This window comes from Mustelus asterias, unplaced genomic scaffold (assembly GCF_964213995.1).
Source record: "Mustelus asterias unplaced genomic scaffold, sMusAst1.hap1.1 HAP1_SCAFFOLD_553, whole genome shotgun sequence".
In the NCBI taxonomy this organism is placed as follows: Eukaryota; Metazoa; Chordata; class Chondrichthyes; order Carcharhiniformes; family Triakidae; genus Mustelus; species Mustelus asterias.
Genome location: NW_027590503.1, coordinates 1 through 288,358, shown reverse-complemented (window position 1 = coordinate 288,358; position 288,358 = coordinate 1). Strand labels below are relative to the sequence as shown.

At 46.1% G+C, this 288,358-nt stretch overlaps 8 protein-coding genes, 2 non-coding genes and 1 pseudogene across 13 annotated transcripts; 5 read left to right on the top strand and 6 right to left on the bottom strand.

Moving 5' to 3' along the window:
• Positions 1 to 13,737: 13,737 nt before the first annotated feature.
• Positions 13,738 to 13,810, bottom strand: trnar-acg (transfer RNA arginine (anticodon ACG)). The gene has a single exon. It is a non-coding gene; the product is annotated as a tRNA-Arg (tRNA).
• Positions 13,811 to 21,239: 7,429 nt separating this feature from the next.
• On the top strand, positions 21,240 to 29,201 carry LOC144487024 (ER membrane protein complex subunit 4-like). 2 transcript variants are annotated; one of them, XM_078205068.1, is made up of 5 exons: positions 21,240 to 21,443; positions 22,095 to 22,206; positions 22,413 to 22,566; positions 26,251 to 26,411; positions 27,207 to 29,201. In XM_078205068.1, exons 1-5 carry the CDS (start codon positions 21,364 to 21,366, stop codon positions 27,240 to 27,242), a joined length of 543 nt encoding a protein of 180 aa, XP_078061194.1. In that variant the 5' UTR covers positions 21,240 to 21,363; the 3' UTR covers positions 27,243 to 29,201. The 2 variants fall into 2 exon arrangements, with proteins under 2 accessions (XP_078061194.1, XP_078061195.1); XM_078205069.1 differs by having other exon boundaries at positions 21,296 to 21,348; positions 27,207 to 27,369.
• A 3,113-nt stretch (positions 29,202 to 32,314) lies between these two features.
• Positions 32,315 to 37,671, bottom strand: LOC144487016 (uncharacterized). The gene is made up of 2 exons (XM_078205058.1): positions 37,097 to 37,671; positions 32,315 to 33,765 (listed from the first exon to the last, which is right to left on the bottom strand). Exon 2 carries the CDS (start codon positions 33,613 to 33,615, stop codon positions 32,704 to 32,706), a length of 912 nt encoding a protein of 303 aa, XP_078061184.1. The 5' UTR covers positions 33,616 to 33,765; positions 37,097 to 37,671; the 3' UTR covers positions 32,315 to 32,703.
• Positions 37,672 to 42,087: 4,416 nt separating this feature from the next.
• LOC144487017 (uncharacterized) lies at positions 42,088 to 53,478 on the bottom strand. Of its 3 annotated transcripts, XR_013496363.1 has the most exons (4): positions 53,189 to 53,478; positions 52,844 to 52,936; positions 50,256 to 51,290; positions 42,088 to 42,932 (listed from the first exon to the last, which is right to left on the bottom strand). XR_013496363.1 is itself a non-coding variant. In XM_078205060.1 (3 exons), the coding sequence occupies exon 3, from the start codon at positions 51,210 to 51,212 to the stop codon at positions 50,502 to 50,504; it is 711 nt and encodes a 236-aa protein (XP_078061186.1). In that variant the 5' UTR covers positions 51,213 to 51,290; positions 52,830 to 52,936; positions 53,189 to 53,325; the 3' UTR covers positions 49,127 to 50,501. The 3 variants fall into 3 exon arrangements, 2 of the variants coding, with proteins under 2 accessions (XP_078061186.1, XP_078061185.1); XM_078205060.1 differs by lacking the exon at positions 42,088 to 42,932 and having other exon boundaries at positions 49,127 to 51,290; positions 52,830 to 52,936; positions 53,189 to 53,325; XM_078205059.1 differs by lacking the exon at positions 42,088 to 42,932 and having other exon boundaries at positions 49,127 to 51,290; positions 53,189 to 53,325.
• Positions 53,479 to 86,057: 32,579 nt separating this feature from the next.
• On the top strand, positions 86,058 to 110,927 carry LOC144487018 (uncharacterized). The gene is given in 5 exon segments (XM_078205062.1): positions 86,058 to 86,087; positions 86,868 to 88,236; positions 102,261 to 103,034; positions 110,261 to 110,551; positions 110,636 to 110,927. Coding segments are annotated over 4 exon segments (2,625 nt in total). The 5' UTR covers positions 86,058 to 86,087; positions 86,868 to 86,968.
• A 29,040-nt stretch (positions 110,928 to 139,967) lies between these two features.
• LOC144487023 (uncharacterized) lies at positions 139,968 to 210,032 on the bottom strand. Its single transcript, XM_078205067.1, is given in 10 exon segments — positions 139,968 to 140,038; positions 144,677 to 145,160; positions 150,611 to 150,671; positions 152,427 to 152,530; positions 154,588 to 154,646; positions 154,649 to 155,189; positions 155,307 to 155,322; positions 168,153 to 168,472; positions 187,594 to 188,394; positions 209,173 to 210,032. Coding segments are annotated over 10 exon segments (2,796 nt in total). The 5' UTR covers positions 209,512 to 210,032.
• trnak-cuu (transfer RNA lysine (anticodon CUU)) lies at positions 183,710 to 183,782 on the bottom strand. The gene has a single exon. It is a non-coding gene; the product is annotated as a tRNA-Lys (tRNA).
• On the top strand, positions 193,695 to 205,215 carry LOC144487020 (uncharacterized). Its single transcript, XM_078205063.1, has 5 exons — positions 193,695 to 193,814; positions 195,972 to 196,178; positions 197,975 to 198,039; positions 204,096 to 205,055; positions 205,167 to 205,215. Exons 1-5 carry the CDS (start codon positions 193,695 to 193,697, stop codon positions 205,213 to 205,215), a joined length of 1,401 nt encoding a protein of 466 aa, XP_078061189.1.
• Positions 210,033 to 212,152: 2,120 nt separating the features above from the next.
• LOC144487022 (uncharacterized) lies at positions 212,153 to 246,559 on the top strand. Its single transcript, XM_078205066.1, has 5 exons — positions 212,153 to 213,401; positions 217,312 to 217,423; positions 243,178 to 243,247; positions 244,500 to 244,591; positions 245,210 to 246,559. The coding sequence occupies exons 1-5, from the start codon at positions 212,517 to 212,519 to the stop codon at positions 246,325 to 246,327; spliced, it is 2,277 nt and encodes a 758-aa protein (XP_078061192.1). The 5' UTR covers positions 212,153 to 212,516; the 3' UTR covers positions 246,328 to 246,559.
• Positions 246,560 to 256,532: 9,973 nt separating this feature from the next.
• LOC144487021 (uncharacterized) lies at positions 256,533 to 274,472 on the bottom strand. Its single transcript, XM_078205064.1, has 5 exons — positions 273,991 to 274,472; positions 267,343 to 267,447; positions 265,712 to 266,287; positions 265,332 to 265,644; positions 256,533 to 257,234 (listed from the first exon to the last, which is right to left on the bottom strand). The coding sequence occupies exons 1-5, from the start codon at positions 274,470 to 274,472 to the stop codon at positions 256,533 to 256,535; spliced, it is 2,178 nt and encodes a 725-aa protein (XP_078061190.1).
• A 6,727-nt stretch (positions 274,473 to 281,199) lies between these two features.
• LOC144487019 (ER membrane protein complex subunit 4-like) lies at positions 281,200 to 286,641 on the top strand (annotated as a pseudogene).
• The last annotated feature ends 1,717 nt before the right edge of the window (positions 286,642 to 288,358 follow it).

Here is a 288,358-nt window from a genome sequence, read left to right as displayed (position 1 = left end):
GTGGGTGTACTTACACCTCAGGCATTGTAGCAGTTCAAGAAGGCAGTGTTGGGGTTGACCACGGCCGAGGCAGCTACATACAGCCACATATTCTGTTATAATTGAAGGACTGCAGATTGAATGTGAGGCATTATGGGACTGGACTATCTTGACCACATTCCTGTGACTGCTCAGTTTCTGCAATCACGGACCATTAAAGCTGCTCAGCAGGGCCCCAACAAAGGACCTGGTGAGAATATTTACTCAGAATGAGTTAGAATTAAACTTATTCCAGGACCGGCTGGTGTTCAGCGGCTGAGATACTTGAATCTGTAAAAAGGGGGTCTGACCAATCAACAAACTATGATAGGTAGTTAGTTCAATGCGTTCTCAGGCATTATTTAAATTATTTTATCATATATTTGTGACCTGATAGTCGGTGAAGTGACGGTATACTCCAAGTAGCACTGGACGAAAAAGCAGACATCTGAGAGTAGATTCTAATGGTTATAATCCTACCCAAGCATGGCCAGTGAAAAATCAGAGCTCGAGTGGGGACCGGACAGGTCTCTTACCTGCCATTTGGAAACTAAAAGTGAGAATCTTATCAATACAATGATAAGAGAATAGAGCCAATGTTTTGAGTCTGGATTACACTTCAGAAGAGCTCTGATGAAAGGACATCCAGACTGGAAACATTGGCTCTATTCTCTCTCCACAGATGCTGTCAGACCTGCTGAGATTTTCCAGCATTTTCTGTTTTTGTTTCAGATTCCAGCGTCCGCAGAATTTTACTTTTATGATAAAATGATTAGTTCTGATTGGAATCCCCACGACCTTCCTGCAAAACAGAGGGAGTGGTGGTAAAAGGAGAAAAAGGATAAGGATGATAAAGTCTGGGTCCTGATTCTCGGTGCCCATGTAGAATTAACAAAATGAGTGAACCAGTTTATAAAGAACAGAAGTTACCCCTCCCTAACAAAAACTGATCACATTAAAATTATTCGGTTGAGGAAGAAAACAAAAAGAATAATAGATGAAGTTTAAAATTAAGATTGTTTTCTTGTTAGAGAAGATTTTTTAAATTATGTAAAGTGACGTAACTGTGTGCCAAGTGTTGTCTCCTCAGTCTGCATGTCGAGTCAGGGATTGAACAGGCTCATTGTATCTTTCTTCATTGATTCTCAATGTGCTGTAATCTTCTACAGTGTCCGACAGTAAGATCGATAGATTCGCTGTCACCACCTAAAAATACTTTCAACCTTCGCCCAAGTCTACCATCTCTGAAAGTCGACAGAAGCTGCTTTGAAGCTGGTCAGGAGAACCACCGGCATTACCATTCCATCCATCCAGCCATCCATCCATCCATCCGTCCATCCGTCTGTCTGTCTATCTATCTGTCTGTCCGTCTGTCTATCTATCTACCCATCTATCTGTCTGTCTGTGTCTCTGTTTGTCTCTCTACCTGTCTATCTATCTTTCTATCGGACAACGTTATGGCACAGTGCTAGACATTGCTGCCTCACAGTGCCGGGGATTTGATTCCCGGTTTGGGTCACTGTCTGAGTGGAGTGTGCACGTTCTCGTCATGTCTCCGTGGGTTTCCTACGCTTGCTCCAGTTTCCTTCCACAGTGAAAGATGTGCTAGTTAGGTGCATTGGCCTTGCTAAATTCTCCCTCAGTGTAGCCGAACAGGCGCCGGAATGTGGCGACCAGGGAATTTCACAGAAACTTCATTGCAGTGTTAATGTAAGCCTACTTATGAAACTAAGAAATTAAAAAAGTCAATCAATCTATTGCTTTTATTAAAGTCGAACATACAATTTGATCTCCCAATTGCTTGCTGTGCCTGTACATTAGCAACTACGTTCCCATCTCTCACAATTCAAAATATCCTGTTCATGCATTTAACCTGTCTCTCCTCATTTCCACACTCTTAGCGTCCTCCTCAGGCTAATCAAAGACACCAGCTAATTTTATGGCGTCTGCAATCTGATGTCATTGAATTTTGCGTCCACCAGCTGTCAGTGGAACCAGACATTATCTTCTATTACAGGAGATCTTTTCGTTAAAAATACACTGCAGCATGTAATTATTTTAATGGAGATCCTCTCCCTGTTTTTACTGCACTTGCCAATGTCTCTATTTGCTTTACACTAGACCATGTTTCTCTTGATATTGCGCTGAACTCTCTCTTGTCACAGTAAGAGCTTCAGCTTCTGCTCATATCACAGCAGGGCCGGCTTCATTTATTACTGTCATTGATTATAGTTCTTTGTAAATCTCATTCTCTATCTGTTCGTTGCAAACTACAAAATATCACTTCCCATTTCATTTTTACTTGATCAAGTCTGTTCTTTGTGTTACACTCGATCTGGAATCAGTAATTGCTGAACTTGATTGCATATCAGTTTTTTTTATTGACCTGGACTGTGTCTCAAGCCGTGCTTGCCTCAGCGTCGATCTAATTCATTTCTACTCTAAAATATGTCTCCAAGTAAAGTCCGATATTCCCTCTTTCATTTTTTTCCACGACAACGTTTTTGCTTGCGTGAGGGAAGAGTCGGCGTCAGATATTGCTGCAGTTGGGCATATCTCTGTTGACATTACTGTCAGCCCGATCTTAGATATTAATGCATTGATTTGTGCTTCAGCATAATGGCAGAAGGGCCTGATTCGCTTATTCAAGCACTCAGCGACATCGAGGTTGATATGATAGTGGACGCTGCTCCTGTTTATATTGTTCTCGAACGTGACTTTTCATGTATTACTCTTGTCCATATATTGTTTATTAGTGGTCCACATCGAGCAACTGTTTATCATACTTGTGACCCTGTCCAGGTACAGTTACACCAGGCTCATAATACACCAACTGTTTACATTACACCAGGTACTGTTCGGTATAGGAAATTACAGTATTCAACTTTTTATATTTACACTCACCCTGTTTCACTCATTGCTGTAGCCGGGTTGCCTCTGTTTGAATTATCATACCTTATATATGACTGCATTCGAATATGCTTCAGTTTATGAAAGGCTAGGCCTTGCCTCTGCTTCTGCGACAGTAGAGCATGTTTTCATTTGTATTATACCAGGCCTTACCTCGAGATTTATTGCTTGGGATGATCTGGCTTTGTTATCATTGCACCATGTCTCTCTATCTGTTATACTGCACCATGACCATGCTGTTTTTTTGTGTCCTGTTTCAAAGCACGTTCTTGCTCATGTTGTGATAGAATCTGACTCACTTACTGCAGACAAGACAATCCCTTTGTTTATGTTCAAACCGAAAGTGTTTTTCATCATATTAGGCGAACCCCTGACTCAGTTATTATGGTGATAGACCAGTTCCAGTTTTATGTCGCACTGGTCTATCTATTAGCTATTGCCGCACTGATAAATATATCTTTTTCTATTCGAAAATGTCCTGTCAGTGTTTAAACTTCGTCTTTGGCTGTGTCAATTACACCAAAGCTAAACTATGTCTTCGTTTACATTCCACTAATCTCTGTGTCAGTTTTTGCTGCAGTGTACAACATCCATGCTTATATCATAATGCAATGTCTCAATAAGAATACGGCTCTGCTTAAAATATATTATCCCTTGTTACAGTTCATATTACACACGGCCTGTCTTAGTTATTGCCGCAAGGCACCGTGCATTTCGTTGAAATGCAGCAGGGTCATGTAGCTATTTATAAAGCACTGGGTTGTGTGTCACGAGTCCTGTACTAGACCGTGACGTAAACACGCACTTAAAGCGTTCTTTGCTGTTCAACTGGACTGACGGTAACTGTGTTTGTTTTTTGCTCACTCTCACGTGAACATATCTGCTGTTTGTAGCTGAGCAACTTTCAGGGCATCAATTGGTTGATCGTGTCCCAAGGAATAAAAACAACTTCAATTTCTGCACGTGGTGAAGAAAACATTCACGTGAGCTGCTGTAATACCTTGACAGCAGTTTAGAGATGATGCCTGTTGAGCTCTTCCTGATGTCCATTCTTATTTATATTCTGGAACATGTGAACATTCTGTCATTCTGCCCCTTGTAATATGTAAATATCGGGACGTTTTTCTTTATCCGATGTGTCATATTTAGATTTTGATTGGTGTTCCTTATGTTGGAGGGAATGCAAGTAATCAATAAGGTCACCTGATGTTTAATATATTATCTCACTGGTCAAATCTAAGAGAGTTCGGTCACATAGGGGCAACATGAATTGAAGGCTACTGCGGGAGCTAATCTGGAATTGAACTGTAATCATAACTCCAGTTCTGTTGAACCGGGTCGCTATGGGTACTTGCTGTAACCGAAACAGCCACTCTATTTTATATTGTATCGGATAACTTCAGACGCTGTGATGCCGAGTTTTTCAAAAGAAAATTCGATGCTCGTCGGTTCAGTCAATATCAGATTTTCCCTTTGCAATTTCTGCAGTGGAGACGAAAGACAGCGCCCTCTATATCTGCGGATTGAGGATCACAATGCTTCACAACCACACGAGCCCACACAAGAAACCTGACAAAACACGACATAACAGGAGAGTTATTTGATGGCATCGACCACCGTGCGACACTTGTAGAGTAAAATTGCTCATTCAGGATACCCATTCTTATTATCTGTCACAATTGTGCCAAGGTGTCGCAGAGTGAGCAGATAAACTGAATTGATTTCCTTGGAAAGAAGGCTGTTAAGAGGAATTGTCATGGAAGTGACCAGATTTATGAGAGTTTATCTCTGGATGTAGATATTAGGAAATTATTTCCACTGTCATCAGGAATGCCGATGAGGGCTTACGAATTATAGGTGATTGATCAAAAGTTTCTGGAGGGGGGCTTGGATTTGCCATAATTTTCAAATCGAGTTGTGATCATCTTGAAAACACTGCCCAGAAGCGTGGTAGAGGAAGATTAAATAAAATGTGATTCAATATATGTTTGAAAATGAAAAAGTGCAGCTCCATAGGCAATGGAGATGTAGCTGACTTTATTGTACAGCGCTGCAAACTGGAAGCACAGACACACTTTCCCAAAGGCCCTACTTCCTGCCTATGTTATCCAGCGATTCCATAAGCCGCACTCAATTCTAACTCCGGCACAAGCGCCGTTCCTCTTGTTGTCTCTCGCTCAAAATCCTGAAAATATCTCCAGAACAGCACCGTCACCATTTACACGATGGTGGGTCAAGATAGCGATGGACGAGTAATGCTAATCTGGCCATAATCGCCCATAATTAGGGAATATGCATCACAAAACAAATAAACTAAAACTTAAACAAAACGGCTGACATTTTTTGAGAATCACCACATGATTGTTTCCTCTATAATATTCATTCTTCCTTTTATTATTTGTGTCTGTACCATCTCCCTTTGCTCCTCAATTTCAGTCCTGTTTCCTCTCTCAGTTTCTCTCGTTGAATTTAATTTTCGTTCTTCTTTTGCACCTTCAGCAACGTGCAATGAAGCTGCCCGAATATTTGCCTTTTGGAACAAGTGGTGTGAAGAGGGAAGGGGTGGGGTAATTGCCAAACCCAAGCCCGGCACAGAGCAATGGCGCCGTCAGATGGTGCAGGAGGAAGCAGAGAAGCTGTGTCTGAACACTCAGCACTCGTGTTAAAATGCTGCGACCCAATTATCGCTTTCGTTACTTGTTATTAGAAAAGAATTGCACAAGAAAATTCCTCACCTTTCGTTGTAGCTCTTAACTTAAAAGATTGCAAAAATAAATATATATGCAAATAAAAAGATGCTTCTGGGCAATGTGTGCCATTTCCTCTACTTCAGTTACAGTTTCACTTGTGTCCGTCTTTTGAGCACACAATACTGTTAGACATGTTTCAGATGGTGATTAACTATGTTAGTCTGCACCTATAAACCCATTAAATTGTGTTGCAGGCTGAACGAGATGCTAACCTGTGAACGGTGCCAAAATAGGAGCGTCAGCATTTGTGATTTTGGGGGAAGCATTTGAGGCCGATGTCAGAGCAAAGATAACATGGCTGTAACACTGAGATTACGGATAATGTTCAGCAACAAACTGAAATCAGACAGACTTCCCTCACCCTACATGAGAATGTTTCTACCTGGCATCGAAGCGGAGACATTTCGCGTGTTGAGCGAAATTGATAACCACGACACTACAGAAACAAAGGACAGCACAGCGTCGTCAAATGGCCTGATTACAATATTCAGCTCCACTGTCATGCTGCAGGTTCTGATGTTTAGATTGAGAGCCCATGTCACTTAATCCAAGAAGACATCCATTACTTTCTACCTGATGTCGCAACTTACCTTGTCCTTCAAAATTATAAAACGTTCGCCCGGCAAATGGCTAAGGAAGCAATGATTTCTGCTCAATCATTAATGCATCATTCTCATCTTCCTTCGAATAATTTCAACCAATTGTACTCAGTATTTTTTCGTTATTAAATAGGGTATTTTGTTTGGGTCTTTTAAGAGACTTCTGGATGAGTATATGGGACTTAATGGGATGGAGGGTTATAGGTCGGCCTAAAAGGTAGGGATATGTTCGGCACAACTTGTGGGGCCGAAGGGCCTGTTTTGTGCTGTAGTTTTCTATGTTTCGATCTTTGTTTCTAATATTTAATATCAATACATTATTTAACACATATGTCTTCATTATGAATTGAATAGCTCTGAAATTGAACATCATTGAATTGCAAACATAACTGACCAACAGATGGAATCGAGTCACCGGGTAATACAGATCCCATAGTGTTTCTTTGAGATTCACCACAGTCAGTTTTTAAACAAAGTTATCTATATTTAAATGGAAGAGATAGAAGAATTATCTGTTAGTTATACTTGAGGCTTGTTATTATGAGTGTGAAACATTCAGGTGCATAAATTCCGGCCATCTGTAGGAAAGTCCCGTAAATCCATAAGACCATAAGACCATAAGACATAGGAGCGGAAGTAAGGCCATTCGGCCCATCGAGTCCACTCCACCATTCAATCATGGTTGATTTCAACTCCATTTACCCGCTCTCTCCCCATAGCCCTTAATTCCTCGAGAAATCAAGAATTTATCAATTTCTGTCTTGAAGACGCTCAACGTCTCGGCCTCCACAGCCCTCTGTGGCAATGAATTCCACAGACCCACCACTCTCTGGCTGAAGAAATTTCTCCTCATCTCTGTTCTAAAGTGACTCCCTTTTATTCTAAGGCTGTGCCCCCGCGTCCTAGTCTCCCCTGTTAATGGAAACAACTTCCCTACGTCCATCCTATCTAAGCCGTTCATTATCTTGTAAGTTTCTATCAGATCTCCCCTCAACCTCCTAAACTCCAATGAATATAATCCCACGATCCTCAGACGTTCATCGTATGTCAGGCCTACCATTCCTGGGATCATCCGTGTGAATCTCCGCTGGACCCACTCCAGTGCCAGTATGTCCTTCCTGAGGTGTGGGGCCCAAAATTGCTCACAGTACTCCAAATGGGGCCTAACCAGTGCTTTATAAAGCCTCAGAAGTACATCCCTGCTTTTGTATTCCAAGCCTCTTGAGATAAATGACAACATTACATTTGCTTTCTTAATTACGGACTCAACCTGCAAGTTTACCTTTAGAGAATCCTGGACTAGGACTCCCAAGTCCCTTTGCACTTTAGCATTATGAATTTTGTCACCGTTTAGAAAATAGTCCATGCCTCTATTCTTTTTTCCAAAGTGTACAACCTCGCACTTGCCCACGTTGAATTTCATCAGCCACTTCTTGGACCACTCTCCTAAACTGTCTAAATCTTTCTGCAGCCTCGCCACCTCCTCAATACTACCTGCCCCTCCACCTATCTTTGTATCATCGGCAAACTTGGCCAGAATGCTCCCAGTCCCGTCATCTAGATCGTTAATATATAAAGAGAACAGCTGTGGCCCCAACACTGAACCCTGCGGGACACCACTTGTCACCAGTGAGTCTCGATTTCCTCATCTGTCTGAGTGGTTATTCCTAATTCTTTGTTATTTATTTATTTTGATTTAAAAAAGATTCTTCTGGGAAATGTGTGCTATTTCCTGTAGTTCATTTACAATATCACTTGTGTCTGTCTTTTTGAGCACACACTACTATTAGACATGTTTCAGATGGTAATTAACTATGTTCGTCTGCGCCTATAAACCCATTAAATTCTACTGGAGACTGAACGAAATGCTAACATGTGCAGAGTGTCAAAACGAAACCTTTCTTTCCTCTCAATGCGTCAAAAAAATCAGCATTTCTTATTTTACAGAAAGCATTTGAGGCCGAGGTCAGAGCAAAGATAACGTGGCTTTAACATCGAGATTCGGATAATGTTCAGCAACCAACTGAAATCATTCAGATTTCACTCACCCTTCATGAGAAAAGCTAATGAATGTTTCTGCCCGTTTTCAGATCGGGGACCTTTCACGTGTTAGGCGAACGTGATAACCACTATGCTACAGGGACAAGAGACAGCACCGACTCGCTAATTGGCTTGACTACAATATTTCACTCCACTGTGTTGCTGCCGGTTCAGACGGTAAGATTGAAGGACCAATACAAGAACAAATCCGTTACTTTCAACCTGATATCTCAATTTATCTTGAACTTCAAAACTTAAAAAGCGTTCGTCTGTCAAATGTCAAAGGGAGCAATGATTTCTGCTCAATCATCTCATCTTCGTAGAATACGTTCAACCAGTTATATCCTGCATTTGTAGTTATTCAACATTTAATTTCAATACTTTTATTTAACACAGATGCCCTCATTCTGAATTGAACCTCTCTGAAATATACAACATTCAATTGCAAACATGACTAACAAACAAAATAAATCGAGTCACTGGATAATACTCATCCCATGGTGCTTATTTGAGAATGACCACACTCATCTTTCAAACAAAATCCAATTCATTTCAAGGGAAGAGATTTAAGAATGATCTATTCGTTCTACTTGATGCCTCTTTATTCCGCGTGTGAAACATTCTGGCGCCTAAATCTCGTTCATCTCTAGGAGGTCCCCACTGATTCCCGATCTCCTCATCTGTCTGAGTGGTTTTTCCCATTCCTTTATCATGAAGAACAATTTTAAAAAGATGCTGCTGGGAAATGTGCGCCATTTCCTCTAGTTCAGTTACAGTTTCACTTGTGTCTGTCTTTATGAGCACACAATACTAATAGACATGTTTCAGATGGTAATTAACTATGTTAGTCTGCATCTCTGAAGCCATTAAATTCTGTTGTGGATTGAACGAGTTGCGAATATGTGTATAAGCAGTACATACATTTATTTCCTGCTTTTGCATCCTAAAATACAGCAATTCTGATTTTCCGAAAAACATTTCAGTTGACGTAACATGGAGATTCACATAATATAGAGCAATGAACTTCAATTCTGCAGATTTAGCTCACGCTCAACGAGATAAATCCAACAGTACTTCTGGCCGGTTTCGAACCGTTGACTTTTCGCGTGTGAGGCAAACGTGATAACCACAGCACCACAGAAACAGAAGACTGCACACTCCAGCAAACCGGCCTATCTGCAATGTTCAACTGCACTGTGTTTCGACTGAAAGCCCATGTCAGTCAATTCAAGAAGAAAACCGTCACTTTCAATTTACTAACTTATCTTGAACTTCAAATTTTTAAAGCGTTCATTGTAAAGCGTACATCCTAGTAGATAATTTCTGCACTCTTTCTAATTTAGTACAGTGACCAGAACTGTACACAGTATTTCAACTGTCCCCAGTGGTGCTGTGTGACACCCAAGTGGTGAGATAACGGACAGTAAACAAACTAACAGTAAAGTCACTATCCTACAGCGAGAACTTCCAGATTTAGCGATTGACTTGGGGAGGAATATCGAAAAATGGGGTAAAAGAACATGGGAGCAGCAGTCGGCCATTCGGTCCTTCGATTTGGTGTCGCCATTCAGTTAGATCGGGGCTGATCAGCCTGAACGCCACTTTCCAGCGCTATCTGCATAACCCTTGATGTGATGATGCTCCATGAAGCTACTGAATTTTTTGAACATGCTCAATAATTGACATTCTACAAAAAACTGCTTATTTTCTTATTGTGACACGGAAGTTAAGGAAGGCTAAATAATTATATCATTGCTTTTCCTCAATATGTCCATTAGCCTTATTATCAGGACAGTTTCAACAGAGATTCCAGTGATTTCCTTTTTCTGTGTGTCTGACATGGGTGCCACTGGTTGGCCAGCATTTATTCCCCATCACGAGTTGAGAGCCAACCACATTGCTGTGCCTCTGGAGTCACACGTAGGCCGGACCAGGTAAGGACGGCAGGTTTCCTTCCCTTAAGTACATTATTGAACAAGATTGTTTTTTCCGACAATGGTTTCATGGTCATCAGTAGATTCTTAATTATATATATTGTTTTCATTGAATCGGGTCCGCACAACATTAGCTGAGTTTCTGAATAACCTCGCGCGAATACCATAAAGCCATCGACTCTCCTGTTGTCAATATCAGCAATACTGAAAATGTATACAGGGACCACAGAGTGAATCATGCTGCGTATAAAGAATTTTACCATTCGCTGCTCCATTCACCCTGTCACTCTGCGGCAGTTTTATTTATACGAGGCTCCCTCTGGTTTCTGTCACTGTTTCTCAGTCCCCAGCAATACACCGCGCTATCAGACAGCCACAGCTCACGGGTGGTGAGCTTCCCCTTGCTTTTGGACCTGTCGATGGATACAGAAAATCGGAGCCCCACGTCCTCGGCACTGGAAATACCTCCATAATTGGGAGTGTGGATCAAGAAGGTGGGAGCTTTCTCCCTGTCCTGGCGGTAAAATTGAATATAATATGCACCAGTTGCTGAGCAGTTGAACTTAATGGGCACCGAGTCTCCTTTAAACTTCATCGCTATCACCGGCTCCTGTGAGATCGAGTCTGCAGCAATGACACCTGCAGAAATTTAGAAACATCAAGCGTTAAGATGTCATTATCATTTGATTGTAAATAATAGCATTAGGGAACGGATCACATTGTAATTAGCAACAAAGTGAAATTAAATTAATGTCGAAGTTGCTTGCAAGAGGAAGATTGTGTAAATTGTTGGCTGACCAAGTAAGAGAGCTGAAACAGTGAGAACTTAATACAAAACGAGACCCTACATCTTTGCAGCAAGTTTATTGCGGAATTAAACAGAATGGGTGAATCTGTAATTGTTTCTGTGAAGATATTCATATATATCCGGTCTCTCCAGCGATTGGTTCATTCCTGAAAGAATCAACTGGTGACGTCTAATCAGCTCCACGGTTATATAAACGATCTGGAAGAAGCTGTAACTGGGGTGATCAGTAAGTTTGCGGACGACACGAAAACGGCTGGACTTGCAGATAGTGAGGAACATTGTCAGAGGCTACAGAAGGATGTAGATAGGCTGGAAATTTGGGCAAAGAAATGGCAGATGGAGTTCAATCGAGATAAATGCGAATTGATGCATTTTGGTAGAACTAACGTAGGGGGGGAGCTATACGATAAATGGCAGAACCAGAAAGGGTGTAGATACGAAGAGGGACTTGGGTGTGCAAGTCCACAGATCCTTGAAGGTGACGTCACAGGTGGAGAAGGTAGTGAATAAGGCATATGGCATGCTTGCCTTAATAGGACGAGGCATAGAGTATAAAAGTTGGGGTCTGATGTTGCAGTTGTATAGAACGTTGGTTCGGCCGCATTTGGAATACTGCACCCAGTTCAGGTCGCCACACTACCATTAGGACGTTGAGGCTTTAGAGAGAGTGCAGAGGAGGTTTACCAGGATGTTGCCTGGTATGGAAGGGCTTAGTTATGAGGAGAGATTGGGTAAACTGGGGTTGTTCTCACTGGAAAGACGGAGGATGAGGGGTGACCTAATAGAGGTGTATAAAATTATGAAAGGCATAGATAGAGTGAACGGTGGGAAGCTTTTTCCAAGGTCGGTGGTGACGTTCACGAGGGGTCATAGGTTCAAGGTGAAGGGGGGGGAGGTTTAACACGGATATCAGAAGGACGTATTTGACACAGAGGATGGTGGGGACCTGGAATGCGCTGCCGGGCAAGGTGGTGGAGGTGGACACACTGGGAACGTTTAAGACTTATCTCGATAGCCACATGAACGGAGTGGGAATGAAGGGATACAAAAGAATGGTCTAGTTTGGACCAGGGAGCGGCGCGGGCTTGGAGGGCCGAAGGGCCTGTTCCTGTGCTGTATTGTTCTTTGTTCTTTGTTGTTCTTTGTCTCCTGTTCTCCAATTCATCCGTCACCTGATGAAGGCGCAGCGCTCCAGAAGCTCGTGTTACTAAATTTAACCTGGTGTTGTGAGACTACTTATTGTGTCTACCCCAGTCCAACGCAGGCAACTCCACATCATGGCCAATTCATCCAATCAGCTCACAGACTCTTTGCTCTCCAACTCATTACGTCAAAGCAGCTTCAGCGAATCAGTCAAGTTGTTTTTTTAGAGAGACGAGAATTCACTGCAATGGTCACCCCTTAACCTACACAGCGTGGGAGCTGGTGGCAGTGAGGGGAAATAGTTAATGTTGTTGTCCTCTTTTTTTTTAGGTCAAACCAAACCAAGTAAGTTAATGTTGTTGTAACAATGTCGGAAGTTCCAATTCGATAGTTTCAATATTTTGCACATCTCTTTTCATATTATATCAAATTGAAAACATACACAACTGAGAGCCAATGTTTCAAATAACCTTTTCTGATTTCGGGATGCCTCGTATTTAACATCAGCGGGGTTCTTATCAAACATCACAGCAGCGGGTGGGGGCGGTGGCGGGGGAAGGGGTTTGGTTCCACAGGTTGATCTTCCCGATTCAATATCATCGAGGAGATTCTGAACAGGCGTTGGAGTGTGGTGACTCGGGGAATTTCACAGTAACTTAATTTCAGTATGAATGTAAGCCTACTTGTGACGAGTAAATAAACTTTATACTTGCCTCAGAATGTTCCTGGAAACATCTCCTTTCTCAGGAAATCCATCTCCGGCCTCAGAATTTATTTTACCTAAATTAACTGCATCTAACACTATCGTAGGCAGTGAGTTTCTGGTTCTCAGCGCTCGCTGTGGAAAAATGTTCCCTCCAAATCTTCTCTGCGCCCACCTTGCCAAAAATCTTAAAATTTGCCTCTTCCCCCTCAAAACTTGTCCTAATTTAGTCCACCTCGATTAAATCACTCCTCAATCTTCTTCACTCAAATGGAGAATAATCTCAGGGTCATAAACCACAACCTTCTCGCTAATTTGAACTTTTCTAACCTAAACTTACTTCAAAGAAATTCCTCAATGGAATTTAAGTAGAATTTCTCAACTTTTGAAAAAACATTTCGATGGAACTTGAGTATTTTGTGAACTTCTTTCTACGAAACATATTTAAATCAAATTCCTCCGCAGAGTTTTACAAATTTTCATCAACTTATTAGAAACTATTTTCACCATTCAGAAAAATGTAAGATTTCCACGTTGTTCATCTAGAAATTCCCAACTTTTTAAAAGATAGCTTAAAATACTTTTTCCAAATAATTTCACGAAAATTCGTAATTTAAAGAAAATAATTTAAACATACTCAATGAAAGTTTATCAGTGGAATCTTACTTAAAATGGCCAACTTTCTTTTGAAAATTAATGACCTAAGATAAATTTCTTCATCGAAGGTGACTGGATTGAGTAAACATTTGTCTGAATTGGTTTAAAGTTACTGAAAATACATTTTTTCATCGAAACTGAAATGGAGTTTACGAACTATTTTAAAAGTTTACACCGAGCCAGCCAGGAGTCGAACCTGGAATCTTCTGATCCGTAGTCAGACGCGTTATCCATTGCGCCACTGGCCCACATACGGGGAATTTGCAACATTTGCTACATATTGGCCAGACGGTTCAAAGCCGGGCAGAAACCAATACGTTTAAGTGAGGAAAGGTTGCTTAATTAATATTTTATTTACTGCCATCCCTAATGGCCCTTGAATTCAGTCAATCTGCTGTGTTGGAATTCAGCCTGCTTCTCTGCGTTTAATTTCCAGCGACAGTAACACGACTCAACCCCTAACTACTCCCTCTGTGAACCCACTGCCGAACATTACCCGAGTAGAATATCTTACAATCAAAGACATTGGCTCTTACTTATGCCTAAAAATACATTCAGGGAAAAAGAGAAGTGCTGAAAATTCACAACAAAATGAACAGGAAAGAAGATGCGCTTATTGTGACTCAGGAGACATTTTATCAGTTCGAGGTGGCGACAAGAGCAGGTCAGAGGCTGGGAAACCTGCGGCGAATAACTCACCTCCTGACTCCCAAAAAACAGACCACGATCTACAAGGCACAAATCAGGAGTGAGATAGAATACTTTCCACTTGTCTGGAGGATGCAGGGATTCACCAAACGCACATTAGACAGCACCTTCAAAACCCAAGACCACTACCACTGGCAGGTTTGCCCCCACTCCCCCGATCCACTGCATACCCCCCCCCCCCCCCCCCCCCCGCCCCCGCACCTCAAGTCACTCAGCATTCTGATTTGGAAATATATCACCGTTCCTTCACTGTCATTGGGATAAATCCCTGGAATTCTCTCCCTAACAGCACTGTGGGTGTACCTACACAAATACACTGCAACGTTTCAAGAAGACAGGTCATCACCACATTCTCAAGGGTAATTACTGATGGGCAGTCCATGCTGATCTAACCAAGCGACACCCACATGAACAAAAAGAAACATCCAGCCAGTTCCCCGAACCCGCAGTCATGGGGTCAGCTGAAGAGGTGAATGGGGATAAAATGAATGTCCAGTTGCATAGCCAACCCTGTTGAATGTATCTTGATTGTCTATCGAGTGTGTTGTGCTGATAGATTCCCCGCAGTTTGTGCTCAGGTTCTCAAACTAAACCCCATGAGAACCAATCCCTTCATCTGCACCGCAAAGAAATAAACAAAATCTGCAATTTACAGAATCTCATAGAATTTTGTGGGAGAGGACGCCACAATGGTTAGATCTGCTGCCTCAGCATGCCAAGTACGTTGTTTCGATTCCTGGCTTAGTCACTATCTGTGATGATGAAGATTTGCAGCTTTTACAAGCTGCAGCAATAGCACGAATGCAACCCCATTGCCGTAATGGGTAAGATACTGGCTTTATAAACCACGGGTTGTGGACTCGAGTCCCATCTGGAGTGCAGATATCAAACGGTTAGGTGTCCAACGCTGGCAAATGCATTTCTTATAGACCCTGGCTGTTTCTGGGAAGATGCATTTTGGGTTAGCACTGCTGCCTCACAGCGCCAGGGTCCCAGGTTCAATTCTTGACCTCGGGTCACAGTATGTGTGGAGTTTGCACTTTCTCCCTGTAGTTTCCTCCCGGTGCTCCGGTTTCCTCCCATAGTGATCTATCTAGATAGATAGTTATATAGTATGCTGCCTTCTGTTAGGCTTTATATATGTGCTTGTATATAATGCAGTATACTGCAGATTCTGTAAATCTGAAATAAAAACAGAAAATGCTGGGTTATTTCAGTAGTTCTGGCAGTATCTGCGGAGCGAGAAACAGAGTTAACGTTTCCAGTCCAGATGTCAGATGGCCAACCCGGACACGATGGGCCGAAGGGCCCCTTTCCGTTCTGTAAAACTTTGTGCCTCTATGATCCTTTTTCGGAGTTGGCCAGCGGAAAGCAATCCCGCCGTTTGCACCCGAAACAAATCACAATACCTGACTTGGTCAAAAGGAGGCAATTAAAGGGCTCGTTTAGGATTTGAACCCGGGATCTCTCGCATGTCTCATCGACTAAAATACCCGAAGCAATAATCATGCTCTTCGACCAACCAACCTACCCAAAAGCAAGCGTAAGCAAAATATAGCTCATTTCTCTTTCGCCAAAGCAGTTTAGCCATCTCTGGTGAAAGCCGACATTGTTGAAATAATCCACCACATCAGCATTTGTGGATTTAAAGCTCCAGCAAAATATCCGCCCAATATTGCTAACTCGACTGGGCGCTTTTGTCTATGAAGTACACATAGTACCCGTCAGGCTACACAAAGAATGCCGAGTGCCAAGCTGAACGAACGAGAATATTTGCAGTATACCAACAGTAATAGCAACTTTGAAAACTCATAATATATCTCGTGAAACAATATAAGTTTGCTATCAATGCTAAAATATTTCTGTTCCGACATTTGCTCTTTTAATTACATTTTCTCAATAATGTTACTGGCCACGACTGGAGACTGCAAATAGCCCCGAGCCTGAACGCAACATGGTATCGTCCTGCCCTCTGGTGGCAGAGATATGGAACTACAAAATGCAGCTTTTTCCCACCTATGAATCTTCAAGACTCATGTTTGTGTTCGACAATTTCCGACGATAAATTCTTCCGCGTTTTTATTTATTCCCTTTTTCAAATCTGAGACTGCACCTCGGGTGTAGAATCATTTTTCATGAATCTACCTCTTCTGGAAAAGGCAAACTTTTCCAGATGTGGCTCATGGAGACTCTGTCACTCAGCCGCGGTCCGCAGCAGTTAAAACAGAAGAACAGGTGACTTTAAAATTGAGTTATAATACCACATTTTACTCTCTGAAAAGGGCAACATTCTGAACAGGTCAATAAAGTTACTTTTCGTACCTTCCTTGTTATAAACCAAAGAAACCAAATTAGTCTATTAATCCCTGACACTATTCTGATTTATAACCAATTTGTCCAAAGGATGGGCGATCTCCCGATTTTGTCGTCCCAGGATTTGAACAGCGAACTCCAGCCATGATTTTCACAGATTTAGCATCATTTTCCCAAATAAATATCAACAGTCACAAAGACCGTGTCTGAAGAGCCGTAATTTAGATTTTTCGGCAGCATGTGTGTCTTGTTCTGTATTGTAGTGAGGAATCCAGTCAACAGCCTAATTCCAGCGCGCAGAACCCGCCACCAGAGGGCGCCACATTCTCGCCTGGGCGCCAGAAACTCACGTGATATTATCACTGACACCTGCATGGATGGTAGGCTTGTGAGGTCACAATAGACACAGCCCCCCCCCCCCCTCCCCCCAACACCCACAAACACAGACACATAAACTCACACTGAGCCACGCACACTGACACTCTCACAAACACACTCACTGCAATGAGCTGAACAGAGCCCGGGTTCCCTCTCTCCTTCTCAATCTCTGACTCACTCCGTTCCCATTCAGTGAGATAGATTCACTCAGACATGTTTCTGATCTTCCTGGCGGCGCTCTTGCACGGTAAGCACTGGGTAACGTACATCAAGCCAGATAAACACATTAGATGGTAATATAATTAACCATCACAATTATCGATGTGAGGGGTGAATGGGGGTGGGGGAGGTGGGGTGGGGGAGGTGGGGTGGGGGAGGTGGGGGTGGGGGGGGGAGGGGCGGGTGCTGCAGAAACAATCGCAGATACAAACATTAACTCTTGATATTTCATTCCTCTACCTTCACAGGCGGACTGTGCGCAGATCCAGTAGCACAGTCATCGCTGCCAATAACCGCATCAGAAGGGGATTCAGTGCAGTTGGGTTGTGAATATACAGACAAGAATATGTACAGCATGCAATGGTATCAGCAGAAACCGACACAACCAGCGACATGGATTATTACCAAAGCATTAACAGTGAAGGAAGATGAAGTTTCGGGTCGATATCTGGCGGCTTCTGACGCGTCTAAACAGAACGGTTACCTCAATATAAGCACCCTCAGTGTGGAGTACGGGGCGGTCTATTACTGTGCAGTGAGGCACAGCGTTAGATTAAAGGTAAAACCCCGTACAAAAACCTCAGCGAGTATTTACAGCTCCATTAAGTTTCCTCCTGCGCGAATGGTTTGACCCGGCTTCAAGAAGACAGTCATTTCTAATTAGGGTAGAGCCGACGGGATGATTGGATATCACCTGAAGACTCTGTCAGCAATAAGCCAATAAGCAGATGGTGTTGTGGTGAACCATCGTTGGTTCCCACTAGGTAGTACTGAGCCAGGGTCTGGCCAGTACGACGAGTCTGTATATATGTTGCTGTTGGGATTAGGGATGGGTTGTTCTATTTGTTACTGTTGGGGTTAGGGTTGGGCTGTTACACCTGTATTATAGTTATTATGGTACATCCCAGTCGGGCTCCACCTCCTGGGAGAGGTATAAAGGTCACTGCTCTGCTTGGGACCCCTCAGTCTGGGATCGTGTACTATATATGGTAGCTTCGTTGTAATAGTAAATAAAAGCCTTTATTTCCTTGAGCATATCAAGCCTCGTGAGTGATAACGCGCATCAATTTTATTTACTATTAATTAAACTCTCGTCGTTAAACAAAAAGGAAAATGATACAGAGAGTATGGAACAAGTAGAACAACCCATCCCTAACCCCAACAGCAACATATATACAGACTCGTAGTACTGTCCAGACCCTGGCTCAGTACTACCTAGTGGGAACCAACGATGGTTCACCACAGGTGTTATCTAATATTCTCTTAATTCTCGATCCAGTGATCTCAGCTCTTCCTCCCATTGATTCTGTAGGATGTGACATCCACTGCTCTCAGCTTTATCTCGTTCGATATTCTGCAACTTTCGGAGACACAAGTCCCGGGAATCCAGGAGCAGCAGCAGCGATGCGGTGCTCCCTTCTCGCTGTTTTCTGGGTGACATTCATTGTCGGTAAGAAGTTTGAAACTTGAAAAAGAGTAAAAGGGAGTTTAATTTATGGAGGAATAAGTTTGAAAAGCAGGACTTTCGTGTTAAACAAGTATTAGACCTGCCTTAGAGCACAAATGAATCTTTGTTTGTGGCTTTGGTCTTTTGGAGGACAGATTCTAAAAGCGCACAGCAAAGGCGATTTAAAGAGATGGTACCAGGATTGGAAGATGAGAGCTATCAGAAAGCATTATAAAAATTATGATTGCTCTCTCTCTGGACGAGAAGACAATCAGGTAATCTGACTGATTTCTGGACAATGATGATCAAATCAATTTAAATAATAATAAATCAAATCAAAGAGATTTAGTGTGCTGGACGGGTAGAGGATGATTCCATTTGGGGAGTATTACATATCTGTGTCCCATAAATCTAAGTGAAACAAAAAGATCAACTGGGAATTACAGAGAAATTTTTTTTGAAAGAGTTCTGTAGAAGTGACTCACACTGACACAATGAACTGTTGAGGAGAGGATTAACGATGCATTGGAGGGCAAACTAGAGAAACCGCTGAGGTAGAAAGGGATAGAGGTATTTGAGATGAGGCAGGAGGGAGGATTCTCCGAGGGATTGTGAAAGGGGACAGAGATCAGTTGGAGTGAATGTGTTAGAATTTAATACCTTCTTTTATGTTGCACTGATTTTTCACCCTCGCTTCAAGTGAACTTTTAATCAATGACTTTTGTTTGTTAACCTTGTGTTCTCGATCTGAACGATGGAGATTCTGTTACTCAGCTGGAATCCTCACTCACACAGACAGAGGGAGAAGATGTCACTTTAATCTGCACCTATACCGACGATGCTTATTATTTATTCTGGTATTGTCAATACCCAGGCAGACATCCCTCCAAACTATCCACAACACCATCAACTTTCGTGTCGTCGGCAAACTTACCAACCCATCCCTCCACTTCCTCATCCAGTCATTTATGAAAATGACAAACATCAAGGGTCCCAGAACAGATCCCTGGGGCACTCCACTGGTGACCGACCTCCATTCAGAAAAAGTCCCATCTACAACCACTCTCTGCCTTCTGCAGGCAAGCCAGATCTGAATCCACAAGGCAACAGCCCCTTGGATCCCATGCCCTCTCACTTTCTCGAGAAGTCTTGCATGGGGGACCTTATCGAATGCCTTGCTGAAGTCCATGTAAACCACATCTACCGCTTTTCCTTCGTCAATGTGTTCAGTCACATTTTCAAAGAACTCCACCAGGCTCGTAGGACACGATTTGCCTTTGACAAAGCCGTGCTGACTACTTTTGAGCATACTAAACTTCTCAAAATGTTCAGAAATCCTGTCACTCAGGATTTTCTCCATCAACTTACCAACCACTGAGGTTAGACTCACCGGTCGGTAATTTCCTGGGCTATCCCTATTCCCTTTCTTCAATATAGGAACCACATCCGCAATCTTCCAATCCTCCAGAACCTCTCCCGTCTCCATTGATGATGCAAAGATCATCGCCAGAGGCTCTGCAATCTCTTCCCTCGCCTCCCATAGTAACCCGGGGTACATCCCACCCGGTCCCAGCAACTTATCTATCTTGATGCTATTCAAAATTTCCAACACACCCTCTTTCTTAATGTCCTCATACTCAATCTTTTCAGTCCACCTCAATCCTGTAGTACAACCACCCAGGTCTTTTTCCACCGTGAATACCGAGGTAAAATATTCATTAAGCACCTCTGCTATTTCTTCCAGTTCTGTACAGACTTTCTCACCTTCACATTTTATAGGTTCTATTCCTTCACATCTCATCCTTTTACTCTTCACGTATTTATAGAACGCCTCAGGCATCTCCTTAATCTTACCTGCCAAGGCCTTCTCGTGACCCCTTCTTGCTCTCCTAATTTCTTTCTTAAGTCCCTTCCTACAAGCCGTATACTCATCTAGATCCCTATCATCGCCTCGCTCTCTTTTATGAACTCTCTGAATATTCACTTTCGAATGAGGAGATGCATAATAAGTAAATGTATTGATGTTAAATGTTGAATAATGAAACAAATACCTAGTAAAATAGATTGAGAATGATGCATTTACCACAGTGGTTCATTTTCAGTTTTTGTTTCAGATTCCAGCATCCACAGTTTTTTGCTTTTATTTATTCGCTCTGACCTGGGCCTCAAAATTCATTCAGGGCGATCTGAAATACTGGATTTTCATGAGAAGAAAAAGAGGAGCATGTTCTCCAGGAGCACCTGGAGAACGTGCAGACTCCGCACAGACAGCCACCCAAGCCGAGAAACAAACCTGAGTCCCTGGTGCTATAATGGTTGTCCACAGGGAGAATGTGGACAGCCATTAGCAGTCTTTTCCCCTGGTTTCTGTGGCTATGGCTCATCTTTCATTCCCTCACCCTGCAGTATAAATATCTCCCAATTCTTTTTGCTTTGATAAAGGGTCATCTGGACTCAATATTGCAAATATCGCTGACATTAAGTGATGTCCATCTTTGTGCGGGGCAAACGTGCTCCATTTGGACAGAAGGTGAAGGGCCGGAACAGATGTGCCCCTAAAAAAGATGACGACGATGTGGGGGCGGGGCTTTGGGCGGTGCACGCAGAACGCAGAGGCGGTTGGGCTTGCACATGCGCATTGCAGCGGGAGTGTTTTGTTGACGGAAGCGCGCGGCTTCTTCTCTTGATCTGAATCAGATTTGAAAGGGGGGACGGTTAACGGTCGGCGGCGTTGTCATGGCTGCAGGGGCGGGGCTTGTCAACCGGGCGCGCTGGCACAAGTGGACCCTCGAGCTTAACCTGAGTGGCAGCAGCAGGTGCGGAGGCCGCGCGGGGTGCCGGGGGCTCGAGTAGGAGGCAAGCCGGGTCAGCCCGTCTCTCCCGAGGGGAGGCCACCGCACACTGACCCGGGGATGTGGCACCAACCCAAAACTTCCCAACCCCGGGTTTTTCACGCCTCTTTTACCCCTCACCGAGCTCCTCATCACAAAGCAGCCCCTCAAATCCTCCAGAAACCACTCAGACCCCACTTGGCATCTTTTCCCCAGGTCATGACCCTGAGATGCCCTTTTGGTTTCAGCCCCTCCACCTGATCAGGTGCCAACTGCGGTGGTGGTTGGAGGAACGATTGCTGGTTTCCAGGGCCCGGTGCTGAACTGGATCTCTCTCAATGTCCCGCAGTGTTTGTTTTCAAGATACAATTTGGTACATCTGGTGATTTGTCACTTTGTCCCGAAATGGAGGGCAACTGGATTGGCACCCTGATTATCAATTGGCACTAATCCACTTCTGCCACCCTCCATTCCCGTGGCAGTTCAGTGGACACAACGGCAGTGTGTGTCCGAGGTTTGCCCAAGCTTTAGTTCATGTTGGCACTATTGTCACCATGTTGGGTCCTCAACAGAGAGACTCCCTCTTTAAAGAAGGTCTTGAAAGGGTGACCAATTTATGTTTTCTGTTTCTCACAGGAGCCGTGATCAACAGTGTGGCCAGAGAGACTCCATGTACCCAGTCGCATATTCGGACAAACAGCTACCGGACATCTGCGTCCAAGAAACAGACCGGATCCTGGTTGAGAAAGTAAGTTGGATTTGAATGTGTCTTTAGTGTGTGGCTGACAACGCCCCTGGTTTGTCCACGGTGGTGAAGTACCTTGGTGAACCACAGCAGCCTGTGTGATAAAGGGTTAATCATCATGCTTACTTCAAGGCCTGGATATAAGATCAGCATATGGCCTCCCCTAACCGGCCCCCTTTACTGATACCCTGCTCACTTTCTGTTTTCAGCGCTGCTGGGACATCGCCTTGGGCCCATTGAAACAGCTGCCCATGAATCTGTTCATCATGTACATGGCTGGCAACACCATCTCCATCCTCCCTATCATGATGGTGTGCATGATGGCCTGGAGACCCATACAGGCCTTGATGTCCATGTCTGCAAGTGAGTATTGTATCGAATCTGCAGCTCAGAAACAGCTCTGAACCGGCATCACTTGACTGTAGCTTAGAATAGAGTTCTGGGAGTTGGGTAATTAAGGGAGTTAGAGAAGAAAGGGAAAGGGGTGCTGTTTTGCTTTCTAACTTTCTCAGCCGTCAGGAAGTGATCTTACTCTTCTACAGGAGAAGAAGCTAGATTTTTGGTGAGGATCTGCTAAGTGACTACGGTTTATTCTATTATTAAGGATTAAAATAGTACAGCAACTGGTGGTAAGGTTAATAAAATACTTAAAAACTAAAATACTTGAAAACAAAAATAAAATATGTAATTAGGTAAAATAATTAAACAGTTTATTCGCACACATTAAAGATGTGTCACAGCTGCAGCATGTGGGAGCTCCTGGCTGTCAGTTTGATCCAGGGCAACCATGTCTGCAGTCAGTGAAGTTCGAGCAGCTCTGGTTCAGAGTTTATGAGCTGGAGGCTGAACTACAGACACTGCAATGCATCAGGGAGGGGGAAAGTTACCTGGATTCTTTGTATCAGGGAGCAGTCACACCTCTTGGCCCAGGGTCTGCTGATTTGGTCAGTGGTCAGGAACAGGAAAGTGAGGCATACTTGTCCAGCCAGTTTGAGGTATTTTCAGCTTGTTTGGATGAATGGGAGCTGCAGGATGGATGAGCCAATTACCCATGGCACTGTGGTACAGGAAGCCATTCTAGTGAGGGGAGCAAAAAGGATTGCAGTGATAATGGGGGACAGTATAGTCAGAGGGATTGGCACATTCTCTGCAGTAAAGAATGTGAATCCAGGCGGCTGTGGTGCCTGTCTGGGGCCAGTGTTCAGGACATCTGATCAGGGCTGGAGAAGAAATTTCAGTGGGGAGGGGAAGGTTCCAGTTGTCCTCATCAATGTAGGTATAAACAACAGAGATAAAGAAGGAGGTTTTCAGTGTCGATATGAGGACCTAAGCACTAAATTAAGAAGCAGAACCTCAATGGTTATAATCTCTGAATTATTACCTGAGCCACAAGCTAATAGGTATAGGACAGATCAGATCGGAGGGATGAATGCGTGACTGAAAGGCTGCGTTAAAGTTTATTTATTAGTATCACAAGTAGGCTTACGTTAACACTGCAATGAAGTTACTGTGAGAATCCCCGAGTCGCCACACTCCAGTACATGTTCGGGTACAATGAGGGAGAATTTAGCGTGGCCAGTGCACCTAACTAGCACGTCTTTCAGACTGGGAGAAAACCGGAGCACCCGGAGAAAACCCACACAGATACAGGGTGAACGTGCAAACTCTGCACAGATAGTGACCCAAGGGGTGGCACAGTGGTTAGCACTGCTGCCTCACAGCGGCAGGGACCCAGGTTCGATTCCAGACTCGAGTGACCGTGTGTGTGGAGTATTCATGTTCTCTGTCTATCTCCGGGTCCTCCGGTTTCCTTCCACAGTTCAAAGATGTGCGGGTTAAATTGATTGGCTATGGTTCGTTGTCCCATAGTGTCAGGGGGACTAACAGAGTAAATACATTGTGTTACAGGGATAGGGCCTGGGTGGGATTATGGTCGGTGCAGAAGCGATGGGCTGAATGGACTCCTTCAGAATTGTAGGGATTCTAAGCCAGTATAGAACCGAGTCCCTGGTGTTGTGCGGCAGCAGTACTAACCACTGTGCCGCCCTAACTGGTGTGGGAGGTGGGTTCTGGTTCATGGGACACTGACATCAGTACTGGGTAAAGTGGGATCTGTACCATTGGGACAGTCTACATCTGAACTGTGCTGGGGCCGGTGTTCTTGCGAACCCCATGATGAGGAAAATAGAGACGGTTTCAAACTAAATAGTGGAAAAGGAATCAAATTTGAGGCAAGGAATGAAATTTATATGAATGACTGGATGAAGGGATGTTTGGCAAATTTGCCGATGACACACAGATAGATGGGAAAGTAGGTTGTGAAGAGGACATACAGAGAGTACAGAAAGATAGAAAGGTTAAGTGAGTGGGGAAATATCTGGCAAATGGAGTAGAATGTGGGCAAATGTGAGATTGTCCATTTCGGCAGGAAGAATGAAAAATAAGCATTTTGTCTAAATTTTGAGAGATTGCAGAGCTCAGAGATTCAGAGGGATAGAGTCATAGAGGTTTACAGCATGAAAACAGGCCCTTCGGCCCAACTTGTCCATGCCGCCCTTTCTTTTTTAAAACCCCGAACCTAATCCCAATTGCCCGCATTTGGCCCATATCCCTCTAAACCCATCGTACCCATGTAACTATCTAAATGCTTTTTAAAAGACAAAATTGTACCTGCCTCTGCTACTACCTCTGGCAGCTTGTTCCAGACACTCACCACCCTCTGTGTGAAAAAACTGCCCCTCTGGACACTTTTGTATCTCTCCCCTCTCACCTTAAACCTATGCCCTCTAGTTTTAGACTCCCCTACCTTTGGGAAAAGATATTGACTATCTAGTTGATTGTGCCCCCTCATTTTATAGACCTCTAGAAGATCATACCTCAGCCTCCTACGCTCCAGAGAAAAACGTCCCAGTCTATCCAGCCTCTCCTTATAACTCAATCCATCAAGTCCCGGTAGCATCCTGGTAAATCTTTTCTGCACTCTTTCTAGTTTAATAATATCCTTTCTATAATAGGAACTGCACACAGTATTGCAAGTGCGGCCTTACCAATGTCTTGTAAAACTTCAACAAGACATTCCAACTCCTGTATTCAATATTCTGACCAATGAAACCAAGCATGCTGAATGCCTTCTTCACCACTCTGTCCACCTGTGACTCCACTTTCAAGGAGCTATGAACATGTGCCCCTAGATCTCTTTGTTCTGTAACTCTCCCCAACGCCCTACCATTAACTGAGTAAGTCCTGCCTTGGTTCAATCTACCAAAATGCATCACCTCGCATTTGTCTAAATTAAACTTCATCTGCTATTCGTCAGCCCACTGGCCCAATTGATCAAGATCTGGGTGTCTGAGTGCATAAATCACAAAAGGCTAATATGCAGGTACAGCAAGTAATTAGGAAAACTAATAGAATGTTATCATTCATTGTGATGGAAATTAAATACAGAACTAGGGAGGTTATGCTTCAGTTGTACAGGTCACTAGTGAGACCACATCTGGAGTACTGTGTGCAGTATTGGTCAGCTTATTTAATCATAGAAATCATAGAAACCCTACAGTGCAGAAGGAGGCCATTCGGCCTATCGAGTCTGCACCAACCATAATCCCACCCAGGCCCTACCCCCACATATTTACCCGCTAATCCCTCTAACCTACACATCTCAGGACTCTAAGGGGCAATTTTCTTTTTAACCTGGCCAATCAACCTAACCCGCACATCTTTGGACTGTGGGAGGAAACCGGAGCACCCGGAGGAAACCCACGCAGACACGAGGAGAATGTGCAAACTCCACACAGACAGTGACCCAAGCCAGGAATTGAACCCAGGTCCCTGGAGCTGTGAAGCAGCAGTGCTAACCACTGTGCTACCGTGCCGCCCCTTGTGTTAAGGAAGTGTTCAAGTATGCTGGATATCAAGTATGTTCAAGTATGCTGGAGACAGTTCAGAGACGGTTTACCAGACTAATACCTAAAATGGATGGGCTGTGTTATGAGGGAAGGCTCTCACATGTTCCTGAACTTCCTGCTTTTCCATTCTCGCTCTCAGTCTTTAGGGTCCTGGGGAATTCGAATCAGCACTGGCTGCAGCGTCTCATCTACTTCATCGGCAACCTGCTGGGGTTGGCCCTGGCCATCTACAAGTGCCAGGCAATGGGGCTGCTGCCCACACATGCCTCTGACTGGCTGGCATTCATCCAGCCACCCCAGGTGAGATCCGCACTCTGTATGTGAGGGGGAGCCAGGAAAATAGGAAGAGGAAACCATTCAGGGCTGTGGAGCCTGAGAGGTTGAGTAGATTGGGCCCAATTCTTTTTATTCATTCGTGGGACATGGGCATCACTGGCTGGTCAGCATTTATTGTCCATCCCTGGTTGCTCTTGAAGGGCAGTTGAGAGTCAACCACAGGAAATCTGCCGCCCTTACCTGGTCTGGCCTGCATGTGACTCCAGAGCCACAGCAACGTGGTTGACTCTCAACAGCCCTTGGGCAACTAGGGATGGACAATAAATGCTGGCCAGTCAGAGACGCCCATATCCCACGAATGAACAAAAACAAATGAGGGATGGGGGAAGAGTGCAGGGAAAGTGGGGATGTCTTTGGGAATTGAGAGATAGGAGGAAGAGTGTGGGGAAAGTGGTGATATCTTTGGGAATTGAGGGATGGGGGAAGACTGGGTAAAGTGGAGATATCTTTGGGAATTGAAGAATGAGGAGGAGTGCGGGGAAAGTGGAGATATCTTTAGGAATTGAGGGATGGGGAGGAGTGCAGGGAAAGCGGGGATATCTTTGGGAATTGAGGGATGGGAAGGAGTGCGAGGAAAGTGGGATATCTTTAGGAATTATGGGATGAGGGAAGACTCCGGGGAAAGTGGAGATATCTTTGGGAATTGAGGGATCGGGAAGACTGCAGGGAAAGTGGAGATGAGGTTGATGATGAATTGTGGAGCAGGCTCGACAGAAGCTATTCCCACTCCGATTCTTACCACCTTCTCCTTTCACACAGAGAGTGGAGAACACGGGCGGGGGCCTGGTCCTGTGATGGTCCCACTCTCCTCCTATCGCTCACTGAGACACGGCCCGAGGACGATCGACACCGGACATAACCTGCTGCCGTCTGGCTAACCTGAGACCAGGCTTTCTGTAGGTAACATGCCCTCCCATCACTGCCCCCCCACGCACACACAAACATTGGCCCGTGTACCTGTGACCGATGTGGAATGGCCGGAGATATTGACAGCAGGGACTGTGTATTTTTTCACTGGGGATTCAGTTGTTTATCATGTTGACCCCCTTTGCTGAGCCTCGGATGAGGGGCCTGTTCGGGTTGACGATGGGACTGGAGGTTCCTGGATCAGTCATTCCCAGCTTATCCTGGTGCCTCTCATTCTCTCTCTCACCCAGGTCAGAAGGTCACAGATTTGTGTAACCTGTTCCTGAGATTCGAGCTGCTGTAACAGGTTCTCCCAGGGGTCCCTCAAATTAAGTTCCCTGGCTGTGTGTTGCATTGTGCCTTGTGGGATCTTGCTGTGCAGTCACCATCTCTTCCCACAGAACGGCAGGAGGGAACATCGAAAGGAGGGAATGATTTAGCTCCTGTGCTTGTTCTGGGCTGTTCCAGAGCGCTCTGAATCAACACAGCAGCTTCCTGTTTCCCAAACACAGTCACTGCTGTTCACCTGGGAAACCCGGCAGGCACTGCACACAGCAGATCCCACAAACTGTCAGATAACCACCAAATGTTAGGCTGTTTGAAGGATAAAGATCGACCCTCGGAAACCAGCGGGAGCTCTCCTTCGCTCCATCCAGTAATTGTCGTGGGATTTTACTATCCACCTGACACAGCAGTGAGTGAGGAGGGGGGGAGCTTGGTTTCACTTCCTCCGCACTGACAGCTGGAGGCAGGTGATTGACAGTGTAGTGTGTGCAGCTGTCTGTGTGCCCACCTGGGCAGCATGGTGGCACAGTGGTTAGCACTGCTGCCTCACAGCGCCAGGGCCCTGGGTTCGATTCCAGCCTTGGATAAATCATAGAATCCCGACAGTGCAGAAAGAGACCAATCGGCCCACCGAGCCTGCACCAACAACATCCCCACCCAGGCCCTATCCCCATAACCCCACGTATTTACACTGATCATATCCCCAACACTAAGGGGCAATTTAGCACGGCCAATCCACCTCAATCACACGTCTTTGGAGTGTGGGTGGAAACCGGAGCAACTGGAGGAAACTCTCAGAGACACGGGGAGAATGCACCAATTTCACACAACCTGAGGCTTGATTTGAACTCAGGTCCCTGGTGCTGTGAGGCAGCAGTGCTCCCCATTGTGCCGCCCCTGTGTCTGTGTGGAGTTTGCATGTTCTCCCCGTGTCTGCATGGGTTTCCTCCGGAGGCTCTGGTTTCCTCCCAAACTTCAATATGTGCTGGTTAGGTGGATTGACCATGCTAAATTGCTGCTTTATGTCACAAAATATGTAGATCAGAGTGATTAGTGGGGTAAATATATGGGGTTACGGGAATAGGGCCCGGGTAAGATGCTCTGTCAGAGAGTCAGTGCAGACTCAAAGGGCTGAATGGTCTCTTCTGCCCTGTAGGAATTCTACGACTTTGTCTGTGAGCAGGCACGCTTGTGTCTATGAGTGAGTGTGTGTCTATGTGGGTGTACACGCATTTCAGTTCATGTGTGTGTGTGTGTACCTGTGTGCGAGCACATACACGTTTGGTGTGTGCGTGCGTGTGTTCACTTTATTTAATGATTGTGTTTGAGTCGTTCCTCTTTGTGTGTGTTTGTGGGGGGAGGGGGGTGCGGGGAGGTGGTCACTAATCCGTCCCCTCCCCATTCTGAGACCACACCCGAAGCAGGAGTGAACGGAAGAGGCCGGAGGCGAATCGATAACCTCGAGGTGAGTGAGGAAACAGTCAGTGTGAGTTTGATGCTGCTGTGAAGAATGTGCAATGTCTTTTCACTGATTCTGTAACTGTGGAAATAAAGAGTTTCAGCAAAATGGGATAAAAGCAAATTACTGCAGATACTGGAATCTGAAACCAAAAGAGAAAAGGGTTTGACAAAGGGTCATCAACGTCAGCTCTTTTCTCTCCTGACAGATGCTGCCAGACCTGCTGAGATTTTCCAGCGTTTTCTCGATTGGTTTCAGCAAAACGGGGCCTCCATGAAATGACAGGAGACAAAACCGAGACTCAGATTTCACTGACTCCACCAGCTTAAAGCTCTCTTGTTCCACTTTAAACTCTGCAACACTCTCACCTTTTCTCTCCCACAATATTCAGGCTTCAGTAACCTGAGCTGGTGGTTAAATAACCGTTCCCTATTTGCTGACTCATTTCACCATCACTCCTGTTCTTCCAGCGCAATCCTGATCCCCACTTCCACTGCTGAAGAACACTAACAGACATCCCTCCCTCCGTGTTCGAGTCTTCAATGTTCACCTTTTCAGTTGGGTAGGGTTTCAATTGAGAATCATAACACATCCCATTTCCATCTCCTCGTGGTGTCTGGGCCAGATCAGGTGAATTTTCCACTAAAAGGTCTGTTTAATCCTTCTCCCCAAACTCCAGCATCTACAAGGCACAACTCTTGTGTCTAATTGAATAAGCTCCAATTTTCTGAATTAGTGCAGCTCCAACAACTCAGGAAGCTCAACACCATCCAAGACAAAGCAGCTTGATTGGCAATCCTTCTACAAACATCTACTCCCTCCAACATTGACTCACATGGCAGCTGGAGGTGTACCACCTACAAGATGCACTGCAAGCACTCACCAAGGCTTCTTTGACAGCATCTTGCAAACCCGCAACCTCGAGCACCTTGGAGAAGGGCAGCAAATGCATGGGAACATCATCACCTGCACGTTCCCCTCCAAGTCACTCACCATCTATACTCAGAGATTGATCACAATGTGAAATTCACTGCCACAGGAACTAGCTGGACAACTCATCATTTAAAAAGAAAATGTGATGAGTACGTGAGGGAAAGGAGAGTAGAAAGATGAGCTGAAAGGCTGAAATGAGGGAGATGGAATGGGAGGTGTCTTGTATGAAATATAAACACCAGCACAGACTAGTTAAACCGAACAATGTCTTTCTGGTCTGGATATTCATAGAATCCCTATAGTGTCGAAGGAGGCCATTCGGCCCATTGAGTCTGCACCCACCACAATCCCACCCAGGCCCTTTCCCCATAACCTCGTGCATTTACCCTAGCTAGCCCCCCTGACACTCAGGGCAATTTAGCATGGCCAATCCACCTAACCCACACACCTTTGGACTGTGGAAGGAAACCGGAGCAAACCCATGCAGACACGGGGAGAATGTGCAAACTCCACACAGACAGTGACCCAAGCCGGGATTCGAACCTGGGACCCTGGCACTGTGAGTCAGCAGCGCTAACCACTGTGTCACCATGTCGCCCAAGAATGAGAGAATTCTCTGTGATTCAATGTAATCTCTGACCGGTTCTTGATCAGTAAGTTCCACCATTTGCACTGCACCGGTCAGAGTATAACCTGATGCTGAGTAATCACACTGAGATTCTGTCATGTGTAAAATTACAAATTACAACATTGTCATTGAAATTGGTGCACAGAAATTTTCATCAATCAGATCCACTCTCAAAAATGTTCTCCCAAACAACGCACTCTCTCAGATCTTTTCAGCAAGGATCCACTTCCAGGATTTCAATCTCTCCTTTCACTATTCTTCTGCCTCAGATTATCACATGCACTCAAGCTTCCACACAATCTCTCAGGTACCCAGCCATATCAACAGAACACCACTGTTTCACAGGTGGTACCAAAGTCCCAACCTTCGGATTACTTCAGAGTCTGGCTTTTTGCCAGCCAACTTCACCATGTGTGTTGCCTTTAACTGGAAGCCTCTCTCTCCCCCTTTCTTTAATTTCAGGGAACAGTATCTTGTTCAGATTCCCTTTGACTTCAGCTTTCCTCAGACTTTTTTCATTCCCTGGTTTCTAGAACTATCTGTTCTTCAACTTCTGGGACTTTCTTTCTTGCCCTTACTCCATTGTTCTGCCTAATGGTTCTGGCAGTTTCCTCTTCAGCTAACTCAAAAATTATTTCTGACCCAAAATGGCCACTGGTTGCCAAGTCTTTCCTTACCTAGTCTTTCCTTATGTGTGTTTTCACATTGTAAACTCTCTGAACACAATACAGGCACAGTTTGAAATGAAACCAAAACCCCATACATGCAAACACCTTTATTTAACATTAATCTATGAAAGTTTTAACCCTTCTGTACACAGAAACACCGAATTAAACTCACTTAAATGTATATCTTATTTCTAATATCCAACAATAAAAATATAGGTTACTAAATCGACTGCTTGACAGAGAGAAACTAAAGAAAGATGAGTTTAGGGTTGGGCAAATTGTTAGACACAGTTTGACCCAATGGAAGCGAGGGAAACAGCAGAGGCAGCTGATCAGACTGTCTCAATCTTAGTGACAAAGGAGCTCCATGAGCTCCTCAGACTTGCTGTTGTCGGTGAGGATGGAGGAGAGAGGGAGAACCCTTCAAAAGGAACTAAAACAGAAAATGCCGGGACGGTAGGTTTTGTCTGCAAAGCGCACAATAAACAATACTTTTCACTGTATCCCAATCCATGCAACAATAATAAATCAAACAAAAAATCAGATCAAAATAAGATACTGCAGATACTGGAAATCGAATCTCAAAACTGAGTGGATCTCTTCCCAAACTCAGAGCAGGTGAATAGCCTCTCCCCAGTGTGAACTCGCTGGTGTACAGGGAGTTGGAATGATTCCCTGAACCCTGTCTCACAGTAAAAGCAGCTGAATGGTCTCTCATCAATGTGAACACGTTGATGAGACATCAGTTCTCTACAGCTTTTATAGCAGTTCTCACAGTCTGGGCATTTAAAAGGTCTCTCCCCAGAGTGAAGCGGGGGTGGTTGGAGGGTAGATTATGGAGTGAATCCCTTCCAAAAGTGTCCTGGACCAGAACCCATAAATTATGTTAGGAAGCCAGATTAGATCCAAACAAATCTTTCTATTTTGGCATAAATGTGAGGATCGGATGCTTCACTCCAGGAGTAATTCCACTGACAAATTAGGAATCTTTCATGGTAAAACAAACTTTATTTAACAACAGCTTAAATATAATTCCAAAAAATGAAGCAGCTTAACTATTAACAGTTGAACAATATTTAAAAGTGAAAGGAAACAACTTTAATTTCTAATTTAGCACAATTTCAGTTCCAAATATGCAACATTCCTCAGAGATGTAGATCCCACTTCAATTACAGTTAGAAACCATAAATATACTTGCTATAATGAGTATAGACTGTCCTGAAGTTTCAGAGAGAAGACAAATCTTAGAGCAGCTTGTAGAAACCCTCCATCTTCAAACAGCCCCCGGTGCTTCCAGCTCTGACAGGTAACTGAAACTCTCCTCACAGTCTGCACATTTTCATGGTTTCTCCCTAATTTTAAATCCAATTACAATAGTTAGTTGTGAATTCGCTGGTGCGTCAGAAGATTCAACGAGGTAACGTATCCCTTCCCACACTGCAAGCAGGTGAATGGCCTCTCCCCAGTGTGAACCCGCTGATGTATTGCTAGTTTAGACGACTGATTGAATCCCTTCTCACACACAGAGCAGGTGAATGGTCTCTCCTCTGTGTGGATTCGCTGGTGTATTGCTAGGTTGGATGAGTGATTGAATCCTTTCCCGCACACAGAGCAGATGAATGGTTTCTCCCCAGTGTGAACTCGCTGGTGTGTCAGCAGAGTTGATGACCGACTGAATCCTTTCCCACACACAGAGCAGGTGAATGGCCTCTCCCCAGTGTGAATTCGCTGGTGTGTGAACAAGGTGGCTGACTGAGCAAATCCCTTTCCACACTGGGAACAGGTGAATGGCCTCTCCCCAGTGTGAACTCGCTGGTGTTTCAACAAAGTAGATGAGTCAGCAAATCCTTTCCCACACTGGGAGCAAGTGAATGGCCTCTCCTGAGTGTGAGTTCGCTGGTGTATCAGCAGAGTGGATGAGTGAGAAAATCCCTTCCCACATTCAGAGCAGGTGAACGGTTTCTCCCCGGTATGAACTCGCTGGTGTGTTGCTAGATTGGATGACTGATTGAATCCCTTCCCACATTGGGAGCAGGTAAACGGCCTCTCCTCAGCATGAGTCCTCTGGTGTATATGTAAGCTGGATAACTGAGTGAATCCCTTCCCACACTGAGAGCAGATGAATGGCCTCTCCCCAGTGTGACTGCGTCGATGAGTTTCCAGCAGGGATGGGTAATTGAATTCCTTCCCACAATCCTCACACTTCCATGCCATCTCCCTGTTGTGACTGCAATTATGTTCCCAAAGGCCAGATGATTGGTTGAAGTCTTGTCCACAAACAGAACACATGTGCAGTTTCTCTCCACTGTGAACGGTGCTTTTTTCTTCCAATTTCAAAATACAATGATATTCAGGTTACAATAAATTGGCCGACTCATCAGGTTCTGATATCATGTTTTGTTTCAGTTTCTCAACTGCAAATCTTCTTCTTGTAAAACCCTGTGAAATTGATTTAAAACAGAAAAAAGTGAGTGAGAAAGAACCCACCACAAAAACACAAAGGTGGGTTGTGTAATTGAGCTGAATGAATCTGCTAATTTGTGGGGCTGCCGTGAGGAAAGGGTAACCAAGAAAGCTGCTGGATTGTCATACAAACCCAACTGGTTCACTGATATCCTTCAGGGAATGAAACCTGCCACACAGCCTGGGTCTACATAAGACTCTTTCGGCACTTTGGAAGGAGATAGAGAGAAGTAGGAGTGGCCGTGGTGAAGGCAAGGGATTTTATACATCTACAACTTGACAAGAACTTTGACAGAATCTCACAAACCCTCAACTCCACCAACGAGAAGGACCGAGATAGCAGATGGGTATAAACACCATCACCTCAGAGTTCCCCCAACTCACACACCATCCTGACTTATCTGACTTCCAGTACTAAACAAACAGAAATTTCTTTCATATAAATACTGGGAAGACTGAACCCACTGTCTTCAGTCCCCTCTCCAAACTCCACTCGCTTGCCAACAACTCTATCCCTCTTCCTGGCAACATGTCAAAGAACATGTTGTTTGTCATCTATATCAATGATCTGGATGATAATGTGGTAAATTGGATCAGCAAGTTTGCTGATGATACAAAGATTGGAGGTGTCGTGGACAGTGAGGAAGGTTTTCAAAGCTTGCAGAGGGATTTGGACCAACTAGAAAAATGGGCTGAAAAATGGCAAATGGAATTTAACGCAGACAAGTGTGAGATATTGCACTTTGGAAGGACAAACCAAAGTAGAACGTACAGGGTAAATGGTAGGACTCTGAAGAGTGCAGTTGAACAGAGGGATCTGGGAATACAGGTACAGAATTTCCTAAAAGTGACATCACAGGTGGATAGGGTCGTAAAGAGTGCCTTTGGTACATTGGCCTTTATAAATCGGAGTATCGAGTATAAAAGTTGGAGTGTTATGGTAAGGTTATATAAGGCATTGGTGAGGCCAAATTTGGAGTATTGTGTACAGTTTTGGTCATCGAGTTACAGGAAGGATATAAATAAGGTTGAAAGAGTGCAGAGAAGTTTCACAAGGATGTTGCCGGGACTTGAGAAGCTGAGTTTCAGAGAGAGATTGAATAGGTTGGGACTTTATTCCCTGGAGCGTAGAAGATTGAGGGGAGATTTGATAGAGGTGTATAAGATTTTGATGGGTATAGATAGAGTGAATGCAAGCAAGCTTTTTCCACTGAGGCGAGGGGAGAAAAAGACCAGAGGGCATGGGTTAAGGATGAAAGGAGAAAAGTTTAAAGGGAATATTAGGGGGGGCTTCTTCATGCAGAGAGTGGTGGGAGTGTGGAATGAGCTGCCGGATAAAGTGGTAAATGTGGGGTCACTTTTAACATTTAAGAAAAACTTGGACGGGTTCATGGGTGAGAGGGGTGTGGAGGGATATGGTCCAAGTGCAGGTCAGTGGGACGAGGCAAAAAATGGTTCGGCACAGACTAGAAGGGCCAAAAGGCTTGTTTCTGAGCTGTAATTTTCTATGGTTCTAACAAAGAACAATACAGCACAGGAACAGGCCCTTCGGCCCTCCAAGCCTGTGCCGCTCCCTGGTCCAAACTAGACCATTCTTTTGTATCCCTCCATTCCCACTCCGTTCATATGACTATCTAGATAAGTCTTAAACGTTCCCAGTGTGTCTGCCTCCACCACCTTGCCTGGCCAGATATCCTTCTGATATCTGTGTTGAACCTCCCCCCCTTCACCTTGAACCTATGACCCCTCGTGAACGTCACCACCGACCTGGGGAAAAGCTTCTCACCGTTCACCCTATCTATGCCTTTCATAATTTTATACACCTCTATTAAGTCTCCCCTCATCCTCCGTCTTTCCAGGGAGAACAACCCCAGTTTACCCAATCTCTCCACATAACTAAGCCCCTCCATACAAGGCAACATCCTGGTAAACCTCCTCTGTACTCTCTCCAAAGCCTCCACGTCCTTCTGATAGTGTGGCGACCAGAACTGGATGCAGTATTCCAAATGTGGTCGAAGCAACATTCTATACATCTGCAACATCAGACCCCAACTTTTATACTCTATGCCCCGTCCTATAAAGGCAAGCATGCCATATGCCTTCTTCACCACCTTCTCCACCTGTGACGTCACCTTCAAGGATCTGTGGACTTGCACACCCAGGTCCCTCTGCGTATCTACACCCTTTATGGTTCTGCCATTTATCGTATAGCTTCTCCCTACATTATTTCTACCAAAATGCATCACTTCGCATTCATCAGGATTGAACTCCATCTGCCATTTCTTTGCCCAAATTTCCAGCCTATCTATATCCTTCTGTAGCTTCTGACAATGCTCCTCTAAGGAGCGGCATGGTAGCACAGTGGTTAGCACTGCTGCTTCACAGCTCTAGGGTCCTGGGTTCGATTCCCGGCTCGGGTCACTGTCTGTGTGGAGTTTGCACATTCTCCTCGTGTCTGCGTGGGTTTCCTCCGGGTGCTCCGGTTTCCTCCCACAGTCCAACGGTGTGCGGGTTAGGTTGATTGGCCAGGTTAAAAATTGCCCCTTAGAGTCCTGAGATGCGTAGGTTAGCGGGTAAATATGTGGGGGTAGGGCCTGGGTAGGATTGTGGTCGGTGCAGACTTGATGGGCCGAATGGCCTCCTTCTGCACTGTAGGGTTTCTATGATTCCTCACTATCTGTAAGTCCTGCCAATTTTGTGTCGTCCGCAAACTTACTGATCACCCCAGTTGCACCTTCTTCCAGATCGTTTATATAAATCACAAACATGTCTGACCTGAAACAGGCTGTTCACAACCCTGGTGAAATATTTCACCCCAAGATGAGCTTCCAGCCACACATCCACATCATCATCACTATTTCCACCTCAGTAACATCACCCGACTCCACCCCAGTCTCAGCTCATCTGGAATTCTCATCCATTCCATTGTGATGTGAAACTCATGGGAATGGGAGTACAGAGAGGGAATGGGACTGACTGAATTGCTCCACAGAGGGTTGGCATGGATTTGAGTTGCCAAATGGATTCCTTCTATGTTGGAATGTCTCCATCAGTGGAAATAGGCAATGTTGACACAGTGCCTTTTATATGTCAAGACAAGAAATAGGGAATCATAAATAACACAGCACGTACCATATAACTACATTAAACATATCTCTGTCCCAGTGAATTTACTGTTCATTTAAACAGTCTTCTCCGCCTTTCATTGTGAGCATTAGGTAAGAGGTTATCTTGTTAGATAAATAAATGTGACAACCTGAGGGAGCCAAAAGATGTCAATATCTGAGAGAGAGAAAGAAAAAGATACCTGGGTCTCGTCCTGCTCCTAATTCCGATGTTCGTCTGTAATAGTTCCAGTCTGCAGCCTCCCTGAATTCACTTCCTCTCCCTTCAGTTGCTGCGAGTCCCCAATTTCCCCCAGAATGAGAAAAGAAATGGAAAGGGGGAAACATTGATTTCCTCCCTGATGTTGTCCAGAGGAGGAAGTTTCACTCTGAAAATCATCAACAAACTTCCGCATTGTGATGTCAATGGAGGCCTGCCTATATCAGCCAATAGGAATCAGTCTGCACCGCAGTGACATCCTCGGGTTCCAGTGCGCAGGCCCGGGCGAGCGGACACGGGAGCCCCGCCCCCACCCATTGTTCCCCTCCCTCTGCACCTCCTCGAGCCAAGGTTTCCGGGCAACCGGCTGGCGGCTCCGGCCAGAGCGAGAAGCCGCTCGGTGATCTCCCCCTCCCCCCTCTCTCTACGGCGGCTGCTGCTCCAAAAAGAGATCGAGAGCGACCGCTGGCGGCAGCCGCACTGCGCCTGCTCCGGACAGCTCGGCTGAGCAGCGCTCTGTGCGCCTGCTCCGGCCAGCTCGGCTCAGCAGCGCTCTCTGCGCCTGCGTGCTGGGCTGCCAGCTTCCCATCATTTTCTTCCAAGTCCCGCAGTTTGATTTGAAACAGAACAGCTTCTGTTTGTAGCTTCACCACAGACTCCAACTTCACACACAGACTCAAACTTCACCACAGACTCAAACTTCACACACAGACTCAAACTTCACCACAGACTCAAACTTCACACACAGACTCAAACTTCACCACAGACTCAAACTTCACCACAGACCCAAACTTCACACACAGACTCAAACTTCACACACAGACTCAAACTTCACACACAGACTCAAACTTCACCACAGACTCAAACTTCACACACAGACTCAAACTTCACACACAGACTCAAACTTCACCACAGACTCAAACTTCACACACAGACTCAAACTTCACCACAGACTCAAACTTCACACACAGATTCAAACTTCACACACAGACTCAAACTTCACACACAGACTCAAACTTCACCACAGACTCAAACTTCACACACAGACTCAAACTTCACCACAGACTCAAACTTCACACACAGACTCAAACTTCATCCTCTGGACAACAGCTGTGAGTAAAACACTTTCTTTCTCCCCCTGGGAATTACAGAGAGTTGTGGGACTCTGTAACTGGAATTAGAGCCAAATATACTGAGGGGGAAATGTTTGTGATTTTGTGAAACCTGTTTTTATTGTCTGAGCTTTTTAAAGTGTAATTTATCTTGTGCATTCAAATAGTGTTTCTCTCTTTGCATGATTTAGTGATGCTGGTTTTAGATTGATTTGTAAAGTATTTTTTAAAATGTGAAACCTTGTCCTTCAGTATTCCATTGGAACTTTCTGGAAATTTGTTTACTTTTTAGATTAGTCACAACAGAGATATAGCTTGTGTTCATATGTTTGGTATATTTATGTTTCGGTAATAAGATTCATTGTTTTATTCTTGTAATTATAGCATGTAGTTATGTTATATAGTTCCAGTCAAAGAGACATTACAATTCAAAAAGATTGCTTTTAAAATCTGGAGTAAATATAGTTTTCTCAAATCTCCTTCCCATCACCTATCTAATTAAGAAATGCAGCATTGTATACCACATGTTTTTAGTCCAGTTATATTCAGAATTATCTGTTCTGAATTTCTATCCAGCTCTGACGGTGATGACTTTTGTCAACTCCTTTTACAGGATAATGGAGGGAAGGATTTACTGATTGAAATCTCAAAGGAAACATCAAGTGAAGAATTAACAGAATTGTTCGATTATTGGTACCAGAATATTATCGGCATTTGAGTCCAGGAGAAATGTTTCTCTCTTTTATCTACTTGAAAAGATTTTAAACATTGGTGTAACACACACCCACACCAACCGCAACTGATCAGCAAACCTGGAGAGATACAAGGACACTGGCACCATGGAGAAACTGTGGAAATGTGGACATTGTGGGAAGGGATTCAGATTCCCCTCGGAGCTGGAAGTTCATCAGCGCAGTCACACTGGGGAGAGACCATTCACCTGCACTAAGTGTGCAAAGGGATTTACTAATTCATCCGACTTAATGACACACCAGCGGGTTCACACAGGGGAGAGGCCGTTCATCTGTTCACAGTGTGGAAAGGGATTCTCTCGCTCCTCCAACCTCCGGATACACCAGCGAATTCACAGTGGGGAGAGGCCATTTACCTGCTCCAAGTGTGTGATGAGTTTCAGTCGGTTATCTCAGTTGCAGACACACCAGCGAGTTCACACTGGGGAGAGGCCATTCACCTGCTCTGAATGTGGAAAGGGATTCTCTCTCTCCTACAACCTACAGATACACCAGCGAGTTCACACCAGGGAGAGACCGTTCACCTGCTCGGAGTGTGGGAAAGCATTCACTACTTCATCTGACCTGCTGAGACATGAACGAGTTCACACAGGGGAGAGGCCATTCAGCTGTCCAGAGTGTGAGAAGAGATTTAATCGATTATCTCACTTGCAGACACACCAGCGAGTTCACAGTAGGGAGAGGCTGTTCAGCTGAGTGAGAAAGCAATCATTGATTCATCCAACCTTATGACACACCAGTGTCTTCATGTTGGGGAGAGGCCGTTCACTGGGTCTGTGCAGGATGGCATTCACTCAGTTATCCAATCTGTTCAGATACCAGCGTGTTCACAAGTGATGACAGGGACTGGATTCTGCTGTTATTGCTGCTGTTATTCACATCCAGAACTGAACCATGTTCACTCTGACAGTTTTATTTTTATTCAGTGTGGGACATGGGTGTCGCTGGTCAGCATTTATTGCCCATCCCTAGTTTCTCTCGAGAGGACAGTTGAGTGTCAGTCACATTGCTGTGGCTCTGGAATCACATGTTGGCCAGACCAGGTAAGGATGACAAATTTCCTTCCCTCAAGAACGCTGACCATCGACAATGGTTTCATGGTCATCAGGAGATTCTTAATTCCAGATATTTTTTCGTCAAATTCCACCATCTGCCATGGTGGGATTCGAACCCATGTTCCCAGAACATTAGCTGAGTTTCTGGATTAATAGTCTAGCAATAATACCACTAGGCCATCGCCTCCCCAAAGTGGGACGGTCGGAGGGTTTCTTTCTGCTGGACTGACCAATCTCATGACTTTGCTTCCAGTGGGCTGATGCGCTTTGAGCTGCTCCGCCATTCAATATGATCATGGCTGTTATTAATATGTACAGAAAATTGTAATATTCTAAATAGGATATTTAGATGGTGATACATTTTCATTTCTTCCTGAGGAAGAGGTTTGTGTCTGTCTAATCATTCCTGTTTTACAAATTAACTTTGAGCTTGAGAATTAGTTTTTTTTAAATGAAAAATCTGGGTTGAGAATCTGGTAAAAACACCCTAAGAGACTTTGCAATCACAAGGTGTGGCCCATGTTGGTTTAAGGAGTCAAAGCTGGAAAGATAAGAACTGTAAAAGGACAGCTGGACTCTTCCTCTTTGAGTCACAGAGAGACATTTCTAATTAAATACACAGAGGGAATTCCCTCAGTTTTGACATGTTCATTCAAGAAGATTGCAAGTAATTTGATTTAGAAAAAACAGCCACGGGGTATTTGATTATTGTAGATGCTGAAAATCACATTTTCTACTGTGAAAATCAGCTGGAAGTAGCACAATTAACACAAGATTTGGGACATTTAAACTCTTATTGAGCAGAGTACAGCAGCTAATGCTGTAAAAAGGGGGCTGGGCTCAGCCTCTTTTAGCAGGAGACCTGGAGACATTGGCTGGAATTTTACCGGCACACCCGCCCGCCCGAGGCTCATAAGATCGCGCTTGAGGGCAATGGAGAATGCCGTTCTGCTAGCCTCGGCGTGCGTGCCGGTAAAATGAGGGCCATTGGGTCTGACACTTATCGTCCTGCCTTTGTTACAGAGGTGAACTCATCAGGCAGACCTCATGTTTGGTTTTGAAATTACAAGTTAATTAATTTAAATATCTATTGGACATCCCAATTGGTCTCTGTTACCATGGGGATAAGTGATTCTGGATGGAGCTTGGTTGGAATTCTGGGTGTCTCTCACAGAAACCAGGCAGTCTGCAGTTAGCTTGGAAACTGTCAGCTGTGGGACCAGGAGCTGTGAACCAGCTATGGGAGCAGGAGCCAAGAGGGTCATTAGGAATCAGGGGTGTTCCCAATGTTTAAATCCCTCAGGAAGAAGGCAATGAAGCCCATGCTTGAACTGAGGAGGCCACAGTTTTGAGGTCTTAAAGGAAAGTTATTCAGTCGAAAGCTAATGGAAGGACCCCATAAAATCTTGGAGAATAGCTGGAAAAGTGAGGAGAATTAAAGTGACTCTTGGAGAGCTTTGACATTCCTTTGGGATGGTTCCAGGAACAGAAGTGAATGAACCTTCAAGAAGAAATTAGATATAGCTCTTGGGGCTAAAAGGGTCAAGAGATATGGGAGGCAGGGAGGGATCAGGATATTGAATTCGATGATCAGCCATGGTCACAATAAATGGTGGAGCAGGTTCAAAGGGCCAAATGACCTATTCCTGCCTCTAGTTTCTATATTGTTAAATAGAAGGGAACTCTTGTGTGTGCGTGTGTGTGCGCGTGTCGGGAGGAGGGGGGATAAAAAGTACAAACAAAAGCTGAAAAATACTGCAAAAACTCAGTAGATCTGACAGCATCTGTGGTGAGTGAAAATAGAGTTCATGTTTTGAGTCCACGTGACTCTTCAGAGCTAAAGAGGGGTCGAAAAGTAGAACTGAGTTTACAGCATAAATCTTCACAAAATATAATTGATCATGCTGGTTTTTAATATTTTTTTGTTTTATATAAAGTAAAGTTTGTTTTTGTTTAAAATCCTGGAATCTTCTGTTGTAATTTTTCCAGTTAATCGCTGGGTGTTTAAATTTCTCTTGAAATGTTAATGTTTCCAACCCGAATTATAACAACTCACACAGCAATATTTCAAAACAAATCGTAGAAGAAAAATATGATGGTCTTTATTTTGTACAAAGTATTACATTATAAGACACCGCTCTTCTAGGATCCACAATTTCTTAGCTCGAGCAATTATTTTAATGAATTCGATAATAAATGAATAAAAATTGTGCTAAATGTCGTCCCTTCGAAAGCAGGTTTATCGCCCAGCACAGAGGGTAATTTGTGATTTCTCCCAGACCAATTGACAGGAAATATACCCTCCAACCATCTGAAGTGAATTCTTTCCCTGAACCGTCCAGGCCAGTGCAGTTATCAACTTGCAGTTTGGCTGATCAGCTAAGATTTTCTGCAGCATTTCATCAATCACTGCGTGATTCCATTCACAGAGTCCATCACTGAAAGGACTTTCAGCTGCCGTGTTCCTGACCAGAATGTTCATGTTTTCACACACGTCTCAAAACTCATCATTAACAAATTCCCCTCCATTATCAGCCAGAAACGTAGCTGGTGCCCCAGGTCCAGTCCCTGTCCACTTCTCAATGACTTGTTCTAGAATCATCCTTTTGTCCTTACCATGTATGATTGGAGAAAGACTAAATTGGGTTGCCATATCGATAAAGTGTAGAATGAAAATATTTCTGTCTTTGTCTCATACCTTTAGATGCACAGCAACTTCTTCATGAGCCAAGGGAAGGATGTAATGGCATTGTCCGATACTTTGTACTAATCTGTTCTGAGTCTCGTATACTCTTCATCAACTAGCCCTGCATCTTGTAGCAGGATTTTAAATCTTTGTGAGATAGGACGAGCAAATTGTTTTTTTGTTTTCACCTGATGCCATGAATCCTTCTCAAACCCTATGATTAGAAATATCAGGTTTTGTTAAGAGGATACGATAATGTCCTGATTGAGTAAACTGCAGATCACTGACTTTCCAAATAAAACAATCATACCTTGTTCCATGTCCAGTTGCATTTGTGCCTTTTTCATGGAAAGTTCACTCAACATTAAACTGAGCAGGTTCACTGTCAGACACACCAGACTACACCAGGCCTGGAGTGCTGACTCCAGCTACTTTACATGGAATCAACACTCTCTTTAGTGGCTTCAATCTGTTGATATCACCAACTGGAAACCTTTCATACTCCTTAACCTTGTGTAGCTCTTCACCAAGAGGTGAATCTGAGTAACATCTTCAATCTGATCCACACACTGTCGAGGTGCAGCCACTGTGGAATGGGCTTATGAGGCAAGGTTAGACTGGAGTTTTGAAGAGTAAGAGGCAACTTGATTGAAACATATAAGATCCAGAGGGGCTTTGACAGGGGGATGGATGTGGAGGGCATGTTTCCTCCAGTAGGAGAATCTAGAATAAGGGGTTACTGTTTAAAATAAATGATCATTCATTTACGGCAGAGATGAGGAAAGTATTTTTTTCAGAGGGTTGTGAGTTTCTGGAACTCTTCCTCAAAAGTTGCTGTAAGAATCACCTTTGAATATCTTGAAGGCAGAGCTGGATATATTCTTGATTAACAAGGGGGTGAAAGGTTATGGGGTAAGTAACAGAACAGGTGACTGAGTCTGTGACTAACACACTCAACACTGGACCAAACTCCTTATGACATTCCAATTCCTTCAGAGTGATAACCATCATCATTGTGTTCAGCCTCAGAATTCTCTGTGTTGTGTCTCACTGTGAAAGTTTATCACACGATGATGTTTTCATTCAGACCTGAAACACCTGTTAATAGTTCCCCAGTCATTGCTGGGGTTCAATCACCTATTAGTGCTGTTCCAATCCTGTCTTTTGTTGCGATATCCAGACGCACTAAAGACGCTTTCACCCTCACACGAAACTTGTCAAAATCCAACTATGCTTCATAGGCAACCAATAGATCATCTATCTTGTAAATCTCAAAATGAACCCTAATAAAAGATTCAAAACCTTCAGCGCCCAACTGATGGGTTTTCAGCTCTCAAAGTACTTGGCTTCTGATTTTCCTTTTGTTAGGAAGTGACAATGCCAAGGCCAGATCTTGTTTCCTCCTTGGTAAAGATATAACCCATGTCCACATCTCCACTTCATTCTCCCACTGGTCATGTGATTCAGACTCCGAGAACATTGGCAGTTAATCAGACCCTGACAATTCCATGTTATAATGCTGATAGGGAATCTTACAGTGGAGGAGGCTAGGGAGGAAATTGCAGGTCTCCTAGCAGAGATATTTGAATCATCGACAGCCACAGGTGAGGTGCCTGAAGATTGGAGGATGGCAAATGTTTAAAAAGGGTTGCAAGGAAAAGCCTGGGAAGAATAGGCCAGTAAGCCTCACATCTGTAGTGGGTAAGTTGTTCGAAGGTATTCTGAGAGACAGGATCTACAGGCATTTAAAGGGCAAGGACTGATTAGGGACAGTCAGCATAGCTTTGTGAGTGGAAAATCATCTCTCACAAATTTGATTGAGTTTTTTGAAAGAGTAACCAAGAAGGTAGATGAGGATAGTGCAGTTGATATTGTCCACATGGACTTTAGCAAGGCCTTTGACAAGGTACCGCATGGTAGGTTGTTGCACGAGGTTAAATCTCACGGGATCCAGGGTGAGTTAGCCAAATGGATTCAAAATTGGCTTGATGACAGAAGGTGGTTGTAGAGGGTTGTTTTTCAAACTGGAGGCCTGTGACCAGTGGTCTGCCTCAGGGATCGGTGCTGTGTTCACTGTTATTTGTCATTTATATTAATGATTTGGATGAGAATTTAGTAGGCATGGTAGTAGTAAGTTTGCAGATTACACCAAGATTGGTGACATAGTGGACAGTAAAGAAGGTTATCTCGGATTGCAACGGGATCTTGATCAATTGGGCCAGTGGGCTGACAATTGGCAGATGGAGTTTAATTTATCTAAATGCGAGGTGATGCATTTTGGTCAATCGAACCAGGGCAAGACTTACTCAGTTAATGGTAGGACATTGGGGAGAGTTATAGAACAAAGAGATCTGGGGGTTCAGGTTCATAGCTCCTTAAAAGTGGAGTCACAGGTGGTGAAGAAGGCATTCGGCATGCTTGGTTCCATTGGTCAGGACATTGAAGACAGGAGTTGAGACATCTCATTGAAGTTGTACAATAAGGCGACACTTGGAATACTGTGTACAGTTCTGGTCATCCCATCATAGAAAGAATATTAAACTAGAAAGAGTGCAGAAAACATTTACTAGGATGCTACCAGGACTTGATGGTTTGAGTTATAAGGAGAGGCTGGATAGACTGGGATGTTTTTCTCTGGAGTGTAGGCGGTTTAAGGGTGACCTATTGAGGTCTAAAAAATAATGAGGCGTAGATCAGTTAGATAATCAATATCTTTTCCCAAAGGTAGGGGAGAATAAACTAGAGAGTATGGGTTTAAGGTGAGAGGGGAGAGATACAAAAGGGTCCAGAGGGGCAGTTTTTTCAGAGGGTGGTGAGTGTCTGGAACAAGCTGCCAGAGGTAGTAGTAGAGGTGGGTACAATTCTGTCTTTAAAAAGCGTTGACAGTTACATGGATAAGATGGATATAGAGGGATATGGGCCAAACAAGGGCAATTGGGACCAGCTTAGGGGTTAAAAAAAAAGAGCGGCATGGACAAGTTGGGCCAAAGGACCTGTTTTCATGCTGTAAACCTCTGACCCTAAGGAAGAAACAGGAGTCAATCTTTACTTGGAATAGATTTATTTACAGAGTGAAGCATTACAGGTACATACTTCCTCAATGTGACAGTGTCTCTCTTTATTTGCACTCAATCATCCAATCAATGCCCTCCATCTTTATATATTTAATCTCAAATAATTTAGTTAACACCCAGAGTCAGAGCAGATAATAGGTCTAAGCTCAGTGATTGCCATAATGTCTCAACAGGGGTTAGAACATAAGAACATAAGAACATATGAAATAGGAGCAGGAGTAGGCCATCTAGCCCCTCGAGCCTGCCCCGCCATTCAATAAGATCATGGCTGATCTGACGTGGATCAGTACCACTTACCCGCCTGATCCCCATAACCCTTAATTCCCTTACCGATCAGGAATCCATCCATCCGCGCTTTAAACATATTCAGCGAGGTAGCCTCCACCACCTCAGTGGGCAGAGAATTCCAGAGATTCACCACCCTCTGGGAGAAGAAGTTCCTCCTCAACTCTGTCTTAAACCGACCCCCCTTTATTTTGAGGCTGTGTCCTCTAGTTTTAACTTCCTTACTAAGTGGAAAGAATCTCTCCGCCTCCACCCTATCCAGCCCCCGCATTATCTTATAAGTCTCCATAAGATCCCCCCTCATCCTTCTAAACTCCAACGAGTACAAACCCAATCTCCTCAGCCTCTCCTCATAATGAATTATTCTTTTATTTCCACACTTAGTGCAAATAAATGGCCTCTCCAATATGAACTCTCTGGTGTCTCCACAGACTGGATGGCTCAGAGAATCCTTTCCCAAACTCAGAGCAGGTGGGCGGTCTCTCCCCGGTGTGAACTCGCTGTTTCTGCAGAGCAGATAACAGTGAATCCCTTCCCACAGTCAGCACTACTGAACAGCCTCTACCCCAGTGTGACTGCATTGATGAGTTTTCAATGCAGATGGGTAATTGAATCCCTTCCCACAGTCCTCCCATTTCCATGGTTTCTCCATGGTGCCAGGTGTCCCTGTGTCTCTCCAGGTTGAAGCCTCGTCCACACACAGAACATGTCTATGGTTTCTGCCCACTCTGCACGTTGTGATGTTTTTTCAGGCTGTATAACTGGTCTACAAAGAGTCAAATAGACTTGAGAAACCCAATGGATTCCTCCTGTGGGGTAATGACTCTGGAAAGATACAGCATAGCTACATGTAATATAATTTAAGTTTATTTATTAATGCGACAAGTAGGCATACATTTACACAGCAATGAAGTTACTGTGAAAATCCCCGAGTTGCCACACTTCGACGCCTGTTCGGGTACTCAGAGGGAGAATTTAGCATAGCCAATGTACCCAACCAGCATGTCTTTCCAACTGTGGGAGGAAACCAGAGCACCCGGAGGAACCCCACGCAGACTCCGCACAGGCAGTGACCCAACCCAGAAATTGAACCTAGGTCCCTGGCGCTATGAGGCAACAGTGCTAACCACTGTGCCACCATGCCGTCCCATAATATATTAAACTCGTAAAAATAGAAATGTGCTGAATTTAAAAACCATAAGAAATGGTCCGCCAGGAAACTGAATCACTCAGTCTCCACATTTGCAGTTTCTCCCTAATGTGATTGTGAACAGAGCTGTTTCCTTCAATGTACAAAATTATCTGCTGTTCAGGTTGTGATAAATTAATCTGATGTTTTGTGCAAGTTTCCTGATCCCAAAATCCTACTCTTCTCAGACCAACTTGAACATCCCTTGAAGAGTATATAGGAGTAGAGTTAAGAGAGAAATCAGGAGGGCAAAAAGGGGACACGAGATTGTTTTCACAGATAAGGCAAAGGAGAATCCAAAGAGCTTCTACAAATACATAAAGGGCAAAAGAGTAACAAGGGAGAGAGTAGGGCCTCTTAAGGATCAACAAGGTAATCTATGTGCGGATCCACAAGAGATGGGTGAGATGCTAAATGAATATTTCTCATCAGTATTTACTGTTGAGAAAAGCATGGATGTTAGGGAACTTGGGGAAATAAATAGTGATGTCTTGAGGAGTGTACATATTTCAGAGGTGGTGGTGCTGGAAGTCTTAAACCGCATCAAGATAGATACATCCCCAGGACCTGATGGAGTGTATCCCAGGACATTGTGGGAGGCTAGGGAGGAAATTGCGGGTCCCCTAGCCGAGATATTTGAATCATCGATAGTCACGGGTGAGGTGCCTGAAGATTGGAGAGGGGCAAATGTTGTGCCTTTGTTTAAAAAGGGCTGCAGGGAAAAGTCTGGGAACTACAGGCCAGTGAGCCTCACATCTGTGGTGAGTAAATTGTTGGAAGGTATTTTGAGAGACAGGATCTACAGGCATTTAGAGATGCAAGGACTGATGGGGGAGTCAGCATGGCTTTGTGAATGGAAAATCATGTCTCTCAAATTTGATTGAGTTTTTTAAGGGATAACCAAGAAGGTAGATGAGGATAACTAAGAAGGTAGACTTACTTAGTTAATGATAGGGTGTTGGGAAAGTTATAGAACAAAGAGATCGGGGGGTACATGTTCATAGCTCCTTGAAAGTGGAGTCACAGGTGGACAGAGTGGTGAAGAAGGCATTCGGCATGCTTGATTTCATCGGTCAGAACATTGAATACAGGAGTTGAAATGTCTTGTTGAAGTTGTACAAGACATTTGGAATACTGTGTGCAATTCTGGTCACCCTATTATAGAAAGGATATTAAAAACTAGAAAGAGTGCAGAAAAGATTTACTAGGATGCTACCGGGACTTGATGGATTGAGTTATAAGGGGAGGCTGGATAGACTGGGAGTTTTTCCTCTGGAGTGTAGGAGGTTGAGGGGTGATCTGATAGAGGTCTATAAAATAATGAGGGGCACAGATCAGCGAGATCGTCAATATCTTTTCCCAAAGGTAGGGTCGTCTAAAACTAGAGGGCATAGGTTTAAGGTGAGAGGGGAGAGATACAAAAGTGTCCAGAGGGGCACTTTTTTCACACAGAGGGTGGTGAGTGTCTGGAACAAGCTGCCAGAGGTAGTAGTAGAGGCGGGTACAATTTTGTTTTTTAAAAAGCATTTAGATAGTTACATGGGCACGATGGGTATAGAGGGATATGGGCCAAATGTGGGCAATTGGGATTAGAACATAGAACATAGAAAATCTACAGCACAAACAGGCCCTTCGGCCCACAAGTTGCACCGGTCGTGTCCCTACCTACCGAGGCTTATAAATAGACTTACCAATAACCCTCAATCCTATTAAGTTCCATGTACTCATCCAGAAGTCTCTTAAAGGACCCTATCGAGTTTGCCTCCACCACCACTGATGGCAGCCGATTCCACTCACCCACCACCCTCTGAGTGAAAAACTTACCCCTGACATCTCCTCTGTACCTACTCCCCAGCACCTTAAACCTGTGTCCTCTCGTAGCAACCATTTCAGCCCTGGGAAAAAGCCTCAGAGAATCCACCCAACCTATACCTCTCAACATCTTGTAAACCTCTATTAGGTCACCTCTCATCCTTCGTCTCTCCAAGGAGAAAAGACCGAGCTCCCTCAACCGATCCTCATAAGGCATGCCACCCAATCCAGGCAACATCCTTGTAAATCTCCTCTGCACCCTTTCTATGGCTTCCACATCCTTTCTGTAATGAGGCGACCAGAACTGAGCACAGTACTCCAGGTGGGGTCTGACAAGGGTCTTATATAGCTGCATCATTATCCCCCGACTCCTAAACTCAATCCCTCAATTGATGAAGGCCAGCACACCATACGCCTTCTTAACCACCTCCTCCACCTGTGAGGCCGATTTAAGAGTCCTGTGGACCCGGACCCCAAGGTCCTTCTGATCCTCTACACTGCTAAGAGTCTTACCCCTGATATTATACTCCTTCATCCTGAGGAGTACTTATTGTGAAGGGGCACATCCACCAAGGTGCTCTCTATCACCCGAGCTTTTCCCTTCCTGGACGTTACCCACTTGTCTGCCTTCCGTGGCCCTGGTGTGACCACCTGCTGATAGCTCCTGTCTATCGCCTCCTCATTTTCCCTAACCTGACGAAGATCCTCGAGCTGCAGTTCCAGTTCTCTAACACGGTCCCTTAGGAACCGCAGCTTGACACACCCCTCACAGATATGGACGTCCGGGAGGCCAGGAGCCTCCGGGACCTCCCACATCGTACATTGGGAACAACAGACTGGCCTCACACGCATAGTTTCCCTTCTTATTTCAAGGGACACAGAGAAACGTACTTAAGAATTAAACTTACACTGCCTCGCCCTTTCCGCCTAAGCCCTTAGAGCCAAAGCCCTTTCAGCTCTCACTCTACTCCCTGCTCACTCCGCTGCCCACTAACGCCGCTGCCCGCTGTATAGTGTGGCCTGCTTTTTAAACCTCCCGCGCCACAAAACAAAATTCAAACACCCTTCCCACAACACCCCGCGTGCGGTCTACTTCCGGTCTAGAGTTTAAAAGTTTAGAATAAATAAATAAATACACCAAGCCCGCGAAAAAGTGATTTAAAAGTCGATCTCTTACCCCAGCACTCCTGCAATAAATCGCTCCTCCTTGCCTCTCTCAGGATGAACAATTAGCTTATGGGTTTCCAAAAAAAAAAGGACGGCATGGACAAGTTGGGCCGAAGGGCCTGTTTCCATGCTGTAAACCTCTATGACTCTATAACTACATTAACACCTAAACAGAGCTGGAGTTATTTTACAATTCAGCAGAAACAGACCCAAAGGAACATGGTTCAGTCTGAATATGATCAACAGGAAAATACAATCACAATAGTTCCTTGTGAATTTGCTGGTGTCTCAGAAGAGTGGATGAGGTAACGTATCCCTTCCCACACTGGGAGCAAGTGAACGGCCTCTCCTCTTCGTGAATTCGCTGGTGTATTGCTAGGTTCGATGAGTCAATGAATCTCTTCCCACACATAGAGCAAGTAAATGGCCTCTCTCCAGTGTGAATTCGCTGGTGTACTGTTAATTTGGATGACTGATTAAATCCCTTCCCACACTGGGAGCAAATGAATGGCCTCTCCTCTTCATGAATTCGCCGGTGTATTGCTAGGTTGGACGAGTCAGCGAATCTCTTCTCACACCGGGAGCAGGTGAATGGCTTTTCGCCAGTGTGAACTCGCTGGTGTGTCAGTAGACTGGATGACCGACTGAATCCTTTCCCACACACAGAGCAGGTGAATGGCCTCGCCCCAGTGTGAATTTGCTGGTGTCTCAGCAGAGTGGATGAGTGAGCAAATCCCTTCCCACATTGGGAACAGATGAATGGCCTCTCCCCAGTGTGACTGCGTCGATGTGTTTCCAGCAGGGATGGGTAATTGAATTCCTTTCCACAGTCCCCACATTTCCATGCCATCTCCCTGTTGTGACTGCAATTATGTTCCCAAAGGCCAGATGATTGGTTGAAGCCTTCTCCACACACAGAACACGTGTACAGTTTCTCTCCACTGTGAACGGTGCTTTTTTCTTCCATGTTCAAAATCTGATGATTTTAAGATTTCAATAAATTGGGCGACTCCATCAGATTCTGATATCATTCTCTTCTGAAACTCTGTGAAATTGATTTAAAACAGAAAAAGGGAGTGAGAGAACACCCAGAAAAACACAAAGGCAGGTTGTGAAATTGAGCTGAATGAATCTGGTCATTTGTGGGTCCTGCACGAGGAATAAGTGACTATAAAAACTGCTGGATTGTCATAAAAACACAATTGCCTCAATGTCCTTCAGGGAAGAAAACCTGCACCTAGTCTGGCTCTACACAAGACACTGGGCACTGTGGGAGGAGACAGAGAGAAATAGGAGAGGCCAGGGATGGAGAAGAGGAATTTTATGCATCTACATCTCGACAAGAATTTTGACAGAATATCCCAAGTCCTCAACCTCCACCATCAAGAAGGACCAAGGTAGCAGGTAGATGTGAACACCATCAGCTCCAAGTTCCCCTCCAACTCACACACCATCCTGACTTATCTGACTTCCAGGAATAAAAGAACAGAAATTTCTTCCATATTAAACACTGGGAAGACTGAACCCATTGTGTTCAGTCCCCACTACAAACTCCATCCCTCACCAGCAACTCTCTCCCTCTTCCTGGCAACTGTGAGAGGCTGAACCAGGCTGTTCACAACCATGGTGAAATATTTCACTATAAGATGAGCTTTCAGCCACATATCCACATCATCATCAAAACCATCCTATTTCCACCTCAGTGACATTACCCGACTCGACCCCAGTCTCAGCTCATCTGGAACTCTCATCAATTCCATTGTGACGTGGAAACTCTTATCCATGCCTTTGTTAATTTGGATTTAACTGTCCTAATACAAGTGCAGCATGGTGGCACAGTGGTTAGCACTGCTGCCTCACAGCACCAGGGATCCAGATTCGATTCCCGGCTTGGGTCATTGTCTGTGTGAAGTCTGCATGCTCTCCCGTGTCTGCGCTGCTTTCCTCCCAGTGCTCCCACAGTCTGAAAGATGTGCTGGTTATGTGCATTGGCCATGCTAAATTCTCCCTCAGTGTACCCCAACAGGCGACGAGGGGATTTTCAAGTAACTTAATTGCAGTGTTAATGCAACCCGACTTGTGACACTAATGAGTAAATTTAAAACGCAAGAACAATCCCTGCCGGCCTGCTGCATTCAGCCTCCCTGTCATCTTGAGATGTCAATAACGCCACTGCCTGTGTGCTTAGTCACACCAAGAGGTATTCACCCTTCACCCCCGTGCTTGCTAACCCACAAAACCCTCCAGAATATGTATTTATCTAATTCCGGCCTTCATGAATATTTCTAATATTAATCACTTACTGTTGGTGACTGTTCTTTCAGTTGCCTGGGCCCTAAGCTCTGGAATTTCCTCCTTAAACCATTCCTTCTAACTCACTTTCCTCCTTTAAGATGCTCCTTAAAATCTAGCTCTTTAATCAATCTTTATATCGTCTGCCCTAACATCTCCTTATGTGGCTCAGTGTCAAATGTTGTTTTGTAACATTTCCATGAAATGTATTGGAACGATGCATTGTATCAAAAGTGTGATCTAAACACAAATTAGTGTCATTGACTTGGAGATATAACACTGGGTAAATAACCTGTAACTCCATACCCGATAGCATTGTGGGAGCACTTTCACCACACAGACTGCAGCGGTTCAAGAAGGTCAAACATCATCTTCCCCACAGGCAACACATTCATTTATCTATGGAGAAAGACACAACTTTAAAATTTCACAGTATTTTGAATGAATAACAGGAAATAAAATGCTGTAGATTTGACTATCAATATAAGCTAAGAAGCAGAAGAGAAATGGACTAATGTGCAGAAAAAAACAATCCCTGACTACGAAAGAAACAGTGGGAAGATCAGTGAGTGCAGAATAGAAATTCCCCCCATTCTCTCCTCCTGCTCCAGGGTCAGTAAAGTGAGTTAAAGATGATTCTCATTAACAAACCCATTGCTGCATTTCCTTCCTGAAGCCACATTTGTCCACTGGGGCCTGGCCCCGGGAGAAAGCGCTGCAGCTGCCGTTGTGTTGGGTGTTGAGGCGGTGCCGCTAGTTCCTTATTGGGGGTGTTGAAGCCTCCACTGGGGGTGTGGAGCCTCCCCTCCCACCCCACCCACTGCCCCGAACGCTGCCTCCGCTTATCCGCCTCCTTCCCGCCTGAAGATCAGACAAACAAGCGCCTGTCCCTGGACATGAGCCGCACTGCGCATGCCCAACGTCACAATGTCCCATGAACTGATTGATGGCAATTCCGGACCAATGGAAAAAGGGGGTGGGGCTGGAGGACCAACCGGGAGCAGCTGGTCCTCCAACCAATCGGAGTGAACGAAGGGGCGGGACCGAGCTGTCACTGAGACATGCGCATTGCGGGCAATGGCGACAGAGAGAGGCTTTCTTGGCTCCACAATTGGTAAGAGGGTATTAAAGGTTCGCAGCGAGCAATGGATCTAGCGGGTGGGTGAAGAGGTTTTGCAAACGTGTTGTACAAACGCAAACCCCGAACAAGAACGTTTCAACTCCCTCTTTTTGTACCGAGCGGGGCTGCAGCTCCTCATGTTTGGCCCAGGTTAACGATCGCCATCTTTATTGAGGGCAATGTGCAGCAGACCGCATGCGCGGCTGCCATCTTTGTAGGGGGCAATATTGTCAATGAGTGGGAGGAGCTTGCTCCCCATTGTTCAGAACGGACACAACTTGTCCATCAAACATCAGCAACCCTCTGAGTCCCAACGGAAAGAAAGGGAAACAAATCCTGCTCTCCAGATCCCACTCCCTCATGGGACCTCCTGCTCCATGTATCTATAGATCTGCGGCTCAGTTCAGTCACATGAAGACCCATGGCAGAAACTCAGCACCCTGAGGAGACGCCCTCCTCGAATCGAGGGACTGCTGATGATGACAAGATGCAATGTGCAATAGGGAATTGGTGTGGACATCCTGGACCAGGGAGCAGGAGAAGAGAGTGTTGTGAATTTCTATCCTGGACTGCCAGTGATGAATTTTGTAATCTTCTTTGCAGGGTATTAGAAGTGAATTTGCAGACAGAAAACTTCCAAACATCACATCAGAATCTTGCAGAATAACTCAATTCACCAGGACCTAGATAGGATCTCCGTTTTAGAGTCAGCATTGAGTTCCAGGTCATTACCACTCACTGTTTAAAATTTCATTCTCATATCTGCTCTATAGATCTTGCTCAAAACCTTAAATCTGTGTCCTGTCATTCTGATAGGAACAGCTTTTCCTCACTTACCTTGTCTACACCTATTATAATCTTGTACTCAAATCTACCCTCAATCTCCTTCACTCCAAGGAGAAGAACCCCACTTTCTCCAGCATAAAATTGTAACTATAATCCCTGATCCCTGAACCATTCTGGTAAATCTCTTCTGCACCCTCCTAAGGAGCCTCACATCCTCCATAATGTGTGGTGATCACTGGTTTGCGCAGACCCAGATGTTCTGTGTTCCTGTCTGTGACTCATCACACACCCACAATTGTGCGGTGACATCACCCCCGCTTCCTGGGGATTTCCTCACCTGGGAGATTTTTCTCTGACTCCAGTGTTTCTGATATCTTTTCAGCTGCAGTCTCCAGGAGGAGATTTTAAAACAGAAAACAGTGAAAGTGTTTCACAATTGAGTATTTTTGACCATTGCTCTACACTTTAGAGTTTTTGGTGCTGTGAGAGGTGCTGGTATCTGAGAGAGGTTCCATGTCTCTGGGGCTGGTCTGACTCCTTTACTGTGGATGTGAATCCATATCCATCCATGGCTCTGTTTCACCTCTGCCCTCCCTGATCACCTAGAATCCATAGAATCCTTACAGTGCAAAAGGAGAGTGCACCGACCACAATCCCACCCAGGCCCTATTCCTCGCATATTTTCCCTGTTAATCCCCCTGACACTAGGGTCAATTGAGCATGACCAATCAACCTAACCCGTACATCTTTGGACTGTGGGAGGAAACTGGAGCACCTGGAGGAAACCGACGCAGACACGGGGAGAATGTGCAAACTCCACACAGACAGTGACCAGAGGCCGGAATTGAACCCGGGTCTCTGACAGTAGTGCTAACCACTGTGCCACCATGCTGCCCACCTCTCTGCCATTGTCTGACTTCCTCTGTGTGTTGGGTGTATTTTAGCTGTGTTTAGTATTTTACTGTTAATCTGCCTACTGTGTCTGAATGAGGTTCCCATAGCTGCCCATTCTCTGACCATGTACTGCTGGCTTAACAGCTTTATCATAGAATAGAATCATAGAATCCCTACAGTGCAGAAGGAGGCCATTTGGCCCATCGAGTCTGCACCTACCACAATCCAACCCAGGCCCTATTCCCGTAACCCCACATATTTACCCTGCTAATCACTCTGACACTAAGGGTCAATTTAGCATGGCCAATCAACCTAACCCGCACATCTTTGGACTGTGGGAGGAAACCGGAGCACCCGGAGGAAACCCACGCAGACACGAGGAGAATGTGCAAACTCCGCACAGACAGTGACCCAAGCCGGGAATTGAACCCAGGTCCCTGGCGCTGTGAGGCAGCAGTGCTAACCATTGTGGCACCGTGCCACCCATTGTGCCACCGTGCCAATCTTTATCTTTCCACAGAATCTTTCACAGTCAGGAGTTGTTTTTCCCGTGCTATTGTCCACTTCTCTTCCATTTCTGAGTGTATTTGGACCATCAAGCTCTTCACCATTTTTATTCAATTTAATTATTTCCACACATACTGAAACGTTAACTGTGTTTCTCTCTCCACAGGTACTGCCTGGCCTGCTGAGTATTTCTGACATTTTCTCTTTTTATTTTAGATTTCCAGCAGCTGTAGTATTTTGCTATTATTTTATTGCGGATGTTGCTGACGAACCAGGTCCAGAAACACAGGCGCACCAATTCAGAGCCAGTTTGTAACAAAGTGGGTGTTGGTTGTAGAAGTTAGTCCCTGGTCTCCAGTGGAGGTCTTTTTTCATTGACGTCATTGTGCCTGCGCAAGATTTCAATGAAGGAAATTACTGTTCATCCAGTACTGAATGTCAGACAAGTCAGGGCAGTGTGTGAGTTGGAGGGGAACTTGGAGGTGATGGTGTTCACATCTGTCTGTTATCCTTGACCCTTTAAGTTGTTGCTGCTGAGAACTGAACATCCACACTCTCTGGAGTAGAACATTCTAAAGATTCACAGCTCTTGAGTGAAGAAATTCCTCGGCATCTCAGTCCCATTTGGTCAGCCACTTTTTCTGAATGTGCCCCCATCCTCATTCTATATTCCCCAGCCAGGGGCAACCTTTACTGACCATCTACCCTGTCAGGCTCCTGAAGAATTTTAAATTTCAACCAGATCATCTCTCATTCCGTTAACCTCCATTCATTATCAGAATGAATATTTGGGATCAGAGCGTTGCTCCTTCATCAGGTACGTTCAGACCATACACAGTGTGTCCATCGACATCAAATCCAGGGGCAGAGCTCAGACCACACACAGTGTGTCCATCGACATCAAATCCAGGGGCAGAGCTCAGACCACACACAGTGTGTCCATCGACATCAAATCCAGGGGCAGAGCTCAGACCACACAGTGTGTCCATCGACATCAAATCCAGGTACAGAGCTCAGACCACACAGTGTGTCCATCGACATCAAATCCAGGGACAGAGCTCAGACCACACAGTGTCTCCATAGACATCAAATCCAGGTACAGAGCTCAGACCACACAGTGTCTCCATAGACATCAAATCCAGGTACAGAGCTCAGACCACACAGTGTGTCCACAGACATCAAATCCAGGTACAGAGCTCAGACCACACACAGTGTGTCCATCGACATCAAATCCAGGGGCAGAGCTCAAACCACACAGTGTGTCCATCGACATCAAATCCAGGGAAATAGATCAGACCACACACAGTGTCTCCATAGACATCAAATCCAGGTACAGAGCTCAGACCACACAGTGTAACAATGGACATCAAAGCCAGGGGCAGAGCTTCGACCACACACTGGGTTTGGTTTTGCCATTTTGATTCTAAGTACTGAATCTGGGAGTGATTCAGATCCTTGTAAACCTGTTCCCTGGTGCCCCCATGCACACTCTGCCTGAAGAGAAAGCAGCGATTCCGAATCACGGTGTAGGAGTCTGTGGGTGGGGCTCATCGTGCCCAAAATCCTGCAGCTCTGATCGGCGTTTCCAACTGCGCATGCGCAGAAAAATGATAGAATGCTGCTCCCCTACCACATCGCGCCCGGGCTGGAGAATACCTCCCCCTGGCCCCCACAGACATTGCCCTTCCTCCACAGCATTACTGACCCCCTTATCTCCCCACCGCCTCCCCCCCCCCACCGCCACTCAGACCGATCACAACCCCCTCCCCTCCTTCCCCCTCCCCCCCAACAATCTCTGGCAGAGAGTCAGCGGACGCCCCCTTCCCCCTCACTGATGTCAGGCAGAGAGATCCACCCTCCCCCCTGCAGGTATCAGGCAGGGTAATTCCCCCTCACTCCCACCCCCGGATCCTCCCGCACAAAGCTGCCATCTCCTCGACTCCGATGGCTGTGTGACACCTCCCTCTCTCACCCCTGTCCCCAATCACTGAGGCTCTGATCCACCCCCTGCCCTCCTCCCTATCAACACACCTGCAAGTGCTCACTTGCCTTCCCCTCAATGCTAACAAACTGCATGGAACTTGCTGGAATGTTCTGCCAAACTGCTGCAGCTGATCTGCCCTAACGAGGGGCAGCTCCATTAAAAACCCAAGAATGGACAGGCAGGCAGGCAGTGCAGGAAGAAGATGAGCACACGACCGCTCCCCGATTTTCTGAGGGCGACTTGGGGAGACTGCTGGTGCAGCAGAGGCAAGGTGGGACACCCTCTTCACCCCAGGAGGATGCAGACCAAGGGGGGCTGATGGAAATGCAGCCCGGGATGAAGTCGCCGCCTTGGTCAGTTCCAGGGCACTGGCCCCCCCGAACTGGGAAGCAGTGCTGCAAAAAAGACAATGACCCCATCCGTGCTGCAAGGGTGAAGGGTGAACCCCATTCTGCATCTTCCCCATATGTCCCCAGATCCTCCCATCCCCAGCACCCTGCATGATTCCAGCTCCTGGCCCCCAAGCACCTCCTTCCTATCCCCCCAATGAGCCCCACTGTATTTGCCCTCTCAGGGCCACCACCTGATACTCTGCAGGAGTCACGCCACCATTTATTTCATGACTCCTTCTGTCTCCACAGAAGGAGACTGAGCACGACACACGTGAGAGAGCGAAGACAGGGGGTGGTGAGCCAGACCTCCGGGTCCTCACCCCCTTTGAGGAGTGGGCGCTGGAGCTCTCCAGAGAAGGGGAGATGTGGGCTGCCAGTGACAGCATGGTTCGGCTGCCATCAAGACATGAGCACCTGTCATTCCTTCAGTCACTTCGGGGCAACTTCTCAGGGGCACAAGGTTCGGATGCAAGGGGCAAGGTTCAAAGGAGATGTACGAGGCATGTTTATTTGCACAGAGGGTAGTGTGTGCCTGGAACTCGCTGCTGGGGGAGATTGTGGATGCAGATACGATAGTGACCTTTAAAGGGCATCTCAACAGCTATGTGAATGGGATGGGAATAGAGGCATATGGTCCCAGGAAGGGTAGGGGGTTACAAATCAGATGGGCACTTGGTCGCTACAGGCTTGGAGGGCCGAAGGGCCTGTTCCTGTGATGTAATTTTCTTGGTTCTTTGTTCTATGTTCAATGGAGACATGTGACTCCTGTGTTTGGCATCCCGGATTCCTCTCCCTCCCTTGCATTGAGCCTTGTGTCCTGTGCTGCAGAGACAGAACTGGATGCCCTGGGGGATTCTGGACTACAGGCCCCGGTTACAGCTCCCGCCCTTCCTGGTCCAGGCAGCTCGGATCAGTTCTCGGAGGGTGTGGGTGAAGGGACTCTGAGGGTGACACTGTTTTGGCGTCAGCTGTCACCTCACAACTCACCATCCCAGATACTGACACGTCGGTGGGTGCAGTTAGTGGTGAGGCTTCTGGGTCACTCTCTGGTGCGCATGACACATCTGATAATGTACATTGGGTGGAGGAGGGAACTTCCGAGGCCTCTGGCAAGTGGGGGCCTGCCCGCGGCAAGGACTCAGCTGGCCCCAGGCTACATGCTGGTTCTCTGAGATCACTTCTCCCTCAGCTGCTGGAGATGCAGCAACAGAGCCAGGGGATGCAGGAGAGGCTGACGGCCACACTGGACTAACTGCGAGGCTGTTGGGAGGAGTCCCAAAGCTTTCAGGTGGACCAGCTATTGCCTGTCTTGTGTGATTCCCAGGCCAACACTGCAGTGAAAAACCTGGGGCAGGGGATCCTCACCATGAGTGGCAGGCTCCAAGCGATTCTGAGTCCCAGCAGGCCACAGCTGAGGGACTGAACAGGCTTCTCGAGATTCTGCAGCCAATGGCTGAGAGACCCGAGAGCTTGCAGGAGACCCAGCGGGACAGCACTGAGACACAGCGGGCTATAGCAGCAATCCTTGAGAACGTGGCCCAGTCTCAGAGGGCCACGGCTGAGAGCTTGCAGAGTGTGGCCCAGTCTCAGAGGGCACTTGCTGCGACCATTGAGAGATGGCCGCCGACTCGAGTGGCCATCGCAGAGGGGTCGATCACCATGGGTAGGACGCAGGTGGTCCTCCAGGACTGGCAGTGCCAGGTGACACCGTAGCTTCTGGAGCTCACTGCAGAAGCACCACTGTCCCATGGAGTGACCCGGGGCCAACAGGAACTCCAAGGGAGGAGGAAGGGCTCGAGCCCATGGCGGGGCCTTACAGCCAGGAGACTGTGGCAACACCGTCTGACTCCCCCCTTCCTGACACCGGGGAACTCAGGGACAGCGGGATGAAGAGGATGTCACGGAAACATCCCAGACACCTAGAAGTAGGCCAGGGCCTCCAACGTCCAGGGCCCCCTGAGGAAGTCCGCCATGGCAGCTGGCCCCCTCCACCTCTGATGTACAGTCTGGGGAGTCGCTGAGACATCGTGGTCGGCCACGTACGGTTAGGAAGTTGTAGTTGGACTGAGATTGCACGGGCGAAGGGCTGCACTAGTTAAAAAGAAATGTCAGCACCTTAACGTTTTCTGTTCACAAGTTTTTTATGTTACAACAGCTTATCTAAACACCTTTATTGTAAATAAAAGTTTTTTTGCCACCCAACTGTGACTAATTGTCTCGATTATGATTTCTGTCCCATTGATGATCACCCGACGGATCCTCATGCTGATGTCAGTTGGGGAGGCCCCTCAATGCCATGTCCCTGAGAAAAGGAAGACATTGGTTTCACAGACCCCACGGGCGATTCCTCCCATAGCCCACCCCACTCCCCCCAGGGCCCTGTATGGGGGTTTCAGATCCCTTACCCACTACACAGACGTGGGCCCAGGTGCCAGTGTGCATGTGGAGCTCAGGTAGGAGTCAGACTAGTTTGCACCAGAGCATCATCATAATGGTGTTTAGCGAGTCGTCATCACCCTCCTGCCTGCCAAAAACCCCACTAACACAGAGTACCCAGACCCACCACTCTGGTGTGACAATGTGCAGGATATATAGAAGGTATTTTTGGCAGGGGAGGTGGGGGAGGGGGTGAGAATGGAACCCACAATCACCATCCCCTAGCGACTGAACCACCTGGTTATCAGGGCCTCCCTTGCTGCCCTCACATGCTTCATCTGAGCTGTCAGCCCTCCACCACCTGGCTGGTGTTCCAAGGTGTGCTCTTCTTCCTCCTCCTCCGGCTGCTCATCCTTCATGTCCTCTTTCTCCTCCAAGAGTTCACCTCGCTGCAGAGCCAGATTGTGCAGGGCACAGCACACCACCACTATGCGGGAGGAGATCAGGGGGCTGTACTGGAGGGCCCCTCCGGATTGGTCCAGGCACCGGAATCGCGTCTTGAGGAGCCCAATGCACCTTTCCACTATCGCGCGGGTGGCTCCATGGGCCTCATTATAGTGGATCTCTGCCTCAGACACAGGCCTCTGCACAGGCGTCATCAGCCATGTCTGAAGCGGGTAACCCATATCACCCAGGAGCCACCCCCGCAGCCTGGGCTCTTCCTCGAATGCCTCTGGGATGTCTGAGCTCCTGACGATGAAGCTGTCATGAACGCTGCCTGGATGTCTGGCGCAGACGTGCATGATGGTCATGTTATGGTCACACACTAGCTGAACCTTCAGGGAGTGGAACCCCTTCCGATTAACAAATCTTTGTGGATTCTGTAGCGGGGCCTTGAGGGCGACGTGCGTGCAATCGATTACCCCCTGCACGTTCGGCATCCCCGCAATGGCAGCGAACCCTGCAGCCCGGGCTTCCTGATGGGCCTGGTCCAGGTTAAATTTGATGTACTGCCCAGCCCAGGCATACAGGGCTTCAGTGACCTGCCTCACACAGGTGTGCACGGACGATTGGGAGATGCCACAGACATCTCCGCTAGGGGTCTGGAAAGAACCAGTCGCATAGAAGTTCAGAGTGGCCGTCAATTTGACAGCCACTGAGAGTGGGTGCCCCCCACTGCCTCGAGGTGCCAGGTCCTGCAACAGGTTGCACAGGTGTCGCACGGTCTCCTTTCGGAGCCGGAGACGGCGGCGGCACGTGGAGTCTGACATCTGCTCGAAAGACACTCGTGCACGGAACCGCCGGGGTCTCCGCTCCTTCCTTCTCCTACACCCCCCCTCTGGGTGAATGGCGGACACCTCCTCATTCTGGTGGTCGTCTCCCTTTGGTCCTGCAAGTGGTAAGGCCCGGGCCTCCTGTGCCCACAATTCATCCTCCTGCTCCTCTTCTTCAGCTCCAGCAGCAACCAAAAGAACAGCAAGATCGATTGGTTGCATTGCAAAATCCATCTCGTCACTCTGAAGGGGGTGGGGGGGGGGGAGGTTGGGAGAAGAGGAACAAATATGGAAGTTATGCAACGCTGCTTGCCCCTAACACATCCACAATCACAGCCCCCCCGCCCCCCAATTCCCCCAGCCACATGCTCTCCACAATCACAGTTCCCCCACCTCCAAATTCACCCAGCCACATGCTCCCCACAATCACTGCCCCCCTGCCCCCCCAATTCCCCCAGCCACATGCTCCCCACAAACACAGCTCCTTGCAAAGTTGAGAGGCTGCAGCAGTGCAATTTGCAAGGGCTTTGTGCACATCCTTCAGCTGGAAGTGAGCTGACTGCACTAGGACCCAGCAGCACTGCAAGACCTGAGGTCAGTGCTGAGACCTGGGTCTGTGCTGTAAGACAAATATCGAAGACCCTGCAGAGCAACAGCCCCCACACCCCCCACACACTCGCAAAGCCGCCACCGACCCGGGACAGAAAATGGCCACAATACAGGACACCCATGAGAAGCAGAGAGCTGTTGGATGCCATGTACTTACCTCCTCACTAACCCTCACTGAGGGAGCGCCCGAATCGGACTTACATTGAGCATGTCTGGTTTGTGCTGATTCGGGATTGGTGAACGCGGTGGTAAAGGGGCAAGTTCTGGTAAAGTTGGGCAGGCAGCCCATTAATTCCATTTAAATGCATGCAAATGCATTGAAATCGCCATTGCATCAGTTTCGGGCATTGGTAAAGGGGAAGTTGGCATGGACGCGGATCGTGGTATTCGCCTCACACCCAACTTTGCCACGTTTTGCGCCTGAAAACGGGCGCAATGCAATGGTAAAATCACGCCCTCAGTCTTTTTCCCAGGGTTGGGGAATCGAGAGAGAGGGCATAGGTTTAAGTTAAGAGATGAAAGAATTAATGGGAACCTGAGGAGCAACTTTTTTTTTACACAGAGGGTGGTACGTATGTGGAATGATCTGCCAGAGGAAGCGGTTGAGGCAGCGACATTGACAACATTTAAAAGGCATTTGGACACATACATGGATTGAAAAGGTTTAGAGAGATATGGGCCAAATGCAGGTAAATGGGATTAGCTTGAATGGGCATTTTGGTCAGCGTGGACCAGTTTGCGCCAATGGGCCTGTCTCCGTGCTGTAGATTCTGTGATTGGATAACCGACTGAATCCCTTCCCACACACTCCCCAGTGTGAACTCGCTGGTGAATCACACCAGTCCCAGAGCCATGAAACCTCTCACAGATAACAGAGCACAGCACTAAAAACTCTGAACGGCGGCACGGTGGCACAGTGGTTAGCACTGCTGCCTCACAGCACCAGGGACCCGGGTTCAATTCCAATCTCGGGTCACTGTCTGTGTGGAGTTTGCACATTCTCCCCATGTCTGCATGGGTTTCCTCCGGGTGCTCCGGTTTCCTCCCACAGTCTGAAAGACGTACTGGTTCGGTGCATTGATGCGAACAGGCGCCGGACTGTGGTGACGAGGGGAATTTCACAGTAACTTCATTGCAGTGTTAATGTAAGCCTTCCTTGTGACTAACAAATAAACTTTAAACTTCACTGAATTGTAGAAGAATGTTCAATAATACTCACCTCTGGAACAATTGCACTGTTTTTCAATTTTAAAACCCCCTACTGGAGCCTGCAGCTGGAAAGATATCAGAAGTACTGGAATCAGAGAATAATTGCAGTCATCAAATCTTCTAACTCCCTGTAAAAGGAGATTACAAGAGTCATTTGTCAACTGTGGTTAGAAATTATGAGAGAAGCATTTTTCTTTGTTTGAGATTGCTGTGTAAATCCTCCCCTTGCAACCCCCTGTAAAAAGAGTTATCAAAATCCATCAGTCAGTCCAGGGTAGAAATTTGTAACTTTCTCTCCTCCTGTTTCCTGTCATAGGATTATTTAAGATTACTTACAGTCTGAGGATTTGGGGTAGGCCATTTAGGATGGAGGTGAGGAGACATTTCGTCACCCAAAGAGTGGTGAGTCTGTGGAATTCATGACCACAGGAAGTAGTTGATGCCAAAACAGTGAATGTATTCAAGAGGCAGCTGATATAGCACTTGGGGCGAATGGGATCAAAGGTTATGAGGAAAAAGCAGGATTAGGCTGTTGAGTTGGATGATCAGCCATGATCGTGATGAATGGCGGATGAGGCCTCCTCCTGCTCCTATCTTCTATGTTTCTATGTATGATCAATATGTTTAACTGGGAGCAGATCAGACAAGTTTCACTTGGCTGATTCCAAGCACAAATGTGTTTGTTTTATGAAGAAAGTTTGGGTCGGGTGCATCTGTACTCATTAAATTTTAGATAAATGAGAGATGAACTTACTGAAGCGTGTAAGATTGTGTGTGGGTGCTTGACAAGGTAAGTCCCAAAAGAACGTTTCTCCTCAACGGGGAATCTAGAACTGCAGATTAATTTAAAAATAAGGTTCGAAGACAGAGATGAGGACCAATAGAGTGATAGAGGTTTACAGCATGGAAACAGGCCCTTCGGCCCAACTTGTCCATACCGCCCTTTTTTTTTAAACCTCTAAACTAATTCCAATTGCCCTCATTTTGCCCATATCCCTCGATATCCATCTTATCCATGTAACTATCTCAATGCTTTTCAAAAGACAAAATTGTATCCACCTCTACTACTACCTCTGGCAGCTTGTTCCAGACACTCACCACCCTCTGTGTGAAATAATTGCTCCTCTGGACATTTTTATATCTCTCCCCTCTCACCTTAAACCTATGCCCTCTAGTTTTCGACTCCCCTACTTTTGGGAAAAGATATTGACTATCTAGCTGATCTGTGCCTCCCATTATTTTTAGACCTCTATCAGATCAGTCCAAAGATGTGCGGGTTAGGTTGATTGGCCATGCTAAAATTGCCTCTTAGTGTACTGAGATGCGTAGGTTAGAGGGATTAGCGGGTAAATATGTAGGGATATGGGGGTAGGGCCTGGGTGGGATTGTGGTCAGTGCAGACTCGATGGGCCCAATGACCTCTTTCTACACTGTAGGGTTTCTATGACTCTATGATAGATCACCCCTCAGCCTCCTACGCTCCAGAGAAAAAAATCCCACTCAATCCAGCCTCTCCACATAATCCAAACCATCAAGTTCCAGGAGCATCCTAGTAAATCTTTTCTGCACTCTTTTTAGTTTAATAATCTCCTTTCTATAATAGGGTCACCAGAACTGAACACAGTATTCCAAGTGTGGCCTTACCAATGTCTTGTACAACTTCAACAAGATGTCCCAACTCCTGTATTCAATGTTCTGACCAATGAAACCAAGCATGCCGAATGTCTTCTTCACCACTCTGTCCATCTGTGACTCCACTTTCAAGGAACTATGAACATGTACCCTTAGATCTCTTTGTTCTGTAACTCCCTCCAACACCCTACCATTAACTGAGTAAGTCCTGCCCTGGTTCAATCTACCAAAATGCATCACCTCAAGTTTGTCCAAATTAAACTCCATCTGCCATTGGTCAGCCCACTGGCCCAATTGATGAAGATCCCTGTGGAACAACAGCCTGTGGAATTCTCTCCCCCAGTGAGCAGTCAAGGCTGCTTCATTCAGTATATTCAAGAATGCGTTCTCCACCATTTCAACTGCAAGGCAGTCATGGGTTAGGGAAGTCGGCACTGGAGGAAAAGACAATGATCAGATGAGACATGAGTTTAATGAATGGTAGAGCTGTCTCGGTGGGTCGAACCGCCTCCTCCTGCTCCTAATTCTGATTATCTTTTTCTTCTGTTATTCGGATGGCCACACATTCGCCCTGCAGCACCTTCCCCCCTCTGAAGGGAGCATCCATTAACCCGTCAGTCATCTCCTGGTCACCGGGACCCCGGAGCTCCACCCACTGCAGATGCTGGAATCTGAAACAAAATCAGAAAATGTTGGAAAATTTCAGCAGGTCGTTCAGCATCTGTGGGGGGAGAATAGAGCCAACGTTTCCAGTCTGGGTGACCCTTCGTCAGAGCTAAGGGCAAAGAAAATCAGAAAAGATTTATACGATGGGGTGGGGGAGGGGAGCTGTAAAAGGACAAAGAGAATGTATAAGAGGATAAAGATGGCTGAGAGAGGTGCTAAAAGTGTCCATTAAGGGATCAGAATGTGTGAATAACGGTACAGATGGTCCTGCCCTGAAGGGGGATTGGGGGGAGGGAGGGGGGGGGTGGCAAGAAGGAGAGCAGGAATGGAGAAGTGGAAAATGGAAGAGAGAAAGAAGGATGATAAAAATGGATAAATGAGATGAAAAGAAGAAACAAAATAAAATAAATGGAAATGGGGTGTATGTGGAGGGGAGTGTTAATGCTCTGAAGTTAATGTTCAGTCCAGAACATAGAACATAGAACATAGAACATTACAGCGCAGAACAGGCCCTTCGGCCCACGATGTTGCACCGACCAGTTAAAAAAAAAACTGTGACCCTCCAACCTAAACCAATTTCTTTTCGTCCATGAACCTATCTACGGATCTCTTAAACGCCCCCAAACTAGGCGCATTTACAACTGATGCTGGCAGGGCATTCCAATCCCTCACCACCCTCTGGGTAAAGAACCTACCCCTGACATCGGTTCTATAACTACCCCCCCTCAATTTAAAGCCATGCCCCCTCGTGCTGGATTTCTCCATCAGAGGAAAAAGGCTATCACTATCCACCCTATCTAAACCTCTAATCATCTTATATGTTTCAATAAGATCCCCTGTTAGCCGCCGCCTTTCCAGCGAAAACAATCCCAAATCCCTCAGCCTCTCCTCATAGGATCTCCCCTCCATACCAGGCAACATCCTGGTAAACCTCCTCTGCACCCTCTCCAAAGCCTCCACATCCTTCCTGTAATGTGGGGACCAGAACTGCACACAGTACTCCAAGTGCGGCCGCACCAGAGTTGTGTACAGTTGCAACATAACGCTACGACTGTAAAGTGCCCAATTGGAAGATGAGGTGCTGTTCCACCACTTTGCGTTGGCGTTCACTGAAACATTGCAAAAGGCTAAGGATGGACATGTGGACAAGAGAGCAGGGTGGTGTTGAAGTGGCAAATGACAGGAAGGTCTGGGTCCTGCTTGTGAACAGACCAAAGGTATTCAGCAAAGTGGTCACCCAGCCTACTTTGGTCTCTCCGATGTAGAGTAGACCGCATTGACAGCAGCGAATGCAATAGACCAGACTGAAGGAGGTACATGTGAAGCGCTGCTTCACCTGAAAGGGGTGTTTAGAACCTGGGATGGTGAGCAGGGAGGAGGTAAAGGGGCAGGACCTAGGCTTCCTGTCATTTGCCACTTCAAAACACCACCCTGCCTTCCTGTCCACATGTCCATCCTTGGCCTTTTGCAATGTTCAAGTGAAGAGAGTCGTACAATGTTGGTCTGAGGAATCAGATGATCTCCTACGGGGCTGCTTAGAGTCAGTGGACTGGTCAGTGTTTAAAAACTCTGCGACCAGCCTGAGCGAGTACGCCACTACGGTAACCGACTTCATTAGTAAGTGTGTAGAAGACTGTGTGCCAAAGAAGCAAATCTGTGTGTTCCCCAACCGGAAAACATGGATGAACAGGGATATCCACTGCTTGCTGAAGTCCAGGTCTGAGGCGTTCAAGTCAGGCAACACTGACCTATACAAGAAAGCCAGATGCGATCTAAGGAGATCCATCAAAGATGCCAAAAGACAATATTGGACCAAGCTAGAGTTGCAGGCTAGCCACACCGACCCCCGTCGACTATGGCAAGGTCTGCAAGCCGTAACAGGCTACAAGATAAAGGCATGTAAAACCGCTGGTTCCAAGCTCAGTGCATTCTACGCCCATTTTGAGCAAGAGGTCAGCGAGAGCATGCCCTCCACCCTGGATGAACCTGGATCTGGGGTCACTTTTCCAGATGTCAGAGCAGCTTTCTTGAAGGTCAACCACGGAAAGCAACTGGCCCGGATGGGGTACCTGGACATGCACTCAGATCCTGCGTGGACCAGCTGGCAGAGGTATTCGCAGATATCTTCAACCTCTCTTTACAACAATCTGAGGTCCCTATCTGCTTCAAGAAGACGGCCATCATCCCGATAACTAAGAAAAATCAAGCAGCGTACCTTAATGACTATTGTCCGGTGGCTCTGACATCGATCATTATGAGGTGCTTCGAAAGGTTAGTCATGGCACAAATCAATTCCAGCCTCCCAGACTACCTGGATCCACTACAGTTTGCCTACTGCCGCAACAGGTCCACAGCAGACGCCATTTCCCAGGCCCTGCACTCAACCCTGGAACACCGAGATTACAAGGACACTATGTCAGACTCCTATTTATTGACTATAGCTCAGCCTTCAACACTATTATTCCCACGAAACTCATCTCCAAACTCCGTGGCCTGGGTCTCAACATCTCCCTCTGTGACTGGATCCTGAACTTCCTAACTCACAGACCACAATCAGTAAGGATAGGCAACAACACCTCCTCCACGATCATCCTCAACACCGGTGCCCCACAAGGCTGTGTTCTCAACACCCTACTATACTCCTTTTACACCAATGACTGTGCGACCAAATTCCCCTCCAATTCGATTTTCAAGTTTGCCAATGACACCAGCATAGTGGGTCAGATCTCAAACAATGACAAGGCAGAGTACAGGAATGAGATAGAGAATCTGGTGAACTGGATGAGGGCATGGAAGGATGGATTGGTAAATTTGCGGATGACACTAAAGTTGGTGGAGTTGTAGACAGTGCGGAGGGAAGTGGCAGGTTACAGAGGGACATAGATAAGCTGCAGAGCTGGGCTGAGAGGTGGCAAATGGAGTTTAATGCGGAAAAATGTGAGGTGATTCACTTTGGAAGGAGTAACAGGAATACTGAGTACTGGGCTAATGGTAAGATACTTGGTAGTGTGGATGAACAGAAGGATCTGGGTGTCCATATGCATAGATCCCTGAAAGTTGGCACCCAGGTTGATAGGGTTGTTAAGAAGGCGTATGGTGTGTTAGCTTTTATTGGTAGAGGGATTGAGTTTCGGAGCCAGGAGGTCATGCTGCAAATGTACAAAACTCTGGTGTGGCCACATTTGGAGTATTGCGTACAGTTCTGGTCGCCGTATTATAGGAAAGATGTGGAAGTGTTGGAAAGGGTGCAGAGGAGATTTACCAGGATGTTGCCTGGTATGGTGGGAAAATCGTATGAGGAAAGGCTGAGGGGCTTGAGGTTGTTTGCGTTAGAGAGAAGGTTAAGAGGTGACTTAATAGAGGCATACAAGATGATCAGATGATTAGATAGGGTGGATAGTGAGAACCTTTTTCCTCGGATGGTGTTGGCTAGCACGAGGGGACATAGCTTTAAATTGAGGGGTGAGAGATATAGGACTGATGTTAGAGGTAAGTTCTTTACTCAGAGAGTAGTAAGGCCGTGGAATGCCCTGCCTGCAGCAGTGGTGGACTCGTCAACGTTGAGAGCGTTCAACTGGTTATTGGATAAACATATGGATGATATTGGAATCGTGTAGATTAGAGGGGCTTTAGATTGGTACCACTGGTCGGCGCAACATCGAGGGCCGAACGGCCTGTACTGCGCTGTAATGTTCTATGTTCTATGGTGCGGCAGCAATAATCTCTCCCTCAATGTCAACAAAATGAAGGAGATTGTCATCGACCTCAGGAAGCGTAAAGAAGAACATGCCCATGTCTACATCAATGAGGACAAAGTAGAAAGGGTCGAGAGCTTCAGGTTTTTAGATGTCCAGATCACCAACAACCTGTCCTGGTCCCCCCATGCCGACACTAGTTAAGAAAGCTCACCAATGCCTCTACTTTCTCAGAAGACTAAGGAAATTTGGCATTTCAGCTATGACTCTCACCAACTTTTACAGATGCACCATAGAAAGCATTATTTCTGGTTGTATCACAGCTTGGTATGGCTCTTGCACTGCCCAAGACCGCAAGGATCTACAAAAGGTCGTAAATGTAGCCCAATCCGTCACGCGAACCAGCCTCCCATCCATTGACTCTGTCTGCACTTTGCGCTGCCTCAGCAAAGCAGCCAGCATAATTAAGGACCCCACACACCCCGGACATTCTCTCTTCTACTTTCTTCCTTCGGGAAAAAGATACAAAAGTCTGAGGTCATGTACCAACTGACTCAAGAACAGCTTTTTCCCTGCTGCTGTCAGACTTTTGTATGGACTTACCTTGCATTAAGTTGACCTTTCTCGACACCCTAGCTATGAATGTAACACTACATTCTGCACTGTCTCATTTCCTTCTCTATGAACGGTATGTTTTGTCTGGATAGCGCGAAAGAAACAATACTTTTCACCGTATGATAATACATGTGACAATAATAAATCAAATCAAAAACCCCAAAGCAAACTGTAAGGACAGCACCTTATTTTCCAATTGGGCACCTTACAATCTTCCGGACTGAACAGTGAGTCAACAACTTCAGAGCATGAACTCTCCCCTCCACCATCACCCCATTTCCATTAGTTTTATTTAATTTTGTTTCTTCTTTTAATCTTATTCATCCATTTACATCATCCTCCTTTCTCTCCTCCATTTTTCCACTTCTCCATTCCCGCTCTCCTTCTTGACCCTCTCCCCTCCAGGCCAACTGCCTTAACCATCTAAACCTCTGCTCTGCCATTCAAAACATTCTGATCTCTTAATGGACATTTTCTGCAACTTCTCTGCCGTCTTTATCCTCATTTCCATTCCCTTTGTCCCATTCCACTCCCCCTTCTCTTAGTATGAATCTTTTCTGATTCTCTTTGTCCTTAGCTCTGATGAAGGCTCATCCAGACTGGAAACATTGGCTCGATTCTCTCCCCACAGAAGCTGCCAGACCTGCTGAGATTTTCCAGCATTGTCTGGTTTAGCTCCGCCCACTGACCGCGCATGCGCCCTGCTCCCGGCGGAACAAAGATGGCGGCCGCGGCACTGGGCCTGATCCCGGATAAAATCCCCGCAGTTGCAAACCCGGGACCCGCAGGTTCTTGTTCGGGCCTTGCGGCCTCCAGCGGGTGTTTATGAAGCCTCCGCTCCCTCCCCACCCCGACTCCGGGCTCCATTCCTCCCTCCGCCCGATCGACTCACCCGCTGAAAAAATCATCTCCCGTACTCGCAGGGCTCGAAGCAAAGTGGCATTGCGCATGTTCCAGATACAGCATCGCGCCTGCGCACTGGGGTCCTGTAGAGTGTATAGGGCACTTTCACACCCGCAGCGAATGCTGGGTAATAACGGCATCATTGAAACTTCAGTTAATACAAAGTAAAATTGTTAACATTTGAGATAAATTAACAAAATATTGTGAATTGGTGATCTGCTGTACTCCATTTCTGAAAGTTCTGCTGTGGATCCCACACAGAGATATCAAAGCTTTTACAGCTCTCACTCCTCCTTTGATGGTGCTGATTCTGGCTGGGTTCAATGGAACAGTCACTGGTTCCTCTCTCTGTCCCTGATATTGAATATTCACTCTTTTATAGAATAATACAGCAGAAGTAGAAACCATTTGGCCCATTATGCCTGTGCTGGCTCTCTGGCAGATCTAAGTTTAGTTTATTTATTCATTAATCATAAGTATGGCTTACATTAACACTGCAATGCAGTTACTGTGAAAATGCACTAGTCGCCACGCTCTGGCCTGTTCTCGTCAAAGCACCTAACCAGCACGTTTTTCAGACTGTGGGAGGAAACTGGAGTACACGGAGGAAACCCACACAGACACGGGGAGAACGTGCAGGCTCCACACAGGCAGTAACCCAAGCTGGGAATCAAACGCGGGTCCCTGGTGGTGTGAGGCAGCAGTGCTAACCACTGTGCCACCATGCCACCTCATCTATCTATCCAACAAATTCCACAGCCCTGCTGGCAGAGTCAGAACAATGTATATCTGCTGTAGTAATCTGAGACCTTAACATTATCAGTAGCTGAAGGTGAATCAGAACGTCGATCCATACCTGAAGCCGTGCCTCATCTGTGTCCAAACTAATCAGATCCTGCAAAATGTATTGTCCCAATTAACACATCCCATATTATTGATCTTACAGCAGCTTGATTATACAGGGCCACTCTCCACAATAAAATGAGACTGGTATATCCTCCTAATTACAGGGATGGTTACCTGGTGGATTGAAGCTTTCCCTGTTTGTGAAAATGATGCAGATGTTAAAGTCCTGTGGGAACATGTCTTTACCAGATGAGGCTTCCTGAAATGGATAAAGAGTGAAAACTGCTCTAATCTCACAGCAGAAATAATGTAACAGCTCTGCAGTCTTTGGAAAAGAAAAAAATCCAGAAACATAATTTTGAAAAAAAGTTGATTAATTTCATATTTATCCATAAGTAAAGCCCAGTTGTTAGGATTGTCATTGATGTCAAAAACAAAAACAAACTCTCAGAATGAACATTGTTCAGTCCAACTGGATGGCATGGTGGCATAATGGTGAGCACTGCTGCATCACAGTGCCAAGGACCCAGATTCGATTCCCAGCTTGGGCCACTGTCTTTGTGGAGTCTGCATGTTCTCCCCGTGTCTGTGTGGGTTTCCTCCCATATTCAGAAAGATTTGGTTTGATTTATTATTGTCATATGTATGCACATGCAGTGAAAAGTATTGTTTCTTGCATGCTATACAGACAAAACATATCGTTCATAGAGGAGGAAACAAGAGAGTGCAGAATGTAGAGTTACAGTCATAGCTTGGGTGTAGAGAAAGATCAACTTAATGCAAGGTAGGTCCCTTCAAAAGTCTGACAGCAGCAGGGAAGAAGCTGTTTTTGAGTTGGTTGGCACATGACCTCAGACTTTTGTATCTTTTTCCTGAAGGAAGAAGGTGGAAAAGAGATTGTCCGGGGTACGTGGGGTCCTTAATTATGCTGGCTGCTTTGCTGAGGCAGCTGGAAGTGTAGACAGAGTCAATGGATGGGAGGCTGGTTTGTGTGATGGATTGGGCTACATTCACAACCTTTTGTAGTTCCTTGCGGTCTTCGGCAGAGCAGGAGTCATACCAAGCTGTGCTACAACCAGAGAGAATATTCTCTATGGTGCATCTGTAAAAGTTGGTGAGAGTCGTAGCTGACATGCCAAATTTCCTTAGATGTGCTGGTTAGGTGCATTGGCCATGCCAAGTTCTCTCAAATTCAGTGTACTCAAACAGACACCGGAGTGTGGCAACTAGGGGATTTTCACATGTAACTTCATTGCAGTCTTAATGTAACCCTGCTTGTGACACTAATAAATAAACTTAAAAAAACAGCAGTAATGACAGTAGAAGCCAACCTTCGTAGTCACTTGTGATCTCACTGGTGCCTAACCAGGGTGAATGACTGAATGAAGCTCTTCCCACACTCAAAACAACTACTCCCCTGTGTGAGCTCACTGGTGTCTCAACAGGTTGGAAGGGCAAATCCTTTCCCACAAATGGAGCAGGTGAATGACATCACCCTTTTGTGAATGAGTTGATGTTTCAGCATTTCATGTCTGCTTTTAAAATTTTTACACATTTGGAACATTTTAAAGGACTATTTTCAGTGTTAAGAAATTAAATTTCAGTGAGACAGAATGACAGAGCGAATCCCTTCGCACACAGTGTTAGGGAATGTAATGCACTCCCTGAATGTGCGGTGCAGGCAGATTCAATTGAAGCAATCAAAGGGGAAATTAGACATTATCAGAATAGGAAGAATGTATAAGGATACAGGGAGAAGGCGGCAGAATGGAACGAGTTGAGTTACGCATTCTTAGAGTTGGTGCAGACACAATGGGCCAAATGACACCAAAACTCTTCAGTGATTCCGAAATCTTTAAAAGCCTAAAATGCTGCAATAAAACTCAGCAGGTTTGGCAGCATCTGTGCAGAGAGAGAAACAGAGTTAACATTTCAGGTCTGTGACCTCATCAGAACTGGGAAAAGTTAGGAATGTAACAGGTTTGGAGAAAGGGGCGGGTGGGACAGGGACTAAAGGAAGGTCTGTGTGAGGGTGGAAGACAGGAGAGATTGAATGAGAGAAAAGTGAATGCCCCAGAGCCAAAGGGAATGGAGATGGAGCGAGAAAAGAAACAAAGAAACAAAAGCTGTGGCTGGAGCAGGGGGGCTGCCGACTGAAAAAAGGAAAAGTGAAACAATCAAAGAAAAAGAAACAGAACGGGCTGAGAGTTTACTCACTGAAACTGTTGGACTGAATATTGAGTCCAGGAGGCTGTAAAGTGTGGAAGGGATGGGTGAGTGGGAGGATCTTCTGGACCTGATCTGGACCCTGGTTAGAACAGTAATCCGTAGATGCAGGATGGGTGGGGCTGAAGGGAAAGGCGGGGGGGTCTCTCTGGCTGCCGGATGATCTTCTGTGGTCTTGTCTGTGCCCAGGTGGCCCTGGAGAAGGAGATTCTGTTGGGACTTTGTTCCTGATTTTGGTCTTTTAGTTTGATTGAACCACAAGTTTGGGGAAACGAGAGGAAAGAATGTTCCAGAGAAACTAGAACTGTCTGTTCTGAATTTCTATCCTGCACTGATAGTGACACTGACACTGTCAACTCCTTTTACAGGGGATTAGAAGAGAAGGGTTTACTGAAAGAACATTAAAGCCAAACATCACATCAAAATCTGACAGAGTCACTCGATCCATCAGGACCTGAATATCACAGATTCATGGTGCAGAACGATGCTATTTGGCCCATCGTGTCTGCACCAACTCTCCAAATGAGCACTGTGGTTTAGTGCCATTTTCCTGCCTTTTGCCCATACCCCTTGTTGGGGAACTTCACTAGCTATCCAGCTATCAAATTCTTCACTGCCCCGAGAGGTCAGATGAAGATTTTCAGAGTTTAAAAACAGGCCTTTATTCAAGCTGTAGCAGAGGAAACCTGTTCTACACACATGGCTTACAGACTCCCAGAACAAAGGAATACAATTGCAATGAGTAACTAACAAACAGCAGGAGAAAATGTACACTTATTTGAAGAATCCCAAATAATAGTTAAGATTACTTCATGTGTTTCCCACAGTAGTCTTTAACTAATTACAGCAGCACTATGCTCCCCTAATTACAATATTCAATCATCAACAAGGCACATACTCAGAGCTACATTATCAATAAACAGATGTCTATGGTTCTTGACTGTCTAGCGCCCTGAGTTGTGACTTATGACTTCTATCAAAACACACTGCAGTCCTACGCTGTTACCTGAAAGCAGTGACGTTGTAGTTATAGCCTACTTGTGGTGTATCAAAACTCCCTTGTCGATTGCTTTTGTACCCATTCCAGGTATTAGTCGAAAGATCTTCTCTGAACTTCTTCTTACACATTTACATCCTTTCATAAACAAGAAGATCAATAATACTCCAGATGTTGTCACCAGTGATCTGTATAAGTGAAGAATACCGTATCAAATGCCTTCTGGAAATCTAAGTACATTCACCTTTAGTTCCCCTTTATCCACAGCACGTGTGACTTCAAAGAACTTAATAAATGGGTTGAATATGATTTCCCTTTCTCAAAACTATGTTGACTCTCCCTTATTGCCTGAATCACTGCCCTGCTATAACATCTTTAATAATAGCTTCTTACATTTTCCTATGAAATTTTAACTAGCATGTTGTTTCCAGCTTTTTTCTTCTTTTTTGAATAATGGAGTTACATTTGCTACTTTCTAATTTAAAGGAAATTTCCCCAAATTCAGGAAATTTGGGACAATTAAAAACAAAGCATCAACTATCTCACTGGCCATTTCTATCCCGCTTTAGCTGAATAACAGACATTTGGACTTGAAACGTTAACTCAGACCTGCTGAGTCTTTCCAGCACGTTCTGTTTTTATTTCAGATTTTCAGCATCCTCGGTACTTTATTTTTATCGCATGGACCACTTTTAAAACCCCCAGATGAAGTCCATCTGGACCCAGGGATTTGTGTGGACACCCGATCGGCACAGAGAACAGCCCAGAACTCGCGATCTCAAGCAATCCAGCAGCCTCAGCCTCCCAGTAGCGGGATTACAGGTGCGCGCCACAGCACCCGGCAAACGCAATCCTTGATTCAGCCGCCTTCAGTTCAAACAGCAGGAGGGCTCCACTGCAGACATCACTGCAAATATAATCGGCTGCTTCACTGACTCAACTGGTAATAATTTGAGGACGCTTCAACTTTGAATGCTCAAGTTAGTCGAATTGACAACGTAAATTCATTTGTGCGAATTATTCTTTGTATCATGGAACCTGTGTGAATATGTTCACTCAGTCCAGTCCTCAGCCCAGGTATCAGTGCCGTTGAAAATAAGGAGCCGTTTTCTCTGTTGGAATGGCACGCAGCAGCCCGGCTGTCTGCCCCTGAAATTCGCACGTTTACTGCGCGCATCACAGCAGAGTGGAACAGAGACCTTTCCTTTTCCAGATCTCTGAATGTGACGCACCTTTTTGCCAAGTGAAATCTATTAAGCGCAATGCTTGGTTACTGCGCGTTCCCTCCGGGGCAGTCACCACCCCGGGGCTTATCTTTGAGAATAGACTCGGTCGAGGGGACATCGAACAATGGGGTGTCTGTGAATTGCCAAAGTGGCTTGGCGATCATCGCTGAAACTGGAAATTACAATGAACTGTCTTTCTCTCTCTCTTTCTTTCTCTCCCACTCTCTCATTTACAGCATTAGATTAAGTCAAAAGCGTCTAGACTTCCGATGTTGACAGTGGAGAAATTGTCAGAAGGGAATGAATAAACGAGAAGGAGTTATGAGAGCCGAGAGACAGGTTGAATGTTTGGTGGATGTGCTGGGAAGTGTGCGCGCGATATGAGTAGTGTGGAGGAGGTGAATAGGTTCGCGCTCTCTTGTGGCCGTGGCTGACATGATTGTGCCAGTTGAAGATTTTTAAAGTGCAGTTCCTGCCGTGAGCCCCAGGGGGCGGTAAATGTGAGGTGGATATTGAGGAGGCAAAGAATGGGGAGAGTGAGGAAAGTGGGAATTGCAGAATGGTGCGTGTGAGCGTGCAGGGCAGGTGGGGAGTTGGTTGGTCAAAAGTGTGTGTACTTGGTTTTGGTTTACTTGCGTAGTTTGCTGTGGTGATGGCATTGGATGTGAGAGTGAATGAAAGGGGCAGCAGAGGGAGTGAGTGTGGAGGCAGGAGAGAGGCATCGGGTTTCTCTGCATTGATGGAACGGCAAAATAGTTTGTTTGCTGCGATTGAAGGTGTGGAGAAAAGGATGCGTCTCGCTGTATTGGTCAGGCGGCATTGCTGTTACTATTCACAGGTGCTATCCCACTGTCGAAGAGCACAGGGGATTTGACCTGCTCCGTTCCCGACCTGGGCCGGTTCACCCCTCCTTAGCACATCTGGTGCTCCCAGAGTCCTCTTGGAACACCATGCGGATACTGATCTTAGTGTGGACACCCGATCGGCACAGAGAACAACAGCCCAGAACTCCCGACCTCAAGCAATCCAGCAGCCTCAGCCTCCCAGCAGCGGGATTACAGGTGCGCGCCACAGCACCCGGCAAACGCAATCCTTGATTCAGCCGCCTTCAGTTCAAACAGCAGCAAGAGCTCGAATGCAGACATCACTGCAAATATAATAGGCTGCTTCACTGACTCAACTGACCATAATTTGAGGAAGCTTCAACTTTGTGTGCTCAAGTTAGTCTAATTGACATCTTAAAATTCATTTGTGCGAATTTTTGTTTGTATTTATGGAACCTGTGTGAATATGTTCACTCAGTCCAGTCCTCAGCCCAGGTATCAGTGCCGTTGAAAATAAGGAGCCGTTTTCCCTGTTGGAATGGCACGCAGCAGCTCGGCTGTCTGCCCCTGAAATACGCGCGTTTACTGCGCGCATCACAACAGAGTGGAACAGAGACCTTTCCTTTTCCAGATCTCTGAATGTGACGCAGTGTTTTGCCAAGTGGAAGCTATGATACCAGAAGACCATGAGACATAGAACATAGATAAACTACAGCACAAACAAGCCCTTCGGCCCACAAGTTGCGCCGGTCATGTCCCTACCTACCTCGGCCTATATATAGGCTTACCTATAACCCTCAATCCTATTAAGTCCCATGTACTCATCCAGGAGTCTCTTAAAAGACCCTATCGAGTTTGCCTCCACCACCATTGACGGCAGCCGATTCCACTCACCCACCACCCTCCGAGTGAAAAACTTACCTCTAACATCTCCCCTGTACCTACACTCCAGCACCTTAAACCTGTGTCCTCTTGTAGCAGCCATTTCAGCCCTGGGAAAAAGCCTCTGAGAATCCACCCGATCCATACCTCTCAACATCTTGTACAGCTCTATCACGTCACCTCTCATCCTTCGTCTCTCCAAGGAGAAAAGACCGAGCTCCCTCAACCTATCCTGATAAGGCATGCCACCCAATCCAGGCAACATCCTTGTAAATCTTCTCTGCACTCTTTCAATAATTTCCACATCCTTCCTGTAATGAGGCGACCAGAACGGAGCACAATACTCTACGTGGCGTCTGACGAGGGTCTTATAAAGCTGCATCATTATCTCCCGACTCCTAAACTCAATCCCTCGATTGATGAAGGCCAGCACACCATACGCCTTCTTAACCACCTCCTCTACCTGTGAGGCCGATTTAAGAGTCCTATGCACCTGGACCCCAAGGTCCTTCTGATCCTCTGCACTGCTTACCCTTGATATTATACTCCTTCATCCCATTTGACCTGCCAAAATGTACCACTACACATTTATCCGGGTTCCAAAATGTCCCACTACACATTTATCCGGGTTATCTGTGTTGTTTAAGTTTTTATGTAAACTTTTATCGTGCCTGTATAATATTTCACTCCTTTGTTTAGGTTCCTTCACAATTGAATTTCATAATGGACACCTCACTGTGAAGAGGTCAGTCAGAATTATCAGCAAGGATTAATCAGCACTTTCTAATTGGAGATGTTAATCAGTGGAATCTCTCACACACAGATTTGCAGAAAAGATTAATTAATTTAGGACTGAAGTAAAGTTCGTAATTTTATTGTTAACTTTATGAACAGGTTCTTGTTGAGGATTCTTGAATTAAGGAGAAAGATCACAGAAGGTGCTTTTAAAAAGGAACATTGCAGCTCTGAAAATCAGTGACATCTCCAGAATATTAAACTCCAACCACGGTGGCACAGTGGTTAGCACTGCTACCTCTTATTACCAGCGATCCGGGTTCGATTCTGGGCTTGGGTCATTGTGTGGAGTTTGCATGTTCTCCCCGTGCTTTGTAGATTTCTTCCAGGTGCCCCTGTTCCCTCCCACAGTCTGAAAGATGTGCTAGTTAGGTGCATTAACCCGAACAGGCACCGGAGTTTGGTGATTAGGGGCATTTCTCAGTAAGTTCATTGCAGTGTTAATGAAGCCTTGCTTGTGACTAATAATTTTTTTAAAAAAAAACTTTAAAGTTATAGGGATGATAACATCAGCAGAAACAAACCAGATATTGTCAGACTATCAATCCAAGCTGTGATTAAAAGCAGAATCCAATCCTTGCAGTCTATTATGAATTTGCTGGTGTCTCAGCTTGTGAATGCTTTTCCACACAAGGAGCAGGGTGAAAGGCCTCTCCCCAGAGGAGTGCGTTGGTGAGTCAGGAGGTTGGATGACTGCTTGAAACTCTTTCCACAGGTACTGCAGCTGAATGGATTCTCCTGAGTGTGAGTGCGGTGGTGGGACTGGAGGGTGAATAACCGAGCGAATCCCTTCCCACACACCGAGCAGGTGAATGGTCTCTCCCCGGTGTGAAGTTAGTTGCTGATGTCTCACCAGATCAAATGACTGGGAGAATTTCTTCCCACACATGGAGCAGCTGAACGGTCTCTCCCCGGTGTGAGTGCGTTGGTGAGCAGTCAGGGTGGATGACTGTCCAAAACTCTTTCCACAGGAGGTGCAGCTGAATGGTTTCTCCTCAATGTGAATTTGCTTGTGTGTCCAAAGGCCAGATGACCGAGTGAATCTCTCACTGCACACAGAGCAGGTGAACGGCTTCTTCCCAGTGTGAATCCGCTGGTGTGTAGCGAGGCTGGATGTGCTGTTGAACCTCTTCCCACAGTGAGTGCAGCTGAAGGGCCTCTCCTCAATGTGAATTCTCTGGTGTAACATCAGGTAGGTTGTCTTGGTAAATCCCTTCCCACACACACAACAGAGGAATGGTTTCTCCCCAGTGTGAATGTGTCGATGGATTTCCAGCTGGAATGAAGATTTGAATCCTTTACCACAGGCCCCACATTTCCAAGGTTTCTCCATGGTGCCAGTGTCCTTGTGTCTCTCCAGGTTAGAGGATCAGTTGAAGTCTCGTCCACACATAGAACAGGAGGTGCAGCTGAATGGCCTCTCCCCAGTGTGAACTCGCTGATGACTCACTAGACTGGATGACTGAGTGAATCCCTGTCCACAGACTGAACAGGTGAAAGGCCTCTCCCCAGTGTGAATTCGCTGGTGTTCTTCAAGGCTGTGTGAATACCTGAACCTCTTTTCACAGGACGTGCAGCTGAACGGCTTCTCCTCAGAGTGAATTCGCTGGTGTGTCACCAGGTTGGAGGACTTTGTGAATCCCTTCCCACACGGAGCAGGTGAATGGCCTCTCCCCAGTGTGAACCCGCTGATGTTGACTGAGATCGGATGAAGACTTGAAACTTTTTCCACAGTGAGTGCAGCTGAACAACTACTCCTCAGTGTGAATGCGCTGGTGTAACATGAGGCCGGTTGGCTGAGTAAATCCCTTTCCACACACACAACAGGTGAATGGCCGCTCGCCAGTGTGAATGCGTCGGTGATTGTCCAACAGGGATGGGTAATTGAATCCTTTCCCACAATCCTCACATTTCCAAGGTTTCTCCATGGTGCCGGTGTCCTTGTGTCTCTCCAGGTTGGATGATTAGTTGAAGCCTTGTCCACACACAGAACACGTGTATGGTTTCTCCTCGCTGTGAATGCTGCAATGTTTTATTAGGCTGTGCAACTGATTGAAGTTTTCTGCAGTCCGTTCACTGGAACACTCTCGGGGGTGTGTGTGTGTGTCGGTGCTTTTCCAGTCACACTGAAGTTTAAAATCTTTCCCTCAGACAGAACAAACGAACAATTCTCATTTAATCCTCAAAGGTGATGATATTCAGGTCCTGGTGAACCAGCTGACTGTCAGATGAAATTTGGCATGAATTTTGGTTTCCCATCTGTAATCCTCTTAATATTCTGTAAAAGGAGTTCACAAAAGTCATCACTGACAGTCCATTTTGAACAGACAATTCCAGTTTCTCCTGAACATTTTTTCCTCTCTCGTTCCCCCAAATCTGTAAATCTCGTCCCACACACTCTCCCTCCTCCCCGGGCTGAAATCCAAAGTAAGAGTTTTAACAACACCAGGAAATTTCCACTCCATCTTACGAAGGAGCAGCGCTCCGAAAGCTAATGGCATTTGCCACCAAATAAACCTGTTGGATTTTAACGTGGTGTTGTTAAAACTCTTACTGTGTTTACCCCAGTCCAACGCCGGCATCTCCACATCCTGAAATCCAAACCCATCTCCCCATTTCTTTCCTCCACTCCCAGTTTTCTCCCTCCCTCTCCTCTGTCTGGGTTCAGTTCTCCAGCTCCTGTCTGCAGACTGACAATAAAACCAATGGGTCTTATTGGGGGTGTTGGGGCCTCCAGCGGGTGTTTGTGAATCCTCCCCGCCCACCTCACAATGCCCCGGGGTGATTGACGGCAGGTCCGGACCAATAAAACAGGGAGCGGTTGGTCCTCCAACCAATCGGAGGGGGGGGGGGGGGGGGGGGGGGCGGGGTGGCGGCGGGAGGCCCGAGGCTTTCTCAGTGCGCATGCTCCGGGCCGCACAGGATCCCGATGGAGGGAATCTGGGCCTGTTCTGGGGAAAAGCCCGAGCTGATTTCCCCGGTTCACAACCCGCTCCCGAGCTTTGTATTCGGGGCTTGGGGCCTGACATCCACCGGCCGGCTCCATCCCCCCCCTCATTCCCCACCTGCCGGCTCCATCCCCCCCTCATTCCCCACCCGCCGGCTCCATCCCCCCCTCATTCCCCACCCGCCGGCTCCATCCCCCCCTCATTCCCCACCCGCCGGCTCCGTCCCCCCCCGCATTCCCCACCCGCCGGCTCCGTCCCTCCCTCATTCCCCACCTGCCGGCTCCATCCCCCCCTCATTCCCCACCCGCCGGCTCCATCCCCTCCCTCATTCCCCACCCGCCGGCTCCATCCCCCCCTCATTCCCCACCCGCCGGCTCCATCCCCCCCCTCATTCCCCACCCGCCGGCTCCATCCCCCCCCTCATTCCCCACCCGCCGGCTCCATCCCCTCCCTCATTCCCCACCCGCCGGCTCCATCCCCCCTTCATTCCCCACCCGCCGGCTCCATCCCTCCCTCATCCCCACCCGCCGGCTCCATCCCTCCCTCATCCCCACCCGCCGGCTCCATCCCCCCCTCATTCCCCACCCGCCGGCTCCGTCCCCCCCCGCATTCCCCACCCGCCGGCTCCGTCCCTCCCTCATTCCCCACCTGCCGGCTCCATCCCCCCCTCATTCCCCACCCGCCGGCTCCATCCCCTCCCTCATTCCCCACCCGCCGGCTCCATCCCTCCCTCATTCCCCACCCGCCGGCTCCATCCCCCCCATTCCCCACTCACCGGCTCCATCCCCCCCTCATTCCCCACCCGCCGGCTCCATCCCCCCCTCATTCCCCACCCGCCGGCTCCATCCCCCCCTCATTCCCCACCCGCCGGCTCCATCCCCCCCTCTTCCCCCACCGCCGGCTCCATCCCCCCCTCTTCCCCCACCGCTGGCTCCATCCCACCCTCATTCCCCACCCACCGGATCCATCCAAAGAACAAAGAACAATACAGCACAGGAACAGGCCCTTTGGCCCTCCAAGCCCATGCCGCTCCCTGGTCCAAACTAGACCATTCTTTTGTATCCCTCCATTCCCACCCACCGGCTCCGTCCCTCCCTCATTCCCCACCCGCCGGCTCCATCCCCCCCTCATTCCCCACCCGCCGGTTTCTGATGCAATGAGAATTTCCAGCGCCTCAATCCTGAGCTCCCAGCGGCACTGCGCATGCTCCACATCACAATGCCTGGGCAGTGATTGACGGTAACTCTGGACCAATAGGATGAGGGGGCAGAGCTGGAGGACCGAGCGGGAGCAGCTGGTCCTCCGAACAGTGGTTACCGCTGCTGCCTCATGGCGCCAGGGACCCGGCTTCAATTCTGGCCTCGGGTGTGGAGTTTGCATGTTCTCCCCGAATTTAACGTGGGTTTCCTCCGGTTTCCTCCCACAGCTCAAACATGTACGGATTTCATGGATTGACCATGATGAATATGTGGGGTTGCGGAGATAGGACAGAGGAAACGGCCTGGGTGAATGCTGGTTCGGCGAGTCGGTGCAGACCAGATGGGCTGAAGGGCCTCTTTCTCCACTGTCGGGATTCTATGGTTCAATCGGAGTGAATGAGGGAAATATCTGAGCCCAGATTGGCGGAGACTCTGCATCATTTTGAAAGCTGCTTTCTTTCAAACTCCACGAGAAAAATTGACCTTTTTGTTTGTGGCTTTAAGCAGATGATGGGAAAGGAAGGGATCTGGGAAGTAGCAGACACTTTATGTTGCTTTGGGAGAGTGGGACCTGTGTTGATGTCATGTTTCACACAACACACAGTCAGCTTGTGGTTTCAGCCTGAAGACAAATCTCCTAATTGAATAATTGAAATCAGTCAATGGAATTTTCAGGAAATTGTCTGCTTGGAGAGGAAGATTTATGTTACAGTAAATGAAAAGCAGAACAGACTGACACCTAAACACAGAGATCCACAAACACTCTCTCCCTCTGTCTCACATAGAAGCATCCTTTCCTCACATACAGATACAGGCACATGCGCGCAGCTATATTCCTCAATACTCACACGCTCACGTATACACCAACTCCCACACATAAACACACAAGGGATACTTCATGTCCTTTTGGGCAGACAACACCTGCCAACCTGACTAATTTTGGAGTTAAAGTGTTCATGTAAGGGCCAAAAATTGCAAGGGAATCAAGGAAAAAATGATGCTCCAAAGATGATGTTGTTTTGACCATTCAATTCCACCTCTTTATTTGAACCTTAAATCTATACTGAACCACGCTTGGTACAGATACAACAGCAAAACATTAACATTGAGTGATCATTGCCACCTATGCAGTGCATAGACTGAGGTGATCAATCATATATTTGCTGTCAGGCATGGAAATGTTTGTCTGAAAAATGTAATGTCAGTGTGGTGGAAATCTGAGAAGTGATACATATCTCGATATATTTGGATACATGTTTGGATTTTGTTCTCTGGAAATTGGGGAGTATTTGTGCAGAATTGTCCCTCATGAAATTAAATGAGTGTGGTAGAGTCCATGATGAGATGGACATGCAGAAGAGCAGAAGAAATGGACTTGAAGTCAAATGATCATTTCTCACAACTACAAGATTTATTGCAGTGATTAGTCAAGGCTCCTCCAATTGCACCTTCCAATCTTGTGAACTCTGAACCTAAAAGATCATGGGCAGCAGGTGTGTATGAACTCCACCGCCTTCACGTTCCCCTCCAAATTGCACACCATCCTGACTTGGAATTATATTGCTATTATATTGCATTGCATCATTGTCACTGCATTGAAATCGTGGATCACCTCCCAAAGAGAAGTGGGGTCTGTACTGACACCATATGGACTGCAGCTGATCAAGAAGTTGGCTCACCACCATTTTGGAGTGTGGCTTTTGCCAGCCACACCCACATATCATGAAGTAAAAATCCATGTGTGCTAATCTTAACACCTTGTGAAGTAAACCTCAAAATTTCAAAATACCCCACTCATTGAGGGAAATATGCAAAGCTAATGTGTAAAAAGTAGCTGCATCTTGCTTGTTTCTGTACAGGATTTAGATATTACTATTTCCACAGCCTTCAGTAAAATCAATGGCATAAAATCAATTTCCGAAATAATTGAGATTCTAAGGGCAGCACAGTGGTTAGCACTACTGCCTCACAGCGCCAGTGACCCAGGTTTGATTCCTGGCTTGGGGCACTGTCTTTGCAGAATATGCCTGTTCTGCCAGTGTCTGTGTGTGTTTTCCTTCTTGGTGCTCTGGTTTCCTGCCACAGTCCAAAGACGTGCTGGTTGGGTGCATTGGCCATGCTAAATTCTCCCTCAGCGTACCTGAACAGATGCTGGAGTGTGGCGATGAGGGGATTTTCACAGGAATTTCATTGCAGTGTTAATGTAAGCCCAGTTGTGACACTAATAAATAAAATAAATTGTGTTATGAGCCCCATTTGGAGATAGTATGCAATATATAATTTAATTCTGGGATAATTGCAGTCACTAACTTTCCTCTTGTAATTTTGGCAGATCATAGATGCTAAATCCTGTCACACTAATGGCCTAGTTATTGAAGGAAATTCTGAGACAGGCTACAAGGAGACAGAGCATAATGTTGTTGTGGCACTGTGATCCAATATTCCCCTCGCATTGACCATAGCTGCTCCAATGTGTTAGAACATTGCACTTTATCTAACAGTCACCGTTCACATTGTACATCTTCATAATTAATTGCAGTATTCCTGATATTCATGTGCTACTGAGATACCAGTGAATTCACATATGACTGTAGGAGAGGGTTTCTGTTCTTATTTCTACCTTCAGGTGACTTTCGATTTCTGAACAATTCCAATTTCCTTCTCTGAATTGAGATAATGGTCTGTGCAATCAGGTCTCTATATGATATGTATCCTAGTTTTATTATTGGCCCTTCAGCCCCAGCTTGCACGCGATAACAACAAAGAAATCACGACAAACCATTTGTTCTATTCAATGGCAGGGCGTTTACCCAGCGTCCCAAGCGACGAGGAATGCCTCCGATCCAGGCAATCACGACCGCGCAGGCGCAGTAGTGACCGTGTTCTGAGCATGCGCAGAGGGAGTGTTGTGGAGTTGAAGTTGTTGTTTCTTGTCTCCGTGGCGGGTAAGGAAGCGGCGTGTCTGAGGGAGCGATGGGCGCAAAGGGAGGGCGGTAAGGTTTCATGAACACTTCGTGAATTCAAACCTCAAACACGAAGGTCCTGGGCCAGTCCCGGGTTTGTCCAGAGCCATTCTACTTCTGCAGAGACAAGCATGGATAAACGGCCGCCATCTTTCCTGGGGCGATGCGCAGTAATGCGCATGCGCGGTGCTCCCTGTCAGCAGGAGGAGAGAATGTTGTGATTTTCACAGAATCCCAACAGCGCAGAAAGAGGCCATTCGGCCCATCGAGTCTGCACCGACCACAATCCCACCCAGGCCCCATCCCCTTAACCCCATGCAGTTACCCTAGCTAGTCCCCCTGACACGAAGGGGCAATTTAACATGGTCAATCCACCTAACCTGTGGGAGGAAACAGGAGCACCCGGAGGAAACCCATACAGATGTCTAGGAGGAAAATGTACAAACTCCACGCTGACAGTGACCCACGCCGGGAATCGAATCCATGTCCCTGCTGCTGTGAGGCAGCAGTGCCACCGTGCCACTCCCTCATTTAAAGGTCAGTGTTTTGTGCAGACCCAGACTGAGTGGCAGGTTCCTTTCCCTGAAGGACATTAATGTACCGGTTGCGTTTTTACAAAAATCCAGCAGCTTTCATGGTCACTTTTTCCTTCATGCTGTCCCCATAAATTACCAGATTTATTCAGCTCAATTTCACAACCTGCCTTTGTGTTTTTGTGGTTATCTCTCACTCCCTTGTTTCTGTTTTAAATCAATTTCACAGGTTTTAGGAGGACTTGCAGTCAGGAAATTCAAACCATACATCACACCCGGATCTGACAGTCGCACAACTTATCACAACGTGAATATCATCGGATTTTGAACATGGAAGGAAAAAGCACCATTCACAGTGGAGAGAAACCGTACGTGTGTTCTGTGTGTGGACGAGGCTTCAACCAATCATCTGACCTGTTGAGACACAAGCGCAGTCACACCAGGAAGAAACCGTGGAAATGTGAGGATTGTGGGAAGGGATTCAGATCCCCATCTCACCTTGAAAAGCATTGCCGCTGTCACACTGGGGAGAAGCCATTCACCTGCTCTGACTGTGGGAAGGGATTCACTCAGTCAACCAACTTGCTGAGACACCAGCGAGTTCACAGTGGGGAGAGGCCAATGACCTCCTCTGAGTGTGCAAAGAAACGCCAACGAGTTCACACCGGGGAGAAGCCATTCATCTGCTCCGAGTGTGGGAAGAGATTCTCAAGGTCATCTAACCTGCTGATGCACCAGCGAGTTCACACTGAAGAGAAACCTTTTAAATGCTCAGACTGTGGGAAGTGCTATAAAAGTTCTGGGGAACTTTTGTCCCATCAACGTGTTCACACTGATGCGAGACCATTCAGGTGCTCTGACTGTGGGAGTGGGTTCAAGACATCCTCTGCCCTAACTAAACACCAGCGCACTCACACTAATGTGAGACCTTTCAGATGCTCTCAGTGTGGCACTGCATTCAGGCAATTGAGTAACCTGTCTGTACACCAGCGCACTCACACTGGGGAGAGGCCATTCACCTGCTCTCAGTGTGGGAAGGGATTCGCTCATTCATGTACTCTGCAGAGACACCAGCGAGTTCACACTCACGAGAAACCTTACATCTGCTCCAAGTGTGGAAGACGATTCACTCAGTTATCGACCCTGCTGAAACACCAGCAAGTTCACACGACTGAGAGACCATTTAAATGTCCAGACTGTGGGAAGAGCTATAAAAGTTCTGGGGAACTGATGCGCCATCAACGTGTTCACACTGATGAGAGACCGTTCAGGTGTTCTCACTGTGAGACTGGGTTCAAGACATCATCTGCCCTCACTTCACACCAGCGCACTCACACTGAGGAGCGACCATTTAAATGCCCAGACTGTGGGAAATGCTATAAAAGTTCAGGAGAACTGGTACGTCATCAACGTGTTCACACTGGGGAGAGACCGTTCAGGTGCTCTGACTGTGGGACTAGGTTCAGAGAATTATCTCATCTCACTGTGCACCGGCGCACTCACACTGGGGAGAAGCCATTCACCTGCTCTGTCTGTGGGAAGGGATTTGCTTCTTCATCCAATCTGCTGACACACCAGCGAGTTCATAAATGACGACCGTGATTGGATTTTGCCATTATTTACATCCAGAAATGAAGCATGTTGATTGGGCTCTGTTTCTGCTGATGTTCATAAACTCCATCTCAGCTGAGTTAATATTCCAGATAAATGTTAAATCAATCAGATTTGTGTTGAATCTTTTTAATATCTCGAACATAGATCAATTCCTACTGAAGGTCTCTCCCTCACCCTTGTCTCCTCCATCCTCACCTCCAGCAACAAGCGAGGAGTTCATGGAGCTTCTTTGTCATTAAGCTTGAGACAATCTGATCAGCTGTTTCTGCTGCTTCGCTCCCTTCCACAAGCCCACCGGGACAAACTGTCTTTACCATGGTCAATCCACCCGACCTACTCATCTTTGGACTGTGGGAAACCGGAGCACCCGAAGGAAACCCACGCAAACATGGGAGAATGGACAAATTCGACAAAGACAGTCCCCTGAGGTCGGAATTGAACCCGGGTCGCCGGTGCTGTGAGGCAGCAGTGCTAACCACTGTGCCACCGTGCTGCCTACCTCATCTACTGACACCTCAATGAGTTCATGTGTCTTCAGGAGCTGCATTCTGCAGTTATTGCTGCTGTTAATCACATTCAAGACAAAATGTGTGGGATATTCCTGAGGTGTGTAAGAAAAGCATCCCAACCACTCTCTTCCATGGTTCAGAGCTCCTCAACACGGGCGGCACTGTGGCACAGTGGTTGGAATGCTGCCTCACAGCGCCAGGAACCCGGGTTCAATTTCCAGCTTGGGTCACTGTCTGTGTGGAGTTTGCACATTTTCCCCGTGTCTACGTGGGTTTCCTCCGGGTGCTCCGGTTTCCTCCCACAGTCCAAAGATGTGAGGGTTAGGTGAATTGGCCATGATAAAATTCCCCTTAGTGTCGGGGCACTAGCTAAGATAAATTCATGGCGTTATGGGGATAGGGCCTGGGTGGGATTGTGGTTAGTGCAGATTCGATGGACCGAATGGCCTTCTGCATTGTAGGATTCTAAGACACGGAACAAAGATTCCTTTACAACTGTGTTTCGAGTTGGGAAGAACAGCGGTGAATGCTGGCAGTGTGCTGTTAAATCAAAGATTGGTTTAAATCTGGGATCTGTTCCTGAAACAGCAGGTTTAAATTTCCAGACTGAAAATGACTGGTCAACATTTTGTGAAGATTATTTTTAATTCATTGCTTGTGGTCTATCCCTAACTGCCCTTGGACTGAGTGGCTTGCTTGCTGGACCATTCCAGAGTCAACCACATCGTGTGGACCTGGAGTCACATGAAAGACTTACAGATGCTGCCAGACCTGCTGAGATTTTCCAGCATCCTCTGGCCTTATTCTGGAGTCGTATAAATTACTTCCCTAAAGGGCATCAGTGAATATCGCTGAACCAAATGGGTTTGAACAGCAATGGTTTCATGGTCATCGCTAGACCTTTAATTACAGATTTTTATTGACTTCAGATTTCACCATTTGCTGTGGTGTGATTGGAAGCTGGCTCCCCAGAGCATTACCCTCGGACTCTGGGTTACTAGCCCAGTGACAATACCACCACACCATCAGATTGAGAGCATTTGTGTGACAGTCCTGAGTCTACAACTTTCAGACCGGTGTTAATATGTTTAAAATAAACTGTTTTAAAATAAATCAATTCAAGTCTACATTACATACTAGTTGAAGGAATTCACAGGAGCCTGGGACAATTATACAACAGACATGAGGAGCTGCAGTGTGTTTGCAGGAATGCCCTGTTTTATTGATGTGTGTGTGTTCTGACACCAGGATAACTAAAAATACACAAACCTGGAACATCCCCTGACTCCATTCCCAACAGTTAATCTGGGATTACTCCTTCTGTTCAGTGAGTTCAGGGGAATGCTCACAGAGGGAATGGAGCAGGGAGAGAGGATCCCTGGGGTGATGTTCAGTGAGTTCAGGGGGATGGAGTCAGAGGGAATGGAGCAGGGAGGGAGGATCTCTGGGGTGATGCTCAGTGAGTTCAGGAGGATGGAGTCAGAGGGAATGGGGTAGGGAGGGAGGATCCCTGGGGTGATGCTCAGTGAGTTCAGGGGGATGGAGTCAGAGGGAATGGAGCAGGGAGGGAGGATCCCTGGGGTGATGCTCAGTGAGTTCAGGGGGATGGAGTCAGAGGGAATGGAGCAGGGAGGAAGGATCCCTGGGGTGATGCTCAGTGAGTTCAGGGGGATGGAGTCAGAGGGAATGGAGCAGGGAGGGAGGATCCCTGGGGGGATGGAGTCAGGGGGATGGAGCAGGGAGAGAGGGTCCCTGGGATGATGTTCAGGGGGATGGAGCAGGGGGGAAGGATCCCTGGGGTGATGCTCAGTGAGTTCAGGGGGATGGAGTCAGAGGGAATGGAGCAGGGAGGGAGGATCCCTGGGGTGATGCTCTGAGTTCAGGGGGATGGAGTCAGAGGGAATGGAGCAGGGAGAGAGGATCCCTGGGGTGATGTTCAGTGAGTTCAGGAGGATGGAGTCAGAGGGAATGGAGCAGGGAGGGAGGATCCCTGGGGTGATGTTCAGGGGGATGGAGCAGGGGGGAAGGATCCCTGGGGTGATGCTCAGTGAGTTCAGGGGGATGGAGTCAGAGGGAATGGAGCAGGGGGGAAGGATCCCTGGGGTGATGCTCAGTGAGTTCAGGGGGATGGAGTCAGAGGGAATGGAGCAGGGAGAGAGGGTCCATGGGGTGATGCTCAGTGAGTTCAAGGGGATGGAGTCAGAGGGATTGGAGCAGGGGGGAAGGATCCCTGGGGTGATGCTCAGTGAGTTCAGGGGGATGGAGTCAGAGGGAATGGAGCAGGGAGAGAGGATCCATGGGGTGATGCTCAGTGAGTTCAGGGGGATGGAGTCAGAGGGAATGGAGCAGGGGGGAAGGATCCCTGGGGTGATGCTCAGTGAGTTCAGGGGGATGGAGTCAGAGGGAATGGAGCAGGGAGAGAGGGTCCATGGGGTGATGCTCAGTGAGTTCAAGGGGATGGAGTCAGAGGGATTGGAGCAGGGGGGAAGGATCCCTGGGGTGATGCTCAGTGAGTTCAGGGGGATGGAGTCAGAGGGAATGGAGCAGGGAGAGAGGGTCCATGGGGTGATGTTCAGTGAGTTCAGGGGGATGGAGTCAGAGGGAATGGAGCAGGGAGAGAGGGTCCATGGGGTGATGTTCAGTGAGTTCAGGGGGATGGAGTCAGAGGGAATGGAGCAGGGAGAGAGGGTCCATGGGGTGATGTTCAGTGAGTTCAGGGGGATGGAGTCAGAGGGAATGGAGCAGGGAGACAGGAGCCCTGGGGTGATGCTCAGTGAGTTCAGGGGGATGGAGTCAGAGGGAATGGAGCAGGGAGGGAGGATCCCTGGGGTGATGCTCAGTGAGTTCAGGGGGATGGAGTCAGAGGGAATGGAGCAGGGAGGGAGGATCCCTGGGGTGATGCTCTGAGTTCAGGGGGATGGAGTCAGAGGGAATGGAGCAGGGGGACAGGAGCCCTGGGGGGATGCTCAGTGAGTTCAGGGGGATGGAGTCAGAGGGAATGGAGCAGGGAGAGAGGGTCCCTGGGGTGATGCTCAGTGAGTTCAGGGGGATGGAGTCAGAGGGAATGGAGCAGGGAGAGAGGATCCCTGGGGTGATGCTCAGTGAGTTCAGGGGGATGGAATCAGAGGGAATGGAGCAGGGAGAGAGGGTCCCTGGGGTGATGCTCAGTGAGTTCAGGGGGATGGAGTCAGAGGGAATGGAGCAGGGAGAGAGGGTCCCTGGGGTGATGCTCAGTGAGTTCAGGGGGATGGAGTCAGAGGGAATGGAGCAGGGAGAGAGGATCCCTGGGGTGATGCTCAGTGAGTTCAGGGGGATGGAGTCAGAGGGAATGGAGCAGGGAGGGAGGATCCCTGGGGTGATGCTCTGAGTTCAGGGGGATGGAGTCAGAGGGAATGGAGCAGGGGGACAGGAGCCCTGGGGGGATGCTCAGTGAGTTCAGGGGGATGGAGTCAGAGGGAATGGAGCCTATTGGGAACAATGAGTAATTGTAAAAGGAGTCAGAGTGTGAATTGGTACAAAGAGTAAAGCTTGAAGCAGAGAGTCAGTGTGTGTTCACCAGAAAGTGGAGCGTGCGCATGTCTAACAGACGGGGGAGAGAGGATGAATGAGGATGAAGAAGGCTACATTGCCAGCTTTGACAAAGGGTCATCTGGACTCGAAACGTCAGCTGTTTTCTCCCCTCACAGATGCTGCCAGACCTGCTGAGATTTATTTTCTAGCATTTTCTCTTTTGGTTTCAGATTCCAGCATCTGCAATAATTTGCTTTTATGTATGAAGAGAGCTGAGAGAGGTGTTAAAAGTGTCCATGAAGTGATCAGAATATGTGAATGGCAGAACAGTGGTACAGATGTTTAAGGCAGTTGTCCTGAATGTGGGTGGGTGGGGGGAGGGGGAGTGGTTAGGGGGTGGACAAGGCAGAAACAGTTGCCCTGAATGGGGGGTGGGGGTGGACAAGGCAGAAACAGTTGCCCTGAATGGGGGGTGGGGGTGGACAAGGCAGAAAGCAAGAATGGAGAACTGGAAACATGGAAGTGAGAAAGAAGGATGATAAAATGGATGAATCAGACAAAAAGAAGAAACAGAATTAAATGAAATAAATGGAAATGGAGTGTAGGTGGAGGGGAGAGTTCACGCTGTGAATGTTGAATTCAATGTTCAGTCCTGTAAATGTTCAGGCTGTAAAGTGTCCAATTGGAAGATGAGGTGCTGTTCCACCAGTTTGCATCGGGGTTCACTAGAACATTGCAAGGACCGACATGTGGACAGGAGAGTAGGGTGGTGTGTTGAACTGACAGGAAGGTCTGGGTTTTGCTTGTGGATGGTGTTCAGCAAAACAGACAACCAGTCTGCATTTGGTCTCTCCAGTGTGGAGTCGACCACATTGGGAGCAGCGAATGCAATAGACCAGATTGAAGGAGATGTCTGTGAAACGCTGCTTCACCTGAAATGGTGTTTGGGACCTGGGACAGTGAGCAGGGAGGAGGTAAAAGGGTAGGTGTTGCACCTTCAACGATTGCATGGGAAGATGGGAAGGCTCCATGGACAGGGGGTGAGATGGTGGGTGTAATGGAGGAATGGACCAGGGTGTCCCAGAGAGAACGGTCCTTGTGAGTTCTTGCTGAGGAGGGTGGAGGTGGCGGGGGGGGGGGGGAGAAGGGGAAGGTGTGATGAGTAGTGGCATCATGCTGGAGTTGGCAGAAATGGCAGAGGATGATCCTTTGAATGCGGAGGCTGGTGGGGTGAAAAGTGAGGACACAGGGAAGCCTATTCTGGTTCTGGGAGGGAGAGGAGGGGGTGACAGCAGTGGCCTGGGGAATGGGTTGGTCATGGTCAAGTGTCCTGTCAACCACAGTAGGTGAAAAACCACAATTGGCAAAAGAAAGACATGGGCAACACTATTTTGGAAAATGGCATTATCAGGACAGATGTGGCGGAGGTGAAGGAACTGAGAGAATGAGATGGAGTCCTTTCAGGATATGGGGTGTGAAGAACTGTAGTCAAGGTAGTTGTAGGTGTCGGTGTGCTTGTAATAGATACCAGTGATATTATCACCAGAAATTGACACAGTAAAGAGTCTCAGAACACCAGGTTAAAGTCCAACAGGTTTATTTGGTATCACGAGCTTTCGGGGCACTGCTCCTTCATCAGGTGAGTCACTCAGACCTTAACCTGGTGTTGTGAGACTTCTTACTGTACCTACGCCAGTCCAACGCCGGCATCTCCACATCATGACTACCAGAAATGGAGTCAGAAATGTCAAGGAGGGGGAAGAGAAGTCTCAGAGATGGACCATGTGAAGGTCCATCTCTGACAATTCACGAGCATGAACTCTCCCCTTCACCTTCACCCATTTCACCAATTTCCATTTATTTTAAAAGCAAAATATTGTTGATGCTGTAATCTGAAACAAAAACAGAAAATGCTGGAAAATCTCAGCAGATCTGACAGCCCTGTGGGGAGAGAATAGAGCCAATGTTTCAAGTCGAGATGACCCTTCGTCAGAGCTCTGTCACATCTGAAGTGACATGGGCTCTTAGTCTCGCCATGAAAACCAGCAGCAACACAGCAAAGCTGAACATTGCAGACAGGTCGATTGTAGGCCTGGCGCTGTTGGCAGTTTTTGTAATGTTGTGATTATCCCATTTGCCTAACACACGAAGGTTCAAAACCGGGCAGAAACATTAATGAAACTTTACCCGTTAGGGTGAGGGAAGTCTGCATGATTTCAGTTATTTGCTGAACATTATCCAAATCTCGATGTTACAGACATTGACCAGTATTTTACAGCATCGCTCTCGCGAGGCTCATAAAATCCCACCCGAGGCCAACGGTAAAATTCCAGCTATTATCTTTGCTCTGATCTCAGTACAAATGCTTTCAGGAAAATCAGGAATGCGATATTTTAAAACGCAACAAGGAAATAAATGTTTGCATTTTGACACCGTGCACATATTAGCAATTTGTTCAGTCCACAACAGAATTTGTAGGTGCAGACTAACATAGTTAATTACCACCTGAAACATGTCTAATAGTATTGTGTGCTCATAAAGACAGACTCAAAGGTGATACTGTAACTGAACTAGAGGAAATGACGCACATTGCGCAGAACAATCTTTTTAAAAAAATCGGTCTTCACAATAGAGAAATAGAAAAAAACACTTGGCAGGTGAGGAAATCGAGAATCAGTGCGGATCTGCTGGACTCTCCTATAGATAAATTCATAGAATTCATAGAAACCCTACAGTGCAGAAGGAGGCCATTCGGCCCATCGAGTCTGCACTGACCACAATCCCACCCAGGCCCTACCCCCACATATTTACCCGCTAATCCCTCTAACCTACGCATCCCAGGACTCTAAGGGGCAATTTTTAACCTGGCCAATCAACCTAACCCACACATCTTTGGACTGTGGGAGGAAACCGGAGCACCCGGAGGAAACCCACGCAGACACGAGGAGAATGTGCAAACTCCACACAGACAGTGACCCGAGCCAGGAATTGAACCCGGGACCCTGGAGCTGTGAAGCAGCAGTGCTCACCACTGTGCTACCGTGCCGCCCGTGGGATTTAAGTGCCAGAATGTTTCACACCCAGAATAAAGAAGGATCAAGTATAACTAACTGATCATTTCTAAATCTCTTTCCATTAAAGATATTTGATTTTGTTTAAAGACTGACTCAATCTCAAATAAGCACCATGGGATGTGTGTTACCCAGTGACTCGATCTGTATTGTTGGTCAGTCACATTTGCAATTCAATGTGATATAGTTCAGAGATATGCAATTCAGAATGATGACATCTATGTTAAATAAATGTATTGATATTAAATGTTGAATAACGAAACAAATACCGAGTAATATAGACTGAGAATGATGAATTTGGCACAGTGGTTAGCACTGCTGCTTCATGGTGTCAGGGACCCAGGTTCGATTCCAGCCTTGGGAAGGAAATCTGTGTGGCATCTGCATATTGTCCCCGTCTCTGTGTACGTTTCCTCAAATGTGCAGGTTAGGTGGATTGGCCATGCTGAATTGCCCCTTGGTGTCATGGGATTAGCAGTGCAAATATATAGGGTTATGCGGATAGGATCTGGTTGGGATTGTTGTCGGTGCAGACTCGATGGACTGACTGGCCTCTTTCTGCACTTTAGGGATTCTATAATTGAGCAGAAATAATTGCTCCTTTAGACATTTGCCAGACGGACACTTTTAAATTTTGAAGTTCAATATAAGTTGAGACATCAGGTTGAAAGTAAAAGTTGTCTTCTTGTATTAAGTGGCATGGGCTCTCAGTCTAACTATTGGAACCTGCAGTAACATAGCAGAGTTGAACATTGCCGACAGGCCGATTGGCTGCCCTGTGCTGTCAACAGCTTCTGCAGTGTAGTGGTTATCACGTTTACCTAGCATGTGAAAGGTCCCCGTTCCGAAACCAGGCTAAAACTTGAATGGCAATGTTTCCTGTTCAGTTTGAAGGACGTTTGCAGAATTTCTTGCTGAATTCTATGTGAATCTGGTACCTGATAGGGTTATTTATTCGCTGGCTCTCTTGGCTCTATTCTCTCTCCACAGATGCTGTCACACCTGCTGGGATTTTCCAGCATTTCCTGTTTTTGTTTCAGATTCCAGCATCCACAGTTTTTTGCTTTTACTTATTCGCTCTGACTTGGGCCTCAAAATTCATTCAGGACAAAATACTGGATTCTCATGTGAAGAAAAGGATGGCGTATGGGAGGAAACTGGAGCACCCAGAAGAAACCCACATAGAACGTGCAAACTCTACACAGACAATGATCCAAGGATGGGAATCAAACCCAGGTTCTTGACGCTGTGAGGCAGCAATGCTAACGACTGTGCCACACTGAAGGATCAGCCTGGTGGCAGCTTTACTCATGATATCCAGTTACATTAGAGGCAGAATAGAAAGGAAATAAAATTAAAATACTGCGGATGTTGGAATTGTGAAATTTAAACTGAAAATGCTGGACTGGCAGCATCTGTGGAGAAACCCATTACAATAGATATTTATGATTTTGATTGCTGATTGAGGAGGCAAGGTCCTTTAGGTTTTATTGACGTTTTATACTGTGTTACACGTTTTTTGAGGCGAAAAAAGCGATGTAAATACCTCTGAGGTTAAGTGACGTCCATCTTTGTGCGGGGCAGACGTGCTCCGTTTGACAAGGTGAAGTGTCGGAGCCGATGTGCCCCTAACAAAGATGGCTGCGATGTGGGGGCGGGGCAATGGGCTGAGGAGGTTGGGACCGCACATGCGCATTGCTGCGGTTGTGGTTTGTTGACGGAAGCGCGCGGCTTCTTCTTCGGATCGGAATCAGATTTGAAAGCGGTTAATTGTCGCCGGCGTTGCCATGGCTGCAGGGGCGGGGCTTGTCAACCGCGCGCGCTGGCACAAGTGGACCCTCGAGTTTAACCTGAGCGGCAGCAGCAGCTGCGGAGGCCGCGCGGGGAGCCGGGGGCTCAAGTAAGCGGCAAGCCGGGTCAGCCCGCCTCTCCCGAGGGGACGCCACCGCACACTGACCCGGGGATGTGGAACCAACCCAAAACTTCCCAACCCCGGGTTTTTCACGCGTCTTTTACCCCTCACCGAGCTCCTCAGCACAAAGCAGCCCCTCAAATCCCCCAGAAATCACTCAGACCCCACTTGGCATCTTTTCCCAGGTCATGACCCTGAGATGCCCTTTTGGTTTCAGCCCCTCCACCTGATCAGGTGCCAACTGCGGTGGTGGTTGGAGGAACGATTGCTCGTTTCCAGGGCCGGGTGCTGCACTGGATCTCTCTCAATGTCCCACAATGTTTGTTTTCAAGATACAATTTGGTACATGTGGTGATTTGTCGCTTTGTCCCTCAATGGAGGGCAAGTGGATTGGCACCCTGATTGACACTAATCCACTTCTGCAGCCCTCCATTCCCCTGGCAGTTTGGTACATGCAACGGCAGTGTGTGTCTGAGGTTTGCCCAAGCTTTAGTTCATGCTGGCACTATTGTCACCACGTTGGGGTCCTCAACAGAGAGACTCCCTCTTTAAACAAGGTCTTGAAAGGGTGACCAATTTGTGTTTTCTGTTTCTCACAGGAGCCGTGATCAACAGTGTGGCCAGAGAGACTCCATGTGCCCAGTCGCATATTCGGACAAACAGCTACCGGACATCCGCGTCCAAGAAACAGACCGGATCCGAGTTGAGAAGGTAAGTTAGATTTGAATGTGTCTTTAGTGTGTGGCTGACAACGCCCCTGGTTTGTCCACAGTGGTGAAGTGCCTTGGTGAACCACAGCAGCCTGTTTGATGAAGGGACTTATTGAGTTAATTGTTACTTCCAGACCTGTGTATAAGATCAGCATATGGCCTCCCCAAACCGGCCCCCTTTACTGATACCCTGCTCACTTTCTGTTTTCATCACCTTGGGCCCATTGAAACAGCTGCCCATGAATCTGTTCATCATGTACATGGCTGGCAACACCATCTCCATCCTCCCTATCATGATGGTGTGCATGATGGCCTGGAGACCCATACAGGCCTTGATGTCCATGTCTGCAAGTGAGTATTGTATTGAATCTGCAGCTCAGAAACAGCTCTGAACTGGCATCACTTGAATGCAGCTTAGAACAGTGTGCTAAGAGTTGGGTGATTAAGGGACTTAGGGAAGGAAGGGAACGAGGTACCCTTTTGCTTTCTAATATTCTCAGCCTTTGGGAAGTGATCTTCCTCTTCTACAGGAGAAAGAGCGGCGAGCTATTTGCTGAGTATCTGCAAAGTGACTAAAGTTTATTCGATGTCTAAGGATCAAAATCGTATAGCAACTGCTGGTAAGGTTAATAAAATATATAAAATCAAAAGTAAAATACATCATTGGATAAAATAATTAAATACTTTTTTCACACACATTAAAGATGGGAGGACAGGTGATGTGTCACAGCTGCAGCGTGTGGGAGCTCCTGGGTGTCAGTTTGATCGAGGGCAAACACATCTGCAGTAAGTGTTTGAAGTTCAAGCAGCTCCGGTTAGAGTTTATGAGCTGGAGGCTGAACTACAGACACTGCGATGCATCAAGGAGGGGGAACATTACCTGGATTCTTTACACCAGGAAGCAGTCACACCTCTTAGGACAGGACCTGCTGATTTGGTCAGTGATCAGGGACAGGAGGATGACTGTGAGTGAGGCAGGTAAGGGGATTCAGGTGGCAGGAGCCTCAGCCTTCACAATTGTCCAACCGGATTGCAGTTTTTTCAGCTTGTTTATGCTGCAGGGTGGATGAGCAAACTGACCTTGGCACCGTGGTACAGGAAGCCATTCAAGTTGGAGGAGAAAAAGGGAATGTAGGGGTAGTATGGGATGGTGTAATCAGAGGGATTCACACTGTTCTCTGCAGCAAAGAGCATGAGTCCAGATGGCTGTGTTGCCTTGTGCCAGGGTTCAGGACATCTGTTCAGGTCTGAAGAGGAACTTACAGTATTGTGTCGGATCTGCAGCTCAAAAACAGCTGCACGGGGGAGGACCCAGTCATTGTGGTCCATGTAGGTACCAATGACACAGGCAGGACAAAGAAGGAGGTTTTACATGGCTAGTATGAGGACCTAGGTACCAAATTAAGAAGCAGGATCTCAAAGTTCATAATCTGGATAATTACCTTAACTACTTACTAATTGTCTTAGGACAAATCAGATCAGAGAGATGAATGAGTGACTCAAAGATTGGTGTGGGAGGTGGGTTCTGGTTCATGGGGCACTGACACCAGTACTGGGGAAAGCATTTTAAAACTAAATAGTAGACAGGGAAACAAATTTGGGGCAAGGAATCAAAGATTTATAGAAATGACTGGATGAAGGGCTGGTTGGCAAATTTGCCGATGACACAAAGGTGGAAAGTAAGTTGTGACGAGGACATACGGAGGGTTCAAAAAGACAGAAAGGTGAAGTGAGTGGGAAAATATCTGGTAAATGGAGTAGAATGTGGGCAAATGTGAAATTGTCCATTTCGGCAGGAAGAATGAAAAAGAAGCATTTTGTCTAAACGGTGAGAGATTGCAGAGCTCAGAGATTCAGAGGGATCTGGGTGTTCTAGTACATAAATCACAAAAGGCTAATATGCAAGTAAATCAGTAATTAGGAACACTAATAGAATGTTATCATTCATTGTGAAGGGAATTAAATACAGAACTAGGGAGGTTATGCTTCAGTTGTACAGGTCACTAGTGAGACCACGTCTGGAGTACTATGTACAGTATTGGTCACCTTGTTTAAGGAAGGGTGTAAGTGTGCTGGAGACAGTTCAGAGAAGTTTACCAGACCAATACCTGAAATAATGCGGTGATGCCGGCGTTGGACTGGGGTGGGCACAGTAAGAAGTCTCACAACACCAGGTTAAAGACCAACAGGTTTATTTGGAATCCTTCCGCACCTGACGAAGGAGCAGCGCTCCGAAAGCTCGTGATTCCAAATAAACCAATTGGACTTTAACCTGGTGTTGTGAGACTTCTCACAATGCCTGAAATTGATGGGTTGTGTTACGAGGCAAGGTTGGACAGGCTAGGAGTGTATCCGCTGGAGTTCAGAAGAGTAAATGGCGACTTGTTCCTGCAAGGCCTTGACAGGATGGAGGTAGAGAGGATGTTTCCTCTTGTGGGATAATCCAGAACTAGGGGTCACCGTTTTAAAAAATAAAGCGTCACCCATTTAAAGTAGAGATGAGGAGAATTTTTCTCCAAGTGTCGTGAGTCTTTGGAACTCTCTCCCTGAAAAGGTGGTGGAAGAAGAGTGTTTGAATATTTTAAGCAAAGGTGGATAGATTCTTGGTAAGAAAGGAGGTGAAAGGTTATTGGAGGTCAGCAGGATGAAGATTTGAGGTTACGATCAGGTCAGAGAGTAAAGACCAATTCTGCTCAATCGCTCCTCGTTGCACAGTCCTGTCATCCCAGGAAGCAGTCTGGTGAACGTTTGTTACTCGTCCTCTGGGGCAGTTCTCTGGGTAAGGAGACCCAAACTCTGCAGTGTTCCAGATGTGGTTTCACCAAAACTCGATACAATTTCAGAAAGATTTCCTCACTCGGAAACTGTATCCCTGGGGAATAAAGACTAACAGACCATCTGCATCTCTCCTTAGGGATGCTGCCAGACCTGCTGAGATTTTCCAGCATTTTCTCTTTTGGTTCCTCATTCAAACAGACGCAGTAATTTGCTTTTATTTGGTTAGAAGTGGGGGATTTACACACAGAAAATTCAAATCAAGGAATGGTTTGTCTCTTCTGAATTTATGTCCTGGTTTAACGGTGATGATCTTTGTGGAAACTCTATTTACAGGATACAGCAATTGGAAATTGGAACATGGAAAACGTTTTGGGGCTGCACAGTGGTTAGCACTGCTGCAACAGAGCGCCAAAGACCAGGGTTCGATTCCAGCCGCGGGCGATTGTCTGTGTGGAGTTTGCACGTTCTCCGTGTCTGCATGGATTTCTTCCCGTGGTCCAAAGATGTGCAGGTTAGGTGGATTAGTCAATAACTGCTCAAAAGATAATCCCAGAAACTACAGGTCAGTCAGTTCAATGCTAGTGATAGGGAAGATTCCTGAAACAATAATTCAGGACATATTTACTAGTCACCTGAGTAAATGTGGGTTAAGAAGGACAGTGTTCAGAGGAAATGGTGTTTATCGAACCTGGTTAAATATTTTGATGAGGTCACAGATCCCGTTGTTGAGGATAATGCTGTTAATGTGGTGAACATGGACTTCCAAAAAGCATCAGATAAATTGCTGCACAGCAGACATCGGAGCACAGGTATGACTCGTGGAATAAAAGGGACAGCAGCAGCATTGACACAAAATTGTCTGGGGGACAGGAAACACACAAAATACTGGTTAATGGATGTTTGGGAGTTCCTCAGGAGCTGGTGTTAACACCCAGCTCTTCCTAATGTATACAAATGACCCAGACCTTGGTGTTCAGGGACAGTTTAGAAATTTGTGGACAGAATCTGTGTCGACCCAGACTGGGTGGCAGGTTTCCTTCCCGAAGGACATTAGTGAACCAGTTGGGTTTTTATGAGAATCCACCAGTTTTAATGGTCACTTTTCCCTGGAGCCGGCCCCGCAAATGACCAGATTCATTCAGCTCAATTTCACAAACTGCCTTTGTGTTTTTGTGGGTTCTCTCTCACTCCATTTTTTTCTGTTTTGAAACAGTTACACAGCATTTTAGAAGAGGAGGATTTGCAGTCGGGAAACTGAAACGAAACATCACATCACAATCTGGTGGAGTTTTCCAATTTATCGTAACTTGAATATCATTTGATTTTGAACATGGAAGGAACAAGCACCATTTACAATGGGGAGAAACCATACACGTGCTCTCTGTGTGGACGAGGCTTCAGCCAATCATCTGACCTGTTGAAACACAAATGCAGTCAATCCAGGAAGAAACCGTGGAAATGCAGGGATTGTGGGAAGGGATTCAAATCCCCGTCTGGCCTGGAAAGTCATTGGCTCAGTCACACTGGGGAGAAACCGTTCACCTGCTTCGAATGTGGGAAGGGATTCACTCGTCAATCCTACCTTCTGATACATCAGCGACTTCACACTGGGGAAAGGCCGTTCACCTGTTCTGTGTGTGGGAAGGGATTCATTCAGTCATCCACCCTGTTGAATCACCAGCGAGTTCACACTGAGGAGAGACCATTTAAATGCTCAGACTGTGGGAAGTGTTACAAATGTTCTGGGGAACTGATGCGCCATCAACGTGTTGACAGCAATGAGAGGCCATTCACCTGTTCCATGTGTGGGAAAGGATTTACTCAGCAATACAAACTGCAGACACACCAGCGAGTTCACACTGATGAGAGACCTTTTACATGTCCAGACTGTGGAAAACACTTTAAAAGTTCCCAGGACTTGATGCAGCATCAACCTGTTCACACTGATGAGAGACCGTTCAGATGCTCTCACTGTGGGTTTGCATTCAAGCGATCATCTCATCTCACTGTACACCAGCAAATTCACACTGGGGAGAGGCTGTTCACCTGCCCTGAGTGTGGCAAGGGATTTACTCAGTCATCCGTCCTTCTGACACACCAGTGTGTTCAAACTGGGGGGAGACCATTCATCTGCTCTGAGTGTGGGAAGGGATTCCCTTCCTCATCCAAACTTCTGATGCACCAGCACGTTCACACTGGGGAGAGACCGTTCACCTGCTCTGTGTGTGGGAAGGGTTTCACTCAGTTATCGAACCTGCTGACACACCAGCGAGTTCACACTGGGGAGAGACTGTTCACATGTGCTGAATGTGGGAAGGGATTTGCTTATTTTTCTGTACTGATGAGACACCAACAAGCTCACAAACAACGACAATGATTGGATTTTGCTGTCAATGACATCCCGGATTATGTTCGTTGGGGTCTGTTGGATGATGTCAATAAATTCCAGCCAGTTGTTTGGGCTAATATTGTGAATAAAAGTCAAATAAATTAGTTTTATAATACTATTTTTATATTGAACACACTGAGTTGCATCTATTTAATGTCTCTTACTCACTTTGGATCCTTTTGAAGGGCTCTCCCTCTCCCCTGTCTTCTCCATCCTCACCTCCAACAACAAGTGTGAGGAGCGCATGGAGCTTCTTTGTCACTAAGGTTGAGGGGAGGTGATGGCCTAGTGGTATTAAACTAGACGGTTAACCCAGAAACTCAGCTAATGTTCTGGGTACCAGGTTTGAATCCCGCCAGGGCAGATGGTGAAATTTGAATTCAATAAAACATATCTGGAATTAAGAATTTACTGATGACCGTGAAACAATTGTCGCAAAAACCCATCTGGTTTAATGATGTCCTTTAGGGAAGGAAATCTGCCGTCCTTGCCTGGTCTGGCCTACATGGGACTCCAGAGCCACAGCAATGTGGTTGACTCTAAAATGGCCAAGCAAGCCACTCAGTTGTTCAAGAAGGCAGCTCATCACCACCTTCTCAAGGGCAACTTGCAATAAATGCTGGCCATGCAACAACATCCATGTCCCACAGATGAAATTAAAAAAGCTGCCTCTATTGCTTCCCTTCCTCCCACGAGTTCATCCTTGACCCCAGTGTCTTTGTTCCCCTCCTGCCCATCTCTCATTATGACTTCCAAAATCCCTGTCATCTCCCAAATCTCTGCCCATATGTCCTGAAATTCCCTGTGTGAATCCCTCCGATTACATTTGTCTTTCGCACAGTATTAAACAGCTCTTACCAAAGTCTCAAATTACTGTGTGAATATGACTGAGGTAAGTTATCTGTCACTGTCCTTCTCAGCCAGTCTGCAGTTATTGACACCATTGACCAAACCATCTTCCTCCAGTGCCTCTCCATTGTTGTCCAGCTGGGTGGGACTGCACACTTCGGATTAATTTCTTATCTGATTGTAGTAAGAGAATCACCGGCAGTCATTGTGATTATTACAGACAGAGAACAAGTGAATAGAGGGAGCAAAGTAAATGGGGAAAAGAGACTGTGAGAGTGAATGGGATGGAAGTTCGTAAACTGAGACAAAGAGAAACAGATTGAGACAGAAACAGGGTCAACATTGTTCCAAAGAGAAGAGATTAATACTTTTCAAACCTTCCTGATCATTACAACTTATCAATTTCTGTAAAATATTTTGAGTGAATGTAACAAGGCCTGGATATGAGATTCTGAAACTCCCTCCCTAACTGTCCAGATTAAAGGTGTTTGTTAAGGTCTGTCTCTCCAAACAAGGTTTTGACCATGCATCCTAATATTGTGCTCTGTGACCCAGTAATTCTAGTTGCTGATCTATCAGTAATGGACTTGCTGCCGTCTGGAACAAAACTGTTTTCACCACGAAGGTTCCGCTGTGATGTAATAGTCTCTATGACATAATCACAGCAGGACTGGATGACATCATCAGAGTCCATTGTTTATGAATGATCCACATCAATAACAACAGGAAATACTCATCAAGCTGAGCACATTATCTAGGCTGACACTGCAGTCTGACATTGAGGGACTGCTGTACTCTGACACATAGTGTCCTTCACATGGAGTTTGTGGAGGCTCTGGCCACAATCTTCCAATCCTTCTCATAGAGTTGTGGTGCCAAAAGGCTGAGCGATTGTAAACGTAACATCCCTTTTCAAAAAATTACAGAACAATCATCTCAACATCAGCGGTGGAGAAAAATGAAACCAATAATCTGGGGCACAATCAACTGGTACTTGGAAAAGTGTGGATTCTTATTTTCTGCATGTTCTGTTTTAATGCTGAAAACTTCCCGGATCTCAAGGCGGGAAAATACATTCTGGAAGGTCATCCCCCCTTCCTCTCTCTCTCCCTCCTCCCATCCCTCCCGACAACAAGAACCATTCACTCTGCACAGCAGTTTCACCCTCATTCCCCCAGTCTGTATTCCAGCCTTTATCACATCCACTCTGCTCCCAGATACTTTACACCATTAGATATTACATTTCAAACTTTATAATCTCTCCAATTTAATATTTGTTCAGACAGCAGACAAATCATCAATTCCACTCCCGCCCTGAGCTATGGGGATATATTTATACATTATCTGTGGAGGCCGAGACGTTGAGCGTCTTCAAGACAGAAATTGATAAATTCTTGATTTCTCGAGGAATTAAGGGCTATGGGGAGAGCGCGGGTAAATGGAGTTGAAATCAACCATGATTGAATGGTGGAGTGGACTCGATGGGCCGAATGGCCTTACTTCCGCTCCTATGTCTTATGGTCTTATGGTCTTATCTCATTTCACAATAAAACTCACACACTGAATTTCAGATTTGCTGCAGTTATTTTAATTTGCCCAGCAGATTATTTGGAGTGAGACTGACATCAACCCTTCATGGTCTCAGTCTGTCTCTGTGTTTGTGAGTGTGTCTGAGATAGTGTGTATCTGAGCGTGTGTATGTATGTCTGTGAGTGCGTGTGTGAGTTTGTGTGAGATTATAGAAATATAGAAACTAGAAGCAGGAGTAGGCCATTCGGCCCTTCGAGCCTGCTCCGCCATTCATTTTGGTCATGGCTGATCATCGAATTCAATATTCTGATCCCCCTTCCTCCCATACCTTTAGCCCCAAGAGCTATATCTAATTTATTCTTGGAATCATATGTATGTGTCTGCATTTTTCTGAGTATTTGTGTGTCTATGAGTTTGTCTGTATCTGTTTCCGAGATTGATATCAGTTATGAGAATAGATTCGTCTGCATTAAAATATATTCAAATAAAAATAATAGGAATAAGAAAAATACAGCAGCACAATCCTCCAACAAGATCCTTCAGGAATCTGAGAATTCAGTGATTTCCCAGGCAGAGGCCATTTACCTCACATCGCCACAAGAGGGAGCTCCCTCGCTGTGTTTGTATGTTCACTGCAGCAGGAGCGGGTTCCATTACACAGTGATATGTAACAGAGCAGAAATCCAGGGAACTGGATTAATTGTTGGATTTCACAGTGATATGTTACAGAGCAGAAATCCAGGAGAACGGGATTAATTGTTGGATTTCACAGTGATATGTAACAGAGCAGTAATCCAGGGAACTGGATTAATTGTTGGATTACACAGTGATATGTTACAGAGCAGTAATCCAGGAGAACTGGATTAATTGTTGGATTACACAGTGATATGTTACAGAGCAGTAATCCAGGGAACTGGATTAATTGTTGGATTACACAGTGATATGTTACAGAGCAGTAATCCAGGAGAACTGGATTAATTGTGTGTGTGTGTGTCCCTGGGCACAGTTCCCAGAGAGTTTAAAATCTTCTTACAGCGAGCCAATTCCTGATCCAAACCGCTAAATCACCCTCAATCCCATGCCTCCGTATCTTCTGCAATAGCTTACCGTGAGGTTAGAGTGTTAAAATCTGAAATAAAACAGTCAACGCCACAAAGAGTCAACAGGCCCGGCAGTTTGTGTGGAGGCAGAAACAGAGTAAAACACACAGTTAAACATCCATATGAATCAAGAGCAGCAGTAGACCTTTGGGCTGCTCTGCTCCAGATAAGATCCCGGCTGATCTGACTGTGGCCAAAACTCCACTTTCCTCTCAAGAATCCAATGGATCAACCTTAAAAATATTCAATGACTCTGTCTCCACTGCTCTCTGGGAAAGAGAATTCCACAGACCAAAGACCCTCTGAGAGAGAAAAAAATCTCATTCTCTCTCTTTCAGACGTCTCAAATCCTGCTCGTTCTCCGGAGCCACACAGGGAAAGCCAGACCCGTGAAGAAAGGAGAGAGGGAGGTGGAGAAGAACAAAATGAAAAATCTGCAAACTGATAAAATGATTCACAGCCCAAGACCAAAGCGAGTGTTAATGGGACAAGTAAAGACACAAAAGATGTTCTGGATGAGGTGTGAATAGCCGGTTAGCAATAGTCTGAATGCAAAGTAAAGAAAACAAGAGGGAAATGAGGTGAAAGAAGCAACAACGAAACACAGAACACAATGGGGGCAGAGATTGTGGTGTAAAATTGTTGAGCTCAGTTTTGTTCTGAAGGCTGTAAAGTGCCTCTTTTAGTTGCGGGAAATAATATATTTCCCAGTTCCGATGACAGGTCACATTCAGTCTGTTCCTCTCTCCACAGAGGCTGCCTGACTTGTTGAGTATTTCCAGCGTTTCCTGCTTTATGCCACAGAGAATGTCGAAGAATTGTCACACCCGGAACAGATGTCTCTTCCTCGGGACACTCCAGCTCGGGTCAGGGTGGGGGGATAATGTTCACTGTTTTAGATTTGTGTCTGGTGCGAGTAATACCTTAAATTAAATGGAGAAGTTTTTTAAACTGAAGAGAGTAACTGGAACTGACTTTAAACAACGTTAACAAGCCCGGGCTGCTGGAGAAACATTTAGGGATTTGTGAGCAGTCAGTTCCGGCTGGTTTGAAGTGAAATCCTGTCGGTGCTGCGGCAAATCTGAACTCAAACCAGACAAACTGGAACCGCTGGGTTAGAGATTCCGGGTGTTGGGATGTGGAGGCTGGGGGAGGGGGAGATGGCGGCAAAACTCTGAGCCTGACTTCAGACAGGGTGAGCGGGGTAAAGGGGAGGAATGACAGAGTTAATGTGGGAGTCAGGGACAATAGCAGAAGGTGGGAAGCTCTGGAAAGGAGCAATGGGGGTAAAGGCCTTCACAGAATGCTTGTTTAAATGAAGATAAAAGCAAAATACTGCGGATGCTGGAATCTGAAACAGGAAATGCTGGAAATCTCAGCGGATCTGACTGCATCTGTGGAGAGAGAACAGAATTAATGTTTCCAGTCTGGATGGTCATAGGTGCTGCCAGAAATGCTGAGGTTCTCCAGCATTTTCTGTTTGTGTTTAACTGAAGGTTCAGCAGGGAAACAAGCAGCGATTTCACACACACTAAACCCAGGGAGAGGGGGTGACCCAGGATAAGGGACAGGCGCAGCTCAGTGAGGCTCTGCAAAGTCCAGCAATCTGTCCACATTGAGAGCTTAGAGCGCCAAGGGGGAGGGGAAGGACACACTATTTGGGACACAGCAGGAGGTCACCCCTCCCCCCATTCTGTGGTTTCACAGACCCTCCCACACCTGGGCAAGGTTGGCTCAAGGTGCAGGAAGCTGCATGCTGAGAGGCTGAGCTGTGAACTGGGCCGGGTTGGGGGTTTGAGTGACAGTCCTGGGGCTATTTCAGGACAGGAACTGCCACAGATTCCCTCTTTTTCCTGGGACGTTTCACTGGAGCTGTGTTGGTGAGTGTTTGTAATCTCTGTCTCACTGTCTCGGTAATGGGGGTGGGTTGTAGATTGCTGTGAGTGTTAGACTAAATAACCTCTCCTCATGCTGCCAGTTCCAGTCTGCAGACTCCATTTCTCAGTCCAGTCTGCTGCTCTGTCTCTGTCTCTCTGTACTTTGCTGCAGTGCTCCACATTCTGAGCAACATCCAGCCCATTGTTATCACCCGAAATTTGCGGCAAACTACCTTCACTGTGACACAGCGGTTAGCACTGCTGCCTCACAGCGCCAGGGTTCGAATCCAGCCGTGGGTGGGTGACTGTCTGTGTGGAGTTTGGACAGTAAGAAGTCTCACAATATCAGGTTAACGTCCAATAAATTCATTTGGAATCAATGCAAATTACTGCGGATTCTGGAATCTGAAACCAAAAGAGAAAATGCTGGAAAACCTCAGTAGGTCTGGCAGCATCTGTAAAGAGAGAAAAGAATTGACATTTTGAGTCCAGATGACCGTTTGTCAAAGCTGCTCCTTCATCAGCACTCCAAAAGCTCGTGGTTCCAAATAACCTGGTGTTGTGAGACTTCTTACTGTGCCCACCCCAGTCCAACATCGCCACCTCAGGTGTGGAGTTTGCACAATTCCCCGCCCCCCCCCCCCCGTCTGTGTGCATTTCCTCTGGGTGCTCTGGTTTCCTCTCACTGCCCAAACGTGTGCAGGTTAGGTGAATTGACCATGTTAAATTTGTCCCTTAGTGTCCCAAGATGTGGAGGGTCTAATTTGATTTATTATTGTTGCATGTTCTGGGATACAGTGAAAATTATTTCTTGCGTGTTATACAGAAAAAAAAGTCATAATTTGATAAAGTACATTGGGGGAAAGGAAAAGAGTCGGGTACAGAATATATTGTTGCGGTTGCAGGCAGGGTGAAGAAAAAGGTCAGGATGGGGATTAGCAGAGTAAGTGCGTGGGGTTACTGGGATAGGGGGTGAGCCTGGGAAAGATGCTCTCAGAGTCAGTAGAGACTCGATGGGTAAAATGGCCTCTTTCTGCACTGTAAGGATTCTATGATTAGTGAATTACGGTGAGCAACTTTTGAATAGAGGGGTTTCTGGGGCGCAGAGCATTGTGGGAAATGTGACCGCCATTAGTCAGTGCTTGACTCTAGATGTTTCATTATAGACTGAGGGCAAGTCAGCAAACTGAGCCCTCAGTTCTGTTTGTAACTCTCACAGGCTGCCTAGTCTGCTGAATATCTCGAGGATTTGTTTTTTTGTCGAAGATACAGTCTCCACAGAGTTTTCTGTGTTATTCTTTTATAGGTTCGAATTTAGAAACACAGTTAGGAGACGGTTTGAATCAGGCTGCGTGTTGGATGCAGAACTCGGTTCCTGGCCTCCTGCGTGTTTTTTTTAACTGTTGCTTCGGTCTGGACTCTGTTCATCACCTGTCTCTATGGGTTCTCTCTCAATCCCCTTTTTTCTGTTTTAAATCAGTTTCACAGGGACTAGAAGGGGACGATTTGCAGTCAGGAAACTGAAAGTAAATATCATATCAGGAACTGCCAGAGTCGTCCAATTTTGAACATGGAAGGAAAAAGCACTATTCACAGTGGAGAGAAACCGTACACGGGTTCTGTGTGTGGACGAGGCTTCAGCCGATCCTCTGGCCTGTCAAAACGTAAGTGCAGCCACTCCTTGGAAAAACTGTGGAAATGTGTGGACTGTGGGAAGGAATTTAATTACCCATCCCAGCTGGAAACTCATCGGCGCAGTCACACTGGGGAGAGGCCGTTCACCTGCTCTGAGTGTGGGAAGGGTTTCACTCAGTCATCCAATCTACTTGCTCATCAGCGAGTTCACACTGATGAGAGACCTTTTAAATGCTCAGACTGTGGGAAATGCTTCAAAAGTTCTTGGGAACTGACGTCCCATCAACGTGTTCACACTGATGAGAGACCATTCAGGTGCTCTCACTGTGGTATTGGGTTCAAGCATTCACATAGCCTTACTGTACACCAGCGAATTCACACTGGGGAGAGACCATTCACCTGCTCCGAGTGTGGAAAGGGATTCACTCGGTCATCCCAACTATTGACACACCAGCGAGTTCACACTGGGGAGAGACCATTTAAATGCTCTGACTGTGAGAAGTGCTATAAAAGTTCTGGTGAACTGACGTCCCATCAACGTGTTCACACTGATGAGAGACCGTTCAGGTGCTCTCACTGCGGGACTGGGTTCAGGCGATCATATGACCTCATTCTACACCAGCGCACCCACACTGGGGAAAGGCCATTCACCTGCTCTGAATGTGGGAAGGGATTCATTCAGTCCTCCAGCCTGCTGAGACACAAGCGAGCTCACACTGGGGAAAGGCCATTCACCTGCTCTGAGAGTGGGAAGAGATTCACTCAGTCATCCTACCTGCTTAGACACCAAAGAATTCACCAGTAACCACAGTGATTGGAATCTGCTGCTAATCCTATCCAGGACTGTAATATGTTCATTGCGTTTGTTTTTGTTGATGTTAATGAACTCCAGCCAGTTATACGGTTTAATATTCTGAATAAAAGTCAAATAAATTACCTTTGTGTTCAGTACTGTGAATCTTTTTAATATCATCAGCACAACTGAATTCCTTTTGAGTTGCTCTCCCATTGTCCCTCTCCCATCTTCACCTCCCCACAAGTGCTCATTAGGAATAAAACTCACAATCTTCTTTGTCACTAAGTTTGAGACAATCCAATCAGCTGTCTCTACTGCTTCCCTCCTTCCCCTAACCCACTGGAACAAACCTCCTCTAACGCTCCCCTTTGTCTGAGCTCTGAACTCTCATCTTTCTGCAGTTTCTCTCCTGCCTCCCCTCATCTCCTCTTATAACTCATCTTGCCCATGAGACCCATCTCCTGATCCCTCAATCCTATTCCCACTGTCCTACTGACAGCACAACTTCTCCATATCAGCTGATATTGCCAATATCTTCCTCTCCTTCAAATCCGATATCATCACCCACTTCTCAATAAAATATCTTTGACCCATGCCCCTGTAAACTACCATCCCATCTCCCTTTCCTCTCTAAAGTCCTTGAATGTTTTACCTTCCACATATTGTAACTTGTTTTCCCTTTATCATTGTGTATAGTAAAGTTTATTTTGTTTGTGCAGAATCTTTTGCCTTTATAGAAATCATAGAAACCCTACAGTGCAGAAGGAGGCCATTCGGCCCATCGAGTCTGCACCGACCACAATCCCACCCAGGCCCTACCCCCACATATTTACCCGCTAATCCCTCGAACCTACACATCCCAGGACTCTAAGGGGCAATTTTTAACCTGGCCAATCAACCTAACCCGCACATCTTTGGACTGTGGGAGGAAACCGGAGCACCCGGAGGAAACCCACGCAGACACGAGGAGAATGTGCAAACTCCACACAGACAGTGACCCGAGCCGGGAATCGAACCCGAGACCCTGGAGCTGTGAAGCAGCAGTGCTAACCACTGTGCTACCGTGCCGTCACTTGTTAAGTATCTTGAATCTACACCTTTGTCAATTTTATACAAACTCACCCAAATCTAAAAACGATTTTGTGGGAATTGGGGGAATAGAACAGAAGATGGGTTTCTGCAGCTAAGTTACAATCCCAGCTGATGTTACTTCTGGGCAGGAAGGTCCCAGAATAAAATCCTGGCTCAATTGACCGTAACCTTTACCTTTTTGTTTTAGAAATGTGGATGAACAGAGTCACTGGACGGACAATGAGCTTTTCACAAAAACATCTTTTAAACATGAAAATATTGACAGTAACACAAGATTCCTTCATTCCACACAATCACAGTGAGGGAGCTCCCTCTAGTGGCGAAGTGAGGTAAATGGCCTCTGCCTGGGAGATCACTGAACCCTCAGGCTACTGAAGGGTCATTTTCAAACATAGAAACGTTGGAGGATTGTGCTGCTGTATTTTTCTTGTTCCTATTTTTTTATATTAACGCAGACGAATCTATTTAGAGAATTGAAACTAACCTCAGAAATAGCAACAGGCGAACTCGAAGACAAACACATTCACAGAAATGCACTCTCAGACAGACACAGACAAACTCGCACACACAGACAGACATGCAGACAAAAAAACACTCTGACTTCCACAAATACACACACACTCACAACACAGAGACAGACTGAGACCAATTTCAGTCCAAATAATCTGCTGGGCACTAAAATAATGTGAGGAGTCTCACAACACCAGGTTAAAGTCCAACAGGTTTATTTGGTGGCACAAGCTACTAGCTTTTGGAGTGCTGCTCCTTCATCAGGTAAGTGGGAGTTCTGTTCACAAACAGGGCATATAAAGACACAAACTCAATTTACAAAATAATTTACATAATCCTGTTCATAAGAACATGATATGGCGCTCGACTCAACGATCGACAGTTCCGACGATAATAAATCAAATCAATACTTCTCCACTTTATGTGCTAACTCTCGGTTTCAATTTCAAACAAAGAACAAACAAAGAACAAACAAAGAACAATACAGCACAGGAACAGGCCCTTCGGCCCTCCAAGCCCGCGCCGCTCCCCGGTCCAGGATTGAATCCTGAATCCAGGATCCCCGCCCAATTTGCCAGCCTATCTACATACCAATATCCTATCCACCGAGCTGTCCCTCACAGCTACGATGCTTTGTTCATTACAACCTATTAACTTACCCCCACCCCCCCATTCCAGACCATGTGATCTCCAGGGAGAGGCGAAAACCCAGAGTGAAAAACCCCAGGGCCAATATGGGGAAAAAAAATCTGGGAAATTCCTCTCCGACCCCCTGAGGCGATTGAAACGAGTCCAGGAGATCACAATGGCCCCGATCGGAAAATGCTTCCCAACCCTAGTCATTTCCACTTCCACGAACACCATATGAATTCCCTGCCCCCGAGACAGGTTCCCAACTATCCGCAGTCTCACTCTGTACTGGCACCAGCAAGATGATCATAGAATGAAGCCTTGAAACGAGAAACCAGGAACAATTAGCCCGCACCGCTCCCTGGTCCAAACTAGACCACTCTTTTGTATCCCTCCATTCCCACTCCGTTCATATAGCTGTCTAGATAAGTCTTAAATGTTCCCAGTGTGTCCGCCTCCACCACCTTGCCCGGCAACACATTCCAGGCCCCCACGACCCTCTGTGTGAAATATGTCCTTCTGATATCTGTGTTAAACCTCCCCCCCTTCACCTTGAACCTATGACCCCTCGTGAACGTCACCACCGACCCGGGGAAAAGCTTCCCACCGTTCACCCTATCTATGCCTTTCATAATTTTATACACCTCTCTTAAGTCTCCCCTCATCCTCCGTCTTTCCAAGGAGAACAACCCCAGTTTCCCCAATCTCTCCTCATAACCAAGCCCCTCCATACCAGGCAACATCCTGGTAAACCTCCTCTGTACTCTCTCCAAAGCCTCCACGTCCTTCTGGTAGTGTGGCGACCAGAACTGGACGCAGTATTCCAAATGCGGCCGAACCAACGTTCTATACATCTGCAACATCAGACCCCAACTTTTATACTCTATGCCCCGTCCTATAAAGGCAAGCATGCCATATGCCTTCTTCACCACCTTCTCCACCTGTGACGTCACCTTCAAAGATCTGTGGACTTGCACACCCAGGTCCCTCTGCGTCTCTACACCCTTTATGGTTCTTCCATTTATCGTGTAGCTCCTCCCTACATTATTCCCACCAAAATGCATCACTTCGCATTTATCAGGATTGAACTCCATCTGCCATTTCCTTGCCCAAATTTCCAGCCTATCTATATCCTTCTGTAGCCTCTGACAATGTTCCTCACTATCTGCAAGTCCTGCCAGTTTTGTGTCGTCCGCAAACTTACTGATCACCCCAGTTACTCCTTCTTCCAGATCATTTATATAAATCACAAACAGCAGAGGTCCCAATACAGAGCCCTGCGGTACACCACTAGTCACAGGCCTCCAGCCGGAAAAAGACCCTTCCACTACCACCCTCTGTCTTCTATGACCAAGCCAGTTCTCCACCCATCTAGCCACCTCCCCCTTTATCCCATGGGATCCAACCTTTTTCACTAGCCTACCATGAGGGACTTTGTCAAATGCTTTACTAAAGTCCATATAGACAACATCCACGGCCCTTCCTTCGTCAACCATTTTGGTCACTTCTTCAAAAAACACCACCAGGTTCGTGAGGCATGACCTCCCTCTCACAAAACCATGTTGACTATCGTTAATGAGTTTATTCCTTTCTAAATGCGCATACATCCTATCTTTAAGAATCTTCTCCAACAACTTCCCCACCACGGACGTCAAGCTCACCAGCCTATAATTACCCGGGTTATCCTTCCTACCCTTCTTAAATAACGGGACCACATTGGCTATCCTCCAATCCTCTGGGACCTCACCTGTGTCCAGTGACGAGACAAAGATTTGCGTCAGAGGCCCAACGATTTCACCTCTCGTCTCCCTGAGCAGCCTTGGATAGATTCCATCAGGCCCTGGGGATTTGTCAGTCTTTATATTCTCTAACAAACCTAACACTTCCTCCTTTGTAATGGAGATTTTCTTCAACGGTTCAACACTCCCCTCCGAGACACTCCCAGTCAACACATCCCTCTCCTTAGTGAATACCGATGCAAAGTATTCATTTAGGATCTCCCCTACCTCTTTGGGCTCCAAGCATAAGTCCCCACTTTTGTCCCTGAGAGGTCCGATTTTTTCCCTAACAACCCTTTTGTTCCTAACGTATGAATAAAATGCCTTGGGATTCTCCTTAATCCTGTCTGCCAAGAACATTTCGTGACCCCTTTTTGCTCTTCTAATTCCCCGTTTGAGTATTTTCCTACTTTCATTATACTCCTCCAGAGCTCCCTCCGTTTTTAGCTGCTTGGACCTAACATACGCCTCTCTTTTCCTTTTGACCAGTCCCTCAATTTCCCTGGTTATCCACGGTTCTCTAATCCTACCCTTCCTATCCTTCTTTTTTACAGGCACATGCTTGTCCTGTTGCCCTAATAACCGTTCCTTAAAAGACTGCCACATACCAGATGTGGATTTACCCTCAAACAGCCTCTCCCAATCAAGAGCTGCCAATTTCTGCCTGATCCCAATAAAGTTAGCCTTCCCCCAATCCAACACCTTACCCTTGGGACACCACTCATCCTTTTCCATCACTATCCTAAAGCTAACAGAATTGTGGTCACTATTTGCCACATGTTCCCCAACCAAAACTTTGAAGACCTGACCGGGCTCATTCCCCAGCACCAGGTCCAGTATAGCCCCCTCTCTAGTTGGGCTGTCCACATATTGTTCCAACGAACCCTCCTGTACACATTTTACAAATGCCTCACCATCCAGAGTCCCTGCCCTCAGCGATTTCCAGTCTATACCAGGGAAATTGATGTCTCCCACTACAACAACTCTATATTTCCTGCACCTATCCAGTATCTCCTGACATATCCATTCTTCCACTTCCCTTGGGCTGTTGGGGGGCCTGTAGTACACCCCCAACATAGTGACTGCGCCTTTCCTGTTTATAAGCTCCACCCAGAGTGACTCGCTACACGACTCCTCCGAATTGTCCTCCCTCTGTTTCAGACTACCTCTTGCCCTCCCTAGTGTCTCACCCCAAAATTTCAATCTTTATGCCTGAAGGTGAACTGTGTTGCTAATGGGGCATCAATATATAATCTAGTGACTACCCACATGTGCTTTGTTTCTGGGTGCAGTCACTCCCACCTCCACCTTTCATCCCAGTCCCAGGAGTTTGGAGACTGGGCTCCAGAGGAGTAATGGCGGCCGCATCCCCCACAATGCCTCGCGTTGGAGAAATCGCTCAATAGCCCGGGCTCGAATCTGCGCATGTCCAAGGGAAAGGGGAATCTGCGCATGTGCGGCAATGTTTCTGAACTCTGCTGAGGTGTTCACCAATGGAAATCCTTGGAAGACCGGAAGGACTCTGGTCCTCCAGCCAATCAGAGCGCGGTCTTTGTTACACTGCAGGTTGAGCTTCAGACAGACTGAAACTTCCTCCTGTCGGCCACATCTGTGAGTGGGAAAGATTGGATTGTCCAGCCAGTCCACCATATTGGCCGTTCGCTTTGCGTGTTGGCCAGTATGGTGTGCTCCAGGCAGGGGGCGGGCAGAGGATAAGGAGTTCAAGGCGGGCTTAATGCGCGCCTTGCGGTGAGCTTTTGGAAATGTGGCCGCTGGGAGGAACGCCTTGGTCGGCGTGAAGTTTCTGTTTCAAGTGCTTGGGTTCGTGACTTGTGCAAGAACTTTTTGTTTCGGCTGGGGCTTGTTGAATGCTGCTCTCGCTGGGATTCCTGTGCCTTGAAAGGCGTGGCCCGGGTGGATGCAATCTCGGAAGACCCAAGCCAGGGAGGAGCCATTTGGGAACTATGGTTTCGGAAGGTTCAGCCGCGGAAGGTGTGACCCCAGACGGTGCAGCCCCAGTGGGTGTGATTTTGGAAGTTCTGGCCCGGAGTGGTGGACTTTGGAGGACTGTAGTTGAGCGTTGTCGACTTCGGACGGTGGAATGTTGATGGGCGAAGCTCTGGAAGGCGATGCCTCCGAAATGTTTCACAATTGTATGGTTGTTCATGGATTGTTTGTTATTGTAATATGTGGTTTTCCTGTTATGATAGTTGGTGGTTTGTTCTGGCCCCCGTCTATTTTCTTGCGTTATTTGTGGCCTGGGGGGCATCCCCCCCTGGATGGAGTCACCCCCGGGGGGTGTGACATCCACTTGGGGAAAGTTCTGGGTGGTGAAGCCCCGGACATAGTAACACCAGAGGGATTTTTATTCTCCGGGAGAAAAATTGGGAAGGCAGGCCCGAACTGAGTACCCTGGAGAGACTCTCCCACCGCCCCGGCTGAAATTCCGGAAGGCAGTCCGGATTGAGTAGGCGGGGTGGTTTCCCCCATTTCCCCCCTCCGGCTGAACATCCGTAAGGTGTAACCCCCGGATATGAGTACCACTGGAGGGTTGCATCCCCCGGCAGGTGGACAAACCCAGGGGACGGTGCCCTTATGCTTCAGTGTTTATTTTTTTGTTGTGTACAGTTGTAGTGTTGTTAATGTTTGTAGATTTGTAGATTATGATTTGTAAATGGAGGTGTATTTTGAGGGCAATGCCCTGGAAAACTGTAATTGACGATGAACCCTTCCGAAATGGAAGGTAGTAATTGATAAATGGATGGTGTTAGCCATCGGTAATGTATTTTTCATGAATTGTTTGTTATTGTAATATGTGGTTTTCCTGTTATGATAGTTGGTGGTTTGTTCCGGCCCCCGTCTATTTTCTTGCGTTATTTGTGGCCTGGGGGGGCATCCCCCCCTGGATAAAGTCACCCCCGGGGGGTGTGACATCCACTTGGGGAAAGTTCTGGGTGGTGAAGCCCCGGACATAGTAACACCAGAGGGATTTTTATTCTCCGGGAGAAAAATTGGGAAGGCAGGCCCGAACTGAGTACCCTGGAGAGACTCTCCCACCGCCCCGGCTGAAATTCCGGAAGGGATTCCGGATTGAGTAGGCGGGGTGGTTTCCCCCATTTCCCCCCTCCGACTGAACATCCGTAAGGTGTAACCCCCGGATATGAGTACCACTGGAGGGTTGCATCCCCCGGCAGGTGGACAAACCCAGGGGACGGTGCCCTTATGCTTCAGTGTTTATTTTTTGTTGTGTACAGTTGTAGTGTTGTGTTCATGTTTGTAGATTTGTAGATTATAATTTGTAAATAGAGGTGTATTTTGAGGGCAGTGCCCTGGAAAACTGTAATTGACGATGAACCCTTCCGAAATGGAAGGTAGTAACTGATAAATGGATGGCGTTAGCCATTGGTAATGTATTTTTTTCACATTTGTTCTTTGTGTATTTGTAATTGTTTTGTATTAACGTATTTGTTATAAACAAAAAGAAAGCCACATCTGTGAGTGGGAAAGATTGGATTGTCCAGCCAGTCCACCATATTGGCCGTTCGCTTTGCGTGTTGGCCAGTATAGTGTGCTCCAGGCAGGGGGCGGGCAGGCAGAGGATAAGGAGTTCAAGGCGGGCTTAATGCGCGCCTTGCGGTGAGCTTTTGGAAATGTGGCCGCTGGGAGGAACGCCTTGGTCGGCGTGAAGTTTCTGTTTCAAGTGCTTGGGTTCGTGACTTGTGCAAGAACTTTTTTTGTTTCGGCTGGGGCTTGTTGAATGCTGCTCTCGCTGGGATTCCTGTGCCTTGAAAGGCGTGGCCCAGGTAGATGCAGTCTCGGAAGACCCAAGCCAGGGAGGAGCCATTTGGGAACTATGGTTTCGGAAGGTTCAGCTGCGGAAGGTGTGACCCCAGACGGTGCAGCCCCAGTGGGTGTGATTTTGGAAGTTTTGGCCCGGAGTGGTGGACTTTGGAGGACTGTATTTGAGCGTTGTCGACTTCGGACGGTGGAATGTTGATGGGCGAAGCTCTGGAAGGCGATGCCTCTGAAATGTTTCACAATTGTATGGTTGTTCATGGACTGTTTGTTATTGTAATATGTGGTTTTCTTGTTATGACAGTTGGTGGTTTGTTCCGGCCCCCGTCTATTTTCTTGCGTTATTGTGGCCTGGGGGGCATCCCCCCCTGGATAAAGTCACCCCCGGGAGGTGTGACATCCACTTGGGGAAAGTTCTGGGTGGTGAAGCCCCGGACATAGTAACACCAGAGGGATTTTTATTCTCCGGGAGAAAAATTGGGAAGGCAGGCCCGAACTGAGTACCCTGGAGAGACTCTCCCACCGCCCCGGCTGAAATTCCGGAAGGCAGTCCGGATTGAGTAGGCGGGGTGGTTTCCCCATTTCCCCCCTCCGGCTGAACATCCGTAAGGTGTAACCCCCGGATATGAGTACCACTGGAGGGTTGCATCCCCCGGCAGGTGGACAAACCCAGGGGACGGTGCCCTTATGCTTCAGTGTTTATTTTTTTGTTGTGTACAGTTGTAGTGTTGTTAATGTTTGTAGATTTGTAGATTATGATTTGTAAATGGAGGTGTATTTTGAGGGCAATGCCCTGGAAAACTGTAATTGACGATGAACCCTTCCGAAATGGAAGGTAGTAATTGATAAATGGATGGTGTTAGCCATCGGTAATGTATTTTTCATGAATTGTTTGTTATTGTAATATGTGGTTTTCCTGTTATGATAGTTGGTGGTTTGTTCCGGCCCCCGTCTATTTTCTTGCGTTATTTGTGGCCTGGGGGGCATCCCCCCCTGGATAGAGTCACCCCCGGGGGGTGTGACATCCACTTGGGGAAAGTTCTGGGTGGTGAAGCCCCGGACATAGTAACACCAGAGGGATTTTTATTCTCCGGGAGAAAAATTGGGAAGGCAGGCCCGAACTGAGTACCCTGGAGAGACTCTCCCACCGCCCCGGCTGAAATTCCGGAAGGGATTCCGGATTGAGTAGGCGGGGTGGTTTCCCCATTTCCCCCCTCCGGCTGAACATCCGTAAGGTGTAACCCCCGGATATGAGTACCACTGGAGGGTTGCATCCCCCGGCAGGTGGACAAATCCAGGGGACGGTGCCCTTATGCTTCAGTGTTTATTTTTTGTTGTGTACAGTTGTAGTGTTGTGTTAACGTTTGTAGATTTGTAGATTATGATTTGTAAATAGAGGTGTATTTTGAGGGCAGTGCCCTGGAAAACTGTAATTGACGATGAACCCTTCCGAAATGGAAGGTAGTAACTGATAAATGGATGGCGTTAGCCATTGGTAATGTATTTTTTTTCACATTTGTTCTTTGTGTATTTGTAATTGTTTTGTATTAACGTATTTGTAATAAACAAAAAGAAAGCCACATCTGTGAGTGGGAAAGATTGGATTGTCCAGCCAGTCCACCATATTGGCCGTTCGCTTTGCGTGTTGGCCAGTATAGTGTGCTCCAGGCAGGGGGCGGGCAGGCAGAGGATAAGGAGTTCAAGGCGGGCTTAATGCGCGCCTTGCGGTGAGCTTTTGGAAATGTGGCCGCTGGGAGGAACGCCTTGGTCGGCGTGAAGTTTCTGTTTCAAGTGCTTGGGTTCGTGACTTGTGCAAGAACTTTTTTTGTTTCGGCTGGGGCTTGTTGAATGCTGCTCTCGCTGGGATTCCTGTGCCTTGAAAGGCGTGGCCCAGGTAGATGCAGTCTCGGAAGACCCAAGCCAGGGAGGAGCCATTTGGGAACTATGGTTTCGGAAGGTTCAGCTGCGGAAGGTGTGACCCCAGACGGTGCAGCCCCAGTGGGTGTGATTTTGGAAGTTTTGGCCCGGAGTGGTGGACTTTGGAGGACTGTATTTGAGCGTTGTCGACTTCGGACGGTGGAATGTTGATGGGCGAAGCTCTGGAAGGCGATGCCTCTGAAATGTTTCACAATTGTATGGTTGTTCATGGACTGTTTGTTATTGTAATATGTGGTTTTCTTGTTATGACAGTTGGTGGTTTGTTCCGGCCCCCGTCTATTTTCTTGCGTTATTGTGGCCTGGGGGGCATCCCCCCCTGGATAAAGTCACCCCCGGGAGGTGTGACATCCACTTGGGGAAAGTTCTGGGTGGTGAAGCCCCGGACATAGTAACACCAGAGGGATTTTTATTCTCCGGGAGAAAAATTGGGAAGGCAGGCCCGAACTGAGTACCCTGGAGAGACTCTCCCACCGCCCCGGCTGAAATTCCGGAAGGCAGTCCGGATTGAGTAGGCGGGGTGGTTTCCCCAATTCCCCCCTCCGGCTGAACATCCGTAAGGTGTAACCCCCGGATATGAGTACCACTGGAGGGTTGCATCCCCCGGCAGGTGGACAAACCCAGGGGACGGTGCCCTTATGCTTCAGTGTTTATTTTTTTGTTGTGTACAGTTGTAGTGTTGTGTTAATGTTTGTAGATTTGTAGATTATGATTTGTAAATGGAGGTGTATTTTGAGGGCAATGCCCTGGAAAACTGTAATTGACGATGAACCCTTCCGAAATGGAAGGTAGTAATTGATAAATGGATGGTGTTAGCCATCGGTAATGTATTTTTCATGAATTGTTTGTTATTGTAATATGTGGTTTTCCTGTTATGATAGTTGGTGGTTTGTTCCGGCCCCCGTCTATTTTCTTGCGTTATTTGTGGCCTGGGGGGCATCCCCCCCTGGATAGAGTCACCCCCGGGGGGTGTGACATCCACTTGGGGAAAGTTCTGGGTGGTGAAGCCCCGGACATAGTAACACCAGAGGGATTTTTATTCTCCGGGAGAAAAATTGGGAAGGCAGGCCCGAACTGAGTACCCTGGAGAGACTCTCCCACCGCCCCGGCTGAAATTCCGGAAGGGATTCCGGATTGAGTAGGCGGGGTGGTTTCCCCATTTCCCCCCTCCGGCTGAACATCCGTAAGGTGTAACCCCCGGATATGAGTACCACTGGAGGGTTGCATCCCCCGGCAGGTGGACAAATCCAGGGGACGGTGCCCTTATGCTTCAGTGTTTATTTTTTGTTGTGTACAGTTGTAGTGTTGTGTTAACGTTTGTAGATTATGATTTGTAAATAGAGGTGTATTTTGAGGGCAGTGCCCTGGAAAACTGTAATTGACGATGAACCCTTCCGAAATGGAAGGTAGTAACTGATAAATGGATGGCGTTAGCCATTGGTAATGTATTTTTTTCACATTTGTTCTTTGTGTATTTGTAATTGTTTTGTATTAACGTATTTGTAATAAACAAAAAGAAAGCCGTTCGCTTTGCGTGTTGGCCAGTATAGTGTGCTCCAGGCAGGGGGCGGGCAGGCAGAGGATAAGGAGTTCAAGGCGGGCTTAATGCGCGCCTTGCGGTGAGCTTTTGGAAATGTGGCCGCTGGGAGGAACGCCTTGGTCGGCGTGAAGTTTCTGTTTCAAGTGCTTGGGTTCGTGACTTGTGCAAGAACTTTTTTTGTTTTGGCTGGGGCTTGTTGAATGCTGCTCTCGCTGGGATTCCTGTGCCTTGAAAGGCGTGGCCCGGGTGGATGCAGTCTCGGAAGACCCAAGCCAGGGAGGAGCCATTTGGGAACTATGGTTTCGGAAGGTTCAGCCGCGGAAGGCGTGACCCCAGACGGTGCAGCCCCAGTGGGTGTGATTTTGGAAGTTCTGGCCCGGAGTGGTGGACTTTGGAGGACTGTAGTTGAGCGTTGTCGACTTCGGACGGTGGAATGTTGATGGGCGAAGCTCTGGAAGGCGATGCCTCCGAAATGTTTCACAATTGTATGGTTGTTCATGGATTGTTTGTTATTGTAATATGTGGTTTTCCTGTTATGAAAGTTGGTGGTTTGTTCCGGCCCCCGTCTATTTTCTTGCGTTATTGTGGCCTGGGGGGCATCCCCCCCTGGATAAAGTCACCCCCGGGGGGTGTGACATCCACTTGGGAAAATGCTCTGGGTGGTGAAGCCCCGGACATAGTAACACCAGAGGGATTTTTATTCTCCGGGAGAAAAATTGGGAAGGCAGGCCCGAACTGAGTACCCTGGAGAGACTCTCCCACCGCCCCGGCTGAAATTCCGGAAGGCAGTCCGGATTGAGTAGGCGGGGTGGTTTCCCCATTTCCCCCCTCCGGCTGAACATCCGTAAGGTGTAACCCCCGGATATGAGTACCACTGGAGGGTTGCATCCCCCGGCAGGTGGACAAACCCAGGGGACGGTGCCCTTATGCTTCAGTGTTTATTTTTTTGTTGTGTACAGTTGTAGTGTTGTGTTAATGTTTGTAGATTTGTAGATTATGATTTGTAAATGGAGGTGTATTTTGAGGGCAATGCCCTGGAAAACTGTAATTGACGATGAACCCTTCCGAAATGGAAGGTAGTAATTGATAAATGGATGGTGTTAGCCATCGGTAATGTATTTTTCATGAATTGTTTGTTATTGTAATATGTGGTTTTCCTGTTATGGTAGTTGGTGGTTTGTTCCGGCCCCCGTCTATTTTCTTGCGTTATTTGTGGCCTGGGGGGCATCCCCCCCCTGGATAAAGTCACCCCCGGGGGGTGTGACATCCACTTGGGGAAAGTTCTGGGTGGTGAAGCCCCGGACATAGTAACACCAGAGGGATTTTTATTCTCCGGGAGAAAAATTGGGAAGGCAGGCCCGAACTGAGTACCCTGGAGAGACTCTCCCACCGCCCCGGCTGAAATTCCGGAAGGGATTCCGGATTGAGTAGGCGGGGTGGTTTCCCCATTTCCCCCCTCCGGCTGAACATCCGTAAGGTGTAACCCCCGGATATGAGTACCACTGGAGGGTTGCATCCCCCGGCAGGTGGACAAACCCAGGGGACGGTGCCCTTATGCTTCAGTGTTTATTTTTTGTTGTGTACAGTTGTAGTGTTGTGTTAATGTTTGTAGATTTGTAGATTATGATTTGTAAATGGAGGTGTATTTTGAGGGCAATGCCCTGGAAAACTGTAATTGACGATGAACCCTTCCGAAATGGAAGGTAGTAACTGATAAATGGATGGCGTTAGCCATTGGTAATGTATTTTTTTCACATTTGTTCTTTGTGTATTTGTAATTGTTTTGTATTAACGTATTTGTAATAAACAAAAAGAAACCAACATCTGTGAGTGGGAAAGATTGGATTGTCCAGCCAGTCCACCATATTGGCCGTTCGCTTTGCGTGTTGGCCGGTATGGTGTGCTCCAGGCAGGGGGCGGGCAGAGGATAAGGAGTTCAAGGCGGGCTTAATGCGCGCCTTGCGGTGAGCTTTTGGAAATGTGGCCGCTGGGAGGAACGCCTTGGTCGGCGTGAAGTTTCTGTTTCAAGTGCTTGGGTTCGTGACTTGTGCAAGAACTTTTTGTTTCGGCTGGGGCTTGTTGAATGCTGCTCTCGCTGGGATTCCTGTGCCTTGAAAGGCATGGCCCAGGTAGATGCAATCTCGGAAGACCCAAGCCAGGGAGGAGCCATTTGGGAACTATGGTTTCGGAAGGTTCAGCCGCGGAAGGTGTGACCCCAGACGGTGCAGCCCCAGTGGGTGTGCTTTTGGAAGTTCTGGCCCGGAGTGGTGGACTTTGGAGGACTGTAGTTGAGCGTTGTCGACTTCGGACGGTGGAATGTTGATGGGCGAAGCTCTGGAAGGCGATGCCTCCGAAATGTTTCACAATTGTATGGTTGTTCATGGATTGTTTGTTATTGTAATATGTGGTTTTCCCTGTTATGGTAGTTGGTGGTTTGTTCCGGCCCCCATCTATTTTCTTGCGTTATTTGTGGCCTGGGGGGCATCCCCCCCTGGATAAAGTCACCCCCGGGGGGTGTGACATCCACTTGGGGAAAGTTCTGGGTGGTGAAGCCCCGGACATAGTAACACCAGAGGGATTTTTATTCTCCGGGAGAAAAATTGGGAAGGCAGGCCCGAACTGAGTACCCTGGAGAGACTCTCCCACCGCCCCGGCTGAAATTCCGGAAGGGATTCCGGATTGAGTAGGCGGGATGGTTTCCCCATTTCCCCCCTCCGGCTGAACATCCGTAAGGTGTAACCCCCGGATATGAGTACCACTGGAGGGTTGCATCCCCCGGCAGGTGGACAAACCCAGGGGACGGTGCCCTTATGCTTCAGTGTTTATTTTTTGTTGTGTACAGTTGTAGTGTTGTGTTAATGTTTGTAGATTTGTAGATTATGATTTGTAAATGGAGGTGTATTTTGAGGGCAATGCCCTGGAAAACTGTAATTGACGATGAACCCTTCCGAAATGGAAGGTAGTAACTGATAAATGGATGGCGTTAGCCATCGGTAATGTATTTTTTCACATTTGTTCTTTGTGTATTTGTAATTGTTTTGTATTAACGTATTTGTAATAAACAAAAAGAAATCCACATCTGGGAGTTTGACCTAAAAGAGGCCAACATCTGTGAGTTTCTTTTCTCATTCTGCGGGAAATTGGGGACGTGCAGCAACTGAAGGGAAAGGAAGTGAATCCAGGGAGGCTGCAGACTCTGGAAAGGTTGGTCCAGGTCTCTCTCTTAAAGACATTGATAAAGACACGGAACAATCTCATTAGTGACAGACATCATGGTTTTGTAAGAGGGAGGTCGTGCCTTACAAATTTGGTGGAGTTTTTTGAGGAAGTGATAAAAACGGTTGACGAAGGAAAGGCCATGGATGTTGTCGATATGGATTTCAGTAAGGCATTTGACAAAATCCCACATGGCAGGTTGGTTAAGAAGGTTAAGGCTCATGGGATGCAAGGAGAAGTGGCTAGATGGGTGGAGAACTGGCTTGGCCATAGGAGACAGAGGGTAGTGGTCGAAGGGTCTTTTTCTGGCTGGAGGTCTGTGACTAGTGGTGTTCCGCAGGGCTCTGTACTGGGACCTCTGCTATTTGTGATATATATAAATGATTTGGAAGGAGGTGTAACTGGTGTTATCAGCAAGTTTGCGGATGACACGAAGGTGGCTGGACTTGCGGATAGCGATGAGCATTGTCAGGCAATACAGCAGGATATAGATAGGCTGGAAAATTGGGCGGAGAGGTGGCAGATGGAATTTAATCTGGATAAATGTGAAGTGATGCATTTTGGAAGAAATAATGTCGGGAGGAGTTATACAATAAATGGCAGAGCCATCCAGAGTATAGAAACACAGGGACCTAGGTGTGCAAGTCCACAAATCCTTGAAGGTGGCAACACAGTTGGAGAAGGTGGTGAAGAAGGCATATGGTATTCTTGCCTTTATAGGATGGGGTATAGAGTATAAAAGCTGGAGTCTGATGATGCAGCTGTATAAAACGCTGGTTAGGCCACATTTGGAGTACTGTGTCCAGTTCTGGTCGCCGCACTACCAGAAGGACATGGAGGCGTTAGAGAGAGTGCAGAGAAGGTTTACTAGGATGTTGCCTGGTATGGAGGGTCTTAGCTATGAGGAGAGATTGGGTAAACTGGGGTTGTTCTCCCTGGAAAGACGGAGAATGAGTGGAGATCTAATAGAGGTGTACAAGGTTATGAAGGGGATAGATAGGGTGAACGGTGGGAAGCTTTTTCCCAGATCAGAAGTGACGATCACGAGGGGTCACGGGCTCAAGGTGAGAGGGGCAAAGTATAACTCAGATATTAGAGGGATGTTTTTTACACAGAGGGTGGTGGGAGCCTGGAATGCGCTGCCAAGTAGGGTGGTGGAGGCAGACACGCTGACATCGTTTAAGACTTACCTGGATAGTCACATGAGCAGCCTGGGAATGGAGGGATACAAACGATTGATCTAGTTGGACCAATGAGCGGCACAGGCTTGGAGGGTCGAAGGGCCTGTTTCTTGTGCTGTACTGTTCTTTGTTCTTTGTTCTTTGTTCTTTGATATAGAAACATAGAAGATAGGAGCAGGAGGAGGCCATTTGGCCCTTCGAGCCTGCTCCGCCATTCATTACGATCATGGCTGATCATCCAACTAATCCTGCTTTTTCCCATAACCTGTGATCCCATTCGCCCCAAGTGCTTTATCCAGCCACCTCTTCAATACATTCAATGTTTTGGCATCAACTACTTCCTGTGGTAATAAATTCGACAGCTTCACCACTCTTTGGGTGAAGAAATGTCTCCTCACCTCCGTCCTAAATGGTCTGCCCTGAATCCTCAGACTGTGACCCCCGGTTCTGGACTCCATCGGGAACATCCTCCCTGCATCTATCCTGTCTCGACCTGTTAGAATTTTATAAGTCTCTTTGAGACTCCCCCCTCATTCATCTGAACTCCAACGAAAACAATCCTAACCTCGTCAGTCTCTCCTCCTACATCAGTCCCGCGATTCCCTGAATCAGCCTGGTGAACATCCTTTGCCCCCTCAGCTTGACACATTTATTTGTCTGTCTAAAAGGATGGTCTTTTTCCTAATGTTCATAATTAAAGGGCAGCTTTCCCCAGGAGATGGCTGACATTTAAGGGGACAGTACATTAATATAGGACAGAGATATGTCTAGTGTTATTATATGGTACCCAGATTAGACACATTATTTATGTTTCTGTAATAAAATACATTTATTATTTCTTGCATTGTAATATAATGCTGCAGCAATGTTATACATTTCCAATCATAAAGTCATTACAGCACAGAAGGAATCCATTCGGTAACTCGAGTCCATGCTGACTCTCTGTATAATATTCCAGTCCCATTCCCACTCTATATCCCATTCTCCTGAAAGTTTATTTCGTTCAAGTGCTCATCCACTTTCATTTGTAAATAGAATCCACAGATATGGATGGAGATTTACAACTTTTTGGGACTGAAATAGGAAAGAATGTTCCATAGAAACTAGAATTGTCTGCACTGAATTTATATCCTCTACTGACATTGATAACTTTTGTAAACTCATTTTACAGGATATTGAAAGAGGAATCACAGGCCGAAATCTCAAATGTCACGTCTAGCTGGAAATCACTCCCTCACAGCACTGTGGATGTACCTACACCTCAGGCATAATAGCAGTGAAAGAAGGCAGTGTTGGGGTTGACCATGGCCGAGGCAGCTACATACAGCCACATATTCTGTTATAATTGAAGGACTGCTGATTGAATGTGAGGCATTATGGGACTGGACTACCTTGACCACATTCCTGTGACTGCTCAGTTTCTGCAATCATGGACCATTAAAGCTGCTTAGCAGGGCCCCAACAGAGGACCTGGTGAAAATATTTACTCAGAATGAGTTCGAATTAAACTGGGGTGGCACGGTGGCACAGTGGTTCGCACTGCTGCCTCACAGGTCCAGGGATCCGGGTTCGATTCCCAGCTTGGATCACTGTCTGTGTGGAGTTTGTACATTCTCCCCGTGTCTGTGTAGGTTTCCTCCGGGTGCTCCGGTTTCCTCCCACAGTCCAAAGATGTGTGGGTTAGGTGGATTGGCCATGCTAAATTGCCCCTTCATGTCAGGGGGACTAGCCAGGGTAAATGCGTGGGGTTATGGGGATAGGGTCGGTGGGATTGTGGTTGGTGCAGACTTGATGGACTAAATGGCCTCCTTCTGCACTGTAGAGATTCTATGAGATTATTGCAGGACCGGCTGGTGTTCAGCAGCTGAGAAACCTGGATTCTAAAAATGGGGTCTGACTAATCAAAACTTGATTCTAATGGTTACCCAAGCATGGCCAGTGAAAAATCAGAGCTCGAGTGGGGACTGGACAGGTCTCTTACCTGCCATTTAGAAACTAAGAACAAGAAACTTATTGATTAAAATGATTGGAGAATAGAGCCAACCTTTTGAGTCTGGATGACACTTCAGAAGAGCTCTTATAAAGGGACATCCAGACTCGAAACATTGGCTCTATTCTCTCTCCACAGATGCTGTCAGACCTGCTGAGATTTTCCAGTATTTTCTGTTGTTGTTTCAGATTCCAGCATCCGCAATATTTTACTTTTATGATAAAATGATTAGTTCTGATTGGAATCCCCACGACCCTCCCGCAAAACAGAGGGAGTGGTGGCAGAAGGAGAAAAAGGATAAGGATGATAAAGTCTGGGTTCTGATTCTCTGAGCCCATGTAGAAAAAACAAAATGAGTGAACCAGTTTATAAAGAACAGAAGTTACCCATCCCCAACAAAAACTGATCAAATAAAAATAATTAGGTTGAGGAATATAACAAAAAATTTAAGAGATGAAGTTTAAAATGATTTGTTTTGTTTTAAACTTGTGTAAAGTGATGTAATTGTGTGCCAAGTTTTTGCTGCTCACTCCCCATCCCTTTAGGTTCTGTAGAAAAGTTAACCCTTTCAGCAGACAGTTCATTTGTTTTTAAATCACCTGAAAACTCGTGTATATTTTAGTTTATAATTGAAGATTTATGGGAATTGGCTAAGATGGTCTTTTGACATTTTTAAAGTATAAAAAAGTGGCCTTGAGAAGGCAATTTGGTAGAAAGAGGTGGAGGGAGAGATGTTTCCAGAGAGGTGTTGAGACCTGTTGGTTTTACAAGTTATCCATGTTTTTGGAGCGGTCACTTCATGTCCTGGTCTGAGAGGGATGGAGAGAAGTCTGTTCAATTGTTAATGTTAAACTTTCTCTATTAACTGTTAATCGACACTCTGTTTTTTTATCTTTCTGACTTGTTACATTTTTAATGATTAATAAACTTTCTGAATTCACCATTTAAAGTGTTCTGTCTTGCCATATGGTTCAGACACTGGAACCTGGTGTGATTTACGATTGGGGAGGTTATTGTAAACAAGAGAACCCCCATAAATCTTAGTTCAAATAAATCAAAGTTCTGACAAATGGAATGTTATCCTTTATTATGAGAGAAATTGACCACAGGAGTAAAGATGTTCTGCTTCAGTTATACAGGGCGTTGCTGAGACTGCATCTTGAACACTCGGTGCAGCTTTGTCTCCTATTTAAGAAATGATACAAATGCATTGAAAGTGGTTCAGAGGAGGTTTAATAGATTGCTTCCCAATTTTGTCCGACTTTCCTTGTCTTCACCTCTGACAAAGAGTAATCCTGACTCAAAATGTTGCCTCTATTCTCTCTCTACAGATGCTGTCAGACTTGCTGAGATTGTCCAGCATTTTCTGTTTTTGTTTCAGATTCCAACAACAGCAGAATTTTGCCTTTATACCAATTCTTGTTGGATAAGGGAATCAAAAATATCGGGTGTAGAACGGGAATGTGGAACTCAACACAAACAGATCAGCCATGATCTAAATAAACGGTGGAGCAGACTCAAAGGGCCAAATGGCCGACTTCTGCTCCGATGTCGAATGTTGGTCACAAATTCCTGAGAATTGTGAAACAAGGCTGGAAGATTCGCCTTGCTTGTGTTAGTGGGAAAATGTCCAGGAGAACCATCACTGTGAAGGACAGTTCTGGGATTAAAGGTTGCCCGACTGGAAAAGGAAAACAATGGAAATAAACCCTTGAGGAGTAAAGAATCACTTTGGGCTGGTTTTTGGAGAAAGAGTGTCAACATTCCAAGGCAGGGTAAAATATATCCATTGAGGGGATATTTAATGGTGTTAAGAGTAAAAGGGCAAAGTTTAATTTTACAGTTTAAGGGCTATGTTCTCTGTAAAAAAGTCTTTAATCATTGTTGCCTCCAGTTTGTTGGAGGAAACATCAGAAAACTTGAAGTTTTGTCGTGTGATTCTTTAATTTGTTTACTGGGTTCAGAATTCATTTTTTAAAATTGTTGATCATCATCAGAGATCTTAACAGTTCATTTAAAGCCGCACGTTTCGACTTCCGATTTGAGCCTGTGGCACCTTTCGGTCTCTCTATTGCTGGTGTCAATGACAGCCAGGCGACGGAGCTGAGGGCTGAATTTAGCTGAGAATAATGGGGCCTACGCCCCAGTTGGGAAAATGCCATGGGCATCGCACTAATAGAGAGACAGGAAGGTGCTGGAGGACCGAGTGGGAAATGGGCCTCCAACCAATTGTTATATCAGTCACTGAGAACAAAAGAGAAACCTGTCTCTTTAAATACATATACAGGGAAGAGGCTGCACTGAAATCTGCTCTTCTAACCTGCACAAAAGCAGGAGGCTGAGATTGACAGGCTGCAGGAGGAGTCCATTCAGCCCATCATGTTCTGCTATCTCTTTGAAAGGACTCTCTGATTCATCCAACTGCTCTGTTCTTTCCCCACAGCCCTGCAAATTCTTCCCTTTCAAGTCTTTACCCTTTGGAAAGATTCTATTGAATCTGCTTTCAGGCAGATCAGAACAACTCGCTGTGTCAAAAAATAAAATAAAATCTCATCTCCCCCTCTGGCTCCTTTGGCAAATACCTTAGAGGGACTCACTTTCTATTAAAGAGCCTGCCAACCCCTCTCACCCACTTTCCCTAAAGTGCATCAATCTCATCAGGAAAAATCCAGAACAATCAAATATTTTTACTGATAAAAGTTTATTAATGAAACAGAACATGGTTAAAACAAACAGAAAATGACTTGAGGATCAAAGACAACCAGAGTAAAAGGATGTTCACAATGTTCTGGACACAAATGGTTTCTCTTTATCTGTTCCCTGACCTCTTTGTGGTAAAGGCAGAATTCTCTGGACAGTAAATTTAAAAAGAAGTTTATTGAATGAAAAAGGTTCACTGAACAACTGAGCACGGTGGCACAGTGGTTACTGCTGCCTTACAGCACCAGGGACCCTGGGTTCAATTCCCGGCTTGGGTCACTGTCTGTGCGGAGTCTGCACATTCTCCCCATGTCTGCATGGGTTTCCTCCGCATCCTCCGGTTTCCTCCCACAGCCCAATGATGCGCAGGTTAGGTGGATTGGCTATGCTAAACACTCATTCAGTATACAAAGAACAAAGAACAATACAGCACAGGAACAGGCCCTTCGGCCCTCCAAGCCCGCGCCGCTCCCCGGTCCAGGATTGAATCCTGAATCCAGGATCCCCGCCCAATTTTCCAGCCTATCTACATCCTAATATCCTATCCACCGAGCTGTCCCTCACAGCTACGATGCTTTGTTCATCACAACCTATTAACTTACCCCCACCCCCCCATTCCAGACCATGTGATCTCCAGGGAGAGGCGAAAACCCAGAGTGAAAACCCCAGGGCCAATATGGGGGAAAAAAATCTGGGAAATTCCTCTCCGACCCCCTGAGGTGATCGAAACGAGTCCAGGAGATCACACTGGCCCTGATCGGAAAATGCTTCCCAACCCTATTCATTTCCACTTCCACGAACACCATATGAATTCCCTGCCCCCGAGACAGGTTCCCAACTATCCGCAGTCTCGCTCTGTACTGGCACCAGCAAGATGATCATAGAATGAAGCCTTGAAACGAGAAACAAAGAACAATTAGCCCGCGCAGCTCCCTGGTCCAAACTAGACCACTCTTTTGTATCCCTCCATTCCCACTCCGTTCATATAGCTGTCGAGATAAGTCTTAAACGTTCCCAATGTGTCTGCCTCCACCACCTTGCCCGGCAACACATTCCAGGTCCCCACGACCCTCTGTGTAAAATATGTCCTTCTGATATCTGTGCTAAACCTCCCCCCCTTCACCTTGAACCTATGACCCCTCGTGAACGTCACCACCGACCCGGGGAAAAGCTTCCCACCGTTCACCCTATCTATGCCTTTCATAATTTTATACACCTCTATTAAGTCTCCCCTCATCCTCCGTCTTTCCAAGGAGAACAACCCCAGTTTCGCCAATCTCTCCTCATAACCAAGCCCCTCCATACCAGGCAACATCCTGGTAAACCTCCTCTGTACTCTCTCCAAAGCCTCCACGTCCTTCTGGTAGTGTGGCGACCAGAACTGGACGCAGTATTCCAAATGCGGCCGAACCAACGTTCTATACATCTGCAACATCAGACCCCAACTTTTATACTCTATGCCCCGTCCTATAAAGGCAAGCATGCCATATACCTTCTTCACCACCTTCTCCACCTGTGACATCACCTTCAAAGATCTGTGGACTTGCACACCCAGGTCCCTCTGCGTCTCTACACCCTTTATGGTTCTTCCATTTATCGTGTAGCTCCTCCCTACATTATTCCCACCAAAATGCATCACTTCGCATTTATCAGGATTGAACTCCATCTGCCATTTCCTTGCCCAAATTTCCAGCCTATCTATATCCTTCTGTAGCCTCTGACAATGTTCCTCACTATCTGCAAGTCCTGCCAGTTTTGTGTCGTCCGCAAACTTACTGATCACCCCAGTTACTCCTTCTTCCAGATCATTTATATAAATCACAAACAGCAGAGGTCCCAATACAGAGCCCTGCGGTACACCACTAGTCACAGGCCTCCAGCCGGAAAAAGACCCTTCCACTACCACCCTCTGTCTTCTATGACCAAGCCAGTTCTCCACCCATCTAGCCACCTCCCCCTTTATCCCATGGGATCCAACCTTTTTCACTAGTCTACCATGAGGGACTTTGTCAAACGCTTTACTAAAGTCCATATAGACAACATCCACGGCCCTTCCTTCGTCAACCATTTTGGTCACTTCTTCAAAAAACACCACCAGGTTAGTGAGGCATGACCTCCCTCTCACAAAACCATGCTGACTATCGTTAATGAGTTTATTCCTTTCTAAATGTGCATACATCCTATCTCTAAGAATCTTCTCCAACAACTTCCCCACCACGGACGTCAAGCTCACCGGCCTATAATTACCCGGGTTATCCTTCCTACCCTTCTTTAATAACAGGACCACATTGGCTATCCTCCAATCCTCTGGGACCTCACCTGTGTCCAGTGACGAGACAAAGATTTGCGTCAGAGGCCCAACGATTTCACCTCTCGTCTCCCTGAGCAGCCTTGGGTAGATTCCATCAGGCCCTGGGGATTTGTCAGTCTTTATATTCTCTAACAAACCTAACACTTCCTCCTTTGTAATGGAGATTTTCTCCAACGGTTCAACACTCCCCTCAGAGACACTCCCAGTCAACACATCCCTTTCCTTTGTGAATACCGACGCAAAGTATTCATTTAGGATCTCCCCTACTTCTTTGGGCTCCAAGCATAAGTCCCCACTTTTGTCCCTGAGAGGTCTGATTTTTTCCCTAACAACCCTTTTGTTCCTAACGTATGAATAAAATGCCTTGGGATTCTCCTTAATCCTGTCTGCCAAGGACATTTCGTGACCCCTTTTTGCTCTTCTAATTCCCCGTTTGAGTTCTTTCCTACTTTCTTTGTACTCCTCCAGAGCTCCCTCCGTTTTTAGCTGCTTGGACCTAACGTACGCCACTCTTTTCTTTTTGACCAGTCCCTCAATTTCCCTGGTTATCCACGGTTCTCTAATCCTACCCTTCCTATCCTTCTTTTTTACAGGCACATGCCTGTCCTGTACAGGCGCCAGATTGTGGCAACTAGGGGAATTTCACAGTAACTTCATTGCAGTGTGAATGTAAGCCTACTTGTGACTGATAAATAAACTTTAAGACATTGACTTTTACAGCTTCATGCGGGTGATCAGTCTGTAGAAGAGTAACCCTCTCTGGCTCCTTCTTTGACAGTAATTCTTGTGGAATTCTGCCTTGGGAGTCTGGCTCCTTCTTTGACAGTAATTTCCTTGGAATTCAGCCTTGGGAGGCTTCAGAATTTGGTTCACAAGGAAGACCTTCAGAACCTCTACTTTTATCCCCAAAGTGACCATTACCACACGTCAGAGTTGGGCCTGTTGGAACATGACAATTGGTCAATTTGGTCTCCAGATTAATTGAATTGGATCCTCAATTACTGACACCACTTTCTCTCATTATCTTAGACAGGAATACAAGAGAACTGGTTCATGCTGTCCCTTTATCTGATTCTATACAATCCCCTTATTCACACAGTTTCAAATGTTGAGGCTAATCAGAGCTTGAAGATCTCTCTCGCCAGTACACTACGCCAGCTGCGGCATGGTGGCACAGTGGTTGGCATTGCTGCCTCACAGCGCCAGGGATCGATTCTCGGCTTGGGTCACTGTCCATGTGGTGTCTGCATGTTCTCCCCGTGTCTGCCTGGGTTTCCTCCAGCTGCTCCTGTTTCCTTCCCCAGTCTGAAAGATGCGCTGGTTAGGGTGCATTGGCTATGCTAAATTCTCCCTCAGTGTGACCCGAACAGGCGCCGGAGTGTGGTGACTAGGGGATTTTCACAGTAACTTCATTGCAGTGTTAATGTGAGCCTACTTGTGACACAAATAAATAAACTTTAAAAATGTATCTTCATTGCACATTCGTTACATACACAGCAATTAAGATTTTACATTTTAACAGCAAATAAAAACTCAGTCTTTTACTATAACGACTGATTCATTAATTGTAACTCAATTAAGGGTCACTGCTTATTCAATCACCATGATGCCCCCTCCGTGGCCAATTCCTGAATACCCCCCCGTGCACATCCATCCCCCTTGGCAGAGATTCACCTCGACGACCCGATCACCCTCCCCCATACAAAGCTCCCCGCTTGGCATCCACCCTCCTTGCATAAGCCCCCAGTCATTATAAATATCCCTCCACTAATCCCCACCCCCACCCATCCCCTTGGCACTGCCCATGGTACACTTATGGTGCTCAAGTGGGCACTGCCAGGGTGCCAGGAGGGTACTGAATGTGGCATTGCCCAATGGGCACTGCCCCTGACCACCAGGGTGGTTTCAATGGCCTCCGATCCCACACACACAGCCCCCCCACCCCCCACCCCCACAGTGTAGCCCAAGCACCTGGTCCCCGCTGGTGAAGACCAGTAGTGATTCTCGGCGATGTGACGTCTCGCCAGCGAGGGGGGGAAGCAGCCATGCTGAACCCACCAATCACATTGTAATGTTGGCAACTCTGTGCAAATAACCTTCACTCCCTTTCTGGGAATGAAGCCGGAAAAACACGGGCCGGGAAGATAGCAATCCTTTAGTCTTGCACGCTATCTTCCTGGCTCACCGGTCTAATCGAGCGGCGAGTCGAGCCGGTACGATCGCCCCCTGTATCTTTCTTTCACACTCAGACTGAACAATCAGCCTTATTCTTGAGGCAGATTTCACAGAATATAATGTCCTCTCGCTGATCAAAATGAAAGAAGAAATTCTTAGTTTAAACAATTCCTGCTCGCTACACAGATTCCACAAACATTGAGGTGAATACAGTGTGGTCACAACAAAATGACAACAATACAGTTCAGTAACAACAAAACAAACTTAATTTAAACTTCATCTTTTTTTTATTATATTCCTCAACCTAATTATTTTAATTTGATCAGTTTTTTGTTAGGGATGGGTAACTTCTGTTCTTTATAAACTGATTCACTCATTTTGTTAATTCTGCATGGGTTCAGAGAATCAGAACCCAGACTTTATCATCCTTATCCTTTTTCTCCTTTTGCCACCACTCCCTCTGTTTTGCGGGAGGGTCGTGGGGATTCCAATCAGAACTAATCATTTCATTATAAAAGTGAAATACTGCGGATGCTGGAATCTGAAACAAAAACAGAAAATGCTGGAAAATCTCAGCAGGTCTGACAGTATCTGTGGAGAGAGAATAGAGCCAATGTTTCGAGTCTGGATGTCCCTTTATAAGAGCTCTTCTGAAGTGTCATCCAGATTCGAAAGATTGCTCTATTCTATAATGATTTTATCGATAAGTTTCTTGTTCTTAGTTTCCAAATGGCAGGTAAGAGACCTGTCCAGTCCCCACTCGAGCTCTGATTTTTCACTGGCCATGCTTGGGTAGGATTATAACCATTAGAATCTACTCTCAGAGATCTGCTTTTCAATCCAGTGCTACTTGGAGTATACCGTCACTTCACCGACTATCGGGTCACAAATTTATGATAAAATAATTCAAATAATGCCTGAGAATGCTTCTTAACCAACTACCTATCATCGTTTGTTGATTGATCAGGCCCACGTTTCACAGATTCAAGTATCTCAGCCGCTGAACACCTGCCGATCCTGGAATAAGTTTAATTCTAACTCATTCTGAGTAAATATTCTCACCAGGTCCTCTGTTGGGGCCCTGCTAAGCAGCTTTAATGGTCGGTGATTGCAGAAACTGAGCAGTCACAGGAATGTGGTCAAGATAGTCCAGTCCCATAATGCCTCACATTCAATCTGCAGTCCTTCAATTATAACAGAATATGTGGCTGTCTGTAGCTGCCTCGGCCACGATCAGCGCCAACACTGCCTTCCTGAACTGCTACAATGCCTGAGGTGTAGTCACACCCACAGTGCTGTTAGGGACGGATTTCCTGCTTTACATCCCTGACACGATTCTGACAGGTTTCGATAAGGTGGACAAAGGAAAGCGGTTCCCATCTGCTGATGGGACAAGGACAAGGGGGACACAGATTGAAGGTTTTGGGTCAGAGATGCGAGGGAGGGGAACGTGAGGAAGAATATTTTGATGCAGTGAATATTAATGGGCTGGAACTTGCTGCCTACGAGGGTGGCGGAAGTGGAGACAATAAACAATTACAAAGGAAATTTGATGGGGATTTGGGGGAGTTTCAAACAGAAATGCTGACTAAATATCTCTGAAGTTCCGAGCACCAGCCACTGGAGGCAAAGTCATGAGACCGGCCAGTCCAGCAGAAAGAAACCCTCGTCCCTCCCCATTGACCAACTGTGAGAATGAACAAAATGCAGTCCTGGATGTAATTGAGAGCAGAAACAACAACAGCAGAATCCAACCCCTGGAATCACTTGTGAACTTGTTGGTGTCTCAGCAGCCGGGATGAAACTCTGAATCTCTTCCCACACTGAGAGCAGGTGAACGGCCTCTCCCGAGTATGAACTCGCTGGTGTACCCGCAGGCTGGGTGAGTCAGTAAATCGCTTCTCACACTGTGTTTTCAGTGTGAACTCGCTGGTGTCTGCGCAGGTGGGATGACTGAGTAAATCCCTTCCCACACTGAGAGCAGGTGAACGGCCTCTCCCCAGTGTGAACTCGCTGGTGTCTCCACAAGATGGATGACTGAGTGAATCCCTTCCCACACACAGAGCAGGTGAATGATCTCTCCCCAGTGTGAACTCGCTGGTGTCTCACCAAGTTGGATGACGTTCTAAATCTCTTTGAGCAGTGAGAGCAGCCGAACGGTCTGTCCACAGTGTGAATGCGCTGGTGGAGCATCAGTGCCCGAGAGCTTTTGAATCCGCTCCCACAGTCAGAGCATTTAAAGGGTCTCTCATTGGTGTGAGTGAGATTGTGTCTCAACAGGTGGGATAACCGAGTGAATCCCTTTGCGCAGTGAGAGCAGCTGAACGGTCTCTCCTCAGTGTGAATGCGCTGGTGGGACATCAGATGCCGAGAGCTTTTGAATCCACTCCCACAATCAGAGCATTTAAAGAGTCTCTCACTGCAGTGAGTGATATTGTGACTCAGTAGGTGGGATAACTGACTGAATCCCTCCCCACACACAGAGCAGCTGAATGGTCTCTCCCCAGTGTGAACTCGCTGGTGTCTCAGCAGTCTGTATGACAAACTGAATCCTTTCCCACACACAGAGCAGGTGAATGGTCCCTCCCTTGTGTGACTGCGTCGATGAGTTTCCAGCTGAGATGGGTGCTTGAATCCCTTCCCACAGTCCCCATATTTCTCCATGGTGCGGGTGTCCTTGTGACTCTCCAGGTTAAACAATCAGTTAAATCTCACACAGAACACAGGGACAGTCTCTCCCCGCTGTGAATGCTGCGATGTATTTTCAGCCTGTGTTACCGGTTAAAGCTCTTTCCACAGTCAGTGCACTGGAGTACGCTCACTCGGGTGTGTGTGCATCCTGGAGCTTTTCCAGTCACACTGATGTTTAAAGCGTTCTGAAGCAGAAAGAACAGAGAAACATTTCTCCTTCGAGATTCAAAGGCTGCTAATATTCAGGTCCTGATGAATCGAGTGACTCTGTCAGAAGATGATGTGTAGTTTGGATTGAGATTTCTGTCTGTAAATACTCCTCTTCTGATGTCCTGCAAAACGGGTTTACAAAAATAATGACTGTCAGTACAGGATAGAAATTAAGAACTGACAATTTCTATGGAACATTCTTTCCTCTCTCATTCCCCAAAAGCTGTGAATCTCCATCCCACACATTGTCCCTCCATTCTCACTCTGCTGTATCTAATATTCACCCTCCCAATTCTCCTGAAGGTACTGATTGAGGCTGATTGACAGATCCATGCTCACTGCTTCCTGTCCTGGACACAGAGAGCTGGAAATCTCCATGCAGGCTGCCAGACAGATGTATGTCTGTATGACTTGACTAAAAATGTGTGGAATATACAGACTGGACTCCCTTCCTTTCCCTTCAGTGGCGAAGGATGGACAAGTCACCAGGACCCAATGAACTGCACGCTTGGCTTTTAATGGAGGTTGCTGAAGAGATAGTGGACACTTTGGTTGCAATTTTTTGTAGCTCGCTAAATTCTGGGAGGATATTGAAGATTGGAAAACAGCCAATGTGACTACCTTGTTCAAAAAGGGAGAAAGGCAGAAGGCAGGGTTAATTTAACCTTGTTAATTTAACATCTGTTGTTGGCAAGATACTGGAGTCAATAATCAAAGAGGAAAGAGCTAATCATTTAGGAAAGCTGAATATAATCAAACCTCGTCAAGATTGTTTTATGAAACATAAAGGATGTTTGACAAATTCGCTTGAATTCTTTGAGAATGTAATCGGGGAGAGTAGATTGAGAGCAATCTGTAGATGTAGTGTATTTAGATAGGGTGGCACAGTGTTTACCACTATTGCATCACAGCACCAGGGACCCGGATTCAATTGCGGCCTTGGGTGAGTCTGTGTGGAGTATGCACATTCTCCCTGTGTCTGCATGGGTTTCCTCCGAGTGCTCCAGGCTGTCCCCAATGATGTGTGGGTTAGGTTGAATGGCCATGCTAAATTGCCCCTTTGTGTCCCAATAGATGTGGATTAGGGGGATTAGTGGGGTAAAAATGTGGGGTTATGGGGATAGGGCCTGGGAAAGATGTTCTGTCGGAGAGTCAGTGCAGACTCGATGGGCCAAATGGTCTCCTTCTGCACTCTAGGGATTCCATGATTCTATGATTTCCAAAAGGCATTTGACAAGGCGCTGCATAAGAGACTGGCCTATAAAGTAAAGGTCCATGGAATTGGTGGAAGTGTATTAGATGGATTGAAAACTGGCCGTCACATAGAAAACAGAGAGTTGGAATAAATGAGTCATTTTCAGAATGGAAAGATATAACTAGTGGAGTACCACAGGGATCAGTTCTTGGCTCACAATTGTTCATTATTCAATTAATGACCTGGAGGCAGGAACAGAATGTAAGGTTTCCAAATGATACGAAGATAGGTGGAAGGACATGTTGTGATGAGGATATTTTGATTCTGCAGTGGGATATAGATAGATTGGCTGACAAAAACCTGGCAAATGGAGTTTAATGTGGAGAAGTGGGAGGTCATGTATTTCAGTAGGAGAAATCAAAAGGGAGATTATCTACATGGAGCGGCGCTGCAGGTGAGTGAAGTACAGAGGGATCTAGATGTTCCTGCACATGAATCACAAAAAGCTAGCAGGCAGGTCCCACAGTTGGTAAGAAGAAAAATGGAATTTTGACCTTTATTGCAAAGGGGTTGGAGTTTAAAAACAGGGGGGGTTGTGCTGGTGAGGCCTCACCTGGAATACTGCGTAGTTTTGATCTTCTTACTTAAACAAGGATACAGTAACATTGGATGTAGTCCAAAGGAGATTCACCAGGCAAATTCCTGGGTGAGAGGGTTGTCCTACCAAGAGAGAATAAATTGTCTAGGTCTGTATTCCTTGAAGCTTTGAAGACAAAGAGGTGACTTTATTGAAACATAAGATCCTGAGGGGGCTTGACAGGATAGATGGTGAGATATTTTTACAAGTGCAAAAGTCTCGAACAAGCTAAATGGTCGGTCATTTAAAACTGAGGTGCACAGAAATTTCTTCCCCCAGAGGGTGGTGAATGTCTGGAATTCTCTCCCCCACAGGTGGAGGCTGGATCACTATAAGTATTTAAAGTGGAGGTGGATAAATAGTTGATAGATCGAGGAACAGAGGGCTATGGGAAAAGGCACACAACAGGAGTTGAAGCCGGCATAGATCAGCCATGAAGGGCCTGGTGGCCGCTCCTGCGTCTATTTCTCGTGATCAGTTGCTGCAAGTCAACAGTTTCCCCCCAGAATGAAGAAAGAAATGGAAGGGGGAGAAAAGAAAGAGTTTTACTCACAGATGTTGGAGAGACAGGAGGAAGTTTGAGTCAATCTTCATTCAGAGAGAGAGCAGCAGCAGCTTCGCCGGGCAGGAATGAGCAGGTCAACAAGCTCATTTTGCAACTTCCGCATTCAGACAATGGGGGTGCTCTGATTGGCTGGAAGAGCAGAGTGTTTCCGGTCCTCCAGGGTTCCCATTGGTCAATCCCCCGCAAACAGACAATGAGGGGCGGAGCCCCACCTGGGGGTGGGCGGGACTTTGCCCTCCAGCCGCGCTGAGCTGTTGTCCAACGGGAAAGGCTGGAAAGACCCGGACAGACAATGGTCAGCGCGCCGGCTTTGTCCCGGGCCCCGCCCCACACCCGCACATTCTCCCAAAACCCGCACAGGCGTGTTTGATTCACCGCCCCTCACCAGCTCTGGCCAATGAGAAGAATTGGAGGACCGGAAGGCTTCAGGTCTTCCAGCCAATGAGAGCGTGGGTTTTTGCGTGAATGATGATGGAGCATCGGACAGACTCAAACTTCCTCCTGACTGGGAGTTATGCGCGCCTTGCGGTGAGCTTTTGGAAATGTGGCCGCTGGGAGGAGCGCCTTGGTCGGCGTGAAGTTTCTGTTTCAAGTGCTTGGGTTCGTGACTTGTGTAAGAACTTTTTGTCTCGGCTGGGGCTTGTTGAACGCTGCTCTCGCTCTCGCAAGAGTGTTCTCTTCCTGTTGGGGAACACTTCAGCAGTCACGGGCATTCGGCCTCTGATCTTTGGGTAAGCGTTCTCCAAGGCGGCCTTCGCGACACACGACAGTGCAGAGTCGCTGAGCAGAGACTGATAGCCAAGTTCCGCACACATGAGGACAGCCTCAACTGGGATCTTGGGTTCATATCACACTATCTGTAACCCCCACGACTTGCTTGGACTCGCATTCCAACCATTATTTTGTAAATTGAGTTTGTGTTTTCTTTTGCCCTGTTTGTGAACCGAACTCCCACTCACCTGACGAAGGAGCAGCGCTCCGAAAGCGAGTGGCTTGTGCTACCAAATAAACCTGTTGGACTTTAACCTGGTGTTGTGAGACTTCTTACTGTCACTGAAGCATGATATCTTTACTTCCATGTTCAATTTCTCTCATAATAAAGGATAGCATTCCATTTGTAAGAACTTTGATTTATTTGAATGAAGATTTATGGGGGTTCTCTTGTTTGCAATAACCTCCCTAATCGTAAATCACACCAGGTTCCAGCGACTTAACCATATGGCAAGAAAGAAAGCTTCAAATGGTGAAATCAGAAAGTTTATTAACCATTAAAAATGTAACAAGTCAGAAAGATAAAAAGCAAAGTGTCGATTAACAGTTAATAGAGAAAGCTTAACATTAACAATTGAACTGACTTCTCTCCATCCCTCTCAGACCAGGACATGAAGTGACGGCTCCGAAAACGTGGATAACTTGTAAAACCAACAGCTCTCAACACCTCTCTGTAAATATCTCTCCCTCAACCTCTTTCTACCAAGTTGGCTTCTCAAGATCACTTCTTTATACTTTAAAAATGTCAAAAGACCATCTTAGCCAATTCCCATAAATCTTCAATTATGAACTAAAATAGACACGAGTTTCCGGGCAATTTAAAAACAAATCAACTGTCTGCTGAAAGGGTTAACTTTTCTGCAGAACCTAAAGGGGTGGAGAGTGAGCAGAAATAAACTTGACACTTTACACAAGTTTAAAAAACTTCCCTAACAACAAAACAAACTTGATTTTAAACTTCACCCATTAATGTTTTTTGTTATATTCCTCAACCTAATTATTTTTATTTGATCAGTTTTTGTTAGGGATGGGTAACTTCTGTTCTTTATAAACTGGTTCACTCATTTTGTTAATTCTACATGGGCTCAGAGAATCAGAACCCAGACTTTATCATCCTTATCCTTTTTCTCCCTTTGCCACCACTCCCTCTGTTTTGCGGGAGGGTCATGGGGATTCCAATCAGAACTAATCATTTTATCATATAAGTAAAATACTGCAGATGCTCAAATCTGAAACGAAAACAGAAAATGCTGGAAGATCTTAGCAGGTCTGGCAGCATCTGTGGAGAGAGAATAGAGCCAATGTTTTGAGTCTGGATGAGCTTCTTACAAAGTGTCATCCAGAATTGAAACGTTGGCTCTATTCTCTAATCATTTTATCTATAAGCTTCTTGTTCTTAGTTTCCAAATGGCAGGTAAGAGACCTGTCTGGTCCCCACTCGACCTCTGGTTTTTCACTGGCCATGCTTGGGTAGGATTATAACCATTAGAATCTACTCTCAGAATCTACTCTTGGAGTATACCGTCACTTCACCAAATATCGGGTCACAAGCCCCTCACAGTTCTTATCACAAATTGACGATAGGTTAAGCAATGGTTCAGAATGCTTTTTAACTTCTTAACCAACTACTTAGTACTGTTTGTTGATTGGTCGGACCTCCTTTTTACAGATTGAGGAATCTCAGCCGCTGAACACCAGCCGATCCTGGAATAAGTTTAATTCCAACTCATTTTGAGTAAATATTCTCACCTGGTCCTCTGTCGGGGCCCTGCTAAGCAGCTTTAATGGTCCGTGATTGCAGAAACTGAGCAGTCACAGGAATGTGGTCAAGATAGCCCAGTCCCATAATGCCTCACATTCAATCTGCAGTCCTTCAATTATAACAGAATATGTGGCTGTATGTAGCTGCCTCGGCCATGGTCAACCCCAACACTGCCTTCTTGAACTGCTACAATGCCTGAGGCGTAGGTACACCCACAGTGCTGTTAGGGAGGGATTTCCAGCTACACATTCCAGACTTTCACTAACTGTTGGTGGATATCAGATTGATATATTCCATTCAACCACTCCCAAGGTGAGTTATTCCAATTCCTTTATTGTCCAGGACAATATCTTTAAAACAGAAATTAAACATTGCCATTTGATTTCAGGTACTAACATATCCTGTTAGTTTGTTCGTTATTGTCGATGTCAGACTGGGGTTGTTCCCCTTGGAGCAAAGGAGGTTGAGGTGAGATTTGATAGAGGTGGACAAGACTCTGACAGGTTTAGATAAGGTGGACAAAGAAAAGCTGTTCCCATTAGCTGATGGGACAAGGACGAGGGGGGCACAGATTTAAGGTTTTGGGTCAGAGATGCAGGGGAGGGATGTGAGGAAGAATATTTTGATGCAGCGAATGGTAATGACCTGGAACTCGCTGCCTACGAGGGTGGAGGAAGTGGAGACAATAAACAATTACAAAGGAAATTGGATGGGCATTTGGGGCGTTTCAAACAGAAATGCTGACTAAATATCTCTGAACTTCCTCACACCCTGTCACTCTGTGATCCCTGTGAAATTTGAAACCAGGTATTCGCAACAAGACGCAAAGAGCATCAGCCCACTGGAGGCAAAGTCGTGAGACCGGCCAGTCCAGCAGAAAGAAACCCTCTGACCCTCCCCATTGACCAACTGTGAGAATGAACAAAATGCAGTCCTGGATGTAATTGAGAGCAGAAACAATAACAGCAGAATCCAACCCCTGGAATCACTCGTGAACTTGTTGGTGTCTCAGCAGCTGGGATGAAACTGTGAATCCCTTCCCACACTGAGAGCAGGTGAAGGGCCTCTCCCCAGTGTGAATGCGCTGGTGTCTCCTCAGGCTGGATAACTGAGTGAATCCCTTCCCACACTGAGAGCAGGTGAACGGTCTCTCCCCAGTGTGAACTCGCTGGTGTATCTGCAGGTTAGATAATTGACTGAACCCCTTCTCACACTGAGAGCAGGTGAATGCTCTCTCCCCAGTGTGAAGTCGCTGGTGTGTCTGCAGGGTGGATAACCGAGTGAATCCCTTCCCACACTGAGAGCAGGTGAACGGTGTCTCCCCAGTGTGAAGTCGCTGGTGTGCCTGCAGGCCGGATAACTGACTGAATCCCTTCTCACACTGAGAGCAGGTGAACGGTCTCTCCCCAGTGTGAACACGCAGGTGCATCTGCAGGTTAAATAATCGACTGAAACCTTTCCCACACTGAGGGCAGGTGAATGGTCTCTCCCCAGTGTGAACTCGCTGGTGTTTCTGCAGGGTGGATAAATCAGTGAATTCCTTCCCACACTGAGAGCAGGTGAATGGCCTCTCCCCAGTGTGAACTCGCTGGTGTGCCTGCAGGGTGGATAACTGACTGAATCCCTTCTCACATTGAGAGCAGGTGAACAGTCTCTCCCTCGTGTGAACTCGCTGGTGTGTCCGCAGGCTGGATAAATGAGTGAATCCCTTCTCACACTGAGAGCAGATGAACGGCCTCTCCCCAGTGTGGCTGCGCCGATGAGTTTCCAGCTCTGATGGGGCTTTGTATCTCTTCCAACAGTCTGTACATTTCCATGGTTTCTCCATGGTGCAGGTGTCCTTGCCTCTCTCTTGGGTGGACAATCAGTTGAAGCTTCGTCCACACACGGAACACGAGTACTGTCTCTCCCCGCTGTGAATGATGTGATATTTATTCAGGCTGTGTAACTGGTTAAAGCTCTTTAGTCCGTGCGCTGGAACACTCTCACTCGAGTGTGGCAGTGTGTTGGTGCTTTTCCAGTCACACTGATGTTTGAAATGTTTTCAAACTGACAGACCAATCAACCATTTCTCCTTCTAGATTCAAAGGCCGATGATATTCAGGTCCCAAGGAATATGACTCTGTCAGATCGAGATGTGACGTCTGAGATTTCGGCCTGTGATTCTTCTTTCAGTATCCTGTAAAACAAGTTTACAAAAGTCATCAGTGTCAGTGCAGGATAGAAATTCAGAACACACAATTCTCGTTTCTATGGAACATTCTTTCCTCTCTCCAGACTCGAAACATTGGCTCTATTCTCTCTCTATCTGGGGGATAGCGTGGGAAATGATGCTGCGGTAGATCAGCCAATTCTCAATGAATGGTTGAGGCAGTTCGATGGGCTGAATGGCCAACTGCAGCTCCTGTTTCTTATGATTTGTGTGTGGTGGACAGGAAGCAGTGAGCATGGATCTGTCAATCAGCCTCAATCAGCACCTTCAGGAGAATTGGGAGGGTGAATATTAGATACAGCAGAGTGAGAATGGAGGGAGTGTGTGTGGGATGGAGATTTACAGCTTTTGGGGAACGAGAGAGGAAAGAATGTTCATTAGAATCATAGAATTCCTACATCTTATCAACCGTCCCTGAGCCTTCACAATGAATCTCTCTTCTCAAGACACTCTTATCTCTGACTTGTCTGTGCTGCTCGCAGTCTCACAAAGCAGCTGCCTGTGTGTTGATACAAGGGGCCCTGCTCGGCAAGTTTAATGCTCCATGACTGTGTCTTTAATGACTGAATAACTGTAGGAATATGGTCAAGTCAGCTAAATCACATGATGCTTTATATTTCGGTTAGTAACTGTTGATTTTGTTAACATAGCACGTCAGAGGATGACCTGGGTCCCACCCCCTCCACCCACCCACTCCCCCACTGATCAGAGGATGACCTGGGTCCCACCCCCTCCTCCCACCCACTCCCCCTACCGATCAGAGGATGACCTGGGTCCCGCCCCCTCCTCCCACCAGCCCCCCCGATCAGAGGATGACCTGGGTCCCGTCCCCTCCTCCCACCCACTGATCAGAGGATGACCTGGGTCGCGCCCCCTCCTCCTACCAACTCCCCCTACCGATCAGAGGATGACCTGGGTCCCGCCCCCTCCTCCCACCAGCCCCCCCGATCAGAGGATGACCTGGGTCCCGCCCCCTCCTCCCACCCACTGATCAGAGGATGACCTGGGTCGCGCCCCCTCCTCCTACCCACTCCTCCCACCGATCAGAGGATGACCTGGGTCCCGCCCCCTCCTCCCACCACTCCCCCCCCCCCGATCAGAGGATGACCTGGGTCCCGCCCCCTCCTCCCACCAGCCCCCCCCCGATCAGAGGATGACCTGGGTTATTTTTCTGTAACATCAGAACCACTTGCGGGACAGCTGCACAGGGTTTCTCCTTGTGCGCAAGTCATTAAAGGTCCCACATTGGATTATGCGCGGTGTCCAGTGCTGTTTGTACTCAAGTCGACTAAGAGTGCCTAAAGTTGCCGGTACCCAGGATCTCTGACAACTCTCCCTAACCGGACCTTGACTATCCAAAGGTTGGCCAGAATCCTCTCCAGTAACTTACCCGCCACTGTTGTCAGGTTCACCGGCCTGTAATTATCAGGCTTCTCTTTGCAGCCCTTCTTAAACAGCGGAACAACATGAGCCACACTCTCGTCTTCCAGAACTTCCAGAACTAGTCATCGGGGAGCAGAGTGATTCCTATTCGCTGATTCAGGCAGGGCTCCATTGTGATGTCACAATGCGGAAGTTGTCCAATGAGCTTCAGAGTGAAACTCCCTCCTCTGGACAACATCTGGGAGGAAATCAATGTTTCCCCCTTTCCATTTCTTTTCTCATTCTGGGGAAAATTGGGGACTTGCAGCAACTGAAGGGAAAGGAAGTGAATCCAGTCTGTACATTCCACACATTTTTACTCCAGTAATGTAAATATTTATCTGTCTGGCAGCCTGCATGGAAATTTTCAGCTCTCTCTGTGCCCAGGACAGGAAGCAGCGAGCATGGATCTGTCAATCAGCCTCAATCAGCACCTTCAGGAGAATTGGGAGGGTGAATATTAGATACAGCAGAGTGAGAATGGAGGGAGAGTGTGTGGGATGGAGGTTCACAGCTTTTGGGGAATGAGAGAGGGACGAATGTTCCATAGAAACTGGAATTGTCCGTTCTGAATTTCTATCCTGTACTGACACTGATGACTTTTGTAAATTCCTTTTGCAGGATATCAGAAGGTGAAGATTTAAAGACAATTATCAAACCAAACTTCACATCAAAATCTAACATAGTCACTCAGTTCATTGGGACCTGAATATCATCGACCTTTGAACCTAGAATGGAAATGTTTCTCTGCTCTGTCTGCTTCAGGAGATTTTAAACATCAGTGTGACTGGAAAAGCACCGAGACACACACACACTGAAACATGCACACACCTGAGTGACTGTGGAAAGAACTTTAACCAGTTAAACAGCCTGAAAATACATTGAGAGACCGCACCCATGTTATGTTGTAACTGAACTGATTGTCAAGCCTGGAGAGTCACAAGGACACCCGCACCATGGAGAAATTGTGTAAATGTGGGGACTGTGGGAAAGGATTCAGGTTCCCATCTGCACTGGAAACTCATCAGCGCAGTCACACTGGAGAGAGACCATTCACCTGCTGTGCGTGTGGGAAGGGATTCACTCAGTTATCCCATTTACAAACACACCAGGGAGTTCACACCAGGGAGAGGCCATTCACCTGCTCTATGTGTGGGAAGGGATTCACTCAGTTGCTCAACCTGTTGAGCCACAAGGTCACTCACACCCAAGACAGACCCTTTAAATGCTCTGACTGTGGGAGTGGCTTCATAAGCTCTCGGGAACTGATAGTCCACCAGCGCATTCACACTGACGAGAGACCGTTTAGCTGCTCTCAGGGGTTTACAGGGTTGATTACAGGGGTTGGATTCTTTCTCTCTCAATCTTTCTCTTTCCCCCCCTGCTCTCCCCCCCCCTGCTCTTTCCCCACCCCCACCCCCTGCAGAGTGGATGAATCTCTGACTCCCTTCCCACACTGTGAGCAGGTGACTAGCCTCTCCTCAGTGTGAATTCGCTGGTGTCTCAGCAGATTCGATGAATGATTGAATCCCTTCCCACAAGTGGAGCATATGAACGGTCTCTCCCCGGTGTGACTGCGTCGATGAGATTCCACCTCAGATGGGGCTCTGAATCCCTCCCCACAGTCTCCACATTTCCATGGTTTCTCCATGGTGTCGGAGTCCTTGTGTCTCTCCACAATCAGTGCGCTGGAACACTCTGATACGGGTGTGAGAATCTCAGTGCTTTTCCAGTCACACTGATGTTAAAAAGGCTGATGATTTTCATGTCCTTATGAATCAAGTGACTCTTTTGAGATTTCCATTTTCCAAACCTCTCCTTCCAATATCCACTGAAAGGAGTTTACAAAAATCACCACTGTCAGCACATGATAGAAATTCAAAACAGACAATTGTAGTTTCTATGGAACATTCTTTAAATCTCCACCCACGCCCCTCACACATACACTCTCTCTCTCATTCCATTTAGCATTCTGCAGCACGGTGACACAGTGGTTAGCACTGCTGCCTCACAGTGCCAGGGACCCGGGTTCGACTTCCGGCTTGGGTCACTGTCTGTGTGGAGTTTGCACATTCTCCCCGTGTCTGCATGAGTTTCCTCCCACATTCTGAAAGACGTGCTGGTTCGGTGCATCGACCCGAACAGGTGCCGGAGTGTGACAACTAGGGGAATTTCACACTAACTTCATTGCAGTGTTAATATAAGCCTTACTTGTGACTATTAAATAAACTTTAATATACACTACCCAATTCTCCTGAAGGTGCTAATTAATGCTGATCGACACTCACCATTTCATGTTCCTGACAGATCGTAAGAAATAGTTAGAAATTCAGCCCACCAAGCTGTTCAATTGAATTCTTTTTATTCATTTATGGGACATGGATGTTGCTGGCTGGCCAGCATTTATTACCCATCCCTAGTTGCCATTGGAGGGCAGTTGAGAGTCAACCACATTGTTGTGGCTTTGGAGTCACATGTCGGCCAGACCAGTTAAGGATGGCAGATTCCATTCCCTAAAGGACATCAGTGAACCAGATGGATTTTTCCGACAATCGACAAGGGTTTCATGGTCATCAGGAATTTCTTAATTCCAGATATTTTTTGTTGAATTCAAATTCCACCAGCTGCTATGGGGTGGGATTGTTGTTGGTGCAGACTCGATGGGCTGAATGGCCTCCTTCTGCACTGTAGGGTTTCTATGATTCTATGACAGGGTTCAAACCCGGGACCCCAGAACATCAGCTGAGTTTCTGAATTAATAGTCCAGCAATAATACCACAAGGCCATCGTCTCCCCATCAAGATCATGGCTGATCTGATTGTGATCTGAACTCCACTTTTCTTCCTGTCACCCGTAACTCCCTTTTCGATCAAAAATCTCTGTGTTTTGAGTATATTTAATGATGCAGCCTCCACTGCTCTCTGGGGAAGAGAATTGCAAAGACTAACGGCCCTCTGAGGGAAGACATTTCTCCTCCTCACCATCAGAAATGGGGGACTCTTTATTTTGACAATCTGCCGACTAATTCTGGAATCCCCAACATTGGAAACATCCTCTCTTCATCTACACTAATCACTACCTCACAATCTGATGTCAATACTATGATCACCACTAAACTCCAGTCAGTACAGGCCCAAACTTTCCTCACAAAACAACGCCTTCATCCCAGCTATCAGCCTGCAGATCCTTCTCTGAACTGACAATGACAGAGAGGTGATCAGGGAGGGCAGGGGTGAAACAAAGCAATGGATGGACATGGATTCAGATCCACAGTAATGGAGTCACACCAGCCACAGAGATGTGGAACCAGAGCACAGATAACAGAACACAGCACAAAAACTCAAAATTATAGGTAAATGTTCAATAATACTCACCTCTGAAACAATTTCACTGTTTTCTAATTTAAAACCTGCGGCTGGAAAGATGTCAGAAGCACTGGAATCAGAGAAAAATTGCAATCTTCAAATATTCTAACTCCCTGCAAAAGGAGATTACAAGAGTCATGTGTTAATTGTAGCTTGAAATTAAGAGATACACATTTTTTGGGGGTTTGAGATTGCTTGAAAATTCTCTTCGAACCAAGGAGATTCCAAATGCGGCACGGTAGCACAGTGGTTAGCACTGCTGCTTCACAGCTCCAGGGCCCCGGGTTCGATTCCCGGCTCGGGTCACTGTCTGTGTGGAGTTTGCACATTCTCCTCGTGTCTGCGTGGGTTTCCTCCGGGTGCTCTGGTTTCCTCCCACAGTCCAAAGATGTGCGGGTTAGGTTGATTGGCCAGGTTAAAAAAAGAAAAATTGCCCCTTGGAGTCCTGAGATGCGTAGGTTAGAGGGATTAGCAGGTAAATATGTCGGGGTAGGGCCTGGGTGGGATTGTGGTCGGTGCAGACTCGATGGGCCGAATGGCCTCTTTCTGCACTGTAGGGTTTCTATGAAAATCACAGAATCTCTGCAGTGCAGAAGGAGGCCTTTTAGCCCATCGAGTCTGCACCAAGTTTCTAACAGAGCACCTTTACTCAGACCCTATCCCTGTAACCTGATGTACGTACATCACTAATCCTTCCCTTTCCTCCCCCCTCATCTTGGGACACAGAGGGACAATTTAGCACTGTCGATCAACCTAACCTGCACATCTTTGGAGTGTGGGAGGAAACCAGAGCACCCGGAGGAAACCCACACAGACAGAGGGAGAATGTGCAAACTCCATACAGACAATCGCCCGAGGCTGGAATTGAACCGGGTCTCTGGCGCTATGAGACAGAACTGCTAACCACTGTGTCACCCCCAACAGTCATTTGTCAGTCCTGAATATAAATCCATAACATTCTCCCCTCCTGTTTTCTAGCATAAGATTACTTAAGATGGAATATACTTACATTGGAAACAATTCAGACAAGGTTCACTCGCTGATTTTGGGCATGAAGGGGTCTGTTTTATGAGGAAAGGTTCGGCAGGGTGCATCTATGCTCATTGGATTTTAGATAAATGAGATGTGATCTTACTGAAACATATGAGATTCTGAAGGTGCTTGACAGAGTGAATGCTGAAAGGGTTTACCCCTCAACACGGAATCTGGAACTGCGAGAACAATTTAAAAATAATGATCTAAGACAGAGATGAGGAGAAATTGCTTCTCTCAGAAGTTCAGTAAGCTGTGAAATTCTCTCCCTCATTGAACAATAGAGGCCGGCTCATTGAGTATATTCAAAGCTGTGTTATTTACAATTTTACCTACCAGGAGGTGATGAGTTAGAGAGGTTGAGGCTGGAGGAAAATTGAGTTAAGCCATGTGTTTACTGAGTGGCGGAGCAGCCTCGATGGGTCTAGATGCCTCCTCCTGCTCCTAATTTTGATCATGTTTTTGTTCTGTTATTCGAATGACCGCACATTCCCCCTGCAGCACCTTCCCCCGGGAAAGGCAGCATCCATGAACCCGGCCTGTCAGTCAATGACTCAAACATTGTCTCTCCTGGTCACCCAAATCCTGAATCTCCGCCCACTGGCCGCGCATGCGCTCTGCTCCCCGCTAAACAAAGATGGCGGCCACGGCACTGGGCCTGACCCCGGATAAAATCCCCGGAGCGGCAAACCCGGGACCGGAAGGCTCTTATTCAGGCCTTGCGGCCTACAGCAGATGTTTGTGAAGCCTCTGTTCCCTCCCCACCCCGACTCCATTCCTCCGGCCGCCCTACCGATTCTCACCCCTTGAAACCAGCATCTCCCGCACTCGCAGGCCTCCGAGCAAAGTGACACTGCGCATGCCCCAGCTACAGCGCTGCGCCTGCGCACTGGGCTCCTGTGAAGTGAGTAGGGCACTTTCACACCCGCAGCGAATGCTGGGTAATAACCGCCATTGAAACCTCATACAATTAATTCATAATAACATTGTTCGCACTTGAGGTAAATTAATGAAATATTGAGAATTGGTGATCTCCTGTGCTCCATTTCTCAAAGTTCTGCTGCAGGACCATGCAATGGTTTCAAAGCTTTCACACCGTTTCCCTCTCACTCCTCCCTTTATGGTGCTGATTCTGGCTGGGTTCAATCGCACAGTCACTGGTTCTTCTCTCTGTCCCTGATACTGAATATTCACTGTTTTAGAGAATGATACAGCATAAATAGAAATCATTTGGCCCATTATGTCTCTGCTGGCTCTCTGGAAGATCTATCCAATTAATTCCACAGCCCAGCTGGTAGAGTCAGAACAATGCGGGAGGGTCGTGGGGATTCCAATCAGACCAAATCATTTTATCATAAAAGTGAAATACTGTGGATGCTGGAATCTGAAAAAACCCCAGAAAATGCTGGAAAATCTCAGCGGGTCTGATAGCATCTGTGGAGAGAGAATAGAGCCAATATTTCGAGTCTAGATGTCCCTTCATAAGAGCTCTTACGAAGTGTCATTCAGACTCAAAACGTTGGCTCTATTCTCTAATTATTTTATCAATATGTTTCTTGTTCTTAGTTTCCAAATGGCAGGTAAGAGACCTCTCCGGTCCCCACTTGAGCTCTGATTTTTCACTGACCATGCTTGGGTAGGATTATAACCATTATAATCTACTCTCAGAGGTCTGCTTTTCAGTCCAGTGCTACTTGGAGTATACCGTCACCTCGCCGACTATCAGGTCACAAGTCCCTCACAGTTCTTATCACAAATTTATGATGAAATAATTTAAACAATGCCTGAGAACGCTTCTTAACCGACTACCTACCATGGTTTGTTGATTGGTCAGACCCTCTTTTTACAAATTCGGGTATATCAGCTGCTGAACACCAGCCGGTGTTCTGGAATAAGTTTAATTCTAACTCATTCTGAGTAAATATTCCCACCTCGTCCTCTATCGGGGCCCTGCTAAGCAGCTTTAATGGTCCGTGATTGCAGAAACTGAGCAGCCACAGGAATGTGGTCAAGATAGTCCAGTCCCACAATGCCTCATATTCAATCTGCAGTCCTTCAATTATAACAGAATATGTGGCTGTATGTAGCTGCCTCGGCCATGGTCAACCCCAACACTGCCTTCCTGAACTGCTACAATGCCTGAGGTGTAAGTACACCCACAGTCCTGTTAGGGAGGGTTTTCCAGCTACACATTCCATACTTTCACCAGAATGAAGGTGGATACCAGATTGTCTATTCCATTCAACCACACCCAAGGTGAGTTGTTCAAATTCCTTGATTGTCCAGGACAATATATTCACAATATCTTTAAATCAGAAATTAAACATTCCCATTTGATTTCAGGCATTAACATATTCTATTAGTTTGTTCCTTATTGTCAATGTCAGGCTGGGGTTCTCCTTGGAGCAAAGGAGGTTGAGGGAGATTTGATAGAGGTGGACAAGATTCTGACAGGTTTGGATAAGGTGGACAAAGAAAAGCTGTTCCCATTAGCTGATGAGACAAGGACGAGGGGGACACAGATTTAAGGTTTTGGGTCAGAGATGCAGGGGGGGGGGATGTGAGGGAGAATATTTTGATGCAGCGAATGGTAATGTTCTGGAACTCGCTGCCTACGAGGGTGGAGGAAGTGGAGAGAACAAACTATTGCAAAGGAAATTCGATTGGCATTCAGGCAGTGTTTCAAATAGAAATGCTGACTCAACATGTCTTAACTTCCGATCGCCCGGTCACTCTGTGATCCGTGTGAAATTTGAAACCAGGTATTCGCAACAAGACTCAGCCCACTGGAGGCAAAGTCGTGAGACCGGCCAGTCCAGTAGAAAGAACCCCTCCGACCCTCCCCATTGACCAACTGGGAAAATGAACAAAATGCAGTCCTGGATGGAACTGAGAGCAGAAACAATGACAGCAGAATCCAACCCCTGGAATCACTTGTGAATTGGTTGGTGTCTCAGCAGGTGGGATGAAGTTCTGAAACTCTTCCCACACTGAGAGCAGATGAATGGCCTCCCCCAGTGTGAACTCGCTGGTGTCTCCGCAGGCTGGATGACTGAGTGAATCCCTTCCCACACTGAGAGCAGGTGAATGGCCTCTCCCCAGTGTGAACTCGCTGGTGTGTCTGCAGGTGGGATAATTGAGTGAATCCCTTTAAACACTGAGAGCAAGTGAACAGCTTCTCTCCAGTGTGAACTCGCTGGTGTCTCCGCAGGGCGGATGACTGAGTGAATCCCTCCCCACACTGAGAGCAGGTGAATGGTCTCTCCCCAGTGTGAATTCGCTGGTGTCCCCGCAGGCTGGATAAGTCAGTGAATCCCTTCCCACACACAGAGCAGGTGAATGGTCTCTCCCCAGTGTGAACCCGCTGGTGCGTTTGCAGGTGGGATGTCTGAGTGAATCTCTTCCCACACTGAGAGCAGGTGAATGGCCTCTCCCCAGTGTGAACTCGCTGATGAGTCTGCAGGCTGGATAACCGAGTGAATCCCTCCCCACACTGAGAGCAGGTGAACGGCCTCTCCCCAGTGTGAACACGCTGGTGTGTCCGCAGATTCGATAACTGACTGAATCCCTTGCCACACACACAGCAAGTGAATGGTCTCTCCCCAGTGTGACTGCGTCGATGAGCTTCCAGCTGAGATGGGGAAATGAATCCCTTCCCACAGTCCCCACATTTCCACGGTTTCTCCATGGTGCGGGTGTCCTTGTGACTCTCCAGGTTAAACAATCAGTTAAATCTCACACACAACACGGGTACAGTCTCTGCCCACTGTGAAAGCTGTGATGTATTTTCAGGCTGTGTAACTGGTTAAAGCTCTTTCCACACTCAGTGCACTGGAACACTCTCACTCAGCTGTGTGTGTGTCTCGGTGCTTTTCAAGTCACACAAATGATTAAAGTTTTTGAAGCAGACAGAACAGAGAAACATTTCTCCTTTGAGAATCAAAGGTCGAAATATTCAGGTCCCGATGAATTGAGTGAGGATGTCAGATGTTGATGTGACATTTGGTTTGAAATTTGTCTGTAAATCCTCCCCTTCCAATATCCTGTAAAAAGAATTTACAAAAGTGATCACTGTCAGCACAGGATAGAAATTCAGGACAATTCTAGTTTCTCTGGAACATTCTTTCCTCTCTCATTCCCCAAAAGCTGTGAATCTCCATCCCACACACTCTCCCTCCATTCTCACTCTGCTGTATCTAATATTCACCCTCCCAATTCTCCTGAAGTTGCTGGTTGAGGCTGATTGACAGATCCATAGAACATAGAACATTACAGCGCAGTACAGGCCCTTCGGCCCTCGAACAAAGAACAATACAGCACAGGAACAGGCCTTTCGGCCCTTTATTCCCCGTGATGAATTCTCCCATTTCTAACATTGTGTCAATCATTTTGTCTTTATAAATCTATAGAAATTGTTACAGTCAGTTTTTATGTCCCTGCCAGCTTACTTTCATACTCCATGTTTCCCTGGGAGTGGGTGTTTCAAACCTGTTGCTCAGTTTGCGATGCTTTCCGGTCACTAGGACCCGGTTGGGAGCAGAAAACGCTGAAGCCCCGCCCACTCACTGTTGCGTCACCAAGACACCAGCGCATGCGCTCTGCTCCCTGCCGAATCAAGATGGCGGCTGTTAACCTGAGCCTCGTCTCGGGAAAAAGACCTGAAGCTACAAACACGGGACCTGCGGATTACTATGAGAGGTTTGAGACCTTCACCAGATATTTAGAAACCCTCTCCGTCCATCTGCCGGTTCCAATCCTCCCTCCATGTATCCGCATCCTTACTGGTTGCTGATGAGACAGAGGAATGTATCTCCTTGCCATCATCCACGCTGCACATGCGCGAAACGCTGCCTGACTGCGCATGCGCACCTCTCTCCCGTGCTGTGGATAGGGACCATTCCCGACCGCGAGGAATGGTGGGTAAAGCGCACGCCATCGAAACTCCTCATATGTGAACAGTGAGCTTTTTCTGCTGCGATGTGAAAATTTGGGATACGGGTGCAGTCAATAACATTAGGAATCAAATTATACTGTAACCTATGCGGCACGGTAGCACAGTGGTTAGCACTGTTGCTTCACAGCTCCAAGGACCTGGATTCGAATCCCTGCTCGGGTCACTGTCTGTGTGGAGTTTGCACATTCTCCTCGTGTCTGCGTGGGTTTCTTCCCACAGTCCAAAGATGTGCAGGTTAGGATGATTGGCCATTCTAAAAATTGCCCGTTAGTGTCCTGAGATGCGTAGGTTAGAGGGATTAGCGGGTAAAATATGTAGGAATATGGGGGTAGGGCCTGGGTGGGATTGTGGTTGGTGCAGACTCGATGGGCTGAATGGCCTCTTTCTGCACTGTAGGGTTTCTATGATTTCTAAGTACTCAAGGCATTCATTATCCAACAGAAAGTAGGGGAATGGAAATTCTCAACCGAAGTATCTGAAATTGATACATAATGAGGGGGAAGTCGAACTGTATCTTTAATGAACATGAACACGCAAAAATGGAACTTGACAACTTTTAAACAGCGCATCCTCTTGACACAGAAATGTCATAATGGGAAATGTGTCTGATGGATAGAGTGGTTTCTGGGGCACAGGGGATTGTAGGATCCACGGCCCCATTAAACAGCAGCTATTGGTCTGTGTTTTATTCGAGGAGCATCAGTGACTGCAACATTAATTCTGTTTCTGTCTCCATTGATGCTGTCTAACCTGATGAGTATTTACAACGTTTTCTCTTTTCATTTCAGATTTCCAGCAGCTGCAGTGTTTCGATTTTGTTTAGTTGAAGGCGTTGCTCATGGAACCGACTCTAGAAACAAACGGACCATTTAAAGCTGTGTTTCAAGTAAGGAAAAAGTAGTTCTGTCGGGGATTTTCATTAAATTTACATTTAGAAAAATTTCAAATTTTTCAGTGTGTGGGAACGGATTCAGTCGTTCATCCACTCTGCTGAGGCACCAGCAAGTTCACAACTGGAACATGTACATTACTAGAATTACCAGCAATTGGCTAAACCTCCTTTGACAGCACCTTCCAAAACTACAAACCTCTCCTCCAACATGGATAAGGGCAGTTTGTGCACAGAAACCCCACTACCTGCATTTACTCTTCAGAATCACGCACTATTCTGACTTGGTAGTTTACTGCTTTGCCTTCGCTATCACTCGGCCAAAATTCTAAAACTTATTTCCGAGCAACGCAGTACAGTGGCACAGGGTGGCACAGTGGTCAGCACTGCTGTCTCACAGCACCAGGGACCCGGGTTCGATTCCAGCTTTGGGTGACTGTCTGTGTGGAGTTTGCACGTTCTCTCTGTGACTGCATGAGTTTCCTTCAGGTGCTCCGGTTTCCTCCCACACCCCAAAGGTGTACAGGTTAGGTGGATTAGCTATGCTAAATTGCCCCTTAAATGCAGGAGGATACAGGTTACCTCAGGATTACAAGTTGTTTTGAGACTTGAGATTGAAAACGACATTTGGAGGTGAATTTTCCTGCATCCTTTGAGTTGGTGAAGGTTGTGGTTTGGCAGGTTCTGTCAGTTCTTGTCCAGTTGTGGATGTATAAAGTCCTTACCGTTCATTCCCTCCCTGTTTCATCTCTATCTTTCTCCTCCCATTGAGGCTGAATTCTTGTGTCGATCTGGATGGGTGACAGGTTTCCTGCATTGAAGGACATTAACAAACCATTTGGGTTTTTAATCACAATCCAGCAGCTTCCGGAGTCACTTCTTCCTTGTGCCGGCTCCACAAATGACCAGATTCATTCAGCTCAATTTCACAACCTGCCTTTGTGTTTATCACTGTTTTTTCCTCTTTAAATTGCAGCCTCGAGAAATCCGTGAGCCATGTACATATTCAGTGTGAGAGGTTGCAGCCCCTGAATGAGCTGCTTCTCCACTTTTAGTTATACTTCTGTTCTGCCCCACGCTCCTGTTCGTTGGCTGCCCAGTGTGGAGGAGACTGGGGAGGTCAGAGGATCTTTTCCTGGACCTGTTCTTGGGGCTGGTTAAAACAGTAATTTGTAGTTCAGCAGAGGGTAACTTGGCTGTGGGCCCCTCTTCTGTGGTTTCACAGTAACTTCATTACAGTGTTACTGTCAGCCTTACTTGTGACTAATAAAAATAAACTTTAACTTTCTTGTCCGTGCTCGTGTGGTCCTGGAGAGGGAGCAGACAGTGTCGACTGGAACACTCGATATCTTCCACAACTCAGGGTACAGAGTGTCTCACAAACACTGGAAACAAAGTTCTGGTTTAGTTCAGATGGAAGTTCGATTGGTTCACAAGATTTGGGGAAACAAGATTTGAAATAATATTCCGTGGAAACTAGAATTGTTTGTTGTGAATTTCTGTCCTGTGCTGGCAGCGATACTGACTCTGTCAATGTCTTTTACAAGGTCCACGAGGACGATGAATTGCAGATGGGAAACTGAAACCAAACATTACATGACAGAGTCACTCAATTCATCAGAAACTGAATATCATCGACCTTTAAATGTGGAAGGAGAAATGTTTGTCTGTTCTGGCGGTGGGGAACAATTTCAAACATGAGTGTGACTGGAAAAGCACCGAGACACAGACCTGAGTGAGAGTGAACTGACTGGAAAGAGCTTTGACCAGTTACACAGCCTGAAAAAAACATCACACCATTCACAGCAGAGAACAATAAGACCATGAGAACTAGGATCAGAATTAGGCCATTGGACTCATCGAGTCTGCTCCTCCATTCAATGAGATCACGGCTGATATGATATGACAATCAAATTTTCTGCCTTGTCCCATAACCCTTAATAGCCTTACTTCGAAGCAATACACATGTTGTGTGTGGACAAGGCTTGACCAGACAAGAACACCTGCACCATGGAGAAACCATGGAAATGTGGGGACTGTGGGAAGGGATTCAGTTACCCATCGCTGCTGGAAATGCATCAGCGCAGTCACACTGGGGAGAGACCATTCACCTGCTCCATGTGCGGGAAAGGATTCATTCAGTCATCCCACCTGCTGGCCCACCAGCAAGTTCACATTGAAGAGAGGCTTTTTAACCATGCTGACGGTGATCCCAACTCTAAAAGCCCTGAGGACCTGGTCACGCACCAATCTATTCACACCGAGAAACAGTTCTGCTGCTCTTACTGTGGGAAGTTATTTAAGCGATCACAGAATCTCATTGAACACAAACGCACTCACACTGGGGAAAGGCCGTTCACCTGCTCTGTGTGTGGGAAGGGATTTACACGATCATCCCACCTCGCTACACACCGACTGGTTCACATATTCCAAATGTGAGAAGAGTTATAAAACCACAAGTGATCTGCTGATACACTAGCGAGTTCACAACAAGGAGAGGCCATTCAGATGTACAGTGTGTGGGAAGGGATTCACTCTGTTATCCAGCCTCCAGAAACATCAGCGAGTTCACACTGGGGAGAGGTCATTCACTTGTTCCTTGTGTGGAAAAGGATTCATTTATTTAACCAGCCTCAGATCACACCAACTTGTTCACTCAGATAAGAAACCTTTCAAATGTTCTGAATGTGAGAAGAGCTTTAAGGCCTCAAGTGTTCTGCTGAGACACCAGCAAGTTCAGACCAGGGAGAGACCGTTCACCTGCTCTGACTGTGGAAAGGGATTCACTCGCTCATCCAACCTGCGAACACACCAGCACATTCACACCGGGGAGAAACCGTTCACTTGCTCTGAGTGCGGGAAGGGATTTTCTCACTCATCCCACCTGCTGAGACACCAACACACTCACAATGGAGAGAGACCATTCACCTTCTCTGAGTGTGAGATGGGATTCACTCAGTCAACCCATCTTCTAAATTGACAAGTGTCTGCAGGGGTTGGATTCTGTTGTTATTGCGGCTGTTAATCACATCCAGGACTGAACCGTGTTCATTCTGACAGTTGGAGATTGTTTTTGCTGATGTTAGTGATCGCTATAACTGGGCTGGAGTTTAATACTCTGGATAAATGTCAACTGAACTAATATTGTTGAAGACACAAAGCCGGCATCTTCATTTCTCCAGGATAAGAACAGATTAATCAATGTCTTGTTGCATTTCTGTGGCCTTTTCTCCTTTCTAACTCTATATTATTTCAGTTCTCAGACCTTCAGTTACTCTCCTGGGCAAGTCCCAGCTCCCCATACTTTCCAGAGCATCTTTCCTGGCATCGGAATCCAGGGAAGGTATCAGTAACACATCCGCGATAGAACATAGAACATAGAACAGTACAGCACAGAACAGGCCCTTCGGCCCACGATGTTGTGCCGAGCTTTATCTGAAACCAAGATCAAGCTATCCCACTCCCTATCATCCTGGTGTGCTCCATGTGCCTATCCAATAACCGCTTAAATGTTTCTAAAGTGTCTGACTCCACTATCACTGCAGGCAGTCCATTCCACACCCCAACCACTCTCTGCGTAAAGAACCTACCTCTGATATCCGTCCTGTATCTCCCACCACGAACCCTATAGTTATGCCCCCTTGTAATAGCTCCATCCACCCGAGGAAATAGCCTTTGAACGTTCACTCTATCTATCCCCTTCATCATTTTATACACCTCTATTAAGTCTCCCCTCAGCCTCCTCCGCTCCAGAGAGAACAGCCCTAGCTCCCTCAACCTTTCCTCATATGACCTACCCTCCAAACCAGGCGATCACAAAAGATAAATCACAGTTGTTTGCACTGATCCACTGTTGCCCCAATCATTGAGGATGGTGATATTTGTGGAGCTTTCTCTCTCTGTGATTTGTTTAATTGTCCCCCACCATTCACGACTGGATGTGGGGGGACTGCAGCTTTGATCTGATCCGTTGTTTGTGGGATCGCTTGGCCCTGCCTGGAACATGCTGCTTCTGCTGTTTAGCATGTTTATAGTCTCATGTTACAGAGTAACCAGGTTGGAATCTCAGTTTTAGGGTGCCCAGTGCTGCTCCTGACTTGTTCTCCTACACTCCATGTTGAACTAGGGGAGGTGATGACTGGTGGTATTATTGCTGAACTATTAATCCAGAAACTCAGCTAATGATTTGGGGACCGGGTTTCGAATCCTGCCACATCAGTTGGTGGAATTTGAATTCAATAAAAAATCTGGAATTAAGAATTTACTGATGACCATAAAACCATTGTTGATTATCGTAAAAAACCCATCTGGTTCACTAATGCCCTTTAGGGAAGGAAATCTGCTCTCCTTACCCGGTCTGGCCTACATGTGACTCCCTCTGAAATGGCCTCGCAAGTCACTCAGTTCAAGGGCAACAAGGACTGGGCCATAAATGCTGGCCATCCAGCAATGCCCATTTCCCATGAATGAATAAAAAAGAATTTCAAGTTGAGGACTCCCAGGAAGACTCACTTGCACTGTCCACCTCTGTGCTGCTCCCTCTACTCAGGTCTGAACTGCTGGTAGGACAGCACATTTTGGCAGGAAGGATAAAAGGGAAGCAGATTATCTAAATGGTGAGAGATTGTAGAGCTCTGAGATGCAGAGGGATCTGGGTGTTCTAGAGATTGAATAAACTGGGATTGTTCTCCCTGGAAAGACGGAGGCTGAGGTGCGACCTGATAGACGTTTATAAAATTATGAGGGGTGTGGATAGGGTGAACAGTTGGGAGCTTTTTCCCAGGGAAGAAATGACAATTACAAGGGGAACAAGTTCAAGATAAGGGGGAAAGGTTCAGTGGAGATGTTGGGGGAAGTCTTTTTACACAGAGGGTGGTGGGGGCCTGGAATGCACTGCCAAGTGAGGTGGTTGAGGCAGATACATTAGCGACATTTAAGACTTATCTGGATAGACACATGAACAGATGGGAAATAGTGGGATATAAGCGGTTGGTCTCGATAGGACAATGTGATCAGCGTTGGCCGAAGGGCCTGTTCCTGTGCTGTTCTTTGTTTTTTGCATGAATCACAAAAAGCTCGTAAGCAGGTAAAGCAAGTAATTAGGAAAGCTATCATTTGTGAGGGGAATTGATTACATAAATATGGAGGTTATGCTTCAGTTATCCAGAGCACCAGTGAGACCACATCTGGAGTACGGTGTACAGTATTGGTCATCTTGTTTAAGCAAGGATGTAAATACATTGGAAGCAGTCGATTGACCAGACTAATGCTGGAAATGTGTGGATTATGGGTAAAGCTTGGACAGGCTAGGTTTGTGTCTGCTGGAGTTTAGAAGAGTAAGATCAATTTGATCGAAACATAGAAGATCCTGAAGGTTCTTGACAGGTTGATGTGGAGAGGATGTTTCCTCTTCTGTGAGAATCTAGAGCTCGGGGTCCCTGTTTAAAAATAAGGGTTCACACATTTAAAATGGAGATGAAGTGAAATATTTTCTTTCAGAGGGTCGTGAACCTCTGGAACGCCTCTGAAAAGGCGGTGGAAGCAAAATCTTTGAAAATTTTTAAGGCAGATGTCGATAGATTCTTGGCAAGCAAGTGGGTGATAGATTACTGGGGGTAGGCAGGATGCAGATTTAAGGTTACTATCAGATCAGCCCTGATCTGATTAAATGGTGGAGCAGACTCAAGGGACCAAATAGCCGAATCCTGCTCCTTGTTCCTGTGAGACATTGGCAGTAAGATATGATTCAAAGTATGACTGTGTCAGCCTGTTGCTTGACTGGACTGTTTGACTGTAGGAACGGTCATGTTAATAGTTTGTAGCTTAGTTATGTGTAATGATCAAGTAATTGAAGCTTATTAATCAATTAACCTGATACGATATTCTGCTTAATTATAATACATTCGTATCATGTCACTGGCTTTGTCTGTCGCTGCATCCTTATTTGACAAGTGAAATACATCACATGACCCGAGGCCGGTGTAAAGCTACACTTTTATACTTTAATTACAGAGTCCTGTGGATCCCATCAACTCTGGATGAGCTAAGGTCTGGAACTGTTACCCCTCAGCCATTGACAATAACAGTTATACTTGAGTTAGAGGCCATATTGTGTGAAGAAACCAGCTGTGAAGTTTCAAACCTTCAGCACTGTCGTAAATTAGTTTAAACTTTTAACTTGTAATATCTTAAAAGAAGCAATCACTTTCCTTCACACTATATAACTATCATTGGTTTGAAAAATTAAAGGTTTCAGTTTAATTTTCGTAGCGCAGTAGTTATTCTGACTCATTAGTTTTGAACATTTATCAATTGAATTTATTATGCTGTATTTATTTGTGTTTCCTGTTAGCTCACCTTTTACACACTGATTTGATGCCCACTTTCTTTGGATTTCAGATCTGAAGTAACTTTGTAATTTCTGTATTAGTTTAAGGCTGTGTGTCACTTTGTGTCCTTTTAATTAACTGTGTTCCAAGCTCTGGCAACCACTACAAAAACCAGCAAGCACTTTCTTTAACCAAAATATACTGAGAGTCACCTGCCCCAATGAGAACTCTACAGGATTTCTACACATCAATGAGACATTTGAGACAATGAACCCAAATGTTAACCATTAGGATCTGACACCATAAACTTGCTTTTCTCAATTAAGTGACAAAGAAGATGTCTTTAGGCCTCCATTATCTCAGTACAAAGCCATAAAATTTAATGAAATCACAGAAAAGGCATGTGGGGCAAACTCTGAAAGTAACTGACACATTAGAGGGCCAGTCGGGAGATTGCAGGAAATGGTCAGTAGATGACCATCACCATTAAGAAACCAATCAGAAACTGATTACACACCACCTAAATAAGTCAGGGACTGATCATGGTGAACCAGAGTTCAGGAACACCATTGATCGTGCACAGGGGCTGTGTCTAGAAAGGGTTAATAACCATCAGCTTTCAGCTGCCCAGTTCACAGCTCAGAGAAGCTGAGCAGGAAGAAGATAGACAACGTCAACAGAACAAGAAACAGCACCTCAGTCGGCTGGAAGTTGTGAGCCAGCGTTATAAAGTGAACTGACTGCTTCCACTGCCTTTGTTAAGTTTTGCATTTTGTACTTATGTGATTAACTTAGTAAATTCTGTAAAGCTTGGAACAATATTTGCACCCAGTATGGTCCTGGAGCTAGTTGTAAATGAAAGTCCCTTTTAGATCAGCTCTCCCAACTAAATCCAACAATTGTAATTGACTTTTAAGTCTTACATTTAAGTTGAGGTGAACCCACATCTTTCAGAAAATCTCTGCCAACTTTGGCACAAGCCCCCAGCTGTTAGCCAGGAATTCTTTGCAGGATTAACTTGGGAACGGTGTGCGTTTATCATTTCTGGAACCTAGGTCAATGCAGGGGGGAGGGGGGGGTCAGTCTGGTTTTATCATTGACTCTTCTGTAGCAATTTGACACAACTGAATAGCTTGCTCAGGATAGAGAGCTCTGAATCTAGGGTATTGCCTCTGTTCTGCAGACAAGTAACTATACTCTGTCTACTATTGCAGTGCTGTAATAAAGTCAGTTAAAGACAATCTGTTGTTGGGAGTTTGATTATCTGATGTATGAAACCACAAGATTCAATATTTAGAGTCAACAAGATGAACAAGGAAACACATCAGGGCCCAAAACTACAGCTGGATATTCACAGGAGAAAGTCTGTTACCCAACATCTTGAGTGGACAGAACAGAGAAAGGTCCCAACTGTAAGAAACCCTCCAAACATTTGTAAATATATTTCAAATGTTGACAGGTCCCAATCCCCAGTTTCCATTAAATTGAAATCAATGAAAGATCTGAGACAGACAGATGGGTTGAAAGCAGTGCAGGGCCCACATGTACTGAGAAACCAAATCCAGGGACCACTTACACCGAGACACCAAATCCAGGCAGCATTTGCGCTTTGATGTTGATTTATCAGGTAGAAGTTGTTTGCAATAAATCCCCAATTTTAAATTAAATCTACAAGATTTAACTATCTGGCCAGAATGAACATTCTAATTGGTAAATTCAAAAGATTTATTAACCATTAAAAGGTAGAAAGGTAACAAGTTAGAAAGATAAAAAGCAAAGTTTGAATCAACAGTGATTGACAGGAGGAGGAGAAAGCTCATCTTTAACAATAAAACAGACGTCTCACAACTTTCACGGTTGATCAGGCCAAAGAAGTGAAATGATAATCAGACAAGGTGGATAACATGTTAACAGAATGGTGACTCAAACCTTTATTTTTACCCCTTCAACTCACATTTCCTTAACTCAGATTAGCCACAGTATTGAATGATAATTGATTAACTTAATTGTCTGATTGGCCCCTGACACCTCCGAGCATCTCCTGATGTCTGAGTACAAAGGTCTCCTGAATAAATGAGACATCTTGAGTAAGGTCCCATTCATTCCCCAACTTAATGTAACTTGTCAAAGCCATAAATGTTTTGTGAGCTCTACCTTATCTTTCTAGATTGGCTGGAAAACATAATTTGACAGTTCTCATGATTTATGACCAGTGTACGTAAAATCATATTATTTATTATAATAAAACATTACAAACTTGTGTTACAGGTTATTTTTAACACACTCAATGAGTGCCTTATTCGAGTCTTTACGTCGCTTGTTGACGTTTTTGTCAACCTCTAGTGGAACCACAGTCGAGGTCCCACCGATCTAAATTGAGGAACGTGAGCTGAGGTCAGCTGATGGTCACAAAGTATGCCGTCCATAAGTCATCCCAGATCTAACTGGGCCTAATGAGCCAAGTTGTCGGTACCCATTGAACCATGCTCCACCATAACTGGGGGTGGAATTTGGAATATTGCAAACATGCCAGATTAAGTATATTGAATTAAGGGACAATTTCGTGTCACCAATCGGCCAACATACCCGTTTTTGGAATGTGGGAGGAAACCGGAGAACCCGGAGAAAACCCACGCAACCACAGGGAGAATGTGCAAACTCCCACAGGCATTGACCCAAACCGTGGATACGATTCAGGCCTCTGTATCTGCACAGCACAGCAAACAGTGGTTGTCACTGAGCTGACGTGTTGCCCATTGGTCACCTGCAGATGTAAAAGGTGCCTTTAATAAACATATGTATAAACATACAGACAACGAGCCAAACATACAATGATGGAGTGTTCCATACAAGTCCATATGGCCTCCTGGCAGGCTGCGAGCCCCATGGTCTGACAAGCTCCAAGCTTGTATTGCGGTAGTAATCATCTCTCACCTGTCATTGAAGATCCCCAACAGCTCCAACGTGAGTGACAGGGTGAGTCTTGAAATTTGTTGGGCGAATGACTGGTATCTCTTTATTCCCAGGTACGTGATGAGGCTGTTGTTCTTCTCCAGCCACTTTCCCCTGGCGCCAACAACAAAACCAAAGAAACGGGGATCCAGGCATCCAGTCAACTTTTCAACTTCAGGTCCAAGATGTTGGTACTTCATGCACTTTTCATTCCACGTCTTTTCCAGACTGCCGCAATTGTCCTCAAAACGAACTGTCACATCCACCACTGCAACCCTTTGATCCTTCTCCCTCTTGAAGATGATGTCTGGCTTCCAGAGGGTACCGTTTTTGCCAATGAGTCTTGGTTCGAGGTAAGATGTCCAGCCGTATTTTCCAACATAATTGCGCAGCTGTTCCAAGATCGTATTATGGCGTTTGATCCTGCGGTTCTTTACAAATGGGCAGAAGCCAGAAATATGACCGAGAGTTTCACATCTTCGACAGGTTTTTGTGGCAAAGGTTGCCCTCTTGACAGGGTCACCCTCGCGGGATACAGATTACATCTTAACAGGTTATTAATGTAACGATGAGATTTAAGTTGGTCCGCAGCCTTCATCCAACTGTTTGATATCTTATCATGATTGTAATAGTGTATACCAATGACTTGACAGGTTAGTCGTCTCCATTTGTCGAATTCCCAATCTCTCCAACCCGCATACTTGTTTTGTGGTTTGCTGGAATCTGCCTCTTCCGCACCAATCATTGGTATCGCAGCCCTGATCATATCCATCTCCTCATTGCTGCTCTCTTCTGGAGTTGGCATGAAGTCCTCGATTTCCCTCAGTGCCTTGAGAGATCTCAGATCTTCGATGTTTTCGCCAATGTTCTGCTCACAGAACCAGAAGGAAGCCCGAATGACTCGGTCTGACCAGTCTGAAAAGTACATCTATTGATTAAGTGCTGATTCTTCAATTGTCTCAGAATGAAGGTTCTTCACTTCACCAATATGAGGATGTTAACCCGAGGGTCCCGTCTGCTTGCTCAGGCAGAGGTGAAAGATCACACGGCTTCTATTTGGAAGGAGAGCAGGGAGCTCACCCTGCTGAGACCAATATTACCCCTCACCCAATCTCACTGCAAACAGAACACTGCTCATTATCACATTGTTGATGTGGTTTACCCCGCTGAGACCAATATTACCCCTCACCCAATCTCACTGAAAACAGGTCACTGCCCCTAACCACATTGATGTTTGTGGAGGCTGACTGTACAGAGATGTCCTGAGGTTTCTGTCAACTCCAGCCCAGTTACTGTACTTTGCAGCAACATCATCAACACTTCCCCAATGTCAGAATGAACAAGGTTCAGTCCTGAATCTGATGAACAACAGCAGAATCAGAGCAGAGCCGTCATCTGTGAACTCGCTGGTGTTTCACCAGATTGGATGATTCGGTAAATCTCTTCCCGCACTCGGAGCAGGTGAACGGCCTCTCCCCAGTGTGAATGCGCTGGTGTGTCAGCAGGTGGGATGATCGTGCAAATCCCTTTCCACACTCGGAGCAGGTGAACGGCCTCACCTCAGTGTGAATTTGTTGATGCGTCAGCAGGTTGGAGGACTGAGCGAATCCCTTCCCACACTTGGAGCAGATGAATGGCTTCTCCCCAGTGTGAATTCGCTGGTGTGCAGTGAGATGAGATGATCGCCTGAACCCAGTCCCACAGTGAGAGCACTGGAACGGTCTCTCCTCAGTGTGAACAAGCTGATGGGACATCAGTTCACCAGAACTTTTAAAGCACCTCCCACACTCTGGACACTTAAAAGGTCTCTTGTCAGTGTGAACTCGTTGGTGTGTCTGAAGGTGGGTTGCTGTCCTGAAACTCTTCCCACACTGTGAGCAGCTGAACAGTGTGTACTCGGTGTGAATGCGCTGGTGCTCCCTCAGTCCGTGTGGGCTTTTAAAGCTCTTCTCACAATTGGAGCATTGAAACTCTCTCTTGTCAGTGTGAACTTGCTGGTGTTTCAGCAGGTGGGATGAGCGAGTGAATCCGTTTCCACACACCGAGCAGGTGAACGGCCTCTCCCCGGTGTGGAGTCGCTCATGCAGCTGAAGGCAGATGAACTGAGCGAATCTCTTCCCACATACGGAACAAATGAACGGCCTCTCCCCGGTGTGTCTGCGTCGATGAATTTCCAGCTCAGATGGGGATCTGAATCCCTTCCCACAGTCCACACATTTCCACCGCTTCTCCCTGGCGTGAACGGTGCTTTTTGCTTCCATGTTCAAAGGCCGATGATATTCAAGTCCTGATGAATCGAGTGACTCCGTCAGATTTTGATGTGATGTTTGGTTTGACTTTCCTGATCGTGAACCTTTCAAATATTCTGTAAAATGAATTTAAGACAGAATCAAGGAAACGTAAAAGAGAACCCACAAAAACACAAAGTGAGGTTGTGAAATTGAGCAAAATTAATCTTGTAATTTGTGGGGCCAGCGCTAGGAAAAAGTGACCCTGAAAACTGCTGGTTTCTCATAAAAACCCAACTGGTTCACTAATGTTCTTTAGAGAAGGGAACCTGCCACCCAGTCGAGGCTTACACAAGACTCTGGCTTCCATGGGAGGAGAGAGAGATGTGAAGGAGAGGGTAAAAGAGATGAACTTCATAGATCCGTAACTGAATTTGAATTTCGAAAGAATCTCCCAAACCCATAACTCCACCCACGGAAAGATAAGAGCAGCTGATGCCTGGAAAAACCATCACCTCCAAGACACACACCAGCGAGTTCAGACTGGGGAGAGACCAGACTCCTGATCCACATGTGAGAAAGGTACAATCGATCATCTAATCGGCTGACACACCGGCAAGTTCAGCAGTGATTACTGGGATTGGATTCTGCTGTTGTTGCTGCTGTTAATGACATCCAAGACTGAACTCTCTTCATTCTGATAGTTTGAACATAAGAACATAAGAAATAGGAGCAGGAGTAGGCCATCTAGCCCCTCGAGCCTGCCCCGCCATTCAATAAGATCATGGCTGATCTGAAGTGGATCAGTTCCACTTACCCGCCTGATACCTGTTGGGTTTGTTTCTGTTGATGTTTACAATCTCTGGATGTTTAATATTCTGGAACTTGGCTTGTTTTACCTTGTAACCCTTACTCTTCCAATAAAGTATCTTTCTTTGGTCTATAGCAAATAGTGATTTACTTGTAATTTTTTTCAACTTGAGTCAGAGCAGAGGAATAACCTCTCCCTCGTGTGAATTTGCTGGCGCACTGTGAGGTGAGATAATCGCCTGAACTCAATCCCAAAGTGAGAGCACCTGAACAGTCTCTCGTCAGTGTGGACACGTTGAGAGGATATCACTTCCCTGGAACTTTTACAGCTCTTCTCGTAGTCTGGGTAATTAACAAAATCACTCAAGTGTGAACACGTTTGTGTGTCATATGGTGGGATGACTGAATGAATCCCTTTCCATCTTTGGAGCATTTGAACAATCTCCCCCCAGCGTGACTATGTCAGTGAGCCAACAGGTTGGATGATGGAGTGAAATCAGTCCAATACACAGAGCCGGTGAACGGCCTCTCCCCGGTGCCCGATGAGCTTCCAGCTCAGACGGGTAACTGAATCCCTCATCACTGTCCTCACTCTTCCATGGTTCCTCCCCAGGATGTTTATATTTGTAGCTCCTGAGGCCAGATGATCAACTGAAGCCTCGTCCACACAGAGAACAGTTTCATCTACTGTGAACAATGCTTTTTCCTTCAATGTTTAAAATCCGAATGATAATCAAGTTACCGTTAACTGGGCAGCTCCGTCAGATCCTGATGTGATGTTTGTTCGAAGATTCCTGACTGCAAATCCTCCTCTTCTAAAACTCTGTGACACTGAATTTAAAAGAAACAAAAAGTGAGAGAGAACCCACAAAAACACAAAGGCAGGTTGTGAAATTGAGCTGAATGAATCTGGTCATTTCTGGGGCCGACACCAGGAAAAAGTGACCATGAAAATTCTGGAGTGTCATAAAAATCCAAGTGATTCACTGATGTCCTGCAGGGAAGGGATTGAATGTCACCCATTCAATAGGATCATGGCTGATCTGACATTCCTCATGTCCACTTTCTTGCCCTTTTCCCGTAACCCTTGATTTCCTTACTGTTCAAAAATATACACAAGGGCTTTGCCCCCACAGCTCTCTGTGGCAAGGAGTTGCAAAGACTCTTAACCCTCTGGGAGAAGAAATTGCTCCTGATCTCAGTCTTAAATTGGCACCTTTTATTCTGAGACTGTGCCCTCTGGTCCCAGACTCTCCCATGAGAGGAAACATCCACTCAGCATTTACCCTCTCAAGTCCCTTAAGAATCCGATATGCTTCAATGAGATCACCTCTCATTCTTCTAAATTCCAATGAGGAGAGGCCCAACCTGTTTAACCTTTCCTCAAAAAACAATCCCTCCATAACGGGGATAATCCAAGTGAATCTACTGTGAACTGCCTCCAATGAAATAATATTTTTCCTGAAATAAGGAGACCAAAACTGCTCACAGTCCTCCAGATATGGTCTCGCCAGTACCTTGTACAGTTGCAGCAAGACTTCCCTACTCATATACTCCAACCACGATGGCACTGCAGTTAGCACTGCTGCTTCACAGCGCCAGAGACTCGGGTTCAATTCCTGGCTTGGGTCACTGTCTGTGTGGAGTTTGCACATTCTCCCCGGTTCTGCGTGGGTTTCCTCCGGGTGCTCCGGTTTCCTCCCACAGTCCAAAGATGTGCAGGTTAGGTGAACTGGTCATGCTAAATTCTCCCTCAGTGTACCTGAACAGGCGCCGGAGTGTGGCGACTAGGGGATTTTCACAGTAACATCATTGCACTGTTAATGTAAGCCTACTTGTGACAAATAAATAAACTTTACTTTAAATAAGGGCCAACATTCTATTAGGCTTCCTGATTACCAACTGCACCTGTGTGCTAGGTTTCTGTGTTTTGTGCAGAAGTCCCCCAAGTCCTGTTGTGTTGCAGCTTTACAGTTTTTTCCCCATTTAAATAATACTCCCCTGATCTCCCTTCCAAAATGAACAATTTCACATTTTCCCACATTATCATAGAGTCCCTACAGTGCAGAAGGAGCACATTCAACCCATGAGTCTGCACCAATTCTCTCACATAGTATCTTACCCAGAGCCTCTCTCCCACCCTATCCCCATAACCTCACATATTTACCACGGCTAATCCATCTAACCTACATGTCTTGGGACACTAAGGGGAAATGGCCAACCCACTTAATCTGCACATCTCTGGACTGTGGGTGGAAACCAGAGCACCTGGAGGAAACCCACACAGAGGAAAGCTGCTGGATTATCATAAAAACCCAAGTGTTTTGCTGATGTCTGTCAAGAAAGGAAATCTGGCACCTGGTCTAGATAAGAATCTGGGCACTGAGTGGAGACAGAGAGAAGTAGGAGAGGCCAGGGGTGAAGGAGAGGGATTTTATACATCTAGAACTCAATGAGAACGTTGACAGAATCTCCCAAACCCTCAACCTCCACCACCTAGAAGGACCAAGGTAGCAGGTAGATGTGAACACCATCACCTCCAAGTTTCTCCCCCCACAACTCGCACACAATCCTGACTTGTCTGACATCCAGTACTAAAAGAACTGAAACTTCGTTCATATAAACACTGGGAAGACTGAACCCATTGTCTTCAGTCCCCACTACAAACTCCACTCCCTCACCAGCAACTCTATCTTCCTGGTAACTGTCTGAGGCTGAACCAAACTGTTCACAACCATGTTGAAATATTTCACCCCAAGCTGAGCTTCCAACCACATATCCACATCATCATCAAAACCGCCTATTCCCATCTCAGTGATATCGTCCGATTCCACCCCAGTCTCAGTTCATCTGGAACCCTCATCCATTCCAATGTGACGTGGAACTCAAGGGAATGGAACTGACCAAATTGCTCCACAGAGAGTACAGTAAGTCTCACAACACTAGGTTAAAGTCCAACAGGTTTATTTGGAATCACGAGCTTTTGGAGCACTGCTCCTTCCTCAGGTCACTCACCTGATGGACTTTAACCTGGTGTTGTGAGACTTCTTACTATGCCCAACCCAGTCCAATGCCAGCATCTCCACATCATGGCTACCACGGAGAGTTAGCATGGATTTAAGTTGCCAAATGCATTTCCTTCTATGTTGTAATCTCTGCATCACTGGAAATTGATAAAGCAGCCACACTGCTGTATATTTCAAGTCAAAAAATATGGGATCATAAATAACATATCTCTCTCCCATACAAATTTACTGTTCATTTAAATGTTAGCCCTCTTCTGGGAAAACTGAATTGTGAACATTGGGTAAGAGGCTCCCCTATTAGCCAGATAAACTGAGGGAACTAAAAAATGTCAATGTCTTTGAGAGAGAAACAAAAATATACCTGGGCCTAGTCCTGTTCCTGAATCCGGTCTTCATCTGTAACCTTTCCAGAGTCTGCAGCCTCCCTGGATTCACTTCCTTTCCCTTCAGTTGCTGCAAGTCCCCAATTTCCCCCAGAATGAGAAAAGAAATGGAAAGGGGGAAACATTGATTTCCTCCCAGATGTTGCCCAGAGGAGGGAGTTTGGACAACTTCCGCATTGTGACGTCCATAATAGAGCTCTGCCTAAATCAGCCAATAGGAATCATTCTGCTGCGCGATGACGTCTCCGGCTTCCAGCGCGCAGGCCCGGGCGCACGGTCCCGGGAGCCCCGCCCCCACCCATTGTTCCCCCTCCACTCTTCCTGCCACGGTTTCCAATCAACCGGCTGACGGCTCCGGCCAGAGCGAGAAGCCGCGTAGTGATCGCCCCCTTCCTCGGCCCGGGACTGCGCATGTCCAAGGGAGAGGGGAAGATGCGCATGTGCGGGGGAAGCCAACCTTTTGACCTGCTGCTGAGGTGTTGGCCAATGGAAAGTTGGAGGACCGGAAGTTCTCTGGTCCTCCAGCCAATCAGAGCTCCCCCATTGTCTGAATGCGGAAGTGGACAATGAGCTTCATATGAAGCAATTTTTTTTTAAAAGCGGCATCTCGGCCTTTTGGCTAAGATGCAAATAAGCCCAAGTCTGGAGGAGGAACCTCCCCCTTCTCCAATCAGCTTGGCTCATGTAGATCAGGCCCAGGACAGGGTGGTTTGGTCGCTTGCCCTGTCTTGTCAGCCTGGATCTGAAATGTCTCAACTTGTTGAGACTCTGAATTGGATTTGATTTGATTGAATTGGAAAAGTATTTTTAAAAAGCTGCTCATTCCTGCCCAGCAAAGCTGCTGCTGCTCTCTCTCTGAATGAAGATTGAGCTTCAGACACAGACTCAAACTTCTCCAGTCATCAACATCTGTGAGTAAAACACTTTCTTTTCTCTTCCTTTCCATTTCTTTTCTCATTCTGGGGAAATTGGGGACTTGCAGCAACTGAAGGGAAACGGAGTGAATCCAGGGAGGATGCAGACTCTGGAAAGGTTGGCCCAGGTCTCTCTTTCTCTTAAAGACATTGACATTCTTTGCTCCCTCAGCTTGACACATTGATTTGTCTGGCTCAAAGGTCCCTTTCCTAATGTTCACAATTAAAGGGCTGGTTTCCCCAGGTGATGGCTGACATTTAAAAGGACAATAAATTAATATAGGGCAGAGATATGCCTTGTGTTGTTATATTGTAGATTTGGTATAATATTTATGGTTCTGTAACAAAGTACATTTATCATTATTTCTCATTTTGTAATGCAGCACTGAAGCAATGTTATATATTTTCACTCATCGAGTCATTACGGCGCAGAAGGAGTCCATTCAGTAACTCGAATCCATGCCAACTCTCTGTAGAACAATCCAGTCAGTCCCATTCCCTTTCTATATTCCCTTTCCCCTGCAACTTTATTTCCTTCATGTGCCCATCTAATTTCTGAAATATATTAAAGAGGACAGTAAACTAATATCGGACAGAGACGTGTCTGATGTTTTTTTTATTCATCCTTGGGACACGGGCATTGCCGGCTGGGCCGGCATTTATTGCCCATCCCTAATTCCCCTTGAACTGAGTGGCTCGCTCGGCCATTTCAGAAGCTGGTTGAGAGTCAACCACATTGCTGTGGCTCTGGAGTCACATGTAGGCCAGACTGGGTAAGGACGGCAGATTTCCTTCCCTAAAGCACATTAATGAACCAGATGGGTTTTTTTGGTCAATTGACAATGGTTTCATGGTCATCAGTAGATTCTTAATTCTAGATTTTGTTTTTAAATTCAAATTCCACCATCTGCCATGGCAGGATTCGAACCCGGGTCCCCAGAACATTCGCTGAGTTTCTGGATTAATAGTCTAGCGATAATACCACGAGGCTATCAGCTCCCCTGTTGTTATATGGTACAGATTAGATATATTATTTATAGCTCTGTAATAAAATACACTTATTATATCTGGCTGTGTAATTTTGGACTGCAGCTATATTATATATTTCCAACAATCTCTTCCCTCAGAGAATTGTTAGTATCTAGATTTCTCTTCCATAGGGACCAGTGGAGGGATTGAATATACTCAAGGATGAGTTAGACAGTTTTTGAATGACAAGGGAGTCAATAATTATTGGGAACAGGCTGGAAAATGGAGAGAAAGCTCAGATGAGGAAGGATTTCTTCACTCAAGGATGTGTTGATGTTTTGGATTCTCAACCCCAGAGGACTATAGAGCCTCAGTCATCAAGAATTTTTAAGAGACGGATTGATAGGTTTCTAGATATTGAAGATATCGATGGATATGGGGGACAGTGTGGGGAAAATAATGCAGAGGTAGATCAACCAATAATCTCAATGAATGGTTGAGCAGACTCGATGGGCCGAATGCTGACTGCAGCTCCTATTTGTTCTGATTTCTGTGCTGGACAGGAAGCAGTGAGCATGGATCTGTCAATCAGCCTCAATCAGCACCTTCAGGAGAATTGGGAGGGTGAATATTAGATACAGCAGAGTGAGAATGGAGGGAGAGTGAGTGGGATGGAGATTTACAGCTTTTGGGGAATGAGAGAGGAAAGAATGTTCATTGGAATCATAGAATTGCTGCATCTTATCAACCGTCCCTGAGCTTTCACAATGAATCCCACTTCTGAGGACACCCTTATCTCTGACTTGTCTGTACTGCTGGCAGTCTCACAAAGCAGCTGCCTGTGTGCTGATACGGGAGGCCCTGCTCGGCAAGTTTAATGCTCCATGACTGTGTCTTTAATGAATGCTCCATAGAAACTAGAAATGTAGATTTGAATTTCGATCATATTCTGAATTGCGATTTTTTTTTTTTCCAATTTGACTTACAGGATATTAGACAAGGAGAAATCAGACAGAAATCTCCAACATCACATCGAGATCTGACAGAGTGACTCGATTTCTTGGGACCTGAATATCATCGGCCTTTGAATCTAACAGGAGAAATGTTTGTTTGGCCTCTTGGCTTCAAAAGATTGTAAACATCGGTGTGACTAGAAATGCACTGAGATACACACACCCGAGTGAGAGTGTTCCAGTGCACTGAGTGTGGAAAGAGCTTTAACCAGTTACACAGCCTGAAAATACATCACAGCATTCACAGCGGGGAGAGATTGTACCCGTGTTCTGTGTGAGATTTAACTGATTGTTTAACCTGGAGAGTCACAAGGACACCCGCACCATGGAGAAACCGTGCAAATGTGGGGACTGTGGAAAGGGATTCAGATACCCATCTGCACTGGAAATTCATCAACGCAGTCACACTGGGGAGAGACCATTCAGCTGCTCTGTGTGTGGGAAGGGATTCACTCATTCATCCCACCTGCGCAGACACAATCTCACTCACACCAATGAGAAACCCATTAAATGCACTGACTGTGGGAGCGGATTCAGAAGCTCTCAGGATCTGGTGTCCCACCAGCGCACTCACACTGAGGAGAGACCGTTCAGCTGCTCTCACTGCTCAAAGAGGTTTAAATGGTCATCCACCCTGCGGGTACACCAGCGAGTTCACACTGGGGAGAATCCATTCACCTGCTCGGTGTGTGGGAAGGGATTCACTCTTTCATTCCACCTGCGCAGACACAATCTCACTCACAGCAATGAGAGACCGTTTAAATGCTCTGACTGCGGGAGCGGATTCAAAAGCTCTGGAGAACTGATGTCCCACCAGCGCATTCACACTGAGGAGAGACCATTCAGCTGCTCTCACTGCTCAAAGAAATTTAGAACTTCATCCACACTGCGGAGACACCAGCGAGTTCACACCGGGGAGAGACCATTCACCTGCTCTGTGTGTGAGAATGGATTCACTCAGTTATCCAGCCTGCTGAAACACAATCTCACTCACACCAATGAGAGGCCATTTAAATGCTCTGACTGTGGGAGTGGTTTCAAAAGCTCTGGAGATCTGGTGTCCCACCAGCGCATTCACACTGAGGAGAGACCGTTCAGCTGCTCTCACTGCTCAAAGAGGTTTAGAAAGCCATCCAGCCTGTGGGGACATCAGCAAATTCACACTGGGGAGAGACCATTCACCTGCTCTGTGTGTGGGAAAGGATTCAGTCAGTTATCCCACCTGCGCAGACACGATCTCACTCACACTAATGAGAGACCCTTTAAATGCTCTGACTGTGGGAGTGGTTTCAAAAGCTCTCGGGAACTGGTGTCCCACCAGCGCACTCACACTGAGGAGAGACCGTTCAGCTGCTCTCACTGCACAAAGAGGTTTAGAACATCATCCAACCTGCGGGAGCACCAGCGAGTTCACACTGAGGAGAGACCGTTCACCTGCTCTCACTGCACAAAGAGATTTAAAAGGTCATCCAACCTGCGGGAACATCAGCGAGTTCACACTGGGGAAAGACCATTCCCCTGCTGTGTGTGTGGGAAGGGATTCACTACTTCATCCAGCTTGCTGAAACACAAAGCCACTCACTCCAAGGAGAGCCCCTTTATTGCTCTGCCTGAGAGGCCGGCTTCAGAAGCTCTCAGGAACTGATGATCCCCGAGCACATTCACACCGGGGAGAGGCCGTTCAGCTGCTCTCACTGTTCAAGGAGGTTTAGAATATCATCAACACTGCTGAAACACCAGTGAGTTCACACCGGGGAGAAACCATTCACCTGCTCGGTGTGTGCGAAAGGATTTACTCAGTTATCCAGCCTGCCCAGACACAACATCATCACACCCAGGAGAGACCCTTTAAATGTGGGCGTGGCTTCAAAAGCTGTCGGGAACTAATGTCCCACCAGTGAGTTCACACCAGGCAGAGGCTGGTCACCTGCTCTGACTGGGAAGGGATTCACTCAGTCAGTAAACTTGGTGAAACACCAGTGAGTTCACAAGTGATTACAGTTCTGGGATTACTCTTGAGAATCTTTCTTGCCCCTTCTCCAGTGCCTCTATTTCCTTTTTCTAAATGGAGATCACAAATAGAACGTAGAACTGTACAGCACAGGAACAGACCCTTCAGCCCACCAGGTTGTGTCGAACATGATGCCAAATTAAACTATTCCTTTCTGCCTGCCCTTGGTCCATATTCCTCTATTCCTTGCATATTCATGTGCTTATTTAAAACCCCCTTAAATGCCCCTATCGTATCTGCCTCCACCACCACTCCGAGCAGCGCATTCCAGACACCTACCACTCTCTGTGTAAAAAACCTTACCTCTCACATCTCCTTTGAACTTTCCCCGTCTCACCTTAAGTGCATGCTCCCTGGTATTAGACATATCAACTCTGAGGAAAAGATTCTATGTCTCTCATTTTATAGACTGCTATCAGGTCTCCCCTCACCCTCCGCCGCTATCGAGAAAACAACCCCCGTTTGTCAGTCGCTCACACCCTCCATTCCAGGCAGCATCCTGGGAAACTTCTTCTGCACCCTCATCAAAGCCTCTGCATCCTTTCTGTAATGTGGTGACCAGAATTGAACGCAATATTCTAAGTGTGGCCCAAACAAAGTTTTATAAAGCTGCAACATGGCATGCTGACTCTTGTACTCAATAAAGGCAAACATGTCATATGCCTTCTTTACCGATAAATATTTGTGTGGCTAATTTCAGGGAGCTATGGACTTGAACCCCAAGATCCCTCTGTACATTAACTGTCTACTTATCCTTAATATTTGAGCTCCCAAAGTGCAGCACCTCACACTTGCCCGGATTAAAATCCATCTGCCATTTCTCCGCTCATATCTGCAGCTGATCTACATCCCACTGTATCCTTTGACAGCCTTCTACACTATCTACAACTCCATCTAGTTTTGTGTCGTCTGCCAGCTTACTAACCCACCCATCCACGTTTTCATCCAAGTCATTTATATATATCACAAATAGCGCAGGTCCCAGTACGGATCCCTGCAGAACACCACTGGGAATGGACCTCCAGTCAGAAAAACACCCTCCACCGCTATTCTCTGACTTCTATGGGCAAGTCAATTCTGAATCCAAGTGGCCAAGTCACCGTGAACCCCATGCATCTTAATCTTCTGGATGAGCCGACCATGAGGGACCTTGTCGAAAGCCTCACTAAAATCCATGTTCACAACATCCACTGCTCTACCCTCATCGATCACCTTCGTCACCCCCTCGATAAAATCAATCCAGTTAGTAAGATGTTGACGGTGCTCCCACTGCAGTCCTGTGATGAAAATATAGACTGGTTGGTGAAATGTAGATAACAGGTAGAATTGATATCTAATGAGGACTTTATACTTTAGAATTGAATACAGGGCTCATTGTTACTAACGGGGAAAGAAGGGTTAAAACCCTTACCCAGAACCCTTTTCACACACACGTGGACATCTCTGAATCTGACGCACACCAAATGGAACGTTACACAAGGGGCTGGAATTCACTGGAATTTCTTAACAACCTTTCAATAGAAATGTCCTGGTACCGACCGTGACAAAGGACACAACAGACAGCAAGAACCAGGAGGAACCTTTAACACAGAGAATGTTAATAACCTTGTTCAGGACACCGGTGCCAGGCACAGGAGGATCCCAGGAAAAACGGAACATTTAATTTCTGTCTGTTTCACAATTCTAAATGACTGATTCTTTAACAAAGGAATGTTTAAAAACAGCATTGTGATATTCCAAGGTCAGTGTGTCTGGGAAAGGGGCACACTGATGTGTTTTTATTTTAAACAGGAGGATCCATTGAAAAGCAGCTCTGGACGATACGAGCACCTCCTGACCTCCTTTCAATTCATTTCAAATCACCCATCACTTTCCGTGGAATATTCTTTATTCTTTCCTGGGATGTGGACACTGCTGGCAAAGCCCCAGCACACGTTGCTCAGCTCCTAATTGCCCCTGAACGGAGTGACTTGCTCGGCCATTTCAGAGGGGCAGTTAAGATTCACCCACATCGCTGTGTGGGTCTGGATTCACTTGTAGGCCAGACCGGGTAAGGATGGCAGATTTACTTCCCTAATAGGGAGCATTAATAGGGTGAACTGGACAGGTTTTTACAACAATCTATGAAAGTTTCATGGTCACCGTTTCTGACACTAACTTTATATAATTCCAGATTGATTCACTGAATTCAAATCCCACCAGCTGCCTGTCCCCAGATCCTTTGCTGGTTCTCTACATTACTCGGCCAGCGACATTCCCACCACCTCCCCCTGAATGGAATATTCCACACAACCCCTTAGTTAAACAGGAAGGAGAAAAGAGAAAGTCTTTGACCTTTGGATGACCTCATCACGAACTACAGAAACCTTAAAGCTGACCATTCTGTAAAAGTTTAAAAACTTTATTTTTATAAAACACAGAGTAAGAAACAGGTGAAAAGTAACGATGGACGTTCCGACTGACATCAGAAACATTGATTGACCGGATAAACACTCACTACATCACAGAGCGATCCTCAACCATTAAAGAATTGACCCACAATAAGGAATGAGAGAGCCTTATAAAAAGGGGCAGGAGTTTACACAGAGAGGTGACACCCACAGCTGCTCAGGATGATGGAATTCAGTTCAGGAAGGGGATAAAGTGAGAAGCTTTTGTGATTCAAGGCAGAAGTATTGAACAATCTGGAATCAGTGCTTCTCGAGTTTGCTGACCAGCCGAACACTTCAATTAATCTCATCATAAAAACCCCCAGTGTAAATAACATGGATTTGACTGACAAATGTTGAAGTGTTGGTTTAGAGCCACAAGTTTCAACTTCCCATTTGAGCCTGGGGTACCTTTTTGTCTCTCTATTGCTCGTGTCAATGACAGCCAGGCGACGGAGCTGAGGGCAGCATTTAGCTGAGAATAATGGGGCCTGCGCCCCAGTTGGGAAACTGCCTTGGGCGTCGCACTAATAGAGAGACAGGAAGGTGCTGGAGAACTGACTGGGAAATGGGCCTCCAACCAATCAGGGCACCGGAGGAGGTGACCAGGGCTGATGGTGACCCCCCAGGGTTCAGTGTCCCTGTGTCCAAAGCGGGGTGTCACAGGAACAGGGGACAGAGGAGCTGAAGAAACACGATTTGTGTCCAAAACATTGTGAACATCCCTTTACTCTGGTTGTCTTTGATCCTCAAGTCATTTTCTGTTTGTTTTAACCATGTTCTGTTTCATTAATAAACTTTTATCAGTAAAAATATTTGATTGTTCTGGACTTTTCCTGATGAGATTGATGCACTTTAGGGAAAGCGGGTGAGAGGGGTTGGCAGGCTCTTTAACAGAAAGTGAGTCCCTCTAAGGTAATTGGCAAAGGAGCCAGAGGGGGAGATGGGATTTTATTTTTGACACAGCGATGTTAGAAAATGGGGTTCAGGGAGTCAATTAACCCTTTCTCCCCTTTTCCCAAACTCTGAAATGATTCCCAGTGATAACCCTTATTGGTGACAGTGGTTAGATTTTATTCAGGATCAATAAGAGCTGACACAGGCTAATGTCTGAGCAGTCATATCAAAGTGCAGCAGCATTACCATTACACTCTGGGTAGAAGAAGCATCTCCACGGAAATGCTCCCTGCTCTGCCCCAGATGCCATGGCACCAGTCAATGCAATATGTAAAACCTCGACAAATCTCTGTGCTCGGGGAATCCCTTCTTATACTTTTTTACATCACAAAGACTATGGAGACTGATTTTACCCAATCATTGCCCGGCTAACATTTGAACGGACCAATTACAAAACGTGTCATTGAACCATCTGTACCCGCACAAGCCACGTCAAACTCTCAAACAATTGTCTTCCCACGCTCCGTCCCTGGTACAGGGAGTCAGCATTCCCATGCCAAGCAGTGAAAACATGGTGGCCTTGACACCCAGGTGTCATCCAGGATTCAAGGCACTCCTGTTTTCTCTGTCCTCTGGGAGCTGTTTATCTCCCTGCTCCCACACAGCAAGTCGTCTGTTCTCAGCTCTGCTGGATTTCTGCTGAAGTTTGGCCCCTTTTACACCTTTCAGATCAATAAAACATTTGGTTAATGACCCAAACCACAATTTCCCATCCTGTCACCTGTCAACCATCCTTACCCAGAGCGTAATCACAACAGGAATAAAAACAGGAGAAGTGTAACAATCAAATTCAAAATCAATGCACAGCCAGTCACAGAATTTAACCTAATGTTCACTAATTAGCAAGAAAACCCAAAGTAGGGGGTCCCCCAGGATTCTTATAGTCCACACCTTGAGGGGGGAGAACTCTCTCTCTGATCCCTCACTCAATTTCACTCTGTTATTTTCCAGTTCTGTTCTGGCCCCGCCTGGGGTAACATCTAATCGATCTTTCCTACTGCTGAAGGAGCACCGTGAGTTCTAGGTTACTTGTACATAAGGACAGATGCTTCAAGCAACAGATCAAGCATGGATGTAAAAGATTCTCCAGCTCTCTCTTTACCCCTGTCCAAATTGTGGACAGTTCTTATTCAGTATTATTTCTTCCAAGCCCTTAATTGTCCCAATCTATAATATTATCCATTTTACTTTAACTTTCCTCACTTTGTGTCCATGTGCAGTGTGTTTAATTGGATCCTGATTGTTTTGAACTCAGTTTCTCTCTGGAGTGTGTGTCAGTGCCTTGATGATGTCACAATGTTGTCTCAATCCCCTGGCCACATTCACCATTTCATCTCCTGCTGTGTCTCAAGTAGCTGTGTGTGTTTGGGACCCGCTCTTCACTCCATCTCACCATGAATTTAGGCTTGCTATTTTTCACATGTAACAAATCACATCTGTACACTCACTCCGGTATCCCAAAATCATGTCACACATTCTTAACTCTCAGATGTGTTGATGAAAAGATCAATGTATCTGTCTTTCTTATCTCCTCCTGTTATAGTGCTGATATTTCATATAATGGCTGGGCTTTCAAATGTGGATTTCTTTTTAACAGAGTTCATGGACAATGATAAAAGTTCCAAGAGAAAGTGATCCACCTCTTCATCCCATCTCACGTTTTAGAGGTGTTGATGGAAAGGAGGTCATTGATATTGTGAAATATCATAAGAATAAAAAATCTACCAATTCAGACAATACTGAGATGTCAATCATTAAGCAGGTTATTGATTGTGGAGTAAAACCATTGACATATTTGCAACCGGTCTTTTCAAACTGGGCTATTTCCCTGTAAAATGAAAATATACTAAGTTACTCCATGGTTTAAAGCTGGTGGTAAACATAGAAGAAACCCTACAGTGCAGAAAGAGGCCATTCGGCCCATCGAGTCTGCACTGACCACAATCCCACCCAGGCCCTACCCCCATATCCCTACACATTTACCCACTAATCCCTCTAACCTACGCATCTCAGGACACTAAGGGGCAATTTTAGCATGGCCAATAAACCTAACCCGCACATCTTTGGACTGTGGGAGGAAACCCATGCAGACACGAGGAGAATGTGCAAACTCCACACAGACAGTGACGCAAGCCGGGAATCGAACCCAGGTCCCTGGAGCTGTGAAGCAGCAGTGCTAACCACTGTGCTACCCTGCTGCCCCAAACAACAACTCCCAACGTGGGGCTCGAACCCACGACCCTGAGATTAAGAGTCTCACGTTCTACCGACTGAGCTAGCCGGGCATATTATACTACATGATTATACTAATTTCAGGAGAGTGTGTTCACTTTTCTCATTTTGCAGAGAAAAGAGAAGTCATTTGCTAAATGGTCTGATAATTCCATTGCTCAATGTAACTCACTGTGTAATAGTCAGACCAAGTCGGTCTATCTCACTATCACTGATGGAATTTGTGGAGAAAATGACGAATGCTGTGGACAAAAAGACAATTTCCAATAGAGGTTTTTACTGATCTTACACAGATTTTGATACAATTGACCATGGAATATTACTTAAAACACTGGAAACAAGGGATTAGGGGAGTAGTGAATAAGTGGCTCAGAAGTTATTTGGAAAATCTCAACAATTTGTAACAGTCGATGATGTGAATCAGATTTTGTGAATATTCTGTGTGGAGTTTCACAGGGATCTGTTTTGGGCCTTAAATTGTTTATTTTATATATTAATGACATTTGGAATGTATCAAAGTTATTACAATTAGTTTTGTTTGCAGATGATGCCAATATGTTTTATTCTGGGTGGGATCTTCAAGAGCTTATTGAAATTGTTAGTGCTGAATTGGAGAAAATAAAAATATTGTTTGTCAAAAATGAATTGTGACCGACTCTGAGTGGAACGAAGTTTATGTTATTTGGTGAAGTAAATCCCTTGGTTAATATAATAAACAATGTCAACATTTACAAAAATAGAAGAGGGGTCAGACCCCTCTGATGAAGGGTCATCTAGACTCGAAACGTTGGCTCTATTCTCTCCCCACAGACAATGTCAACATTTATTTATTCATGGGATGTGGGTGTCACTGGGACAGCATTTATTGCCCATTCCTAATTGTCCTTGAACTGAGAGGGCAATTAAAGGTAACCATGTTGCTGTGGATCTGGAGTTACATGTTGGTCAGACCAGATAAGGGGGTTGGCAGATTTGCTTCCCTAAAGGACATCAATAAACCAGATGGGCATTTATGACAATCGACAATAATTTCTAATCATCATTAGACATTTAATCCCAGATTTTCATCTAATTTATATTTCACCAGTTGCCACAATAGGATTCGAACCTGGGTCCCCAGAGCATTACCCTGAGTCTCTGGGCCACTCGTCCTGTGACACTGCCACTACACCATCGCCTCCCCAATCTGGAAATATAGTTCTGGGTGTTCTCCTAGACCATATATTTTGTTGGGAACCACATATACAATATATTAAAACAAAATAATCAAAGAGTATTGAAATTCTGAGTAAAACTAAATTTATCATGGAAGCCCTACAGTGCAGAAGGAGGCCATTCGGCCCATCGAGTCTGCACTGACCACAATTCCACCCAGACCCTACCCCCATATCCCTACATATTTACCCGCTAATCCCTCAAACCTACACATCTCAGGACCCTAAGGGGCAATTTTTAGCATGGCCAATCAACCTAACCCGCACATCTTTGGACTGTGGGAGGAAACCGGAGCACCGGGAGGAAACCCACGCAGACACGAGGAGAATGTGCAAACTCCACACAGACAGTGACCCGAGCCGGGAATCGAACCCGGGACCCTGGAGCTGTGAAGCAGCAGTGCTAACCACTGTGCTACCGTGCCGCCCATATTGGATCTGCAGTCATTGCATATTTTGTATTGTTCATTTGAAATGATTCTTCAGAGGTTTGGGGAAACGTTATAAAGCATGAATATTTGGGCGACATGGCGGCACTGTGGTTAGCAGTGCTGCCTCTCAGTGCCAGGGACCCAGGTTTGATTCCTGGCTTGGGTCACTGTGTGGAGTCAGCACGTTCTCCCTGCGCCTGCGTGGATTTCCTCCGGGTGCTCCGGTTTCCTCCTACTGTCCGAAAGACGTGCTGGTTAGGTGCATTGGCCATGCTAAATTCTCCCTCAGTGTAGCTGAACAGGTGCCGGAGTGTGGTGACTGGGGGATTTTCATTAACTTCATTTCAGTGTTAATGTAAGTCTACTTGTGACACTAATAAATAAACATCAAACTTTAACTTTATTAATCCGATCTACACGTTACAGAAAAAAGCCAAATGAATAGTAATAAAGTGAATTTTCAAGAACTAAGCAACAAATTGTTTATAAAATGTCCAGGTTTTAAAGTTTAGGAAGTCAGTTGAACTGAAAACTGCAATGATTTTGGATGAAGCAAAAAATGAATCTTTGCCTGAAAATTTGCAAAGAAACTGTTGACTTTAAGGGATGATGATCATGAATTAAATAGAAAAAAACAAGTTTAAAAAATGTTATGTTTGTACAACTTTGAAGTCTGTGTATATTTCAGTTTGTGGATGAATCTTTGGAATGCTTTGGGTGAAGATTTGAAAATATGTGTAAATACAGCTTTAAAACAATGTATAAGCTTCAAATGTTAGTTTATATAAAGTCATGGAATTAAATAATGGTATTATCTATGAGTTTAATAGAAATACTATTTGAATAATCACAATAATTAGAAAATTATGTGACTGGGAAATGGGAATGATGAAGTATTTGATCTGTATTTGTGAAAAGGAGTTGAGATTTATAAGTTTATACTTTTTCCTAGTCCTTTTTGATCAGGTGTTTATTTTATTTATGTGCAGTGCAATATAGTATCTTAGTGCGGCACGGTGGCACAGTGGTTAGCACTGCTGCCTCACGGCACCAGGGACCCATGGCCAGTTCCCGGCTTGGGTGACTGTCTGTGCAGAGTCTGCATGTTCTCCCCGGGTCTGCGTGGGTTTCATCCAGGTGCTCCGGTTTCCTCCCATAGTCCAAAGGACGTGCTGGTAAGGCACATTGGCCATGCTAAATTCTCCCTCAGTCTCCCCAAACAGGCGCTGGGTTGTGGCAACTAAAGGACTTTCACAGTAACTTCATTGCAGTGTTAATGTAAGCCTGTTTGTCACACTAGTAAATAAATATACTATTATAGTGTCATGTTCAAAATAAAAAAATCAGTTCAGTGTAACATAGGTAAGGGGCCCATTAAATACTCCCACAAGAGACCTCACACCTTTACCATTTCTTATCTTGACCCAAACCGATCCTTCATCCTGATCTTTCAGGCTAAGGTGGTAGCTCTGTACTGAACTAATGTCATCGTTAATTAATGGGAGAGATCCTATCACCTTTTCCTAGCTTCCTGCCATTCCATTATGTCAAATACCCTTCAATATTTAGATCCCAGCCTAGGTCACCTTTCAACTAAGTCTCTGTAATGTCTATCAGGACACACACATTTATCTCTATCCGCGCTGACAATTCATCCTTTTTGTTATAAATGCTGTGTGCATTTTCAGAGATTCAATAATCTAATAGGGATTTAATGTGAAACCTCTTTACCAGCGAGTGGTGAGACTGTAGAACTCACTATTACAGCGAGTGGTTGAGGTGAACAGCATGAATACATTGAAGGGGAAGCTGGATACATACCTGAGGGAGAAAGGAATAGAAGGATATGCTGATGGGGGGAGATGACGAGGGGGAGGCTCATGTGGAGCATAAATACTGACACAGACCAATTGAGCCAACTGGCCTGGCCCTGTGCTGTAGACTCAATGGAACAGAGACAAATGTATTTATTTTAGATCTACCTGTAGCGTTAGGAAAAACACTATTTACTATCCAGAATAAAATAAATATCTTTCATCAGCTTTTGTGGATCATTTCAGTGGAAATGTGCTCTCCCAGGCTCAAAGAACATCAGCCCACTGGAAGCAAAGTCATGAGACCGGCCAGTCCAGCAGAAAGAAACCGTCCGACCCTCCCACTTCACCTACTGTCAGAATGAACGTGGTTCAGTTCTGGGTGTGATTAATAGCAGCAATAACAGCAGAATCCAATGCTTGTAATCGTTTGTGAATTCGCTGGTGTCTCAGCAGGTGGGATGATCGTGTGAATCCCTTTCCACATTCATTGCAGGCAAACAGCCTCTCCCCAGTGTGAAGTCGCTGGTGCGTCAGCAGGTTAGATAATCGATTGAATCCCTTCTGACACACAAAGCAGTTAAATGGCCTCTCCCCAGTGTGAACTCGCTGGTGTGAAATAAAGTTGGACGAATCACTGAATCCCTTGCCACACACTGAGCAGGTGAACGGCCTCTCCCCGGTGTGGACTCGCTGGTGTGTCTGCAGACTGGATGCCTGACTAAATCCCTTTCCACACAGAAAGCAGGTGAATGGCCTCTCCCCAGTGTGAGTTCGCTGGTGTGAAAATAGGTTGGATGAATCACTGAATCCTTTACCACACTCAAAGCAGGTGAAGGAAGCCTCCCCAGTGTGAAGTTGCTGGTGTCTCAGCAGGTTGGCGGAGTTACTGAATCCCTTCTCACACACACAGCAGGGAAATGGCCTCTCTCCGGTGTGAACTCGCTGGTGTGAATACAGGTTGGATGACTGAGCAAATCCTTTACCACACATGGAGCAAATAAATGGCCTCTCCCCAGTGTGAACTCTCTGGTGTGTCTGCAGTGTGGATGAATCGCTGAATCCCTTCTCACACACGGGGCAAGTGAATGGCCTCTCTCCATTGTGAACTCGCTGGTGTATCAGCAAGTGCGATGACTGAGTGAATCCCTTCCCACAATCAGAGCAGGTGAATGGCTTCTCCCCGGTGTGAACTCGCTGGTGTGTCTGCAAGATCGATAACCGAGTGAATCCTTTCCCACAATTGGAGCAGGTGAATGGCCTCTCCCCGGTGTGACTGCGTCGATGAATTTCCAGCACTGATGGGGAACGGAATGACTTTTCACAGTCCTCACATTTCCATGCTTTTTCCATGATCTGAGTGTCTTTCTGTCTCTCCTGCAGTTTTCACAATATGTGCACTGGAACACCGTCACTCGGGTTGCACGGGCCTCGATGCTTTTCTGTTCACACCAATGGTTCACCCAACTCAAGCAGATAAACGTTTCTTCTTCCAGATTCAAACCGATGACATTCAGCTCCCATGAATTGAGTGAATGTTAGATCTTGACATTTCTATCAGCAAATCATCTCCTTCTAATATCCTGTAAAAAGAATTTACAAAAGTCATCACTGTCAGAACAAGATAGAAATTCAGATCAGACAATTCTAGTTCCTGTGGAACATTGCAAAGGATGTCAATGTCTTTAAGAGAGAGAGAAACCTGGGCCAACCTTTCCAGAGTCTGCAGCCTCCCTGGATTCACTTTCTTTCCCTTCAGTTGCTGCAAGTCCCCAATTTCCCCCAGAATGAGAAAAGAAATGGAAAGGGGGAAACATTGATTTCCTCCCAGATGTTGCCCAGAGGAGGGAGTTTGAGTCTGAATCTGAATCAATCGAGCTTCCGCATTGTGACGTCACAATGGAGCCCTGCCTGAATCAGCCAACAGGAATCAGTCTCTTCCACAATGACGTCATGGGGTGCCAGTGCGCAGGCCCGGGCGCGCGGACACGGAAGTCCCGCCCCCACCCATTGTTCCCCTCCCCCTGCACCTCCTCCAGCCAAGGTTTCCAGGCAACCGGCTGGCGGCTCCGGCCAGAGCGAGAAGCCTCTTGGTGATCACCCCCTCCCCCCGGCCTGGGACTGCGCATGTCCAGTGGAGAGGCGACACTGCGCATGAGCGGGGCAGCCCGCCTTCTGACCTTCGTGCTGAGGTGTTGACCAATGGGAAAAGACCGGAAGGACTCTGGTCCTTCAGCCAATCGGGCTTTGTGATACTCAGATTGAGGTGCACAACAGACTGAAACTTCCTCCTGTCTCTACCATTTGTGAGTGAAACACTTTCTTTCATCTCCCTTTCCATTTCTTTTCTCATTCTGGGGGTAATTGGGGACTTGCAGCAACTGAAGGGAGAGGAAGTGAATCCAGGGAGGCTGCAGATTCTGGAAAGGTTGCCCCAGGTCTCTCTCTCTTCAAGACATTGACATCCTTTCGCTCTCTCAGTCTGACACATTTATTTGTCTGGGTAAAAGGATGGTCTCTTTCCTAATGTTCACAATTAAAGAGATGGTTTCCCCAGGATAGGCTGACATTTAAATTAAGATAGGACAGAGATACGTCTAGTCTTGTAATATGGTACAGATTAGATATATTATTTGTAACAAAATACATTAGTTTCAGGTCAGCAACACTAGCTGTCGAAATAAAATACTCCCTCACAGCCCTATGTATCTCTAATCATGTAATAGAGAACTGTATAATTATACATCATAGTGTTATTGGGTATGTATTAAATACAGCAGAATGTGAATAGAGAGTGTGTGGTCCAGATATTTACGGCCTTCGATAAATGAGAGAGGAATGAATGTTCCTTCGCAATTAAAATTCTGTTCTGAATTTCTAACCTGTACTGTCACTGATAACGTTTGTAAACTCTTTTACAATATATTAGGGGAGGAGATATCGCAGACAGAACTCTCAAAGCAGATAGCACATCAGGATCTGACAGAGTCACTCCATTCATCGGGAGCTGAATATCATCAATCTTGAATCTAAAAGGAGAAATGTTTGTCCTTTTTGTCTGCTGTGAAAGATTTTAACATCAGTGTGACTGGAACAGTACAGAGAATGATACCTGAGTGAGAGTGTACAATGCAGTGACTGAAAGGATCTTTAATCAGTTACATTGGCTGAAGCAACATCACACCATTCACAGCAGGGAGAGACTGCACACTGGTTGTATGTGTGAACGAGGCTTCAACTGATTGTCAAACCTGGAGAGACACAAGGACATTGACACCATGGAGAAACCATGGAAATGTGGGGATTGTGGGAAACGTTTTCGTTGCCCGAGTCACCTGGAAATTCATCGACGTTGTCACACAGGGGAAAGGCCGTTCACCTGCCCTGTTTGTGGGAAGGGATTCAGTAATTCATCCATTTTACAGACACACCAGCGAATTCACACTGGAGAGAGACCATTTGTCTGTCCTAATTGTGGGAAGGGATTCACCCAGTTATCCCACCTGCAGTCACACCAGCGAATTCACACTGGGGAGCGACCATTCACTTGCTCTGTGTGTGGGAAGGAATTCAGTAATTCATCCATCCTGCGGACGCACAAACGAGTTCACACTGGGGAGAAGCCATTCTCCTGTTCTGAATGTGAGAAGCAATTCAGTCATTCGTCTGACCTCAGGAAACACGAGCGAGTTCATGCCGGGCTGAGGCCGTTCATCTGCTCCCAATGCAGGAAGCGATTCAGTGATTCATCTGACCTGAGGAGACACCAGCGAGTTCACACTGGGGAGAGGCCGTTCACCTGCTCTGATTGTGGGAAGGGATTCACTCAATTATCGAACATGCGGACACACCAGCGAGTTCACAAGTGATTACAGGTGTTGGATTCTGCTGTTAATCACACTCAGGACAGAACCATGTTCATTCTGACAGTTTGGGAAGTGGGAGGGTCGGAGGGTTTCTTTCTGCTGGACTGGCCGGTCTCACAACTTTGCTTCCAGTGGGCTAAATTTCTTTGAGCCTGAGAGAGTACATTTCCACCGAAAGGATTCACAAATGCTGTTGAAAAACATTTATTTTATCCTCGGTGGTAAATAATGTTTTTCCCATCACTACAGGTAGATCGAAAGTAAATACAGAAAGAACTGGAAAAACACAGCAGGTCTGGCAGCATCCGTGGAGAGAGAAACAGAGTTAACGTTTCATGTCCAATGTAACTCTACCTCAGAACTAAAGAGAGGGAGAAATGTGATGGGTTTGATTCTGGTGAGAAATGGAGGAGGGTCAGGTGGAACAAAATGGAAAGTTAGGGATTGGTTAGAGGTCGGATGAGAATAAATGACAAAAACATCCTGGAACAAAAGGCAAAGGGAGAGGTAATGGTTGTGGTAAAGGAACTGTTTGGGAGAATGAACTCAGAAGAATCATTCAACACTTAAGCCTGATTGAATCGACAAACAGTTAATTGAGTATTTATTCTGGGGATGAAGGGGATGACAAATGAGGAGAGATTAAGCAGTTTGGACTATACTCGCTGGAGTTTAGAAGGATGAGCGGGATCTAATCGAAGGACATAAAATGTTAAAAGCGATTGATAAAGTAAATGTAGAGCAAATGTTTCCTCTTATGGGACAATCTAGAACAAGAGGTCACAGGTATAGGTTGCGAGGCTATAGATTTAAAACTGAGATGAGGAGCTTCTCAGAGGATGGTGAATTTGTGGAACTCGCTGCCACATAGCGAGGTGGTGTCTGAATCATTGAATTGTTTCAAGAGGAAGATAGACATATTTCTGATAAAAAGAAAGGGAAAGATGGATATGGGGAACAGGTGGGGAAGTGGATTTGAGACCAGGGAGAGATCAGCCATGATCTGATTGAAAGGCGGAGCAGGCTCGAAGGGCTGAACTTGCCTCCTTCTGCTCCTAATTTTGGTCCCCTTACTTGCGAAAGGATTGGCCTTGGAGGGAGTGCAGAGAAGGTTCACCAGGTTGATACCGGAGTTGAGGGGTGTAAATTATGAGGAGAGATTGAGCAGATTGGGTTTGTACTCGTTGGAGTTTAGAAGGTTGAGGGGTGATCGTACAGAGGCATATAAAATAATGAAGGGGCTGGATAGGGTAGAAGTGGAGAGATTCTTTCCACTTAGAAAGGAAGCTGGAACTAGAGGGCACAGCCTCAAAATAAAGGGGGGTCAGTTTAGGACAGAGTTGAGGAGGAACTTCTTCTCTCAGAGGTGGTGAATCTCTGGAATTCTCTGCCCACTGAAGTGGTGGAGGCTATCTCGTTGAATATGTTTAAATCACGGAGAGATGGATTCCTGATCGGTAAGGGAATTAGGGGTTATAGGGACCAGGCGGGTAAGTGGAACTGATCCACTTCAGATCAGCCATGATCGTATTGAATGGCGGGGCAGGCTCGAGGGGCTAGATGCCTACTCCTGCTCCTATTTCTTATATTCTTATGTTCTTATAAGCTGCAGGAAAGGATGTCCCGAGGCATGGTACATTGGGGAGACAATGCAGATGTTACGACAACGGATGAATGAACACCGCTCGACAATCACCAGGCAGGAGTGTTCTCTTCCTGTCGGGAAACACTTCAGCAGTCACGGGCACTCAGCCTCTGATCTTCGGGTAAGCGTTCTCCAAGGCAGCCTTCACAATACACGATAACGCAGAATCGCTGCGCAAAAACTGATAGCCAAGTTCCGCACACGAGGACGGCCTAAACCGGGATCTTGGGTTCATGTCACACTATCTGTAACCCCCACGACTTGCCTGGACTTGCAAAATCTCAGTAACTGTCCTGGCTGGAGACAATACACATCTCTTTAACCTGTGCTTAACCCTCTCTCCACTCACATTGTCTATACCTGTAAAGACTTGATTACCTGTAAAGACTCGCATTCCAACCATCATCTTGTAAATTGAGTCTGTCTCGATGTATGCCTTGTTTGTGAACAGAACTCTTCACTCACCTGAAGAAGAAGGAACACTCCGAAATCTTGTGCTACCAAATAAACCTGTTGGACTTTAACCTGGTGTTGTCAGACTTCTTACTGGGTTCAATCGCACAGTCACTGGTTCCTCTCTCTGTCCCTGATGCTGATTATTCACTCTTTTACAGAATGATACAGCACAAATAGAAACCATTTGGCTCATTATGTCTGTACTGGCTCTCTGGAAGATCTATCCAATTAATTCCACAGCCAGAACAATGTATATCTGCTGTAGTATTCTGAGGCCTGAATGGAAAAAGTTTTCCAGTCGGATAGTTCTCAGACACAATCAGCCCTGTGGAAAGATTGATTGCCTAATTCATTGAGAAGATATAAAGTGCCCATTAAGCAGATAAAGTGCCTGGCAGAGTTTAATTGTATATTTCTGCAGACCCCAAATACTGCAGTGACATTATCCTAAAGGGCCAATGGTTGAATTATGGAATTACAAAGAAAAAGCATTCACGTCCTGAATCTTCATAATTATTACTTGGCTGGGATGTTTCAGTATGAAAGAATCCTACGTCTCAGTCAGGCAAAAGGGGTCATGTCCAATGGACCTGTTAAAGACAAATAACTATTACATTGCACTGGGGTTTATGCGATCAGGTGTTGGTTTTATGAACAAGGTTTGTATCAGAGTGGAGCTGTGTGTTTGATTCTCCACAACAATTGTAGTACCCTTACTAAATATCCACCACAATCGCAACAGTTAGCCCAGAACTCTGAGGTTATTGCGGTCACAGCCCTTCAAACTGTTACCGATATAATCACCAAATATTCTGAAAGCTACGTTGGTTGTAATTCCCTCAGAAAACCTACCCCTCTGGGGGAGGAAACACAGCTTCTCCACAGCAGAAAGGAAACCACTGCTCACCACTCCAAACTCTGAATGATTGGGAATGTTACTGGATGTCCAGGATAAATTGCTATTTGCCAGGTGAAGGTAGATCAGCAGCAGGAGTTAGTGAAGAGTGACGGTAATAACCAGGCAGACTGACTCACCAGGAAAGCTGCTCGAGAGGAGATTCCATGGGATCCACCCAAAACACAATCATTGGGACCGGTACGACAGACTCCAGTTAAATGTCATTTAAAAACTTGTCAGGACACTGACCTAAGATGACTGTGGGTAAAAAGGGTTGGCACCATAGAGAAAACTTTCCCTCATCATTCACAGCAAGTAAGGACTCACTCATCTGACACAATGAAGTTTTCTTTCACAAATATGGTTTAACTTTGACTTCAGTCACAACTCGATGGCTTAGAAAGGAATTAGTATATTTGATGGATCAAAGCAAGGCGTATTTCTTGTTTTTTGACTCCTCAATATTATACAACATGATCATACTATCAGTGGCTGAGGATGTATCAGAATGTCCATCAGCACCTGAAGCTGTGCCTCATGTGTTCAAACTAATCAGATTCTGCAAAATGCATTGTCCCAATTAACATGTTCCACATTATTGATGTTCCCTGGGAAACACTGCAGCTTGATTATACAGGCCCACTCTCCACACTAAGAGGAGACTGGTATATCCTGCTAATTACAGCTATGTTTACCTGGTGGATTGAACCCTTTCCTGTTTGTAAAAATGATGCAGACACAATAGCTAAAATCCTGGATGAGGCTTCCTGAAATGGATAGAGAATGACAATAGTTCTCATTTCACAGCAGAAATAGTGTAATAGCTCTCCAAAAGAAAAAATCCAGAAGAATAATTTTGAAAAAAGTTGATTAATTTCATATTTATCCAGTTGAGTTCGGATGGTTATTACTGTCAGAAACAAAACCTGACTCTCAGAATGAACATTGTTCAGTCCAACTGGGTGGCATGGTGGCACTGTGGCTCGCACTGCTGCCTCACAGCATCAGGGACTGGGTGCGATTCCCGGTTTGGGTCACTGTCTTGTGGAGTCAGCACGTTCTCCCCGTGTCTGCGTAGGTTTCCTCCGGGTGCTCTGGTTTCCTCCCACATTCCAAAAGATGTGCTGGTTCGGTGCATTGCCCATGCTAAATTCTCCCAAATTCAGTGTACCTGAACAGGCAAATTTAGCAACCATACCTTCAATTCCTTCATCTGAGTCATTTATATAAATGGTAAAAAGGTTGAGGTCCCAGCATTGACCCGTGGCCCACCACTCATCACATCCAGCCAACTAGAAAAAGACCCATTTATGCCAATCCTGTTTCCTGTTAACTACCCAATCTCCTTTCCGTGCCAATATGTTACCATTCCCCCCGCCCCACTAGGAGCTTTTATTTTCCACAATATCCTTTGATGTGATAGCTTATAAATGCATTCTGGAAATCTCAGTACATTCGCCTTTCTGCACCTTTGGTTCCCGTTTATCCACAGCACATGTGACTCATTCAAAGAACTGAGAAAATAGGTTGAATATGATTTCCCTTTCTCAAAACCATGTTGACTCTTCTTCATGGCCTGATTTTATCTCACTGCCATGCTGTAACGTATTTAATAATAGCTTCTAACATTTTTCCTCTGGCATGTTAAGTTAACTGTCCTGTAGTTTCCTGCTTTTTGTCTCTCTCCTTCTTTGAATAAAGGAGCTGCATTTGCTACTTTCTAATCTAATGGAACTTCCACCAAAACCGGGGAATTTTGGAAAATTAAAACAATGCATCAACTATCTCACCCCAGTCGTTTCTACCCCTCTTCAGCTAAAGAACAGCCATGTGGCCTCGAAATGTCAACTCTGTTTCTCCCTCCACAGGTACTGCCAGACCTGCTGAGTCTTTCCAGCATTTTCTGTTTTTATTTCAGATTTTCAGTATCTGCAATACTTTGCTTTTACCTGACGAGCTGCTTCTTTTCAGAGCCGAGAATGAAGTCCATCAGGGTCCGGGATTTGTCAGCCGACAGCTCCAACTATTTGCTCAGTACCACTTCATAAGTGACAGTAGTTTTCCTGAGTTCCTCTCTCCCTTCCACACCCTGATGAGATATTACTTCTATCCTCGATACTATCGGGTAGAGTACTAAACTATAGTGAAGACTGATACAAAGTACCTGTTGAATTCATCTGCCATCTCCTCACTTTCCATTATTAATTCCCCAGAGTCACTTTCTCTTGGACCAACATTCACTTGGATAACTCTTTTTATTTAAATATCCAGAGAAATGTTTACAGAACAAAGAGAATTACAGAACAGGAACAGGCCCTTCTGCCCTCCATGGTCCTGCACCGATCATGCTGCCTGACTGAACTAAAACCTCCTACCCTTCCAGGGACCATATCCCTCTATTCCCATCCTATTCATGTAAAGTCAAGACGCCCCTTAAAACTCACTACCGTATCCACTTCCACTACCTCCCCCGGCAACGAGTTCCAGGCACCCACTACTCTCTGTGTAAAAAATCTGCCTCGTACATCTCCTTTAAATCTTGCCCCGCACACCTTAAACCTGTGCCCCCTAGTAATTGACTCTTCCACCTTAGGAAAAAGCTTCTGACTATCCACTCTGTCCATGACTCTCATAATCTTGTAGACTTCTATCAGGTCGCCCCTCAACCTCCGTCATTCCAGTGAGAACAAACCAAGTTTCTCCAACCTCTCCTCATAGCTAATGCCCTCCATACCAGGCAACATCCTGGTAAATCTTTTCTGTACCCCCTCCAAAGCCTCCACATCCTTCTGGTAGTGTGGCGACCAGAATTGAACACTATATTCCAAGTGCGGCCTAACTAAGGTTCTATAAAGCTGCAACATGACTTGCCAATTTTTAAACTCAATACCCCGGCCGATGAAGGCAAGCATGCCGTATGCCTTCTTGACTACCTTCTCCACCTGCATTGCCACTTTCAATGACCTGTGTACCTGTACACCCAGATCCCTTTGCCCATCAATACTCTTAAGGGTTCTGCCATTTACTGTATATTTCCTATCTGTATTAGACCTTCCAAAATGCATTACCTCACATTTGTCCGGATTAAACTTCATCTGCCATTTCTCCGCCCAAGTCTCCAACTGATCTATATCCTGCTGTATCCTCGGATGGTCCTCATCGCTATCTGCAAATCCACCAACCTTTGTGTCGTCCGCAAACTTACTAATCAATCCAGTTACATTTTCCTCCAAATCATTTATATATATTACAAACAGCAAAGGTCCCAGCACTGATCCCTGAGGAACACCACTTGTCACAGCCCTCTATTCAGAAACACTTCCACTGCTACCCTCTGTCTTCTTTGACCGAGCCAGTTTTGTATTCACCTCGCTAGCTCACCTCTGATCCCATGCGACTTCACTTTCTGCACCAGTCTGCCATGAGGGACCTTGTCAAAGGCCTTACTGAAGTCCATGTAGACACCATCCACTGCCCTCCCCTCATCAATCATCTTCATCACTTCCTCGAAAAACTCGATCAAGTTCGAAAAATATTCACATCGTGAATATTTTTAATAACTCTAATACACGTCAGTTCCTTTTGAAGGGCTCTCCCCTGTTTCCTCTATCCTCACCTCCAACAACAAGTGTGAGGAGCTCATGGAAGTACTTTGTCACTAAGATTGAGATAATCCAATCAGCTGTCTCTGTTGCTTTGCTCCATTCCATTAGCCCAATGGGCCAAACTGTCTCTAAACATCCCTCTTGTCTGAGCCCCGAACTCCCACTTTTCTCCATCCAGTCTCCACACACACCAGTGGGTTCATACTGAAGAGAGAGGATTTAAATGCTGAGACTGTGACAGGAGCTTTAAAAACCCACATTCACTGATGGTTCACCAGTGTATTCAGTCCGTTCCACTCCACTCATCTGCTCTCAGTGCAGGGAGAGGTTCAAGCGATTGTCCATCCTGCAGCAACAGCAGAGAGTTCACACCAGGGAGAGGTCATTCACCTGCTCCATGTGTGGGAAGCAATTCACTGATTCATTCGTTTTGTTAACACACCAGTGAGTTCACACTGATGGAATGTGTTTCAAATGTCTGGATTGTGGGAAATGTTTTAAAATTTCTATGAATCTGATGTGCTATCAGCAGGTTCACACTGACAGCAGACCATCCAGAGTCTCTCACTATGGGACTGGGTTCAGCTGGACATGTGAACTCAGTGTCCACCAGTGCACTCACTCTGGGAGAGGCTGTTCACTTGCTCCATGTTTAGCAAGAGATTTACTCAGTCATCCCACTTCACTGCACATCAACTTGTTCACACTGATAAGGAACTTTTTCAAACTTCTGACTGTGAGCAGAGATTTAAATGCAAAATGTATCTGCTGATACACAAACACATTCACAGGCTGTTCACCTGCTCCATGTGAGAAGAGATTCATTCGGTTACCTCACATTCTGACACACCAGCAAGTTCATAAGTTACTACAGGGGCTGGATTCTGCTGTTATTGCTGCTGCTGTGAATCACATTCAGGACTGGACTATGTTCATTCTGATATTTGGAGTTTGTTTCTGATTATGTTAATAATCCCTGTAACTGGACTGGAGTTTAATATTCTAAATAAATGTGAAATAAAACAGTGATATTTGAATACATAGTTGCAGATGTTCGTCTTTCCCAGCTGAATGTTTAACATTGCCGGCTGGAGCTCAGAAGGGGCAATCTGGGGGAGGTTCACACAGCAGGAACAGAACTGCAGTCTGTTCCTGCCATAGGGTCACACTGAGAGGGACAAACAGCACTTTGGACTTTCTCATCTCTCTTCACTGACAGCAAAGTGGGTTAATCCTGAGGTGTGTAAGAAATGTGTCCCAACTGCTCTTTTCTATAGTCCAGAGCTCCTAAACATGGAACAGAAGACTCTTTTATAACTATGTTTCGAGTCAGGTGAACAATTGTGAAAGAAAATCAAAATATTACAGATGCTGGAAATCGGAAATAAAAACAAAGCAGGTTTGGTAGCATCTCTGCAGAAACAGAGCTAATGTTTTGGAACTGAAGAGTCATATTGGACTGGAAACATTGACTCTGTCTTTACAAATACCGTCACAGCTGCCGAGAGTTTGCAACAATTTTGAACAACGGTGAAGGCTGGAAACATGCTGTCAAATCAAAGTTTAGTGTGAAACTGGGACGTGTTCCTGACTGAAAGTGAAAGAGCAAGTTTAAATTCCCAGACTGACAAATGATTGTGCACACTATTTCAAGGAAGGTGTTAATTAATTTAAAATAAGCCTGTTTAAATATATTTTCATAGAAAATAGGAACAGGAGTAAGCCATTCTCGGCCAGGCCAGTCATTATGATCATGGACCACAAAAGATGTATTTGTATTTGACAATATCAAGTGGCAATGGCGGTGCCATTACCCAGCGTGCACCGAGAGGGTGACGATACCCTATCTTCAATACTGGAGATCATTGCGCAGACTCAGTGCCTCTCTGACTGGAGCATGCGCAGTGCGGTGGAGGCAGTGGTCGGATGGGGTGGTGTCGGAGCAGCAGGGAGAGTAGAAACTGATTGGAGACACCGGGTGAGTGAGGTTAAATAGAGCCTGAGAGTCAAAAGGGAGGACTCATAAGCACCCGGTATCGGAAGCGGAGCTTTCATAAACATCGGATATTAGCTTCAAACCACAAATAAGACGCCCGAGGCCCTGCCTGACCGATTTTGCAGCCTCCATCTTTCGAGAACAATGGGCAGCGTGACCGCCATATTTATTGGGGGCAATGGACAGCAGGACGGTGGCCATCTTTATAGGGGGCAATGGGCAACAGGGCGCATGTGCAGCCGCCACCTCGATTGGAGGCAGTGGGCATTGATTCCAGAAGTTAGTTCCTGGCCTCCAGAATTGGTCTCTTTTTCATTAAGCCACAGAAACATTGAATTATTACACTACAGAAAATGACTAACCCATCATGCATTTGCTGGTTCTCTACAAGGGAATCAGCTCATCCCACTACCCTGTCTTTTCACTAACAAGACCAACAGAAAATATTTCCCATCCCCAAAACGGGCGGCACGGTAGCACAGTGGTTAGCACTGCTGCTTCACAGCTCCAGGGACCTGGGTTCGATTCCTGGCTTGGGTCACTGTCTGTGCGGAGTTTGCACATTCTCCTCGTGTCTGTGTGGGTTTCCTCTGGGTGTTCTGGTTTCCTTCCACAGTCCAAAGATGTGCCGGTTAGGTTGATTGGCTATGCTAAAATAAAATTGCCCCCGAGTGTCCTGGGATGCGTAGATTAGAGGGATTAGCGGGTAAAATATGTAGGGATATGGAGGTAGGGCCTGGGTGGGATTGTGGTTGGTGCAGACTCGATGGGCCGAATGGCCTCTTTCTGCACTGTAGGGTTTCTCTGAAATTACCTGTGGAGAAGATTATGTTTTATCTTCTTGAACAGCTGCAGTCCATGTGGTGAAGGTGCTCCCCTTTAGGTCAAGAGTTACAGGCTATTCACCCAGTGATGATGAAGGGACAGTGATACATCTCCAAATCAATAATTACAATGTGTATTTATACAGCATCTTTCATGTACTGGAGCATTCTGAGGCGTTTCTCAGGTGTGTTATAAAGCAACATTTGACATAGAGTCATGTGAGCAGACATGAGGGTGGATGGGTAAAGGCTTGGTTAAAGAGGTAGTTTTAATGAGTATCTTAAAGGAAGGATGACACAGAGGGGGAGCAGTTTAGGGGGAAATTCCGAAGATTATGGCCTTGGTAACTGGGAGTGCGGACACGTATGATGGAGTGATTAAAACTGTGAATGCTGAGGAAGCCGGAATGAAAGGAATGCAGAGATATTGGAGGGTTGTGAGGCGAGAGGAGATTACAGAGATGGGGAGGGGTGAAACCATGGAGGGACTTGAGAACAAGGATGAGAAATTTAAAATGTTGATTCATAAACAGGAGCCTTTGTAGCACAGGGGTGGTGGGTGAACAAGATTTGGAATGAGTAAACACGTGGGCAGCAGGATTGTGATGACCTCAAGTTAATAGACAGGTTGAGTGAGGGAGACCGGCCAGGGGTGTGTTAGAATCATTAAGTCTAATGGTAACAAGCACTCAGAACCTGCATGGATCAGCTGGCCGGGGTATTCGCAGACATCATCAACCTCTCTTTACAACAATCTGAGGTCCTATCTGCTTCAAGAAGATGACCATCATCTCAGTACGAAAGAAAAGCCAAGCAGCGTGCCTTAATGGCTCTCGTCCGGTGGGTCTAACATCCATCATTATGAAGTGCTTCAAAAGGTTAGCCTCTCGGACTGCCTGGATCCGATACAGTTCGCCTACCGCCCAACAAGTCCACAGCAGACGCCAATTCCCTGGCCTTGCACTCAACCCTGGAACATCTAGATTACAAAGATAGCAATGTCAGACTCCTATTTATTGACTACAGTTCAGCCTTCAACATCATTATTCCCACGAAACTCATCTCCAAACTCCGTGGCCTGGGTCTCGGCACCTTCCTCTGTGACTGGATGCTGAACTTCCTAACCCACAGACCACAATCAGTAAGGATAGACAACAACACCTCTTCCACGATCATCCTCAACACCGATGCCCCACAAGGCTGTGTTCTCAGCCCCGACTATACTCCTTATACACCTATGACTGTGCGGCTAAATTTCCCTCCAACTCGATTTTCAAGTTTGCTGGTGACACCACCGTAGTGGGTCGGATCTCCAACAATGACAAGACAGAATACAGGAATGAGATAGAGAATCTGGTGAACTGGTGCAGTAACAATAATCTCCCCCTCATTGTAAACAGAAATGAAGGAGATTGCCATCGACATAAGGAAACATAGTGGAGAACGTGTCCTGTCTACATCAACGGGGATGAAGTAGAAATGGTCGAAAGCTTCATGTTTTTAGGTGCCCAGATCATTAACAACCTGTCCTGGTCCCCCCAAGCCAACACTATAGTTAAGAAAGCCCACCAACACCTCTACTTTCTCAGAAGACGAAGGAAAATCTCGCGGGATCCAGGGTGAGGTAGCTAAATGGATACAAAATTGGCTTGATGACAGAAGCCAGAGGGTAGTTGTAGAGGGTTGTTTTTCAAACTGGAGACCTGTGACCAGCGGAGTGCCTCAGGGATCGGTGCTGGGTCCACTGTTATTTGTCATTTATATGAATGATTTGGATGAGAATATAGGAGGCATGGTTAGTAAGTTTGCAGATGACACCAAGATTGGTGGCATAGTGGACAGTGAAGAAGGTTATCCAGGATTGCAACGGGATCTTGATCAATTGGGTCAGTGGGCTGACGAATGGCAGATGGAGTTTAATTTAGATAAATGCGACGTATTGCATTTTGGTAGATTGAACCAGGGCAGGACTTACTCAGTTAATGGTAGGCCACTGGGGAGAGTTACAGGACAAAGAGATCTAGGGGTACATGTTCATAGCTCCTTGAAACTGGAGTCACAGGTGGACAGAATGGTGAAGAAGGCATTCAGCATTCTTGGTTTCATTGGTCAGAACATTGAATACAGGAGTTGTTGAAGTTGTACAAGACATTGGTAAGGCCACACTTGGAATACTGTGTTCAGTTCTGGTCACCCTATTATAGAAAGGATATTATTAAACTAGAAGAGTGCAGAAGAGATTTACTGGGATGCTACCGGGACTTGATGGATTGAGTTATAAGGAGAGGCTGGGACTTTTTTTCGCTGGAGCATAGAAAGCTGAGGGGTGATCTTATAGAGCTCTATAAAATAATGAGGGGCATAGATCAGCTAGATAGTCAATATCTTTTCCCAAAGGTAGGGGAGTCTAAAACTAGAGGGCATGGGTTTAAGGTGAGAGGGGAGAGATACAAAAGGATCCAGAGGGGCAACGTGTCTGGAACAAGCTGCCAGAGGTAGTAGTAGAGGTGGGTACAATTTTGTCTTTTAAAAAACGTTGCAGACAGTTACATGGGTAAGATGGGTATAGAGGGATAAGGGCCAAATGTGAGCAATTGGGACTAGCTTAGGGGTTTTTTAAAAAAGCGCAGCATGGACAAGTTGGGCCGAAGGGCCTGTTTCCATGCTGTAAACCTCTATGACTCTATGAAATTTGGCATGTTAGCTATGACTCGCACCAACTTTTACAGATGCACCATAGAAAGCATTAGCATCAGCTTGGTATGGCTCCTGCTCTGCCCAAAGACCGCAAGGAACTACAGAATGTCGTGAATGTAGCCCAATCCATCACTCAAACCAGCCTCCCATCCATTGACTCTGTCTACACTTCCCGCAGCCTTGCTAAAGCAGCCAGTATAATTAAGGACTCCACGCACCCCGGACATTCTCTCTTCCACCTTCTTACGTCAGGAAAAAGATACAAAAGTCTGAGGTCACGTACCAACCGACTCGAGGACAGCTTCTTCCCTGCTGCCATCAGACTTTTGAATGGACCTACGTTGCATTAAGTTGATCTTTCTCTACACCCTAGCTATGACTGTAGCACTACAGTCTCATTTCCTTCTCTATAAATGGTATGCTTTGTCTGTATAGTATGCAGGAAACAATACTTTTCACTGTATACTAATGCATGTGACAATAATAAATCAAATCAACTCAAAACAAAGGAACGGGTGACGGTTTCAGCAGCAGATGAACTGAGAGGAGACTGGAGTTGGGTGATGTTACTGAGGTGGAACTGGTCTTGGTAATGATGTGGATTTGTGGTCAGATTCTCAGGTTGGGTGAAATATTTTGCTATGTGAACAGTCTGGCTCAGTCTCAGACAGTTTCCGAGGAGAGGGATGGAGTCAATGGGTGGAATTTGTAGCAGAGAGCGGTGACAATAACTGCAGTTTTCCCAGGATTAAAATGGAGGAAAATTCTAGCCCAGAGCTGGAGAGATCTTTCAGGGAATCAAAGGATTCGGGAAGGGGGTGGGAAATTGGCGCTAAAACTAGCTCAATTTCACAACCTGCATTTCTGTTTTTGTGAGTTCTCTCTCACTCCCTTTTTTCTGTTTTAAATCAATTTCACAGGGCATTAGAAGGGAAAGATTTGCAGTCAGGGAAACTGAAACCAAACATCACATCAGGATCTGAATATCATCGGGTTTTTAACATGCAAGAAAACAGCAATGTTCACAGTGTAGATAAACCGTGGAAATCTGGGGACTGTGAGCAGGGATTCAGATCCCCGTCTGAGCTGGAAACTCATCAGCCCTGTCACACTGGGGAGAGGCCATTCACCTGCCCTGAGTGTGGGAAGGGATTCACTTGGTCATCCAACCTGTTGAGGCACCAGCGTGTTCATAATGGGCAGAAGCCATTCACCTGTCCCGAGTGTGGGAAGGGATTCACTCGATCATCTGGGCTGCAACAACACCACCGAGTTCACACTGGGGAGAGGCCATTCACCTGCTCCAAGTGTGGGAAGGGATTTACTGATTCATCCACTCTGCTGAAACATCAGCAAGTTCACACTGATGAGAGACCATTTAAATGCCTGGACTGTGGGAAGTGCTATAAAAGTTCTCAGAATCTAATGCGACATCAGCTTGTTCACACTGACGAGAGACCCTTCAGATGCTCTCACTGTGAGACTGGGTTCAGACAATCATCTGAACTCACTGCACATCAGCGAATTCACACTGGGGAGAAGCCGTTCATCTGTTTCAAATGTGGGAAGAGATTCACTCGATCATCAGGGCTTCGACAACACCATCGAGTTCACACAGGGGAGAGAACATTCACCTGCTCCAAATGTGGGAAGGGATTCAGCGATTCGTCCACTCTGCTGAAACACCAGCAAGTTCACACTGACGAGAGACCTTTTAAATGTGCTGACTGTGAGAAATGCTATAAAGGTTCTGTGGACCTGATGCGCCATCAGCTTGTTCACACTGACGAGAGACCGTTCAGGTGCTCTCACTGCGGGACTGGGTTTAGACAATTATGTCAACTGACTGCACACCAGCGGGTTCACACTGGGGAGAAGCCGTTCATCTGTTTGCAGTGTGAGAAAGGATTCATTCAATCAGCCACCCTGCAGAGACACCAGCGAATTCACACTGGGGAGAGACCATTCACCTGCTTCGTGTGTGGGAAGAGATTCACTCGCTCATCCACCCTGATGAGTCACCAGCGAGTTCACAAATAATCAGTGACTGGATTTTACTGTAAATCACATCCAGGAATGAATTATGTTCATTGACGTCCATTTATTTAAACTGGTGAAGTGAGTGGTAATTACAAAAGGAGACAGAATGGCTGTGTGAATTTAAACTGTGAGGATTTTTTATGCATTTGTGGGACATGGGCGTCACTGCATGGCCAGCATTTATTGCCCATCCCTAGTTACCATCGAACTGAGTGGCTCACTGGGCCATTTCAGAGGGCAGTTGACAGTCAACCACATTGCTATGGCTCTGGAGTCACATGTAGGCCAGACAGGTAAGGACAGCAGATTTCCTTCCCCAAACGGACATTCAGGTCGTGCCTTACAAATTTGGTGGAGTTTTTTGAGGAAGTGACAAAAACAGTTGATGAAGGAAGGGCCGTGGATGTTGTCTATATGGATTTCAGTAAGGCATTTGACAAAGTCCCACATGGCAGGTTGGTTAAGAAGGTTAAGGCTCATGGGATACAAGGAGAAGTGGCTAGATGGGTGGAGAACTGGCTTGGCCATAGGAGACAGAGGGTAGTGGTCGAAGAGTCTTTTTCCGGCTGGAGGTCTGTGACCAGTGGTGTTCCGCAGGGCTCTGTACTGGAACCTCTGCTATTTGTGATATATATAAATGATTTGGAAGAAGGTGTAACTGGTGTAATCAGCAAGTTTGCGGATGACACGAAGATGGCTGGAATTGCGGATAGCGAAGAGCATTGTCGGGCAATACAGCAGGATATAGATAGGCTGGAAAATTGGGCGGAGAGGTGGCAGATGGAGTTTAATCCGGATAAATGCGAAGTGATGCATTTTGGAAGAAATAATGTAGGGAGGAGTTATACAATAAATGGCAGAGTCATCAGGAGTATAGAAACACAGAGGGACCTAGGTGTGCAAGTCCACAAATCCTTGAAGGTGGCAACACAGGTGGAGAAGGTGGTGAAGAAGGCATATGGTATGCTTGCCTTTATAGGACGGGGTATAGAGTATAAAAGCTGGAGTCTGATGATGCAGCTGTATAGAACGCTGGTTAGGCCACATTTGGAGTACTGCATCCAGTTCTGGTCGCCGCACTACCAGAAGGACGTGGAGGCATTGGAGAGAGTGCAGAGAAGGTTTACCAGGATGTTGCCTGGTATGGAGGGTCTTAGCTATGAGGAGAGATTGGGTAGACTGGGGTTGTTCTCCTTGGAAAGACGGAGAATGAGGGGAGATCTAATAGAGGTATACAAGATTATGAAGGGTATAGATAGGGTGAACAGTGGGAAGCTTTTTCCCAGATCAGAAGCTTTTTCCCAGGTCGGAGGTGACGATCACGAGGGGTCACGGGCTCAAGCTGAGAGAGGCGAAGTATAACTCAGACATCAGAGGACGTTTTTTACACAGAGGGTGGTGGGGGCCTGGAATGCGCTGCCAAGTAGGGTGGTGGAGGCAGGCACGCTGACATCGTTTAAGACTTACTTGGATAGTCACATGAGCAGCCTGGGAATGGAGGGATACAAACGATTGGTCTAGTTGGACCAAGGAGCGGCACAGGCTTGGAGGGCCGAAGGGCCGGTTTCCTGTGCTGTACTGTTCTTTGTTCTTGTTCTTTGTTCATGGGGTGGCACAGTGGTTAACACTGTTGCCTCACAGCGCCAGGGACCCGGGTTCAATTCCCAGCTTGGGTCACTGTCTGTGTTGAGTTTGCATGTTCTCTGCATGTCTGCGTGGGTTTCCTCCGGGTGCTCCGGTTTCCTCCCACAGTCTGAAAGACATGCTGGTCCGGTGCATTGACTCGAACAAATGCCGGAGTGTGGCAACCTGGGGAATTTCACAGTAACTTCACTGCACTGTTAACGTGAGCCTACTTGTGACTAATAAATAAACTTTACTTTTTGCTTTACTGAACCAAATGGTTTTTTTCTGACAATTGACAATGGTTTCATGGTCAGCAGTAGATTCTTAATTCTGATTTTTTTAATTGAATTCAATTATTTTTATTGAATTAAATGTACGAGGCAAGTTTTTTTTTTACAAAGAGTGGCAGGTGCCTGGAACTCGCTGCCGGGGGAGGTAGTGGAAGCAGATATGATAGTGACCTTTAAGGGACACCTGGACAAATGCATGAATAAAATGGGAATAGAGGGATATGGTCCCCGGAGGCCTTTTTAGTTCAGACGGGCAGCATAATCAGTGCAGGCTTGGAGGGCCAAAGAGCCTGTTCCTGTGCTATAATTTTCTTTTTTCTTGTTCTTTGTTCAAATTACACCACTTGCTGTGGTGGGATTTGAACCCGGTCCCCAGAACATTAGCTGAGTTTATGGATTAAGTCCAGGGATAATACCATTGGGCCATCACCTCTCATCTGGAACAAAACTGTTTTCACCACTGAGGCTCTGCTGTGATGTAATAGTCTCTATGACATCATCGCAGCAGGACTGGATGACATCATCAGAGTCCATTGTTTCTGAATGATCCACATCAATAACAACAGGAAATACTCATCAAGCTGAGCACATTATCTAGGCTGACACTGCAGTCTGACACTGAGGGACTGCTGCACTCTGACACACACTGTCCTTCACATGGAGCTTGTGGCGCTCTGGCCACAACCTTCCAATCCTTATAGAGTCGTAGTGACAAAGGACAGAGAATGTAAATGTTACATCCCTGTTCAAAAACACAGCAATTACAGATCAATCAGCTTAACATCAGCGGTGGGGAAAAGCCAATAATCTGGGACACAATCAACTGACACTTGGAAAAGTATGGATTATAATTTCCAGTATTTTCTGTTTTTAAATACTGAAAACTTCCCTGGATCTCAAGGCTGGGAGAGACACTCTGAAAGGTATAGGGAGCTGGGACTTGTCCATGATGAGAAACAATACTTTTCACTTTATGCTAATACATGTGACAATAATAAATCAAATTTTAAAAAATCAGTGTAACTCGAGGTCTGAGACTGAAATAATCTGGAGTTAAAAGGAGAAAAGAACCAAAGAACAGAAGTCAGTAACAGGACATCAATTAATCTCTTATCCTCGAGAAATCAAGGATTTAACACACCGTGTGTTTGAAACAAAGCTGATTTATTTAACAGATGTCAGAATATTAAATTCCAGGTCAGTTAGAGGTTAACATCTGAAGAAATAAATGTTAATTGTCTGATTGAAGATGGTCGAGAGGAGATTGATACAGGTACTCAAGATCCTGAGGAGTTGGGCAGGTGAAATAGTGAGAAAATGTTCCCACCAAGAGAACATCAAGAACTAGAGGGCACAGACCTACCTTAATGGGGAAAACAGAGTCAAAGTGATGTGAGGAAAATTATTTTCACCTAGTGGGTGGTTGGAGTCTGGAATAAACTTCCTGTGAAGGCAGTGGAGGCAGGTTTGATCAAGGTACTCAAAAGAGAATTGGATTGTTATCTGAAAAGAAAGAGTGTGCAAGGTTACAGGGGAATGGCAGAGGAATGGGATTCGGCTCTTTCAGTGCGCCAGTGCAGATTTGATGGGCTGAATGGCCTCTTTCTGTACTGTAAAGAATCTGTGATGAGAGTTCCTGAATGATGCAGAAAGATCACAGACAGTGGTTCTTAACAGGAAACTGCAACCCCAAAAACACACACAGCTCTAGATCGAGAATATTAACCTGCAGCCCACCTACAGGGATTATTAACATCAGCAGAAACAAACCTCAAATGTCAATGAATGTGGCTCACTCCTGGATGTGATTAACAGCAGCAGCTACAGCAGAATCCACTCCCTGCACTCACTCGTGAAGTCGCTGGTGTGTCACCAGGTGGGAGGAGGTAGTGAATCCCTTCCCACACTCTGAGCAGGTGAATGGTCTCTCCCCAGTGTGAAGTCGCTGATGTGCTTTGAGGCTGGATGAATGTCTGAAGCTCTTTCCACAGTCAGTGCAGCTGAACGGCCTCTCCTCAGTGTGAACTCGCTGGTGTGTCACAAGGTTGGATGAATTAATGAATCGCTTCCCACACACGGAGCAGGTGAACGGCCTCTCCCCAGTGTGAACTCTCCTGTGTAATTGTAGGTTATACATCTGGACGAATCCCTTCCCACACACAGAGCAAGTGTATGGTCTCTCTCCAGTGTGAACTCGCTGGTGTAATGTTAGGCAGGATGATTGAGTAAATTCCTTCCAACACACGGGACACGTGAAGGGTCTCTCCCCTGTGTGGGTGCGTCGATGAGTTTCCAGTTTGGATGGGCAAGTGAATGCTTTCCCACAGTCCCCACATATCCACGGTTTCTCTGTGGTGTCAGTATCATCATGTCTCTCCATGTTGGGTGATTAGTTGAAGCCTCGTCCACACAAAGAACACATGCACAGATTCACATTGCTGTGAATGGTGTGATGTTTTCTCAGGCTGTGTAACTGGTTAAAGCTCTTTCCACAGTCAGTTCACTGGAAAACTCTCACTCGGGTGTGTGTCTGTCTCAGTGCTTTTCCAGTCACACTGATGTTTGAAATCTTTTCCCGCACTCCACATTCAAAGGCTGATCGTGTTCAGGTGCTGGTGAATTGAGCGACTGTTAAATCTTGATTCAATTTTTCTGACTGTAAATCTTCCCCATCAAATATCCTGCAAAAGAAGAAGTTTACAAAACTACTGTCAGTCCAGGATAGAAATTCTGATCAGACAAGTCTAATTTCTAAGGAACAACTTTTCTGCTCTTGTTCCCCAAAACAGTAAATCTGTCCCATACACTCTCCCTCTTCCCTGAGCAGAGGGCGGCATGGTGGCGCAGTGGTTAGCCCTGTGCCTCACAGCCCCAGTGACCCGATTTGATTCCCAGCTTGGGTCACTGTCTGTGTGGAGTTTGCATGTTCTCCCATGTCTGCATGGGTTTCCTGCAGGTGCTCTGGTTTCCTCCCACAGTCCAAACATGTGCGGGTTAGATAGATTGGCTATGCTAAATTACCCCAGAGTGTCAAGGGGGCTAGCTAGGATAAATGCATGTGGTAATGGGGATAGGGCCTGGGTGGGATTGTGGTCAGTGCAGACTCAATGGGCCAAATGGCCTCCCTCTGCTTTGTAGAATTCTATGAGATCCAAATGAAATGCGTATTTTTCATGCATCCTTACAACTAATTTGTACAAATCACTCCAAGGCCTGTCCCTATCTCTGGAATCACCTCTAACACTGTGCTGATTCTGGTTTCCTGCACATTCCCTATTTTAATCACTCCACCATTAGTGACTAGACCTTCAGTGCACAAGGATGACTTCTCAAAGAATTCCTACAGTGCAGAAGGAAACCATTTAGCCCATCAAGTCTACACTGACTCTGAATATTTTACCCCTGATCTGTACCCCACTAATCCCCCTTACCCGCACATCTTTGGACACGAAGGGGCAATATAGCATGGCCAATTCCCCTAAACGTCACATCTTTGGGCGGTGGGAGGAAACCGGAGCACCCAGAGGAAACCCACACAGTCACAGGGATAACATGCAAACTCCGCACAGACAGTGACCCAAGGCTGGGATCGAACCTGGGTCCCTGGAGCTGTGAGGCAGCAGTGCTAACCACGCTGATATTAATGGTGTTATATAAATAGAAGTTGTTGTTGGCTGTAACCCTAACTTCCGGTTTTACAACAACACATCGATTTTGTTATGAAATCAAACTCTGATTTTTTTTGTTCCCTGTGGGTTATTCATTTGGTTTCACCCTCAACAAATACGGTGGCTGCGCATGCGTTGTTCCAATTTACCTCAATAAAGATGGCGGATGCGCATGCGCTTTGCAGTACACGGACCTTTATAAAGATGGCGGATTTGAACTCCGGCCTGAAACCATCAGAAGGTCTGAGGAATTTGCTTCGCAAATTGAGGGACTGTGGCCGACACCGGGTGTTTATAAAGCCTCACCATCCACCCGCAAACTCCATTTATGTTTCCGGTTTTATTTCAGGCTCTGGATCTGCACTCGGTCTTTGTAAAAATCTCCATTTAAAACCCGCTCGCTCGAGCTCCTTACCGTCTGCCGCAGGCACTGCGCATGCTCCAGCTCCAACCAGGATGGTGCCGTTAACCTGGGCCTGTTCCCGGGAGGGAGGGAGGGAGAAGCCCCGCAGCTGCAAACCAGGGAGCTGACAATGATTCTGAACGGTTTGCGGATCCTCCCCAATCTCCAACCGCCGGCTCCAGCGCTTCACCCGGTGCTGAAATATTTGCTCCAGCCCCGCCCTTCCTTCACTCCGATTGGTTGGAGGACCAGCCGCTCCCGTTCGGTCCTCCAGCCCCGCCCCCTCTTCCTATTGGTCCGGAGCTGCCGTCAATCAGCCCCCGGGCATTGTGATGTGGAGCATGCGCAGTGTCATTGCTGTCCTTGGCGCTTGTTTGTCCCGGAGAAGCGGAGTCAGCGTTAGGCGGTGGCTGGGAGGATTTGGAAACACTTTGTGGATCCGCAAACCCTTCAGAATCATTGTCAGCTCCCTGGTTTGCAGCTGCGGGGCTTCTCCCTCCCTCCCTCCCGGGAACAGGCCCAGGTTAACGGCCCCATCCTGGCTCAGCCACTGGAGGATGGTTCACATCAGAGGATGGGGGAGGGAGACAATAAATACGAGGTTTCACTTTGGCCTCAAATCAATGAGGACTCTGATCTCTGGGAAGGAAGGAAACCCTGGGAGGTGGGCGGGGAGGATTCACAAACACCCGCTGGAGGCCCCAACACCCCCAATCAGACCCATTGGTTTTATTGTCAGTCTGCAGACAGGAGCTGGAGAACTGAACCCAGACAGAGGAGAGGGAGGGAGAAAACTGGGAGTGGAGAAAAGAAATGGTGAGATGGGTTTGGATTTAAGCCAAGGGAGGAGGGAGAATTTGTGGGACAGGAATTTATTGATTTGGGGAACAAGAGAGGAAGAAATGTTCCAGAGAATTAGAATTGTCTGTTCAAAATTTTTATCCTGGACTGACAGTGATTAATTTTGTAAACTCCTTTTACAGGTGAGGTGAAGAAACATCACATCAAAATCAGACAGAGTCTCGATTCACTTGGACTTAAATATCCTCAGACTTTGAATGTGGAAGGAGAAATGCTTGTCTTCTGTCTGGAGGAGAAGATTTCAAACATCAGTGTGACTGAAAAAGCACCAAGTTACACGCACACCCGAGTGAGAGTGTTTCAGTGAGTTGACTGTGGAAGAGCTTTATCCAGTTACGCAGCCTTAAAAAACATCACACCATTCACAGCGAGGAAAAACTGTACACGTGTTCTGTGTGTGGATGAGGCTTCAACTGATCGTTTAACCTGGAGAAACATAAGGACACCCGCACCATGGAGAAACCGTGGAAATGTGGGGACTGTGGGAAAGGATTCAGTTACCCTTTCCTGCTGGAAAATCATCGGCGCAGTCACACTGGTGAGAGACCGTTCACTTGTTCTGTCTGTGGGGAGGGATTCATTCAGTCATCTGGCCTTTGGTCTCACCAGAGAATTCACACTGAGGAAAAGCCATTCACCTGCACCTCCTGTGGGAAGAGGTTCAGGCATTCTTCAGCACTCACTGTGCACCAACGCAGTCACACCGGGGAGAGACCATTCATCTGCTCCGTGTGTGGGAAGGGATTCACTCAGTCATTCCACCTACTGTCACACCAGCGAGTTCATACTGGGGAGAGGCCGTTCACCTGCTCCGACTGTGGGAAGGGATTCACTGGGTCATCCCACTTACTGTCACACCAGCGAGTTCACATTGAGGAGAAGCCATTCAGCTGCACTGACTGTGGACGGAGTTTCAGACAGGCATCCTCCCTCATTGCACACCAGCGAATTCACACTGGGGAGAGACCGTTTACTTGCTTTGTGTGTGGAAAGGGATTCACAGCTTTACCCACCCTGCTGAGACACCAGAAAATTCACACTGAAGAGGAGCCATTCAGCTGCACTGACTGTGGAAAGAATTTCAGGCAGTCATCCAACCTCACTGCTCACCGACGCACTCACACTGCAGAAAGACCATTCACATGCTCCGTGTGTGGGAAGGGATTCAATCGGTCATCCAACCTCTCTGCTCACCAGCGAGTTCACACAGGGGAGAGGCCATTCACCTGCTCTGTGTGTGGGAAAGGATTCGCAAAGTCTTTCAACCTGCTGGCTCACCAACGCACTCACACTGAGAGGCCATTCAACTGCTCTGTGTGTGGGAAGGGATTCACTCAGTCACAATGGCTCCTGAGACATCAACAAGTTCACAAGTGACTGCAGGGGTTGGATTCTGCTGTTTTTGCTGCTGTTCAGTATTGACAGTCTGACAATATTTTATTTCTGTTGATGTTAACAAACCCTATAACTCGCTGAAATTTAATATTCTGGAAATGTCACTGATTTTCGGGGCTGCAATGTCACTTTTTAAAAGCAACACCTGTGATCTTCCCTCTTAACTGAAGAACTCTCACAGGAACCTGTTTAGAATAAAGTTAAGAACTTTTGCTTCAATTCTAATTTGATCTTTGGGGCAAAATCTACAATTCATTCTCTGAAAGATCCATCTGCAGGGCACAAAGTATTTATTTTCAATGCTTGTATTGAGATTTTCTGGAAAGCTACTCATTGATTTTTAAGGGCTATTTTTTGGTTTCCAGGGGATCATTTTCCATTCTCAGTAACTCCTTTATTAGTGATGTGGTCACGTAGTAACATTACCTTTTGTGTTTCTGTTAGTTTACTTCTTTGAATAAGGTAACACAAATACTGAAGACTGTGTATATATTAAATCTTTTAAATTGGAATCTATGAATATTTTTTGTTAACTTATTTTAAAAATACTCCCATACTCTCTTTCCAAAATGAGAATTCTAACTATTTGACACAAGGTAACTGAATCAGATGTTTACTGGTTCAGACGGTGGAGCAGGAAAAATCTCTCCCGATTCTGATCTTCATTGTGTGTGGATTTACATTGATAACCCATCAATAACCTCACTACACCAGCTGAGATCAGCTCTGACCGGGGATTCTGTATGTTTTCTGTGAGCGTTAAACTGCAAATAAAAGCAGTTTAGAATATGAACCTGGATGAATGGATCTCAATTTCTAATGTGACGACCCAAGTGATTGTAAGTACGTTCACAATATCTGGTTACTCAAATTCCTGAGTTGTACCCCCCACCTTCTGAGATATATAAAAATAATCGAGACTTGTTCGGCAGAATGGGGAAAGGTCTGCCGATGGTTGGCTCATTCCTTGTGAGGCTCACACTGCTATGAAACTAGTTCCGTAGCAGGAAGACACAACTCCTCCACACATCATCGATAGGCTGCTGAGTCAGTGAACTTCTTTTCTCAAAATAGGTGGCAAAGCTGTTCCTCCAATTTGAGACTCTGTCTCTGCAGATGCAGCAACATTGGGAGAGACAGAAAATCTGTGGTTGGAGGAGATGGTCCTCACAGTTTCTGTCTCTCCCATGTACAGGATGATTTATTTCTTCCAGTAGTTCCTCACAAGACTTAATTTCTGCGGGCCTTTTGGCAAGTCATGTTGCAGCTTTATAGAACCTCAGTTAGGCCGCACTTGGAATGTAGTGTTCAATTCTGGTCGCCACACTACCAGAAAGATGTGGAGGCTTTGGAGAGGGTGGAGAGGGTACAGAAAAGATCTACCAGGATGTTGCCTGGTATGGAGGGCATTAGCTATGAGGAGAGGTTGGAGAAACTTGGTTTGTTCTCACTGGAACGACGCAGGTTGAGGGCGATCTGACAGAAGTCTACAAGATTGTGAGGGGCTTGGGCAGATGGATAGAAGCTTATTCCCAGGGTGGAAGAATCAATTACTCGGGGGCATAGGTTTAAGGTGCGAGGGGCAAAGTTTAAAGGAGATGTACGAGGCAGATCTTTTACCCAGAGGGTGGTGGGTGCCTGGAACTCGCTGCCGGGGGAGGTAGTGGAAGCAGATACAATAGTGACTTTTAAGGGGCGTCTTGACAAATACATGAATAGGATGTGAATGGAGGGATATGGTCCCCAGAAGGGTAGGGGGTTTCAGTTCAGTCGGGCAGCGTGGTTGGTGCAGGCTTGGAGGGCCAAAGGGATGTTCCTGTGCTGTAATTTTCTTTGTTTTCTTTTGAGAGTGAATTCACCCTCCACAGCCGTTCATTTTGAATCCTGGTTTGAAATATTCTCACTCTGGGTTTAAGGCTTCCTGGCGTAATACACAGATTTAGATCTTACCACCAAACACCAATTCATATCCTCATCCGAGTCCCAGATTTAAATGTGGTTGTCCAAACTAGAAAACATATATAATTTGACTCTTTTTAAACCTGATTCACCACACCCTGCCACACTAACTGCAAGAGATTGTGTTTGGGACCAGTTGTTCCGTTAAAGTCTGTGTTGTTCTCAATGATGACTGTTTTAACCTTCTCCATAACCTGTCCTAACCCTTCTGCCCTCCAGGGGGCTCTGTTTTTCTGATGGTGACATTCCCTGTTTACCCAGTCAGCCCTTGAATTGTTTGTGAATCCAGTCACATGTCGGTTAGACTGGATCAGGGCGGCAGATTTCCTTCCTTAAAGGGCATTACAGAACCAGATGTGTTTTTACAACAATTAATTCATGCTCATCAATATTTTTATTGAAACGTGGTGGGATTCAAACCCAGGTCCCAAAATCATCATAATAAATAGAGAAAATGCTGGATAAACTCAGCAGGTCGGTTCTTTTCAGAACTCCAGCATCTGCTGGATTTTGCTTTACCTCCAAATCATTCTCCTGGATTACTCCTGCTCTGACTCTAATTCCAGTTAGCTCAGACAACAAAAACAGGTTTCACAAAATCACAAACGTTTAAAAAAGGGGGTAGACAAAAGGCTGGTTAGCTTAACTTCTGTCGGAGGGAAAATGCTTGGATCTATCATCAGGGAAGAAATAGCGAGACATCTGGATATAAATTGTCCCATGGGTAAGACGCAGCATGGGTTCATGAAGGGCAGGTCATGTTTGACTAATTTGGTGGAATTCTTTGAGAACATTACATGTGCAGTGGACAATGGGGAACCTGTGGATGTGGTGTATCTGGATTTCCAGAAGGCATTTGACAAGGTGCCACACCAAAGACTGCTGCATAAGATAAAGGTGCACAGTGTTACGGGTAATGTATTAGCATGGATAGAGGATTGGTTCACTAACTGAAAGCAAAGAGTGGGGGTAAATGGGTGTTTTTCTGGTTGGCGATCAGTGACTAGTGGTGTGCCTCAGGGATCAGTGTTGGGACCTCAATTGTTTACGATTTACATAGATGATTTGGAGTTGGGGACCAAGTGTAGTGTGTCAAAATTCGCAGATGACACTAAGAGCAAAGTGTGCAGAGGACGCTGAAAGTCTGCAAAGGGATATAGATAATCTAAGTGAGTGGGCGAGGGTCTGGCAGATGGAGTACAATGTTGGTAAATGTGAGGTCATCCATTTTGGTAGGAATAACAGCAAAATTGACTATTATTTAAATGGGAAAAAATTGCAGCGTGCTACTGTGCAGAGGCCAAGCTGATTGGAGGAGGGAAAGCAATTCCTCCTCCAAGACTTGATCTCATTTGCATCTTAGCCAAAAGGCCGAGATACTGCTTTTAAAAATTGCTTCATATGAAACATATGAAGCTTCAATGTAACCTAATGACCTCAAACAAACCTCTGCAAGACGTGCCGGATCATTGACACGGATGCCATCATCTCACGTGAGAACACCATCTACCAGGTACACGGTACCTACTCTTGCAACTCGGTCAACATTGTCTACCTGATACGCTGCAGGAAAGGATGTCCCGAGGCATGGTACATTGGGGAAACCATACAGACGCTATGACAACGGATGAATGAACACCGCTCGACAATCACCAGGCAAGACTGTTCTCTTCCTGTGGGGGAGCACTTCAGCAGTCACGGGCATTCAGCCTTGGATCTTCAGGTAAGCGTTCTCCAAGGCGGCCTTCACGACACAGGACAGCGCAGACTGTGGCACCAAGTTCAAGACTCCTTCATGAATCATCCTCTTGGCCTCTTGCCTGTCAACTGTCCATGAGAATCTTATAGGTTTCAGAATGTTCACTGCTCATTCTTCCAGACCTAATGAGTATAGGTGCAACCTTTCCCCAAAAGACAACGAGTTGGATTCTGTGGGATCACTTCCCCAAAACTGGAGAATCCCCCCCTGAGGTCAGAGGACCCCCCGGCCTGCTACGATTCCTGTGGTGGGTGGGATGGGAGAATTCTCCCCTACACCTTCACAACCTTTCCTCAAAAGCCAACACCTTCATCTTAGGAATGGGCCTGGTGAACTTTCTCTGAACTCATTCCAATGAAAGCATGTCATTCCATAAGTAGGGAGACCAAAACCGTACACAGTATTCCAGCTGCTATGTCAGCAATGTCCTGTGTAGGTGCAGCAAGTTCCCTTTTTCAAACTCCACCCCCTTGCAGTAAAGTCCAACACTCCATTTGCCTTCTTCTTTACTTGCTGTACCTTCATCCTATTTTTTCACGATTCATGTACAAGGACACCCAGATTCCTCTCTACGGCAGTATTCTTCAGTTTCTGTATATTTAAACAATTTTTTGCTTCTCTATTCTTCCTGCCAAAGTGGAAAAGCTCCCACTTTCCCGCACTATACTCCATCTGCCATTTTTCTGTCCATTCAGGTAACTTATCTGTGTCCCTTACAGATTTTTTGTAATAACCTCACAACTTGCTTTTCTACCTATCTTTGTATCATCAATTCTGGCTTCATCCAAGTCATTGATCAAGGTGGCTGTTTTTCTCTCTCTCAGTTGTGGGTGATATTTGTCTCTATTCTCCTGGAAACTGAATGAATCTTGTTCCAAACTGGGTTCAATATCAGACATTTCAGGGAGTCAGGAATCATTTGCCCCTGAACCTACACGGGTAAAACCCCAGGCAGTTCCTCAGTAAGGGTTTTTCTGGTTCCTCACCATATATTAGTCAGGATACTGAAACCCAGCTTTTTTACAGTCCACTCCTGGAGGCCCCACTCCCTGAGCCGACAACATTCAGCAGTGTCAGTGCTGAAGTTTCACAGTGGGAGTGATTCCCAGAGTAACTGTCAATCAGATCACCATTGATGTCCAGGTTTGTGTATTTTTAGTTATCCTGATGTCTAACACACACACATCAATAAAACAGGGAATTCCTGCAAACAAACTGCAGCTTCTTCTCTATCTGGAGATCCAATGTTTGTTGAATAATTGTTCCAGCGGTTAACAGGCTCCTGTGAACTCATCCAACTCGTATTTTAATACTGACTTTTACAAATATATTTTAAATAGGTTTATTTTAAATGAGTTAAAACCAGCCTTAAAATGGTAGATATAGTATAATAACCATAGTACTTTTCAGACTGGAAACTTTAACCTGCTGTTTCACTTTCATTTAGGAGCAGATCCCAGTTTTACACCAATCTCTGATTCATGTATCCAGCATTCACCGTCATTCTAAAAACAGAAGTTGCTGCAAAATCTCAGTAAGTCTGACAGAATCTGTAAAGACAGGAACAGTTAATGTTTCCAGTTGAATGTGACTCTTCTTCAGTGTCAAAACATTAGCTCTGTTTCTCTCTCCAGAGATGCTGTCAGACCTGCTGAGTTTTTACAGCACTTCTTGTTTTTATTTACGAGTTCAGGACTCAGACAAGACAATCCACAATACAAATCTTACAACTGGGCCAGGGTTTATTAACATCAGCAGAAACAGACACCAATGAAAATGGTTGGGACCTCGATGTGATTAACAGCAAAATTCAGTCCTTGCAGTCACTCGTGAACATGATGGTGTTTCAGCAGGTGAGGTGACTGAGTGAATCCCTTCCCACACACGGAGCAGGTGAATGGCCTGTCCCCAGTGTGAATTCGCTGGTGCTTTATCAGGTTGGATGATTGACTGAATCCCTTGCCACAATCAGAGCAAGTGAATGGTCTCTCCCCGGTGTGAACTCGCTGGTGCCTCCGCAGGCTGGATGAACAAGTGAATCCCTCCCCACACTGAGAGCAGCTGAATGGTCTCTCCCCAGTGTGAACTCGCTGGTGTTTCTGCAGGCTGGATAACTGAGTGAATCCCTTCCCACAATGAGAGCAGCTGAATGGCCTCTCCCCCGTGTGAACTCGCTGGTGTGTCTGCAGGTGGGATGACCGAGTGAATCCCTTCCCACACTGAGGACATGTAAATGGTCTCTCCTCCGTGTGAACTCGCTGGTGCCTCCGCAGGTGGGATGAACAAGTGAATCCCTTCCCACACTGAGAGCAGCTGGATGGCCTCTCCACAGTGTGAACTCGCTGGTGTGCCCGCAGGCTGGATAAATGACTGAATCCCTTCTCACACTGAGAGCAGGTGAATGGTCTCTGCCCAGTGTGGCTGCACCAATGAGCTTCCAGTTCAGATGGGTATTTGTATCTCTTCCCACAGTCCCCACATTTCCATGGTTTCTCCATGGTGCAGGTGTCCTTGCCTCTCCCTTGGGTTACCAATCAGTTGAAGCCTTGTCCACACACAGAACACGGGTACAGTCTCTCCCTGCTGTGAATGATATGATATTTATTCAGGCTGTGTAACTGGTTAAAGCTCTTTAGTCAGTGCACTGGAAGACTCTCACTCCAGTGTGGCCGTGTGTTGGTGCTTTTCCAGTCACACTGATGTTTGAAATCTTTTCAAATCAACAAACTGGACAATCAGTTCTCCTTCTAGATTCAATGGCTGATGATATTCAGCTCCCATGGAATATGACTCTGTCAGATCGAGACATGACGTTTGAGATTTCGGCCTTAGCTTTTGCTCCATCTTCTTGTCTGTTCCCCATAACCCTTGACACCCTTGTCAGTCAAAGATCTGTCTAACTGGAATATATTCAATGATCCTCAGCCTCCACTGGTCCCTGTGGAAGAGAAATCCAAAAGACGAACAACGTTCTGAGGGAAGAGATGTCTGGAAATATATAACGTAGCTACAGTTCCATATTACAAGATATTCAGATCCCAAGGAATATGACTCTGTCTAGACGTGACGGTTGAGATTTTTGCCTGTGATTCCTCGTTCAATATCCTGTGAAATGAGTTTGCAAAAGTCATCACAGTCAGTATAGGATAGAAATTCAGAGCAGACAATTCTAGTTTCTGTGGAATATTCTTTCCTATTTCATTCCCAAAAAGTTGTAAATCTCCATCCATATCTATGGATTCTATTTAAAAATGAAAGTGGATGGGCACTTGAAGGAAATAAACTTTCAGGAGAATGGGGATATAGAGTGGGAATGGGACTGGAATGTTATACAGAGAGTCAGCATGGACTCGAGTTACCAAATGGATTCCTTCTGTGCTGTAATGACTTTATGACTGGAAATGTATAACATCACTGCAGCATTATATTACAATGCAAGAAATAATAATAAATGTATTTTATTACACAAACATAAATAATTTATCTAATCTGGGTACCATATAATAACACTAGACATATCTCTGTCCTGTATTAATTTACTGTCCCCTTAAATGTCAGCCATCTCCTGCCCTTTAATTGTGAACATTAGGAAAGAGACCATCCTTTTAGACAGAAAGAAGATTAACGTTTCAGGGTGGGCAGAATGAATTACAGGGAATAAAAATGTATCAGATTTTATTGGTCAATATAAGCTCAGAAGCGGAAGGGAAATGATCTCCAGTGGAAGAGAAACAATTCCTGAACATTGTAAGACTAAGCTGGTAAATCAGCAGTGAATAGAGTTGTGAAGTGGTAAAAACCTCATCAAGACATAGCTTGCAGAAATAAGAGTTAAAATACACCCATTATTAGAGGCAGAGGAAGGTAGACAATGGCAGAGAGCTGATCAGGGAGGGCAGAGGTGAAACAGAGAAATGGATGGCCGTTTAAAAATTCATAAAAAGCATGGTTAGCAAGTTTGCAGACAATACTAAATTAGGAGGTATCGCTGATAGTGAAGAAGGTTATCAAAAATTACAGGGGGATCTTGATCAGTTGATCGGTTAGGGAAGTGGCCGCTGATTGGCAAATGGGTTTCAGTACAGATAATACATAGTACAGAGGCACAACCTCAGTCTAAAGGGACAATCCTTTAAAACAGAGATAAGGAGGAATTTCTTCAACCAGAGAGTGGTGAATCTGTGGAACTCTTTTCCGCAGAAGGCTGTGGAGGCCAGGTCACTGACTGTCTTTAAGACAGAGATATATAGGTTCTTGATTAATAAGGAATCAGGGGTCATGGGAAAAAGGCAGGATAATGGGGATGAGAAAAGCGTCAGCCATGATTGAATGGCGGAGCAGACTCGATGGGCCAAGTGGCCTAATTCTGCTCCTATGTCTTATGGTCTTAAGTGTGAGTGTTGCATTTTGGAAAGTCAAACCAGGGTAGGACTTGTACAATGAATGGTAAGGCCCTGGGGAGTGTTGGGGAACAGAGGAACCCAGGAGTACAAGTACATAGTTCATTGAAAGTGGCGGCACAGGTACACAGAGTGGTGAAGAAGGCATTTAGCACACTGGACTTCATCAGTCAGGGCACTGAGTATAGGAGTTGGGACATTATGTTACAGTTGTATGAGTCGTTGGTGAGGCTGCACTTGGAGTACTGTGTACAGTTTTTGTAACCCTGTTATAGGAAAGACATTCATAAACTGGAAAGAGTGCAAAGAAGATTTATGAGGATGTTGCCGGGACTAATGGGCCTGAGTGATCACGAGAGGTTGGACAGATGAGGGCTTTATTCCTTCGAATGTAGGAGAATGTGGGGTGACTATATTGAGGTGTATTAAATCATGGGGGGCATAGATAGGATGAACCCACATTGCCGTTTTGCCAGGGTAAGAGAATTGAAAACTAGAGGGCATGGGTTTAAGATTAATTAATTAATTAATTAATGACCTCAAGATGAGAGGGGAAAGATTAAAAGGGACCTGAGGGGCAACTTCTTCATGCAGAGGGTGGTGTGTACATGGAATGAGCTGCCAGAGAAAGTGGTTGAGGCAGGTTCAAACAGCAGGTTTAAACATTTAAAAAGCATTTGGATAAGTACATGAATTGGAAAGGATTAGAGGGATATGAGCCAAACATGGGCAACTGGAACGAGCTGGGAGGGCACCATGGTTGGCATGGATCAGTTGGGCCAAAGGGCCAGTTTCCGTGCTGTATTGCTCTATGACTCTATGTGCTGGCTGCATCAGCATCTATTGCCCATAACTCATTGCCCTTGAACTGAGTGGCTTGCATTGCTGGGGGATGTGGTCATTTCCTTCTTTAAAGGACATTATTAAATCAGATGGATTTTTACAACAATTGTCATCAACGGGCTTCTAATTCTCAATTTTTACTGAATTCAAATTTCTTCATTTGCCATTGTGAGATTTGAACCCAGGGTTCACAGTGTATTGTCCTGGATCCCTGTATTACTAATCCAATAACACTATCACTGCACCATTGCCTCCCCATCCATGGTAAAGGAGTCATAATAGCCCAAGATCCATGGAATCAGAGCATGCTCTGAATTTAAATTAATGCTCACTAACACTCACCCCAAAACAATTTCACTGTTTTCACATTTTAAATCTGCTGCAGCTCAACAGATCTCAGAGAGATTGGTGTTTGGGAAAAATGTCGCAATCTTCAAATCTTGTCCCTGTAAATGAGGAAAGTTATAGGTGTAATTCAAGGTTAGAAATTCAAGACAGACAAACATCTCTTTTGGTCTGAGTTTGCTGTGAGTAAATCCTCCCCTTCTAAAGGAGTTTCCAAAATCCATCAGCATCTGTCCAGAACAGAAATTCAAAACATTCTCTCCTCTGACCTGGCACACAATTACTTTAGCTGGGACAAAATTGCAGTGGAGGCAGTTCAGAGAAGATTCAGTTGGTTGATTCCTGAAATGAGGAGTTTTATCTTTCAGGTTGAGCAGTTTGGGCCTGTGCTCTTTGGGGTTTTGAAGACTGAGAAGTAATCTTAATGAAATATCTGGGAATTTAAGGGCGGCATGGTGGCTAGCACTGCTGCCTCACAGCACCAGGGTCCCAGGTTCAATTCCGGCCTTGGGTCACTGTCTGTATAGAGTTTGCACATTCTCCCCATGTCTGCGGGGGTTTCCTCCAGGTGCTCTGGTTTCCTCCCACAGTCCAAAGACGGGTTGGCCATACTAAATTGACCCTCGTGTCAGGGGGATTAGCAGGGTAAATGCAGGGGTTGTGGGGATGGGGCCTGGGTGGGATTGTGATCGGTACAGATTCGATGGGCCGAATGGCCTCCTTCTGCACTGTAGGGATTCTATGATTTATATGATATAAGGTGCTTGACAAGGTAGATGCTGAGAGGATGTTTCCTCTGGTGTGGGAATCAAGTAAAAATAAAGGATCTCAAATTTAAGATGAAGAGAGATCTTTTCTCTCAGCGGGTTGTTGATCTTTGGAACTCTGTCTTCACCAGTGAGGATTGGAGGCAGGTCATTGAATATATTCAAAGCTGAGGTTTTGATCCACAAGAGAGTCAAGGGTATGGACGGGGTGGGGGAGCAAAGTAGACATGATCTTATTGAAAGATGCAGCAGGCTCGATGGGCCGAATGACGGGCTCCTGTTCCGAATTCTTATTCCGATGTTCTTGGATCGGTGCGCATGCGCCCTGCTACCTATTGTCCCTCTGAAGATAGAGGTTCTGAACCAGCCCCTGAAACCACGCCCATTGTGACCCGTCACAGACAGCAGCGCATGTGCCCTCCGTCTCCGCTGAAACAAGATGGCGGCCAATAACCGGGGCCTGTTCCCGGGATAAAAGCCTGGGAGCTGTAAACCCGAGACCTGCAGGGTCTTATTCGGGCCGTGCGGCCTACAGCGGATGTTTGTGAAGCCATAGCTCACTCCCGGCTCCATTTCTTCCGCAGCCCCACCGACTCACCTGCTGAAAAAAGCGGCTCCCGTACTCGCAGGGCTCCGAGCAAAATGACACTGCGCACGCTCCAGATCTCGCACCGCGCCTGTGCAATAGGCTCTGGTGGAATGAATAGAACACTTTCACACCCGCAGGGGCACCTGGGAACCAACGGCGCCATGTCAATCAAAGACAATAATAGAATTGCGCAATTGAGATCAATTAATTTTTAAAAATACATTCCTCTGAATTTGTGCGCTGCCAATCTCTATTTCTAAAATTGATTTAAACCAGTTGTCTCTTGTCGGAACAGCCCGAGTTTTTAAACTTTTCTCACTGATCCCCCCCCCCCTCCCCCTCCTCTCTCTGCTCTCCTGAAGGTGCTCACACTGGTTGCGTAAATCCCGCAGAAACTGGTTTCTTTCACTTTCTTTCTCCTGAGACTGAATATTCTGTTTTACGGAATGATACATCACAGATGGAAACCATTTGGCTGACGTTTCCATGCTGTAAACCTCTGTGACTCTATCCTGCCCAGCCCGGGCTCTCTTTAAGATTTATCCAATTAATTCCACAGTTCTGCTGGCAGAGTCAGAACAATGCATAGTTACTGCAGCAATGCAGGAGGTAAATGGAGAATGTTTTTAGTTGTATATTTCGCAGACACACTCACCCCTGGAAAGATGAATCGACCGGTGTACCAAGCAAATATTAAGGTTCCACTTAAAATTAAAACAGAAGGTACAGAGAAAAAACAGCAGTTACCAGGGCCGAGTCTGTGGTCAAAATGATGATGCTGAGCTGTCTTTCGAAAACCAGCAATCCAACAAGTCACTCACAATATTGAATCAAACAAAATTGATCAAGGATTCAGATTAAATATTCTGTTTTCCAACATGATGCTGTGATTTTTTGTGATGGTTTCAATGTTCTCACAATTACCTGGTGTAGTCCTGGTTTATTTTATACTCATTCTTACCCATCACTGTCCATGAAGCACATTACACCCACACTGATTCTCCATCCCATCTGAGACAACTCAGTCACTGACTGGAAATTAGGGCTTTTAATGACAGCTCTGACAGCCTGGAGTGCACCGTGAGGCAGAATCAACCCTGGCTAACAAACCCCGGACAGTGAACATTATCTCCCAGTCCCAAATACAAAACAGTGAAGATTATTGACCCAGACCTGAAGAGAAAACAGTGAATATTATCGCCCAGACTCGAGTATAAAACAGAGAACATTATCCCCCCAGACCCGAAAATAAAACAGTGAACATTATCCCCCCCGGACCCGAATATAAAACAGTGAACATTATCCCCCCCAGACCCGAATATAAAACAGTGAACATTATCGCCCAGACCCGAATATAAAACAGTGAACATTATCCCCCCCAGACCCGAATATAAAACAGTGAACATTATCCCCCAGACCCGAATATAAAACAGTGAACATTATCCCCTCCAGACCCGAATATAAAACAGTGAACATTATCCCCCAGACCCGAATATAAAACAGTGAACATTATCCCCCCCAGACCCGAATCTAAAACAGTGAACATTATCCCCCAGACCCGAATATAAAACAGTGAACATTATCCCCCAGACCCGAATATAAAACAGTGAACATTATCCCTCAGACCCGAATATAAAACAGTGAACATTATCCCCCAGACCCGAATATAAAACAGTGAACATTATCCCCCCAGACCCGAATATAAAACAGAGAACATTATCCCCCCCAGACCCGAATATCAAACAGAGAACATTATCCCCCCCAGACCCGAATATAAAACAGTGAACATTATTCCCCCCAGACCCGAATATAAAACAGTGAACATTATCCCCCCCTGACCCGAATATAAAACAGTGAACATTATTCCCCCCAGACCCGAATATAAAACAGTGAACATTATTCCCCCCAGACCCGAATATGAAACAGTGAACATTATACCGCCCAGACCCGAATATAAAACAGTGAACATTATCCCCCAGACCCGAATATAAAACAGTGAACATTATCCCCCCCAGACCCGAATATAAAACAGTGAACATTATCCCCCAGACCCGAATATAAAACAGTGAACATTATCCCCCCCAGACCCGAATATAAAACAGTGAACATTATCCCCCAGACCCGAATATAAAACAGTGAACATTATACCCCCCAGACCCGAATATAAAACAGTGAACATTATCCCCCAGACCCGAATATAAAACAGTGAACATTATCCCCCAGACCCAAATATAAAACAGTGAACATTATCCCCCAGACCCGAATATAAAACAGTGAACATTATCCCCCAGACCCGAATATAAAACAGTGAACATTATCCCCCCCAGACCCGAATATAAAACAGTGAACATTATCCCCCAGACCCGAATATAAAACAGTGAACATTATCCCCCCCAGACCCGAATATAAAACAGTGAACATTATCTCCCAGACCCGAATATAAAACAGTGAACATTATCCCCCCAAGACCCGAATATAAAACAGTGAACATTATCCCCCAGACCCGAATATAAAACAGTGAACATTATCCCCCCAGACCTGAATATAAAATAGTGAACATTATCCCCCCAGACCCGAATATAAAACAGTGAACATTATCCCCCCCAGACCCGAATATAAAACAGTGAACATTATCCCCCCCAGACCCGAATATAAAACAGTGAACATTATCCCCCCCAGACCCGAATATAAAACAGTGAACATTATCCCCCAGACCCGAATATAAAACAGTGAACATTATCCCCCAGACCCGAATATAAAACAGTGAACATTATCCCCCCCAGACCCGAATATAAAACAGTGAACATTACCCCCAGACCCGAATATAAAACAGTGAACATTATCCCCCCCAGACCTGAATATAAAACAGTGAACATTATCTCCCAGACCCGAATATAAAACAGTGAACATTATCCCCCAGACCCGAATATAAAACAGTGAACATTATCCCCCCCAGACCCGAATATAAAACAGTGAACATTATCCCCCCCAGACCCGAATATAAAACAGTGAACATTATCCCCCAGACCCGAATATAAAACAGTGAACATTATCCCCCCCAGACCCGAATATAAAACAGTGAACATTATCCCCCAGACCCGAATATAAAACAGTGAACATTATCCCCCAGACCCGAATATAAAACAGTGAACATTATCCCCCCCAGACCCGAATATAAAACAGTGATTATCCCCACCAGACCCGAATATAAAACAGTGAACATTATCCCCCCAGACCCGAATATAAAACAGTGAACATTATCCCCCAGACCCGAATATAAAACAGTGAACATTATCCCCCAGACCCGAATATAAAACAGTGAACATTATCCCCCCCAGACCCGAATATAAAACAGTGAACATTATCCCCCCCAGACCCGAATATAAAACAGTGAACATTATCCCCCCCAGACCTGAATATAAAACAGTGAACATTATCCCCCCAGACCCGAATATAAAACAGTGAACATTATCCCCCAGACCCGAATATAAAACAGTGAACATTATCCCCCCCAGACCCGAATATAAAACAGTGAACATTATCCCCCAGACCCGAATATAAAACAGTGAACATTATCCCCCCCAGACCTGAATATAAAACAGTGAACATTATCCCCCCAGACCCGAATATAAAACAGTGAACATTATCCCCCAGACCCGAATATAAAACAGTGAACATTATCCCCCCCAGACCTGAATATAAAACAGTGAACATTATCCCCCCCAGACCCGAATATAAAACAGTGAACATTATCCCCCAGACCCGAATATAAAACAGTGAACATTATCCCCCCCAGACCCGAATATAAAACAGAGAACATTATCCCCCCCAGACCGGAATATAAAACAGTGAACATTATCCCCCCCAGACCCGAATATAAAACAAAGAACATTATCCCCCCCAGACCCGAATATAAAACAGAGAACATTATCCCCCCAGACCAAAATATAAAACAGTGAACATTATCCCCCCCAGATTTGAATCTAAAATGGTGAACATTACAGTGCCGGCTAGCCCAGTAAATGGTTGTTAGAATAAAACAGCATGTTCCTTGATTTGTTCATAATGGGTCGTGATTTTTTTTTTCAAGCAACCCACACTCACAAGACCAAAAATACAATGTTTACTGTGATTACAGATTAGGCAGCACTTGCTGAACAATCCTGAGTGTGCTAATAGCTACACTCAATCAATTGAAGATAACAGTCAAGTTCATAATACGGCTGTTATATTTGTGAGAAGTGACATACATACATACGCAGCGATCCTTTCCCTGCAAACAAAAGCCTTGCACCTTTTTTGAATTTCCCAGAAGCTTGAGAAACCTACAGTCTCCTATTGGTTTCTCCATGGCAATGCTTCAAGTCAATGATCGTCCACAAATTAGCACCCTTTTCTCCTGTAGTATAAATTGCAATCATTTAAAATTTGGCATTCTTCCGTTTGTCCTGATGAATGCATGCTGAAAAGATTCAGCAACATGTCTCTCTTTTCAGCAATATTCAAGTTCAGTACCAGCAAGTATCTGTGCATTGTTTTATGTTCCTTGACAATTTAATGTGATCATGGAAGTGTCACTGTGAAGAATGTGTAAGTCAGTAAGAATTGTCAGCATTTTCTAATTGGAAATCTTAATCAGTGGAATCTTTCAGACACTGAATTGTAGTTTGTACCAAATGTCAATTTCAGATTGAAGGAAAAATTATAAACAAGTTCCTGTTGAGAGTTCCTGAATTAAAACAAAAAAAATCACAGATAGTGCTTTTAAAAAGGGACACAACAGCCCTGAAAATCAGTGACATTTCAGACTATTAAACCAGAATTCCAGTTGTAAGGATTGTTAATGTCAGCAGAAACAAACCAAATATTGTCAGACTATCAATCCTGAATATGATTAACAGCTGCAGTAACTGCAAAATCCAACTCCTGCTGACAATTGTGAAATTGCAGATGTGTCAGCAAGTGGGATGACTGAGTGTATCCCTTCCCACACACAGAGCAGGTGAATGGCCTCTCCCCAGTGTGGGTGAGCTCATGTAAATGCAGGCTGCCAGACTGAGTGAATCCCTTCCCACACATGGAGCAAGTCAATGGTCTCTCCCCAGTGTGAGTGTGTTGATGTGCAGTGAGGATTGATAACTGCCTGAAACTCTTTCCACAATATGTGCAAATAAATGGCTTCTCCTCAGTGTGAATTCGCTGATGTGACAGGAGGCCGGATGAATTGGTGAATTCCCTCCCACACATGGAACAGGTGAACGGCCTTTCCCCAGTGTGAACTCGCTTGTGTGCACTGAGGTTGGATGAAGACCTGAACCTCTTTCCACAGGAAGTGCAGCTGAACAGTCTCTCCTCTGTGTGAACCCGCTGTTGTGACAGCAGGTTAGAGACAGAGTGAATTTCTTACCACACACAGAGTAGCTGAAGGTCTTCTCCCCTGTGTGAATTCGCTGGCGTGACCAAAGACCAGATAGCCCAGCAAAATCCTTCCCACACAAGGAGCAGGTGAACAATCTCTCCCCAGTGTGAACTCACTGATGTGCACTGAGGTTGGATGAACATGAGAACCCCTTTCCACAGGTGGAGCAGCTGAATGGCCTCTTATCTGTGAATTTGCTGGTGTAACAGTAGGTGGAATGAGGTAGTGAATCTTTTCCCACACACGGAGCAGGTGAATGGCCTCTCTCCAGTGTGACTGTATCTATGGTTTTCCAGCAAGTATGAATAATTGAATTCTTTACCACAATCATCAAATTTCCATGGTTTTTCCATTTTGTCGGCTCCAATGTGACTGCATCGATGAGTTTCCAACCGGGATCGATAATTGAATCCTTTACCACAATCCTCACATTTCCATGGTGCTGGTGACCTTGTGTCTCTCCAGGTTGGATGATGAGTTGAAGCCTCATCCCACACGAACCACGTTTATGGTTTATCCCCACTGTGAATGGTGTGATTTTTTTCAGGCTGTGTAACCGGTTAAATCTCTTTTCAGTCAGTTCACTGGAACACTCTCACTCGGGGGTGTGTGTCACGGGTCTTTTTCTGCCACATTGAATTTTTAAATTTTCTTCCACTGACAAAACAGGCAATGATTTCTCCCTCCACTGTAAAAAGCAATCATACTGAGGTCATGGTGAATCAAATGGTTCTGTAGACCTTGACCTGAAGTTTAGTTTGAGTTTCCTGTCTGTGAATCCTCCTCTTCCAGTTCCCTGCAAAAAGAGCTTAAAAAACTAATTCATAACAGACAATTCGCGTTTCCATGGAACACTTCTTCATCTCATTTATCTTGAGCTGTAATCCCCATCCCACACACTCTCTCTTGTCCCTGGTCTAAATCAAACTCCTTGCCTCATCTCCACCATTTCATGTCTACATTCTCAGATCAGCTCCCTCTGCCTTGTCACTCTGGCTGGATTCAGTTCTCCAGACCATGTACAGATTGAGAGTACAATCAAGGAGTCAATTATTTTCTTTCCAGGTCAGGGGACATGAAGCTCCACCGACTCTGTTGTTACCACAATGGCCACACTTCCCCTGCTCACCACTGAAACAACACGGTGACCGTTAACACGGACCTGTTCCGAGGAAAGGCTCCATTTTATTTGTGCCACAACACCAGGGGAATTACCTCCTGCACAGGCACAAAGGTATCATCAGTCACAGAAAATAATTGCAGCTGGTGTCTCAAACCTCATTTTACCATTTGCTCCCAAACATTCTCAATTCAATTTTGAAATGCAAACTAAAATCTGCAATTATGGGGTAAATTAAAACACATTTTAATGGTCATTTTCAGAATGACTATTCCTGAGAATTAATTCCCAAGTCAGGAACTTAAAATTCTCATCAGCAATGTAGGCGGCACAGTGGTTAGCACTGCTGCCACACAACTCCAGGGACCTGGGTTCGATTCCCAACTTGGGTCACTGTCCGTGTGGAGTCTGCCTGTTCTCCCCATGTCTGCGTGGGTTTTCTCCAGATGCTCCGGTTTCCTCCCATCATCCAAAGATTTGCCAGTTAGGTGCATTGGCCATGCTAAATTGCCCCTTAGTGTCCTGGGATGAGTAGGTTAGAGGGATTAGCAGGTTACATATGTGGAGTTATAGGAACAGGGCCGAGGTGAGATTGTTGTCGGTGCAGACTCAATGGACCGAATAACCTCCTTCAGCAGTCGGGATTCTATGAAATACATTGGGAGAATTGCTATTTTAATGGGTATTTTCACAAATACTATAAAATGATTTTTCAAAACAAATTAATATTTTCTTCAACAGATGATTAATAAATAAAAAGTATTTCATAAAACAACCACCCAGTGTGGGGTTCAGGGTTTCTGAGCTCCAGGAACCACGAACAACCAGCCGGGAATGGTCTTCACAAAACTTCCCAACTCCCTCCCGGGAAAAAGCTGCAAACCCGGGAGCTGCAGCTTTTTACTGGGGGTGTTGGGGCCTCCAGCGGGTGTTTGTGAATCCACCCCGCCCACCTCCCAGGGTTTCCTTCCTTCCCAGAGATCAGAGTCCTCATTGATTTGAGGCCAAAGTGTAACCTCTTATTTATTGTCCCCCTCCCCCATCCTCTGATGTGAACCATCCTCCAGTGGCTGAGCCAGGATGGGGCCGTTAACCTGGGCCTGTTCCCGGGAGGGAGGGAGAAGCCCCGCAGCTGCAAACCAGGGAGCTGACAATGATTCTGAAGGGTTTGTTTCGCTCACAAAGCTTGGGGACTGATTGAAGGCAGTTCGGACCAATAGGAAGAGGGGGCGGGGCTGGAGGACTGAGCAAGAGCGGCTGGTCCTCCAACCAATCGGAGTGAATGAGGGGGCGGGACTGGAGGACCAGGGAGAACGGCTGGTCCTCCAGCCAATCGGAGTGAATGAGGGGACGGGACTGGAGGACCAGGGAGAGCGGCTGGACCTCCAGCCAATCGGAGTGAATGAGAATGTGCAGACTCTGCACAGACAGTGACCCAAGCTGAGAGTCGTCCTCGGGTCCCTGGCGCTTGTGGCAGCAGTGCTCGCCACCGTGCCACCCATATAGATCCAGGAGAGAGCAGCCCCACCCAGCTGGACGACAGTGGAGAGGGATGGAGCAGAATGGGTGGGCGGGCTTGGAGGCTTTATAAACGCCCCGTGTAGGCCGCAAGTCCCCAATAGGAAGCTCGGATTCGGTATTTGAACCGTTGACAGCTGCTCGGGCTTTTTCCCCGATTCAGGCTCGGGTGAACGACCGCAATCTTGACAGTGTGCGGCCGAGCGCACACGCCGACAGAGGGAGCTCCAGGCTCAGCCCCGCCCCTTATTCACTCCGATTGGTTGGAGGACCTGCCTCTCCAGCTCGATCCTCCAGCCCCGCCCCCTCATTCACTCTGAATGTTTTGTCATCCTATGTGACTGTGACAAAGATAAACTCGCCCTTCTCATCCTTGACCTATTTGCAGCCTTTGACAAGGTCGCCCACATCATTCTGCTCCATCCCTCTCCACTGTCGTCCAGCTGGGTGGGGCTGCTCTCTCCTGGATCTATATGGGTGGCACGGTGGCGAGCACTGCTGCCACAAGTGCCAGGGACCCGAGTACGACTCTCAGCTTGGGTCACTGTCTGTGCAGAGTCTGCACATTCTCCCCTTGTCTGTGTGGTGCTTTCTTCCGAATGTTCGGGTTTCCTCCCACAGTCCAAAAGCTGTGCTGATTAGGTGCATTGACCATGCTAAATTCTCCCTCAGTGCACCCGAACAGGCGCAGGAATGTGGCGACCAGAGGAGTTTCACAGTAACTTCATTGCAGTGTTAATGTAAGCCTACTTGTGACACTAATAAATAAGTAAACTTTAAAACTATTCTCTCTTCAATCAGAGTCAGAGAATCACTTATAATATCTTCCCTTCCCATTTCCACACTTACCTCTGGTGTCTCCAGAGGCTCCAGCCTTAGCCTCTTATTTCTCATCAACATATTCCCATCAATGACATCATCTGAAAACTTAGTTCTCACATTTACTGTGTTAAAGAGACAATATAAATGTAGGATGTTGTTATTGTCTGACAATGATAGATCAGGAATATCACACAAACATTTTAAATGTTCATTCCACATTTCTATTTATTCTCAAAGTCTCAGTTTGGAACAGATCCCAATTTAAATCCCAATCTCTGACTTGACATCACATTTCCAATATTCACCGTTGTTCTTCCTGACTCTAAACCCAGTTGTAAAGGAGCTTCTGTTCTGCCTCCAGGACCACTGAATCATGGAAGAGCGTGGCTGGGACACATTCCTTACACACCTCAGGTTACACAGCCACATGTTCAGTCCGGGATGTCTCTAAAAGCAGCAATGACAAACTCCAAATCCTACGATCATTTGTGAACTCGCTGGTGTCTCAGAAGGTCGGATAACTGAATGAATCCCTTCCCACACTCAGAGCAGGTGAATGGCCTCTCTCCAGTATGAACTCGTTGGTGTCTCTGAAGAGTAGATGACTGAGCAAAGCTGTTCCGACACACAGAACAGGTGAATGGCCTCTCCCCAGTGTGAACTCGTTGGTGCACCAGAAGGTCGGACAACTGACTGAATCCTTTCCCACACTCAGAGCAGGTGAATGGCCTCTCCCCAGTGTGAACTCGCTGATGTCTCAGAAGTTGGGATGACTGAATGAATCCTTTACCACACACAGAGCAGAGGAATGGTCTCTCCCCAGTGTGAACTTGCTGATGTGTCAGAAGGTGGGATGACCGATTGAATTTCTTCCCACACACAGAGCAGAGGAATGGCCTCTCCCCAGTGTGGACAAGCTGATGTGCTACCAAATGCTTCTTGCTTTTAAACTTCTTCTCACAATCAGAACATTTAAAAGGTCTCTGATCACTGTGTACAAGTTGATGGTCAGTGAGATGTGATGACTGAGTGAATCGCTTCCCACATACAGAGCAGGTGAATGGTGTCTCCCCAGTGTGACAATGGTAATGTGTTTTCAGCATTGGGTAATTGAAGCTCTTCCGACAGTCCCCAGATTTCCACAGTTTCTCCATGGTGCCAGTGTCCTTGTGACTCTCCAGGTTGGACAATCAGTTGAAACCTGTATGGTTTCTCCTCGCTTTGAATGATGTGATGTTTTATCAGGCTGTATAACTGGTTAAAGCTCTTTCCACAGTCAGTTCACTGGAACACTCTCACTCGGTGCTTTTCCAGTCAATTGTTTCAAAACTTCCAGTTTGAAATCCTCAGACAGAACAAAGAAACATTTCTCATTCCACATTCAAAGGTCCACAATATTCAAGCACTGATGAATCAAGTGAGTAGATGTTGGATGTCATGTTTGGTTTGATGTTCTTGTTTGGAATTCCTCCCTTTCTCATAGCCTGTAAAAGGAGTTTATAAAATTAATCCCCGTAAGTACAGGACAGAAATTCTGAATTGACAATTCTGATGCTGTGGAACATCTTTTCCTCGCTTGTTCCCTTATGGGCTGAAGGACCTCTCGGTGCTGTGTGACTCTATGACAGCAAGTCCAGTTAGCCCCAAGACCTCAGTGCCTGCTCACCCACATTGATTCCCAGTCACAACAAAAGCAGAAAATGCTGGAAACTCTCAGCAGGTCTGACAGCATCTGTGGACAGAGAATAGAACCAACTTTTCGAGTCAGGATGACCCTTCGTCAGATTTCAGCATCTGCAGTACTTTGCCATGATGTCCTGTCAAGCAAAGTCCTGGTTTTGAAATTATCATTCTTATTTTCAAATGCCAAACGCATTGATAGCTGAAATCAGTTCCCACAGACAGAACAGCTTCTTTACATTCAAAGGTCAATGATCTTGATGAATCGACTGAATCTAGATACAATGTTTTGAATTGTGAATTCTCTCCTTCGAGTATCCTGTAAATACATTACTGTCAGTCCAGGTTAGCAATCCACCATTTTCGGTTTTTATTTCAGATTTCTAGCACCCTCAGTATTTTGCTTATAACATAGAAATGCATAAAGTTCTCTCCTGCTGCTGGTATTGCCCCCTATAAAGATGGCAGCGTCCTTACCGGAACATTGCCCCTTATAAAGATGGCGATCGGCGAGCCAGGCCCCACACCGAGAGAACTACCGAACAATCCTCTCGGTCCAAACGGGGGACCGTTAGATTTTTACTCGAACTTTGCGAGCTGAGTCCGGTGTTAATGAAATCTCTCCAACCACCGGCTCTGTTCCCCATCCACACTCGGTGTTGTATTTCACCCGTTGCAAAAGCCACACGAGCTCCTCACGCTTCCGTCAAGCTGCAGCACCTGCATTGCGCATGCTCCAATCACAGCCTGACAGTGCGCATGCGCAGCAGCTCCCGCAGTGAATGCTGGGCAATGGCTCTGCCATTGGATTGTCCCTTTGTGGATACAGATTGGAACAACAGGGACAAGACCATTCATCAGCAATTCACACACTGGTCATGTCTGCCATGTCCTTGGTTATTGGTCGCATGTGGTCAGCACTGCTGCCTCACAGCGCCAGGGACCTGGGTTCAATTCCAGCCTCAGGTTACTGTGTGGAGTTTGCACATTCTCCCTGTGTCTGCGTGGGTTTCTTCCCACAGTTGAGAGATGTACAGGTTAGGTAGATTGGCCATGGTAAATTGCCCCTTTTGTGTCAGGGCATGAGGTTATTGGGATAGGGCCTGGGTGGGATTGTGGTTGGTGCAGATTCGATGGGCCGAATGGCCTCCTTCTGCACTGTAGGGATTCTATGATTCTGTGTGTCAAATTTAGTGCTCTGAACATTGTATAATTAAAAAGTAAGCATGCAACCTATTTTGCCAACAGAAATCGAGTACAATGTTGGTAAATGTGAGGTCATCCATTTTGGTAGGAATAACAGCAAAATGGACTATTATTGAAATGGTAAAGAATTGCAGCATGCTGCTGTGCAGAGGAACCTGGATGTCCTTGTGCATGAATCACAAAAAGTTGCTTTGTCAGAGCCACAGGATGATAGTCATTAAGGCACGCTGCCTGGCTTTTCTTTGGCTACATTCACAACCTTTTGTAGTTCCTTGCGGTCTTGGGCAGAGCAGGAGTCATACCAAGCCATGATACAACCAGAAAGAATGCTTTCTATGGTGCATCTGTAAAAGTTGGTGAGAGTCGTAGCTGACATGCCAAATTTCTTTAGTCTTCTGAGAAAGTAGAGGCATTGGTGGGCTTTCTTAACTATAATGTCAGCATGGGGGGACCAGGACAGGTTGTTGGTGATCTGGACACCTAAAAGCTTGAAGTTCTTGACCCTTTCTATTTCGTCCCCATTGATGTAGACAGGGGCATGTTCTCCTTTACGCTTCCTGAAGTCAATGACACTCTCCTTTGTTTTGTTGACATTGAGGTAGAGATTATTGTTGCCACACCAGTTCACCAGATTCTCTATCTCACTCCTGTACAGGTAGCAGGTAGGGACATTAGATTGTTGGAAAGAGAGGTTGAAGATATCTGTGAATACCCTTGCCAGCTGGTCTGCGCAGGACCTGAGTGCTCATCCGGGTACCCTGTCTGGGCCAGTTGCTTTCCATGGGTTGGCTTTTGAGAAGACTGCTCTGATGTCTGCACTGGTGACCTCGGATACATGTTCATCGGAAGCTTCTGGGATGGGGGGCGTGCTCTCGCAGACCTCTTGCTCATAACGGGCATAGAATGTGTTGACTTCAGTTGGGAGGGGTGCCTTGGAGCTGGTGATTTTGCCTGTGTTCAACTCATAGCCTTTTATGTCTTGCAGACCATGCCATAGTCGGCAGGAGTCCATGTGGATAGCCTGGGACTCTAGCTTGGTCCGGTACTGTCTTTTGGTATCTTTGATGGATCATATCTGGCTATCTTATATCGATGATGTGGAGATGCTGGCGTTGGACTGGAGTAGGCACGGTAAGGAGTCTTACAACATCAAGTTAAAGTGCAACAGGTTGATTTGGTAGCACAAGCTTTCGGAGTGTCACTCTTTCTTCATCTGAAGGAGTGACACTCCAAAAGCTTGTGCTACCAAATAAACCTGTTGCACTTTAACCTGCTGTTGTGAGACTTCTTACTGTCTTGTATAGGTCAGAGTCACCTGACATGAACGCCTCAGATCTGGACTTCAGCAGACAGTGGCTCTCCCTGTTCATCCATGGTTTCCAGTTGGGAAACACGTGGATTTGCTTCTTTGGCACACAGTCTTCTACACGCTTACTAATGAGTCAGTTATTGTAGTGGTGTACTCATTCAGGCTGGTCGCAGTTTTTAAATACTGTTCAGTCTATTGGCGCTAAGCAGTCCAGTAGGAGATCATTCGATTCCTCAGACCAGCATTGCACGACGTTCTTTGACAGATTCTTCTATTTCAGATTTTGCTTTTAAGCAGGAGAGCACAGCCGTGATTTGCCAAGGTGTGGGCTGGCGATAGAATGGTAGGCATGTTTGATATTTGTATAGCAGTGGTCTAGGATGTTTGGGCCTCTGATGGAACAGGAGATGTGTTGCTGGTATCTTAGTAGAACGCCCTTGAGCTTGGTCTGATTGAAGTTTCAGCTAAGATGAACAAGGCCTCAGGAGGTTTCGTCTCAAGACTATTTGTGGTAGTATATATTTCTTCCAGCGTGGTCTTCACGTCTGCGTGGGGTGGGAAGTAAACTGCTGTCAGGCTAAGAGGTGAACTCCCATGGAAGGTAATAGGGGTGGCATTTTAGCATCAGGTATTCTCAGTCCAGGGGTCCAATGTAATGATATTACACTCAGTATCTCGTGCACCATAACCAAAGTTTGGGTCTCATTTGATAGCGAGTGAGTCATGGTCTATTGATATAATAGATTCCAATTCTGTTATGTGTCACTCTGCCACTTACTATTTGACAATAACCTGCCTGTTATTTCAATTTTGCTGTATTTTACAACTGCAGCTCCTGGGGCTGATTGGAATCTGGTGTAACAATAATAATCACAAAGATCGGTTCCAGTGTCTCTGAGGTCATTTTGCCTGCAAGTAATCTGACGTTAAGGGAGACAAGAGGCTCAACAAACATTTGATTGTAATAGGAGGACAAGGTGTAAGGGGGCAATGATATTTTGAGGTTTCTGTGTTATGCCGAGTGTCACTGGGAGGTAAGTGGTAAAATAGGAATGCAGACATCATGGCAGAGGCATGTGTTACTGACTCTGCTTGACTGAGAGCTGTTATACTCAAGGGGAGAATAATGAGGACATGGGGAACTCCAGAGATTTCTGATATCTGCGCTTTATCTGTTCGAGGAACTGAAAATAATCAGTTCCTTCTCATGGTTATCTGCAATTCTTAAGTTACACAGTCACATGGGAAACAGACCTGACAGCTCATCAAACCCAATGTTTTGCTCTTCTGTTTGAGATACATTGTGATTGAAAAGATCAAATGTTAACACCTCAGGAGAGAAACATTCAGAATGTCACAAAGATGAATGAATTGTCCAATTAATCCCATTCACCATAACTCTGTCAATTTACCCTCTGCAGGTATTTATCCAATTCCCTTTGAAATTTACTATCAAACCTGATTCTAGCACCTGTCAGTTTGCATTCCAGATTAAATCAAATTGTGTAAAAACTTATCCTCATCACCCCCTCCAGTAATGTTGTCAATTATGTTAAATCCCTGTGTCCTCTGCTTAGAGACCCTCCTGCACCTGGGAAACAGTTTCTTCCTATTGACAGACCCTCCAATATCTGGGAAATAGATTCTCCCCATCGACAGACCTTCCTGCACCTGAGAAATAGATTCTCTCCATCGACAGACCCTCCTGCTTCTGGGAAACAGTTCCTCTCCATTGACACTATCATAAATCGTTTGAGCCAAATGGTTTCCATCTGTGATGTATCATTCCATAAAACAGAATATTCAGCATCAGGAGAAAGAAAGTGAAAGAAACCAGTCTCTGTGGGATTTACCCAACCAGTGTGAGCACCTTCAGGGGAGCAGAGAGAGAGGGAAACCAGTGGGAAAAGTTTTTAAAACTCGGAGTATTCCCACAGGAGAGCACTGGTTTAAATCAATTTTGAAATAGAGAATGGCAGCGCACAAATTCCGAGGAATGCATTTTTAAAAATTAATTTATCTTAATTGCACAAGATAATTTTCTATTATCGTCTTTGACAATGACGCCGTTAATTCCCAGGTGCCCCTGCGGGTGTGAAAGTGTCCCATTCATTCCACAGGAGCCTATTGCGCAGGCGCAATGCTATATCTGGAGCGTGCGCACTGTCGCTTTGCTCGGAGTCTTCCGAGTGCGGGAGTTGGAACATTTTTCTGCGGGTGAGTCGGTTGGGCTGTGGGAGAAATGGAGCCGGGAGTCGGGTAGGGAGGGAGCTATGGCTTCCAAACATCCGTTGTAGGCCGCACGGCCTGAATAAGTCCCTGCAGATCCCGGGTTTGCAGCTGCCAGGCTTTTATCCCGGGAACAGGCCCCGGTTATCGGCCGCCATCTTGTTTCAGCGGGGACGGAGGGCGCATGCGCTGCTGTCGGTGACGGGTCACAATGGGCGAAGTTTCAGGGACTGGTTCAGAACCTCGATCTTCAGAGGGTCAATAGGCAGCAGGGCGCATGCGCAGCTATCCAAGACCATCAGAATAAGAATTCGGAACAGGAGCCAGTCATTCGGCCCATCGAGCCTGCTGCATCATTCAATAAGATCATGTCGACTTTGCTCCCCCACCCCGTCCATACCCTTGACTTTCTTGTGGATCAAATCCTCAGCTTTGAATATATTCAATGATCTGCCTCCAATCCTCACTGGTGAAGACAGAGTTCCAAAGATCAACAACCCGCTGAGAGAAAAGATCTCTCTTCATCTTAAATTTGAGATCCTTTATCCTTTACGGTAGCACAGTGGTTAGCACTGCTGCTTCACAGCTCCAGGGTCCCGGGTTCGATTCCCGGCTCGGGTCACTGTCTGTGTGGAGTTTGCACATTCTCCTCGTGTCTGCGTGGGTTTCCTCCGGGTGCTCCGGTTTCCTCTCACAGTCCAAAGCTGTGCGGGTTAGGTTGATTGGCCAGGTTAAAAAATTGCCCCTTAGTGTCCTGGGATGTGTAGGTTAGAGGGATTAGCGGGTAAAATATGTGGGGGTAGGGCCTGGGTGGGATTGTGGTCGGTGCAGACTCGATGGGCCGAATGGCCTCCTTCTGCACTGTAGGGTTTCTATGATTTCTATGATTTATTTTTACTTGATTTCCACACCAGAGGAAACATCCTCTCAGCATCTACCTTGTCAAGCACCTTATATCATATGAATCATAGAATCCTGACACTGCAGAAGGAGGCCATTCGGCCCATCGAGTCTGTACAGACCACAATCCCACCCAGGCCACATCCCCACAACCCCATGCGTTTGACACTAGGGTCTAAATTGATTGGCATGGCCAATCCACCTAACCCGCACATCTTTGGACTGTGGGAGGAAACCAGAGCACCTGGATGAAACCCACACAGACATGGAGAGTAAATGTGCAAACTCCACACAGGCTGGAATTGAACCTGGGACCCTGGCACTGTGAGGCAGCAGTGCTAACCACTGTGCCGCCCTTAAATTCCCAGATGTTTAAATGAGATTACTTCTCAGTCTTCTAAACTCCAATGAGTACAGGCCCAAGCTGCTCAACCTGAAAGATAAAACTCCTCATTTCAGGAATCAACCAACTGGATCTTCTCTGAACTGCCTCCACTGCAATTTTGTCCCAGCTGAAGTAATTCTGTGCAGGTAACAGGAGAGAATGTTTTGAATTTCTGTTCTGGACAGATGCTGATGGATCTTGGAAACTCCTTTTACAGGGGGTTAAAAGGGGAGGATTTACACACAGCAAACTCAGACCAGAATACATTCTGTCCTGAATTTCTAACCTTGAATTACACCTATAACTTTCCTCATTTTACAGAGAGAAGATTTGAAGACTGCAACATTTTTCCTGGACACCAATCTCTCTCAGATCTTTGCAGCTGCAGACTCCAGCAGGAGATTTAAAATTTGAAAACAATGAAATTGTTTTGGGGTGAGTGTTAGTGAGCATTAATTAAATTTAGAGCATGCTCTGATTCTGTGGATCTCGGGCTATTGTGACTCCTTTACCATGGATGGACAGGCAATGGCACAGTGACAGTGTCATTGGATTAGTAATACAGGGATCCAGGGCAATGCACTGCGAACCCTGGGTTCGAATCCCACAACGGCAGATGTTGAAATTTGAATTCAGTAAAAATCTAGAATTAGAAGTCCATTGATGACAGTTCTCATTAAAATCCATCTGATTTAATAATGTCCTTTAAAGAAGGAAATTACCACATCCCCCAGCAATGCAAGCCACTCAGTTCAAGGGCAATGAGTTATGGGCAATAGATGCTGATGCAGCCAGCACATAGAGTCATAGAGCAATACAGCACGGAAACAGGCCCTTGGGCCCAACTGATCCATGCCAACCATGGTGCCCTCCCAGCTAGTCCCAATTGCCCATGTTCGGCTCATATCCTTCTAATCCTTTCTGATTCATGTACTTCTCCAAATGCTTTTTAAATGTTTAAACCTGCTGTTTGAACCTGCCTCAACCACTTTCTCTGGCAGCTCATTCCATGTACCCACCACCCTCTGCATGAAGAAGTTGCCCCTCAGGTCCCTTTTAATCTTTCCCCTCTCATCTTAAACCTATGCCCTCGAGTTTTCAATTCCCCTACCCTGGGAAAAAGACTGTGTGTGTTCATCCAATCTATGCCCCTCATGATTTTATACACCTCAATATGGTCACCCCTCATTCTCCTACGTTCCAAAGAATAAAGCCCTAGCCTGGCCAACCACTCCCTGTAACTCAGGCCCATTAGTCCTGGCAAATTCCTCATAAATCTTCTTTGCACTCTTTCCAGTTTATCAATGTCTTTCCTATAACAGGGTGACAAAAACTGTACACAATACTCCAAGTGTGGCCTCACCAACGACTTATACAACTATAACATAATGTCCCAACTCCTATACTCAGTGCCCTGACTGATGAAGGCCAGTGTGCTAAATGCCTTCTTCACCACTCTGTCTACCTGTGACGCCACTTTCAACAAACTATGTACTTGTGCTCCTGGGTCCCTCTGTTCCTCAACATTCCCCAGGGCCTTACCATTCACTGTACAAGTCCTACCCTGGTTTGACTTTCCAAAATGCAACACTCACACTTAAGACCATAAGACATAGGAGCAGAATTAGGCCACTTGGCCCATTGAGTCTGCTCCGCCATTCAATCATGGCAGATATTTTTCTCATCCCCATTCTCCTGCCTTTTTCCCATCACCCCTGATCCCCTTATTAATCAAGAACCTATATATCTCTGTCTTAAAGACAGTCAGTGACCTGGCCTCCACAGCCTTCTGTGGCAAAGAGTTCCACAAATTCACCACTCCCTGGCTGAAGAAATTCCTCCTTATCTCTGTTTTAAAGGATTGTCCCTTTAGCCTGAGGTTGTGCCTCTGTACTCTGTATTATCTGTACTGAAATCCATTTGCCAATCATCGGCCCAGTTCCCCAACTGATCAAGATCCCCCTGTAATTTTTGATAACCTTCTTCACTATCAGCGATTCCTCCTAATTTAGTATCGTCTGCAAACTTGCTAACCACGCTTTTTATGAATTTTTAAACGGCCATCCATTTCTCTGTTTCACCTCTGCCCTCCCTGATCAGCTCTCTGCCATTGTCTACCTTCCTCTGCCTCTAATAATGGGTGTATTTTAACTATTATTTCCACAAGCTATGTTTTGATGAGGTTTCTACTACTTCACAACTCTATTCACTGTTGATTTACCAGCTTAGTCTTACAATGTTCAGGAATTGTTTCTCTTCCACTGGAGATCATTTCCCTTCCACTTCTGAGCTTATATTGACCAACAAAATCTGATACATTTTTATTCCCTGTAATTCATTCTGCCCCCTGAAACATTAATCTTCTTTCTCTTTCTACAGATACTGCCCGACCCACTGAGTATTTCCTGCATTTTTGTTTTTATTTCTGATTTCCAGCAACCACAGTGTTTTGTTTTTGTTTTGTTGCAGGTGTTTTTCACAGAACCAAATCTCAAAACAGAAATGAAGCAATGAAGATGAAAAGCTGGAAAAACTCAAGGTTTGGCAGCATCTCTGAAGAGAGAGAGTTAACGTTTGGAATCTGTGACACCCTGCTCCACTCCTGAATTACCACCAATTCCTCATCCCCTTCCCATGGCACCTTCCTTTGTCATCACAGACAGCGTAACACCGACCTCTTTACCTCCTTTCTCCTCACTGTTCAAAGCCCCAAACACTCCCTTTAGATGAAGCAACATTTCACTTGCACCTCCTTCAATTTGGTTGACTGCATTCACTGCTCCCAATATGGCCTCCTATCCTCTGGGGAGACTAAACGCAGACCAGGTGACCGCTTTGTGGAACACGTTCACTCAGCCGCTAACATGACCTCAACCTTCCTGTCGTTGGATATTTCCACTCAGCATCTTGCTCTGATGCCCACATGTCTGGCCTTGGCTTGCTGCAATGCTCCAGTGAACCCCAGCACAAACTGGAGGAGCAGCAGCTCCTCTTTCAAATTAGACACTTTACAGCCTTCAGGACTTAATGCTGAGTTCACAGCCTTGGACTGTGAGCTTCCTCCTCCATTTTGATCTACTTTATTTTATCCAAGGAAAGATTGACCCAATACAACCCCCTCCCCACCTACACCACTGGGCCATCGGTCATTTCTTCTTAAGTTTTGCTTTCACTGAGCACTTTGTTCTCCGGTTAACACATTCTGCTATTTTACCTTTATGCTGTGATCAGCATCTTCCATCGTCCTTCACTCTGCCATTAGTGCTCCCTCTGTCTTGTGCTTCACACATCTTTGTTACAATCTCTCCGAGCTTCTACCTATCACTAACATTCTACTCTGCTCCACCTGCTTCACCCCCATCTTATACAACCCATCACATTTCTCCCTCTCTTTAGCTCTAAAGAGTCTCACAGATGTGAAATGTTAACTCTGTTTCTCTCTCTGCAGATGCCACCACACCTGCTCTGTGTTTCCCAGGGTTTTCTGTTTTCATTTCCGATTTCCAGCATCTGCAGTATTTTGCTTTTATGAACTAATTTTGAGCTGATTTGTGTCGGGGTGGGTGTTAGTTGCAGAGTTTGGTTCCTGGCCTCCTGTGTAGGTCATTTTTCATACAGCCATGGAATGATCACACGGCAGAAGGAGGCCATTGAGCCCATCATGCCCATGCTGGTATTCTGCAAGAACAAATCAGTTTGTCCCACTCCCCTGCCCTTACATCACATTCCAGCATTTCTTTTCCCTTCAGTGGCTTGTCCAATTCCCTTTGGGGTTTCTGTTTTGTTTTGAGCTGGAGTGGGGAGGAGATGGAGGGGAAGCTGCTGCGTTTAACCCTGAGGATTTTAGTATCCAGCAATTTCCAGTGTGGAATTGTCAGGGGAGGTAAATCCAAGGAGAGATTGGGTTGCTAAGCAGACACTGTCCAACACAGGAAAGGAGCATTCTTTCAGGAACTAGTATTTCCATTGATGCTTTTAATCTATTTTACATATTTTAAAATTTATTTTTGTGATTTGAGTGTCATTAACTAGATCAGCAGCCAATATTCCCCATCCCCAGTTACCTGTGGAGAAGATGGTGTTTGGTCATCTTGAACCGCTGCTTGGTGAGGGGGGAGTTACAGGATTTTCAGACAGTGATGATGAAGGAATGGCGACATCTGTCCAAATCATAACAATTTTTATTTATATTGCACTTTTAACATTACAAACCAACACTTCACACTGAGACACATAAGGAGGTATTAGGACAGGTGATCTGAGTTGTTTAAAGAGTTTGGTCCTTCACCGCACTAACTCCCGCTCTCTCCCTCGACCAGTGACTTGTGTCTTCCCTGAGGGAGACAATCCAACAGCTTTCATGGTCACTTTTTCCCAGTGCTGGCCCCACAAATGACCAGATTTATTCAGTTCAATGTCACAACCTGCCTTTGTATTTTTGTGGGTTCTCTCTCACTGCCTTTTTTCAATTTCAGGAAATTGAAACCAAACATCACATCAGGTCCAGCGGAGTCACCCAATTTATCGCTATCTGAATATCATCATCGCATTGTGACCATGGAAGAAAAAAGCACCGTTCACAGCGGAGAGGAACTGTACATATGCTCTGGGTGTGGACAAGCTTTCAACTTTACCTCCAACCTGGAGAGACACAAGGATATGAACAGCATGGAGAAACCCTGGAACTGTGAGCACTGTGAGAAGGGACTCAATTATTCTGTAAAGCTGGAAACTCAGCAGCACATTCACACTGGAGACAGGCTGTTTAACTGCTCTGAGTGTGGGAAGGGATTTACTCAATCATCCCACCTGCTGAGACACCAGGGTGTTCACACTGGGGAGAGGCCATTCACCTGCTCCATCTGTGGGAAGGGATTCACTCGACCAGGTCACCTCATGGATCACCAACGAGTTCACACTGAGGAGAGACCATTTCAGTGCCCACACTGTGGGAAGTGCTATAAAAGTTCTGGGGAATTGATGCGCCATCAAGTTGTTCACACTGACGAGAGACCGTTCAGGTGCTCTCACTGTGGGACTCGGTTCAAGCGATCATCTGACCTCCCTGAACACCAGCGAATTCACACTGGGGAGAGACCGTTCGTCTGCATGGAGTGTGGGAAAGGATTCACTAAGTCATCCAGATTACTGAGACACCAGCGAGTTCACACTGACGAGAGACCATTCGGATGCTCTCACTGTGGGTCTGGATTCAAGCGATCATCTGACCTCACTGAACACCAGCGAATTCACACTGGGGAGAGACCATTCATCTGCATGGAGTGTGGGCAAGGATTCGTTAAGTCATCCAGCTTGCTGACACACCAGCGAGTTCACCATGAGGAGAGACCATTCATCTGCTCAGTGTGTGGGAAGGGATTTACCCAGTCATTCAGCCTGCTGAAACACCAGAGAGTTCACACTGGGGAGAGACCATTCATCTGCTCAGTGTGTGGAAAGGGATTCACCCAGTCATTCAGCATGTTGAGACACCAGCAAGTTCACACCAGGGTGAAGCTGTTCACCTGCCCTGTGTGGGGGAATGGATTCACTTGTTCATTCCAACAGTCTGTTCACCCTGAGGAAAGAACCTGTGTTCCATTAACAGATACATGCTGACCAGGTACTGTTCAGGTGCTCTCATTGTGGGGCACGTTCAGGGAATCATTTGAACTCACTGTACAACAGGGATTTCGCACTGGGAAGAAGGCATTAACCTGCACACGGTGTGAAAGGATTTGTTAATTGAACCAAGTTGTTCAGATACCTGCAAGTTCATGAGTAAACATAGTGACATCCTGTGCAGAGAGGGGCGAGAAAGAAGGAAGACCTTTTAAACTTTTTTAGTAATTTGTCAGATGTGGGCCATCCCTAATTGCCCTGAAATGGATTGCTCGGCCTGCTTTGGGCCTCGCCAAACGTGCCATCAACAGGGTCAAGCAGTGGGGTGACCGCAGGAGTTGTCCAACTCGACTGTCCACCCCTCTACCACCTCTACATTCACAACCTAGTATCCTGAGAGAGGGAGCATGTGGCACTGTCGAAAGCCTCGCTCATTGGGCACCGTGGGGCCTGGGGTGCCTTTTAATCACATTTTATTTAGACCATAAGACATAGGAGCAGAAGACCACTCGGCCCATCAAGTCTGCTCTGCCATTCAATCATGGCTGATATTTTTCTCATCCCCATTCTCCTGCCTTTTTCCCATAACCACTGATCTCCTTATCAATCAACAACCTATCTATCTCTGTCTTAAAGACACTCAGTGACCTGGCCTCCACAGCCTTCTGCGGCAAAGAGTTCCACAGATTCACCACTCTCTGGCTGAAGAAATTCCTCCTCATCTCTGTTTTAAAGCATCGTCCCATTAGTCTGAGGTTGTGCCCTCTGGTTCTAGTTTTTCCTACTAGTGGAAACATCCTCTCCATGTCCACTCTATCCAGGCCTCGCAGTATCCTGTAAATTTCAATAAGATCCCCCCATATAAGAACATAAGAAATAGGAGCAGGAGTCGGCCATCTAGCCCCTCGAGTCTGCCCCGCCATTCAATAAGATCATGGCTGATCTGACGTGGATCAGTACCACTTACCTGCCTGATCCCCATAACCCTTAATTCCCTTACCGATCAGGAATCCATCCATCCGCGCTTTAAACATATTCAGCGAGGTAGCCTCCACCACCTCAGTGGGCAGAGAATTCCAGAGATTCACCACCCTCTGGGAGAAGAAGTTCCTCCTCAACTCTGTCTTAAACCGACCCCCCTTTATTTTGAGGCTGTGTCCTCTAGTTTTAACTTCCTTACTCAGTGGAAAGAATCTCTCCGCCTCCACCCTATCCAGCCCCCGCATTATCTTATAAGTCTCCATAAGATCCCCCCTCATCCTTCTAAACTCCAACGAGTACAAACCCAATCTCCTCAGCCTCTCCTCATAATCCAAACCCCTCATCTCCGGTATCAACCTGGTGAACCTTCTCTGCACTCCCTCCAATGCCAATATATCCTTCCTCATATAAGGGGACCAATACTGCACACAGTATTCCAGCTGCGGCCTCACCAATGCCCTGTACAGGTGCATCAAGACATCCCTGCTTTTATATTCTATCCCCCTCGCGATATAGGCCAACATCCCATTTGCCTTCTTGATCACCTGTTGTACCTGCAGACTGGGCTTTTGCGTCTCATGCACAAGGACCCCCAGGTCCCTTTGCACGGTAGCATGTTTTAATTTGTTTCCATTGAGATAGTAATCCCATTTGTTATTATTTCCTCCAAAGTGTATAACCTCGCATTTATCAACGTTATACTCCATTTGCCATATCCTCGCCCACTCACTCAGCCTGTCCAAATCTCTCTGCAGATCTTCTCCGTCCTCCACACGATTCACTTTTCCACTTATCTTTGTGTCGTCTGCAAACTTCGTTACCCTACACTCCGTCCCCTCCTCCAGATCATCTATATAAATGGTAAACTCCAACGAGTACAGACCTAGAGTCCTCAAACGTTCCTCATATGACAAGCTCTTCATTCCAGGGATCATTCTTGTGAACCTCCTCTGGACCCTTTCCAAGGCCAGCACATCGTACCTTAGATACGGGGCCCAAAACTGCTCACAGTATTTCAAATGCGGTCTGCCAGAGCTTCATAGAGCCTCAGAAATACATCCCTGCTCTTGTATTCTAGCCCTCTCGACATGAATGCCAACATTGCATTTGCCTTCCTAACTGCCAACTGAACCTGCACGTTAACCTTAAGAGAATCCTGAACAAGGACTCCCAAGTCCCTTTGTGTTTCTGATTTCCTAAGCATTTCCCCATTTGGAAATTAGTCGATGCCTCCATTCCTCCTTCCAAAGTGCATAACCTCACACTTTCCCACATTGTATTCCATCTGCCACTTCTTTGCCCACTCTCCTAACCTGTCCAAGTCCTTCCGCAGCCCCGCTGCTTCCTGAATACTACCTGCCACTCTACATTCTTTGTGATGTTTTAAGTTTCATTCGTAATTTGTTTTTTGTTTAAGGCGGTATCCCTTTCAGGGGCTGCTCCCTTCATTTTTTCCTCAATTTATTTGATTTAGTTTAATTATGTTTTTTCTCCTGAAATAGAAAGAAACACAGTGATTTGTAAATCACATCCAGGATAGAAACATATGCTTTGGGGTTTGTTTCTGTGATGTTCATAGAATTCCTACAGAGCAGGTTAATCAACTCCAGCCCAGTTATAGTGATTGATTTTCTGAATGTAAGTCAAATAAATAAGGTTTGTGTTAAACACACAAGTGTTCTGAGCATTTTTATTATCTCCGACACCAGTCAGGGGATTGAAAGGGAAGGATTTACACGTCAGTCAGTTCCTTATTGAAAAGCTCTCCCTTTCCCCTATCCTCTCCATCCTCACCTCCAACAAGTCTGAGAACCTCATGGAGTTTCTTTGTCACTAAGATTGAGACAATCTGATCAGATGCTTCTGCTGCTTCGCTCCCTTCCACAGGCCCATTCGGCCAAATTGCCTCTGAAGTTTTTTCCCACACAAACCAAAAATCCTCCCTTTCTCTAGTTTCTCTGCAATCCGGGTCTGTGCAAACCAGTGATCACGGCACATTATGGAAGATGTGAGGCTCCTTGAGAGATTGCAGAGGAGATTATGAGAGGCATGGACAGAGTGGATAGTCAGAAGCTTTTTCCCAGGGAGGAAGAGTCAATTACTAGGGGGCACAGGTTTAAGGTGCGAGAGGCAAGGTTTAAAGGAGATTATACGAGGCAGATTTTTTACACAGAGGATGGTGGGTGCCTGGAACTCGCTGCCGGGGGAGGTAGTGGAAGCAGATACAGTAGTGACTTTTAAGGGGCGTCTTGACAAATACATGAATAGGATGGGAATGGAGGGATATGGTCCCCGGAAGGGTAGGGGCTTTTAGTTCAGTCGGGCAGCATGGTCGGTGCAGGCTTGGAGGGCCGAAGGGCCTGTTCCTGTGCTGTAATTTTCTTTGTTCTTTGAGATTTACCAGAATGGTTCCAGGGATGCAGGATTAAAGTTACAATGTGAGGGTGGAGATTATCGAGCTGCAGTAAAGTAGATTGAGAGGAGTTTAGAAGAATGAGAGGAGATCTTATTGAAGATGTTAAAATGGATTGACAGGTTAGATGTGGAGAGGATATTCCCCCTTGTTAGACATTTTGCAATGAGAGGCCATAGTTATAGGTTAAGGGATGGCAGATTTAAATAGAAAGGAGGAGGAATTACTTCATTGAGAATCGTGAGTCTGTGTAATTCTCTACCTCAGAGCGCAGTGGAGACTGAAATCAGTTTATTGAATGGTGGAGCAGGAACGAGGGGTTGAATTGTATCTGAATGAAGCATTGCCCCCTACAAAGATGGCGGACAGGCATGCCTTCTGCTGCATGTTGCCCCGAATAAAGATGGCGTACGCTAACTCGGGCCGAATCTGAAGAACTACGGACACGTTCATTGTAAATGACTGCGGTCCGTTTGTTTTGGGGGCTTGCTGTTTACAGAACACGTTTCAGAAAACTCCCGACCAGCCGCCCGGTTCTTCACACCCTTCGCATCGACAATCTCACCTCATCAATTGTGGAAGAGCGACAGAAGCTTCTCTGCGTTGCCATCCCTCACACTGCGCATGCTTCACTCGCAGCCCGGCCCCGCCCCTCATTCACTCCGATTGGTTGGAGGACCAGCCGCTCCCGCTCGGTCCTCCAGCCCCGCCCCCTCTTCCTATTGGTCCGGAGCTGCCGTCAATCAGCACCCGGGCATTGTGATGTGGAGCATGCGCAGTGTCATTGCTGTCCTTGGCGCTTGTTTGTCCCGGAGAAGCGGAGTCAGCGTTAGGCGGTGGCTGGGAGGATTTGGAAACACTTTGTGGATCCGCAAACCCTTCAGAATCATTGTCAGCTCCCTGGTTTGCAGCTGCGGGGCTTCTCCCTCCCTCCCTCCCGGGAACAGGCCCAGGTTAACGGCCCCATCCTGGCTCAGCCACTGGAGGATGGTTCACATCAGAGGATGGGCGAGGGGGACAATAAATAAGAGGTTACACTTTGGCCTCAAATCAATGAGGACTCTGATCTCTGGGAAGGAAGGAAACCCTGGGAGGTGGGCGGGGAGGATTCACAAACACCCGCTGGAGGCCCCAACACCCCCAATAAGACCCATTGGTTTTATTGTCAGTCTGCAGACAGCAGCTGGAGAACTGAACCCAGACAGAGGAGAGGGAGGGAGAAAACTGGGAGTGGGGGAAGAGATGGTGGAGATAGATTCGGATTTCAGCCCAGGGAACAGGGGTTTTAGGGGGCAACGAGAGGAAAAAAATGTTCCGGAGAAACTAGAATTGTTCAGAGTTTCTATCCCGGACTGAAAGTGATGACTTTTGTAAACTGTTTTTACAGGGTATTCTGTAGCTGATTTACAGATGTGAAACTCAAAACAAACTTCAAATCAAGCTCTGTTTCAGTGATTTAATTCATCGGAAACTGAATATCGTCAGCCTTTGTCTCCAGAAGGAGAAATGTTTGTTCTGTTTGTGGGTGAAGATTTCAAACATCAGTGTGACTGAAAAAGTGCCAAGACACACACACACCTGAGAGTTTCTGTTGTGCTGAATGTGGAAAGAGCTTTAAACAGGCTGGAAAAAACCCACACAATTCTCAGTGATTAGTGACCCGACACACATTCTGTGTAAACAAGGCATCAACTCATCATCCAATCTGGAGTCACACGGGGATACCCGCTGCACAGAGAAACCATTGAAATGTGGGGACTGTGGGAGGGGATTCAATTACCCGTCCGAATTGGATATTCATCGTCGCATTCACACTGGAGAGAGGCCGTTCACCTGCTCTGAGTGTGGGAAAGGATTTGCTTACTCATCCAGCCTCTATACACACCGGCGTGTTCACACTGGTGAGAGGCCATTCACCTGCCTCGAATGTGGGAGGGGATGTCATGCTATATCAAGCCTCCTGATTCACCGGCAAGTTCACTCCGATCAGAGACTGTTTCAGTGTTCTGATTGTGAGAAAAGCTTTAAAAGCACAAAGGACCTCCTGAGACACCAGCGCACTCACATGGCGGTGAGACCGTTCACCTGCTCAGTGTGTGGGAAGGGATTCACTCAGTCATCCCACCTTCTGACACACCAACTTGTTCACACTGATCAGAGACCATTTCAATGTTCTGACTGTGAGAAGAGATTTAAAAGTAAAAATGATTTACAAGTCCATCAGCGCACTCACACTGGGGAGAAGCCATTCACCTGCTCCGTGTGTGAGAGGAGATTCGGACGTTTATCCCAGCTGCAAACACACCAGCGAGTTCACTCTGATAAGAGACCATTTCAGTGTTCTGACTGTGAGAAGAGCTTTAAAAGTAAACAGGATTTGGTGACACACCAGCGAGTTCACACTGGGGAGAAACCGTTCACCTGCTCGGTGTGTGGGATGGGATTCACCCATTCATCCCACTGTCTGAGACACCAGCGAGTTCACACCGGGGAGAAACCATTCATTTGCTGTGTGTGTGGGAAGGGATACACTGATTCACCTCACCTTCTGATACACGAGCGAATTCACACTGGGGAGAAACCCTTCACTTGCTCCACATGTGGGAAACGATTCACTCAGCCACCCCAGCTCATTGCACATCAACTGGTCCACACTGATCAGAGACCTTTTAAATGTTCTGAGTGTGAGAAGAGTTTTAAAAGCACTAAGGACCTGCTGAGACACCAGCAAATTCACACTGGAGAGAGATCATTCACCTGCTCCATGTGTGGGAAAAGGTTCACTCAATCATCCCACCTGCTGAGACACCAGCAGATTCACACAGGAGAGAGATCGTTCACCTGCTCCGTATGTGGGAAGAGATTTGCTCGGTCAGCCAATCTGCTGAGACACCAGCAAGTTCACAAGTCACTGCAGGGATTGGATTCTGCTGTTGCTGCTCACCCCATGCAGGACTGAATCATGTTTATTTATTTATTTATCTATCTATTATTGAAGTAATTAATAAGTAATCCCATGCAGGACTGAATCATGTTCATTTATTTATCTATCTATTATTTAAGTAATTAGTAAATAAGTAATCCCATGCAGGACTGAATCATGTTCATTCTGTTATAAAGGAGACTGGGGTGGGACACAGATAATCTCCGTGCAATCAGGCAGAGTCAACATGGTTTTGTGCAAGGGAAATCATGTTAATTGATGTATTGGATTTCTTTGAGGAAGTGACAAGCAATGTGGATAAAGTGGAACCTGTGGATGTGGTGTATTTAGATTTCCAGAAGGCATTTGACAAGGTGCCACATCAATGTTTACCACACTAAATACGAATTCGTAGCATAAAGCATATTAGCGTCCCATCCACGTTGATTCATTATATTAGCATGGATAGAGGATTGATGAGCTAATCGGAAACAGAGAGGAGGGAGAAACAAGTCATTTTTGGGATGGCAAAGTGTAGCCTGTGGAGTGCCACAGGGATCAGTGCTGGGCCCTCAACTATTGACAAACTATTTTCATGATGTGGATGACAGGATCAAAATTTGTTGATAACACAAAGGGTAGGTCGGAAAGTGAGATGTGAATGACCATAACAAGCCTGTAAAGCGATATGGATAGGGTCAGTGAGTGGGTAAAACATTCGCAGCTGGAACAAGATTTTTGGATAATGTGAACTTGTCCATTTGGACAGGATGGATGGAAAAGCAGCTGATTATTTAAGCAGAGAGAGAGATTGCAGAACTTTGAGGTACAGAGGGATCTGGGTGTCCTGGTACTGTAATCAGGAAAAGTTAGTGCGTGGACACAGCAAATGATTAGAAAGGTAAATGAATTGTTGTTTATTGCGGGGATGTTTTGCTGCATTTGTTCAGGGTATTGGTGAGACCACATCTAGAGTACGGTGTACAGTTTTGGTCTCCTTAAGAGAGGACTTGTGTGAGAAGTAGTTCGGAGAAGGTTTACTTGACTGATTCCTGGGATGAGGGAATTATCATACGAGGAAAAGTTGGACATGTTCGGCCTGTATCTATTGGGGTTTAGAAGAATGAGAGAGGATCTGATTGAAACATATAAAACTCAGAGGGGACTTGACAGAGTGGATGTTGATTGTAGAGAGAGGAGAACTAGAGGCACAGTTTAAAAATAAGAGGTCTCCCATTTAAGACTGAGATGAGGAGAAACCTTTTCTCTCAGAGGGTTGTTACAGTGTGGAATTCTCTTCCACAGAGAGTGGTGGAGGTTGGCTCACTGAATATTCTGAAGTCTGAATTTAATAGATTCTTGATTGACGAGAGTCAAAGGGTATGAGGGGTAAGAAGGAAAGTGGAGTTGAAGCTACAATCACATCAGCCAGGATCCTATTGAATAGTGGAGCAGGCTCGAGGGGCCGAGTGGCCTTCTCCTGCTCCTAATTCACATGTTCCCATTGTGACAGTTGGAGTTTGTTTCTGCTGATGTTAATTTCCCATAAAACTGAGCTGCTGCTTAATCTACAGAATAGAATCAAATAAATCTTGATGATCTGATTAGCCAGAGTCTAACTGAATGACAGAGCAGACTCAGAGGGCTGAATGACCTCCTCCAGTTCCTGTGTAGTTTCTCCCTGGGCCTTTCCCACTCTCTAACTCTGCTCCAGTGCTGGTTTCTGATGAAGTCTCTTCTCCCCAGTTCTCCCATCACTTTCCATTCATCAGCTGGTGTCTGAGTCCAAGTTTACCAGGAACAGGAGGAGGTCATTTATCCCTCAAGCCTGTTCCGTCATTCAGTGAGGTCATGGCTGCTCTGTGACCTAACTCCATTTACCTAGATATTGTTTTAATCCTGACTTCCCCAGTCTGTCACAACGTGATTTTAAAATAATTTTCATTTACATCAGACCTTTAATATAGGAGAGTGTCCCAAGGTGAATCTCAGAAACATTAACTGACAAATCAGACAACTGACACTGAGTCAAAGAAGGGGATGTTAGGAAAGCTGACTAAAGACTTGGTGCAGTGTAAAGGGTGAATGTTAAATGTGTAAATATTCTGCACGGTGATGTATGATCAGATGATAAGAGTCTGCTGAGAGATGGTTCTGTGTGAAGCCTCGTGCTGAGCTTTGTTCTGTACATCATTAGAAAAATGTGCAATAAAAGGTTACATTTACCAACAACCTCCAGCGGTCTCTGTAGATCCTGCCCAATTTCTCTATCCACTTGATCTAAACCTGTCATAATGGCGTTCACCTCAATCAGATCTCCCCTTAGCCTGTTTCATTCCAAGGAGAACAACTCCAGCTTCTCGAAGCTGACTCTGGAGTTAAAATCCCTCAGTGCTGGAACCATTCTGGTAAATCTCCTCTGCACCTTCTCAAGGACCATTCCATCCTTCCTAAAGTGTGCTGGCTGATTATGAACACAATACTCCCATTGTGCTTTAAACAGTGCTTCATAAAGCTTCAGCATAACAACCTCAAAAAGACAAACTCAATTTACAAAATAATGTAATTTACAAAATACAAAAATTATTTTGTAAATTGAGTTTGTGTCTTTATATGCCCTGTTTGTGAACAGAACTCCCAGTCACCTGATGAAGGAGCAGCGCTCTGAAAGCTTGTGGCTTGTGCTACCAAATAAACCTGTTGGACCATAACCTGGTGTTGTGAGACTCCTTACTGTGTTTGCCCCAGTCCAACGCCGGCATCTCCACATCATGATTCAGTGATCTCCCAGGCAGAGGCCATTTACCTCACTTCGCCACAAGAGGGAGCGCCCTCACTGTGATTGTGTGGAATGAAGGAGTCTTGTGTTATTGTCAATATTTTCATGTTTAATAAATATTTTTGTTAAAAGCTAACTGTCCGTCCAGTGACTCTGTTCACCCACATTTCTAAAACAAAAAGGTAAAAGTTACGGTCAATTGAGCCAGAGTTTTATTCTGGGACCTTCCTGCCCAGAAGTAACATCAGCTGGGATTGTAACTTAGCAGCAGAAACCCATCTTCTGTTCTATTCCCCCAATTCCCACAAAATAGTTTTTAGATTTGGGTGAGTTTGTATAAAATAGAGAAAGGTGGAGATTCAAGACACTTAACAAGTGAATAAAGGCAAAAGATTCCACACATTCTGAACAAACAAAATAAACTTTACACAGTGAGAAAGGAAAAACAAGTTACAATATGTGGAAGGTAAAACATTCAAGAACTTTAGAGAGGAAAGGGAGATGGGATGGTAGTTTACAAAGGCATGTGTCAAAGAAATGTTATTGAGAATTGGGTGATGATACTGAATTTGGAGAGGAAGATATTGACAATATCAGCTGATATGGAGAAGTTGTGCTGTCAATAGCTCAGTGGGAATAGGATTGAGGGATCAAGAGGTGGGTCTCATGGACAAGATGAGCTCTAAGAGGACATGAGGGGAGGCAGGAGAGAAACTGCAGAAAGATGAGAGTTCAGAGCTCAGATGAAAGGGAGTGTTAGAGGAGGTTTGTTCCAGTGGGTTAGGGGAAGGAGGGAAGCAGTAGAGACAGCTGATTGGATTGTCTCAAACTTAGTGACAAAGAAGATTGTGAGTTTTATTCCCAATGAGCACTTGTGGGGCGGTGAAGATGGGAGAGGGACAAAGGGAGAGCAACTCAGAAGGAATTCAGTTGTGCTAATGATATTAAAAAGATTCACAGTACTGAACACAAAGATAATTGATTTGACCTTTATTCAGAATATTAAACCGTATAACTGGCTGGAGTTCATTAACATCAACAAAAACAAACGCAATGAACGTATTACAGTCCTGGATAGGATTAACAGCAGATTCCAATCACTGTGGTTACTGGTGAATTCTTTGGTGTCTAAGCAGGTAGGATGACCGAGTGAATCTCTTCCCACTCTCAGAGCAGGTGAATGGCCTTTCCCCAGTGTGAGCTCGCTTGTGTCTCAGCAGGCTGGAGGACTGAATGAATCCCTTCCCACATTCAGAGCAGGTGAATGGCCTTTCCCCAGTGTGGATGCGCTGGTGTAGAATGAGGTGATTTGATTGCCTGAACCCAGTAGCACAGTAAAGGCACCTGAACGGTCTCTCATCAGTGTGAATACGTTGATGGGACATCAGTTCCCCTGAACTTTTATAGCACTTCCCACAGTCAGAGCATTTAAAAGGTCTCTCCCCAGTGTGAATACGCTGGTGTATCAATAGTTTGGATGACCGAGTGAATCCCTTTCCACACTCGGAGCAGGTGAATGGTCTCTCCCCAGTGTGAATTTGCTGGTGCACAGTAAGGTTATGTGAATGCTTGAACCCAATCCCACAGTGAGAGCACCTGAACAGTCTCTCATCAGTGTGAACACGTTGATGGGACATCAGGTCCCCAGAATGCTTGAAGCACTTCCCACAGTCTGAGCATTTAAAAGGTCTCTCATCAGTGTGAACTCGCTGATGAGCAAGTAGGTGGGATGACTGAGTGAATCCCTTCCCACACTCAGAGCAGGTGAACGGCCTCTCCCCAGTGTGACTTCGCCGATGAAGTTCCAGCTGGGATGGGTAATTAAATTCCTTCCCACAGTCCACACATTTCCACAGTTTTTCCAAGGAGTGGCTGCACTTACGTTTTGACAGGCCAGAGGATCGGCTGAAGCCTCGTCCACACACAGAACCCGTGTACGGTTTCTCTCCACTTTGAATAGTGCTTTTTCCTTCCATGTTCAAAATCCACTGATATTCAGTTATGATAAATTAGACGACTCTGGCAGTTCTTGATATGATATTTACTTTCAGTTTCCTGACTGCAAATCGTCCCCTTCTAGTCCCTGTGAAACTGATTTAAAACAGATAAAAGGGGATTGAGAGAGAAACCACAGAGACAGATGATGAATAGAGTCCAGACCGAAGCAACAATAAAAAAAAACACGCAGGAGGCCAGGAACGGAGTTCTGCATCCAACACGCAGCCTGATTCAAACCGGCTCCTAACTGTGTTTCTAAATTCGAACCTATAAAAGAATAACACAGGAACTTCTGTAGAGACTGTATCTGGGACAAAAAGAACAAATCATCGAGATATTCAACAGGCCAGGCAACCTGTAAGAGTCACAAACAGAATTGAGGGCTCGGTTTTCTGACTTGCCCTCAGTCTATAATGAAACATCTAGAGTCAGGCACTGACTAATGGCGGTCACATTTCCCACAATGCTCTGCGCCTCAGAAATCCCTCCATTCAAAAGTTGTTCACCGTAATTCACTAATCATAGAATCCTTCCAGTGCAGAAAGAGGCCATTTTACCCATCGAGTCTGGACTGACTCTGAGAGCATCTTTCCCAGGCTCACCTCCTATCCCAGTAACCCCACGCACTTACTCTGCTAATCCCCATCCTGACCTTTCTCTTCACCCTGCCTGCAACCGCAACAATATATTCTGTACCCTTACTGTGCAAACTCCACACAGACAGTCACACACCCACGGCTGGAGTCGAACCCTGGCGCTGCGAGGCAGCAGTGCTAACCACTGTGCCACAGTGAAGGGAGTTTGCCGCAAATTTCGGGTGATAACAATGGGCTGGATGTTGCTCAGAATGTGGAGCACTGCAGCAAAGTACAGAGAGACAGAGACAGAACAGCAAACTGGACTGAGAAATGGAGTCTGCAGACTGGAACTGGCATGATGAGGAGAGGTTATTTAGTCTAACACTCACAGCAATCTACAACCCACCCCCATTACCGAGACAGTGAGACAGAGATTACAAACACTCACCAACACAGCTCCAGTGAAACGTCCCAGGAAAAAGGGGGAATCTGTGGCTGTTCCTGTCCTGATATCGCCCCAGGACTGTCACTCAAACCCCCAACCCGGCCCAGTTCACAGCTCAGCCTCTCAGCTTGCAGCTTCCTGCACCTTGAGCCAACCTTGCCCAGGTGTGGGAGGGTCTGTGGAACCACAGAATTGGGGGAGAGGTGACCTCCTGCTGTGCCCCAAATAGTTTGTCCTTCCCCTCCCCCTTGGCGCTCTAAGCTCTCAATGTGGACAGATTGCTGGACTTTGCAGAGCCTCACTGAGCTGCGCCTGTCCCTTATCCTGGGTCACCCCCTCTCCCTGGGTTTAGTGTGTGTGAAATCGCTGCTTGTTTCCCTGCTGAACCTTCAGTTAAACACAAACAGAAAATGCTGGAGAACCTCAGCATTTCTGGCAGCACCTATGACCATCCAGACTGGAAACATTAATTCTGTTCTCTCTCCACAGATGCAGTCAGATCCGCTGAGATTTCCAGCATTTCCTGTTTCAGATTCCAGCATCCGCAGTATTTTGCTTTTATCTTCATTTAAACAAGCATTCTTTGATGGCCTTTACCCCCATTGCTCCTTTCCAGAGCTTCCCACCTTCTGCTATTGTCCCTGACTCCCACATTAACTCTGTCATTCCTCCCCTTTACCCCGCTCACCCTGTCTGAAGTCAGGCTCAGAGTTTTGCCGCCATCTCCCCCTCCCCCAGCCTCCACATCCCAACACCCGGAATCTCTAACCCAGCGGTTCCAGTTTGTCTGGTTTGAGTTCAGATTTGCCGCAGCACCGACAGGATTTCACTTCAAACCAGCCGGAACTGACTGCTCACAAATCCCAAAATGTTTCTCCAGCAGCCCGGGCTTGTTAATGTTGTTTAAAGTCAGTTTCAGTTACTCTCTTCAGTTTAAAAAACTTCTCCATTTAATTTAAGATATTACTCGCACCAGACACAAATATAAAACAGTGAACATTATCCCCCCACCCTGACCCGAGCTGGAGTGTCCCGAGGAAGAGACATCTGTTCCGGGTGTGACAATTCTTCGACATTCTCTGTGACATAAAGCAGGAAACGCTGGAAATATTCAACAAGTCAGGCAGCCTCTGTGGAGAGAGGAACAGACTGAATGTGACCTGTCATCGGAACTGGGAAATATATTATTTCCCGCAACTAAAAGAGACACTTTACAGCCTTCAGAACAAAACTGAGCTCAACAATTTTACACCACAATCTCTGCCCCCATTGTGTTCTGTGTTTCGTTGTTGCTTTTTTCACCTCATTTCCCTCTTGTTTTCTTTACTTTGCATTCGGACTATTTACACCTCATCCAGATCATCTTTTGTGTCTTTACTTGTCCCATTAACACTCGTTTTGGTCTTGGGCTGTGAATCATGTTATCAGTTTGCAGATTTTTCATTTTGTTCTTCTCCACCTCCCTCTCTCCCTTCTTCACGGGTCTGGCTTTCCCTGTGTGGCTCCGGAGAACGAGCGGATTTAAGACGTCTGAAAGAGAGAGAATGAGATGTTTTTTTTCTCTCAGAGGGTCTTTGGTCTGTGGAATTCTCTTTCCCAGAGAGCAGTGGAGACAGAGTCATTGAATATTTTTAAGGGTGATTCATTGGATTCTTGAGAGGAAAGTGGAGTTTTGGCCACAGTCAGATCAGCCGGGATCTTATCTGGAGCAGAGCAGCCCAAAGGTCTACTGCTGCTCCTGATCCATATGGATGTTTAACTGTGTGTTTCACTCTGTTTCTGCCTCCACACAAACTGCCGGGCCTGTTGACTCTTTGTGGCGTTGACTGTATTATTTCAGATTTTAACACTCTAACCTCACGGTTAAGCTATTGCAGAAGATACGGAGGCATGGGATTGAGGGTGATTTAGCGGTTTGGATCAGGAATTGGCTAGCTGTAAGAAGATTTTAAACTCTCTGGGAACTGTGCCCAGGGACACACACACACACAATTAATCCAGTTCTCCGGGATTACTGCTCTGTAACATATCACTGTGTAATCCAACAATTAATCCAGTTCCCCTGGATTTCTGCTCTGTAACATATCACTGTGTAATCCAACAATTAATCCAGTTCTCCTGGATTTCTGCTCTGTTACATATCACTGTGTAATGGAATCCGTTCCTGCTGCAGTGAACACACAAACACAGCCAGGGAGCTCCCTCTTGTGGCGATGTGAGGTAAATGGCCTCTGCCTGGGAAATCACTGAATTCTCAGATTCCTGAAGGTCTTGTTGGAGGATTGTGCTGCTGTATTTTTCTTATTCCTATTATTTTTATTTGAATATATTTTAATGCAGACGAATCTATTCTCATAACTGACATCAATCTCGGAAACAGATACAGACAAACTCATAGACACACAAATACTTAGAAAAATGCAGACACATACATATGATTTGAAGAATAAATTAGATATAGCTCTTGGGGCTAAAGGTATGGGAGGAAGGGGGATCAGAATATTGAATTCGATGATCAGCCATGATCAAAATGAATGGCGGAGCAGGCTCGAAGGGCCGAATGGCCTACTCCTGCTTCTAGTTTCTATCTTTCTATAATCTCACACAAACTCACGCACACACATCGACACACATGCACAGATACACACTCATACATACACACGCTCAGACACACACTATCTCAGACACTCTCACAAACACAGAGACAGACTGAGACCATGAAGGGTTGATGTCAGTCTCACTTCAAATAATCTGCTGGGCAAATTAAAATAACAGAAGCAAATCTGAAATTCAGTGTGTGAGTTTTATTGTGAAATGAGATAATGTATAAATATATCCCCATAGCTCAGAATGGGAGTGGAATTGATGATTTGTCTGCTGTCTGAACAAATATTAAATTGGAGAGATTATAAAGTTTGAATTGTAATATCTAATGGTGTAAAGTATCTGGGAGCAGAGTGGATGTGGTAAAGGCTGGAATACAGGCTGTGGGAATGAGGGTGAAACTGCTGTGCTCAGTGAATGGTTCTTATTGTAGGGAGGGATGGGAGGAGGCATAGAGAGAGGGTTGGGGGGGTGACCTTCCGGAATGTCTTTTCCAGCCTCGAGATCCAGGGAAGTTTCCAGTATTAAAACAGAAAATGCAGAAAATAAGAATCCACACTTTTCCATATAATCCACACAATCAACACTAGTTGATTGTGTCCCCAGATGATTGGTTTCATTTTTCTCCAGCACTGATGTTAAGATGATTGTTCTGTGATTTTTTGAACAGGGATGTTACGTTTTTCCCAAGGTGGAAATGGCTGCTACGAGAGGACACAGGTTTAAGGTGCAAGGGACATGTTAGGGGGAAGTTTTTCACACAGAGGGTGGTGGGCGTGTGGAATCGGCTGCCGTCAGTGGTGGTGGAGGCGAACTCCATAGGGTCTTTTAAGAGACTCCTGGATGAGTACATGGGACTTAATAGGATGGAGGGTTATAGGTAGGCCTAAAAGGTAGGGATATGTTCGGCGCAACTTGTGGGGCTGAAGGGCCTGTTTTGTGCTGTAGATTTCTATGTTTCTATGTTTACAATCTCTCAGCCTTTTGGCACCACAACTCTATGAGAAGGATTGGAAGATTGTGGCCAGAGCCTCCACAAGCTCCATGTGAAGGACACTGTGTGTCAGAGTGCAGCAGTCCCTCAGTGTCAGACTGCAGTGTCAGCCTAGATAATGTGCTCAGCTTGATGAGTATTTCCTGTTGTTATTGATGTGGATTATTCAGAAACAATGGACTCTGATGATGTCATCCAGTCCTGCTGCGATGATGTCATAGAGACTATTACATCACAGCGGAGCCTTAGTGGTGAAAACAGTTTTGTTCCAGACGGCAGCAAGTCCATTACTGATAGATCAGCAACTAGAATTACTGGGTCACAGAGCACAATATTAGGATGGATGGTCAAAACCTTGTTTGGAGAGATAGACCTTAACAAACACCTTTAATCTGGACAGTTAGGGAGGGAGTTTCTGAATCTCATATCCAGGCCTTGTTACATTCACTCAAAATATTTTACAGAAATTGATAAGTTATGATGATCAGGAAGGTTTGAAAAGCATTAATCTCATCTCTTAGGAACAATGTTGACTCCTTTTTCTGTCTCAATCTGTTTCTCTTTGTCTCAGTTTACGAACTTCCATCCCATTCACTCTCACCGTCTCTTTTCCCCATTTACTTTGCTCCCTCTATTCACTTGCTCTCTGTCTGTAATAATCACAATGGCTCCCGGTGATTCTCTGACTACAATCAGATAAGAAATTAATCCGAAGTGTGCAGTCCCACCCAGCTGGACAACAATGGAGAGGCACTGGAGGAAGATGGTTTGGTCAATGGTGTCAATAACTGCAGATTGGCTGAGAAGGACAGTGACAGATAACTTACCTCAGTCATATTCACACAGTAATTTGAGACTTTGGTAAGAGCTGTTTAATACTGTGTGAAAGACAAATGTAATCAGAGGGATTCACACAGGGAATTTCAGGACATATGGGCAGAGATTTGGGAGATGACAGGGATTTTGGAAGTCATAATGAGAGATGGGCAGGAGGGGAACAAAGACACTGGGGTCAAGGATGAACTCGTGGGAGGAAGGGAAGCAACAGAGGCAGCTTTTTAAATTTCATCTGTGGGACATGGATGTTGTTGCATGGCCAGCATTTATTGCAAGTTGCCCTTGAGAAGGTGGTGGTGAGCTGCCTTCATGAACAACTGAGTGGCTTGCTCGGCCATTTTAGAGTCAACCACACTGCTGTGGCTCTGGAGTCCCATGTAGGCCAGAGCAGGCAAGGACGGCAGATTTCCTTCCCTAAAGGACATCATTAAACCAGATGGGTTTTTACGACAATTGTTTCACGATCATCAGTAAATTCTTAATTCCAGATATTTTTTATTGAATTCAAATTTCACCATCTGCTGTGGCGGGATTGAAACCTGGTACCCAGAACATTAGCTGAGTTTCTGGGTTAACTGTCTAGTGTTAATACCACTAGGCCATCACCTCCCCTCAATCTTAGTGACAAAGAAGCTCCATGCGCTCCTCACACTTGTTGTTGGAGGTGAGGATGGAGAAGACTGGGGAGAGGGAGAGCCCTTCAAAAGGATCCAAAGTGAACATAGAACATAGAAAAGCTACAACACAAACAGGCCCTTCGGCCCACAAGTTGTGCCAAACAATTTCCTTACCTTCTAGGCTCATCTATAACCCTCCATCTTACTAACCTCCATGAACCTATCCAAAAGTTTCTGAAAAGACTCAATCGAATCTGCTTCCACCACCACTACTGGCAGCCGATTCTGCGTACCCGCCACCCTCTGAGTGAAAAACGTACCCCTAACATCTCCTCTATACCTACTCCCCAGCAACCTAAACCTGTGGCCTCTCGTGACAACTATTTCAGCCCTGGGTAAAAGCCTCTGAGAATCCACTCTATCAATACCTCTCAACATCTTATACACCTCTATCAGGTCACCTCTCATCCTTCACCTCTCCAAGGAGAATAGACCTAGCTCTCTCAACCTATCCTCAAAAGGCTTACCACTTAATCCCGGCAACATCTTCGTAAATCTCCTCTGCACCCATTCTATGGCTTCCACATCTTTCCTGTAATGAGGCGACCAGAACTGGGCACAGTTCGCCAGGATCCTATACAGCTGCAGCATTATCTCCCGATTTCTAAACTCAGTTCCTCTATTGATGAAGGCCAGTATTCCGTACGCCTTCTCAACCACAGCCTCTACCTGCAACGCCGCTTTGAGCATCCTATGAACCCGGACCCCAAGATCCCTCTGTTCTTCCACACTGCCAAGCGTCTTACCCTTAATATTATATTCTTCCATCCTATTCGACCTGCCAAAATGAACCACCACTCACTTATCTGGGTTGAAGTCCATCTGCCATTTCTCCGCCCAGTCTTGCATTTTATCTATGTCTCGTTGCAACTGCTGACATCCCTCTACACTATCCACAACACCTCCAACTTTTGTGTCATCAGCAAACTTGCCAACCCATCCTTCCACTTCCTCATCCAGGTCATTTATAAAAATCACAAAGAGCAAGGGTCCCAGAACAGATCCCTGGGGCACCCCACTGGTGACCGACCTCCATGCTGAAAAAGACCCATCTACAACCACCCTTTGCCTTCTGTGAGCAAGCCAGTTCTGAATCCACAAAGCAACATCCCCTTGTATCCTTTGCCCCTTCACTTTCTCCATAAGCCTTGCATGGGGCACCTTATCAAACGCCTTACTGAAATCCATATAAACCACATCTACCGCTCTTCCCCCATCTAAATGTCTAGTCACATCTTCAAAAAACTCAATCAGACTCGTAAGGGATGATCTGCCTCGGACAAAGCCGTGCTGGCTACTTCTGATCATACTATTCCTTTCCAAGTGTTCATAAATCCTGCCTCTCAGGATCTTCTCCATCAACTTACCTACCACTGAGCTTAGACTCACCGGTCTATAATTTCCTGGGCAATCTCTTCTCCCTTTCTTGAATAACGGAACCACATCCGCCATCCTCCAATCCTCCGGAACCTCTCCCGTCTCCATTGATGATGCAAAGATCATCGCCAGAGGATCTGCAATCTCTTCCCTCACCTCCCACAGTAACCTGGGGTACATCCCATCCGGTCCCGGCGATTTATCTAACTTAAGTAAGTTAGAGACATTAAATAGATGCAACACAGTGTGTTCAATATAAAAATAGTAATATAAAACTGATTTATTTGACCTTTATCCACAATATTAGCCCAAACAACTGGCTGGAATTTATTGACATCATCCAACAGACCCCAACGAACATCATCCTGGATGTCACTGACAGCAAAATCCAATCATTGTCGTTGCTTGTGAGCTTGTTGGTGTCTCATCAGTACAGAAAAATAAGCAAATCCCTTCTCACATTCAGCACATGTGAATGGCCTCTCCCCAGTGTGAACTCGCTGGTGTGTCAGCAGGTTCGATGACTGAGTGAAACCCTTCCCACACACAGAGCAGGTGAACGGTCTCTCCCCAGTGTGAACTCGCTGGTGCATCAGAAGTTTGGATGAGGAAGGGAAACCCTTCCCACACTCAGAGCAGATGAATGGTCTCCCCCCAGTTTGAACACACTGGTGTGTCAGAAGGACGGATGACTGAGTAAATCCCTTGCTACACTCAGGGCAGGTGAACAGCCTCTCCCCAGTGTGAATTTGCTGATGATCGCTTGAATGCAGACCCACAGTGGAAGCATCTGAACGGTCTCTCATCAGTGTGAACAGGTTGATGCTGCATCAAGTCCTGGGAACTTTTAAAGTGTTTTCCACAGTCTGGACATGTAAAAGGTGTCTCATCAGTGTGAACTCGCTGGTGTGTCAGCAGTTTGTATTGCTGAGTAAATCCTTTCCCACACATGGAACAGGTGAATGGCCTCTCATTGCTGTGAACACGTTGATGGCGCATCAGTTCCCCAGAACATTTGTAACACTTCCCACAGTCTGAGCATTTAAATGGTCTCTCCTCAGTGTGAACTCGCTGGTGATTTAACAGGGTGGAGGACTGAATGAATCCCTTCCCACACACAGAACAGGTGAACGGCCTTTCCCCAGTGTGAAGTCGCTGATGTGTCAGAAGGTAGGATTGACGAGTGAATCCCTTCCCACATTTGAAGCAGGTGAACGGTTTCTCCCCAGTGTGACTGAGCCAATGACTTTCCAGGCCAGACGGGGATTTGAATCCCTTCCCACAATCCCTGCATTTCCACGGTTTCTTCCTGGATTGACTGCATTTGTGTTTCAACAGGTCAGATGATTGGCTGAAGCCTCGTCCACACACAGAACACGTGTATGGATTTTCCCCACTGTGAACGGTGCTTGTTCCTTCCATGTTCAAAATCAAATGATATTCAGGTTACGATAAATTGGAAAACTCCACCAGGTTGTGATGTGATGTTTCGTTTCAATTTCCCGACTGCAAATCCTGCTCTTCTAAAACCCTGTATAACTGTTTCAAAACAGAAAAAAAGGGAGTGAGAGAGAACTCATAAAAACACAGGCAGTTTGTGAAATTGAACTGAATTAATCTGGTCATTTGTACGTCCGTCACTAGGAAAAAGTGACAATGAAAACTGCTGGATTGTTGTAAAAACGGAACTTATTCACTGATATCCTTCGGAGAAGGGAACCTGCCACACGGTCTGGGTCTACAGAAGACTGTCTCCACTAATTTCAAAACTGTTCCTGAACACCAAGGTCTGGGTCATTTGTGTACATTAGGAAGAGCAGGGTGTTAACACCAGCTCCTGAGAACTCCCAAACATCCATTAACCAATATTTCATGAGTTTCCTGTCCCGTGGACAATTTTATGTCAATGTTGTTACTGTCCCTTTCATTCCACGAGTCATAACTTTGTTCCTAAGTCTGTTGTGCAGCAATTTATCTAATGCCTTTTGGAAGTCCATGTTCACCATATTAATAGCATTATCCTCAACACTGGTGTCTTAACCTCATCAAAAAACAGGTTAAGCAGGTTAGTTCCCTTCACAAATCCATGCTGGCTTTCCTTATTAACCCACATTTACTCAGGTGACTATTAAATTTGTCCTCAATTATTGTTTCAGGAATTTTCCCTTTCGCCAAGATTAAACTGACTATAGTTTCTGGGATTATCTTCACACCAGTTATTGGCCACCCACCTAATCTGCACATCTTTAGACTGTGGGAGGAAATATGGGGGAGGACATGCAAACTCCACACAATCACCCGAGGCTGGAATCGAACCTGGGTCTCTGGCGTTGTGTTGCAGTAATGCTTAACCACTGTGCCACCCCAGAAATCTGAAATCTTTCCCAACAGACAGAGCAGACAAACCTTTGACCTTTCACATTCAAAAGCTGATGATATTCAGATTCTAAAGAACGGGATGGCTGCCAGATGTGATGTGATCTTCGGTTTGAATTTTCCAATTGTCGTATTCTGTAAATCAAGATTACAAAACAAAAATCACTGTTAATCCAGGACAGAAATTTAGAAGAGATAAATATTTCTCTTGGGTTGAGTTTTCTGTGTGTAAATCCTCCCCTTCTAACTCCCTGTAAAAGGAGTTTCCAAAGTCCATCCCTGTCAGTCCAGGAGAGAAATTCACAACATTCTCTCCTCCTGCTGACTGGAAGCAGCGCGCATGCGCACTCCTGCACATCGCCCCAAAGATGGTGGCCGTTAACCCGGGTTTGTTACCGAGCGAAGCGGCGCGGAGCAGCTGTTGCCGCAGAGATACAAATGCGGGACCGTTAGCACCTTATGCTGCTTTCAGATCCATTACGGTGCTTATGAAGCTTCTCCACCCACCCACCAACTCTATCTCTCCGGCCACGCCGGAAACTCACCGTCTGTGAATCGGCCAAAGCTCATCCACACTGCGCATGTACTCCATATTCTGTGATTGACGGCAGCTCCGGACCAATAGGAAGAGGGGGTAGGGCTGGAGGACCGAGCGGAAGCGGCTGGTCCTCCAACCAATCGGAGTGAATGAGGGGCGGGGCTAGAGGACTGAGCGGGAGCGGTTGGTCCTCCAACCAATCGGAGTGAATGAAAGGCGGGGCTGAGCCCGGATCTCCCTCATTGGTTGAAACTCTGCATCATTGTGAAAGCTGCTTTGTGACAAACTCCAGGAGAAAACTGGACCTTTCTGTTTGTGGCTTTACTCACCTGAAGAAGGGGCTTGGAGCTCCGAAAGCTTGTGTGGCTTTTGCTACCAAATAAACCTGTTGGACTTTAACCTGGTGTTGTTAAACTTCTTACGGTGCGGAGCAAACAGATCAACATTTGTCACTGAGATGGGTTCATTCAACACAGACAGCAGGGATTAATTCAAGAATTAAGCGCAGCAATTATTTATCTTTGAACTCATCCCTTGGAGAACAGAATTTCAATTTGAATGCACAATTTGATTTATTATTGTCACATGTATTAGCACAGTAAGAAGTGCTGCATTTGTACAGGGCATTGGTGAGGCCGCAGCTGGAATACTGTGTGCAGTATTGGTCCCCTTATTTGGGGAAGGATATATTGGCCTTGGAGGGAGTGCAGGGAAGGTTCACCAGGTTGATACCAGAGATGAGGGGTGTTGATTATGAGGAGAGACTGAGCAGATTGGGTTTGTATTCGTTGGAATTTAGAAGGCCGAGGGGGGAATCTTATAGAGACCTATAAGATAATGAAGGGGCTGGATAGGGTAGAGGTGGAGAGATTCTTTCCACTTAGAAAGGAAACCAGAACTAGAGGGCATAGCCTCAAAATAAAGGGGTGTCAGTTTAGGACAGAGTTGAGGAGGAACGTCTTCTCTCAGAGGGTGGTGAATCTCTGGAATTCTCTGCCCACTGAAGTGGTGGAGGCTATCTCGTTGAATATGTTTAAATCACGGATAGATGGATTCCTGATCGGTAAGGGAATTAGAGGTTATAGGGATCAGGCGGGTAAGTGGAACTGATCCACTTCAGATCAGCCACGGTCTTATTGAATGGCGGGGCAGGCACGAGGGGCTAGATGGCCTACTCCTGCTCCTATTTCTTATGTTCTTAAGTCTCACAACACCAGGTTAAAGTCCAACAGGTTTATTTGGTAGCAAAAGCCACAAGCTTTCGGAGCGCTGCTCCTTCATCAGGTAAGTGGGAGTTCTGTTCACAAACAGGGCATATAAAGACAGAAACTCAATTTACAAAATAATGGTTGGAATGCGAGTCTTTACAGGTAATCAAGTCTTAAAGGTACAGACAATGTGAGTGGAGAGGGGGTCAAGCACAGGTTAAAGAGATGTGTATTGTCTCCATCTTGTAAATTTTGGAAATTGAATTTGTGTCTTTATATGCCCTGTTTGTGAACAGAACTCCCACTTACCTGATGAAGGAGCAGCGCTCCAAAAGCTAGTGGCTTGTGCGACCAAATAAACCTGTTGGACTTTAACCTGGGGTTGTGAGACTTCTTACAGCGTGGAGCAAACAGCTCAACATTTGTCACTGAGATGTGGGAACATCAAACAATTCACAAACAATTCAAGAGCTAAATTAAAGGAATAACCGTGCAGACAGGTTAAAACAAGGGAGAGAGTCCCTGGTTTCAATTAATGAACTGACAGGAGGTTTAGGACAAGTTAGAGAGAAGTTTAATACTGTCATCAAAGAACAAAGAACAATACAGCACAGGAACAGGCCCTTCGGCCCTCCAAGCCTGCGCCGCTCATGTGCCCACTAGACCATTCTTTTGTATCCCTCTATTCCCAGTCTGTTCATGTGGTTATCTAGATAAGTCTTAAACAATCCCAGTGTGTCTGCCTCAATCACCTTGCTTGGCAGTGCATTCCAGGCCCCCACCACCCTCTGTGTAAAATACGTCCCCCTGACATCTGTGTTGAACCTTGCCGAACCTGTGCCCCCTTGTGTTCGTCACCTCTGACCTGGGAAAAAGCTTCCCACTGTTCACTCTATGCCCTTCATAATTTTATACACAATTTTATATTATTCAGGAACGACTGATTTCAAAGACAATCTCTTTGGGTGGGGGGGGGGGGGGGGGGGGGGGGAGGGAGAAGGGGGTGGAGGGAGAAGGGGGTGTATGAATTCAAAGTGGCTAAAAGATGCAAGGTTTCTACGTTGGACAATCACATTAAAATCTAACAGATGCGGGTGTGAAATGGTGTTAGCTGGGAAGAGCATGATCAGTTTATTGCACCAGGAAGCCTTAAAATCAGATTGATTTGTGTTTCACAACTGATTTTGGACGGCACGGTGGCACAGTAGTTAGCACTGCTGCCTCACAGCACCAGGGACATGGGTTCAATTCTTGGCTTGGGTCACTATCGATGTAGAGTCTGCACATTCTCCCTGTGCGGGTTTTCTCTGGATGCTCTGGTTTTCTTGTGCTGGTTTGGTGCATTGACTATGCTAAATTCTCCTTCAGTGTCCCCGAATAGGTGCCGGAGTGTGGCGACTGGGGAATTTTCACTGTAACTTCATTGCAGTGTTAATGTAAGCCTACTTGTGACACTAATAAAAAAGAACTTTAAAACTAATATTCCTGCTGGAGAGTCACATGAGAAAGTCTGTTATCTAACACCTCAAGTGCACAAAACAGAGAAAGATCCCAAATGTAAGAAACTGTGCAATCATTTGTAAATATATTTTACATGTTGACATTGTAACAGTCAGCTTCCACCACATTGAAGTCAGTGGAAGGGGAGAAATGGTTAAAGGTTCCATATAGAAATGTAACTTGATGTGTCCAAGATTATGAGGGGCATGGACAGGGTGCAGAGGGAGCAGCTGTTCCCCTTCGTTGAACAGTCAGTTACGAATGGACACAAGATAAAAGTGGGGGGTTGGAGGTTTAAGGGGGATTTGAGGAAAAACTTTACCCAGTGGGTGGTGACAGTCTGGAATGCACTGCCTGAGAGGGTGGTGGAGGCGGGATGCCTCACATCCTTCAAAAAGTACCTGCATGAGTGCCTGGCCATAACATGGGCCAAGTGCTGGCAAGTGGGATTAGGTGGGTAGGTCAGGGCCTTTCATGCATCAGTGCAGACTCGATGGGCCAAAGCGCCTCTTCTGCACTGTAGTAATCTGTGATTCTGTTACCATTATCTTACATTGGTAGATTCACAAATGTTACACTAACATTTTGAAACTTAAACCTGCCATTTTACTCAGTCAGGAACAGATCCCAGTTTTACACCAATCTCTGATTTGACAGCCCGTTTCCATTCTTCACTGTAGTTCTTCCTGACTCTAAAACACATTGTAAAGGAGTTTCTGTTCCGTGTCCAGGAGCTCAGAGTCACGGAAGAGAGCGGCTGGGACACATCTCTCACGCACCTCAGGATTAACCCACAGGGGACTTTGCTGTCAGTGAAGAGAGATGAGATAAAGATAAAGTGGGGAGTGGGCCCACTTGTGCTTCAGCGGGGGAGGGATAAACAAATGAATTCCATCCCACAGTCCCCACATTTCCATGGTTTCCCCCCAGCTTGACTATGCTTTTATCTTGTGTCCCCTGGTAACTGACTATTCAACTAAGGGAACAGCTCTCCCTCTGCATCCTGTCCATGCCCCTCTTTCTTCAGTGGCGATGCCGGCGTTGGACTCAGGTAAACACAGTAAGAAGTTTAACAACACCAGGTTAAAGTCCAACAGCAAACGCCACTCATTTCTTCAGCCAGAGAGTGGTGAATCTGTGGAACTCTTTGCCACAGAAGGCTGTGGAGGCCAGGTTATTGAGTATCTTTAAGACAGAGATAAATAGATCCTTGATTAACAAGGGGATCAGGGGTTATGGGGAAAAAGCAGGAGAATGGGGATTAGAAAAGTATCAGCCATGATTGAATGGCGGAGCAGACTCGATGGGCCGAGTGGCCTAATTCTGCTCCGATGTCTTATGGTTTGAAAGACAGACCAAAGTGTTGTTTGTCCCTCTCAGTGTGACCCTGAAGGACTGTGTCCAGGTTGAAGTTCTCTTCCTGCCATATGATCCTCCCCCAGATTATCCTTTCTGAACTCCAGCCTTGTGTTGTTAAACACTCAGGTGGGAAAGACAAAAATATACAATAGGTTTAAACAAAGCTCAGTTACTTGACAGTCTCCATTCCAGTTCTTGGGATTGTTAATATCAGCAGGAACAAATTCCAACTGTCAGAATTAACATGGTTCAGTCCCGGCTGTGATTAACAGCAGCAATTACAGCAGAATCCCTGACTCAGTGACAAAGAAGCTCCATGAGTCCTCATACTTGCTGTTGAGGTGACGATGGAGGAGACAGTGGAGGAGGGGAGCCCTTCAAAAGGAACTAACCTGTGTTAGAGAAATTATAAACATTCATCAAACCGTATTTCACACATCGCCGGTTTATTTGACTTTTAACCCACAATATAAGCTCTACAACTGGGCTGGGGCTGATTAACATCAGCAGAAACAGGTGCCAATGAGAACGGTTCAGTCCTGTGTGTGATTAACAGCAAATCCAGTCACTCATGAACTTGCTGGTGTTTCAGCAGCTGAGATAACGGAGTAAATTCCTTCCCACACACAGAGCAGGTTAACAGTCTCTCCCCAGTGTGAACCTCGCTGGGTGTTTCAGCAGGATAGATGACTGAGTGAATCCCTTCCCACACTCAGAACAGATAAACAGCCTCTCCCCATTACGAATTTGCTGGTGCTTCAGCAGATTGGATGAATCAGTGAATCCTTTTCCACACTCAGAGCAGGTAAAAGCTCTCTCCCCAGTGTGAACTTGCTGGTGATTCAGCAGGATAGATGAACTAGTGAATTCCTTCCCACACTCAGGGCATGTGAATGGCCTCTCCCCTGTGTGAACACACTGGTGTGTCAACAAGATGGATGAGGCAGTAAATCCCTTCACACACTTATGGCAGGAAGAAGGCCTCTCCCCAGTGTGGGTCCACTTCTGTTTCAGCAGGGGCGGGGGAATGAACAAATGAATCCCTTCCCACAATCCCCACATTTCCATGGTTTCCCCCAGCTTGACTGTGCTTGTGTCTTGACAGGCCAGGTGACTGGCTGGATCCTTGTCCACTCACAGAACACATGTACGGTTTCTCCCCACTGTTAACCGTGCTTTCCCCTTCCATGTTCAAATTACATTAATATTCAGATTACAATTATTTAGACAATAGCGTCAGATGCTGCTGCGATGTTTTGTTTGAGTTTTTTGCCTTCCACCACTGAGCTTCTGAAGTCCTGTGAAAAAAATGTCCAAAGTTAAAGATTGATCAAAGACAAATATTTTTCTTAGTTTAGGTTTACGATGTGTAAATCCTGCCCCTCTAAGTCCATTTGAAAGGAGTTTCCAAAATCCATCACAGCGAGTCCAGGATAGAAATTCACAACATTCCCTCACAGGGACAGTGATGATCGTTAACTGAAAAAGGTAAGAATTAGGAGCAGGAGTCGGCGATTCAGCCCCTCAAGCCTGCTCCGCCATTCAATCTGATCATGGCTGATCTCACCTCTGTCTCAATTCCACTTGGGAAGGTCCACCTGATGTTCCAGATAGATTGGAAGAAACAGATTTTATAATAACTAATTGGAAATGAGGGAAGGAAGCACAATATCTGTTACGAGGGAGATCAGTGTAAGCTGTACAAATAGAAAAGGTCAGATAACTGGATGGAGAATAAACGCTGTGTTTGATTTTATTCAACAGGGACAAAATGTGGATGGTCACCGTGTTCCTGGACTGTGTCCAGCCTGAAGTTCTGTTCCTGCCGTACAATCCTCCCCCAGATTGTCCTTTTTGTGCCCCAGACAGGTGATGTTAAACACTCAGGTGGGAAAGATAAAAATCTAAAACAATAGGTTCAAAACAAAGCTGGTTTATTGGACATATAACCAGAATATAAAACTTCAGTTAAATTATTTTCAGCAGAAGGAAACGCTAACTGTCAGGATGAACATGGTTCAGTTCTGGATGTGATTAACAGCAGAATCTAATCCCTGCAGTCATTTGTGAAGCCGCTGGTGTCTCACCAGGTGGGGTGACTGAGTGAATCCCTTCCCACACATGGAGCAGTTAAACAACTTCTCCCCAGTGTGAACTCGCTGGTGTCTCACCAGGTGGGATGAATGGATGAATGCTTTCCCACACTCAGAGCAGGTGAACGGCTTTTCCCCCGTGTGAACTCGCTGGTGTGCCAGCAGGTGGGCTGACTGACTGAATCTCTTCCCACAGTCAGAGCAGGTGAATGGCCTCTCTCCAGTGTGAACTCGCTGGTGTATCCTGAGATCGGATGATTGAATGAATGCCTTCTCACACGTGGAGCAGGTGAATGGTCTTTCCTCATTGTGAGTGGTTTGGTGTCTCAGAAGGTCGGATGACCGAGTGAATCCCTTCCCGCACATGGAGCAGAGGAACGGTCTCTCCCCAGTGTGAGTGTGTCGATGATATTCCAGCTGAGATTGTATTTGAATCCCTTCCCACAGTCCCCACATTTCCATGGTTTCTCCATGGTGCCAGTGTCATTGTCTCTCTCCAGGTTGGATGATCAGTTGAAGCCTCAACCACACATAAACCACGTGTACAGTTTCTCCTCGCTGCGAATGGTGTGATGTTTTTTTCAGGCTGTGTAATTGGTTAAAGCTCTTTCCACAGTCAGTTCACTGGAACACTCTCACTCGGGTGTGTGTGTGTCTCGGTGCTTTTCCAGTCACACTGATGTTTGAACAGAAAAGCATTTTTCCTTCCACATTGAACAGCCAATGATATTCAGGTCCTGATGAATTGTGTCACTCTGAAGATCTTAAAAATTATTTTTTTTCCTATCTGTAAATCCTCCTCTTCGAACATCCTGTGGAAACAGTTTATATGGAATTACACAGAATATACATAACAGAAACTGGCCATTTGGCCCAGTCAGTCTCTGCTGTTGTTGATACTCCACAAGCATCTCCTTCCATTCCACCTCCCTCAGCTCAGTCTTTCACTTTCTCATTCTATTCTTTTCCCTCTTATCCACTCATTTTGTTTCATTTTCAAAGGTTTTTTGCCACAACTATTTCCTGTAGTAGCGAGTTCCACATTGTAGCTGCTCTGATCAACACATTTCTCCTTATTTCCCCTATTGGATTTGTCTGTGACTATCTTACATTTCTGGCCCCTCATTTTGGATGATTCTACTTATTTATTTACTAGTGTCACAAGTAGGCTTACATTAACACTGCAATTAAGTTACTGTGAAAATCCCCGCCTCGCCACACTCTAACCACGGTTCGGATACACTGAGGGAGAAGTTAGCATGGCCAATGCACCTAACCAGCACGTCTTTTGGACTGTGGGAGGAAACCCACGGAGAATGTGCAGACTCCGAACAGGCAGTGCCCCAAGCTGGGAATTGAACCCAGGTCTCCGACGCTGTCAGGCAGCAGTGCTAACCACTGTGCCACCCATTCTCCCACACAAGGAAACATTCTATCCACATCTACAGTGTTCCCACATGGCAGACTGGGCAGAAACATCAAATCTCAAGAGATCCATGAGCAAGTTACATTTTGGATACAAAATTGCCTCAATAGCAGGAAATGCTAAAATGGGTATTTTTTGTGATGGAAGATGGTGACACAGTGGTAATATCACAGGACTAGTAATCCAAAGGCCCAGGCTAATATTCTGGGGACCCAGAAACCATCCGAAACCTCCATGGGCTGCTGTGGTTAGGGAAGACAGATTATCATCACCTTCTCAAAAGTATTCAGCAATGATAATAGATGCCAGTGACACCTGCATACTGTAGTAAATGAAAATGAAAAGAGCTGCAGCCTGTTTCCAGTAATTCAGTTTTATTAGTGTGCTAACATGACTAAAATATATGATCTAAGTCATACACGAGGTCATACAATTACTCACTGATAGGATTCACTTGGTCAGTTCCTATGTGATTGCAGGGGTTGGTTTCTGCAGTTCTTGCCACTGCTTTGTGAACTCTTGATTCTCCACCAATTCGCACTTTCCTTCTTTCTATGGAGGATCTGTGCACTTGGATTTTCATTTTATTTGGTTCCTAACTTCATTTATTTGCCTCGCCGCCCTAATCCCCACATCATAGCAGAAAAATTAATTTGGACAGTAGATGGTGGGTACTTTACCCAGAGTTCTCCGCGGCGGTGGATGTCCCCTATCCAGGGCAGTGCGCAAACGCAATAGCGCTCTGTATTCGGAGCATGCGCAGCAATGGCCAACGGAGTGTTTGTTGTTCGTCGTATCTCCAAACGGGTAAGAATATGGTGACCGAGAGGGAGTGATAGTGCCAACCGTGGAACGGGGAATGTTTCGAAACACGTGGTGAAAGCCTCAAACCCCAAATACTGACCTGAAGGTCCCGTGTCTGCAGCTCCGTGTCTGTTTCCCGGGACAAAGCCGTAGTTAACGGCCGCCATCTTGTTCCAACGGGGAATGGCGCGCATGCGTGCCCCCCTTGGTGACGCAATAGAGGGCGGGGCTTCAGTGTCTGTTTCCAATGAGGGTCCGAGTTCCCGCAGAGTCACAGGAACCAATATAAAGTTTTAACGTTTATTTATTAGTGTCACAAGTAGGCTCACATCAACACTGCAATGAAGTTACTGTGAAAATCCCCCAGTCGCCACACTTCGGCGCTTGTTCTGGTACATTGAGGGAGAATTTAGCATGGCCAATACACCTAACCAGCACGTCTTTCGGACTGTGGGAGGAAACAGAAGCACCCGGAGGAAACCCATGCAGACACGGGGAGAACGTGCAAACTCCACACAGACAGTGACCCAAGCTGGGAAAGCACCCAGGGTCCCTGGCGCTGTGAGGCAACAGTGCTAACCACTGTGCTGCCCAGAGGAGTTTGTGGATCATTAACGTTTAAAGTTTATTTATTAGTGCCGCAAGTAGGGTAAATTAACACTGCAATGAAGTTACTGTAAAATCCCCCAGTCGCCACACACCGGCGCCTGTTCAGGTACACTGAGGGAAATCTGGGTGGCCCTTTTGGCAAGTGGTGTGCCATAGGAATCACTGCTGGGAACTGAACTGTTTACAATATATAGAAATGACTTTGATGAAGGGATTGCAGCAATGATTGCCAAATTTGATAATCACACAAGATAAACCATAGAAGCATAAACCATAGAATACGTACAGTGGAGAAGGAGTCCATTTGGCCCATAAGGTCTGCCCTGACTCTCCAAAAGAGCATCTTACCCAGGCCCACCACCAGCCCTATCCCTATAATGCCACACATTTCATCATGGTTAGTCTACCTAACCTACACATCTTTGGACACTAAGCATGGCCAATGTACTATAAGCAGGAAAATAAGTCGTAAAGATGACATAAGGAGACTACAAAAATATACACATAGGATAAGTGAGTGGGCAAAAAACTGGTAAATGGAGTAGAATTGGGCAACTGTGAAATGTCCACTTTGGCAGGAAGAATAAAAGATAAACTTATCTAAATGGTGAGAGATTGCAGAGCTCTGAGGTGCAGAGAGACCTTTGTGTCCCAGTGCATGAATCACAGAAGGCTCTTATACAGGCAGGGCAAGTAATTAGGAAAGCTAATAGCATGTTACCATTTATTGTGAGGGAGTTGATTGCAAAAGTAGCAAGGTTGTGCTTCAGTTGTGCAGGGCATTGGTGAGACCACATTTAGAGTATTGTGTACAGTATTGGTTACCTTATTAAAGGAAGGATGTCAATATGTTGGAAGCAGTTCAGAGAAGGTTTAACTGACTAATAGCAGCAATGGGTGTATTGTCTTGTAAGGAAAGTTTGAACAGACTTGGCTTGTATCCACTGGAGTTTAGAATACCAAGAGGAGACTTGACTAAACCATTATAAGATCCTGAGGTGTCTTGACAAGGTGGTTGTGAAGAGGCTGTTTCCTCCTGTGAGGGAACTTAGAACTAGGGGTCACTGTTTAAAATAAGGGGTCGCCCGTTTAAAACAGAGGTCAGGAGAAATTCTTTCACTCAGAGGGTTGTGAGTCTTTGAAACTCTCTTTCTGAAAAAGTAGTGGAAGCAGAATCTTTGAATATTTTTAAGGCAGAGGTGGTTAGATTCTTGGTAAGCAAGGGGGCGATAGATTATCAGAGGTAAGCATCTTGCAGATTTGAGGTTACTATCAAATCAGCCACAGTCTTAATAAATGGTGGAGGGGCTGAATGGCCTACCTCAGCTCCTTGTTCATGTGTTTGTAAAAAACATTCTGGTTTCGTTAAGAACATTCCCTTTCCTTTTGTGAGGACTTTGTTGCTGATTTTAGCATATTTTAGTTTGATTGGATCACATATTTGGAAGAACAGAGGGTGGGAATGTTGCACAGGAACTGGATATTTCTGAATTTCTATCCTGGACTGAGTGACACTGACACCATCAATTCTTTTTACAGGGGGTGAGTAGGAGATGATCTGAAGACAGAAAAACATTTCTTTGCGATCAGTCAGAGTCACTGAATTAATCAAGAGCTAAATATCATCGACCTTTCACTGTGGAAGGAGAAATGTTTCTCTGTTCTGCCTGTGGGGAAAGATTTCAAGCATCGATGTGACTGGGAAAGCACTGAGACACACACACACACACCCGAGTGACTGTTCCAGTGAAGTGACTGTGGAAAGAGCTTTAACCAGTTACACAGCCTGAAAGAAAATCACACCATTTCCAGTGGGGAGAAACCATACACGTATTCCATGTTTGGACGAGGCTTCAACTGACCATCCAATCTGGAGAGACACAAGGATACCGGCACCATGGATAAACCATGGAAATGTGGGGACTGTGGGAAGGGATTCAGTTACCCATCCCAGCTGGAAACCCATCGACGTGCTCACACTGGAGAGAGACCGTTCATCTGCTCCACATGTGGGAAGGGATTCACAAAGTCATCCAGCCTCGGGTCACACCAGAGAGTTCACAGTGACAAGAGACCATATAAATGCTTTTACTGTGGGGATTGCTTTAAAACCTCTCCCGATCTAATGAAACACCAGCTTGTTCACACTGACAAGAGACCATTCAGCTGTCCTCACTGTGAAAAGAGATTCAGACAATCATCTCATCTTATTCAACACCAGCGAGTTCACACTGGGGAAAGAATGTTCAGGTGCTCTGTGTGTGGGAAGCAGTTCACTCAATCATCCAATCTCCAGACACACCAACACACTCATAGTGGGGAGAGGCCGTTCACCTGCTCAGAGTGTGGGAAGGGATTCAATCGGCAATCCAACCTGCTGAGACACCAGCGAATTCATGTGTAACTGCAGGGGTTGAATGCTGTTGTTAATCCTTTTTTTATTTCTCCTGTAACTGGACAGGAGTTTGATGTTCTTCACAGGGCAGGTGGTGTGCCAGAACTGCAGCATGTGAGAGTTTGTGCAAACCTGGACAGTCATATCTGTGGCGAGTGTCTGCAGCTGGCGGAATCTGTGCTCAGGGTTATTGAGCTGGAGTCTGAGCTGCTGAAATTGTGGGGCATCAGAGAGGGAGAAAGTCACCTGCACACTTTCCTCCCCAAGGTTCAGTAGCTATTTACAGTTAATCAATGGTCAGGATATATCAGAATATGTAAAATAAATCAGTTTTAGTGTCCGTGTCTCACAGGAGCCAGTTACAATGACACAGTTTGAGGGAGATTCAGTTACCATTAATTAGAGTTTTTCGAGCACAGCTCATTCATATTCCTTACGGCTGTACCATCAAGTCCAGGATAAAGCTCCCAACTTCTTCATCCACATCCCTAATTACGGAAGTGTTTTTAGAGCAGAGGGTATGGGGACTCAATTTTCTGCATCATTCGACAGTTCGAAAAATGAGGAACCATCCATGAGCTGCTGTCTGACAGCACGGTAAATTACTGCGGGCTGAGAGACACAGAGACAGGAATCAGAGGGAACCATGTACAAAAATGGAACAAGCTGAATGGAGAAATGTGCTGTGCAGGGAGATATGCAGAGTTCCAGTACTTTACTGAAAATAGTGTCCAGACAATGTGTTCTCAAGACAGCTCCCATTGACTCCAGTTGGAGAAGTCAGATTCCATTCAATGCCCATGTATTTTCCTGCTCTATTTGATATGTCAGTAACAGGATGACAAGACAAAATCTTCTCCTTGTATGTCCTCAGTAGAAGGTTCAGCCTGATTCGTGAGAGTGAGCAAAATAAACTGAACTCTTCATTTATATTCAACACCTGTATTCTTTCCGTATGCTGACTTATTTCAAATTAATTGAATATCAAACTGTGTCTCGTCAATGAGATCACTGCCATTATTTCATTGGCATCACTAGGTTACATCAGTGATATTGTGATTCTAATCAACCTTGGTACAGTGGTGAGCGCTACTGCCTCACAGCGCCAGGGACTTGGGTTTGATACCCAGCTTGTGTTACTGTTTGTGCGCAGTCTGCATGTTCTCCCCGTGTCTGCATGGGTTTCCTCCGAGTGCTCTGGTTTCCTCCCACAGTCCGATAGACATGCTGGTTAGGGTGCATTGGCTATGTTAAATTCTCCCTCAGTGCACCCGAACAGGTGCCGGACTGTGAGTACTGGGGGATTTTCACAGTAACTTCATTGCAGTGTTAATCTAAGCCGACTTGTGACTAATATAAACTTTACTTGAACTAATACATGCAAATTGTCCACCCTTCAGTTCTCATACTTGGAGGAAGCCACAATGTTATATTGTTCTGTCCGTTGTAACTTGGTTGGAAGGATCAGCCCTTCGAGGCAGAATGTAAAATACTGCAGAAATGTGAAATAAAAACAGAAAATGATGGATAACATCAGCAGGTCTGGCAGTATCTGTGGAGAAACCCATTAACATTGGATTGGTTTTGGTTGCAGAATGAGAAGGATAATCTGGTCCTTTAGGTTTTATTGATGTTTTATACGGTGTAAGACATTTTCGTGAGGGAATTAAGGAAGCAACATTATAAATCTCTGATATTGAGTGGTGTCCATCTTTGTGCGGGTCAGAGGCTCTCTATTTAGCCGGAGAGTGAATCGAGTCGGAGCCGATGTGCCCCTAATAAACATGGCGGAGTTGTGGGGGCGGGGCAATGGGCGGCGTAAGAAGAGCTGAAGAGGTTGCGACCGCACATGCGCATTGCAGCGGGAGTGGTTTGTTGACGGAAGCGCGCGGGTTCTTCCCCGGATCGGAATCAGATTTGAAAAGGGGGGACGGTTAACGGTCGGCGGCGTTGTCATGGCGGCAGGGGCGGGGCTTGTCAACCGCGCGCGCTGGCACAAGTGGACCCTCGAGCTTAACCTGAGTGGCAGCAGCAGGTGCGGAGGCCGCGCGGGAAGCCGGGGGCTCGAGTAGGAGGCAAGCCGGGTCAGCCCGTCTCTCCTGAGGGGAGGCCACCGCACACTGACCCGGGGATGTGGACCAACCCAAAACTTCCTAACCCCGGATTTTTCACGCCTCTTTTACCCCTCACCCAGCTCCTCAGCACAAAGCAGCCCCTCAAATCCTCCAGAAATCACTCAGACCCCACTTGGCATCATTTCCCCAGGTCATGACCCTGAGATGCCCTTTTGGTTTCAGCCCCTCCACCTGATCAGGTGCCAACTGCGGTGGTGGTTGGGGGAACGATTGCTCGTTTCCAGGGCCGGGTGCTGAACTGGATCTCTCTCAATGTCCCGCAGTGTTTGTTTTCAAGATACAATTTGGTACATCTGGTGATTTGTCACTTTGTCCCTCAATGGAGGGCAAGTGGATTGGCACCCTGATTGACACTAATCCACTTCTGCAGCCCTCCGTTCCCCTGGCACTTTGGTATACGCAATGGCAGTGTGTGTCTGATGTTTGCCCAAGCTTTAGTTCATGCTGGCACGATTGCCACCACGTTAGGGTCCTCAACAGAGAGACTCCCTCTTTAAAGAAGGTCTTGAAAGGGTGACCAATTTGTGTTTTCTGTTTCTCACAGGAGCTGTGATTAACATTGTGGCCAGAGAGACTCCATGCACCCAGTCGCATATTCAAACAAACAGCTACCGGACATCTGCGTCCAAGAAACAGACCGGATCCTGGTTGAGAAAGTAAGTTGGATTTGAATGTGTCTTTCGTGTGTGGCTGACAACACCCCTGGTTTGTCCATGGTGGTGAAGTACCTTGGTGAACCACAGCAGCCTGCGTGATAAAGGGACTTGTGTTAATCATCATCCTAACTTCCAGGCCCGGGTATAAGATCAGTATATGACCTCCCCAAACTGTCTCTCTTTACTGATACCCTGCTCACTTTCTGTTTTCAGCGCTGCTGGGACATTGCCTTGGGCCCATTGAAACAGCTGCCCATGAATCTGTTCACCATGTACATGGCTGGCAACACCATCTCCATCCTCCCTATCATGATGGTGTGCATGATGGCCTCGAGACTCATACAGGCCTTGATGTCCATGTCTGCAAGTGAGTACTATATTGAATCTGCAGCTCAGAAACAGCTCTGAACTGGCATCACTTGAGTGCAGCTTAGAATAGAGTGCTGAGAGTTGGGTAATTAAGGGAGTTAGAGAAGGAAGGGAAAGAGGTGCCCTTTTGCTTTCTAATATTCTCAGCCTTCAGGAAGTGATCTTACTCTTCCACAGGAGAAGAAGCTAGATTTTTGGTGAATATCTGCTAAGTGACTACGGTTTATTCTATGCTTAAAGATTAAAACAGTACAGCAACTGGTGGTAAGATTAATAAAATACTTAAAAACTAAAATACTTAAAACAAAAACAAAATATGTAATTGGATAAAATAATTAAATAGATTATTCGCACACATTAAAGATGTGTCACAGCTGCAGCGTGTGGGAGCTCGTGGCTGTCAGTTTGATCCAGGGCAAACATGTCTGCAGTAAGTGAAATTCGAGCAGCTCTGGTTCAGAGTTTATGAGCTGGAGGCTGAACTACAGACACTGCAATGCATCAGGGAGGGGGAAGGTTACCTGGATTCTTTGTATCAGGGAGCAGTCACACCTCTTGGCACAGGGTCTGCTGATTTGGTCAGTGGTCAGGAACTGGAGAGTGACTGAGTGAGACAGATAAGGGAACTCACAGACAGGAGCCTTAGCCTTTACCATTGTCCAGCCAGTTTGAGGTATTTTCAGCTTGTTTGGATGAATGGGAGCTGCAGGATGGATGAGCCAATTGACCATGGCACTGTGGTAAGGAAACCATTCTGGTGAGGGAAGTGAAAAGGAATGCAGTGATAATGGGGGACAGTACAGTCAAAGGGATTGGCACATTCTCTGCAGCAAAGAATGTGAATCAAGGCAGCTGTGGTGCCTGTCTGGGGCCGGGGTTCAGGACATCTGATCAGGGCTGGAGAGGAACTTGCATTGGGGAGGGGAAGTTTTCAGTTGTCATCGTCAATGTAGGTACAAACAACAGAGACAAAGAAGGAGGTTTTCGGTGTCGATGTGAGGACTTGGGCACCAGAAGCAGAACCTCAATGGTTATAATCTCTGAATTATTACCTGAGTGCCCGCTAATAGGTATAGGACAGATTAGATCGGAGGGATGAATGCATGACTGAAAGGCTGCTTTAAAGTAAATTTTTGTGTCACAAGGCTAACTTTAACACTGCAATGAAGTTACTGTGAGAATCCCCTAGTCGCCACATTCCGGTGCGTGCTCGGGTACACTGAGGGAGAATTTAGCATGGCCAATGCACCTAACCAGCACGTCTTTCAGACTGTGGGAGAAAACCCACACAGATACGGGGTGAAAGTGCAAACTCTGCACAGATAGTGACCCAAGGGGCGGCACGGTGGCACAGTGGTTAGCACTGCTGCCTCACAGCGCCAGGGACCCAGGTTCAATTCCGGCCTCGAGTGTGTGTGGAGTTTACATGTTCTCTCTCTATCTGCGTGGGTTTCCTCCGGTTTCCTCCCACAGTCCAAAGATGTGCGGGTTAAATTGATTGGCTATGGTAAGTTGTCTCATAGTGTCAGGGGGACTAACAGAGTAAATATGTGGTGTTACAGCGATAGGGCCTGGGTGGGATTATGGTTGGTGCAGAAGCGATGGGCTGAATGGCCTCCTTCAGAACTGTAGGGATTCTAAGCCAGTATAGAACCCGAGTCTCTAGTGTTGTGAGGCAGCAGTACTAACCACTGTGCCACCCTAACTGGTGTGGGAGGTGGGTTCTGGTTGATGGGACACTGACACCAGTCCTGGGTAAAGTGGGATCTGTACCATTGGGACAATCTACACCTGAACTGTGCTGGGGCTGGTGTTCTTGCGAACCCCATAATGAGGAAAATAGAGACGGTTTTAAACTAAATAGTGGAAAAGGAATCAAATTTAGGGCAAGGAATGAAATTTATATGAATGACTGGATGAAAGGATGTTTGGCAAATTTGCCGATAACGCACAGATAGGTGGGAAAGTAAGTTGTGAAGCGGACATACAGAGAGTACAGAAAGACAGAAAGGTTAAGTGAGTGGGGAAATATCTGGTAAATGGAGTAGAATTTGGGCAAATATGAAATTGTCCATTTCAGCAGGAAGAATGAAAAAGAAGCATTTTGTCTAAATGGTGAGAGATTGCAGAGCTTTGAGAATCAGAGGGATTGAGTCAGAGAGTCATAAAGGTTTACAGCAGGGAAACAGGCCCTTCGGCCCAACTTGTCCTTGCCGCCCTTTCTTTTTTAAAACCCCTAAGCTAATCCCAATTGCCCGCATTTGGCCCATATCCCTCTAAACCCATCGTACCCATGTAACTGTCTAAATGCTTTTTAAAAGACAAAATTGTACCTGCCCCTACTACTACCTCTGGCAGCTTGTTCCAGACACTCACCACCCTCTGTGTGAAACAATTGCCCCTCTGGACACTTTTGTATCTCTCCCCTCTCACCTTAACCTATGCCCTCTAGTTTTAGACTCCCCTACCTTTGGGAAAAGGTATTGACTATCTAGTTGATCTGTGCCCCTCATTATTTTATAGGCCTCTAGAAGATCACTCCTCAGCCTCCTACGCTCGAGAGAAAAACGTCCCAGTCTATCCAGCCTCTCCTTATAACTCAATCCATCAAGTCCCGGTAGCATCCTAGTAAATCTTTTCTGCACTCTTTCCAGTTTAATAATATCCTTTCTATAATAGGGTGACCAGAATTGCACACAGTATTCCAAGTGTGGCCTTACCAATGTCTTGGACAACTTCAACAAGACATTCCAACTCCTGTATTCAATGTTCTGACCGATGAAACCAAGCATGCCGAATGCCTTCTTCACCACTCTGTCCACCTGTGACTCCACTTTCAAGGAGCTATGAACATGTGCCCCTAGATCTCTTTGTTCTGTAACTCTCCCCAACGCCCTACCATTAACTGAGTAAGTCCTGCCCTGGTTCAATCTACAAAATGCATCACCTCGCATTTGTCTAAATTAAACTCCATCTGCCATTCGTCAGCCCACTGGCCCAATTGATCAAGATCTGGGTGTCTGAGTGCATAAATCACAAAAGTCTAATATGCAGGTACAGCAAGTAATTAGGAAAACTAATAGAATGTTATCATTCATTGTGATGGGAATTAAATACAGAACTAGGGAGGTTATGCTTCAGTTGTACAGGTCACTAGTGAGACCACATCTGGAGTACTGTGTGCAGTATTGGTCACCTTATTTAAGGAAGTGTCCAAGTATGCTGGAGACAGTTCAGAGACGGTTTACCAGACACTGATACCTAAAATGGATGGGCTGTGTTATGAGGAAAGGCTCTCACATGTTCCTGAACTTCCTGCTTTTCCATTCTCGCTCTCAGTCTTTAGGGTCCTGGGGAATTCGAATCAGCACTGGCTGCAGCGTCTCATCTACTTCATCGGCAACCTGCTGGGGTTGGCCTTGGCCATCTACAAGTGCCAGGCAATGGGGCTGCTGCCCACACACGCCTCTGACTGGCTGGCATTCATCCAGCCGCAACAGGTGAGATCCGTACTTTGTATGTGAGGGGGAGCCAGGAAAATAGGAAGAGGAAACCATTCAGGGCTGTGGAGCCTGAGAGGTTGAGTAGATTGGGCCCAATTCTTTTTATTCATTCGTGGGACATGGGCATCTCTGGCTGGTCAGCATTTATTGTCCATCCCTGGTTGCTCTTGGAGGGCAGTTGAGAGTCAACCACAGGGAATCTGCCGCCCTTACCTGGTCTGGCCTACATGTGACTCCAGAGCTACAGCAACGTGGTTGACTCTCAACAGCCCTCGAGCAACTAGGGATGGGCAATAAATGCTGGCCAGCCAGAGACGCCCATGTCCCACAAATAAACAAAAACAAATGAGGGATGGGGGAAGAGTGCAGGGAAAGTGGGGATGTCTTTGGGAATTGAGAGATAGGAGGAAGAGTGTGGGGAAAGTGGGGATATCTTTGGGAATTGAGGGATGGAGAGGAGTGCAGGGAAAGTGGGGATATCTTTGGGAATTGAGGGATGGGAAGGAGTGCGGGGAAAGTGGGATATCTTTGGGAATTATGGGATGGGGAGGAATGTGCGGAAAGTGGGGATATCTTTGGGAATTGAGGGATCGGGAAGACTGCAGGGAAAGTGGAGATGAGGTTGATGATGAATAGTGGAGCAGGCTCGACAGAAGCTATTCCCACTCCGATTCTTACCACCTTCTCCTTTTACACAGAGAGTGGAGTACACAGGCGGGGGCCTGGTCCTGTGATGGTCCCACTCTCCTACTATCGCTCGCTGAGACACGGCCTGAGGACGATCGACACCGGATACAACCTGCCGTCTGGCTAACCTGAGACCAGGCATTCTGTAGGTAACATGCCCTCCCATCACTGCCCCCCCCCCACGCACACACAGACATTGGCCCGTGTACCTGTGACCGATGTGGAATGGCCGGAGATATTGACAGCAGGGACTGTGTATTTTTTCACTGGGTATTCAGTTGTTTATCATGTTGACCCCCTTTGCTGAGCCTCGGATAAGGGACCTGTTGGAGTTGACGATGGGACTGGAAGTTCCTGGATCAGTCATTCCAGGCTTATCCTGGTGCCTCTCATTCTCTCTCTCACCCAGGTCAGAAGGTCACAGATTTGTGTAACCTGTTCCTGAGATTCGAGCTGCTGTAACAGGTTCTCCCAGGGGTCCCTCAAACCGTCTCTGAAATTAAGTTCCCTGGCTGTGTGTTGCATCGTGCCTTGTGGGATCTTGTTGTGCAGTCACCATCTCTTCCTACAGAACGGCAGGAGGGAACATCGAAAGGAGGGAGTGATTTAGCTCCTGTGCTTGTTCTGGGTTGTCCCAGTCCGCTCTGAATCAACACAGCAGCTTCCTGTTTCCAAAACACAGTCACTGCTGTTCACCTGGGAAACCCGGCAGGCACTGCACACAGCAGATCCCACAAACTGTCGGATAACCACCAAATGTTAGGCTGTTTGAAGGATAAAGATCAGCCCTCGGAAACCAGCGGGAGCTCTCCTTCGCTCCATCCAGTAGTGGTCGTGGGATTTTACTATCCACCTGACACAGCAGTGAGTGAGGAGGGGGGAGCTTGGTTTCACTTCCTCAGCACTGACAGCTGGAGGCAGGTGATTGACAGTGTAGTGTGTGCAGCTGTCTGTGTGCCCACCTGGGCAGCATGGTGGCACGGTGGTTAGCACTGCTGCCTCACAGCGCCAGGGCCCTGGGTTCGATTCCAGCCTTGGATAAATCATAGAATCCCTACAGTGCAGAAAGAGACCAATCGGCCCACCGAGCCTGCACCAACAACAACCCCACCCAGGCCCTATCCCCATAACCCCACGTATTTACACTGATAATATCCCCGACACTAAGGGGCAATTTAGCACGGCCAATCCACCTAAATCACACGTCTTTGGAGTGTGGGTGGAAACCGGAGCAACTGGAGGAAACTCTCACAGACACTGGGAGAATGCACAAACTTCACACAACCTGAGGCTTGATTTAAACCCAGGTCCCTGGTGCTGTGAGGCAGCAGTGCTCCCCATTGTGCCACCCGTGTCTGTGTGGAGTTTGCATGTTCTCCCCGTGTCTGCGTGGGTTTCCTCCAGAGGCTCTGGTTTCCTCCCAAACTTCAAAATGTGCTGGTTAGGTGGATTGACCATGCTAAATTGCTGCTTTATGTCACAAAATATGTGGATCAGGGCGATTAGTGGGGTAAATATATGGGGTAACGGGAATAGGGCCCGGGTAAGATGCTCTGTCAGAGAGTCAGTGCAGACTCAAAGGGCTGAATGGTCTCTTCTGCACTGTAGGAATTCTATGATTTTGTCTGTGAGCAGGCACGCTTGCGTCTATGAGTGAGTGTGTGTCTGTGTGGGTGTACACGCATTTCAGTTCATGTGTGTGTGTGTGTGTGTACCTGTGTGCGAGCACATACACATTTGGTGTGTGTGTGTCTGCTTTCGCTT

Coding starts and splice junctions, on each gene's coding strand:
- LOC144487017 (XM_078205060.1), bottom strand. CDS start 51,212: ATGGAAGAAAAAAGCACCGTTCACAGTGGAGAGAAACTGTACACGTGT.
- LOC144487022 (XM_078205066.1), top strand. CDS start 212,517: ATGGAGAAACCGTGGAAATGTGGGGACTGTGGGAAAGGATTCAGTTAC. Junction 243,248..244,499: donor AAAAGCTGGAAAAACTCAAG/GTTTGGCAGCAT, acceptor TTTTGTTTTGAG/CTGGAGTGGGGAGGAGATGG. Junction 244,592..245,209: donor GTGTGGAATTGTCAGGGGAG/GTAAATCCAAGG, acceptor ACATCACATCAG/GTCCAGCGGAGTCACCCAAT.
- LOC144487020 (XM_078205063.1), top strand. CDS start 193,695: ATGAAAGAATCCTACGTCTCAGTCAGGCAAAAGGGGTCATGTCCAATG. Junction 193,815..195,971: donor GTGTTGGTTTTATGAACAAG/GTTTGTATCAGA, acceptor TTTTTATTTCAG/ATTTTCAGTATCTGCAATAC. Junction 205,056..205,166: donor GTTCACACTGGGGAGAAGCC/GTTCATCTGTTT, acceptor GTGTGGGAAGAG/ATTCACTCGCTCATCCACCC.
- LOC144487024 (XM_078205068.1), top strand. CDS start 21,364: ATGGCTGCAGGGGCGGGGCTTGTCAACCGGGCGCGCTGGCACAAGTGG. Junction 21,444..22,094: donor AACCTGAGTGGCAGCAGCAG/GTGCGGAGGCCG, acceptor TGTTTCTCACAG/GAGCCGTGATCAACAGTGTG. Junction 22,207..22,412: donor ACCGGATCCTGGTTGAGAAA/GTAAGTTGGATT, acceptor TTCTGTTTTCAG/CGCTGCTGGGACATCGCCTT.
- LOC144487016 (XM_078205058.1), bottom strand. CDS start 33,615: ATGTGTTCTGTTTGTGGACAAGACTTCAACCAATCATCTGGCCTTTGG.
- LOC144487021 (XM_078205064.1), bottom strand. CDS start 274,472: ATGGAAATGTGGGGACTGTGGGAAGGGATTCAAATACAATCTCAGCTG. Junction 265,645..265,711: donor TTCAGATGCTTCCACTGTGG/GTCTGCATTCAA, acceptor CCCTGAGTGTAG/CAAGGGATTTACTCAGTCAT. Junction 257,235..265,331: donor AAGCTCACAAGCAACGACAA/TGATTGGATTTT, acceptor TACCCATCCCAG/CTGGAACTTCATCGGCGAAG.